The sequence below is a fragment of the Ictidomys tridecemlineatus genome, chromosome 4 (assembly GCF_052094955.1).
Source record: "Ictidomys tridecemlineatus isolate mIctTri1 chromosome 4, mIctTri1.hap1, whole genome shotgun sequence".
In the NCBI taxonomy this organism is placed as follows: domain Eukaryota; kingdom Metazoa; phylum Chordata; class Mammalia; order Rodentia; family Sciuridae; genus Ictidomys; species Ictidomys tridecemlineatus.
In genome coordinates, this window is record NC_135480.1 from 54,729,542 (window position 1) to 54,959,776 (window position 230,235).

General features: G+C 40.2%; 5 protein-coding genes across 22 annotated transcripts; 2 read left to right on the top strand and 3 right to left on the bottom strand.

The window, feature by feature from the left end:
• Positions 1 to 7,698: 7,698 nt before the first annotated feature.
• Positions 7,699 to 8,647, bottom strand: LOC101957113 (olfactory receptor 5P76). Its single transcript, XM_013365576.4, has one exon. The coding sequence runs from the start codon at positions 8,644 to 8,646 to the stop codon at positions 7,699 to 7,701; it is 948 nt and encodes a 315-aa protein (XP_013221030.2). The 5' UTR covers position 8,647.
• A 14,911-nt stretch (positions 8,648 to 23,558) lies between these two features.
• On the bottom strand, positions 23,559 to 24,492 carry LOC101956824 (olfactory receptor 5P4). The gene has a single exon (XM_005341085.2). It carries the CDS (start codon positions 24,489 to 24,491, stop codon positions 23,559 to 23,561), a length of 933 nt encoding a protein of 310 aa, XP_005341142.1. The 5' UTR covers position 24,492.
• An 11,667-nt stretch (positions 24,493 to 36,159) lies between these two features.
• Positions 36,160 to 52,307, top strand: Ovch2 (ovochymase 2). Its single transcript, XM_005341084.2, has 16 exons — positions 36,160 to 36,247; positions 38,333 to 38,442; positions 40,370 to 40,461; positions 41,608 to 41,780; positions 42,140 to 42,235; positions 42,489 to 42,640; positions 43,087 to 43,276; positions 44,375 to 44,398; positions 45,819 to 45,909; positions 46,034 to 46,158; positions 46,873 to 47,013; positions 47,371 to 47,501; positions 49,093 to 49,186; positions 49,663 to 49,794; positions 51,020 to 51,100; positions 52,240 to 52,307. Exons 1-16 carry the CDS (start codon positions 36,160 to 36,162, stop codon positions 52,305 to 52,307), a joined length of 1,788 nt encoding a protein of 595 aa, XP_005341141.2.
• Positions 52,308 to 71,703: 19,396 nt separating this feature from the next.
• Positions 71,704 to 228,829, bottom strand: Ppfibp2 (PPFIB scaffold protein 2). 13 transcript variants are annotated; one of them, XM_078046543.1, is made up of 26 exons: positions 228,810 to 228,829; positions 193,360 to 193,459; positions 177,398 to 177,603; positions 143,091 to 143,183; positions 139,396 to 139,509; positions 128,567 to 128,698; positions 119,040 to 119,132; positions 113,422 to 113,533; positions 110,950 to 111,011; positions 109,838 to 109,913; positions 108,661 to 108,761; positions 106,853 to 106,920; positions 105,229 to 105,286; positions 104,224 to 104,265; positions 100,545 to 100,683; positions 98,819 to 98,960; positions 98,053 to 98,181; positions 91,601 to 91,751; positions 91,229 to 91,340; positions 90,924 to 91,012; positions 90,504 to 90,626; positions 88,838 to 88,963; positions 87,918 to 88,106; positions 86,589 to 86,774; positions 84,347 to 84,412; positions 71,704 to 83,207 (listed from the first exon to the last, which is right to left on the bottom strand). In XM_078046543.1, the coding sequence occupies exons 2-26, from the start codon at positions 193,421 to 193,423 to the stop codon at positions 83,136 to 83,138; spliced, it is 2,745 nt and encodes a 914-aa protein (XP_077902669.1). In that variant the 5' UTR covers positions 193,424 to 193,459; positions 228,810 to 228,829; the 3' UTR covers positions 71,704 to 83,135. The 13 variants fall into 13 exon arrangements, with proteins under 13 accessions (XP_077902669.1, XP_021576387.1, XP_077902667.1 ...); XM_021720712.3 differs by lacking the exon at positions 228,810 to 228,829 and adding an exon at positions 228,202 to 228,342; XM_078046541.1 differs by lacking the exons at positions 177,398 to 177,603; positions 228,810 to 228,829 and adding an exon at positions 228,202 to 228,548 and having other exon boundaries at positions 84,397 to 84,412; positions 86,598 to 86,774.
• Cyb5r2 (cytochrome b5 reductase 2) lies at positions 72,045 to 90,833 on the top strand. 6 transcript variants are annotated; one of them, XR_005733637.2, is made up of 10 exons: positions 72,045 to 72,177; positions 73,014 to 73,157; positions 73,356 to 73,428; positions 75,792 to 75,898; positions 76,205 to 76,334; positions 76,795 to 76,878; positions 77,564 to 77,649; positions 79,003 to 79,102; positions 79,954 to 80,177; positions 90,448 to 90,833. XR_005733637.2 is itself a non-coding variant. In XM_040284831.2 (9 exons), exons 1-9 carry the CDS (start codon positions 72,157 to 72,159, stop codon positions 80,124 to 80,126), a joined length of 918 nt encoding a protein of 305 aa, XP_040140765.1. In that variant the 5' UTR covers positions 72,046 to 72,156; the 3' UTR covers positions 80,127 to 80,405. The 6 variants fall into 6 exon arrangements, 2 of the variants coding, with proteins under 2 accessions (XP_040140766.1, XP_040140765.1); XR_005733638.2 differs by lacking the exon at positions 90,448 to 90,833 and adding an exon at positions 88,753 to 89,717; XR_013437773.1 differs by lacking the exon at positions 90,448 to 90,833 and adding an exon at positions 87,022 to 88,106.
• Positions 228,830 to 230,235: the final 1,406 nt, after the last annotated feature.

A 230,235-nucleotide genomic window follows, 5' to 3' on the forward strand; every position in this document is an offset into this window, starting at 1 on the left:
AAGTTTTAAAATTTCTGATTTTAGAATAAGTATTTAGTTTCCCCAATGGTGGAACTGAGTCCTTTGGTGAATGGTGAAGTACCAGGAACAAATATTTGACACATTAAAAAAATGTGTTCTTTCTCTTCTTTGATTAATCTTCATTACATGTTTAAATTACTCACACCAGGATGCTTTGCTTGCCTTTGATGTTAACTCTATTATTAAAATTGTTTTTATTTTATCAGTTGGCTCACCATGAGTTTAATGATATAAACCCTCTACTTTCTATATCAAAATGTTGACGTATTGAGTATAGCTATCATGCCTCCATGGCCTTCCCTTTTCTAAAGTTAAGCATCCATAATTTCTTTGACCATTCAATTTGTGTCATGCTTCTTAGTCCCTTGAAATTCAGACTCTGTGAACACATTATGGTTTGAGGAATGAGTCTTAGCTTCCAGTAGCGTTCCTGCCCTTTGCCTTCTGACTCAAGCACAGCTCAGGGGGCAACACACTCACATTGTGACACCCTGTGAGATGGTTATGCTGATCACAGAGTCATGGAGACTTGGAGTCAGACAACTCAGATCCCAGGCCACCCACTGGCCAGCTATATTGACTTGCATATGATACTTAATCTCTTTAACCCCCAGTTTTTGCACTTGTAAAAGGGGAATAATTATCCTTACAGTGCAGCTGTGCTGTGAGATTAAAAAATATATATATCTGTAAAGTACCCAAGGTATATATTTGGTCATGCATCAGGGTTCAATAACTTCTTTTAAGGAAATAAAAATGAAATACTGGTAGATTTCCAGTTTGGCAACTTTTTTGATGAGAACTATAAATTTTCCCCCACACATCAAGAGGTTTTCACCACAAATCTAAAATAAGACAGGAAGTACAGTAAATGACGCCTTCTTAGTTCTGGACTATGTCATTCATATGCAAAATGTGCCCACTGATTTTTTTTCCCTCCCTTCCTCTCCACAGGATAGTTAACAGTCATAATTGTTCACCTGGATCAAGGACTCTGACCACTGTAATATATTTTTCCTCATAGCATTGGACATCTGTGATAATGAACAGAGAGGATAGGATTATGAGCCTTTTCCCTAAGTGTCAGGATATTTCTTCTGATTTACCTTTTCAATATTCCTGACTACTCAAGCTCAGCAATGATTTTGGCTGTCACAGACCCTGCAGTCTCCAGGGGGTGGCTAAGTGGAACCAGAATGACTGTTGCACAATGCTTGTCTTGCTTGAGGAAATGGTTTCCACAGAGGTCAAAAACTAAAATTGATGAAAATAGTTCTTTTGTTTTCAATTTCTTGTTGAACAAATGAAAATTCAGTTTAACAAAATCAGTGAATCTTGCACTTGCCTTTTAGAAGCAGAATTATGGATCCTGAATTCCAAAAATGACTTGATAAAGTAGATGTTTTTTATTTGCTTTAGGTAAATGGGAACTGAATATTCCATATGAACCACTGAATGCACCCACTCGGCAAGGGAAATAGACACATTCAATGAAGATGAGGTGCATATTTGTATGCATGTTGGGAGAGAAAAGAAGGTTTCAGTAAAACATGACAAATACTCTAGGGCTTATTGTTGCTTGTCCCTTTGAGAGGAAAGTCCTAGAGTTTGTTGTACAGAAATGACTTATGGAACCAGGTGACTCATTAAGGCCTGGCTGGCCCTCCCCAAAGGGACATCTTCATCCATGGTGTCCTTCAGAATTCTTTTTCCCTTTTTTAATGAAAGTGAAGGAAAGCATATCCAGAATTCAGAAGAAATAATTTATCTGCTTAATTGGGGTTAGTATGATGATGTTGCAATACTTTCCAATTAAAATAACCTTTGAATCAAACTGAAGGAGCATTGGAGTTGAAGGACACATAGTAAAGAAGGAAATTATTACTGATTTAGTGACCATTCTAATGTTGAGAAAATTAGGATAATTCTAGACTCCTGTATACATAGGAATGTCCCTTATTCAAGTGTCTTGGAATTCTCTTTTCACTCAATAGAACAATTTAAAAAACTCTTATAAGAGGCACCTAAGTGCCTATATTCCGTTCAGGCAACAGGGAATAAGCCAAAAGCACTAAATACTTGACTCAACTCACCCGAATACCCCACCTTCCTTTACATGTATTAGAGTTAACATTGGGCCTTATTATTTTTGCAGCTGTTGTGACAAGTTCCAGGAAGCAGGGCATCTTAAAATGATTTATTTTGTTGTATATAACCATTATTGTCTACCCTCATAGTCTGCTCAGGGACAAACTCCTTCGCTTATTACCCTACATGTTTACCTCATGTTCCTTCTGGTATGTCTGATTCCACAAGGCAATATGTCCTTCAACCTAAAGCCATCAAAAAAATATATTTTTTTTCTTTAGCAGGCTGACTCACTGACATAGGTCTTACTGTGAAATCTTAAAGAGGCCCTACAAATCATTTCCAGCCTCTTTCAATTGCATTCTATAATTTTATGACAAACCTGGGATTTGGATAGAGTTTATACTAACTAATGTTTTCATCCTTCTGCATATTTCCCCTCTTTCTAAAATGTCCTCTCTAAATTTCCAAACAAATTACCAAGACTGATTTCCATTCTCTGCTAACTGTAGATTTCAAGGCTCTTTATGAAAATTATACATATTATTGGGATACCATGCGATGTTTTGATGCATGTATATATCGTATGCCTATAGCTTACTGCTATCTATAGTTACCCTACCATGCAATATCACAGGAGAAGGAGAAGTTCTTGCTCTATAACTGTAATTTAGCACTCATTGATCAAGCTTCCCCCAACTTTCCCACCTCCCCCACTCTCCCTGACTTCTGATTACCACTCTTCTCAACTACTTCAAGGAGGATAAGCTTTTTAGATTCCACATGAGTTAATTGGAACACTCTTATTCTCAGTTTATCTGGGGGGGGTCATTCTACTTGCAGCTCCCTTGCATTTAGGTACCCACCAAGTTTCCTGCAGCTCCTTTATTCTCAAGTTCCGTGCTCTGACCCTTAAACTCATCACGACTTTGTCTTGCTGCTTTGATAACTCTCCCTTGATCTTCAACACTTGAGAGCTTGCTTATGTCTATGAGTAGACCTGGTTGAGTTGAATCTGACTGATTATCTTTGACATTCTTTTACATGGATTTTTGTATCTTTCTCTAGGTTTGGGAAGTTTTCTTTTATTATTGTTTTGAATAAGCTTTTGACCCCTTTGGACATTCTCCCTCTTGAACCTCAATGGATCAAATATTCTCTGTTTTGATGCTAATCCAAAGTTCCTGTGACCTTTCTTCATTACTTTTCATTCTTTTTTTCTATTTTCTTCTCCAACCTTGTATGTTAAAATAGTCTATCTTTGATCTCATTGCTTCTTCCTTCACTTTGCTCTATTCTGCTATTGATGACTTTTATCACCTTGTTCATTTTGCCTTCTGTACTTTTCAGTTGAAAGGTTTCTGTTTCTTTTTAATTACTCAATCTCTTCATTAAATTTCAAAGGTTAAATGCACATTTTCTTCCTAGAATAAATCCAACCACAAATTGATATATTATTCTCATAATTTGCTAATCAAGTGTGCTAATATTCTGGAATTTATTTTCATCTAGTTTCAGAAAAAAAAGAATGGACTATAATTGCTCTTACTATGGTCTTTGTTGAGTTTTAGTATAAACACATCCTAAGTTGAAGTGGGCACTCTTTTGTGCTAATAATGACTTTATATAGAGCATTGGAATTATTACTTGTTGAATGTCTTTATTACTTAGTAAAATAATTAGTAAGGTATATCTGCCTATGCTTTTTCTTTGTGGGCAGACTTTTATATACTAATTACATTTATTTAATGGTTAAATGATTCCTGGGTTTGAGTTAGTTTGGGCTAGACTTATGGATCTTGGAATTATTTATGTAAATTACCATAGAATTGTTTATAATTAATTTTTATTACTACTAATATCTGCAAAATCCTTTATGATATTCTTTTACTTTTTTATATTGATTATTTCTACTTTCCCTTTTATTTTTATATGATAAGGCTGACAAAAATCAATATAAGAAAAGAAATATATTTGGCTTTGCTGTTTTTCTCCATGGTAAATTGATTTTCAATTAGATTAATTTTAGCTGTTAATTTTAGAATTATTTGCCTTTGACACCATGGTCTTTATAATCTTCTCTACCTTACTGAAATAAATGGAAGTCATTAATATTTAGAATTTTTCTAGTAAGTGAATTGAAGTTTATGAATTCTCTTAAAAAACTGTATATCTCAACCAAATTATTTTATATGTAGAATTTTTCTTATAGAATTGATTCCTAGTATCATGTGATTCTCTTCTTTGACCCATGAACTATTTAATACATATTAATCTGTTTATCAGCAAATGTGTTTTCTCATTGTATTTTGTTGATATCTAACTTTATTGTACTACATTTAAAAGGATACTTTGTAATTGGCAACTATGAAAACAAGTTTAGGCATGCTCTTTCTCAATTCTAGGTCAATTTTCAAAAATATGCTTTAATTTATGCTTTGCTGTGGGTTGTTGTGCTCTAAACATATTCTACATATGTCTAATGTTGTCTATTGTGGTTTATGTTTTTCATCTTAATGCTACTTAAAAATTGGTGTCCTGAAAAATCAGGTCATGACCTTTTACATTTGATTTTCCCAAGAGGTGAGTTTTAGTTTTTGTCTTAACTATTAATTTTTTCCTACCAAGAGGATTAACATGTGCCAATAACATTGATGTAGTTAGGAGAAAAATTATTGTAAAATCAAAAAAACCCCATAATTTTGCAAACCAATGTTTTATGAATAGCCTCATTAATTAATAAGTGTACAGCTTTGGCAAAGGATTTGAAAACTCTAAAACTCTGCCAAAGAAAAACTATAGAACCGTGAAGATTAAAGTAGTACCTTTTATAAAATCTGAAGATGTTTCATAATTTCTCTGAGAATTGTGTACTTGGCCCACAGAGCTGGTGGGGCATTTCTCAAGTGATAACATTCAGGGTCTTATGTTACTCCTGTGACCTATAATGGAAACTTAACCAATGCATTTGTTAAGAATTGTACATCAAAATTGTACTGCATTTAGGACACCTGATGACATGCACTGTACTCTTTAGGGTAAAGGGTTAACAAAATATTTTGACTTATCTGAGACCAAATTTGACCTTGGCTGAATTTCCTATTTCCCCTAAATCCTAAGAAGCTGAAATACCAGCTGGTTGTAGACAACATTACTCATAACAATACTGATTTGGGAGGACAATACATGAAATATGTTCTTTTTTATGCCATCTCTGAGTGTGATGGTTTTTATAACTATAAACAATCCTTGCAGAGATCCTAAAACTACATCTGACATTTTTATAAAATAGATTGGTTCCAGTTGGATCATGGCGCTTCTTCTAAGCTAGACTGCTTCTGTGCCTGTGCTTATCTAAACACCTGTTTGCCAGAGAGAAACACCTGGTATAAATTGCTAGCATGGTGAAGATTTCAGTTATGAAGTTCTATATGATTATTCTGCATACTACTTAGTCATTAATTTTGGTTTCCTGTGATTGTATGTATTTCAAGTAGTCTTTACCCTTGTAACTAAAGTAATATTATGGTCTATGTTGATTCATCCCATATCTTAAATCTTAGTGACTTTGTTTGTTTTGTCTGTTGTTTCACTGGCTCCGATTTAGCAACTTGTTTCCTTTTGTGCTGGCCATCAATTTTCTCTGTTTGGGTGTTATTTGCTATTTAGTCTACCTGTTCCTGATCATCTTATATCCAAAGTTTGAGATTCCTTAGACCTTTGTGGGCTGCAAATGTATGCAAGGTTTAATTACTTTAATTATAAAGTTTAATTACTTTAATTATAAAGTTTCCCTTTATCCTGGAGATTTATGTAAGTGTACCAGTCATATCAATCTCTTCACTTATGCCACTCTCATTCCAAAAAAACACGTACTCTAATGTTCTAGTTAGTTACATTTTCTTCTGACTTGTCAAAATCTCTCATTATGAAAAAAAAATTTGTTTAAGAGATATTTAAACATTGCATCATTTGTTTTATTTGTGTTTACTACTATTGTCTAAAATGACCAACCCTGCTACCACTGGAATAGAAGTCTTAAGGTAGATTGCTTGTGTGAGTGGGATATCTGGCTCTCACAACTGGGAGTAGGTGGTACTATATCCACCATAGGTTGTCCTTATCTGTGATTGTTTCTCGGGTGCTATGTTCCCAGTGGGACCTGGAATGACTACTCCTGATGCATCAGCCTGCCCTGGTTGGCTTTTTTCTTTCTGCATAGTCTCATCCCCTTCTCATAATCTATATCACTTACTTTGTAGTTTCACTGTCTGAATCCTATACTAGAGGATAAATCCCTGGAAGCCGACATCTTCCAAAGTTTGTCTCATATCCTCAATGGACAAGGACAGTACCTGATAATCACTCAATATGATTTTTGAATGTACAAAAGAATAAGTAAAACAATGAAAAGATTAATGTCCTTGCTTCTATTAAAAAGAAAGATGAACTTTCCGTTGGGAACACTGAAGAGAAGAAAGGGAAAGAAATGTGGCAGTTCTTAGCATATGAAGACTAATGAGATCTCTTCAGATGATACTCATAATTCCAAGGAAAGGACAACCAAGACTGCTTGAGCATCCTGAGGAGAGTGTGGGTCTGACCATGACGCCACTCTAAAAGTTTGCTCTTCATAGCATCATTGACATCATAGAAGCTGAATTTTCTTCTTGGAAATTTATTGTTTGTTTTTGTTTTACTTAGTCCTTAGGAGCTTAGAACATATCTCATTCCAGCAGAGGAACTTACCTGCTTGAACATGTCAGAGAAATTCACAAATTAATCAGAGGTCGCTCATCCTGTTTTTAACTGGGGACTTCATAATTAGGTGAGAAAGGCCAGGGACACAGACCACAATTTTATGGGCTCACAAAGTCCATCCCCCACAGATAGCCTTTCTCCAAAATCAATTCCAGCGATTTTACTGTGTGGCTGCACTTTGTCATTTCTCTTACAGTGTTCTCAGTCACAATATAGTTATCATCCCTATCCAGAATAAATTGATTTTTTAAATGGACACAGCCAAAAGGATTGAGGCAAGTTAGGTTTCTATTACTATAAATAATAGCTCAGATAATCAATGTATAAAGAGGAAAAATATAGAAGAATACTAATAGGGACTAATACTTTATCACAAGGACCTTTAGGGGACACTTAATATTTAAACAATGTCAAAGTATAATGACCTTAACTTATGAAAGAGAACAACTTTTGAAAAAAATGTAAATACACCTTTAAAGGGATTTTCAACAGATTTTATTTTATGTGAACCAACTTGTGTTCTTAATCATGGATTTGATTTAGTTTTATTCAATTAACTCAGTATGAGCCTCAGACTTACTATGTCATCTGAACATTGAACTCCTATGTTTACTGTATAGAGCTGCAAAGAGACTCTGATAAGAATGATTGTGCTGAGATTGCCGGTCACCAGGTAGATGTATAGTATGATCAAGAAGAGAAAAACACAGAGACTAGATCATGCACTAACTTTTGACATATGGACAGATATATTTCAATCACAGGCATTCTGCTTCCTCTTATGTATGGGATATTATTATTATATCAAGTCTGACAAAATAGCAGATTTCACCAAGAAAATATTTTCCTGCCAAGCACTCTCTTTAGAGTCCCCTTTATCTCCTGGTTCCTGAGACTGTAGATGAGGGGATTCAGCATGGGGATCACCACCGTGTAGAACACAGATACCACTTTGTTCTGATCCGTGGAGTAGCTGGACTTGGGCATCACATAAATGAAGGTAATTGTTCCATAGTAAAGAGTGACTGCAGTGAGGTGGGAGGTGCAGGTGGAGAAGGCCTTGTGGCGCCCCTCAGTAGAGCTCATCCTCAGGATGGTGATGAGGATGTAGATGTAGGAGATGGCAATGACAAATGCTGTGACCACGATGATGGAACCAGCAGAAAATGAGGAAACAAATGCAATGACGCTGACATCAGAACAGGAGAGCTCAACTAAAGGAGCAAAATCACAGAAGAAATGATTGACTCCATTTGGCCCACAGAAGAGTAAAGAAAAGAAGGAAAGGGAAAAGATGGAAGCATTGAGGAAACCCCCTGTATAAGCCACTACAAGTAACTGGAGACAGACTTGTGTGGACATTTTGGTGGAGTAAAGCAGTGGGTTGCAGATTGCCACAAAGCGATCATAGGCCATGACAGCCAGAAGGAAGCACTCCACTGTCCCAAAGAAAACAACTGAACCAAGCTGGGTGGCACACCCAAGGTAGGAGATGGCGTTCCTCTCCACCAGGAAGTTTACAAGCATATTGGGTGTGACAGAAGATGAAAAGCCTATGTCAGCAAAAGCTAAGTGGCTCAGAAAAAAGTACATGGGATGATGGAGCTGAGAAGAGACTCTGATGAGAATGATCGTGCTGAGATTGCCACAGATGGTCACCAGGTAGATGCACAGGATGATCATGAAGAGGAAAACTCGGAGGACTGGATCCTCAGTTAAGCCCAATAGAATGAACTCTGTCACTGCAGTGTGGTTCCCAGTGACCAGGGAATCCATGGGACAGTGGCTGCTGAAAAATGGCCTGGGGGGAAACATGATATGAAAGCATTTTTTAAATATCATGGTTCCATTTTCATTAAGGCAGATAGAATGTCACTATAAATAAGAATATTGAAGTACCATTATTTCTTTATATGCAATGATGGTGTAATGTTAAACTTGTTTTTAGCAGAAACTCCAGAAAGGGACTGGGGTTGTGGCTGAGCAGTAGAGAGCTTGTCTTAAATGTGTGGGGCACTGGGTTCTATCCTCAGCACCACATAAGCAAATAAATAAAAATAAAGATGTTATGTACAACTAAAAAAATTAAATAAAGAAACTCCAGAAAAATTCTTCCATTTAATGTTTTTACTTTGTATATTATATATTGTTCCCCAGTGTCTATCTAAAGTGGATTTAAAGCCAAATAATAAAATTATAAGATAGGTGAATGACAAAAATGAAACAGAGTATAATGAGAAAGAAAGGATATGCATAGGGTTTTGCAAGAAGGAACGGAATAATAGTTAACATTTACCACATACTTTCTAAATGATAAGAATACAGCTAAGGATTACATATGTAAACACAAGGATGTATAATTTATTATATTTTACATAGAATAATATTAATCACTTTCACTATTGCAGATGCATTAACAAAATCTGAAAATAGATTGTAACTTGTACATAACAACTGGAATGTATAACATTAGTATAAATACTCTAAAACCTTGGAAGTCTGACTGCCCATTCATTTAGTAGTTCTGTAATAATGAAGTTAAATAATAGCTACCATGAAATCTAATGAACCTAGCAATGAATGAATCAGAACTTTGAAAGTTCTGATAGCAGATCTGTAAAAGAATCACCTAGGTTTTTATGTTCTTCACAATATCTATCAGTTAAATATTATCATTTTTTATACAAGAAGAAACAAATTTTTTCTTCATAGTATAAACAGGAATTCTAAATTAGTGTGATGAGTAAGGCTATTTACTATAAATTTATTACTTATGTTCACATGTTATTTTTAACAAGCAAAATCAATGAAATATCAATGTAATTACTATGACAAAACATAATTGATACTCAGTACATAATTAAAGTAGACCCACTTGAATAAATCAAATCACTTCTTACTACAATAATTATTTCTAATTGGTATTTTGTAGCATTATTTTCAAAATATTATATAGCTGAATAATGTATAGATTAATAACTATAAACTAAAGAAGAACTAAAAATGTATAGATTAAAGAAGAAGAATCACTGTGCTATGGACCAGGTTGATCATCTCCAAATTTTCTGAGTGTATATACAAAGATTTTTAAAACCTGTCTTTAATCTAAAGTACTCAGATGCCTAATAAAGTAAGTTTTACCACAAAGCTTTTTTTTTATCTTTACATTTTAAAATCTTCAATTTAAGTCTCTAAATAGCAATAAATGCCCAAGGCATCTGAAAGCCAGCATTTTGGCAGAATACCAAGTTTGGATAGCACTGAAAGACCATATGAATGGGTGGATAACAAGGAATCCTGGTAGCTGGGATTATGAATGTTTATTCATGTGAAACTAATGATGAAAGCAGCAAATCAGCCAATATTGCCTACTAGCTGATTGCTGGAAATGAAAACCAATAAGTCAGATTCATTAACAGAAGCCAAAGACTTACCTTCTGAAATGAGAATTCATTCATCTTTCATTAACAAATCAAAGTCACAGTGTTTATATTACTATTTTTTAATTTTTATTCTCTTTGGAGGATAAATCTCTGAAGACAGTACAGATTCAAGTGTGAATTCAAAGCATCATGGAGCATCATTATTTTCTATAGTGGATATTGAGAAGCTCAATTCACACACAAAAACAACTGTCTTTAAAGATTCTTTCAATTCTCAAGTGGTCAATTTATTCTTTTGTTTCTATCTAGGTGTTCATGCATAGTTCTATAACCTTTGTTATAGCAAAGTATCTTATAGACAAATATTGATTCCATGTTTATTTTGATATTTATGATTAAGAAATAGTTTTAAACTTCAGTTATAAAATGCTAACCACAGCTTTAAATATTCAATGTGTGTTTTATTGATAAATATTTTATGTTTATGCTACATGAATATAAGACATATAATATTAAGTAAGAACTTTGGAGGAATATGAGTAAAACTTTACACTGTAAATTTTTAAAATTTGTTCTTTTTAGTTATACATGACAGTAGAAGCTACTTTGATATATTTATAAAAACATGGAAAAAATCTTATTCCAATTAGAATCCCCAGTCTTGTGGATGTATGTGATGTTGAGATTCACTGTGGTAGATATTAATATATGTATATGGGAAAGTTAGGTCAGATTCATTCCACTGAATTTTAAAGAACAAAATTTCAGACTTGTATGTTAATTATTAAAGCAAAAGTAAGAAAACAAATGCCTTGAAATTAGTATAAAGAATTAGAAATTAAAAAAGAAGTTTGGATAAATTCCAGATGATAGTCTCATAGTGTTACCTCTTGAACAGTGCCTTATGGTGTAGGTGGTTCATGTTGGAACAAAGGATTATTCAACCAGAAGGCTATTTCTTACCCTGGTTCTCTTGTTAATCCTAATTTGAGAATCTCCAATTTAAAACCTCAAAAATCTTCATTTGAAGGAGTAGGTTTACCACCATTAAGATAATTAGAACTAATATTCATTTAGGGCTCACATTTTGTCAGTAACTATGCTGAACATTTTACACATATTTAATCCTCACATCAACTTAATGAGGTAGGAGCTTTTATCATCTTCATTTTTCAAATGAAAGAACAAAGACAAAGAAACTCAAACAAATTTTGCTGAGAGATTCCAACTACACTCAATTTCCTACTTCCAATTCTATGGATAATAAGGGGTTCACTTTAATGTTTCACTCATTCTCTGCAACCTAAGACTTTCAGGGAGGCCACTAACAGTTTACTTTCTCAACATGCAAGACTTTCTAGCTGCAGAAGCAGTTAAAGACCCTGAGTATAATTCCAAATAATGGAGGCTGAAATGCAGTTAATATCATTTCCTTAACTTTAAGATAGGCAATTCTGGAGATCCATCTTTGGAATTCTCACTTGTCCCAGTAGAATCAAGTTGCAGTTGCTCCAGAATTGATCTATCATCATGTACATCCACAAGAATGGGCTTCCAATTAGAATAAGAGCTATTCCATGGTCATATAATTATATTAAAATGAATTCTGCTATCATGTATAACTAAAAAGAACCAATTAAAAAAAACTGTAAAGAACCTGGTACAGTGGTAAAGAACCCAAAGGTGCTTTACCATAATCCCAGTTGCTCAGGAGGCTGAGGCAGGAGTACCATGAGTTTAAAGCCAACTTCAGCAAAAGTGAGGCACTAAGCAACTCAGTGAGACCCTGTCTCTAAATAAAATACAAAATAGGGCTGGTAATGTGCTCAGTGGCTCAGTGCCCCTGAGTTCAATTCCCAATACAAAACAAACAAACAAATAAAAACCATAAAGATAGAATTGGGCACAGTGGCACAGATCTGTAATCCCAGCTATTCAGGAGGCTGAGGCAGGAAGATTGCAAGCTCAAGACCAGCCAGCTTCAGCAACATAGCAAGACCAAGTTTCAAAAAAAAAAAAAAAGGAGGGCCTGTGAATGTACATCTGTGGGAGAATAATCCTGGATTCAATCCCAGCACCAAATACAAAGCAAAACAAACAAACAAACAAATGCTAAAATATGAAACAGGTAGAAGTAAAACTCCCCATTCCTATGTAACAATTCATTCATGCAGGAAATTTCAAAAACCCTAGAATTCAGTAAGATAGTAAGAAAACCTCATAATATATACACAAGCAATTTTATTTTTATATTTTAGTCACTTTTAAAACAAAAAAAAATATTTAAACTATGCCAAAACCTTAAATATTTAGGAATAAATTTTCAAACATATATGAAAAATCTCTTTACTAAAATTTGTATGGAGAAATTAAAGAAGACATATTAAATGAAAAGAGATATACCATGTCCATGGATTGGAAAGCCAAATATGATTATGAAATCAGTTCTCAAAAACATTGATCTATTGTTTCAATGTAATGTGGGACAATATTCTATAAGGTCTTTCTGTACAAATTAATAATGTTATTCCATATAGATAAGGAAATTAACCAGTATAATAAAAGCAAATATTTTTTGTACTGGAGATTGAACCCAAAGGTGCTTTGCCATTGAGTTACATATTCGGTTCTCTTCATTTTTAGGACATAGGCTCTCATTAAGTTGCTTAGGCTTGACTTGAGTTTGTGATTGCCTATCCCAGCCTCCCAGGTCACTTTTACTATGTGCTTTTAAATTAAGAGAAGGAAAGAGAAAACTCAAATAATAAAATTCATGATGAAAAAGCAAATATTACAACAGACACTATTGAAATACAGAAGATAATTAGAAACTATTTTGAAAATTTATACTCCAATAAAATAGAAAAATTTCAAAGACATCAACAAATTTCTAGAGACATATGTTCTATCCAAACCAAATAAGGAGGACATAAATAATTTAAACAGATTAATTTCAAACAAAGAAAGAGAAGATGCTATCAAAATTCTACCAACCCAAGAAAAACCCTAGGACCAGACAAATTATCAGCCTAGTTCTACAACACCTTCAAAGAAGAACTAATACTAATACTCCTCAAATTATTTCATGAAGGACAAAAGGGGGGAACCCTTCTAAACTCATTCTATGAGGCTAGTATCACCCTGATACCAAAACCAGACAAAAACACATCAAGGAAACTTCAGACCAATATCCCTGATGAATGGTTGCAAAAATTCTCAATAAATTTCTGGCAAATCACATACAAAAATTTATCAAAAAGATAGTGCACCACAATCAAGATGGGTTCATCCCAGGGATGCAAAGTTGGTTCAACATACAGAAATCAATAAATGTAATATGTCACATCAACAGACTTAAAGACAAGAATTATATAATTATCTCAATAGCTGCAGAGAAAGCATTTGACATAAGAGAGCACCACTTCACGTTCAAAACACTAGAAAAACTAGGGATAGTAGGAATATACCTCAACACTGTAAAAGCTATTTGTGCTAAGCCCAAGGCCAACATCATTCTAAATGGAGAAAAATTGAAAGTGTTCCCTCTAAAAACTAGAAAAAGACAGGGATGCCTTTTTCACCACTTCTATTCAATAGAGCCCTTGAAACTCTAGCTAGAGCAATCAGAGAGATGAAAGAAATTAAAGGAATATGAATAGGACAAGAAGAATTCAAATTATCACTATTTGCCAATGCCATGATTCCATATTTAGAAGATCCAAAAAATTCCACCAGAAAACTTCTAGAACTAATAAATGAATTCAGCAAAGTAGCAGTATATAAAATCAATACCTATAAACCAAATGCATTTCTATACATAATCAATGAATTCACTGGAAGAGAAATTAGGAAAACCACCTCACTCACAATAGCTTCTAAAAAGCCTTGGGACTCAATCAAAAAAAGAGGTGAAAGACCTCTACAATGAAGACAAAGAATACATTTAAGGAATTTGCATTGCATGACTTCAAGACTCACCATAAACAATAATAATCAATACAGTATAAAATGTGTATTAGTCAGTTTTTTGGATTTTTTTTTGTTGTTGTTGTTGTGACAAAAATACCTGACAAGAACAACTTAGAAAAGAAAAAGTTTATTTTGGCTCATGGTTTCAGAGGTTCAGTCCATGGTGAGCTAATTTCATTGTTCTGGGCCCAAGTGAGGCAAATCATCATGGTTCCAAGGCATGGCAGAAGATCCACTGGTCTGCTCATGGTGGCCAAAAAGCAGAGAGAGAGAGAGAGTGGCTGCAAGGAAGATGAACCTTTCCAGGGCCTGTCCCCTATAAACCACCTCCTCCATCCATGCCCCCCCCCACCATATTTACCTATGAACATTTCTGCATTAACACAGGAGCTTTTGGGGGAATACCTCATATCCAAACATTCTACCTCTAGACCCCCAAAAGCTCATGTCTATACCACAATGCAAATTTTATTTAGTCCATCTGCAAGAGTCTTCATAGTCTTAACAGTTTCATCATTGCCCAAAAGTCCAAGTTAAAAGTCTCCTCTGAAACTCAAGGCAAACTCTTGACTGTGAGTCCCAGTAAAAAGCAAAAGCAAATTACAGATATGTAATATATACAGGCATAGACTAAACATTCCCAATTCCTAAAGGGAAGAATAGGGACAAACTGAAATCCAGCTGGGAAAATATTTGGCACTGTAACTTTAAGCATAGCATCCAGGGAACATGAGATATGATATCCAAAGGGCTACAGGCTTCCCTGTCCCTGTGACTTTGTAGGTTGCAGCCCACATTGCCTCCCGTTTGGCCAGGCTCTCTCTGCAGTTAGCAACATTCCTTAGCAGATGTTTCTTGTTATTGGCATCTCCTAATCTCGGGAATCTCAACTGCAATTTCAACTTCTTCTCACAGCTTCAAGAATCATCTTTCAGGGACTGCCCACAGGAATTCCAACTCTGCTATGCTCTGCCTGGACTCACAGGTATTCCCTTGAAATCTCAGTGGAAGCCTCTGTGATCCCCTAATTCCAGTATCCTGCATTCCTGCTGAACCAGCACCACATGGATAATGCCAAGGTCTGCTGCCAGCTTGGGCACTAGCTGGGCCCCCTGTAACCATGGTTGCAGCAGCCTCTGAGTGCTTGGATGGGCTAACCAATGTGAAATAAATCCTGGAGAAATAACTTTCTAGGCACTCATGCAAGAACAGTGCCCCCAAGTTCTCTTAAACAGGTTTTGAAAGTTTTAAACTCTTGAGCTTGCCATGGGTGTGCTCTTGTTAATTTATGAGAAGACTTTTAAGACATTTTTCCTATTGTCTGTGTGCAAAGTACTTAAATTTTCTTTAGTGGCAGTAATCTCTTCAACAACCACATCTTCTTTGGTCCCACTTTTCTGGCTAAACTTCAAGTTTTAAAAATCCTGTTTCTCTGCTTTCTGTTCCCAAACCTCACAGTTAACTTGGCTAAAGGATTCTAGCAAATTCCATGCCATAGCCTAAATGTTTTGAAATTTTCTCTGGCAGATTACTTAGTCCATCATCTTTAAATTCAGCCTCATACAAAGTATCATGCAATGGGCAAAATGTAGACAATATTTTTTTTTTTTGCCAGAATATAATCCAATGGCTTGCAGTCCAATTCCCCATCATATACACATTCCACTCTGAAACCTCATGAACAGTCTTTACTATATGCATTTCTATTAGCATTCAGGTCTTCTGAATATCCATCAGAATTGCCTATTATGCACTTCTTAAAACATTTTCAGCCTTCTCCATCCTGCAACTCCAAACTCCTTCCACAAGCCAGTTACAAAGGCTAATAAACCACATGGTCAAATGTCTTGGCAATGACCCTACTTCTCTATACAAATTACTTTGTTAGTCAACTTTTCATCATTGTGACAAAAATACCTGACAAGAAAACTTAGATGAAGAAAATTTTATTTTGGTTTATGATCTCAGAGATCTTTGCCCATGATCTGCTGACTCCATTGCTCTGGGCCTACGATGAGTCAAGATGTCATGGTGGAAAGGCATGGTAGAGAAGCGCTGCTCCACTCACTCATGGCAGTTAGAAAGCAGAAAGGGAAAGGAGAAGAGGCTGCAGGGGAGATGAACCCTTTGAGAGCATGCTCCCAGTGACCCCACACCTCCAGCCACACCCCACCCACATTTTACCTCTGAACATTCTTGCATCAACACAGAATCTTTTGGGGGACACCTTATATCCAAACCATAACAAAATTATAGACATATAGATCAAAGGAAAAGATAGTTCAAAAATTTTCCACACACCCATCCCACATATACATATTGAACCATTGATTTTGGACAAACACTAAGGCAATTGAATAGGAAAAAAAGTTTTCAGCCTATTACTTGAACAACTTAATATCCATATGGAAAAAAATAAACAACTCTGAATTTATACCAAACAGAAAATTTAACCCCAAATATTTAACAGACATGAGTATGAGAGACAAAATTACAAGATTTCTCAAAGTAAATACATGAGAAAATATTTGTAACTTTGGAGCATGCAAACGTTTTTGGAAGGAAAGAAATAAAATTGACATGTAATCTTCTTTAAAAATTTGCTTTTTAGAAACAAAGACCAGGAAAATAAAAATAAAAAATGTTTTCAATACATGTACATGACAATTAGCTTGTATATAGAATGTGTAAAGAACAGCTAGAACTGAGTGTTAAGATGACACAGAGTCTATTTTTTTTTTAAATTGGGGAAATAGGTACTTTCTAAGGATATATGTGAACAGAAACTTCACAAGGAGATACATACAAGACCGATGACACATGAGAAGGTGCTTAATATTACAAGTCCTCAGATTAATGTAAATTGATGTGACAAACAGACATCTATAGAGGTATCTATATATCGATTATTGAAATTAATACCAAAAGTGAGATTTTGAGCAACTGAATCTTTAACATGACACATAGAAATATAAAATTATGCAGCGACTTTGGAAAACTATTCTGCTGTTTCTTAATTTTTTAATTGATTTTTTAAAAAAATAAATGACAGCAGAATGCATTACAATTCTTATTACACATATAGAACAAATTTTCATATCTTTGTATATAAAGTATGTTGACACAAATTCGTGTCTTTATACATGTACTTTGATAATGATGTCTATCACATTCCACCATCCTTGCTAATCCTCCACCCCTCCTTTTCTCCTCCCATCCCTCTGTCCTATCTAGAATTCATCTATTCCTCCCATGCTCCCCCTCCCTATCCCACTATGAGTTAGCCTCTGCAATTTCTTAAAAAATGTAAACATATACCACCTGAAGAGCCAGCATGCTTTCTCCTTTGTATTTACCTATGATAAGGGAAGACATGCACACACTATTTGAAAGTTCATAGTACCAGATTTATTAACAAAGGCCCCAAACCAGAAACAAGCCAGCAACAGGTAAATGTTAAAAACATGATATATCTATTTTAATGAGACCCTACTGAGCAATAAAAAAGAATCAGATTAATGATGCACATGACATGAATGAATCTCAAAATAATTATGCTAGTAAAAGGAGTCAGATGCAATGAAGCATGTGATTTTAAGTTATAAAACTGTAGGAAAGGAAATTAACCTATGTTGTGTAGAAGAATATCTGCAGGTACCTGGAGCCAGGGCAGAGGGAAGCAAAGACTGCAAATAGACATGAGGAATATTCAGAAGGTAATAGAAATTCTTTTAAAAGTTATTGAAATGAATGACAAAGAGTATTACTGTCAGAGAAGATTTTATTTTTTCTTTCTAGAACAGCTTCATCAATTACACTGAATTACTTTTGTACTTAAGAAGGGCCTTAAAACCAAACAATTTTTACTCCCACTTTTGACTCTCACTTTCTTCCCTCCACTTTTTCTATTCAAGAACTCCTTTCAAAAATCTTCTCTGTTCCTTGTTAGAAGCTAGTCAAAATATTTAAATTATTTGAAGTTACTGTTGATTAATCTTCTTTAAAAGGGTAATTAAATTATTTTTTCCTCTTAATTTTTGGCATATTTAATTTAAGCCAAAACATAGTTCCCTCTTTTTCTGTTTTGGAGATGCTAGGAGATAAATTCCACCACAGCATACACCTCTGGCTATTTGACCCTCATATTTCCAACTGATGCACTCAATGTAAATCTATGAATGAGATAATGGATTAGACAATTAACATTCTAGATTATTATCTCCAGGAATATGGTTAAAAGGGTTATTTTAATTTTAAAATGTAACCTCATTTTTTGATATAATTGAGAAGAGGGTTGATAGTGTTCTTAGCTCCACTTTCTAGCAGGAAATGATACTGCTATTGCTATTGCTATTACTCTTCCTGGATCTGGCTGATATTGCATTTGGATGAGTAGAGGAGGAAGATAGAGCAAACAGATAGACTGACTATTCAGGGTAGGCACAGAACTGCAGAAACATCCAGCCCTTATCTGCCGTTGGCACATTATTTCACAGACTAAAGAAAATCAAGGATGTGAACTCAGACTTCATGAAATGTCCTCCACATAGAGGTGGATTCCAGTACTTAGTAATGAGAGCCAGTTAGCAAGAAGCAGAACCCCAGCACCACAAGAAACAAACACATATATCCACAGACAGAAATTCAGTCTGTATGACTATATGACTGGCTGTGATGGCTGTTACAGCTGTTTGCTCAGAGAGAATGAATAAGGTCCAGTAATTTGAACTTGATGTTTATATTCCATTGTTTTTAAAATTTTGAGTGTGCATAATTAAGTACATAAAGTTCTTATTCCAGTGTTCATTGGCATTCTGTCTTTGACAAGTTCTCCAAACCAGAGTGTTAGTAATGGTCACACAAATGATTTAGTAAAGGGGCTGTCTCAGGGGAAACCTGTAAAGATGAGAGAGAAGCAGAATAAGGCATGATGCCGCAGTCTGGCTGGGCACAAAATCACGAGCCACTCAAGCAGGAACAAACTTTATTTTTGAAACTGCCGCCAATGCCCGGTAGCTCCCGGGCAGATTGCTGACTGACCCACGAGGCATTCTCCCGGACCCCAACAGAAAGTCCCTCCTCCAGAATTCCCTCCTACTGCATTTCCCCAACCAATGGGAACTCTCCAGGAGTCCCGTAGCAGGCCCAGGTGGACAGCAGGAGTCCAATATCCATATGAATGCAGATCTTAACATAATCATATCATCTCAATGGCTTGCTGGCGTCACCTTTCAGCCAGAAATGCCATGCATCATATTACTTGGCTGTGGCTCCTAGCAGCATGAGAAGACTCTAGATGAAGATGCAGGGTCGGCTGAAGTGCACCTTCAGTCCTAGCCCACAGGTAACAGTGAATCATGAGTGGCACCTCAGAGTGGTCCAACTTTGCAGCAAAAGGGCAGTTTGTTATTATTGTTTTAAATCTGTGTATCATTTAGTTATTGGCCATGGGTCACACTGGGTATACCAGCATGTTCTCCCAGATTTTGTCTATTAAGTTCCTTTCTATCAAGAGCAGTTCTCAAGAGTATGGCTCTGAATGGTAGCAGTTGGCTCTCAAAGAAAATTGAGGATGTGCTCTCTGCATTTGTATGAAGGGTCCAAGAGAGGTAAAAACAGATCAATCTGGCTCTTAAAAGTTCTAATTCATTATGTATAGCAACCTAGTCTGTTATACTGCATCTATTAGCATTGAGGCTTTGGAACCTAGTGGAGGCCAACAAAAGTTCCCCTCCTAATAGACTTCCTTCTTAATGAATGTGCTTTTTACTTCTGTTGTTAAATACTGTGCAAGTAAGGGGCTTCTTGGGTGATATGGCAGTTGTGCTGAGCCTTGAAGAATGGGCAAGGTTTTTGATGGGTTAAGCCCAAAATAGAGCTTTGCAGACAGAAGGAATATAAGACAGAACAAGGAATTGCAGAATTTAATCAAGAGATAGTGCGTTCACTGGAATATTAATTGCTCACAAAAAGATGAAATGCTTTCAATAACAGTAACATGCATGGGACTGGAGATCATTAACTGAAATAAGCCAGTCACAGAAAGATTAGTACTGTGTGATCTTTCTCAATTATAAAATATCAAAATGTCATCCCATAAAAGTTGAGACTGGAGTGGTGGTTACCAGAGACTGGAAAGAGTAGGGGAGAGGAAAGGATGGGAGTAGCTGGTCAATGTTTATTAAGTTATAGTCAAATAGGGAAGTAATTTGGGTATTCTACTATATAGTATGGGGCTATAGATAATAATAATGTACTGAATATTTCAAAAAGCTAGAAGAAAGGATTTTGAGTGTTTTCCCCATATAAAATGATGAATGTTTGAGAAGATGCATATGTTTAAAGTGATTTAAATAGCATATAATGTGTATATGTTTTGGTCAGCTTTTTCACTGCTATGACTAAAAGACCTGGCAAGAACAATCTTAGAGGAGGAAAAGTTTATTTGGGGGCTTATGGCTTCAGAGGTCTCAGTCCTAAGACAGCCAGCTCGATTTCTCAGGGCTCAAGGTAAGGCAGAATGTAATAGTGAAAAAGTGTGGCAGTGGAGAGCAGCTCAGGATGTCATCAGGAAGCAGAGGTAGAGACTCCACCGACAAAATACATGCCCACAGGCAGTCCCCCACACTCTACCTGCCTTCAGTTGCCTTCAGTTTAACCCCATCAGTATTGATTGGATTAAGGCTCTGATAACCCAATCATTTCACCTCTAAGCCTTCTTGCATTGTCTCACACATGAGCTTTTCGGGGATACCTCACATCCAAACCATAACAATACACGTATCAAAAAAATCACATGATACCTCATTAGTATGTATACTGTTTTATATGTTAGTTTAAAAATAAATTTAATTTAAACATTTTTTTTAAAAAAGATAGTATGTTGACTAGTTTGCCTCAAGATCTGAGCTTATGAGAACAAATATTGGTGGTAATACTTGGCAGTCTATTGGGTGAAAGAACAGATGGTAACAAATTTGAGGGACAAGATGATGAGAGAGGCAATTAGGAGCCATTTGCAGGTGTCACCGAAATAACTGGGGATTTGGATAAAGGTATATATTCATTTTAAGCAATGTCTTCTATAACAGAGCTGCCCTATGAGAGAGCAATAGCAAGGATTATACTGTGTGTTCATTCTTCCTACCCACCTTCTTTTCTTCCCTAGAGAATAGTCTCCTGACACCTCATTCCTTTTGACCTGTGAATAGAGTGGTAGAAATCTGAAAAACTTAGCAAATTTTCAGAATTATAAAATAAATGGTATTATAATAAGAAGTGAATATGCCTGATGAAATCACTAGCATTCCAATATTTATTTGTTTGTTTGTTTGTTTATAGTTACTGGGGATTGAAACCAGGGGTACTTTACCACTGAGCTATTTTTTTTTTTATTTTTATCATTTTTTAAAGACAAGCTTTCCCTAAGTTGTTGAGGACCTCACTAAGTTACTGAGACTGGCTTTGAACTTGTAATCCTTCTGCCTCAGTCTCTCTAGTCACAGGTGTGCACCATACATCCAGTTCCAATATCTATTTTTAACAAATTGATTGGCAATCATTTCCACTTTCATTCAGAAAAATAAGAACAAACATATCAAAAAGTCCCTATCACGTGGCTGGGGATGTAGCTTAAGTGGTAGCGCCCTCGCCTGGCATACTCGAGGCGCTGGGTTTGATCCTCAGCACCACATACAAATAAAGATGTTGTATCTGCTGAAAACTAAAAAATATAAATATTAAAAAATTCTCTCTTTCTCTCTCTCTCTCTCTCTCTCTCTCTCTCTCTCTCTCTCTCTCAAAAAAAAAAAAGTCCCTATCATGCACTTTAGTGGACATGACATCGGATGATAGATCCACAGACACAAGACTTCTAATTCCTAATGGAGTCTCAAGAGAATCATCTCCAGTGGCCCCAGGACACTCATTAAAATCTTCACAGTCCAAAATTAGACCTTAATAAATAAAGAAGACACTACCTTTATAAGATTCTCAAATTTCAGAGAGGATTCATCACAGAACTTCAAAAGGGAAATACCTTAAAATTTAGTATAAAATATATGAAATCAAAGGAAGAGCCACAGAGAGCAACCTCTAAGGTGTGAGACTAAATCTTCCTACAGCATAGTTACCTCATGATCTTAAATGACTGGAAAGTGATCCTCCTTCTTTACAAGGTAGAAATAAAGGGATTTTTTTCCTCCTCCTTATGATCAACATTAGTCTGTCTTCTGATAATCAAGTGCTTATGAGTGTTTATAACTTGGTAGAAGGCACTGAAAAAACTGTGGGCACAGCACAGATAAGCTGGAAATGAAGAACATTGCCAGTTCCTTAATATTGGTAGAGACAAAAACCAAGAAAATTGTATGGGCGGGAGGGGGGGGGAGGGACAAATAGAAGGATTGACCCAATGTCACAGCCTTCTTGTTCTCTGGTGGCTGCCAGGGTCATTGGGGTGAATGGAAGTAGTGTCATACTGACAAACTGCCTATCACTGCTGCTTTTGAATAGCATGAGCAAAGCAGGATCTACCATCAACATATATGACAAGAAACGTATCATAAAAAATCAAAGGTTCTCCACCAAAATTACTGATAAAGATTATGCAAACTGTAATACCCTGCTATCTTTGAGATTTCTCCTGGGAGAGACTTCTCAAGAACTGTGGTGAGTGCTGAGTGGATATGGATTTTTTGACAAAGCTCTTCCAGCAATATTGATATATCCCCTAGTAGAAGAGCACTGAGGTTGGTCAAAATAATTAAAAATTCAGCTAAGATATAGAATATTTGTGAAAAATTACAGTTTAAATTAATCCCATTTAAATATATATATAACACACAGCTTCACTATTTTCGAAGATTATGATATTCCTGTGTAAGAGAGGCCAAATCTTGCTTATAAGTGACTGGGCTATCAACACTACCATCAATTGCTTTGACATTGAGCACCTGATGCTCTCCAAGATGTTAATTTCTATGATCCCATTTAAAACATACATATTACTTAACCAAAAGGTTGGGGAAAACTCTTTAGTCAAATTTTCCCTAAATAATAGGCAGAGGAGAGAAAAATTGAAACTATGTTTTCCAGATATCCTAACCCCAAAATATACACATTAAATATGAGCCCAGCAGATTTCTGTGAAAATGATATGCTTTATTTTGTTACTCTAGAAATTTATATATTAAAGTTGGAATTAATCAACATACTGGTACTTTAAGATATTTATTCACATAAAATAAGGCCAATTGGCAACATAAATTCCAATTGCAGATGTTCTCAAAATGATTACTTTACAGCTTCTCAATTCACATTGAATTCCTTTCAAAATTAGGGATGTGTTTTTACCATCAATTTCTTCATGGCCTCTTTCACCTCCTTATTCCTCAGACTGTAGATCAGGGGGTTCAACATGGGGATCACAACTGTATAGAACACAGACACTACTTTAATATGGTCAGGTGAATGACTTGACTTGGGTATAACATAAACAAATGTGACTGTCCCATAAAACAAAGTGACTGCAGTGAGATGAGAGGTGCACGTAGAGAAGGCCTTGTGCCTTCCCTCAGTAGAGCGCATCCTCAGGATGGAGTGGAGAATATACAGGTATGAAACACTGATGGTGAACAGTGTGATTACAATGATTGACCCAGCTGAGATGGCGGGAGATATTTCAGCAATGTAAATATGGGTACAAGAAAGCTTTACTAGTGGTGGGAGGTCACAGAAGAAATGGTTGATTGTATTTGGCCCACAGAAAGTCAGGCTCAATAAACAGCTGGTAAGTGATGAAGCATTCATGATTCCACCCAGATAGGAAGCCACCAGTAAAATGATGCAGACAGTAGGAGACATGTGGGTGGAGTAGAGCAGGGGTGAGCAGATGGCCACATAGCGGTCGTAGGCCATGGCAGCCAACAGGAAGCACTCAGCTGTCCCAAAAATGACATCAGAGCCAAGCTGGGCTATGCAGCCAGCAACAGGAATGGTAGTTCTCTCCCTCAGGAAACTGACAATCATGACAGGTGTGACTGACGTGGAGTACCCAATGTCCACAAAGGCCAAATGGCTGAGGAAGAGGTACATTGGGGTGTGAAGCTGAGGGCTTCTTCGAATTAACACGATTATGCTTGTATTGCCCAATATAGTAATAACATAGATCCCTAGGAAGACCACAAAGAAGATGGAACAAAGTGTAGGATCTTCTGTTAACCCCAAAATGATAAACTCTGTCACCATTGTATAGTTTCCAGTCTCCATCCTTTTTGGAATGGTATCTTCTAAAATAAAAACCAGTGGATATGAGAATAACTTAAATAATCTCAAAATTGATATATTTACTTCAATATTTAGCCTATTAAAATATAAAAATGTAGACTCACTTTTGTCTAATGCTTACACTTCACAAAATGGTTTCAAACGTTACATTATATATGAGATGAAAATATTAATCTTTATTTATCTTAAGGCCACAGATACAAAGGGACCAATGATTTTGGGGGTCAGAACACAGTTCACACTCACTGCTACAACATTTAATCAATTCAGGCTGTTGAATGAATGCTTTGAAATGTTGAATGTTGAATGATGGTTTGAAAACCTGAATGGTTAAAGCGATTGACCTTAATGTCAGTGTTTGGCAATATCCAGCTTGCTTCTATTTCTCAGTCATACTGGAGACCACTCTTCCCAGTCATCTTGCAGTTAAGTGGGAGTGAACTGTACATACCAAATGGCTGCAAGAGGAAGTGTGTGTGTGTTCAGGATCAAATTAAGTTATTGGTAGGTAATTTCTCTTCTTTTTCCACAGTGACATATTTTACCTGATACAGGTACAGTATAGTGGTACTTTCCACCAGCCTGAGCTTTGAGTAAATCCAGGGAACAAAAAACATACTGAAATTATACTGGAAGTACAAAATAGATCTATCTGCATGAATCAAGTTTAAAACAGCACAACATCCTCTAATCTGTTTAATAAAATTACAGATTAGTAGTGAATAGAAGCTACACACACAGTTTGATCCTGAGAGAAACATGAGAAAAAGCCCACTTTGGATAATTGTACTTTAGGAATTGTATCAAACTAATAAAATAATATATTTTATAATGTTATATAAATAAGGTATGCAGCAGAATAGGTTAACAAAACATTGTGCATGTGAGTGCAAACAGGGTAATACATAAACAAAAGGGATAGAAAGAACTAATTTAATTTAACAAAAAACTAGTGAATAGTTTTAACTAGGAGAAAGCAAAAAATGAATAAATCTAGTTTTAGTTAAGCAATATTGCTAACATAAACTAAAAAACATTTCAACAAAATACTTATACAAACTACTTAGGTACAAAAAAATATTAAAAATGCTCAACATCTCTAAATCATTAGGGAAATGCAAATTAAAACTAGAGTGAAATATTCCCTCATACCTATTGGAATGACTATTATCAAAAGATGAGAGATAACAAATGCTGGCAAGAATGTGGAGAAAACAGAATCCTGGTACACTTGGTTGGGAGTTCAATTAGTTCAGCTATTTAAATAGTATGGAGGTTTCTCGAAAATCTAAAAGTAGACTTACCATAAGATTTAGTAATTGCACTTCTGCATATATATCCAAAGGAACTGAATTGGTATGCCAGAATGATTACTGTACTTCCATGTTCATTTAAGCATTATGCACAATAGCCAAGATATGAAAGAAACCTAAGCGTCCATCAATGGATGAATGGATAAAGAAAGTGTGATATATATACACAATGAGATATTATTCTGCCTTAAGAAGTAGGTACAGATTGCCATTTGTAATAACATGGACAAACCTAGAGTATTTTATGCTAAGTGAAATAAGTCTGACACATAAAGATATACACTGTATCCCAGCTATAGATAGATCATAAAAAAGTCCATCTCATAGAAACAGAGAGTTGAATGGTGTTTACCAGAGGCTGGGGACAGACAGGAAGATAGAAAAAGGTGAAGATGTTGGTTAAAAAGACACAAATTTTAGACAGAAAAAATATATTTTAGTTATATTGTACTATATAATATACATGATGACCATAATTAATAATAATGCATTATATATTTCAAAATTGCCCAAAAATGGATTTTAAATGTTCTTATTAAAAATGATAAACAAGATGATGAATACATTAAGTAAGTTGATTTAATATTTTATAATGTATACACTCTTTAAAACATCATGTTGTACCCATGAATATATACAATTATTATTTGTCAATTAATGAATTATTTTTAAAAGTTCAGAAGCAGAAGTGAACTTGCATGTAATAAAAGAAACCCTCACTGACCAAAAATAATACAAGAGCAACCTGCACTGAAACAGAACTGCCACTGTCCAAAGACATATGCCAAACTCTGTCACTAAGGATTTGTGTTCTAATAGTTGCAAAGGCATGGAAGATAAGGGCTTGGGACAGTGCAAAGAGAAGAGTTTAAAGTGAGACTCCTACGTTCTCTCCTGACATATTTTCTCTAAATGCAAGAATCCACACTTTCAACCTTAGTAGACAGTTTTTTAAAACATCCTCATACTAGTTAAGAGAGATGAGAAGGAAATTTTTCTGTTTCATCTGAGTCCCTAGGAGGGAAAAAAAAAAAACTAAGGATCTCCTAAGAATCTATTATATTGGTCTATCCTAATGGAGTCCTGGAGTTTGAATTTATACTCATTTAGTCATAAATCCCAAGTTTTGAAATTATAATAAGTAGTCATGCCCTGACAATAATATGCTAGATTACTATGATATATCACAAATGTGATATATTAAAGATGTATTTTGGATGATTAAAGGTGACTGCAAATTTTGTTCTACTTTTGCCATTGAGAGAAGAGTCTAATTCCCTATGAACTTGGATTTAAGGGAAACTTCGTGACTTGCCTGAGATGCAGAGGTGATGTTCTGATACTTTTGAGACTAGTTCATAAGTAGTCACAGCTCTTGGAATGTTCATCCTTTTGACCATCTCTCTGGGAACCTAGCTGCCACACTTAAGCTCCAAGTGTTAGCCACATGAAGAGACAATGTTTAGTTGTACCAGTTGACAGCTACAGCTGAGCTCCCAGCCCATGGCATCAACTACAAGCAGTCCAGGCCAGGCATATGAGTGAAGAACCCACTTGGGTAGTGGATCCTGTAGCCACAGCAGTGCCAGCATGCCACATGAAATCACAGCCAAACCATATAGAGGAGCCCTCCCCAACTTCCTGATCCATAAAATTATGAAGAAGAAAATAAAATGGTTCTTTTAAACCATGGTTTGTTATAGTTTATCAGTAATTGATAAGTAAGTATCTCCTAAAAGAGAAAATGCCAAGTCTATCTGGAATGACATACCATCACCACAAATCCCAAAGGATCTCTTTTGCACAGTCCCACAAGAAGACATGGGCTATCATGAGTGAGCACAAATAAGAAAGTAATAATTACAATCTAAGATTCCCTGTGGTGGAATTATCTAAAACAGGATACAAAATACTTACATTTAAAGTAATAAAACATGATATTAAAAACCAGAGAAAGGATCAAGATACTATATTTTTAAAAAGCAAATATTATAAAGAATGACAATGACAATTACTAGAAATGGAAAATATTGACATTTGATTAAAACCTCAAGAAATAGTTTAAGCAGAACCGTAGGTATTCTGACTGTGGAAATAGACAGATGAGTATCCCCCCAGTGAGCAAACTCCTGGGGAGCAACTGTCACCCTTATTCTCACGATTGGAATGCCCAGCCTCCTCCCTCTGAGGTAATAAGACAACTCTGCAGGCACTATCTGGTTTCCTTAGAAATCTCCTTGGATAGAAGCGGCTCTGTTTTTGTATTAACCTCAGTTAGCTAGCACTCAGGTTAAAGAAATACTAATCAGAATATGGTCATAGTAATGGGGATATGTGTTCTTTGAGTTAATAAACTCCCAGGCAGGGAGGAGTGGTCAGTTCACTTCTTCATTTCTTCTTCACCACTTCACTTCACTCTCTCCACTCCATCCTTATGTCTGCTTGTACTTTCGTGTCTGTCGGTTCTTTGTGCACCTCCTCACAGGTATCCCTCCACAGGTGCTCCTTTACACAGAACATTAAGCACAACTAATCTGAAAGAACTGTAACCTGGGAATAGGCATAAAGTTTTTTTTTTAAGAAAACACTGTTGAGACTGGAGTTGTAGCTCTTTCCTAGCATGTGTGAGGCACTGGGTTTGATCCTCAGCACTACATTAAATAATAAATAGATAAAATAAGTGTATTGTCAACATACAACTAAAAAAATTAAAAATCAGAAAACAGAGGGGCAAGATAATTGAATAAATGAAAGAGACATTAAGGTAGAAGATGAAATTAGAGTGCCTATTTTTCACACTCAAAGTAAGTTCCAGAAGCAAATATTAGAAAGAATAAGAGAGAAATAATTTTTTTATAGTCAATGGCTAAGAAATATTGAGATTGATGAAAAATATAAATATTTACATATAGCAAGCACAAATAAGAATCTTCTTACAATAAAACTGAAAAATAACAAACAAGGAAAAATTCTTAAATTAGCCAGAAATATTAGAAAATTTCTTATGAAGTCATGGCAATTAAATTAACAGAAGACTCTCCACCAGTAATAACAGGAACTAGAAAACCCTGAATAAGTTCAAAGACTTTAGAGAACATTATGACCTAATTATAACCAGCAAGATAAGCTGAAGCAGAACTACAGTAACCTAGAAACATTTTCCAATCTGGAATTCAATAGCTATAGGTAGTGTAAAGAGAAAAAGTACAAAGAAAAAATTTCAGTAATTATCACATTGTTTCAGATTTCATTGATTTATGCATTTTGTTTATTTATATTTATTCACACACTTGCATATATATTTGTACACTATTCCTTCCTATGTGTGAAGACCTTCTTTCTGGTTCATTTTCCTTCTACCTTTATTGATTTAGGGATTCTTTCAATGATGTGTTGTTTTGTGTAGTTATTTTTATTAAGGAGTTTTTATTAAGGAATTTTTAACACTTAACAATAAGAAGTGAACAAAGATCTGAAAGGTGGATCACCAAAGAAAGGCCTGAACTAAAGTCACTGACAATAGGAACTCTCCTTCTCACAGATAAAGGCACAAATTGGTGCAGCCACTTCAGAAGATGGTTTGACAGTTCCTCATAAAATTAAAAATACCCTTATCATAAAACCCATTAATTGTACTCATTGGTATTTACCCAAATGAACTGAAAGCTTATGCTACACAAAAATGTACACCCAGAGGTTTATAGAAGCTTATTCCTGTCAAAACTTGGAAGGAATCAAGAAGTCTTTCAGTTGTCTGAGTGGATGAATAAACTGTGTTTATCCAAATCTGGAGAAACCTGAAATTCAAACCCAAAAAAGACCAAGAAAGATGCCCAACAAAATCCAGCTCTTTCTAGACAAAATACTGGAAGGGGGCAGCCTAGCAAGACAGTACTACTGTTAATAACTGATTCTACTCCACAGGCAAATGTAGAAAAATGGAGCCCCTCTCCCACCCCAGCATCAAAAGATGAGTGGGGAAGAAATTGCTATCAGTACCCTTCTTAGTCAGCCTTACTAATCTTACCTATCTCAATGCAGAAAGAATTAATTAATGTGACTTAATCCATTTTTCATACGAACAAAATATAATAACATATGAATGCTACATCTCTGGCTTCACTAACTATAGCTCCGGGATTGTGTCACAGGTTAAAAAGCACAACCTGGAATAAATACTATTTTTATTAGAAAAATAAATACATGAAACACCCAAAGGAATTTGAAATGTGATGAGTGCTAGTATGAAGTGAGAGACATAACATACAGTGCTGTAATTAAAATAAGATTTCAGAACCCAAATTCTGGGGCTAAATTCCAGGTCTACTGCTTACCATCTAGGTAATTTTGGAAAAATTATATAACCCTTTTGAGCCTCAACTTTCTTTTTAAAATAATACCATTAGTCTTCTATGTTTGTGTTAAAGGAAATAATGTGTGCTAAAACACCTAGCAATTAGCAGCAATGAATTAGTAATTCAAAACCTCTTTTAAATATGCAATTATTAGCTTTCACTATAAATGCAAAGGACATTTTTATATTAATAACAAAGTGAATGTTACCTGCTGGTCAAATATTATGATGAGGACAGATTCTTGGAGTCATTTCTATATGGCAGGGCTTATTTATGTAAGACTTTGGACTATTTGGAACGCTAGATCATCAGTACCTTAGCATCAGACATGCACAGTTTTTTTTTTTAATATTCTATTGAAAATCCAGTGGGAGAAAATCCAATGAGATAAGAAAATTAGGTGTGTTTATGTATTCATACACCATTATGCTGGCTAAGATATTCATTAAGATCTCAGGGGCTTCATTTATTCTCTTTATTATTAGCATACAGGTAATACAAGTGCAAAGATCTAATTAGTTTTGAAACTTGACTTGGATAAACATAATTAGCATGAGCTATGCTGTGATCATCAGTGCCATTTCTGAGAAGCAGCCATAACCAGGTGTCTGCTGTCAAGCGTTTTCATGAGGTTTATATTTAGTTTCACCTTATGGAGCTACAGGAAGAGCTATGATGCTTTCCTCTGTGTGAAAGTGACCCACATTACAATTGGTTTGACATATATATATATATATATATATATATATATATATGTATTTTTATATATATGTATTTTATATATTATATATAATATATATATGTTATATATATATAATATATATATATATGTAATATCTTCAAAATACTGGGCTCTGAAGATAGTGATCTAGTTATTGAAGGTTATTCCTTTCCCTACTCCATAATCATCTCTATCCCAATACTTTTAGTAAGGAAGCCAAAAATCTTTTCCTTTTTAAAATTTCCATGTGGTTTTTAATAAGGGATACTAATGTCATAATTTTTTTCAAAAATATTTTAGACAATTCCATGTATGTATTAATCTTTTTCATTCTTTGTAATGATTCATATGATTTCAACGTATTTATTATTCATTTAATTATAGCCCTTCTCATGTTTCATGGTAACACTATTTCGCTATGATGTACACGAAGAAGGGAGATAGTGGATCAAAAGATTTTCACAATTTAAATTCTAGTAGATACTGCTAACTGCCCCTTAAAGACAACTAGCACTGTTTAAGGAATGATGTTTTGTTAATAAGCTATCAGATCACACTTTTTGTTATTTATTTGACCTACCAGTTCCTCAAAGTCGTGCATTATAATTATGGACTTTCCCCCCCATTTCACCATATTCCTATTAGTTTTGTTTTAAATATTTCAACACTGCATTGTTAGATATATAAATGATTGTGACTGCTATAAGTTCCTGTGAATTTCACTTTTTATTTTTATAAAACCTTTAAAATTTTTTTTTGTCAATCTCATTCCCATCTGCAATATTTGAGAGCACATATTTCCTTATTGATCAAACTTGTTCAGTTTTGCAATGAATACTACCATTATTGTGACGGTATCTAATTTTGAGTTTTCTTTTTATTATTTTTCCTCTGTTATTGTTGCTTTGGTTGTTGTTTTCCTATCATTATTTATATCAGTTAGATTGAAATTCATTTTTCTTTGTATTGTTTTCAACCTAATAACACAGAATTTATGTGCTCATTTCTACTTTTCCTATAGTTATGACTGTATTGCACTTTAGGTAAGCTTTCTACCGCTGAGCTACATCCCTGACCCTACAAACTCCTAATGGTTTAATACATTGTTTACTTATTCTATCAATGTCTGGGATTAACTTGCTCTTAAACCCTAACTTGGAACTGGACGAGAATCTGACCTGTCTGTCCCTCTCTCTCTTCCAGCTTTTACTACTCCCCATCTCACATGTTAAATCATCGAGAAATTTAGCTATGAAGTGTTTGACCAACAATTATCTAAACTAATAAATGACTTTTATTTGTTCCTTTACTCACTCCTGTTCCTCAGGTTTCACATGTGCCCATCTATTCTCTCTTCATCCAGAAAGGTGAGTATTAAAATTTCTGAGTCTTTCCATGATATGAAAATGGATTTTTTTCTCCTGCTTGAATCATATATTATTTGGATATAGCATTCCATATGCATGATTATTTCCCACCACACAACTTTTTGAAGAGTTGCTTTTTTATCTTTTAGTATCTAGTGTGGCTAATGAAAAGTCTGGTGTTAGTACTTGCTTCCTCTATAGATAATTGTTGTTATTTGTGAAATTTTAGGATAGTCTCTATATTCCTTGTTTTTAATATTTCATTACATGACTTTGGAAGTAGTTGTTTCTTGTCATTCTTCATGCTTGATATTTAAAGAGACATTTCTTTCTGAGAATGCTTGACTCTCTTCAGCACTAAACTTTTTTTTCTAATTATATTATTAGCAAGTTACTTCCACTCCCACTTTACTGGTCTCTTTGTTTGGGGTTTTTACTACATACATGTTGGACTTCTCAATCAATGATTCTCATGTCTCACCTTTAATTTTTTTCCCCTTCTTAAAAAAGGCACATTCATATATTGCTGATGGGACTGCAAACTGGTACAAACACTATGGAAAGCAGTATGGAGATTCCTCAGAAAACTTGGAATGGAACCACCATTTGACCCAGCTATCCCACTCCTCCGTTTATACACAAATGACTTAAAATCAGCACACTACAGTGACACAGCCACATTAATGTTTATAGCAGCACAATTCACAATAGCTGAACTATGGAACCAACCTAGGTGCCCTTCAACAGATGAATGAATAAAGAAAATGTGTTCTATATAGTCAATGGAATATTACTCAGCTTTAAAGAAGAATGAAATTATGACATTTGCAGGTAAATGGATGGAGTTGGAGAATATCATGCTAAGTGAAATAAGCCAATCCCAAAAACCCAAAGGGCAAATATTTTCTCTGATATGTGGATGCTAATTCACAATAAGGCAGTGGGGGTGGGAGTGCTTAGGAAGAATAGAGTTATTTTAGATTAGGTAGAGGGGAGTGAAGGGGGGAGAGCAGGTATGAGGATAGGAAGTGTAGTAGAATGAAACATACATTATTACTTTGTATACATATATGACTGCATTACCAGTGTGATTCTACAACAGGTAAAATCAGAAAAATGAGAAATCATATCCCATTTATGTATAATATGTCAAAGTGCCTAAATGCATTCTACTGTCATATATAACTAATTAGAACAAATAAAAAAATATATAAAGTAAAAATTTTTTCTCCTTCTCTTTGACTTTTTGTACGGTGTTAGGCACTTTCAGTGCTGCTTCCAGGCTCAATGATAGAGAACTCCCTGCATACATTTTGATGTTCAACCCATCAGTTGAGGGTTTTGCTTTTTTAGAAGAAATTCAGCAATAAAATTTTTATTTTTTAGTGCCTAAAATAAGCAGTTAGATGAGCATCTGGAACACAGCCACAGTCCCAACTGCTGGTGTTCAGGGAACTTGTGCGCCCCTAGTGGTCAAGGCAAAGCACAACCAACCTTGCTGCTTCCCCAGCAAGCACCAGCTCACCCCTGAAGTGGCATGCTGGATGGAGGTGTGCCAGAGTGGAGTCACCAGGAGCAACATCTTCTCACCTGAAATGGATTTTTTTGCTTTCAATATTTTCTCATATCCCTTTCAGTAAATTAATTATACTTTTTAAAAGATTTTATTCTAATTGCTTTTGGTAAACTCTGTTTCCATGGACATTGGATATTCTAATGATTACATTTGGTGTATCTCCTCCATCATATTGTTTACTCTCAGCAATCAAATGTTTCTTTTTTTCTTTCTTTTTTAGTTGTTTCTTGATCGTTGTTCAACCATTTTCTTCTGATTATGTATTTAAGCTTTGATGTGAATGCCATAAACGTTTGCCACAGCCATTTCCAGTGCTCCTGAGAAAGAAACAGGATGTATTATCCTGAAGTTCAGGAGCTGGATTTCTGAACCTCTCCTCATTCTTTCTTGATGTGACCATCCACCTGGAGATGTGCCTTGCCTCTTAGGTCCACATACTCCCTCACACATCCTTCTCAGGGAAAACATTGTAAGTGATTCTTATTTGGAGTGAGTTGGAGTGGGAAGAATTCATATGTCTAAAATCTACTGGTCCACCCAAACATTGACCCTGGGTAATATTCTGAACCTTTTTCCTGCTCCTTTTGCTGCTACCTCTGAAGTTCTATTACTCTGAAACTTTGTCAGCATTTTTTTCTTAACAGACATGTAAGGCTGTGGTTCTTCCATCTATTGGACTCCATCTGTTTTTTATCTTTCTAAAATAATTCATAATTTGGGAATACTAAAATTTTCCCTCCACTTTCTGATTTTCCAGCATTGCTATGAGTTCATTTACTTAACACATCTTTTCTTATCATAGACCTGGAGCAGGAACCGGAGATCATAGTTCTCAAGAGGTCATTTAATCCAATCCCTAAGTGGAGTTGCTGAGTCCACCTGGTTTATTCCTTGCTGCAACAAAAGATGATACACTTGAAACTGAAGGCAAATGAAAGATAAAGATTACAAATTGAATTATAAAATAATTAAGGGCAATAAGAAAGTGCCTTATGGATAATAAAAAATAATGAGATTGCTGATAAAAAATAGATTCTAAAAGGGCAGAAATTATTTGGAAATGAGAGACATAGTACACAGTTTAGACAAGATATAGTGAATTTTGGAGTCCAAAGAGCCATATTCCTTTTGAAGTTACTCTGAAAAGTGATTGATGAAATCTAATAGAATCTTTAAAAGCATTTGTCAAAGAAAGATTGAATTTTGATTATGGCTTAGGCATTGATTGATTACATACCTCTTAGGATTGATATAACCCCCAAATTAACAGTCGCAAATTTTTTATTTCAGAATTAAGAAGCATAAGTTAAGGATGATGCCACAACGAGGGATTTGATTTTCCTTCTTTCTGTTTTTCCTAAATATGCAGCACTCATAAATTTTAGGTTTAAAGTGTTTATTTTGTACTTACATTATTTTCTTTATTTAGATTTGTTTTTTTCAAGTTGGAAATGTTGCTACAAGAAAGTTATGGACTTTTAGTCTGACAATTGCTATTTTGAGAAGGCAATTTCTAAAAAAGTTGACATAAAAATCTCATATCCTTATGTGGTTATTGTTGGCATTGATCAATTCTTATTCATTTCTTACACAATAGTGATGTGTCAAAATCGTAGCCAGGAAAGAGGAAGACTTATAAACATAGCTACTTTCCTGTGCCTACACACCTACTAGTAGTAAATGTGAATATTTAGTGTTTATCTTCTAGAAATACAAAAAAAAATGGTGGGAGAATGTAGATTCACAAATATCCTGATGGACAGTATCCAAAACAACTGTCTAGTAGCATGAATTCCTGAGTATACTACCCAAGTCTCTTTTCTCTCCTCTCCTTCTCTAACACATGGCAATCATAGCCATCTAGTTACATTTGGGAAACAAAATTTAAATAAAATGTTTTAGTACATTCTGATGCTTGTTTGCAAACAGGTATGGAAGTCTACTCTTGCAAACAAGGACAATTTTGGTATTCAATCCTCTTTTGGACAACAGTAACCTATACAAAGGAGTAAGTAATGTTGCAAATGAAGACCTTAGACGCCAGACACTTTGTTAGTCAGAAACATTTCTAGGGGAAGCAACTAACTGATGTAGGTGTAATGAACACATAAGTCTAGATGAAGACTCTGCTTTTGTGGTTGATTCTCTACATTTTGCAAGAAACCACATTGAGAAACATCATATGGGCATGGTTGAATGCCTCAAGCCTTAGTTAATGAATGAACCTGTTTTAAATTGGCTTATTTCTGGTCTCCCAAGAATTTCTACTTTTGTTCTCCTTAGTGTCTTTAAAATTTCAGGGGCATTTGAGTTTCAAAATGCCTGTAAGCTGGAACAAGATGATTTTGCTACTAGGAATGGTCTGTTTGGAACAAGGCACATCTGCAAATCTTCCTCTTCCCAAAGGTAAGTTCCAAATAAGCTCTATAACTACCTTTGTCTGAAGGAACCTTTACTGAGAATGGGCATCACAACTGCACTCCATATTATTTTGAAAAAATTGAACAAGCAAATATGTTTTAGAGATCTGATTATTTCTTCAATAAATTTTTAATTTTGCTCCTACAATCGGCATGTGAAATAGGGTGAAATGCTTAAGGAATGCAACTAAGTTTGTTTCACTTAGGTGTACTAAGTGAACTGGGGTTATTTATTTATTTATTTGGACATGTTTCATACTACCATCTTTCATAGAGCAAACTCTGCACATAAGCATAGGTCTAGAAGCATTTGTAATCTTTTGGAAAATTATATTGCTAGGAAATATGAAGCATGTTCACTGTGATATATTGGAAATAGTCTTTTCCTTGTGATTATCATAATCTGAAAATAGTTCTTGGCAGGCTTCTTTGTGGTCAGAGTTGTGCCAGCCCAAAGAACCACCATGTTTTCTGTCTTTGCCTCAGTGAGTTCAGGAAATAATAAATGTCTGTCTTTGCTTCAGTGAGTTCAGGGAAACAATAAATTTTGTATCTAAATTATTTATGACTCATTCAGCTGAAGCAGTAAGAAAATAAGATGTTGATCCAACATCGTACTCCCATTGGCTTCAGAATAAAAAAAAAATTGAGCATTATATTCATGCACTGCTATCATTTAGGTGAGCATCTCTTTTATTCTTTTATTTTTTCATCTGAAATGTGAAGATAACAATGCTTGATCCTTAGGCATGGAATGAAGATTAAACAGGGAGTCCTATGAAAGAGGTTTTTATATTTTAGCATATTTGTCTAAATATCTGTGTTATTAGAGATATGTTCTAAAGAAAAAACATTTTGATGACTCACTTAATTTCCAGGGAATTTAATGCTCAGAATTGTGCTAAACCTAAGAAATACAGAGATGAATAAGATGTAGGTCTTTTCCTCAAATAGTTCATGGTCTGGTGATGGAGCAAACTATACAAGTATAGCATGGTAAAAACGATTAAGTGATGGGCTGGGGGAGAAGGATTGCTACACAACCCAGGGGAGAGACCCTTAACCCAGTTTTAAGAAATCAAGGACGACTCCTCACTTGAGATGATTTCCAAGCTCAGAAGTAAATGAGAGGATTTATTTAGGCAAAGGAGTGGGTAGATTATGAGACAAGATTTTATAAATCCTCCTAAAATCGTGTGGAAAGACATACATGTGACATGCCATCTCTGAATTACCTGGTAGAGGTCAGTATCTTTAATCTAACCTATTTTTTATTTGAGAAGTCAAAAAAGCCCACGGAGTGCAAATGAATGCAAATTTTTTAAGGGATAAAGTCTTTTCCACAAAGAGGAAAGATTTGTCTTATTACCTGGCAACCTTCTATTCTAAACTCTGGTATGTGAATCAGGACACTGTCTTCACTCCACAGTCCTTTCCATCCCAGCAGAGAAATAAATCCAGTAGCATTTGTTAATATATGACTGTGTGACTGGCACCACAGACTGCAGTCTCAGACTCAGTCTCATGAGTGGAACAGAGAAATATGCACACAACTGCAATGAAAGCAGAGGATGTTATCACCGACAATTAATTGAGCAACTTTATTCTTTAAGAATTGTGGTAGATGTTGTGGATGTCAGTATTTCTAAGACTTATGTTCCTATATTTGAGGATCCCACCATACAGTTGTGTTGAAAGACACAGAAATAGCCATAATGGTGCATGATAGATATCATAGAAGAGAATACAGAGTGCTGTGAGAAACCTCTCAGGGGCTAGAGAGCTCAGAATCAAAAGAGGTCTGCATTCCTAATAACCCACTGGAGACCTCCTCCTGAGGCCTTAACCCATACTTCAGGAAAGTATATCCCTTTATGATATACTTGTCCTACATTGACACAAACTGAGCAATTTACTGAAAATTAAAGCAAATCCCAACAACTAACTTAGAATCACTTTGTAATCTTTCTACTCCCTGTCTTGCTGATTTTTCATGCTCAGAAGGCTTTCCTATGTTTCTCAGTATTAGAAACTATTTAGTCACTCAATGCTTGTCTTATTTTTTCCCCAGGTACTGAATGTGGGAAGAATCTGGCTAAGATAGGGCCTCAGAATTATTTTAACATTTTCAGTCGCATTGTTGGGGGAAGCCAAGTGAAAAAGGGTTCTTACCCCTGGCAGGTGAGTCTCAAGAAATATTCTCTGGTATGTGAGTTGTGAGATGTCTCAGGGATGGATCTCCTCAATAATTGAGTCTTCAGTGCTCCATCCTGTCTAGTCCTTCACTAACAATCTTATGAGTGCATACAAAAATCCAAGTTCCTCATGATGTACAATTGAGTTCCAGAAAAAGTTTGTTCAGAACAATTATACGCGCTGTTGACTTGAGTCACAAACTATTAACAGTAATGCAATCCATAACTTTCAACCCTTAAGACAAAAATACCACTTCAAGAAGCTAAAAAAATGAATTTACTATTTAAAAAACAATTTTTGATTGAACGAGTATATTTTAAAATATATTTGACTTGTTATAGTTAAAGACCAGAGAATCCACTTTGTGCTTGGGGTGTAAGGTTCTCACGTATATAATAGGACCTCTCACAGAGCAGTCAAGAATACTGCCTCCTTAGTATCTAATGTCCTAGGAATTCTACCTCAGTTTAATTTCCTGATCCTTCTATGACATGAAAATGGATTTGTGCTTCTGCACCAGCCCCAGGGTTTGCATCTATTGTCTTTGAAACTCTTGAGATTTTCCTTACCCTTGAGGGAATGTTATCTTCTTGCTTCTTAAATTTCCATTTAAAGCAATCCTTCTTAATTTTTACTTCTCATGGATAAGTCATAACTTTTAGGTCAATGAACAAATGTTAATGGTTGGTTGATTAAGTTTGTGTTCGGGAGGTTGACTGATTAACTGAATAATTGTCATTTGATTAACTGTTTAAATACTTGATAGAGTAATTAGACTGATCAGTTAGTTACTTGATCAGGTATTTTTCTAGACAGTTTAGAAGTCCATGTTCAGTTCCTATTAACAGTAATTCATTGACTTTTACTTACTTGCTCTTTGTTCTATTCTTGGCCTCTTCACTCTGTTTCTCTCTTTCTCTTTCTCCCCCCTTTTCCTCTCTCCCTCTCTCTCCCTCCCTCCTTCCCTCCTTCTCTCCCTCTTCGTCTTCCTCTTTCCCTCTCTCTCATGCTGAGGATCAAACCCAGGGCCTCACAAATGCTAAGCATGCCTGAGTTCTACCACTGCCCCCTCTGTATTACTTTTCCTTTGATTTCTCATTAAATAATTTTGGTCAAAAGTGGACAATTCTAATAAATTGCTATGTTCTAATTCCAAAAATGTAAATATTATCATTAAAAGTATTTAATTGTACATTAAAGTCATTTTAGAATCAAATAAAATATTATGAATAGGATAAACCAAAGATAAAAAGTATGCTCGAGAGGTAGAATCAGAATGACTTTGAAAAAGATAAAAGGGTCAAAGAGTTTATTAAAAGTATGAGAAAATTATAGGTTCAAACTATTTCTCTAAGAGGCTTGGATAACTGGAGCATGTGTTGAAAGGCTTCCAAGTCTACAACTTGCCTTTTTCCCAAAACAGCCATACTCAGCTATATTTTCTACTTATTTTTCTTCGTTCTTAGGTAATGTTCATACTGTCAGAGCCACAGAACTGGGTCAACAGTGTTATCCAAATAAAGAAATAAATACTAATATTTCTAACTACCATCTCTACTAAAACTCTTACAGCCAATCATTTAAAAATAACTACATCTTATCTAGACCAAGGCTGTGAATGTTCTGGTTCCAGCACTACCCTTCTTTCTGAGCTGTAGTGTATGCATTTTACCCCTTAAGAAATTATGAGTGAGGGTTAGGGATGTGGCTCAAGCGGTAGCGCGCTCGCCTGGCATGCGTGCGGCCCGGGTTCAATCCTCAGTACCGCATACAAACAAAGATGTTGTGACCGCCAAGAACTAAAGAAATTATGAGTGAGTATCTGGGTCTATATTTTAGAATATGCTCAGTTGTCAGATTTGGGGAATCCTTGAGCATGAACTTGTACCCATTTAAGGTCTTTACTATTCAGGTGTCTCTGAAACAAAGGCAGAAGCATATCTGTGGAGGAACCATCATCTCTCCACAGTGGGTGATCACAGCTGCTCACTGTGTGGCAAACAGGTAGGGATGGACTCACTCAAGGAAGAAAATCAGATCACCCCCTTCCTCTCCCTTGGAATCTTCAGTGATGACTCTTAAAATATGGGGGAAACTCTGATGCTATAACACAAATGGGGCTTGGTGACATTGTCAGATGCTACTCAACTAGGTTGAAAATACACATTCTTCACAGAGGTAAAATACTAAATTGTAATCAAGATCCTGTCTCCATTTTTGTCCTCTTTCATTTAAGTCTGCAAAATTTATTTGGATGCCCAGCTAGACACCAGGGAGTGCCAACATACAAAAATTGAGACACAATCCCTATCACCAGAGAGCTAATAGACTGAAAGAATAGTCAACTGATAATTTCTCCACAATGTGGCAGACAGTAGGCTAGTGAGATGTTGTATGTTAGATTAGGTACGTAATATAGTCAAAATTCAGAGGCATATACCAAGAGAAAATGATGCCCTTTCTAATTTTGTATAAAAGTATCAATCTTAAGATGAAGGATTCCAAAAAAAATGGTAAGCCAAAGCTCTTCATCCATCTCAACAATCCTACCAAACTCCTTTCTAATTACCCAGGAAGATGGGGTCTTTTCCATGTCGTATAAGGTCTTTAAATCACAGATATAAGGAAGGTAAGGAGAAGATCCCAATTTTCCCTTGTTGTAATTAGTTCTAAATCCTTGAGTGTGTGTGCTCTCTGTGACATTAGAGTTATTATGCTATTCTTCATAATATACACTCTGCATGTCTTTGACGTTGAAGCAGCATATTTAGTGGGAATCCCAAATCATTCTCAAAGGATTTCATTGGTATTAAGTTTGGAAAAATATCCCAGGATAGCTGACTATGATCCTCTAGACTTTAGAAGCCTGAATTACAATGTATATGCATCTCTAGATAATCAGAACTGATTATCTAGAGATAATAAATGTTAAGTTTATCATATCATTGCTCCATATGAAGCCACTCTTTACTAATTCTGCTCTGAAACTGGGGATCTCTGCATGTTCTTTCTAATAGCATTGGAATCATTCTCATTTTCTCAGCAACCCCACCACCCACATTATCTATATAATTTTAAAGAGACAAATTTGTCAGCGGCTGTACTGTGAGTTTCATTGAAATCCACCATTTTACTGCTCCCTCTTCATAGAAACTTTGCATCAACTTTGAACGTTACTGCTGGAGAACATGACTTGAGCCAGGAAGAGCCAGGAGAGCAAACCCTCACCATTGAAACCATCATTGTACACCCACGATTCACCATCAAGAAACCAATGGACTATGATATTGCCATTTTGAGGATGGCTGGGACCTTCCAATTTGGTAAACATTTGAGGTTCACCCTGATTTGCATGCCCCCTGTTCCCATGACCTTTGACTCATAATTCCCTGCAGTTCATATTATATAGCATGTACCCAGCTGTTCTAAATCATGTGTTTTGAGATAGAGATTTAGGCTGGAAGGTTCTCTACCTGAAACTCTCTCTGCTTGTAGTTCTGGATATAGAATTATGTGGAGTCAAGAGAGGAGAGGATCTCTATCTGATAAGTAACCCCAGTAGGTTCCAGGAAGATATTACAACTCTCACCAAGGTCTTTGCACCTAGATGCAAATTGTTGAATGGCTAATGGCATCCTGTCCTCTGTGAATGAGATGAGCACTGCTTTGATGTTTCTTTTAGGCCAGTCGGTGGGACCTGTGTGTCTTCCAGAACCAGGGGAGAGATTTGAGGCTGGATTTATTTGTACAACTGCAGGCTGGGGCCGCTTGACTGAAGGTAAGAATACCTGTGCCATTTTTCTTAATCAGAGGCTTGAACTTTCTGGTGGGCAATCAGAAAATAGAATTTTAATCTACTTTTTTAAAACAGTTATGTCAACCTTTTGAAAGATAAAAAATGTAACATTGTACTTAGAAATTTAGGTTTTTCCAAAGGACACAAACCTGAATCCAGTTGATGAGGTGAATAGGGCATCTTCAACTCAGAAAGGGTCAGTGCGCCTTGCTGAGGCTCCTGTCCTGTGTTACAGATGGCATCCTCTCACAAGTCCTGCAGGAGGTGAACCTGCCTATTTTGTCCAAGAAAGAGTGTGTGGCAGCTCTGTTAACCCTAAAGAATCCATTTAATGGGAAGACCTTTCTATGCACAGGCTCCCCTGATGGAGGGAGGGATGCATGTAAGGTGAGTGGCAGTGGCGGGCTGACAGGCTCCACCCAGGCAGATCTCTCCTCGGCTTTTTTAGCAGGTGAGGGGCTTCAGGAAGGCTAGTTCCAGCTGAACCTGGAATCTGGAAAGAAGAGCCAGAAGTAAAAAGGAAAGATAAAGTCAAAATAAAGTGAAAGTTTAAACAATCTGTTTTGAGCAGGGGTGTTCAGAGGAGGTTATCTGATTTTTTCAAAAAGACCAAATAATAGATATAGTGCCAAGAATAAGCTCAGGATTCATCCCTGCAGGATGGATGGAGCTTTCTTATTTGGAGTTTGTAGATGTTTGGAATTTTACTTGTCTTCTGTTCTCCCGTTGATCAAGAGCTGAGGTCAATTATTAAGTATCTTGTGGATAAAGAGTGAGCGCTGTAGGGCATCAGCACTGACAATGATGGTAAAAGAAGCTTCTTTCTTCTTCAGGGAGATTCAGGTGGCTCACTCATGTGCCGAAATAAGAAAGGAACCTGGACTCTGGCTGGCGTGACTTCCTGGGGTTTGGGCTGTGGTCGAAGCTGGAGAAACAATGGGCAGAAAGATGAGCAAGGGTCCCCTGGGATCTTCACAGATCTTAGTAAAGTGCTTCCCTGGATCCGTGAACACATCCAAACTGGTAATAAAGCCATTATGCGAGGTTAAAAGTCGGTGTTTTCTGCTAGGGCAGATCATCAGCTGTCTAGCCAAGTCAGGACCAGAGTGAAGAGGTCTACTTCTGTTCTCAATTGGTGCATAAAGATTATGAAATTTGTTGTCAAAAACAAGAGCTGAATATGGTATGTGATACAGTAGAAAATGTTCAATGATATATGAATTCATACATCTTTTATTTTGTCAAGTTTGCCTTTAATTGAAACAGTTTCAACTTGAAGATATGTTTTCTCCACTTATTTCTCAGTTGTTCCAGCAAGATTCAGCTAGCTATAGCATAAAACAGTAGTAATTTTGCCACCCATGAAACTATTTAGGGGGATATTTGTGTTGTTACAACTAGAGAGGAGGCAGTGGCACCTACTGGGTAGGGGCCATGGATGCTGTTAAGTATACTATCAGTGCACAGTATGGCGTCCCACAAAGAATAATCTCATCCCAGATGTTAGTAGTGCAAAGGTTGAGAAGCCCTGGCACAGAACCAAGTTCAGTAAGTCAGAAAAGGCCAGCGAATGCATACCCCAGGGGCTGAATTGTAGCCTCATTTATATCTCCAAACTCAGCTTAGTCTTTTTTTTTTTTAACCTGGTTTCTAACAGCCTTAAAGGGCCTTCCATCCTTTCCTGAAACAGTTCATTCAAATTAGTTCAGTAGAAAACGACTTGTTGTGGAGCATATGGCACAGCATCAGGTACCTGAGCATTAAATTCAGGTTGTAGATATTCTAGAAACTTTTTTGTGCTTGTAGGAAAGTTATTTCCATCTCTAGCTTTCATTTTTATGTACAATCACCTCTTTATGTTCTGTGTAAATGTCATGTTAATCACTGGTTAATTACTGTCTGTTTCTTAATTAGGCTACTCAATAAACCAAGTAAAATCATCTCCTTTTTTATATCAAGACCCCTTTCATACTTTGTCATTTATCCTTTCTGTTCTTTCCACAAGAGTAGATTTTCATAGTAGTATATTGACTAAAAATTCTCTGCACATTTGAGCCAACTTTTTGAAATATTGTTTGTGATACCTAAGCTTTGAGTTGTGTTTTTCTTTTTCTTTCCCAGGACATCAAAGAAAGAGCTCCAGAGGTGGGTATTCCTGTAGCCTGCTCCACCAGGAGCATGAATTAACATTTAGCATTTCTGAATATCAGTTTCCTCTATAATCAAAAGTTACCCTCAGCAAGAGTTTTCATGTTTGCTAGGTATAAAACTACCAAGCACACCTGCAGCCCTGCTAGTTTGGACAATCACATGCCCACAGGAGCCCTGGATTTCCTCCTGTTTCTTTTCTTGTCTATTCAGTGCTCCATCTAATTCAGCAAACATTTGACAAACTCTAGCTTTGAATCAGAGACTCAGGAAAGAAAAGAGGTGGTACAGATGTGGTAAATAAGCTCCACACACCTCCCTGAAAGTGTCCTTCCTTATATCACATTGTATCCCTGTATCACATTGTAGCTCTGCAATTAATTCATCTAGTGATTTTGGGAAAGCTCTTTCCTATCTCTGGACCTCAGTTACTTCATCTATAAAGAATAGAGGTTGGACTAGATGGTCTTTAAGGCCTCTTTAGCTCAGATCTTCACTTGTTCTTTGAGCCCATAAAACTACCTACAAAATGCCATATGGAAAATAGCATCCTCAGAGCTCAGAGGCTGCTTCTAGCTGAAAATCTAGTTGAAGGAATCATTCTTATCCAAGGATGGATATTGAGAGATGGAGGTAAGAGAATGCAGGATGTAAGAGACCAGTAAGTCAGCCAAAACAGTTGAAATGAAGGATGTGTAATGGGGTTTCATGAGAGAAAAGAATAGAAAGATAACTTGATAGCGAGTTATGAAAACTTGAAACATCAGCCAAAAATTTGGGACTTTATTGAGCAATAAGAATTTGATTAATTAGATAAATAGATTAGAACTAGACTTTCCGGATAAAAGAATGGACTTTATAGTCATTTTGTTGAGCAGTAGCAAGGAAGAGGAAAGAAACAAACTTGATTCTTTGATAGTTTTGAGCATAAGAGACTAAGGATACAGAAAGTCATAAAGTCAGAAGTGGATGCAGATTTGCTGACCCAGAGAGATTCCATCAGCAGCACGTTGAGTTTCAGGGTGATAGCCAGGAGACCATTGTGAAATCTGTCTGAAGTTCAGAAAAGCAGAGATAATCATCAAAACTGAGGGTATGACTGAGACTGGTCAGAGGTCTGAAATATAGAGAGAAGATGAATGCTGGGATAGAACCTGGGAAATATCTGTATCCACAGAATGGGGTCAGAGGAAAGAATTAAGGAGAAAAACAAATCCAGAATCCTAAGGCTAAGCAGGATCTAAAAGGAACAAAAATGAATATGGCATCTCAGAAGGCAGGACAGGAAAATATTTCATAAAGAGTGAAAGAGTACATAAAGAATACCAGGAGGCTCCAGTGTCCTCCGCTTCTGGAAGGAGGGGCTATCATGGCCAGCCAACAACATTGACCCTGATTCCGTGACTTTCCCTCCCAGCATCATGCAGTGAAAAGGATGGTCTAGTCAGCGGGTCTGATGGGGAGCTGCACTTCCCAGAAAGTCTCCACGTGTATTATGACAGTGAGCAGTGAGTAGCCCCTTCTGTCACCCTTCCCCAGACTCCCACCTCCAGTCTGGCTACACCCATTAACTGGACAGCAATTGTCACTTTCTATCTAGAAATAACATCCTCTCCATGTGTCTGTCTGCAGACAGTGTGTATGGACCCTGTTGGCACCAGAGGGAATGCATGTGTTGCTGAGTTTTTCCCGCATGGATGCAGAGGCTTGTCACCACAATCACCTGGCAATGTATTCTTTGGAAGACAGACTCTTTGGTGAGTGGATTTTCACTCTGACCAGTGGAAATCAGTAATAAGTGGCTTAGAGAGGCCTGGTTACAATAAGTTTGGCATGGAGTCATCTGTAGATGCCACACTTCTGGTCTCCCAGTTTGAGACTCAGATCAGGAGGAGTACAGAGGAACTGAACCTGAGACTGCAGGGTCACAGGGCATTTCACTTCTGCATCATTTTCACTTGCTCTTATTAAACTGGGAGTAACATCTAGGCATATTGCAGGGTCTCCCAAGCAGAAAGCTGCTTTCCCAGGCATGAAAAGGATCTTTACCTGAATTATCAAACTAAGCAGACAGATGATGACAGAAAACAATGAAAAGGAGACAACAGTTACATAAGAAACAGGAATGGAGTGGTGTCTCTGTGGTTCTAAACTGGACACGGTTTAGCCCCTCAGGAAATATTCGGCTATGTCTTAGAGACTTTTTTGGATGTTACAACTGTAGAGAGTATTACTAGAAAGATGTTAGGTTGTCACAACTGGAGGGTGTTTTACTGGTGGAAGCCAGAGTGCTACATAAGACACCAAAAAACAACAACAAAAAAAGACATAAAACACCCAATAGTGCTGAGATTGAGACACCCTGTTTTAGACAATCCTGAAATATCATGGAAAATTCAGTTCTCTTTAAGTCATTTAAAGGGTGATGTTTTCTAGATTCTAAGCCAAGAATCTTCTTTCTCATCTTGCAGGAAAACTCTGTGGAGAAATCCTCCCTTCGTCTGTTCTTGTTGGTTCCAATTCTATAAAGCTGAAGTTCATTTCTGATGCCACAGATTATGCCACTGGGTTTAATCTCACCTATAAAGCTGTTACCCCAAACTACTTTCCTGGTAAAACCATTTATACTTATCACAAGCCCTCCAGACCCTTTGAAAAAGTTTGGGCATCATAGGCATTAGCCCCCTGGCAAGGCCCACTAGTTTCATAGTGGAGGGGACCAACTGGCCAGCTTGAGAGCAGGGTGCAGTCTCTCCTTCCACAGCCTTGATGATTTGTATTTATCACCTACCCAAGTAAGCTGAGAAGACCCGAAGAATTCTATAAGATCTATGCACATCCCTCTTCCTTCTTGTTGGCTCTGTCTAAAGATTCAGTTCACGCATCACCTGTGAGAGATGGGAGGGAACAATGAGAATTCCTCTTCCTTAGGTGCTTCCATTTGTTTAGAATTTCTTTATGTATTTCAGATTCAGGTTGCAATTCCTTAACTATCCTTTTTAAAGAAGGCATCATACAGAGTCTTCACTATCCTGAAGACTACAATAACATGGCCAACTGTAACTGGATTTTTCAAGCCCCCAAACATCACATAATTAAGGTATTGACTTGGGTTACTCTTCCTTAGCCATGGCATATCCACAGAACAGCTATCAGAAGCACCATGCAGCAGAGGTTTTTATCTGAGTTATCCGCGGCTATATTCAAGTTTTAATTAAACACTTGAATAATGAGCCAGCTTATTTTCCCCTGCAACTATCCACTTTTACCACTAGATAGCACTTGCACTCTTTAGTTTTTGTTAAAAACAAAACCAACCCCCGCCCCCCAAAGTGGTGTTGTCTTAACCTTTGTATGCTGGTGACTTTATCAGTCTCTAGTTCCTTCTAGAAACAAGCATTTCTTCCTTACAATTCAACCTCTGACAAAACACTGTGTATGTAATGGCAAATAGATGTCAATAACAATTAGTCCAAAATCATTAAGCCTTCTAAGTAGAGGAGATAGAGCAAAGAAGAAACAATGCAGAACAGACACAGGGGATGACTAGATTCAAAGAATCACAAGTGTACTTGGGGTGGGGGCTGGTAGCAGGTGAGGTTGAGACCCTTTAATACCAGGATATGGTGTTTATTCCACATTTGCCTATGAGTGATACTGGCCATTCATTGGTTTGTTTTCCCATTAAACACTAATGGACCATCTGCAGAGAGATGTCACTAGGTAGCTGAAGGTCAGGCTACAGTCAGGATGAGATTGGACTTAGGATTTATTTATAAGTATTTCTTTTAAAATAATAATTAAAAGCAAGGGGTATATGAAGGAGTAAGGGCAGACAAGACCTCAAAGTTCTCCAGTATGGGAGTATATTTCCTAACAGTAGTTCACGTCTTGAGAATTGGATGGTCATTAGGTGTTTTATTATTGTGTGACTGTTACAGAGTGTCTTCACACAACCAAGACAGCTCCAAGGTCACAAGATGTATAATCTTATGAGACCACTGTCCCATATGTGTTCCATTGTTGACCAAAACATTGTTATGCTGTGCATGACCATATTTGAACAGGAAAGAGATCTGAGATGCAGGAGTAAAACTGAATTGATGAAGTCACTCCAGAGAATGGATCTTCTCACTTAAAACACAAAATAAAACAAATAAACAAAAAGATGTGGCAAATAGTTTTGGGCTTACCACATAGAGTTTAAAGAGAATGAGAATTAAGGATGAACTATTCAGACACCACCACACCCCTCAATAAGGCAGAATAATTGGATTGGACAATTAAAAAGTTGAAAAAAGTTGGGCGTGGCAGTGTCTGAAGTACTAAAATAAGTCAGAAATTAGGAGCAGAAACAAGATCACATAAGTTTTACAAATGAGTGAGATGAGTATAGATCTTCTTTTTCTAATGTTTTCTGAAATCCAAAATAGAGTTAAGGCAAAAATTTCAGCAGAATTAAGGGAAAAAATTTATTCACAATGAAAAAGTTTATTCACAATAAAAAATTTATTCACAAAGAATATTTCTAGGAGGAGTAAGAAGAGGGAATTTAGTTGAAAACCGGAAAATTCTACTCTTCTAATGTCTTCCTCCAGAGCAAGTTGAGCAAATCCAGATTTCTTTGCTTAATCAAAATAAGGTCATTCATCTGCATTGTTTACTCTGAGAATAACCTTCAGTCTTCTCAGCTGTCATTTCAGAGTCTGGAAATAGAAGAAAGTGGAGACTGCACTTCTGACTATGTGACAGTGCACAGTGACGTTGAAAGGAAGAAGGAAATAGGTTTGTGTTCCTCAAAGGCTCAGCTTCCCTGGTTTGCAATTAGACCCAGTCTTGAGATGATTGAGATGAAGGATATAGCTCAGTTTTCCTTAATTCCCCTGTACCACCACTCCTTTTTCAGGGGCAGAAGGAGAGAGACAGGACCAAAGAACCACTTGAATAGAAAATTCAAAAGGCCCACAATGAAGGAAGAGCCAGATGGGGAAAGTCCCATCAAAATAAGCCCTGTAGCTGGAACCAACTCTTGGCAGCGTTTTAGTGGGAGTGTGGCAGACGAAACAGAATTGAAATATCAATGGGGTTAAAAGAATTTTTTAAAAAGCAAGCTGCCTTTTTATTTTGAAAATGAAGTGTGATATTTACCTGAAAAGCTTACTTCTCAAACATTAACTGGAGGACACATTTTTTTTTTCTCCTATCCGTGTCATGTTTATTTGCCTGGCACTGGTTGATGCTTTGGATGGGTCTTCAACCAGCTCGGCTGTGTGGCTATGATGTCCCTCCCCCCGTGCTGAGCTCCTCCAGTGTCATGCTCATCAACTTCCAATCAGATGAAAATGGCACCTCCAGAGGCTTCCAGGCTGCAGTCTCCTTCATTCCTATAGCAGGTAAGAAGAGGGAGGCAACGATCCTCAGTGTCTAATTCTAATCCTCATAGAGTGGTAATAAAGGGAAGCCTTTAGAGTCCAACATGGATCCAATTGATTTTCATAATTTGTGGTAATTAGATCCTATAAAGTCACCGTGAACACTGAATAAGTGGATACTGAGCCATAGCTCCTAAGAAAATACAAAGTTATTTTCCTAGGGGCACTGTACATTTTTTATCAACCCATCAATACATAACTTTGTTTTAAGTGTCTCTGCTTAAAGACACATTATTTCATATGCATTAATGATTCATTAGCACTAAATTCAGAGCAAATAGCACTATAACTCATATCTGAACAAAGCTTTTCTAACACATTCTGAGGTACATTGCAGTCTTCTTGCACTTAGCGACACTAGAGGGCACTTCAGCACTATGCTTGGAAGACACACTAAACTGAAGTCACCAACAAAAAGCACACCCACTAATGTGGTACTCAATAGACCACAAAAAGGACATTTGTTTATAGGATGAGAGCTGAAACAAGAAGGCAGGGAATTGCCTTATTTTACGTCAGCCGAAAACCTGAAAGTTAGATGTTTGTGAAAGCACCATGAATAATGCTTTTGAGGTTATGAACACATTTTAGTGAGTAGGTGAATTCACATATATGGAATCTATAAATAAGAAAGAAATATGGTGTGTCTGAATCTTGGCCTATCCTTACTAGATGTGTGGTTTTTAAGAAAGAATCATCTCAATGTCATTTTCAATCTTACAATGGGAGAATAATCATGTCTAGGAAAGAATGGAGTGGAGATTAAATCAGATAAGATACACTTGGCTATAAGCAAGGGCTCATATAACAAAAAAAAAAACAGAACATGAAATATAATCACCAATCCCAGGCCCTGGAGACTACATATCTTTTTTCCCAGTCTTCACCATGATCCCTCTTCCATATGGGAGATCCCACGAAGCAATTATCTGCTTCCCAAGTTGTTCCTTCTTGATAAGAAACTACTGTTGGAAGAGAAAAGCCAGGTTATAGTTACAATATTCCACTTCTCAGTTAAAATACTCACAGAGTCCTTCTAACTGAGGTGTCCCAAAATTCTAACATTATCTCATAAGTCATTTTCTGATGATTTATAAGTCATTTTCTGATGACTTAATTCACACAAAGAAAACCAACCCTGGTTTTCTTTGTGTGAATTAAGCAATTATGTTATGTTTATATCCAGATTTAAACACCTCGGTATTAGAGGATGAACCAGTGTTTCTGGAGACATGGAATGTGCCATCTGAAGAAATTAATGCTTCTGGTAAGCTGTTTGGGGACTGTAACTACTTAATGTGTATGCGTGTGTATACACACAAATACACACACATATGTATATACACACATATACATATATATGGAACATATTATCCAGGGTTCAGTCAGAGAAGCAGATGTGATGGGTTGAATATGTTTTCCTTCCAAATTGTGTTGGAATCCTCCAGTACCCTAGAATGTGACTTTACTTGGATATAGGGTCTTTACAGAGATTAACTGAGTTAAAATAAGGTCATTAGCTTAGTCCCTAATTCTATATGAATGCTAGTCTTAATAGGGGAAATTTGGATGTAGAGAGACACACATAAAAAAGAATAACATGATATGAAGAAGAAGGCAGAAATCCAGTGACATATCATTTATAAGCCAAGTGTTTTAGTCAGCTTTGCAATGCTATCACCAAAATTCCTAACAAGAACCACTTAGAGGAGGGAAAGTCTATTTGGGGCTCTGGTTTCAGAATTTCTCAATCCATAGATGGCTGAGTCTATTGCTCTAGATCCAAAGTGAGGTGGGATATCATGGTGGAGGGACACCGTGGACAAAAATGGCTCACCTCATGGAGTCAGAAAGTAGAGAAAGGGGGAGAGAGATAGGGCCCAGAGTGAGGATGCACTCTTCCAGAGTATACCTCCAGTGACCCACCTCCTCTAAAGTTACCACCCAGTCAGTCCATTCAAACTAGCGTGAACTGACCAGGTTAAAGCTTCCAGTAATCTCTGAATATTCATGCATTAACACAGAAATTTTGGGGGGACACCTTATGCCCAAATCATAATACCAAAGAACACCGAGAGTTGCCAGTGAACCACCAGAAGCAAGAAAGGTCCATTGAACCTCCATCACAGATCTCCGAAAGAACAAACCTGCCAGCTCATTGATCTTGGACCTCTACAACTGCGAGACAATAAATTCTTGTTGTTCCAAGCCACCTAGTTTGTGGTACTTTATTATAGCAGCTCTAGCAAATGAGTGCTTCAGAATTTGCTTGCATGATTTATAAGAGCTGACCAAGCAAGAACATCCTTAAGGCAGGCAGACAGAAAGGGAAAATGTCAACAGTATTGAATCCACAGCAGGAACTGAAGTTGTTCTCCGTAGGCAGTATCTCTTCTCTTTTTTCAGGAAGCCTCAGCCCTGCTTTTAAGACCTTCCAACTCAATACGCCAACCCACACAGATTGTCCAGGATGATTTTCCTTACCTAAAGGCAATGGATTAGGGATGATAGCTGCAAACTTCCTTCACAGCAACACCTAGTGTTCAACTGAATAACTACAGGTTCAGATCCAACCAAGTTGACATATCAAAAGGGTCATTGTCCCTTCTGTTCAAAGCAACACTGAAATATTTCCAGTCCAAGAATAAAACCTCCCTTCTTAACTGACTCATTTGGTGGGGATGACTCAATTATGTGCCAACTCCTGTTCTGACTCACAAGATCTTTCACTGAATAACAGCAAGTATCCCACTATGTTTTAACACCAATGAGTTTTGAAATTTACTGGGATTTACCATTTCCTTGTGTTCTCCATGACATCCACTGACATAGACATTGATATCCTGTTCCATATAGATGACACATTGGTGAGGGGACCAGGCAGAGGATGGAAGTGGGGAAACTTTCATACTTTGCCATTTTAATAGTTTGTTAAAAGTCAAGCATATTATTTTTTATTTATTTCTATTTTTACAAATTTTCTGAAACATAAAACACATAATAATAGAGTGGAGTGGATAGTGAATATTACTTGTAATGAGAAGGGATGGGAGCAGTCTGAATCTTTTCATTCTGTCCTCCTTGACAAAGACCTCCTGATGCACAGAGATCCCAGGTGAAGTGTGGCTGCAATATTTCCTTCTCTTGGCCACTAGGGAGTACATTCAGCACAGTCATTTTTCATCAGCCTAAACCAAACAGTATTTTCCAAGGAATCTAATTACAACCCTCAGTTACAGTTATTTTATTCCCAGGACCTGCTGCAATGCCCGGAACAAAGATGGTATCAAATAAATATTTGGAGAATAAAATTAAATAATTCACAATATATCCTGAAGAACATTTTCCTAATTTTCTCTCACTGAACTCAAACCTTCTTTAAAACTTTCTTCCTTTATATGTGACCATACAAACTTAAGGACAAGAAAGTTCACATGTGTCTGATTTTAAATATCACACCTACCCAGAGGACTCAAACCCTAAGATAGAATATCTTCTAGTGGGTAGAAGATGAATGTAAGATATATTGTAGATATTACAACTAAAATATTTGAAGACTGAATAGTTAGAGCAAAAAAAAAAGAGGGGGTCAAAGGTGAGCTTGATATTGTGCTCCTGGGTGAGAGACCCACTTCAGGTAATGTTTGTTTTTTATCTCTCTAGAATAGAATAAATATTTTTATCATTATTTCCAGGTGTCTCTCCATTGGCAATAAATATGCATCTTCTTGGCCCCAACCCAGGTGGATTATGAGATGCAAGAAGGCCACAGCCAGCTCCTGGCCATGGCTGGCCTGCCTGCAGATTGCCACTGAGTATCTCCGTAGAGGCACTATTATCCAAAAAACCACTGCTCACTGCCTCACCAGTAAGAAAGTACACTGGGCAGTGGAAAGTTGTGAGGGATGATGGTTTAAATGGTTTGATTATTAACCCTCCAGCCACCGTCTCTGATACTGATCAGGGTCTACTGTGAGTTACCTCTGGGTCCCCCCTTCATTACCATCCTGAGCAATCCCTAAGTGCACCAGAAAGCTCTGCCATGTCACATCGTGTTTTTAGTATATTCTAATTAAGCACGATGTGGACTATTAAATACATACTTGTTTAATCATATCTTCTTTTCCTAGGAATTATCATATTTTCTTCCCTATTAATTTTTAAATCAAAAATTAATATTGAATTTTGTGAAATACTTTTTAGCAGATAGTGATATGATTGAATGATTAATTTACATTAAATCCATACTAAATAGATTTCTTAATGTTCATTTGCTCCTGAAATGAATTCCACTTGGACATGGCACCTCATCTTTCAGAGTTCTTCTGGGTTCTATTTACTAATATTTCTCTTAAATTTTTGTAACCACATTTATAATTTAAATTTAATTATATCAGAGATTCTCTAAGTATGGTCTGGAGACACTTGAGGATCTACAAAATCTTTTTACAGTCAAAACTACTTTCCTACTAAAACTAAGGTATTGTTCTCCCTTTTTATTCGAATTCTCTATGGAGTGTATGATAGAGTTTTACAGAGGCTAGATAACATCTGCTATCTCAATAGATTGAATATAAAAAGCAGATAATAAAACCTGTCTACATTTTATTTAACCAGAAACTAAAAGAGTTTTACAAAAATGTAAAACAAGGCCAATCTTATTATTTTGTTGTTGTTTGGGAATTTTATTTGCATGAACATATTACGTAAAGTAAATACCTAATGTTTTATTATGATTGTCCAAATAAATTAAGAAGTGAATTCTTTTTTAAGAGAGAGAGAGAGAGAGAAAATTTTTTAATATTTATTTTTTAGTTTTCAGTGGACACAACATCTTTATTTTATTTTTATGTGGTGCTGAGGATCGAACCCAGCGCCCCGAGAATGCCAGGCAAGCATGTTACCGCTTGAGCCACATCCCCAGCCCAAGAAGTGAATTCTTAAATGTTTGCCTTAATTTCTAAAGTGACAAATATTGACAAATAGAGCTCACATAAACAAAGCTCTTTAAGACACTCAGTGATTTTTTTTTTAAAGTGTAAAGGTGACCAAAATGTTTGAGAGTTGCTGACCTTCGATTTTCTAATTAGCTTCTGCATTTCTCTGAAATTCTTGTCAGAGTTTTTTTTAAAAACTGGGGATTGTTTTATATTTTGCACACAATTTACAGGACAAGAATAATAAATAATATGTTGTGTTTTTGGTATATATAAGAATAGTATACAATATATAAATAATAATAAATAATGATGTCATGTAAGTACACATGCTAAATAGCTTTTCCTTAGAGTCTTTAAGTTAACCCTTCTCAATTTCCTTCACAGTTATTGATTTTCAGATTTAATTTTTTTTCTTCAGACAATTTACATAACAGAATCTCCTAGTAATAGTTATACCATTCATATATTCCTACTTGTTGCCTTGAGTTGTACAAAACATTCCCTGATGATTAATCCATTTTGTTTTGGAGATAACTTTCTACTTTGTTCTTGATTTTGTACTTTTTAAAAATCTTTCTAAAAAAATTACACTGGGTAGTGTTTTGTCCTTTCATAGACATTTTTTATCCTCAGAAAACAGCTACATTTTGGACAGGCATGGTGCCGCACACCTGTAACCCAGTGTTTTGGGAAGCTGAGGCAGGAGGATCCTAAGTTCAAAGCCAGCCTTAGCAACTTAGTGAAGCCCTAAGCAACTCAGCAAGACTCTGTCTCTACATAAAATATTTTTTAAAAGGGGTGGGGTTCAGTGGTTAAGTGCCCCTCACTTCAATCCCAGGTAACAAGAAGAAGAACAAAAAGAAAATAGCTACATTTCTTTTAAGTGAATGTATTTCCTCTGATTGTGTGGTATTGAGAAGTTTCCTGAGGAGGACTGATAGATAGGCACAGTTATAAGCTGTATTGATGTTAGATTAGCAAGAAACTTCAAGAATTGACTGTTTCCATTAGAGATCTTAACTATGCATATGATTTCAGACAGATCGCTTCATGTTTCTGAGTCTAGTATCTTCCATGTACATTGCTATGACTTGAATGTCCCCTCTAAAACTCATGTTGAAATTTAATTGCTACTGTAAGTTTTGAGAGGTGAGATCTTTAGGAGATGTTCAGGTCCTGAAGGCTCTGCTCTCATGAGTGGGAGTCGTTTAGTGAAGAGTTTCTATGTGTTCTGGCCAGAATCATGAGCCAAATAAATTCTGCTTATACGTCACCAGAATACCAGCCTTAGATACTCTGCAGAGCAGTAGAAAACAGACTAAAATGGCTTGGGATGTGGCTCAGTGATAGAGCACTTGCCTAGCACATGCGAAGCCCTGGGTTCAATCCCTAGTACTGCAAAAAATAATAATAATAAATAAATAAATAAAAAGAAAGAAAATTAAAACATGAACAGAAGACAGAGGACAAGACAGCAGAACATTAGAACCTGCAGAACTGCTAGATAGAATGGCTGCTGCTATCATTATGAGGGTTAAGCTAGCAGCCTTGTTTCCCCCTGACCCCAGAGTTTCTGAGTCTGAGACAGTCACTTTCCATCTCCACATATTTTAACGAGACGATAATTGAAATTTCTCATCCTCTCATTTTCTTAGGAACCGAATGCATTTTCCTGGGTGGTGAATCCAGGATCCATGATTTAGCTAAAGATGCTCTCAGGTCCCGAAGCCTCAGAGCTCCCCTTCTCTCCAGCCAGTGCTGGCCATGCATTTCCCTGTGACTGCTGCAGCCCCACTAGTCTGTGCAGCTCCAGTGCTGACCAGGACTGGCCACAGATGTTTCAGGGGTGGGGTACAGAATTTAGATGGAATGTTCTTTCCCTTAATGTCAGCAGAGAAACAGGGAAATATTGAAGAGCCAAGTTTGTTGGTTGGTTCATGCTGCACAACAGGGACCCTCTACTTTATGACACCACTGAAGATTTATCTGCAGACCAGATTTGTCTTGTTTCCAGTCCTCACAAGACTATAAAACTAACAACAATCACTTAAGAAGCCAGGTGGGGCACTTGCATCAGGTGGCACCAGGTACCCACACTGTGAATTACTTCCTGTCTTAGGGGAATGCAAGTAGACCAAGCTCCATGCTCCTCCCCTCTTCAGTGGGGATTTTTAACTGCTTCTTTGTCTTATTAAAAAGTCCACTGAGCACATAATTATACACTCTACCTCTGAAAGCATCACTGAGGACTGTGACCTGGCACCATTGCTGCTGGTTGATCCACTTCGATCCATCAACATGCTCATTCGGCCTGTCAGCCAAGAGGCCAGGGGCTGCCTGCTTCCAGGTGGTGCGGGGTCACAGGATGGGGCTGTCTTACAGGTCTGTGATCAACACTCCCATGATGTCCTTACTACCTTACTCTGCAGCACTTCATAGGCTCCGGTGTCCTACTCTCTTGGTTCCTCCTCACACTTCTTTCACAGGGGAAAAAAGTGGGAAGGATACTTATTCCCATATTAAGAAAAAAAATAATAAAATGAAAGGGAAAAATAAAGAAATTGGGGTTTATAAATTTACTAAGGGACACAAAGTCACACAGCTGCTAAGTGAGACAGTTTGCCCTGGATTCAGCCTGAGCACAAAGACCTTTCCACAGCACCCCCTTGCCTGTCTTGGAGAATGAACTACTAATTACACACAGTGCTGGTGCCCCCCTACTCTGACTGCATATCAACCATTAATCACTTGGTTCATTCATTCTTTCATACAATCATGAGCAAATCTTCACTGAGCACCTAGCACTGGAGAACTAAGTGCAGGTACCCCCAGGCCAATCTGATAAATACTGTAGTTGACATGAGCACTAAATTTAGCAATCACCTTGAGAAAGAGATAACTTGCCTGGAAACATCAGGAAATATTTCAGTAAAGATTAGACTTATGCTGGGTCTTACACACACACACACACACACACACACACACATGTGCGAATGACAAAAAAAACACAATAGGACCTAAGACCATACTCTGGCTACAGTGTTGAAATAAGACTGCAGGAGGGGACAAGGGAGGAAGCCGGGAGATCACTGAGAGACTATTGCAATAATCAAGGGGAGAAACTGAGATCCAATTGGGAGCAGGGGAAGTAATGAGAAGTCATACTCTGGGCCTATTTTAAAATAAGAGCAAACAGGATTTCGTATTGGAGTGGATATGATGTGTGAGAGAAATCAAAAGTGATTGCAAGGCCTTTGGCTTGAACAACTCTAAGAACAACTAAGATACCAGAATTGGGTAGGGGAGCAGCAGAGATCAGGAGTTTATATTTGGTCAAGTTTGAATTGCCTGAGGCCACTCAGGAGGTGTCTAGTGGGAAGGTAGATCTATGAATATGTAGTTCAGAAAAATGATCCAGTCTGGACATGTAAACTTCAAACTGTAAACCCATGACAACAGAAGAGTTCATCAAAGAAGAGTGAGATTTCACTCCTGGGATACTCTAAAATTTCCAGGTGGTAGAAATGAGGACAAATGACCAGTAATTGACCATTATATTTAGCAATAGGAATGGGGTATGGGTGGTTTTAATGATCTCAACAGGGGCAGTTTTATCATCAACAAATGGTGCAGAGAAAAATGGAAATCCATATGTAGCAGAATGAAACAAAATCCATCTCTCTCACCCTGCACAAAACTCAACTCAAAGTGCATCAAGGACCTAGGCATTACACCAGAAACTCTGCCTACTAGAAGAAAATATAGGCCCAACTTTTCATCATGTTGGCTTAGGAACCAACTTCCTCAACAAGGTCACTAAAGTACAAGAAATAAAATTAAAAATGGGATGGTAAAAACTAAAAGGCTTCTTCACAGGAAACAATCAAGAGTGTGAAGAGAGAGCCTACAGAATGGGAAAAAATCTTTGCCACCTGCACTTCAGATAGAGCATTAATCTCCAGGATATACAAAGAACTCAAAAAACTTAACACCAAAATAATAATAATAATAATAATAATAATAAACAACTAATCCATAAGTAGGCTAAGGAACTGAACAGACACTTCACAGAAGAAGAAATATGATCAGTCAACAAATATATTTAAAAATGTTCAAAATCTTTAGCAATTAGATAAATACAAATTAAAACTATAATGAGATTCTCCAGTCATAATGGTAATTATTAAGAATACAAGTAACAATAAATGTTGATGAGGATGTGGGGATAAAGGTACACTCATTTGTTGCTGATAGAATGAAAATTGGTGCAACCACTCTGGAAAGCAGTATGGAGATTCCTCAGAAAATTTAGAATGAAACCACCATTTGACCCAGTTATCCCACTCCTGGGTTTATACCCAAAGGACTTAAAATCAGCATACTACAGTGACACAGCCACTGCAATGTTTATAGTAGCTGAATTCACAATATCTAAGATGGGATCAACCTAGGTGCCCTTCAACAGATGGAAATGTGAGATATATATGTGTAATAGTATATAGTAATAGTAATAGTCCATTGTGTATAGTAATAGTATTGCATTTAAAACATTTTAAAATCATAAATTGTTCTCACAAACAAAACTCTTTTCTGAAAATTTCTTGTTTTAATCCTCTTAAGAGATAAAAATTTCAAAAAGCTTAGCACCAAAAAATAGAATAAAATAAAAAACCAAATAACCCAATCAATAAACAGACAAAAAAAACTAAATATACTTTTCTCAAAAGAAAAAAATCCCCTGGGGAATGATATTGGCCAAAGTATAATGTTATATTGTGTGCATGTATGATGATGTAACAACAAATCCCAACATTGTGTACAACTATAATGTACCAATTAAAAACTATGGAAAAGAAAAGAAACACAATAGCCAACAAATACATGAAGAAAAATGTTCAAAATCTCTAGGAATCAGGAAGATGCACATGAAAACTACACTAAGATTTCATCTCACTCCAGCCAGAATGGTAGTTATCAAGATTATAAATAATAAATGCTGGCAAGAATGTGGGGGGCAAAGTACACTCATCCATTGTTGGTGGGACTAAAAATTAGTACAACCATTCTATAAAGGAGTATGGAGAGTCCTTAAAAAACTAGGAATTGAAATATCATATGACTCACCCCTTGATATAGATCCAAAAGATTTAAAATCAGCATACTGCAGTGCTGCAGCCACATCAATGTTTATAGCAGCATAGTTCACTATAGCCAAGTTATGGAACCAACCCATGTACCCATCAATAGATGAATGAATAAAGGAATTGTGGTATATACAACACAGTGGAGTTTTACTCAGCCATAAAGAATGAAATTATGGCATTTGGCAGTAAATGGATGGAACTAGAGAATATCATGCCCAGTGATATAAGCCAGAGTCAGAAAGTCAAGGGTCAAATGCTTTCTCTCATATGTGAAACCTAGAGCAAAATAAGGGAAAAGGGTGAGGGAAGTCGGATATCATAAAGATATGGAGAAGATCAGTGGAGTAGAAGTAGGAGATGAAAAGAGAGGGAGGGAGGAGGGATGGGAAAGGAGAGGAAATACAGAATGAATTTGACAAAATTATGCTATGTGCATGTACCATAGTGAACTCTCCCTTTACACATATCTATAAAGCACCAATAAAGAGTAAATAAAAGAAGACCAGTAGAGGAAGGAGAATAGAAGGGAGGATGGAAGGGAGAGGTGGGGGCTCCAGGGACTGAAATGGAGTAAATTACATTCCACGCATGTATGATTTGTCAAAATGAACCCAGCTATTATGAATAAGTAAAATGCCTTAATAAAAAAGAAAGAGATGAGGAAGTAGGGGCTGGAGCAAGGTTGTGAATAACCCAAGTGTGAGGTAGTCCAAATAGATTTCCTTGGTATATTTCAAGATGGTTATTCAAAGAAACTGCAGACAGAAATAGTTCTGAAATATGTTCTTTTAAAAAAGAAATTCATATCTATTTTAGTAAAGTGAGCAAAGGATGAAGGCCAAGGCTTTCATTCTGAGACCTCTATATTTGCCCAGGGAAGAGCTTTTTTCAAAAAAAAAAAAGAGATTAGGGTTCTGATGCCTGGTCAGAGATTGCCACAGGTGGTCTTTTGAGGATTTTGCTACCCATGAAGTTTTGTCTGTTTAATAAGACAACCTTGGATCCTCAGGTCCTTCCTTTCCTGGAGCTCCCATGACTGCCTTGCTTCCTTCCCACCTCTGGAAACCCCAATCCCCGATTTCTTTGTGTAAAATAAGATATTATATAAATGTCAATCATCTGTGCTTTCCTTGAGATGCATACTTTGTGTATGGTTCCTGTGTTCCTGCATATCAATAAATTCATGTGCTTTTTCTCCTGTTAATCTATCTAATGTCCACTCATTTCATAGACTAAAATTATCAAAACCAAAGGGAAAAGAGAAAATTTTAAAACTTTTCCACATGATTCCTGGTTAAGAAGGCATTAGGAAAGCTTCCCTGTCTCTCTTTTGGATGGGAGCCCCTCCTGTCTTCCTGGAGGCCTGCTTTTCTCCCATTATTGGTGGGAGGGCTGGCAGCCACACTCTATGCAGGTGGAGCTCTCTCCTGCAGAAGGCATTTGCTTTGCATTTCTCCCTGTTGTCTCCAAGCTGTGAACTCACAATCACTACCTTCTGGAGGCTCTAACCCAGCCTCTGCCACAACAGATGCTGTTTAGGAAGAGTTGAAGCAACTGCTGTAAATATTGGTGGAGAACTGACGGCGTCATTGGCGTAGCTCTACAGACATAGCTGCTCGGGAAGAATTCCCCCCGGGGTGTGGGAAGGACGACAGGAATAGGATTCTGCAAGCTGTTCTTTTGACTTTTCCCAATCACACAGTTTCTAGCAAACTCCATCATCATCCAGGTGTCTCTGGCATCTTGCCTATATACAGAATTGCTCCAGCAAGCCCCTGATGTGAAAACCTCTTTTAAAATAGTGGGATTTAAAAAGGCACCTAGTCATTGTTCTGAATGACTCCATTTTGTCCCTCTAACCTGTTATCTTTAGGTTGTTTTTTTTTTTCCTTTCCTAGCTTTATCTCCAGTTGGGAGCAGAAACTCTTCTCCAAACCCTGGTCTCGGCAGGACTCAGACAACCAGAACATACAACATGTATGTGTTCACAGGTCCTCATAGCCTGAATGAAACTAGTATGCATGTATGTACCTCTGGGATCCCTGCTTTGTCATTTCCCTGAATAGTACTGGAGCTATTGTCAAAGCGAGAAGATTATTCTCTGGCCTATCATCGTGGTTTGGCAAAACCAAAAATAAACTCTTTTTTGTTAACTGGACCCCCCTCCCAGAGGTGGCAAGTGGCCAGACCTGATACACTCTGTGTCAGGCCTCTGGTCTAGAATTCCAATAGCATTGACAACCCACAGGAGTGTGCAAGGTTTTCCACAGTCACATGTCTGTTGTGCCAGTCTAGGTGGAAATCATTTCAAAGTAAAGTATTGCCATTGCTTTGTGCTCATCTTCTGTGCTTAGTGGGAAATTCTGCTCAGTCAGCATCAATATTGTTAACTTCAAAGTTTAATTTTCAAAGAGGGAAACCTAGAAAAATCTAATTCAAGAAATGTTCTGCATTGGCCTGTGATGGTGTGTGTTGGGTGCTTGGAGAGGGCTGGGTGCTCCACCAGTGGTTGCTCATAAAGACCTGGCTGCTGAGCTTTGTTCAGGGGGACATTTTAGTGAAATTCACAAAGTATGGTCCAGAGCCAGAGTAAAGAGGAAGGGATGGAGTGGGTAGGCTGTTCCTGTGGCCTGGCAGAAATATGAAACTGAATCTGGGACCAGATTGAAGGAAGTACTTCAGAAAAGACCCACAATTAAAGCAATGAGGGCATCAGAACTGAGGGGAGGGAGGGGAGCATTTAGAATTTCTTAACCAAATCATAGCAGCTTTCTTTTTAAAGAGATAAAAATCAATATTGCATTTGGTATATTAATTTCCTATTGCTGCCCTACAAAAGAATACATTTATTGTTTTAAATCACTAAATTTGGAGAAATTTTTGGAAACTGGAAGCATGAAATCTGCTTTACAGACTAAAATCAAAGTGTCAAGAAGGCTTATTCATTCTGAAGGCTCTAAGGGAAAAGTCCATCTCCTTATCTCTCTGCTTCAAGTGGTTGCATTTATCTCTTGGCTTGCAGTCCTTTCTTTGTCTCAAAGTACATCACTATAGTCTCTGCTGATGTCATTGCATGGCCTTGTCCTTTAACTGTCTTCTCCTGAGTCTCTCTTCTGTAGATCGATCAAGTCAGGCTCACTCAGACAATCTAGAAGAGTCTCTTTGTCTGAAGATCCTTAACTTAATCACTGGCAGAGATACAGAATAAAGCAAAATGTTTTTCCTACTCTCTCACTCAACAACCAACACTTCTGTGACCCCAGATGTGTGGGGACTTCTCAAGAAATCCTCCAATGAACACCAGCTGGACATCCTCTGTATAATAATGAAAGATATAAATTCTATTGCTAATGACTACTGTGACTAGAAGAGTGTGGCATTGCCACAGGATTGGGCATCCAGATCAATGTAGAGAACACATATACCTGAAAACTGACATGTGACACGGGTAGCAGTACAGGTCTGTGTCCAGGTATGAGCAATTCAATAAATATTATAGAGATAATACACAAAGTCACATGGAAAAAATTAAATTGGATCCCTGCCTCAAAGAAATCAATTTGAAGTGGTCAATAAATTTAAATAACTTAAATATGAGAGAACAGATGTTAAATCTTGTCAGAGAAAATGTGTCACAGAAAATATGAGCTTGAGAAGAAATAGATAAGTTGCAAAAAGCACTAAGTGGAAAGATTAATGACTGATATATTTGACAACATTGAAATTACAAATTTCTATTACAAATTTCTACAGACAGAGATAGAGAAAAGAGACAGTGAGAAGATAAAACAAGGAATGGACAAAAAGTTACAAATTGAAAGAAAAGGGGTTGATTCATATAACTAGCAAAGGAGAGGTATTTGAAATAGACAAAGGAAAAAAATGGGCAAAAATCATGAGCAGGCATATTTTTGTGAAAAGGAAACTCCACTGGAAATAAACATATGAAAGATGCTCAAATTCATTATCAATTATTATGTAATGCAAATTAGGTTCACCAAGACATCATTTTGACAACTTAAGTTGTAAAAAATTAAGAGGACTCACAATAATTTTGTGGCACCTGAAGGCATTTTGGGAGGGGCCCACTACATGTGCATATGGTGATGTATGTTTTGGGGTGGGAGCCGGTGTGGTGTTACAGAGTGTTTTCCTTCAGATTTCTATGTTGAAATCTAAACCTGCAGTATCAAAGAATATAACTTAGAGATAGGGTCTTTACAGCGGTATCAAGTTAAAATGTGGTCATTTGGACGGACACCAAGTCAATATGATGTCTTTTTAATGAGGAAATTTGGACAAAGGAGCACACACAAGAAGTCACCATTTGCAAACCATGGAAAGGCATGGTACAGATCCTTCCCTCACAGCCCCAACAAGGAAGCAGATCATCCACATCTCAATTTTTTTCTTTTTTAATTTATATATGACAGCAGAATGCATTACAATTCTTATTACACATATAGAGCACAATTTTTCATATCTCTGGTTGTAATCAAAGTATATTCACACCAATTTGTGTCCTCATACATGTACTTTGGATAATAATGTCCATCACATTCCATCATCATTTCTAACCCCATGCCTCCTCCCTTCCCTTCCCACCCCTCTGCCCTATCTAGAGTTCTTTTATTCCCCCCATGCTCTCCCTCCCTACCACACTATGAATCAGCCTCCTTATATCAGAGAAAACATTCAGCATTTGGTTTTGGGGGACTGACTAACTTCACTTAGCATTATCTTCTCTAACTGCATACATTTACTTGCAAATGCCATGATTTTATTCTCTTTTATTGCTGACTAATATTCCATTGTGTATATATGCCACATTTTTAAATCCATTCATCTACTGAAGGGCATCTAGGTTGGTTCCACAGTTTAGCTATTGTGAATTGTGCTGCTATAAACATTGATGTGGCCGTGTCCCTGTAGTGTGCTGTTTTTAAGTCTTTTGGGTATAGACTGAGGAGAGGGAAAGCTGCATCAAATGGTGGTTCCATTCCCAATTTTCCAAGAAATCTCCATACTGCTTTCCATTTTGGCTACACCAATTTGCAGTCCCACGACCAATGTATGAGTGTACCTTTTCCACCACATTCTTGCCAACATTTATTGTTGTTTGTCTTCATAAAAGATGCTATTCTGACTGGAGTGCAATGAAATCTTAGAGTAGTTTTGATTTGCATTTCTCTAATTGCTAGAGATGATGAACATTTTTTCATATATTTGTTGATTGATTGTATATTCTCTTCTGAGAAGTCTCTGTTCAGGTCCTTGGCCCATTTAATGATTGGGTTATTTGTGTTTTTTTGGTGCTTAGCTTTTTGAGTTCTTTATATACCCTAGAGATTAGTGCTCTCTCTGATGTGCGGAGTGTAAAGATCTGCTCCCAAGATGTAGGCTCTCTATTCACCTCATAGATTGTTTCTTTTTCTGAGAAGAAACTTTTTAGTTTGATTCCATCCCACTTATCGATTCTTGGTTTTAATTCTTGCACAAAGGAGTCTTATTAAGGAAGTTGGAGGCCTAATCCCACATGGATATTAGGGCCTACTTTTTCTTCTATTAGATGCAGAGTCTCTGATTTTATTCCTAAGTGCTTGACCCATTTTGAGTTAAGTTTTGTGCATGTTGAGAGATAGGGGTTTAATTTCATTTTGTTGCATATGAATTTCCAGTTTTGCCAGCACATTTGTTGAAGAGGCTATCTTTTCTTCAATGAATGTTTTTGGCTCCTTTGTCTAATATAAGATAATGGAATTTTGTGGGTGTCCTCTATTCTGTACCATTGGTCTACCAGTCTGTTTTAGTGCCAATATCATGCTGTTTTTGTTACTATTGCTTTGTAGTATAGTTTACGGTCTGGTATAGTGATGCTACCTGCTTCACTCTTCCTGCTAAGGATTGCTTTAGCTATTCTGAGTCTGTTATTTTTCCAGATGAATTTCATGACTGCTTTTTCTATTTCTATGAGGAATGTCAATGGGATTCTGATCAGAATTGCATTAAATCTGTACAATTCTTTTGGTAGTATGGTCATTTTGATAATATTAATTCTACCTATCCAAGAACAAGGAAAATCTTTTCATCTTCTAAGGTCTTCTTTGAACTTCTTTCTTTAGAGTTCTGTAATTTTCATTATATAAATCTTTCACCTCTTTCATTAGGTTGATTCTCAAGTATTTTATTTTATTTTTTGAAGCTATTATAATGGGGTAGTTTTCCTTTCAGAGGATTTATCACTGATATACAGAAATGCATTTGATTTATGGGTGTTGGTTTTATATCCTGCTACTTTGCTGAATTCATTTACGAGTTCTGGAAGTTTTCTGGTGGAACTTTTGGGGTCTTCTAGGCATAGGATCATGTCATCAGCAAATAGTGCCAATTTTAATTTTGCTTTTGCTATGTGTATCCCTTTAATTTCTTTTGCCTGTCTAATTGCTTTAGCCAGTGTTTGAAGAACTATGTTAAATAGAAGTGGCAAAAGAGGGAATAACTCTTTTTTTCCAGTTTTTAGAGGGAATGCTTTAGATTTTTCTCCATTTAGAATGATGTTGGCCTGGGGGTTAGCATGGATAGCTTTTATGATGTTGAGATATGTTCCTGTTATCCCTAATTTTTCTAGTGTTTTGAATAAGAAGGGGTCCTGTATTTTGTTAAATGCTTATTCTGCATCTATTGAGATGCTAATATTATTCTTATCTTTAAATCTATTGATGTGATGAATTACATTTATTGATTTCCATATGTTGAACCAAACTTGCATCCCTGGGATGAATCCCATTTGATTGTGGTGCACGATCTTTTTGATATGTTTTTGTATTTGATTTGCCAGAATTTTATTGAGAACTTTTGCATCTATGCTCATTAGAGATATTGGTCTGAAGTTTTCTTCCTTTGATGTGTCTTTGCCTGGTTTTGGAATCAGGGTGATATTGGCCTCATAGATTGAGTTTGGAAGTGCTGCCTCTTTTTCTATTTCCTGAAATAAATTGAAGAGTATTGGTATTAGTTCTTCCTTAAAGGTCTTGAAGAAGACCTCGCCTGTGTATCCATCAGGTCCTGGGCTTTTCTTGGTTGGTAGACTTTTGATGGCATCTTCTATTTCATCGCTTGAGATTGATCTGTTTAAATTGTGTATATCATCCTGATTCAATTTGGGCAAATTATATGACTCTAGAAATTTTTCGATGCCTTTGATATTTTCTATTTTATTGGAGTACAAGTTTTCAAAATAATTTCTAATTATCTTCTGTATTTCTATAGTGTCTGTCATGATATTTCCTTTTTCATCCTGTATGTTAGTAATTTGAGTTTTCTCTCTCCTTCTCTTCATTACCTTGGCTAAGGGTTGGTCAATTTTATTTACTTTTTCAAAGAACAAACTTTTTTGCTCTGTCAATTTTTCCAATTGTTTCTTTGTATTCAATTTCATTGATTTTGGCTCTGATTTTAATTATTTCCTGTCTTATACTGCTTTTTGTGTTGATTTATTCTTCTGTTTCTAAGGCTTTGAGATGTAATGTTAAGTCATTTATTTGTTGACTTTTTCTTCTTTTAAAGAATGAACTCCATGTAATGAACTTTCCTCTTAGAACTGCTTTCATAGTGTCTCTGAGATTTCAATGTTGTATCTGTGTTCTTATTCACTTTAAAAATTTTTTAAATCTCCTCCTTGATGTCTTCTGCAGCCCATTGTCCATTCAGTAGCATATTATTTAGTTTCCAGGTTTTGGAGTGGATTTTATTTCTTATTTCATCATTGATTTCTAATTTAATTCCATCATGATCTGATAGAATGCAGGGTAATAGCTCTACCTTTTTATATTTGCTAAGAGTTGCTTTGTGGCATAATATATGGTCTATTTTAGAGAAGGATTCATGTGCTGCTGAGAAGAAAGTGTATTCTCTCATTGAAGGATGAAATATTCTATATATGTCAGTTAAGTCTAAGTTATTGATTGTATTATTGAGTTCTATAGTTTCTTTCTTCAGCTTTTGTTTGGAAGATCTATCTAGTGATGAAAGAGGTGTGTTAAAGTCACCCAAAATTATTGTATTGTGGTCTCTTTGGCTCTTTAACTTGAGAAGAGTTTGATGAACATAGACGCTCCATTGTTTGGGGTATATATACTTATAATTGTTAAATCTTGTTGGTGTATGGTTCCCTTCAGCAGTATGTAGTGTTCTTCTTTATCCTTTTTGATTGACTTTAGCTTGAAGTCTACTTTATATGATGTGAGGATGGAAACCTGTGCTTGCTTCTGCAGTCCATGTGAGTGGTATGATTTTTCCCAACCCTTCACCTTCAGTCTGTAGATGTCTTTTTTATGAAATGAGTCTCTTGGAGGCAGCATATTGTTGGGTCTTTTTTTTTTTAATCCAATCTGCTTGTCTATGTCTTTTGATTGATGAGTTTAGGCTATTAACATTCAGGGTTATTATTGAGATATGATTTGTATTCCCAGCCGTTTTTGTTTATTTTGGGTATTTAACATGACTTGGTTCCTCCTCTGAATAAAATTTACTTTAGTGTAATACCTCCCTCTGCTAATTTTCATCATTGTTTTTCATTTCCTCTTCATGTAATATTTTGCTGAAGATGTTCTGTAGTGCAGGCTTTCTACTTGTAAATTCTTTTAACTTTTGTTTAACATGGAAGATTTTTATTTCATCATCAAATCTAAAGGTTAGTTTTGCTGGATATAAGATTCTTGATTGGCATCCATTTTATTTCAGAGCTTGGTATATGCTGTTCCACAATCTTCTGGCTTTGAGGGTCTGGGTTGTTAAATCTGCTTTGAGATACGAATTGGTCTCCCCCTATATATGATCTGATTCCTCTCTCGTGGCTTTTAAAATTCTGTCCTTATTCTGTATGCTAGGAATTTTCATTACAATGTGCCTTGGTGTAGATCTGTTGTAATTTTGTACATTTGGTGTCCTATAAGTCTCTTGTATATGGCTTTCCAATTCATTCTTCATGCTTGGGAAATTTTCTGATATTATCTCATTGAAGAGATTGTGCATTCCTTTGGTTTGAAACTCTATGCCTTCCTCTATCCCAATAACTCTTAGATTTGGTTTTTTGATGCTGTCCCATAATTCTTTGATGTTCTGTTCATTTTTCTTACTATCTTCACTGTGTGATCAACTTTATTTTCCAGATTGTATTCTTTGTCTTCATTATCTGATGTTCTTTCTTCTAAGTGATCTAGTCTGTTGGTTATGCTTCCAATTGAGTTTTTTTATTTGGTTTACTGTACCCTTCATTTTAGGGATTTCTGACTTTTTTTTCCCCAAAGTCTCTATCTCTCTCTTGAAGTAATATTTTGCTACCTGGATTTGCTCTCTTATCTCTTTGTTGGAGTGAACAATTTTTGCTCATTTAGGTCATTCTATATTCACAGACTATTTTACTTATGAATTTTCTGAATTCCTTCTCTGACATTTCACCAATTTCTCTGTTCATGGATTCTGTTGATTATAGTAATAATGTTTGGGACACTTTCCTTCCTTGTTTTTTCATGTTGACTATGTGTCTTCCTTTCCTGCAGCGTGGATCTGAGCTATTACAGTTTCTTCCCTATATTCTTGTGCAGATTCTCTGTATCTCACCTTGATGTTGGGCTTCCAAATCCTACTGGTGTCCCTCAATGTATACCACTGCATCTAAAGGTGGTGGCAGCAATAGCGGAGGTAATTCGAAATAATAGTTAAGGTGCCCAAGATGGAAGCAATGTCTTATAGAGATGGGGCTGAAAGGGTGGGCCTCACACTCTCTTTGGGGTGCCTGCTCAGAGATGCAGCTGCTTCTATGCCCTGTCTACTGTCAAAAAATTAGGGGCTACTGCGTGGGGAAGGCTATGGTGATGACTGCAGTGTTCCAAGATGGAAGTAGTTTAGGCTTAGGCTCCCAGGTGGGGGCAGAGAGGGCAAACTCAGACCTACCCTAACCTGGGTCCTACAGAGTCTGTGTGGGCGGATCTGGGCTGGGTCTGGGCTCCTGTGGTAGTCTGCTGATCGGAAGGGGAGGTCCTATGCTGGAAGCTGAGCTCTGGTGGGTGTCTGCCCTGCAAGTAAAGGAGTGTACCCGGGCCTACTGTAGCCTGGGTCCCATACAGACTTGTGTGGGCAGATCTGGGCTAGGCCTGGGCACCCACAGTAGTCGGTAGTGGGCTGGTTAGAAGCCACATCTCAATTTTAGATTTCTAGTTTTTAGAACTATGAGACAGTAAATTTCTGTTGGGTAAGCCACACAATCTGCAGTACCTTGTTACAATAGCCCTGAGACAGGGACCACCATAGGGACAAAGGGAAAATGCATTATTGGTGCTGGGCAAGCTCATGGCCTGACAGCAAACACCAGGAGACACAGTATGCACCACCCTCAACCAGTGTTGGCTTTTCATACTTGAGGAAAGGTGAAATCAGAGATGTGATCACATCTGAGATCTTACTAAAGATTGCATTATGTTTTTAGTTCTTCTTCATGAGAAGATTTCAAGCAAGACATGAGACTTTTAGTAAAAGTATAGCAAAGTTTATTAGAAGATAAAGAAGGGGGAAGCACCCTCAAGGGAGAGAGTGGTTTCTCTCAGAGAGGACAGTGACAACTCACTTCTTTCTGTCCCAGCCCTTTTTGGAATAGGAGGGAGATCCTTAGAACACCCACCCAAGTATCACTTTCGGTTCTGGATTGACAGACTACATTAGTTAACAACCTAATGGCGACTCTCGGTCATCTTGGCCTGGCTTACAGGTCCTAAATGGAACTCTTTCAACAGAATTTATGGGCTGTGGGCTCTGGTCTTAATTATCCTGTTTTCCGGAGTATGGAAATCTCTGGTCTGTGTTTGTGTAGGGTCTTGCATAAGATGCCTCAGCAATTAGGCCCTTCTGAGGAAACCTATCTTCATCCTCTCCTGAATTTGTCTCTTTCTTCAGTTGTAAGAGGAATAGTTTATAAGACTGAGATCAGACAAGGGTCCTGAAATAGCTGTCTTTTCAGAGCTTGAGGTATCACTGAAACAGGGCTGTTGGTTAATCAATTTGTTCTATACCAAATATTTTCTTAAACTCCTGCCTACTGCTTATGTCTAACTGCTACCTAAAGTGGGAACGCTTTACTGTGTTCAGCAACTGTACTAAATTATCTTTAGCCCAGGCCAAAACTCTTGAGTTGAGTACACCTAAAGCTATTCACATTCCCACCCCAGCAAGTAACCAACAAACTAAGCTTCCTTCTTTTGTTCAGGGACCCAGTCTGACATTTTGTCAGAGCTGTTTCTCTTCCTAAACGAAAGCCCCAGGAAAAGTCATGCCTGTATGTTCACATGTGACCAGATTTTGTTTCCATCCTTACCAGTCCAAAAGATCCCAGTATCTGGCATCAGTCCTAGCAAACTAAAACAGGTAGGGACTTGTTCTTGGCTTCTCTCTCTCAGGCCCAGGAGGCAGGGATTTACCTTTGCCAATAGCACAGGGTGGGCTGGGGTGGAAGACCAAGGTTCTAAAAGGCACTGTGAAGAACCCCCATAACTACAACCATCAGTGTCTCTCATCCTGGCTTCCATCCCATTAGGGCGGATTGTTGCCATCTCTCTTCAAGGGATGGATGGATGGATGGATGGATGGATGGATGGATGGACGGACGGACTGGCCAGCGAAATGAGAGAACATTTTCAATAAATGTCTTCAATTCAATGATAGCTTCTGATTCCACCATACTCTGCAAACACACAGCTCAAGACAAGGCTCAAAAGAGAAGCACACAAGACGTGTTGAGTGAATGTATGTATTTATTGCTTTTTGGCCCCCAACTCCCATTCCCTTTGCAGCATCCCTTCCTTTAGTCATTCAGATGTCCCTTTCTCCAACCAAGCCATAACTTAAATAAGCTAGGGGGACTGAGTTCTCAGTCATGGCTGCTTTCAGTATGCAAGGGACAGGGGTGCAGAAGGGGTCAGGATCAAATTAGGAATCTAGGAACAAGGACGCCCCCGGTTCCGGCCTGCAAGCCCAGAAGTCTCGGTTTTCCGCGTGGCCCTGGGGGCAGGGCTGGGCCAGAGCCAGCATCGCGCGAGAAAGAATCCTCCACTGGGCCCCTGGGGGGGTAGTCAGCCGCCGCCAAGGCCGGGCCGCTGGCGGTCCCCTGCCTGCCGCTGTCCGCTGCCGGCCTCAGTCCCGCTCTAGTCCGCCAGGCGGAGCTCCGCGGGGAGCCCCAGTTCGTTAACATGTTGGGCGTCTCATTCCGGGTTGGTTCCGCGGGACGGCAGGGCGGGAAGAGGCGGGAGGCGCGGAGAGCCACCGGCCCTGACGTCGGACGGACCCTAGCGGGGGCGGGAGGAGGGACAGAGGCCGCGTAGGCCGCAGGCAGCGCCGTGCAGGGCGGGAGCGCTGGGCTGGGCGGGCGGCGGATTCCCAGAAGGCGGGGTGCGGGCGGGGCATCGGGTGGGAGAAACCGAACGACCTTTACCGAATCCGGCCGGGCCAGGCTTGGGTGGAGAAATGAACAGGCTGGCCTTGCGTGCCGGGCGTGGTGGCAGAGTTGAGGGCGGTTGCGGGGAGGCCCGCCAAGCCTCTAGCAGGTGAGTGCCCAGGCCTCCTTTGCCTGTCCTGGAGGGTGCCCAAAGTCGTGGAACATCCCCTGGTTAGAGCTACTTCACTCCTAACCCTCACCAGACCAAAAGGGGAGTGCCCTGCTCTCAGCTGTAACCACCTTGGGAGGCAGCCACCCCTCTCTCTGGTTCTGTCCTGGGGGCTTGGGCTTTCATTCCGTGTTGCATATTACAGGTAATGTCATAACCACTCCACGTGGAGGAGGACTCCCAAAGTTTGCACCCTTGGCTGTAGCCAGGATGAGGCAGATGAGCAGGAGGGCCCTGGAGATAGTAGCATTTTCCCACCAGTATCTGCAGCTGACCCCCTCCCTACCTTCTGGTACACAGAAGCTCAACCTGCTTTTTGTTAGTGTAGCCTGCTTCCTCCTGTGGGGGGGAGGACGCTGTGATTGGGAGGATGCTGTGTCTGAGCACTGTGCTGCTCAGGGATGGTAAGACCTGAGATGTACTGTTCACATTGTGTCTGCCAGGACCCTTCCCTGCTGCTGGCCCTTGGGGTCATTGGGGTTACAGTGCTTGTGTTTGCCCTGAAGAACATGAACTCCAGGAAGAGAGATCCTATCACCTTACAGGACCCTGATGCCAAGTATCCATTGCCTTTGATTGAGAAAGAGGTAGTGGATCAGCCCAACCCCTCCCCTTGGTTGGGTGAAAGACAGGAGACAGAAGTGGTGGGGGAATATTGGATGGGAAAGTGGGGTGGACTCATATCATGGGCCAGTGGAGCTCTTTTCCCAGGAATTTGAACTTCCCAGCAAGAGTTCTAGAGCTGATAAAGCCTGCCTCTGTTTTGTTTTTTTTTTTTTTACTAGAAAATCAACCACAACACCCGCCGGTTCCGCTTTGGATTGCCCTCTCCAGAGCATGTCTTAGGGCTTCCTGTAGGTGAGTGGGGTTTGGTGTCATCTCCAGGGCTCAGCCTTTGAGGGCTAGGTACTCTGTTCCTATCAGAAGCACAGGTTTCCAACCTCCTGAGGTATGAGGTTTCCCTGATACTCTTCCTGAACCATATGGACTCAGGGAGAAGAAAATGGGCTTGAGATCATTCTTCATTATTCCATTTGGGTTAACTAAAAGTGGTATCTTAATAAGCATTGAAAAAGAGATGATGCTAGAGTGAGAAGATCTAAGATCTCATTGAAGGCTCCTTGGAAGGTTCTTTGATGGGCATCGTTAACCAAGTTTCTCAACCTTTCTGATCTTCAGTCTATGAATTGGGATTTCCCAGGCCCTGCCTGCCTGCTTCATTTACATTATAGTAAGGGTAAGGTGATTGACAGATATGAAAATTCAGAAACTGCAAAGCATTGTGCACATAGGAGGGAAAGGAGGAACTGATGTTCCTCTGCAGTTAGGAGAATGCTCAGAATTTGGGGTAGGCAGGTACCTTCCCCTCACTGTGGATTTTCTATAGGGTCCCCAGATCTACACAAGCAGGAACTGTTGTGATATCAGTCCTAGCAGTCTTAGAGTTCCAAGCTACCCTGTTTTCAATCTGTAACATCTCTAGACAGCTGAGTCAGTCTGTAAGGTGGAAAACTTCAGGGCCTAGGGATCCAGAGAAACTTTGTATAAACTACTTGTGTGGCTTGCTTCCTGTTAGATATCCTAATCCTCAGCCTACTCTTCTCATATGAACAAGAGAAAACCTTAACCTCAATTCTATAGGGAATAAAATTATACACTAGGCAGCTAGATTGGCCCATCAGCCTCCTTGATGCTCCCTAATTCCTTCTCTGTGCATGACAGTGCAATGTCCTGCTGCCTTCCAGCCCTCTGACTAGCCTGTCAACAGTCCTGTTTATAGAAAGAGTAAAAGAATGAAAAACTTTGGAGAAATAAAGTTTCCTTGGTCCTGGTGGAAGCTGTGCAGTTAGTGGGATCAGGGTAATTTTAGTGAGTTCTGGGAGAATTTGATATGAGGACACAGGATATTACTGATGCTTCTCAACTTAGCTGACATTAAGCTAGTTAGAGATAGGGCCCAAGGGACCAGTGGGTCAGCCCCAAGTTGTCTGGGGTTGCTGCTAGACTAAGCCCAGGTTAGCTGCATCTGAATAGCCTTTCCAGGTTCCCAGTATCAAGTGAGCTCTCAGAAGGAGGCTGCTCCAGGCCTGTGTGCCTGAGTATCCCTGGTACCCGGCCACACCACAGTCAGTCATCGAGTGTGCTTACACCTCAGACCTCAGGGCCTCCTCAAAGACTCTGGTTTATGCTCCAGAAACAATTTCAAGGACTGGCTTCTTGACTGTTCCACTCCACCACCTTTCTTCCTCCCTACCGTCTTTTCCCTACCCCTAGACAGAGCCTCTATCTCTACTCTAAAGTCTCCATTTTTCTGTATGTATCCATAGTGTGTTGTCTAATTTCCTGGGAAAACCAGTTTCTACTTCCTCAGAAACTGACATGTATTCTTTTCTTGCCTCTAGTGTTAGTGCCTCTTGGTAGCAACTCTTATCCTCAGCACTAATTGCCATGGTCACTGGAGTCTCCAGTTTAGATTCAACAGAAGTCTAAGCAGCCCAGCATATCATCTGATACTGGGCTTAGTCTCAGTGTCATACGAGTGTGATGAATTCCACTCTGGAGGGGCAGAATTTCATGGTTCAGAATGTTATTGCTATCCCTCAGTGGAGCCACAGGTCAGAAAGACACAATGGTGTTGCTTTATTTGGTCCATAGGTGTCCAGATACTGGGGCCCTGCAGTGTCTATGAATCCCAGGCCTGTTCTGTGCCAGGCACTAGGATACAGATGGGGTAGCTGTGACTTATTCACAGACCCCAGTGGTACATCCAGTTCAGGAAGAAATGAGTTTGTAAAGATAAACATTTTTATTTGGAAGCAAAATTCACCCTCCAATTTCAGTTAGCTTCTCTTCCTCTACAAATTACTTAAATTATGATCACATCTGAACAGGTGTATCATCACCCCCACTTGTGTATGTGTGTGTGGTGGGTGGGGGTGTTAATGGGTCCAACCCAGAGCCTTGCACATGCTAGGCAAGTGTTTTAGCACTAAGCCACAACCCCAAGCCCATCATCCCCATTTTACAGATGAAGAGACTAAAATCCAGACAGGTAAAGTGGCCTCTCCTGGGATCCTGGATTTGAGCTCCTTCCCCACTTGCCCCCTCTTTACATCTTGCTGCAGCATTTGCTCCTTCACTGAAGTATAGTCCTTTCTGGGATTCCCAGGTCCTCCTTAGGCTGGCTATGCTCAGGCTAATATTTGGTGCCTCTTCTGTAGGTAACTATGTCCATCTCATGGCCAGAATTGATAATGATTTCGTGATCAGGGCATACACACCTGTCTCAAGTGATGATGACAAAGGCTTTGTGGACTTAATTATAAAGGTAAATTATATAAATGATTATAAAGATAAAAAAAAACAAACATGTGCAGCTGTTTACTGTGGGTGTCAGGGTAGAGGGCAGTACTTTTTCTGTGAGGTTGCTCATGCCCCAAGCAGGACTTTCCAGCAGTGTCATTTAACAATGGAGCTATAGTAAACCGAGTGCAGTCTTTAGGTATTGCCCATAGCAATTGTGGGAGTGGGTCATTTTCCCTGTGTGGCTTTCTGTAGCAGATGCATTTTCTAGTTGTGTGCAGCTAGGGCCATAGATCTGAGCATGTGAAAATCAGGTTGCCTTGTTTTTCAGATCTACTTCAAAAATGTACACCCTCATTATCCTGAAGGGGGGAAGATGACTCAGTATTTGGAGAAAATGAAAATTGGGGACACTATCCTTTTTCGAGGACCAACGGGGCGCCTATTTTACCAAGGGCAAGGTACTGGGGTAATCACACTAAATCTCCAGCTGGGAGAAAGGAGATTCCTGCACTGGTTTTATTGTCATCCATATACCCACCTCACAAGGTCCTAATCTTCATGCGGTGTGTCTTCACTGTATCTCCAACTCAGTACCTGAGACATAACCCTGAAAATGGATGATGGGTGGAATCCAGGCTGATTTGTTCTCTTTCATTTGCTACAGTGGGTGAGAGTGCTTTGTGAGGTTCCATATTAGCTTCAGCTTGCCTTTTGCCTCAGAAGAGAAGGCCCAGAGGTTCCCTGAGGAGGCCCAGGCTCTTCCTTCCTTCTGGGGCTGGTAGAGGAAGCTATCATGGCCTGCTTCTCTGGCAAGTCTCTTAGATGGACTTGCTTCCTGGGAATCCTAAGGAAAGTCAGTAATCTTTTGCAGGCTCCCAGACAAGAGCTGCAGAAATTAGAAGCATTCTCTGTTTCCAGGAAACCTTGCAATCAGACAGTACAAAACGAGCATGCCTGAGAAAAAACTGGTCTGTCACTTGGGAATGATTGCTGGGGGCACAGGTAAGAGGTTTCTGGGGGTGTCATCCAGAAGGTGAGCCCTAAGATAATTCTGACTTTGACTTTGGAGTTATTGGAGAAGGCATGGCACAAGAGATTCTTTCTATAGCCATGGTGGTGGGAATGTGGAATTAGTATAGGTCTTGAACCTGGCCCTGTGTGCCCTGCTCCTCTGAACCAATGTGGAGGCTGTCCAGGGCCACAAAGAGTCTTACATGGAAATCCAGGGTCATGTGGAAGCTATGTAGCCAGGTGGGGCCGACTGGACTGCCCCTGGTCTCCCAACAGTTTCTAGACTCATTCCAATCCCAATTCTCCCAACCCTTGGGAATAAATAACTGACTGAAGAGAATAAACATGGAGACATACAGTGTGCCAGGTACCATCGTAGGCATTTTAAAAAGCATCACATTTACTTATTAATTAAGGTATTAATTAAGGTACTAATTCTGTTTTGCAAATGAGTATACTTAAGAGCTCAGAATGCTCTTTCCATCTTGCCATATGAAACTGAAAAAGGGCTTTTGAATTACTTTGCATTTGAAAGGGACAATAAAATGAAGGACTGTTCCCCACTTTGAGTTTGGGGACAGAAGTGAAAAGATAGCAGGGCTAAGGGAAACTGCTAAGCTGCTGCAGGCCAGGAGACAGGAGAAGCTGTTCTGCCTGCCCACTCACTGTGTTCCAGGCATTACGCCCATGCTGCAGCTCATTCGCCACATCACCAAGAACCCCATGGACAAGACCAGGATGTCCCTCATCTTTGCCAACCAGGTCAGTTCTGCAGAGTCAGCCCTGAGCTTGCAGCTGGGGAATGGAATGTTCGCTGATCTGGGGCTCTGCATTCATTCCTCCCCACTGACCAAGCGCGTGCTGCTTGGGTGCCTGTGGCTGTGGGAGGGCTTAGTGGGCAGCTGGAGAAGCCGAGTCCAGGCTCCTTTTACTGCTTGTTTTTGTTTTTCTGTCATCCCAGCCAATACTGTAGCATCCATATCTCCTTGATATATATTTCTTCCTTCCTTGATACATATTTCTGATTTTCTGAGTACAAAATCATAGATGCTCTCAGTGGAAATTTGGAAAAAAAATAGAGAAACATATATGTTTTTACTTATTCTTTTTATGTGCTATATATTTCTGTGTGTGGTGTGCATGTGTGTGTATATTGTTTTCACTTACATTACCACATAGGCATTTTGTTACCCTTAAAATTCTTCATGAGCTGGGCACAGTGGTGCATGCCTAGAATCCCAGTGACTCAGGAAGCTGAGGCAGGATTGCAAGTTCCAGGCTAGCCTCAGCAATTTAGCCAGGCCCCAGGCAACCTAGCAAGACCCTGACTCAGAATAAAAATTAAAAAGGAGAACAATTTTAAAGGGCTAGGAATGTGGCTCAGTGGAAAAGCATGCCTGGGTTTAATCCCTAGTATGTGCTATGCGCCCCCCCCCAAAAAAAGATGGAAAGACAAAAAATTCTATGAATATTTTCATCATAGTCTGTGTCAATTTTAGATTAAATTTACTAAATCTACATTTTTTCCAGTTTTCAGTTATTAATGCTAAATGCCTGATGACTTCTAGATTATTTTCTTAAATGGAACCTCGGAAGTGGAAAACTGAGACAAGAGTCTTGAAGAGTTTTATGATCCATACCTTCTGTGTACTCTGAGCCTGTGTGTGACAAGTGACTTTGGCTCCTTTCCCACATGAGGCTCCAGTCTGTTTTCTTTTGTAGTTCTATGGTGGTGTCTCCTGAATGACTTCTTAGTCCCTACTTTCTTGCAGAAGACCTGAGCCTATAGTGAGCTTGTTCTAGTTGGTTCTGCCATTCCTGGTGCCTAATGTGAAATTAGGAGGTGGGATGGGGACTTCCAAGTGAAGCCACCCAGCCTGTACAGCCACAGTCTCTTTTAGCAGCAGTTACTGCTGCATTGTGGGAAATGTCACCATCCCAGCATCTCCCTCCATGAGAGGATGGGTTTGCTCTGTAGGAGCAGCAGAACCCTTGTTTATCCTGGGAGTCTACTGCATACACTCAAGCAAGGGTGGTGGCAGCTTGGGCAGGAGTGTGTGGAAGGACATACAAGCTGTCCATGGAGGGTCTTTTATAATGTTCCTTCTTTTCTAGACAGAGGAGGATATCTTGATGAGAAAGGAGCTGGAAGAAATTGCCAAGACTCACCTAAACCAGTTCAAACTGTGGTACACCCTGGACAGGCCTCCCCTTGGTACGAACCCTGTTGCTTCCCTCACTGTGGGTCAGCTCCAGGCTTTGATCCACCTCAAGAACTGGCCTCTTATTTTGTTTTTGATGACTGAGTTTGAGCATTTGGCTTTGGGCTCGGGATCCATATGGGAAATGCAAGTGTTGAGGGAGATAGGATTTGGATGGCCTGCTTGTAATGGTGACAAAAGGCATGTGTCCAGTATCTCAGGAGCATTCCATGAATTGTACTGAACATCAAAAGGAACACGGAGCCCCAGGGCTACTCTCAATACCATAGTCATCACACACACTGCAGCTGATATGGCCACTGGTCTTTTCACCAGTCATGTCATTGCTCATGGCCACTGAAGCCCTCCCCATCCATCTCATCTGGACAGCAGTTGTCATATGCTAAGCCTCAGCCAGCACCCCAGCAACCATCATGCACAATGTACCCTGTGTGGCATGTCTCACACACTGTACCTGTCTTGTCATATGGCTCACTACCCAGCAGAGGGCGCTGCCCAACTCCACAAACCCCACACTATTTCATACCATACCCTGACAGCTCCAGCTCACTATCCTGATTCACTATACTCTAGTACACCTCATCATAGAGTCCTTCACCCTCCTCAGTGCTCACAGAAGTCAGCCATCAGCAGGGGCCTCTGAGTCCCAGCCATGCCTGGAATATGGGGTAAATTCTGTCCCCTTATCCTCTTCTTGGGCTTATTACAGGGAGCTGCAGTACAGACTTCTAAGCCTTTGTAGAGCAGCCTGGTCTACTTAGCTGAAAGGAGGGAGGGCAGAAGCCTAGCATGGGGGTGCTTAGCCTGCTACCCCATGACTCTTTCCTGCTGTGCTTCATTTCAGGCTGGAAGTACAGCTCAGGCTTTGTGACTGCTGACATGATCAAGCAGCACCTCCCACCTCCTGGGAAAACCACACTCATCCTGGTTTGTGGCCCACCAGCCTTGATCCAGACAGCGGCTCATCCCAACCTGGAGAAGCTGGGTTATACCAAGGATATGATTTTCACCTACTAGTATCTCCTGTACTCCTAGAAAATTTCCTGGGACCCTTTCCTCTATTTCAGAGTGAGTTCAACTTCTCCATATTAAACTGGGATGTTTTTGAAGGTGCATCTCTATGCACCCTTGGGCCCCCACACTGGCATTCCCCTTTTGAATTTGGGGCCTAAGAAGAAGTGTTCAAGAGGCTGGAGACAAAGTGACTTCTGAGACCTCCTGCCTTGGAGGCTGGAAAGAGCTCTGTTATGGTTATCTTTCTCCATAGTAAAATAAACTTAAGTAGTCAGCAGATAACACATGAAGTATGATTCTGTGAGAGACCCACTGGGCCTTGTCTGCCCTGCTTGAGAGTTGGCTTCTCTATGTCCCTAAGGGGGTCAGAACTGCAATAGTGCCACAACAGAATTCCAGCAGAATCCAAGTAGGATCACAGTAACTCCCAATAATCTCTCTTGAACCTCTCTTTAGAGTCTGCTGCTTTTAAGGTCAGGCCTACAAAGTCTCAGGCACCCTCCATAATGCACTCTTCCTTCTCTTCTGGGACACCTTGAAGTGGGAATGGGATTAAAGGCACACACATTAGGGCAATAAATCCCAGAGTAAGTAGGCTCTGGGAACTCCTTCCAGACTCCCTACTTTGGGCACAACACACGGAGGCATGGAATGGATTATTTTTTGAGAATACTGACCTGGTATGGGGCAAGGGTAGAGATGGTTACATACATAACAGAAGTTTCTCAACTTGCATGCAGGTTCCAGAAGCTCTGCCTTAAATCCAATCACTAACCCCTAGTGATACAAGGGACTATTATTGCCATCTGCTGCCCAGGACCAGGACAGCATGTTGCCGCTCTGTTATCTGAGTAGGCCAGAGATCTTGAGGGGATTTTGTTCTCCAAGCTACAGATGAGGAAACAGGTTACGAAATTAAGTGTTCCCACTAAGTGTGCAGCCAGTAGGTAGCATAGCTAACTTTAAAAAATGGGTCTGTTTTATTCCAAGTTATTCCTCTTTTCACAAAAACTGACATAATGGAAGCAGTATTGACCTTGGTACCACTGGATTTGTTCCCACTGTATATGTGTATGCAGGACAATAGGAAGGGCAGAAGGAGCACAGAAGATGAATGCAGCTCCAGGGAACTCTCTGCAGTACAGATGTCTTGCCCACAAGTGGCCATACAGTGGAATGGTCTCACAGAAGGCCTGTGGGAGGTCTGAAGGGAAGGGCTGGCCAGGCTTCATCTACCTACCCATTCAGCATGTCTTCTGGGAATCTCCTGCTCAGGGAATGACACTTTAGCTGGGTACTTTACCATAAGATCCTGACCTCAGGCTTTGCTCTAATTGCAGATCTGACCATGCTTGTTACCTACCTACTTTAAATCCTGCTCTGCTTGTACTCTATTACCCACCCTGGCCACTCCTCTGTCTCTATGACATATTCCAGGGGCCTAGTTTGCAAGATCTTTCTTGATTGGGCTCCTGCTGACCTCATTAGATTTTTTTATTTCCTGCACCTCCCTTCCCTGATTCATTCTCTAGCCCAATGGTTCTCAAATGGGGGGTTTTGTCCCTCCTCTAATGTGGGAACATTTGACAAAATATGGAGACATTTTGGTTTCACAACTAGAACAAAGGTGCTGCTGGCATCTAGTGTAGAGATCAAGGATGCTGGTCAGCAGGAACCTGATCAAGAAGCAATTTGAGGTCAGGACTGGGCTTACCCATATAAGAGTAAAAGCTTCCTGAGGGACATAGAGGTAGTATCTGTGCTCGTCCTTGACAGGCAACATTTGGCTTCATGAAGGGGACTGGGAGAAAAATGGATACCACAGGGAGGGAAAGGATTAAGCAAAGGCCTGGAGGGAAGGAAGACTCAACAGTAGGTTCAGAATGGCTGATAATGGAGAAGGGCCTGGGATGCTCATCTGTGGTAATTTAACTGAGGAGTTCTGAACAATGACAGGATTAAAACTGTTTTGGGAGGTCATCATGGGGATGGGGTAGAGAAATGTCTGGAGGGGACCAACTGGAATGATGAGGAATTAAGACCAGCTGCAACAATTAGATGAGAGATGAGGTTGAAACTAGAGCATGGGCGTGGGAGGGAGGAAGGGGCTGGTTGGGAGGGGACACTGACTGGGGCTTAGTGGCAGCTCTCTGAAATGGGACACATTAGAAAGGGCACAGCTTGTTTGGGAAGATGATGAGTTCCAGTAGAAATGAGTTTAGGGTGTGCAGAAGCTTTCCACTGGGGGGAGCTATTTAAGCAGACATTCCGCTTGAGGACAATGAGGGAAAGGCCTCAGAGATTGGTACACTCTGTGTCAGGATAAGATGAGGGAGTGTGTGTGTGTGTGTGTGTGTGTGTGTGTGTGTGTGTGTGTGTTGGGGACTCCTCTGTGCAGACACTGGGAGGCCCAGAAGATCCCCACTGAAGATGGGCGAGCATGGAGGGCAGCCAGGGCAGCAGGAGAGAAGTCCCACAGCTCTTGCCCTGAATACCCTCCTCAGCCAGATTTCTGTGAATGGAGAAGATGCTCCTGTGAAGCAGCCCAGAGAGAACTCCCATAGTCCTTTCACCCCACTCAATCACTATAGAACATTCAGAACACTTTTTTTCCTAACTTTTTTTCTTTTTTCCAGCAGAGGATTTATGACTAACAGTTCTTCCCCTTTGGTGTAAGAGCCTCCCAGCTGTCACCAGGAACAGCATGAGCCATTGAGTCCATGCACTGATATCTCATTGCACTCCCCACAAAGTGGTCTGTAGTCCATGTATAAAAGTACAAAAGATAGAAAGGCTTCAGTAAAGAACACAGCACAGTTGAAAACACTTAGGAACATGGGGGCCACCTCCTGGACACCTGTCCCATCATTCTGCTTTGCTTGTCAGCACCCACATCTGAGATGTCCCACCAGCTCCATCTGCATAGTACAAATGGCTGTGTGCCAGTTCCCCATTGAGGCAAAGACTTAGGGCCCCACATGTGCCTCTCTGGGCTCTCGGCCATGAAGAATGTCATCTCCAGTCATCAGAGTTGGGGGCAGCCAGGCAAGAGTCATTCAGCAGCTGGTCCTGGCTCAAAAGAGTCTGAAACGACATAGCCAAAGGGGCAGTTTAATAGTTTTGGCCAAGGCTTCCCTACAACAGCTACATAGGGAGCAGAGGGGGCACTGGGTATGGTCTGACAGATGCCTGTAAGTTCCTGGTATCCCGGGGACCCTGAACATTGGGTCAGAATAGACAGTACTATTGAGGTAAAAAAAAAAAACTGCTCGTCTTAGAGGTAAACTTGCTATTTCAAGGCCACAAAAGGCCTATTAGAGATGATAGGGTAAGGTTGGATAGATCCATTGTGATGTATGAGCCAAGAAACAAGAGGAAACCTGCTTGGATCCAGAAGACTCCTGCCTTGCCCTTAGACAGAGTCTTCTAAACATGCCTCAGTAGATCAGCAAGCAAAGTACAGTGACAGGGGACTCAGTGTTGATAGACACTATAGCTACCAGGCTCAGGGATGGGCTATGAAGAAACTAAAAGGTCTGAAAGGCATGGGGCCTCAAAGACAATTTGTGCTCTGTAACTAGCCATTTTACTGCCAGCTCTTATCTGCATATAACCCTTGCAAAATGGGAAATACAGGTAACTAAGCCAAAGCTCAGATAGGGAACAATACACCTAAGGTAAAAATCAGATGAATCTGCCTTTCTCCAAAGCTGCTCCTCTTCCCCTGAGACTGAGCTGCCTGCCTCCACATGATCTGATTTGTTCTCTTGGGTATATGGCAGTATATGCTAGCTTGCCTGTGATGTCCATGATGATGGGAAATGCATGTGTCTCATGTCCAGAGAGGAAAGAACCATGTCCACTAGGCCAGAGGTGAGGGCTGGGCTCTGGGCTGACTACACAGGTGGTTTAGGGCTCCTGAACATCTAAGTTTCTTCACCAGCTCTGAGGTGGGGAAGAGAACCATAAACCTAGTATGTCTTACCTGGCTATAGCTAAAGGTCTGTGAGCTTTCAGATGCCCTTTAGTGACTCAAGGCCTAGCAATCAGTCAATGCAGGAGGCCCCTAGGCTGCTTTCTGCCTTTCTGGGCTGACTCAGGCTTAGGCTGTGGCCTCAGGGCCCAGCACAATCCTTTACTCTCCCTTATCCTTGAACAACAGCCCACCAAGCACCAGCCCTACTGTGTTGGGGTGGGGTGGGGGGTGAGGGTCTGAGTCCTACCGTAAGGCGATGAATGTCTTGGGAGAGGAGCCCTATCTGCGTCACAGTACCTTCGGAAGGCGCCATCTGTAAAATGGGCAGCAGTCTGGTCAGCACACACAGATGCAGCTTGTAACTTGCAGAGACGGCATGCAATGTCCATCCTGCTCAGGCCTGGCTTCTCCAGAGCATGCTTCCCTGGAGGGTTGGGCAAGGAGTGTGCCAAGCCTTGAGAAGTGGCAAGTGCTGGGGTACGTGCTGCTTCTGTTGCTGAGGAAAGGTGTCCAATGTCCCACACTGCATGCACACACTTTCATGAGGCCACATGTCACATCAGCATTTAGGGCACAGAGAAGCAGGGCGCAGGTATAGCCTGTGAGAAGCAGCTCTGCTGCACATGTTCACTGTTCCAGATAATTCCAGGAGAAGAGAATAGCAGGCCTTTAGGATGCTGGATAGAATGACAATTTCCAGGTACCAACAGGATGCCAGATACCGATGCCCCAGTATAGATGGACATCTTCAGGAAGCTGCTGCCTCCTCCCTATTGAGGAGCCTTCCTCCCCTCCCCTCCCCTCCCCTCTTCCTTGGATAATGCTGGACTTCTTCCCCAAGGTGATTTAGACATTGTAGGTTTGGAAGCATTCTTTATATAGATTTGTAGGATATCAAGTGAAACCCCTTTTTTAACAGGTGGAACAATTGAGACCCACAAAGAGAAAAGAGGACTTCCATGTGGCTGTGGAGAGAATTAGTAGCAAAACAGTTCCATGCAGGGTTTGAAAACAGGCACATGCAAAGTCTCTCACCAGGATATGATAACAAAGAAATAAGGGATAAAGCTGGCCTGACTGGCTGTATAGCCACAATGGCCAAGGATTAGCCTGAAGGAGTGAGTGCCATTCAGTTGCCCTGAGTGCCAGGATCGAACACCAGTGTTCCCAGCTGACAAGCTTGTATCTACATTTCTCACCAGCTGGACCTCAGTGGAGGTGGTGGTTTGAGAAAATAGGCCATGTCTGAGGCTGCTGGTGGTATAAGAAGCAAATCTTAGCAGCCTCTCCATCTGGGACAGAATCAGAGTGCTACAATGGAGTCACTGGCCCTCCCCACTGTCAGATGATTATGACACTGCTGTTATTTTTCTGTAGATGAGGCCCAAGGGACCCAGTGAAGCCAAACACTGGCCTGGGGTGAACTGGAATCTCAAGAGCAGGAGCTCAGCCTGGCACCACATGACTCTGTCTTTGGCCAGACAGCGCCCATCTGGAGGGCCCATTATCAGCTAGTCAGCCTCTAAATCAAGAGGCCAGATCTGCTTCAGCCCTGCCAGCCCAGGCGAACCATCCCCCACAACAGTTATGAGAAGCTGGCAGAACACGTGAAAGAACAGAGAGTGTTGCCAGCAAGACATCCCTGCTTGTTACCCCCACCCTCATTTAGTGAACCGGAAACCAACTTGGGGTCTGTACAGCAGATGTGACCTATAGCCAGGATGTGCATGAGACCCAAGTTTCCCCTCTGCTTTACTGAGGGAGGTGGGGCCTAAGGCAGTCCTCTCTGAAGGATACAAAGAGGAAAAAGGGGTCCCTCTTTGCTCCATCCCCCTTGGGGAATCCTGACTGTGTACCTGGACTGGGCTCAGTGCCATAGGCTTTTAAGCTACAATCAGTAGGGTTCCATTTCCAGCTATGCTCACCTTTCTTCCCCCAACAAGATTAAAAATATGTTGCACTGTTTACTTCCTACATAAATATTGTTTTTATTATCAGAAAGAAGCAACTACCTCTGTAGAGAAAGACATAACACAATTACACTGTCACCATGGCAGAAGTCCCTGCCATTTGTCTCTTTGATCTCAGCCAAGATTCTCTGGCCCATAGACATAAGGCACTTGAGCTTTTCTTTCAACCGCAGCACAGGGGAAATGCCTGAGAGTGGAGTCTTTGGGGATTGTTCATAGTCTCTGGATCTGTGTCTAAGTTCATGCATATCTGGTGGTGCTGAAGTTGGCTGTTTAAAATTACTAAGAATGTAAAAGCATCTTTAGGGGTTTTTCATCCTGAGTCCACCTTTGACAACAGTCCCCAAAGCTTGCCTCTTCAAAGTATGAAGAGAGATTGGCCTAGGGCTACATAATTGCTGGAATGTTCTCTGCAAGTCATGCACATGAGCAGGGGGTGAGGTTGCAGTTATGATGGCACACGTGATGTTACTGTGTTTTCAGGTGCACAGAGAGGGCAGGTGACAAGCATCAGCTAACCTGTCCCACCTGGTCCAACTCATCCAGTTCAGGAGCATCAAGGGGGCTGAGGCCTCGGCAGCCACTGTAGACCCGGTGACTATCACTGATAGCATCATTAGATTCCATTGGGCAAATGTAATCTGTGGATTCATCAAACTTCTTTTTTCTTATGTTTCCAAAATGTGAAAATCCCAGTTTCCTTGGCTAAAATACAGCAAATACAAGATTATGGAAAGATTACTACTCCAGTGTGCAGATATGACTGACAATATATTTAAGAACAGTCCTAGGAGGAAAGAACTAAGGCAAAGTGCTTCTTGAAAAAACTGAACCAAACAGGTCCTGTAGGCAATTTCTATGCTGAGGAAAGGTCAAAAGATAAATAATCCTAAATAAGAACTGCTCCTCCAAGACTGTGGGAAAACTCATTCCCATTGTCCTATTTTCCCAGGAACTTTCCTATTTTACCAGATGGACTCAGTTCCTACTAAACACCAGCCTGCACTTGAGGCCAAGCATGGAGGACTTGCCTCACCACATTTGATGACAGCACACTAGGGAGCAGCACCCAGTGCCTTTGATACCAGTGCTTTGAGAGCCACACCAGATGCCCTGGGTTGGTCTTCCTTCTTGCTTTAGCTTTGCCCAGCACTGGACTCCCCCCTTGCTGTATCTGGAAAGAAGGTTAAGCTCTGTGAGCTGTGCTGTGAGGCACCATCATGCCTGCTGGGGAGGGGCCAACCTGGCTTCCAGAGAGTGAGTCTGTGGGCCTGTGATCTGAGAAGGACATGGTGGGGATGTTGTGGCTCAGGAAGGGCTTTGTGGGATTTAGGGAGCCCACAGATGCTTGGTCTTGGTACTTGAATGACTTCAGATTAGGGATATGGGACAGCTGTGTGCAGGCCACATCACAGAACAGGACAAGTGGAACCAACTGCAACAGGAGCACTCCCCATGCTGTCAGGATAGCTTTGACTGAGTCCCCTGCACTATGGCACACAGATGGGCCTAATGGAAGGGAATCTAGATCAGGAATACATCTGCCGTGCAAAATGAGTAACAGTAGCACGGAGTAGAGGACAAGCTCCCAGCTACCTGAGAATAGATGCTTCCTGAACATGGCCTCTGTGTAAAAAAAAACCTGTGCTCTCTTTCTTGGATTTAGGACAGGTAGTCAGTAGGCCTAATGAAGACAAACAGACCAAACTCCCACAGCAGAAGCTGAGTGCTGCTCCTGGTTCTCAATGTATATACTGATCTGGCTCCATGTACTGAGCCAGTGGCTGTATGACCTGACAGCCAGAAGGAAGTCCCCAGGGGTAACCCAGAAAGAGTATAACAACTCACCCGGACTTTGGCCGTGGTAGTCAGTGGTGTATAAGCTGGTGAGGCCATTTTATCTCGCTTTTCCTGTTCAGCCTCAGGACCAATCAGGGCACTGAATTTGGTGGTCAGGTGGCGCCTGAGGAGCGTCTTCTGTGGTGGGATATTGAGAAGCATGGCCAGGGTATCCCCAGTGAAGCGTGGTTCCAGGATCTAAGAAGGAATCATAGACAAATTTAGTCAGTGGCAACAGATGATACCTAGTAAGTAATAGGGAGAAACCGGCCTTCAGGGCCTTAGGGTACCTTCAAAATTAGGCTAAAGCTCATACCCTTGTTCTATGTCTTACTTTCCTCTCTCTACCCAGACGAGGCTTGGCTTTGAGCAGACACTAGCATATTTGTTAAGTGACCATCTCATTTTCACAGACCAACAGAGAACAGGGACCTCTTTAGGATGTCTCACAGTCTCTTACAAGTCTTGAACCTTATATGTTCAAACCACCACCTCCAAACAGCCATACCACCACCTCCATATTTCTTCTCTGGCTTTGCCACTTGACAGACCTGAGTTGTGATAAGGATTATATCATGGTAAGCAGGAAATTACATTTGATGACCTCCCCTTCATTTCCCAGTCCCCCTGTTCCTCTAGAAGCAGGTAGAGCTGACTTGTGTAGGTCTGATTCTCATGCATTCCCACTCACCTGGGATCTCTCGGTCTGTAGTAGAGGAAGCCCTTCCAGAAGCTATCTTGTTTCCATGGGGTATATTAATTCTTACCCACAAATTATCAAATATTTTGAAACTTCAGATTCTATAAAGGTTTCAGATGAAGTATCTTTTTTTTTTTTTACTAGAATATATATTTGGCCCTCAGAAAATTAGTTTCTGAATACCCAAGTCTACATCAAAGCAACTGGGCTAGCCCAGAGTGCAACTCACAATAAGACCTCCATGGACGCCACTTCCTCGAAGGTTGGGTGCATACTCTGCCAGGTCCACAGATCGCAACCATTCCATCACCCTGTGGTTGGACCATTGCACAACTTCTGAAGGAGAAAGGTTACTCTGTGAGAGGAAGAAGAGTGAAGACATTAGACTTCATTGGTCCTACCACAGTCCTCTGTGGGGTCATCCCCTGTGAATGAATCTGCCCCAGAAGCCTCACAAAAAGAAGACCCTTGTGCCTAAAAACCCAGGCCAGCCAGACTGCCTCCCTGAGAGCCTTCTCAGTTCTGAGAAACAGCTCTTACTGGATCTTACATGATCTTCTACACTAAGACATCTGAATGCAGAATCCTGTTTCTCCCTAATTTTCCGGCTAACTTTGGGAAAAATAAATAAAGGCATGTAGTTTTTCATTCAATTATTCAACATAATTTTAAAGATTCACTTATGAGAAAAGTGTTTTATAAAGAAAAAGATCTTGTGGACAAATGTTTAGGGGAATGTTATGGTTTGGATGTGAGGTATGCCCCAAAAGCTCATGTGTGAGACAACGCAAGAAGGTTTAGAAGACAAATGGTTGGGTTAGGAAGGCCTTAACCTAAAACAGTGAATTAATCTCCTGAAGGGATTAATTCTGTGGTAACTGAAGGTGGATAATGTGTGGCTGGAGGAGGTGGGTCACTGGGGGCATGGCTTTGGGGTATATATTTTGTATCTGGCTAGTGGAGTCTCTCTCTCTCTACTTTCTGATCATCATATGAGCCACTTTCCTCCACCACACTCTTCTGTCATGATGTTCTACCTCACCTTAAGCCCCAAGGAATTGAGACCTCTGAACCTATGGGCCCCCAAATAAACTTTTCCTCCTCTAAAATTATTCTCATCAGGTCTTTTAATCACAGCAGTGAAAAGCTGACTAAACAGGGAACACACATCAAGATACTTTAAAATGCCCAGCACTGGGCCTGGGCAAGCAAAGTATATTTGTTGAATACCAAGAAAACAGGAGGTGGAGAACAGAGGTAAGAGTCATTAATCCCCCAGGAAGCAGAGGTAGACAAAGTTTCCAGGAACAGAGGAGGTGGGATGTAATTGACAACACTTCAGTTTGGGGCCCACCAAGAACCCTGAGGTTCATGGAACAATATCAGATATATCATTTGGGTTGCTGTGTTTATCTGTAATGTTTCTTCTGTACTAAGACCTGCTCATGGATTCTGTATATCTGGACCTGAACATTGTTTAATTTTGTATACACAAGTAGGAAAAACTATTCTTAATGTATGATTTTGTAGGGCTCCTTGTCCCTTTTTCTCTAGTTTTTCTGTCCTCTGCCTGACACTCAAATTTCCACTTTGTATATCTCTTCCCCCTTCCTTTGCATCATCTTCTCATCTCCTGTAATCATTATGATGACTTTGAAAAACTTGTTGCCACAGACATTACATTTGTAATGTAAGGGAGAGTGGAAGATTTGGAGGTTTAGTGGCCACGATGGAATACAAAAGTACAAGCAACATGGGTGTTTTGGGTGCCAGAATCCCAAGCACTACAGTCCAAAATGCAGCATTTTGTGATTATGTAAATCTTATTTTTTCACACAGGATATTTCAAGTGTCCTGGCTCAGGGCTCCCTGCATAGCTATTATCCTGCCCTCACCTCATCAGCTGGGCGCCGATGCAGGCAGTGGGGGTTGAACTTGTTGACATGCAGCACATGAATGGCACATTTGATGCTGAGATGATGTAGCTGGCTGGTGACTTTTAAGAAGAGTAAATCATTCTGGAAAAGAAAAGTTTTTATGAGCCAGTTTCCAAAATGACAAGACTCTAGTGGTCCTTCCTGGTCTGGCCAAACAGACAAGACTTCCACATTTCAGGAAGGTGCATTATGGACATACCAACAGTTTCTCTTATCACAATGGTTTGTACTCTGCTACTGGGGATATCTTATGTAACAATCAATACTATTTCAAGGACTTCAGAATAAGATGGAATCAGGCTTAAAATAACAATCATGGGCATATCTGAGCCATATGCTCACAGATACAACTGAAATATTTAAAGGAAAAGTCCTTACCACAGTTAGGTATTGCAGCATTCGTCCATCAACTCTGGACTCATGAAACTGGTCTTTATATTGCGGTAAGCCAATATCATCAAGCCACCCTATAAATACAGAAAAAAAAATAGTTGTGTTGGGATTCCTGAGAATAGGAGCAACAATTATCATTTTGAGGTTCCAGTTTTTTTTCAGAAGATTTAGTAATCCATCTGCCTTTCACAAGGACACAGCTGTCTTTGAGGCACAAATTCAACATGGAAATTCTTTTTACCCTTAGGAACAGTCAGATACATACTTAATACATATATGCCTGTCCTTACGTGTCACCCAAATGTGATCCAGCAGCGCAGACTTCTCTTCCTGCTTGGTGTTGATGGCTTTCACTGCTAAAACAAGTTTCTTTCTATGAAGAGGGTGCTTAATTCCTAGTTCCTGAAATTGCAAGATGAAGACCAGATGTAAAATTTTGGCAGACAATTTGATCTCCAGAGGATGTTGTGTCAGGGTGGAGATGCTCTAAGAGTATGGCAGGGGATCTGTGCACAAGACCCTGGGATGTCAACCTGCAGTTACTAAGGAAATCCCAGCTTCCTGCCCATCTTCCTGTGTGTATATGGAGTGGGGGCCTTCACCTTCCCATGAATTGGTCTGGGGAGAAATAACAGCCTCCTCTCCCTGGGCTCAGCTCTTACCTTTTCCATGTCCTGAGGGGTAGCTGTCAGTAAAGTGTGGCCAGATGTCACCCATTGCCTGGCAAAGATCACATACTGAGCCAGGCCGAAGTCCTCAAGCCATGAACATACACGCTCTGTGCTCCACTGGGCAAAGGGGGCATTGGCATCACTGGGAAGCAGAGAAACAGTGTACTTTTGTAAGTTGAAAGTCTGAGGTTCTGCGTATAATAAAGCCTCATCAAAAAGGAACTACCTTTTAACAAACAACCCAACCATGGGCTATAGCTGAAGGAAATTCCACAACACACTCACATGAGGTACATTCAAGTCCCTTCCATAACAAATGAGTTTCAAATCCAGCTACTTAGAGACAGCTGACATAATCCTTAAGAGACTGCAGTCAATAGGTCCACATATACCTCAACATGTCACAATCCCAGAGCATGGCCCTATTAGGAAAAACACCTACAACTAACTCATTTTGTCCACAAGATTCAACACTCTTTTTAAGGAAAACACTTAGAAAGTTGGAAAAAGACAATTGGTTCTCTAACATTAAAAAAAAAAATCAACAGCCCTCCAATTAACAATAGCTAATATTAATAAAATACTAGGGACTTTCATATTAAAAATCAACAAAGAGACAATATATTTTTATCAGTACTTATTAATAATAATAACAGTATTCTGAGGATTGCATCAAAATATTATAATGTTTATTAGAATAAATAAAAGTAAGAAGTATAGCTACTAGAAAGGTAGACATAAAAGAAAATAGTTCTTTTCAGATGAGGGCTGCCTGCCTGGAAAGCTCAAGAGAGCTCAGTAAGGTGACTAGTAATAAAATACACACACATACACATATATACATATGTAATACGTATATTACAAGCAAAAATCAACCATTTTCTACACAGTACCCATGCACAGCTATTAAAGCATTTGTTAAAACAATAAAAATTCTCCCCCATACTAACCAAAATTATAAACGGCCTACAAATTGCCTTAACAAGGAATGTGTGTACCTGTGTATGTGATTGTGATGGGGTGGGGACCACAAGGGGGTAGAGTGGGGTGATATAGTAGCCATAATACTCAACTATGCAACATAAAAAAAAGACATTAATAAATGAAGAGTTAGATCATGTTCCTAGACAGGATGAGTAGTCATTAAAACCAACCATTCTTAGAGACATCAATTTTTCATTTAAAGTGTGAAAATAATGGAACATTCAAAATCCCCAAAGAAACTTTGTGGCAGGCAATGGACAAAGTAACTTTATATTCATTTTTAAAAATAAATGGGGATTTATGGAATATTAAAGACTAAATATTCAGAAAGATTTCTTTCTGTTGTCTGTTGGTATCCACAGGAAATTGGTTCTAGGACCCCCTGCAGATAGCAAATTCTGAGGGAGTCAAGTCCCTTACATAAGATGGAGTAGTATTTACATACAACCTACACATATCCCCCATAAACTTAAGTCATATCTAGATTATTTACATTACCTAATATAATGTAAATGCCATGCAAATAGTTGTTATACTGCATTGTTGGAAAATGATGGCAAGAAAAAAGTATGTGCATGTTCAGTGTAACCACATCTTCAGTACTCAGTTGGCTTAATGTGCAGATGCAAAACCACTTAATACAGAGAGCTGACCCCCACCCCTAACATACAGGAATACATTTTTTGAATACCTGGCGGAGCTGTTCTTAAAGGGAAAGGATTTCTTAAAGGGCCAGAATGACAAGAAAACACTATTCTAGAACCCTGGAGATGATGGAGTAGGATGGAGGTTGAGTCAGTCTTTCTTCTAGGATGACTGTCAATATTTTCTTTTATAATTATGAGAGTTTTAAAAAGTTTCAGCTTCACAATTTGTAATTGTAATTGGTATTGTCATGCACATTTTTAGAATTATTGATTAAATTTAGGAAAACTTCTATCAAGTATCTCTCACATATGAATGTTAAAGATTCATAAGTGCGTTTACTTCATTAGCAAGTACATTCCTGACAGGAGAGAATTTCTGTTTTGACTAAGCACTCAAGAGAACAAAATCTCCTGCTTAAGATTTTGCAGATCTGATGACTGGAAAGAATTTCCACAGACTAGCTTCTGGCTTTGTTACATCTAAAATATGGTTTTGTTTCCATTATCCCATACTTTTGGTATGGAATGCTAGAGGACACATTCATTTTAGAACATGACCTCTAGCATTCAAGTTTTCTATTGTCATGGTTAATCTTAAATATTTTTCAAATTGACAATATTCATTAATTGATGTGTTGTCCATGCTTTTTTGACAGTAGCGTTAAGTTTTATGTTATCTTTGCTTATGTTAGCATAAAATGTAAAATCAGCAAGAAATTTCAATCTTTTTACAATGTGTTCATATGATTCACTTTATATAAATAATACCTGAAAACATATTTACAATTTCTATTTGAAATTTATTTCTTGCACTTACTGCTTTTGATATGGTCTAACATTTTTTGTTGTAATTTATAATTTGTTTCTTAATATGAGAACAATTTCTCTGTTCCAATGCTCATTTTATCACTTTTATTTCACATGTTATTAGGGTTTTATTTCACTCATCTTCTCATTTCTGGAAATTGTGGGGAAAAAACAGAGATTGTATATATTAGAGAGGCATTTCAGTTTTGAAGGAGGAAATAAGAATTTTTGAGATCATAGTTTGAAAACTTCTGTCCTTCAGATGTTTCAACCAAACTAGAGTTCTGGTCCTCATTTTGGTAGTCTTCTCATTTATTGTTGTGTATACCCTCCCTACCCCACCTTGTGTTGTTTCTACAGTATCAGACCCAGAACTCCTCAGCTTCTGTCAAAGCCAGATCCCCCATCCCCTCTGCCAGGGATATGGCTGAACATGCTAGGAAATCATTTAGAAATGACAGAGAAGGTACTTCTCATACACAGCCAACAACTTATTTTATTGATACATTCCAAAACATCTTTCCAAATTGCTGTTAAAATGATATACTGAGATTATCAAATATGCCACCTCCATGATAGGGGAAAGGGCATGGCACATTCATAAGTGCATACACTTCATTAGCAAGTACATTCCTGACAGGAGAGAGTTTCTGTTTTGACTAAGCACTCAAGAGAACCAAATCTCCTGCTTAAGATTTTGCAGATTTGATGACCAGAAAGAATTTCCACAGACTAGCTTCTGGCTTTGTTACTTCTAAAATACGGTTTTGTTTCCACTATCCCGTACTTCTGGTATGGAATGCTAGAGGACACATTTCTTTTGGACAAAGTAACTTTATATTCATTTTTAAAAATAAATGGGGATTTATGGAATATTAAAGACTAAATATTCAGAAAGATTTCTTTCTGTTGTCTGTTGGTATCTGTTACTTCTAATTTGCATCTTTAGTTCTGGGCAACAAGCAAAATGGGAAGTAGGAGTGAGCACTGAAGCTTTTTTATGCTAGGATAGCTAGTTAACTAAACCCGACTGAACAAACTATGGAGTGATGGCAGGTTACATTCACAAATCCTACTCAACCTGAACTGGATCCCCAACTCAATTTCCCCTAAACCAGTTAGTTCTCAAAGATCCCTAAGTCTAGTCCATCATCATCTGATAAAAGGAAAACTATAGACAAAGGGAAAACCGGAATAAAAGGACTCATCGGTCTAAACACTGTGACCTTATATATGGATGGTGGAATGTGATGGTCATCCTTATACAAAATACATGTATGAAGATTTGAATTTGGGGCCAACATACTTATATACAAATAAAGATATGAAAAATGGTGGTACATATGTGTATTAAGAATTGTAATGTAAAAAAAAGAGTACATGTATAATGGCATAAGTTGGCGTGAACATACTGTATATAAAGAGATATGAAAAATAGTGCTCTACATGTGTAAGTAATGTACTGAAAAAAATAAATAAAAATAAAAGTAAAATAAAATAAAATACCTTATATATGTAAAACTTTCAAAACACTTAGCCCTGTCAACACATTGATTGATTTTCTCTGGACCCTGGAATGGGCCCATAAAGTAGGTGCCCTGGTAGCTTCCTTATAATCATGAAATATGACTCTGACCGCAAGTGTGGAAAAAAGACACACATACATACACACATAAATGGGACCATCAGTAGGCCAGTGATGTGACTGGAGGGAGACCCTTCATAAACCTGTGAGTCTTGAAGGGCAATACCCTCAGTAGATCAGCTCAGAGAACCCCTCCATAAAGATGGGATCCAGTCTATGGCTCTAGAATCTGTTAGCATTAATCATTACACTTTAATGTCTTTTTCCTAGGGCAGAAAAACAACAAAAAACCTCTTCTGCTAAGTTTTTAAAAATCATGTGTGCATGTTTAGTGCAAATAAAGTAAACAAAATAAAAAATGACTAAATAAAATTAGAAAAAATACAGATAGTTCACAAAAGAAGAATTAAAATGCAAACAAAATTAACAATAAAACTGTGAATTTTTTTTGGAGGTCTGTAAAAGAGAAATTTGAACAAAGAAAAATTTGAAACTTTTAAACTGACTAGGATATATGGGTGACAGGCTCCCCATTCCCAGCAGTGCTGTCTGGATGTAAATCCATAAAACTGTAATTTGGGGGAAAAGAAATAAAATTTGTTCATCTGTAATCAGAGAGTGCTCCAACAAAATGTTATTATCAACTACCTATTTAAAAAATAATTTGTTATCAGAAAAAGAAGAATTTTGGCTGGAGGCTATTATTAATAAAGTACTTTTCCTCGAATAATATTATTGACAACATTTTTTAAAGTTTTGCCTTGATATCTACAAATACTAGAGGACATTAGCATATAATTCTATAAATTTCTGCTTCAGGGTAATAAAGGCCTTTCTTTTCTCCCAGCAAATTCATCTTTGTTACCATAAGCACTGTTAAGATAAACAGCAATCTCATCAGGACTCTTGACTCCCATTCCCTTTATCAACCATTGTTTAAGATTAACAAAGCACAAAGACATTCTAACAAAGCAGCTCTGTGGCTGGAATGGCAGTTTTTTCCTTTGGCAGAGGTTTCTGACACTGGTTACCCCTTACTCTAAAGTGACTTGCAGAATACAAATGGATTCCCCCACTATGCAGCCCCACTCTGGAAAACACCTGAGTGAAGACCTGACAAAATCTATAAACCTGCCCATGGCAAGCTGGGGAGGGAAGTATCTCATACATGTGCAAAATAAGCTATGGTTCCCTTCCACAGGGGATGTACTACTGTAAACAATAGGATGTATTTAGGGAAATGCTCTTCCCTTCAGTTGGAATCTTGACTGCATTATTTCTGAGAATTAATTTTTGAGTTATGTACATTTTATCTGATAATTACCTGGACTTCACACTGGTATATGGCAATCTCAAGAGCACTAAACTTAAGATAGTTAGCCCGACTTTTCACCTTTTGGTTAGATTTTAAAGGGCACAATCCAATCCTTCAGAAGACTCCAGAAGAACTGACCTTAGCTCTGTAACTTAGACCTAAGGAGATATTCTGCTGGATGTGAAGTATCAAAATTAACAAAGCACAAAGATAGAAAAAGGGGCTTCACCAAAACAGGAGTAAAGATTAACCTGTTTAGGTTTGAAGGGAGACACTTTCTCAGAGCAGGAAAGCTATGGAAAGGAGGTAAAGAAAGTGTCCACCAAGGACACCTCTGGAAAAGCTTACGGTTCTTTATGTTTTTTTTTTTTTTTTAAATTAGGGCATGATGTAAAACTCACCATTTTGATTCCAGTGCCATTCATGCTTTAGCGATTACCAGCCCTCAGTAAAATGTGGCACAGTGAGATTATGAGGGATAATGGAAGATGCAACCTGCTCCACTCACACCCTCCTGTGGAGTCTGTGGAAGGAGTGGGCTGCCCACAGGCAGTAAAAGGAGGTTCTCTTTTCCAAATAGACTAGGGGATGTTGACTCTTGTGTGGCAGACAGCTGGTGCTTGGTTTAAATGTATTCCTCATAAGAATTTCTTAATAAAATACTCATATTTGATCTCCATTTTACAAACTAGAAAATGATGAATAGAGAGGTTATATAACTTAGCTAGGAAGTGGTTGAGCAGAGATTACAACCTATGTCTGGGATTCTAGGAAGGGTGCTCTTAATGGCTTCAACAAAGCTTCTCAATCCAGTGTGCAAAGGTATTGCTGATAATGGATTATAGATATGCAGAACTGTTTTAGGCCCTCCTACCACCACCACCCTCCCATCTCCAACTGTAGAGAGCCTCTTGCCTTCTCCTCAGTATCTTATCTATCAGCATGAGCAATGTTGACAAGTGTCAAATGGGCAAGTCAAGAAGCTCTACACGAAGGGTTCCTCCCATCCATCTCTGGAGGCTCTGGGACATCTAGTCCCTTGTCCCACTCCATCCCAGGAAAAATTTCATGTAACTCTCTGTAGATAGACTGAAAGGAGCCTTACCTTTTCTGTCCCTTAGAATCTCTGGTCCTAGAGAGTCTTGGTCCTGCAGTTGCCCGAAGCCCACCTCGTCGAAACTCTGCCATCCCTGGTGCATCAGTGTTGAAATTTCCTGACTGAGTTCTTCGGATTCTGCATGGAGAGGAATCCATGGAGACTGTCAGGGATGACCTGAGAGTCTAGAGGCAGTGTAACCCCTCCTTTGCAGGTAGGGCCATGCAGTCCAGACTCAGGGCAATGCTGTCTCCTTATGCCTCCCAAGAGATCAAGGATCATGACTTATGATAGTTCCTTTATTGGGCTTGCATCTCAATTCTAAGCCTGGGGTGGGCCACTCCCCTTGGGGGACAAATTAAAGGTTGCTGCCTGGGAGGAGGCTCCAGTGTCTGCCTATTTCATAGACTATGTCACTTGGGCCAGCAAGAACTCAGCTTTCTGTCTTCAAAGATTTTTGCAGTCCCATCTGTTCCTCTCCCAAAACCCATATGGGATAAGCTGAAGTGAATATCATTGGGGGTGTGTGGGATGGATGTCTAGAATGAATGACACGTATAAGGATACTGGCTATATTTAACGGATAACTTTCATATATATCTTCCCTTCTCTGGGTCCTGAAAAAATAACTCAAATTCACCCTGAACATGACTGCTCCATTTTAACTGCTGTCCCAGTGTCTAATAGACCAAGTACTTACATAGATTTTTTTTATCGAGTCAAGAAGAAAATTAATTTCAAGCAATATGATTATAACCCATTACTACCAACTTACTTTCCCCAGAATTTCTTGATTCCTTTGGGGCTCCGTTTACCATCTGGTGTCAGGGGGGACTGGGGGCTTGACTCAGCACCCGGTGAGTTGGAAGAGAGTTCGTTGGCCATGGCAGCATTATCCCAACTGCTTTCTGTGTCTCCTGTGGTTGAAAAGATTGAATGATATGTCAATCAGATAGAGGAATGAACTTTAGACCCCTATTCCCTAATCCCAGGCATCCGATTTGGAGTCCAGAAGACCACCCAGCTCTTTAGAGCTTGACACCAGCATCCCAGAGGCCAGTAGAGGCTCAGGCACACTCCAGGCTTTCCAGATAAGGCATCAGTGAGCTCAGTGTTTCAAATCTGAGTGAGCTAATGTCATCAAATTCAAAAGGTTTGGGTCTAAGTTTTTGTGGATTATTCAACAAGGATTGTGTTCTCTTTTCAGAGGGATATGCAGGCATGCAGGCAGGAGGGGACAATGGCCAAGCATTTGGGGTAGTGGTAAAAGGATTGGTAAATGGGAAGCAAAAGCATTCTCACTCTCCACCTCACCTGGTACGGGTACAGTACCTAATACAGGGGCACTGACACTCCGGCCACGATCTCCAGCCAACCAAGAAGCAGAGAAGCCACATGAAGAAACAAGAGAGGCCAAAATCCAACCCAAAAGAGTTACAGGGAAGCAAAGAAATAAAAAAGAATGTCATCAAGCAAGAGAGAAAAACTCAAGAGAAAAATAATCCCATGAAAAAAGATGAGGTAAGTGTTGACTCAGCCTAGCCTACAGGGTCATTAACTGAAAGAAGGCCTGAAAAGAGGGGCCAAATGCTAGGTGCCACTTCCTGGCAGGCTGAGGTATTTGTCTACATGTGGGGAAAGGGAGGGAGAACAGCAGGGACTAAACAACCTGGGTCACATGAAGCTCTTGCACAGGTGTCAAAGGTCATTCAGTCAGACTAGAATGATCTGAAGCTGCTGTGAGTCCAGTCTGTCACTGGATACACTCATTTAAAGGCTTATCTAGAGCTTCTGTAGCCACAGCAGAACTGGCCTTCATGAGCCAACACACAGGCCGACTCAGGCAACAGTTGAGCAGAGGAGTCAGAGGAAGGGAAACTCTGTTGGACTAGAATATTCCTTCCTTGGCCCCATGAGATCTGCTGGTGCTACTGGGGAGAAATCACCTATTTTGGATGAAAAGTAGCAAAGACCTCATGGTTTCAGGACTTAACCTCCAAAGGGATACCTATGAGCTGACATCTTTGCCCACTGACCACTGACTTCATTTGCCTAAAAAGTGCATACTATAATCCTGCTGGGAGACTCCAGACAAGGCAAAGAAAGGAGAGAAAGTCCAGGAGGCCAGAGGAAGGAAGGGTGAGGGGCAGGAAGGGTGACAGGATATCTAAGAAGATGGGAAAAGAGGAATCATGGGAAGGAAAGGCAGGAATTCAAAAGAGGAGGAACAGAAGAATAGAGGAAAATGGGATGGACTAATTACAGCTGGGAAGAATAGAGTATGTATACAGGTTGGGTTTTCTTGGATGCTGGTATTTACCTCCCTTGCCAAGGCAGGGAGCTGTAAAAATGGGATTACTATGAGGTACAAACTGTACCAGCACCCACTCCCAACATTCTCAATTAAGGGCTGCAATGGCAGGCACAGGTATCTTGTACAATAATTGGAAGTGCCAAAAACATTGCTCCAGCATCTACTAGCTGAAGGGTTGGACACTCACTCAGTCTTAGCAGGTTGCTTCCTACAGGGTCAGGCTGGGAGGTGGCAGAAGTAGATTTGGCAGCTTCTCCATTGGGTGTGGCTCCCGAAAGCTTCCCGGGTAATGTAGGATATTTCTGTTCCACCAGGAAAGAGCTGTCCTATTGGAAGGAAAGAGAAAAGGAGAGATACTTAGTTAATCCTGAGACTCAACTCAAACCCAGTTAGGAAACCCTTGGACATCCAAATAACTCTATTCTCCAAGAGGTCACAACAACAACAACAAAAACCTCAAAGATCATTTAGCCCAAGCCAGGAAAGAGGACTAGAGTTCTGAGAAAGGGAAAAATCTTCCCACACAGTGAGACAGGACTAGAGTCAAGCCCAATCTAGGGATGACTACAATCACCTGTAAGCAAGAATTGGACATGTCTTATGAAGGAGGCCTTTGCCACTTAGCCTAGTGTTCATAAGCTTAATGAATCAATAGCCATGAATTAGTCTATGAACTCTTCAAATACAGAAGCCAAAATTCTCTACCTACTAGTTTATCTCATATATAGATATGAGGTATATATCATATATTTATCTCATACACACACACATATATATATGTATGTTATGTATATGTATGTATATGGTACACATACGAATCTCTATTATATATTAATGATTATATAATATATAATTAGTTATAATGACATGTTATATATTATATATTATACTTTATACACACACACACACACACACACACACACACACACACACACACACACACACATATATATATATATATATAAATCTGGTCTGGGTTTCCCTGTTCTCCTGAGACCTGCTTTCCTGCAGGCAATAAGGATGTGCTTCTCCAGAGTAGGACCCTTATTCAGAAACAGGTCAGGGCAAATCTCTTCAGGGGTTTAACCAAGTGCATAAATTATGTAGATTCTGGCTTAAAGGCTATGCTATAGAAAGAAGATTAGAATTTAAATTTGAAGCAGTAGAAGAAAAAGTCTGTTTTTTGATAACGGTTCTTTATGAAAGCCTGTTAAGGCAAAACAAAAAGGTGTGCACACACTTTGGGAGATGACAACAGGAAATGGGGAAGAGGACTATATGCCAACACAGAGTTCCCTTTGGAATTTAGGATTATTGTCTAAGGTACATTGTCTGAGGCATAGTTTTGATGCAATGGACCCTGTGGTTGAACACTGACCATATAAAAAGTCCCAAAGAAGCAAGTTGAATAAAAGAGGAAGAAGAATAGCACTTATTTGGCCAAGGAGCATATATCGCCCCTAAATCTACAAACTTGGAGAAAACAGTAGATTGCATTTCAAGAGCAAGAATAAAAGAGAAGCGAAATTGCAGCAACATTGTTGAGGGACCCAAATGTAGATCACTTGATTGGATCCAGAAAAAAAAGTCATATGAAAGACAAAATAGATTTTGAAACTGGCAAGTCAGGCCAATAATGGGAGACTAGCATGACTGAGACATCTTTGAAATTTCATTCAGCTATAAGTCAAGTGTTCAATATATTTCTGAGTTCAGTTTGCTTATAAATGCATGTCCTAGAAATTGTATGATTCTGTTCTCCCGTCTCCAAGAAGAATAATCCTGGCTACGGGGAAATGAAAACCCCTGAGAAAGAGCAGCATGGAATCTATTACTGAACTGCTTTGAATTACGGAAAAGCAGCCTGCCAGAGAGGGGTGAGAGCCCATGGCCTGAGTCAGACTGACTCAGGAAAAGTTCTTTCTCTTTAACCTTTCAAAACCTCTGTTCTGTCATTTCTAAATAGGGAATAACAAACAATTCCTGCCTCTGATCTGCTGTGAAATGATACACATACAGTGGACAACAGATAAACAGAAGTATGCATGCTAAGTCCTAGAGAGACAGCAGTCCAGAAGAGCAGACCCTAGATCAAGGAAGGCACAGGTCAAATGACATCTAGAATATCAAGCCCAAGTCTGACCCAAGACAAATTTAAAGAATACATTGAGAAACTAGTGCTTTAAAGGCTGGTGATCCATGTACATGGTAAGAGGATGTTCAGTCCTGAGAACAGAACATAAGAGGACTTAATTTTAGAACATCAGGAGTAGAGAGTACTGACTCATACCATAGGAGAGCCAGATCAGGGGATGTGCATTCTGGTGAAGCTCAGCAGACATGTCTCACAGTGAGAGCTTGAAAAGAATATAAGAAGTAAGAAGTATCTTATGATTTAGTGACCTCTCAGTGACAGAAAGAAAGGGCCTGGCACAAAGGGTAGGGGATACTGCAAAAAGATCATTGCACCTGTGGAACAGTCCTGGGGAGGATATGGGGTAGGGTGTGTGTGTGTGTGTGTGTGTGTGTGTGTGTGTGTGTGTGTAAAGAGGTGTTCATGTTGAACTAGTTGAGACCACACAAGATTATAGTTATGGTTAAAATCATAGAAGAATCAATCTTTTAATCTGGAATATGTTCTCTTCATAAACAATCCCCCCATCACATATATTTCTTAGTTATTAAGTCAGTGTCTTAAAGCTTGAGCTGGTGAACCAGCTCTGTTTCCAAAAAGTGGGTGATTACTTACACATGTATTTTAGACACATGAATGACCTCTGTGAGGCTAAAGAGGGAAGGGAAACTGCTGGGTGAAAAATACCATAGAACAGTCTCTACTGGAAGGCTTTTAATTTGCCTAGGGACTATACAAGCCTGGGCTCCAGGCTGAGACAAGAAAGCAGGCAGAAGACTCCTGCTCTATAGTTCAGATGGCTCAAGGAATGGCTACCCAATTGTAGCACTGACTGCTATAAATATAAAAGTGCAGAGAAGCCTATAGAAGTATAAAAAAGATCTTTCTCTTACACTGAGTTAAGAGGACAGAGATGGCCCATTCTATCACACTGGTATGAAAAAATAAAATGACCCTCTCAGGTCAAAGTCCATGGGCAACAAGGCCCCATGTCTCATATGAAAGGCAAATGAGGGTCAAGTACAATACATTCTCCCATATGATGTTAAAAATAATGGATGAAATAATGCCATTTATAAAAAACTTCAGTTCATTAAGGGCTCAATATTTGTGCACCAACCTGGAAACATAATCATCTTTCAAAACAGGTTTTTCTAGGAGGAAATAAATTCTAATGAAATTTTTAAATGTGATGTGTTCATTAAAGGGAAGCTAAGAGTACTTGTTTGTTTTTTGTTTTGTTTTGTTTTGCTGCACTGGAAAACAAACCCAGGGCCTCGACATGCTAGCCAAATGCTCCACCACTGAGCTGCATCCCCAGCCCTATTCTTGTGTTTTTCATCAGCACATAAAGGATGAGAGCTGCCACGCTCTTCTGTGTACTGAGATCACAGCATTCCCTGCCCAGTGATTAAGGCTAGATTGTTGTTAAAGATTAGTTTCTATAAAATGGTTAGTTTTCTCTCTTTCTACAAAGATTAGTTTCTATAAAATAGAGCCTATAAAATGGAGTGTTGATAATAACTCCTATCCACAGATAATATTGGTGAAAGCTCATTATACACCTGGGTGTACATAAAAGTAAAATGGGAGGAGGAAGTTCTGTCTTTCTTCTTGTCCTCTTACCCTGATGGTTAACATATCTTAAGACTACAAAAACCATAATTTGTTATAACACTCTGGCAAATAGAGCAAACACAAAAAAAGTGATAATAATATGAATTTAATGTACCTTGGGTTCTACTGCCAAAGAAAGCTGCTTCCCATTGACACACTATGGAGTAACAGAAAGAATTTCAATTATATGGAGAAAAGAGATCTTAATAAGTCTAAAAGCATAAATAAGTCAGGACTATCCACTTGCTTGTATCTGAAAGGCTCATGCCCATCCCTGATCTTCGTGTCAGGAGATCACCATAACATGCCAGCAAATGCAGATCACTGTCTAACCTTGTCGACAGACACCCGGGCCACTGCCAGCAATCTGATCAGGGAAGTGAGAGGCATATGCCCATGGGAGCAAAGCCACTAGACAAGACCATGGCTCCTGCCAAATTCAGCTTTTATGGATCTCCATTGTGTCACCTGGGAGGCTGATACTGCTGGAACCAGGGGATAGCATGCAGCATGGGATCACTAGAGGCTCAATCAGAGCAGGTTCCTTGTTCTGTGATGACTAAGCAAAAGAGCCTGTGATCCTCTAGCATAGGTGCCACCCACATGGTCAAAGGCTACTAAGGGGGTCACAAAGCCCTCATTTTCCTAGATTTTTTTAAGTTGCTTCTTGAATCTTGTAAACAATCCCAGACCTTACTCTGGGAATCATTTCCTTTATCCATATTATTTAATTCAAAATTGCTGCAATCATCCCAAGTGCCTTGGGAGATAAGGCCAATATTCAAGATCTTCTCTGGCTTGATCTAATACTTGGCTCTGACCTTACTTCCTCCTATTTCCCATCATTCCCCAAATCCTGCCTGTGCCCATCAGACCCGGACTCAGCCTTTGCTCACTGACACCTTTTCTCTTACCCACTCTAGCCCACATTTCCCGAGTTGTTTTGTCTCTAGGATGCCTTGGGCTATATCTGACAGATTTTCTCAAATATTCTTGTAATTCTGCCTTACCAGCAAGAGCTTCTCCAAGGTAGGGACCAGGACTCGCCCACATATCCCAGCTCTGTAATAGGCCTAAAGAAGTAACTCAGTAATCTTTATGGATAGATTGATGAGCTGACCTTATCCACAGATTCACTTCTTAAATCTTCTAGACTACAGGAGAGTTTTTTCTGAACCCTGGAAAAACATAAAGTGACAAAAATAGTTATAAGAGAAAGTGAAGGTTGGTATCATTAATACAGAAGGCAATCTAAATGCTTAGATTAGAGTAGTCTCTCTTGGGCTTAGGGTAAATGGCAGAAGGAAGAACCACCTTCTCACAACAGCCAACATATTAGATGAGGCTGTCCCACCTTGGGAGATAGCCTGGTTCAACAACATGTTGGTGAGGGCATGACAGCATCACTTAAGTCCCAATAAAAAGTCCTTCATGTTGCTCAGTTAGAATACACTTAACTCTATTGCATCCATGAGAGGTTAACTACTGTGTTATCTGTGTAGCTACCCTGCATTCATAAAGAAGACTAATGTCTGCAGAGTCGAAGTACAAGAAGAATACTGATACTGACTTGTTTGTGAGTCTAAGAGTAATCCAGGTAGGAAGAAGTTGGTTCCTCCTTAGAGTAGAGACAAACACATCAGCCAGCCATTGCTTCAAAGCACTTCCTGCTAAGATCCTCCAACACTCTTCTCTGGCCCCCTATGTCCTGAGAAGTCTGCTCAGAGGAATATTGTTTTCATAGAGGCTATTTTGCAGAGAAGGGTACCAAATAATTAAAAAAGAGGCAATGCCACCAGTGATCACAAGGGTAACCATGTGCCAAGTCTTCTTGGCAGTTATATTCCTCAGTTAATAGATATAAGACAAATTTTCTTTATACATTAGTCTCTTGTAAGTCCAGTCAGTGTGAATCCCTTATTGTTATTTCCCCCTGAGTGAACTCATAAACTAAATTTCTTATTTTATAAAACTTAGGACCGGTCAATCACTCTCTGATATTGTTGGTTTGCTCTGGGGCTGGCTGATGCTTCAGATTCTCTATAAGTTGGACTCTGAGAGTAAAGACTGGAATCTGGAGGCTCAGCACCTTTCTAGGGAAGCCTCTTATGATTATGTTCTTCCCCAGACACGTTGTCTGAAAGAGCCTTTTCATGGTGGTGAAACCTCCATATCTCCCTCACTGAGTAAGCTCAGAAACATGTTCTAAAGAACTGAAACAGGGATCTAGAAGTGGGTTAATTTTGGAGGGAACCAGTCAGGTGGTGGTCAATGACTCTATAGCGTAGTTTATAAGCATTTTTTCACCAAAGCAATTGGACCAACTTCCCTGTGGGGAGAAATGTTCCTCCCTATAGTGCCTGGGTGGTCAAAGAACTAGATCACTCCAAGAATGCTAAAGACATGTCAAAAGGGATGATGGAAATGACAGACACACATCATGGGGCACACTCAGCTCCAAGGAGCCACTGAAGGGCATGGGTGAGTTGTAGTAGTCACTTCTCCACTGAGACCCCAACTCCTGGCCAGCTCTTTTCTCAGTGGCAGTGATCTAGACTCTCAGCCATAGGAAGGGAAGCCCTTCTGTGACCAGAAGAGGCAGGCCTGGTTGGTGCCCCCTGTCAACTGAAGGATGCATGTGCTCAGAATGGTGGTTGTGCTCACCCTCATGGCCAGTTACCCTCAACTTGAGGATTGCAAGATGGGCTGAGAGCAGAGCTCCAGAGAGAGGGTCAAGCTCCTACCTGCTTTCCAGTGATTTCTGTGGCAAAGGAGGTGGCCCCACTGTGGGAGAGCTGCATCTTGGAGGCATCTGTATCAAAATAGGGTTACCACAGAACAGAGTTACTATTTGAGAACCATCCTTTCTTCTTATTTGATATCTTTGGGGAGTGACATTTCCACCACTGGGTATAGCCACGGTGAAAACATCAAGATGGATGCCTTGCTCCTTCAAAATACCATGAAGGCAGATATGTCAATCCATCCTGGTTGATACCTTTCCACTCTAAACCCCAGCTCTTAGATAAAATTCACATCCTTGCAGTAGAGTCCAGAGACCTGAGTCTCTGGGCTTTTGCTACTCCAGTCCTTTCTGAGATTGACTCTTCAGCTCTTCTTTTCATTTAGTAAGTCATTACACATGCTTTCAAAAACATTCCCTTTCAGCTTAGGTTAGCCAGAGTCAAATTCTGTTACCCCCATGAGAGAACCCTAATGATATAGTTACTTCACAAACACTGGCCCAATGCTAGGTATGAGGTAAGCACATTACACATCTGACAGGCAAATAAGTAAGCAAGGATAAAAACAATGCCACCCAATCTAGGGCACTGAGGCTGACAACATAAAAAAGGAAACAAAGGACAGGGAGAAGCTCCCTCTAGCTGGTGGGAATGTTGAGAGAGCTTCAGAAGGGAGAACACTTGAGGCAAATCTTGAGATGGGAGAAAGAGTTCATAAAGAAGGGAAGAAAGAAAAGAGGACCTCAGGGGGAGCAATGTAAACTAATGAGGGTATAAGAACACAGTCCTATGTCTTCAGTATGGTGCTAAGCACAAAGACCACCTCTTCCCTATAGGAAGAACCCTTTTATTATAGCATGGTTGTTAAGAGCTTGAGTTTTGTGGTCAGACAGACCTGAGCTCAAGTCAAGATTCTGCCATCTACTTGCAGTATGCCCTGAAGTGTATTATTTACCTCTCTAATCCACAATTTTATCACAATAAAATAAGAATACTAGTGGGGTGTCATGAGGAGTAAATTAAGTAAGAACTATACAGTGACCACACAGAGGTAATAGACAAGGCTTATTATTGCTATTTTCTAATTGCCAGCAATGTGGGGGTACTTCCTTGGCTCAATTACAGGGTTATTGGATCACAATTTGATCTTTCCTTAATTAAAAGATTGATCTGGACTGCTAAATTCTTTTTCAGTTTGACCATTCTGGAATTTCATGAAACATTTTGCCCTTAAGCTGAAAGCCCTTCTTCTCCTGAGGTGGGTATGCATGAGTTTATTTGTTCATTTGTATTTAGAATAAATTCTGGGGGATTCATACAACAAAAACAATTTCAAACCAAAGAGAAGAAAAATCTGTATGTTCATTATAGGCACTGAAAGGGCTGTCTGTGAAGCAGGAATGTATCACTTCAGAAGTTGAAGTTATCTCTCTAAATGAGCAAGGTAAACTATTCATTTGTTGAATTTTACTGGGTATCACACATTTTCGCAGATCCTGAAGAAACAGTAGTAAATAAGACACCACATTGGTCTATGCTTACTTCTACAGAGGAAAGACAAGGCATCCAATTAAAAAGAAAAATTCCCATCCTTGAAATTCCAGCACCCACTATGCTGTCCCCAGCGAGAATACAGGCCTGAGCCGTCGACCTTTCTTTCCTCCACTCTCTCTCTAAGGCCTAAGACCTGTTCCATTGATTTAGTTAGTTACCAGACATTGAAAAGGTATCTGACTAGATCCTCCTTCAAGCTAAGGGCAAGCTCCAAGGGCTGCTAAAACCCCATATCATGAATGGAAACATGGTACCTCTTGTTTAAATTCTTCAGTGCCTTTATTTACAGTGTTCCATTTTCTAAAACTTCCCTCCAGTTCTTCTTCATTGATGGAGAGAGTTCTCTCTGAAGGCCCTGGAAGCATGAAGGCTAGAAGTATTATGGTGGACCACTGGTATATGAACTGTTCAGAAGCTTATAATTGTACCACAAAACCCTAATATCATTTTGCCTTTGTTAAGAAAGAATAATAAGACAAAAGGGACATTAAGAGTGTTATTTGGAAGATTCTTCATAGCATCTGAGCAAAGGCTATCATGAGGGTCATTTTAAGATCAAAGTTCACTCCTAGAACAGAGGTAAAACACCCTTCTCCAGCTTTCTTATTTTTTTTTCTTTTTTGCCTGGGGACAATCAGGTCCTGACAGAGGCTTGGACTAAGATCCCAAAGGATTAGAGAAAAGAAATCTGTAACATTTGTGGGGGGACTGGAAGATGTCCTCAGCAGTGACTTATTAGCCACAATCCTGGCAGAAGCATGGCTTCTTCTCAAGAAGAGACAGAAGCAGAGATTCCTGAATTCCTTTCTTGTGAAACTGCTGCTTTTTCAGGATCTGTGATGGGGGCTGAGGTCAATGGCATGAGTGACAGACAAGGCAGGCAGCCTAGCATATGCTACACTGTGCCTATAAGAACACAAATGTGTTCGTACATCACAGCAGTATTGGTGGCAAATATGAAACAACAGCTCTCCCTGTCCAGTAATTTCTTGTGAAAACCAGGCACCTGGTGATGCATGGAAGACTCCCAGGTGTCCTTGGAGGAGCTCTAGGTTCTCTAAGAGGAAGACAAGCTCTACTCTCCAATGGGAACACTTATTTCTGATCCAGGTTTGTTTCCATTCTAAAGGGTACACTGACACGTGTAGAACATCCTCTAAGGGTGGAAATTCCCAGGTAAAAAAGTTGAAGATTTTATTTTCTTGATGATTTGCACAGTCCCTGGAAGTTATGAGCTGACTATCATTTGATAACATTTTTGGAATCAACAGATTCCACTTTTCCACTATCAAAGAGAGTCCAAAAAGCTTCATTCTCCAGTAGATTTTCTCCAATTGGAGGTAAAGAATCATCTGGCAGAATTACCCCTGGATTTGACATAGCAGATAAAATACTGTTCAGGGAAAATGGAAGACTTGCTCTTGTTCTTACCTTGAGTTGCCATCACAATCTCCTTCACCCTTCGGTACTGGTTCAAGAGCCCTGTGAGCTCCTCTATCCGACGGTCCTGCCATCATGCAAGGGATTTAGATTAGCACCAATACTGGATTTCATTTTGGGACCCAGCAATATTCTGGGCACATCAAGAAGAAAACCCACATGGAACTTCTGGAGCATCCCAAAGGGAAAGAGTCAAGGTCCATCCCATGGAGCAGGGTCCCAGAGGTCTGATACTCATGACTCTACCTGAAGGTTGTAAGCCAACAATCACTGACATATCCTTCAAGGGTCTTAAACATTTCAGAAGCATGAAACTCTCTGCCCCCTACCTCCCTGAAGTAGCCACCAATAAAGTCTGCCTCCTGCTCCAGTGTTACCCTCTGAAGTTGCACAGAAAAAAAGACTAAAAAAAAAAAAAGCTGTCATATTTAACCTGATATACTCACCTCTTCCTTAGGTGTCAGAGATACTCACATACAGAAGAAATTTCCAGAGGGTATAGGTTCTTTCAAGCAAGGGTCTACCAACTTGGGAGACCACAAAGATCTTGGAGTCAGACACCATTGGGTATGAACCCTGGCTCTGCTCTCCACTAGTTACCTGACCCTGGGGAAAGGATCCTTAGAGATGATGTTTACATTAGCTAGGTGCTTTTTATTTATAGGTGTGTTTATTTATGATTATGCAAGAATGAGGTGTGAAGAATATAAGGTGGCAGGGTAAACCAAGGCATTGCATGCTGCCCAGTGTCTTTATGATACTTGTATAAAAAAAGATTGTATACACGAATATTGGTGGACCATTTCTGAGTTTTGCTAGGAATCAAAGAAGGAGCTATTACATTGGCATTAACCATAGTAGTATTTTTCCCCCACACTAGCATAAATAGGCAGGGCTTTAATTTGCCTTTGAAAGATTCCATTTAGGCAAAGTTCCCAGGCATCCAAAACAGGTGCTGAAACTGAGTCTCTAGGAGGTAGAAGCTATCTTCCTGGCATCTGCCTGTTGATGGCCCAATGGACACAGCTCTGTCTAGTACCAGAGAGCAACAGGAACAAACAGAGCTAGAGGTGTTATCAGGGAAAGAACAATGGCTATCTTACCTTATCTTCATTGGCAACAAGCAGTGTTTCCATCCCCATCTTCAGACGTTGAATTTCTTGATCTAAAAGAATTTAGGCAAAGAAAGGATTATTTGTATAAATACAAACAGTATCAACATATGTTAAGATGCCACTCAAGTTCAAACTTGTTATGTGAACTTGGATTGTTTCTTTAAAGAGCCTGGGATGGTATCTGGTACAGAGTTAGTCTCATAAAATATTTGTTTGACTATTAAGTGAATGAACCTGGTATTTTGTCTTCTCTTTGTAGACATTCACGGGAAAAATAAAAATGCCATTTATGCAAAAGTGACACAGAAGAACCAAAAATCTTTTACAATCAACCTCTCCCAAGAAGGCAGATATTCTTATTCTCATAGGCATATGTCTAGGCTGCTGGCTTATTTTTCTTTTTCTTATTTTAAGAAACAGACTATAAGTAGAGGAGAATTTAAAATAAGAAAAATAAAAATCTACATCTAAATGGATACTGAGAAAAATGATTATGTAAGAGTTTGGGGTAGTCAACTTAATTTCAAATAGTATAATCAGAATTTTAAAATGTTCAGATACATAAATAAATATATTAAATAAGCTCTACCATTAAGGGAAAATAATATTGTTTCATTATAAACCTACAGAATTTCCCTGTGGGCTGAGGGCTCTGTTTTAGTTTGTGATAGAAAAACCATATTTTTTTCTCACTTTAGACCCATGAGGGACTCACTTGAATTCTTCCCAAACTTGTCTGAAGAACCAGGTCAAAGGCTAATGTCTAAAGAAGCTGGAGGTCATTTGCCAGATACTTAGAAGTCTAGGGATTGATGTATAACTGGATTTTTCTGAACAAGAACCTATACCTCTTCCTAAAGTGGATACTGCAAAGGGATTAGGGATGTATAAGACAAGATAAGGGAACAGAAGTATAGGCATCCATCCTATTTCCTTTGGGATGCTTGTTATATTCAATGAGAGTAGCAACAGTAGATGTATGGACTTTGTGTGAATAGTTGTGGAGCTCATTTTCAGGGTGAAGTAGAATGTGTTTGCTCATTATCTTAGGCTGGCAGCTGACATCAACTCTGTAGCTTAATTTGTCAGGAGGTGGGGATAGGAGGTAAATTACAGATAAAGATTGTTAAACTTGTATTTGTAGCCATAACCCAACCTGAGCAGCAAACAACTAAAGGACCATCTCTAGGAGGTACCTGATAATTGACTGGGGCAGGTCTTAGAAAGCCTGGACTGCAGGGAAGCATGGGGTAGAGAAGGAAGGCTGCCTGCCTGTCCTAGAAGTCATGGCCAGGAACTCTCTGCCAAGGTTTGGCATAGTTCACGACTTCCCAGTCTCCACAGGTAGGCCTTGGCAGGTACATAACACCCAAATGGAGGATACCAATGAAAAGCTAGAGCAGGAATGAACATATTGGTCACTAATTTCTTTTTTAAGTCTAAGCCACTGATGGATGGTTGCATGGCTTCCACATCAGTTGGAGATTCAAGTTAAGCAGTTCTGAGGCCAAGATGAGACTCTACAATGGCACCAATACATAGGACAATATGATCTCCAATAGCATTGCTCTACAGCCTGGTGGCAAATGGAGAAGCTGGAAGGTGTGTAATCATTCTGTATACATTGCAAATAACCATAAAGATAAAATGCATTAATTGGAGTATTTGAAGATTTATCCTCTATTTTTAATCAGTAAGATTTAAACTCCTCAGGGACCATTCACCATCCTTATTCAATTACTTTACTTTGGAGGTTACCATGAGCTGAATACAGTGCTGGGCTCTGTAGATATATTCCTAAACAAGAAAGATATCATCCTTGTCATGTCAGAGTGAAGATCATCACAAGATCTCCTCAAATATAACACTGATAAGTTATAATAAGTACTGTGAAGTAAACATGAAGAATTCTCAGAGAATAAAAGGAGTAGGGGCATCATCTTGTAGTTGGGCAGACAGGAAAGGTCTTTCTGAGAAATGACATTTAAGTTGAGATATAAAGGATGAGAATAAATTGATTTGCTTCTGTAACCTTAGGGCCTTGTACAGCTGTCAGGTGGGATGAATTTATAAGCCTCCTCTTTGGGGATAACACAGAAACAAGGCCTTTTAATCAAAGGAAGAGTCAGGTATTTGCTACATTCTCAGTAAAAGCTTCAGAGGGCTGCACAGAGCTTCAATGAATGCTGTGAACCTGAGAAAAACATTCAGAGCTGAGTGTTCTGGATACAGGAAGAGTCCATGACATGATTCTACAACAGAGTTGTGCTTTACAGGCTCCCACACATGCACACATATATGTAGCCACTCACTTGGGCATGCTCAGACACATACATGCATGAAAGTGCACAATGGCATAACTACATACACAAGCATATGCATACTCATTCATAGATACACATGCCCATTTATAAGAGTGGGCCCAGAACAAATGCATTCTGTCATAGTCAATCCGGTCACCTCTCTCTGCATGGTCACTGTGAAGAGCTGTGGTCCGGGAGAGCTGGCTATGCAGACGCTCAATTTCTGCATCTTTCAGAGCCACTTGCTCTTGTAGCTGGGCCACCTCGGCCTGGAAAAACAATAGAGAATTCCCAGCAAGTCAGAACAACTTCCAAACTATGATGAAGTGTCTCATGTTTGATCCCAGAGCCCAGTGGGCCCTAGGACATGAGTGAGGGAAAGAGGCAATAGAAGTAGGAGGGCTCTCTGCCCTCCCCACAGTGTGGAACTCTGCCAAAGAAACTCACTCTTTCTGGTCATCAACCTGTTTTTTTCCTGCATCCTCCTAGTTGACCAGGCTCTTTTTCTCCTCTGCTCACTGAGGCCAAGGTACCCCTGAGACCACAGGAGCTGTAATTGTGTAAATGTGAGGGTGCAGTCCTTGATTCAGACTTGTACATTGTCATTTTAGATGTGATCTTCCTTATCCCAAGATACTCAAGCCACAGCACTTAGATATGCTGCTGTAACGAGTGCATGCAGCTTCATCTCCCTACTCCCGGTACAGGAAATACAGTAGAAATCAAAATACCACTGGTGGGTAAAGCGTGATCCAAAGGCTCCCTCCCTGGATGTTCTCACACTTTTGGGCACAGTTAATGCCTCTGCCCAGCCTGTAGGCACATCTGCATGCTTGCCAAAATATACATACATACAAGCATTTGGGTGTGTTTGGCATAAATGTTTGCAAAAAACAAAAGCAATATGTGCATTCATATATGTACACACATGGGCAGCTGCATTGGATGGTTCCCAAGTACTAAGTTTAGTAGGTTAAATTTCACATACTAGATGTGTTTGTCCATACTTTCCCATACTCATTAAAAGAATAAAATTGTTTGTCCCATCACAAGAGGCACCTTCACTTTGGAGTCGAACAAATTTGGATTCTTGCATGTCCTAGTTGGATGACATATGACAAGTAATTCAATCTTTCTGAGCCTCAGTTCATCTATAAAATGGGGGAAATAGCACATACCTCTTGGGACTCTAGTGAGGATTAACTAATATAATGGTTATGAGCAACTCAGTCTAATACTTAGTGCATGTTAAGTTTTCAAAAAATGCTACCAATGTTGTTCCTCTTATCCTATTCTTTCCCTTATGGATAATCAGCTCATTTCTGTGAGCATCAAAACAAATTTAAAAAGGGATCAGAACTGACTCCTGAACAATGGAACACACAGAAAAGACTGACCCATGAGACTTAGACTTCCCACGAGCACCCTAATCATGTCCCAACTCTGATCCTAAAGGCATAATACTGACTGTCCTTTCCCACAGTCACAAGTTAATCTTTGAACTTCCCAAAGTAACCACATGAGCACCAATCTTTTTGGTGGCTCCTCTGCCCAAAGGCCTTGTGTCCAGTTTCAGCATGCACCTTGCATCAGCCCCTGCTACTTTCTTACATCAATATACCCACAATATTCACCCTCCCGTTTCCTGGGGAGAAACACAGGACAGTACAGGATTCAGTGTAGAAAACAAAGAGTGACTCAGTGAACAGGCCAGGATGCAACCCTCAGATACCTGCTTTTTAGTTAATAGAGTAGATGACGGTCACTCTTCTGAGGCTTGGGGTCTGTGAGCCCACCTTGAGGGTTTCTGAATAAACCTTCCTTCACATCCCCCAAATGGAACAGTATGACCACGTAGAGGACGAAGAGACCATGATGGGTATGGTTTTCTTTTTGCAAAATTCACTATGGAGCTTTGTCCCCTGTTCTGATCTTTTTCCACAAAGGCAGAGAGCCAAGTATGGCTATGTCAAGCTGATTGCTGATTTGCACAGCCATGAAGCAGGTTTTCTTGGCTCACTCAGGGCCTAGTGCCCATGGGGTTATAGATAATGGTGACAGTGGCTTCTGCTTGCCCTTGAGACTCTCAACCCAAATGCCTCTCATTTCTATAAGGGCCAGCCTATTCTTGGAAGATAATCTCTTACCCTTTCTTGGACATATCCTTTCCCATTTCTCCCTTCCTTTGTGAACAGAGTAGGTGTTGATCTCTATTAGGAATCTGAATCCCTTATGCTTATCTGCTAGGCCCACAGTTTGACTTTAGTGGTGCAGGTCTATTGAGACAGATCCCAGATCCTGGCACTCTGAGATCTCTCTCCTGAGGCCTGCCTCTGGATGAGTACACTTATATATATACTGTGAACCCTACAGACAAATGACATAGCCAAACCTCCCTTGTGCCAGACCACAGAACGGGGCAGAAATCACAGGCACTCTGTTACCCTTAGAATGGTACCTGTCCCCACAGGACCCCAGCCAACAATAGCCCAGAAGCTCTCTCCCTGACCATTAGGGCAAAGTATGCGGCCTCACTACAGAAGTAAGAACTGTGTAGCAAGAGGCCTGAGATAGCCAGGCAGACTAGCAGGCAGGCAGAGATGGGTGCTCTGGGTACCTGCAAGTGCCAGGCCTCACTAAACCCAGGGGTCATATTCTACTTTAAAGGCAGTCCCTAAGAAAACTAAAGTGATCTACCTTTAGAAACTGAGAAAGTTTAAGCAGAAAACTGAAGAACTTCCAAAACCAGTGCAGGATTTCACTGTGGGGATTCAGGTTGATGCAGGAAAAGACAGCAGTAATCTCGCCTTGGCCAAACTAAGCTACTCTTTCCTTACCAGCCAAATCAGAATAACAAAATATACCCCATTGGGTTATTTTTTGAATTAATGAAAAAAAGTCTGAAAAGGGATCAGTACACTCCAGCACACAGTTGGAACTCCATACCTGGCAATTATTAAATAGCCTAGAGCATCTCACAGGTCTATGAGCCAAGGCAAAGAGCTTGGGTAATTTAAGAAGAAAAGAGCCACTTGGTTTACAACAAGGTGGTATGCACAACTTCAAAGGTTTCACCAAGACAGGACTTGCTTGAGTGAAGCACTGTGATAGAAGGTTTTGGACTACTGGACAAACACAATGCTCTTAGAATTGGTGATTGTGAAACATAGTACATCCAAGGCCATCATCAGACATCAACAGACAGGTGGGCAGATGGACCTCATCATCCAGGTTGGTCCTGACTAGCTATAAAATCTTGAAAGAGTCAGGCACAGTGGCATATGCCTGTAATCCCACAGCTTAGGAGGCTGAAGCAGGAGGATCATGAGTTCAAAGCCAGCCTCAGCAAAAGCAATCTGTCAACTCAGTGAGACCCTGTCTCTAAATAAAATACAAAATAGGGTTGGGGATGTGGCTCAGTGGTTGATGCCCTTGAGTTCAATCCCCAGTTGCTGCCCACCCCCCCAAAAAAAAATTCTGGGAGACTTACTTACCTCTCTCTGCCTCCTTTTTATCATCTATGAAATGGTTAAGCAAGTTATTTTACATTTATATGTTAGAATTTTAGGGAAATATTAACATCATGTTCAGTATTTTCTTTCACTCACTATATGGGAAATTGCAAAATTTTAAATTAAAAAAAAGGAAAAAAATTGTATATAAATTATCAACATCAGAAACAGAGAGAGAAAGGAAAAAAACAGAGAGGGAAGACACAAAAAGAAAGAAAAAACTATCTGGAAGGAAATATTAACAGGGTAGCTCCTAGGACGGCTGAGTATTTTTTATTTCTTTATTTTTTGGTATTGAGGGTTAAACCCAGGAGCACTTAACCACTGAGTACATCCCCAGAACTTTCTTATATTTTTATTCTGAGACAGGGTCTTTCTTGCCCACGTCCCGCATAGGTAGTGGGAATGGGGTTCCCCTCGGTGGAATGGACTGGCTGAGAAATAAAAGCTAAGAGAAATAAAACTGAAAAAAAAAAAAAAAACAGAACACAGAAAGTCGTTTCAAAAGCAGGGACAGGACAGGCAAGCTGATCAGACTTCTAGACAAAATGAGGCCCATGCCTGCTTTATTTATATTGGGAAACTTGGGAAACATCAAAGAGATTCTACAGAATGTTCTTTTCCAAAAAAGATTAAAGGTTCAGTTCCTAATGGGTTATACCCATCTCTGGAGCTACTATAAGAAATCTTCCTAGCAGAGCAGAGGGAACGGTCACGTGCATTGGGCAATCTATGAACTTTCCCAATCCCAGGCCTCTCTCTTCCTGGCTTCCATACTGAAAGAAGATCCATGTATTTCACAAATGGCTTCTTGCAGGTCTCACAACATTGCTTAGGGCCTCACTAAGTTGCTGAGGCAGGCTTTGAACTTACGATCCTCTTGCCTCAGCCTCCCAAGTTGCTGGTATTACAGGTGTGTGCCACAATGCCCGGCCAATTCCTTTAATTTTTTTTATGGTGTGAAAACTCTTTGTGAAAGTATCATTAGCAATTAACTTGTAGAAAAATAAAAATACAAACTATAGTTTAATAAAACTCTAAGAAATACTTTTAAAACTCTAATAAGTGAAAATTAAAATGCCTACAGGGACCATGCAGTAACAACTGTGGGTGGCACTACAGGAACCCTAGGGAAAGGCAGGTGTGTCATCTAGCCAAGGGGAAAGGCTGCCAGGCTCCCTCCAGCAGGAATGTTTACCAGGGTTGTGAAGAGCTTCCTCTAACTCCTCAAAAAAAACCCTATACCTAGATTTTTTACTTATATAGGTTTTTCAGTAAAAACCTATTAGGTTTTTACTGAAACCTAATATTTGCACATCTTTATAGGGTATAGCCTGATAAGTATGATACTTTGATATGTATATAGAATGTGTAAAAATCAAATCATGGTATAAGAAATTTCATCTCAAATGTTAATCATTTTTGTGTTGGAAACTTTTGCATTCTTCTAATTTTTTGAAATATATTATAGATTGCTGTACATTAAATTCCTTTAAGAACTAAAAACAGCCTAACTGTATTTTAATGTGAAATTTCCTGATGTTTAAATGAAATTAGTTTGGCATTTTAAAATATGCAGGCAAAAAAAAAATGTGGGCTAAATTCAACTAGTTTTAATCTCCACACTGCAAACAGAAGAAATAAAAGAAGGGAATATATTTATTTCACAACAGAATTTATTCATGGTGTCCTTTACATAGCAACCTCTCCAAGTTTAATAGAAATGTGATTTGATGGAAAAAAACTCAAAGTTTATATCATTTTAGGAATAGATTCATTCCTAAATATAATGCATGTGGCTTTTTGAAAAATTAATTATAAAAGGGGACTGCTAAGTTTAAAACAATGCACACAATATAACATTGATGCTCATGTGCTTTATGACTAACCATTCTCTGGCTGCCCCTCACTTGCTAGCTCACTGGCTCACTCAGTTTCTCACTCCCTTCTGGCCCCTTCTCAGTGAATGTCAGCTATGTACTAAGAGGAAGTAAACTCATTACTATATTTCAGCAGCTCATCATCTCCCAGGCTCTCCATGAGGAGCCACCCTGGATCCAATCCATCTGCTACACAAGCTAGAGGGGTTGATTTGCATTTTCAAACTTAGGCTGCTGGAAACCCTGAGGTTTTGAGATACTGGGGATTGAACCCAGGGCCTCAGGCATGTTAGGCAAGTATTCAACCCAGCCGGAAACCCTGGTTTTGGACCATAATCCTCCCCACAGAACTCCTCCCTGTGAGCATCGCATCTGCCTTTTACCTTAGTGGCCTTCAGCTTCCATTCATATTGATTCCGTTCATTTTCCAGCTCTTCCACTTTGATTTTGAGGTGCTTGAGCTCTTGTAGTAATTCCTAGAAGGAATGGGGAGAAAGACAAAGTTCTAATGTTTAAAGGGCAGGCTCTGGGTCTCCAAACCTGGTTAAGCTCATGCAAAGACAATGCCAGGGGCAGCAGTAACCACATCAAGCTCTACACTGCAGCTTCCATTTTTAAACACAGTTTGTGTTTCAGGCAAAGCTTTGTGGCTGTGTTAAAAACAAAGGCCACAGAGTTCCAGGTATAAGAAAACTGTTGTTTTATTTTTAGAACTTGCTCTGCCTGCCCTTTTCTCTGATATTTATGTCCTATGTGGGGTATACCCAATTCATGCACAGGTGTGTAGGGAGCCTGGAAAGTAAGACTCAAGCATGAGAGGACCAGAGATGCCGAACAAAAGTGGGGTTTTTTTCCCCCTTGCAATTTAGGCAAAGGAGCAGGAAGCAGGTTACTTGGGAGCATCTCTCTGTGCTGAAGTTGGAGGAACAGTAGGTAGGGCAGGGTAGAGGTCAGTGACCCTTGCAGGTTTCACAGAGGAAGTGAAAGCAGGATAGAAATGACACACCAAGAGAACAAATGCTGAGTGTCAAATGTAGACACCCAGTATGAAGTTTTAATTCAAAGTAGGAGGTTAGTAGGAAAAAAGAAGAGAGCAAAAAGATACATGGGGGTTAGGAGAAAGGCATAAGACAGAAAGGGAGATAACCTATTATTGTGTTGGGCTGGATGGGTGTCAGCACACAGTGGGAGCTGAGGCTGGGAAGTTAAGATGGGGCTTTATTATAAAGGCTTTCAGATGAGACTATAAGGAATTCTGATGCCATCCTTTGAATGGTAGGGAGCCACTGACAGTGGCTGAGTGGAGAAAAGGATATTTAAACAACCTGCCTGTGTTCATATAGTTAGCAAGTGGTAGAGCTGGAATTCAAGCCCATATCTTCTGACGTTAGGGCCCTTGCTTTTTAAATTACTCCAATAAGAAGATATCACTAAGCTTTGTGGTCTTGAACCAAGATTCCCTATCAGATGAACTGGCATAAAAATCATTTTCTCCATAGGCTTTCTGAATTCCAGACTCACATCACAAGCTTCCTACTTAACATTTCCAAGCAGATATTACACAGGCATCTCAGAACTGTCATGTTCCAAGTGGAATTCTTAATTCCCCATCTTAGTCATTTGTCTCATCCATCTATTTGCCTGAGCAATTGGTATCTCTTTCTCCCTCTTCCCTTACATATGTAATTTATTTCCAGGCCTTTATCAGTTTTACCTCCAAGAGAATAACCAGAATATCTCATTTCTCTCCTATAGCAATGAATGTTGGTAGCCTGACAGTCTCTTCATTGATTGCTCCTTTGTTGCAATAAATGACTTCTACAGCATCCAGGGGAACAATATGATTAAAACACAAATCTGTTCACCATATTCCCTTGCTTCTCAAAGTTCATAAACTAATGCAGTCAGCCTAGCCTGCCCGCTTCCTGATCTCTTTTTCCATGTGACTGTTAATAGCTAGTTCTCCTATACTTTAAATCTACTAAGTGTTTACCAGCAGGTTCTGGTACATAGTAGGTATGCATTATTTATCAATGAATTAACACCTGAGTTCTTTGCATTCTGAAACACTCTGCTGCAAAGTGACATTGCTTACACTTAAATTTTGTAGGGGAACTTAAGATTGTCTTATAGCTGCGGTGAACATTGGTAACACCAGTTTAAAAAGAAAAAATGTCTTATAAACTCAAGTTATTGTGTCCATGATCCACATTGTTAGACTTCAAGGTCTCAGTCGCCTGTTTCAACTTTCAGCAACTAGGAACATTATTGGTCCTGCCTGTCGTGCTCCAATCCCTACAATCCCTACAAGGGGGTTCTTCTATTGTTCCTGAGAGGGCATGACAGATGGTACAATAGGAAAAGTAGAGGATACCACTATGGGGACGCAGAGGTTATGCTCTCCACGCTCTTGTGACTTCTTTGGCATATGGCCCCAGGCATGACCTCCAGGTCATGAAATCACTCTAATGTGATTATGTGGGGAATTTTTTTTTCCTGGAAATTCAGATGATGATTTAATTGTTATCAGCAAATAAAAATTTGTGTTTTATTTTCCCACTAGGGCTAAACCTCTTTAAACATAATTTGATTCTTTTTTATAATACTGTGTTTTTCCTTTAAAAAAGGAGAATCATGTGAAATGCAGTCCCATTTAATCTTCCAGTACAGGAGGAAGAATGTGACTGAATCTTGGGGAGGAGACTCCCAAGATTACCTTTTGCATAGATACCCCATTGCTCAGAGAATCTGACACACCTCATTCCTGTTGGAGGGCTGATTTACTTGCTCAGACCATGCTTAGTAAGGTTCTTAGAGCTCACCTCACATCACAAGAGGACTGAACAGTCCAATCTCTGATCCACGGTAATACCAGATCCATGCTAAGCCACTGCACTCTGTGCTGGTTAGAAGAGAAACCCCAGCCCTCCAGCAATGAAATGCCCCACACACGCATGCTCTGAAATACTTAAGTATGGTTCCTACAGGTGAACCCTCCCAAGGGGCACAGTTCTGGCTGCAGGGCTGGGGCTCAGCCATACAGCTGCTGGCCGCCACCTCCTCAGAGTGGTCCCTACTGAGTAAGAGGCGCTCTTGGATCTGCCTGTGGATGTCCATCTGCAGCCTACACATCTGCTCCTGCAGCTCACTGATCACATTCAGAACTGACTGTGGGAAGGAAGAGAAAGAAGAGAAAAGCACTCAAGGTCAGTGAACAGAGGCAAAACTCCTGTGGAGAGCAACATGGAAGGAAGTATACAGAGGGTAAGCACCAGGTGCCCCCCAAAAGTCACTGTCCATAGTAGACCATTCTCAGGAACCAAAAGACGTGGCATTTTTCCTGAGACTTGTTGTATCTATAGCCTTTCTTCCAGTTTGAGCAAACCCCCGACACCTCCTTTGTGCTATGTTAAATGGCCATCCTTCCATGTCAACATCTGAGATGAACAGTCTTTGAGATTGCTTCACCTAAGCAGAAGCAACAGCAAAGACAGGCACATAATAGGGGCACACAGAAAGACATCTCCCTTCCACACACACGTGTCCATGCTACACATGCTAATTTCCCCATGCACACACCCAAACAAGCCAACAGCCACATACAAGTGACCTACACATTACACATGATGCATACATGATAATGTGTCCCCAACCCTATGCTCATTCAGATGTCAATAGACCTATTTTAGCACCCAGTCTATATGTCTTTGCCTTGTCTAAAAGACCATCCCAAGCAAGGTTTTGCAATGCCCCACTGAAGTGTGGACCTTCCTGGTCTACCACTATAAGACACACTCCCAGCCACACCAATGAGGTTGAATTTGAAGTGATTCACTCATAGTGGACACAGATTCCTACTTTTTCTTTTGGTTTCCCATAAATCATCAGAGGGCTGACTCCAAACCCAATAAAGCAAGTTTTACAGAACCCATCTAACTTTTTATTTTCACTATTTTAAAAATCAAGAAGGGTTCACTTTTAGTTTCCCAGCAACTCACTTGATTTTCCTTAACTCTTTCAAAAGTCACTTGCAAAAAACGGCTTTGGGACTGCTGTCCTAAGTTCTTTGCACCTGTCAGAGGCATTAGAAGGATCAAGCCTATTCTTCCTTTGATCTTATTAAAAATAAAGACATACCTTTTTAAAAGGCTTTCTATTGTCCTCAGCAGCACTATTCTTTGTTGGGAGTTTGCCCTTCCTGATACTGGTCATGCAGGTGCACTTTTATTTGTCTAGTAAATTTCCTTTCTATCTTTTGTATAGGTCCCTTTAAAATCTAGTTTCTCTCAAGGTATTGTTAAGTCCTTCCTTTTTATTGATACTATCTGTGAGGTGGCACAGTGAGAACTATATTATTTTTTTCAGCAGCTCAATATCATTGAATCATCTTCTCTTCTAGAGTTCCCCAGATTCTTTATTTCTAAACTTTCAAAGTGCATGTCTGTCTGTGCCTAGTTTTCCCCTTGCTCAATTACATGAACTTTCAAATAAAAATGACCACTCACTCTTAACACACTTTTCCTTCATAAAGCACTTTCTCCCTTTGCTTCAAATTTGTAGCTAGAAGGGCAGCTTTCCCAGTTTTATATTCTTCCTTTTTAGGTAGATCCTAGTAAATGAAAAAACTTTCAAATACTTCAGTATTCAACTGAAGACTTTTTAGGAATTATTCAAATAATTGTTGCCCCTTTCCCTCCATTACTGCCCCTTGTCTGTATCTGATCAGTTTGGGGATGTATAACAGAAATGTATCTATTTTTCTTCCTCTGCTTTGTGAGACCATGTGATACACCCAACACTGCCAAGCCATTACCCTTAGTTCTCCCTAACCACATGTTGTTATTGTTTCCTGGTATGTGTGTATCATCACATGTGACACTTAAATTTAGCTTTCTAATTCTTTATCTTCAGGGCTGGCCCATCTCCTCTCTTACTATAAATGTTTCTCTCCCACCTCACAAACTTTTTTAAAGCTGTTTTTTGCAAGTGATTTATCCATTCTTGAGTCCCACATCATGATGTTCAAGTTATGTTTATGAGATTGTAATTGCTGCTCTATGTTGTAATCTCAGTATATGCAGTTTGTTAATCCTGCTTTGCCAATCATCAAAGTTCATTTTTTCGGTTTTTTTCTATGTGAAACTACTCAGGACCTCCCACAATCATAGCTTTTCCTTCCCTTCCTACTAGTTAAACTGGTTCACAATTATCCTTAGTTTTTTTCTTTTCCTTTTCCTTTATTCCAATTTAATATTGTCCTGGCATTTTATTGATGGTAGAAATAACCTCTATATTAGGGCTGGGATTGTGGCTCAGTGGTAGAGCACTCCTCTAGCGCGGGCGGGACCTGGGTTCGATCCTCAGCACCACATAAATGATGTTGTGTCCATCTACATCTAAAAAAATAAATATATAAAAAAGAAATAACCTCTATACTCTATACACAGCAATTTGGAAATATATCAAAATTTCAAGTGCATGTACTCTTGACCCATCATTTCCACTTCAAGAGCCTCACACACGTTTGAGATTTTTCGCTAAAAGTATTATGTGTAACCACAAAAACTTGGAAACAAATGTCTACCAAAGAGAACTGGTTAAATTCATTAAGACATAGTCAATAGAAAATATGCAGACATAAGTATATATGAGGAAGTTTTTGTTGTTGTTCTTATTATACTTAGTATGAAAAGAACTCTAAGACTGGTACATTTTTAAAAGAAAGGTTTAGAATAGTGAGAATTTGTAAACTAACTCTGTGTGTGTGTGTGTGTGTGTGTGTGTGTGTGTCTCCACAGGAATTGCTTGTCCGTGCATAAAATAACTGCAAAGATACAAAACAAACTGATAACATTGGATCCTGACTGCTGGCTATCAGACAGGTATAGAAGGAGACCTTTTGCTATATATCCTCTTGAACTCTTGAATTTTGAATGATTGAAATATATTTCTTATACTAATGAAAAAAAGTATATTTATAAAAGCAAGAATAATAAAAATCTTCTTCCCAGGCCCATCCATGTCTGAGCACATAAAATGTTCCAAGCTCTTGCTCTGTGGCCAGAATCCATCATTTGGATTGCTCCTGCTGAGAAAGTGAAATCCCTCCCTTCTAAGGTCCTAACCACATGAAGAAGGAATGATAACCTCACCACCACCTGGGTTGTAGGCCTTCCCATGTTCAGCCAGGAAAACCTAAAGATTCTTTCTAGTTCTCTTCCTGTTCACATAAATCCCTGATAAATTGGGATAACTCCATTTGTCAGCACTCCTGGATCCCTGCTCCCCTCTTAACAGGCAGCTCTGGCAGCTATGCTCAGAACTCACTGGGTCCCACAATGGGATTCAGATGCAGGCTCCCCACACATCCCTTCTCCATACCCTTTTGATTAATATGCCTCTGAAATGTCTTTGATCTGCAGTACCATATAGAGGCTTCCTTTGCCCCTGAATCTTTCTGTGTGTGTGTGTGTGTGTGTGTGTGTGTCTCCACATGAATTGCTTGTTCATGCATAAAATAACTGCAAAGACACAAAACAAACTGATAACATTGGATCCTGACTTCTGGCTATCAGACAGATGTAGAAGGAGACCTTTTGCTATATCTTGAATTTTGAATGATTGGGGAATATTTCTTATATTTATGTTATATCATATTCATATTTCAAGTTATATAATCCTAAGTCTGGCACTAACTTTCCATCTTCTGTAATCTTGCTTTTCAGAAGTAAATCTAATTAATTAAATCTTGGATACCCTGATATAGCCCAAAACCATTGCAAAAGGTTGGAGAGAAAAGGTAAAATAAATAGGAAACCCAATATTCACCCTTAGCTCTTGTGAGCCACTACATAGCAACCCCTAAGCCGTACTGGCCATCAAAAAATCTGTGCCTCCAAGTCCTCAGGTCTTACTGAATGGCCACCAGAAATCATTTCCACAACACAGAGCAGACTTAAGAACCGTGGCTTAAAGGCATGATCAGAACCAGAGCAGAAAGAGCAGTCTGCAGCACTCTTATTAACAGCAGCTTCTTTTTTTCATTGAAACATAAAATGGAATTTGAGGATAAAGCTGGAGCTATCCTGAGGAAGTTTACTTCAGTTCTGGCTACTTAAAAAAAAAAAAAAAAAAGTCCCGTCTTTTCCAAACCACAAGCAATCAGCCCTTAGGCTAAATACATTCACTGGAAAAAAACAGCAGCAGTATAGGAAGGAAAGCAGGATTCCCTTTATTCACACAATTACAACCTCTGGTGACCTGAGCTAGCAAAATGTCTCACTCAAAATAAACATCTCTATCACATGACCGCAGTGCAGCTTCAGCAACACTCATAATTTTAAGTCCCTGTGCTCCAGTAGCTACAGAGAGAGGCAGAGGACCTGAGTATACTAGCAAAGAGCATGCTCAGTTACAAGGATGAGGAATTTATTTCAGGTCATGTGGCTGCTCACTGAATATCACAGGTTTAAACAGTCTACAGAATTCCTCCACATGGAAACCTAATATTTGTACTAGCAATGGGGAAGGGCTGTGATCTGGTAAAACAAAGGCTAAAGACTCAGGGTCTACGTTGCCTCTTGCCAAAACTGCCTGATGGAAAAACAACAACAAAAAGCTCAGATTATAAAACAATGCTTCAGAAAAGAAAGAAAGAAAAAGAGAGAAAGAGAGACAGACAGAGAGAGACAGAGAGACAGAGAGAGAGAGAGAAGTAAAATGACTGCTTTAGCAATATATATCCCAGAAGTGGGAGCTCTCCTTTCTTTCTGACTTCCCCTACAAAGGGACTGAGTGGCCGCCACATTAACTGCATTTTTCCACAGGTGGACTGACTCTCCACTCACACATCCCACACACGTAATCCCTATACTGACTGGTGTACAACCAGGCAGGTGACCAAAATTGGCCCAAAGAGATGCAACCCTAGGGCTTTTTCTGGAATCTTTAAGAAAAAGAATGTCCGCAGGGGCTGCCAGCCTGGCAGGACATCAATGCACAACTACTGACAGCATCTTTGTTACCAGATGGTAGAGACTTTCTGAGAATAAAAGAAAACCAAGTGATACAGTAAAATTGATTTTTAATGACTCTGTGAGATTACCCTGATCTAGTCATATCAGACTTTTTAAATCCCAGACTTTTCAAGCTATGTGACATAACAACTCTCTCTTCTTTTTTTCTTAAGTGTCTTTGAGTTGACTTTCTGCAACTTTAAGCCTTCTCACTAAGCTTTACTGAATTCTGCCTCCAAAGCCCTAATGTATATTCACATGTAATTACATATCTTGAAGTATTGGTAAAGTGACAAAATCAGAATAAAACCCAACTGCTTTTCTATGAACATTTAAGACACAGTCCATTTGATTAATAAATACTTCATACAGATTGGTTTTTTGTGTCTGAGACCTCTGAGATATGTAAATATGTATTCAAGTCTACATTTCCATTTCTAACATGCTAACAATGCTATCAGTAAGTGATCAATAAAAACTGGCTATTACTATGTGTCCTGCACTGAGTTAAGGACTTCACATACATGATCCCACTCACTCCTCAGGACAACCAAAGAAATAGCAAGTATTGCTATCTCTATCATTTTATAGGAGAAGAAATGGGGATTTGGGAGTGAAATTACTTGGCCAATATCATAAAGCTTCTGAGTAGTTTAGCATGGGTCAAAGATGGAGCTCTGAATCTACAGCCTGTACTCTTAATCACTAGAAACTACTGTCTCAGCTTACTAGAGATATCCTCCTTTGGCAACTCACTACACTTCTTACTAAATACAAGAAGTGGGTTTTCAAAAGCAATGTAAAGAATATGCCTACACATTGAAGTGTCCCAATTGCCAGCATTTACCCAATAAACAGAAATATGGCACGTGTCAGTGCAAACAATGTTGATGTCTTTCAGAAAGGAACAATATGCATGTTTAGAGTTTTAAGAAGCCTAGAGATGAAGATAAACCAAGTACATACAAAATGCCAAATTCTAAACATGCATACTATGATAGACACTTAACTTTTGTAAGTTTATTTGGTCTTCACCACAAAGTTATCCATTTTATAGATAAAAAAAATGAAGTTTAGAGAGATTAAGTAACTAACTTATTGAAGTTCATAGAGCTACTGAGCAGATATATATGAGTAAATCTGTCTAGGTTTTTCTGAAACCAAAACTTAATCTTCGTTTGTACCTCATAATGCTGGGTGTAAATATAAAGATTTGAAGGTAAAGACACATGAAGGTGGTTGTCTAGGGTTAAAACAGGCTGATCTCTCAAATAAAAATGCTACAGAGCCTAACGATCTCTAAACCTTTATCCAAAAAGGAGTCTGGCATGCTCTAACTAATGGCAAATGGGGCCTCAAAAACAAAAGTAAGAAAATATTCTTTTAGACAAGGCATGTGCACGGGCACACCCATATGACCCATAAGAAGAAAAGAAACATGCAATCTGAGGGCTCCATCTGGGTCAGTGAAATGTATGTAAACAAAATGTCTCCAGACTCTCTGGATATAGTGACAGTGGCCTGTTGGGAAGCTGTACTTCATCCCAGTACACTGTAACTACCTTGGTTCTTACAGAAGACATTTTGTGTCCCTCCATGTTTGTCTGATTCTTCCCTCATTACTGCATGCCTTTCCATCCTTGTCAGCAGTTTGAGGGAGGATAAAAACTTAGAGCCAATACTGGGTGGTTTGGGTATTGCTGAAATTTGCAGCCACAGCAAAACCTGATAACTTGATATTAACAAATCATTGTGTCACTAGTTGCATAGATATTCCTGGCACCCAGTGGCTGCCACAATTGGGGTTGACCAGATGGCTGAGTCCATATTAGGATATTCAGGTCTAAGCTTAGTACAATTATAGGACCTTCCAGAATTTGTTGTATCATACCCACCTCTGCTTTTCTCTGCTTTTCCTCTTGCTCTCTTTGCTCCTTCTCCATGCCAACCAGCTTGAGCTTCAGCTCAGACACTTCAGTCATTAGATCAAGCTTCTGGGTCTCAAGAGATGTGCGACTTAACAGCTCCTACAAGAAAAACAGATCTCAAATATCATAAACCAACATTGCTACAAGGATAGCTCTAGCTCCATCTATAGATGTAAGGCAGTATCTAAGTTGTATATTGCACACTACAAAACTGAGACTGCTGCATATAACCTCCAGGTCTATTAGAGATGGACCAGGGCTGACACTGGTTCTCTCAGGGATAGCACATGCCCTGGTGTGACCCACTGTGATTTTTGAAAGACAATATGAATTACAATTATCAAAACACATGTTTCACCACAGAAAATTCTTGTTAATTATTTCCAAACAGAAAAAAAATACATGGGTACTCTCAAAGAATCAACTTCTTCCCATCTCTATTTTTAAGGCAAATTAGCAGTTCCTCTTTACCATATAAACAAAAATTCACATTAATAATGTCTTTTTCAAAACCAAAGTTTCTAGATCACCTGCTGGGCACAGTCAATATTGAGTCCAATCTCCAACCATCTCAATATAAGATCTCATTACAGTGAACACAGATGGGATTTAGAATAGAAAGTGGGTATTTATGAGTATTTATTTGATGATTGTATAGGAATCTTAATATGAGATGGATCTTTTCTGAGAAGTACCAAAATTACAATTTGAACATTGTGGTACATAAACAAGAAGGCTGTTCTTTCCTGATTGTGAGGAGAGATCAAGAAAGTTATTACTAGTCCTGCCAATGCTAGAATGGTGACTGACTACAATCAGATATCTCAGATGTTTAACAACAAATTTGTCATAAATACATACACTTATAAAATACACTTACTAAAAAACAAAGGAGATAGTAAAAAATCTATTGAGGGTTACTAGAAATTATAAAAGACTTCAAAAACCAAAAGCACTTCCCAAAGTTCAGGACAACAGATATTTCCATTGGCAAATAGCAATGTCCTGTCATGGTCAAAATCCTGGCACATGGTAGTTCCTGGCAAGGAGAATGTTCCTGGCAATCAGGACAGCAACAGACCAAAGTATTAGACAGAAAAGACATAATATCCTTCATTGTTCTACACATTTTGTATCATCTTGGGCATCCCAACCCCAGTACAACAATGGTGATCTCAACATTCTGACCTAACAGTTCTGATTTCATAGATTTAAAACTGTCCTCAGGTCATAAATCAAACCAGAGAAGACAGATAGTTTGACTTGTATTACATAATTCCCCAGGTTAAAGGCTGCCAGTACCTGGGATAAACTGCTCATGTGCTAACCTGAGGGGATGAAAATCTAGAAGTCCATCAACTCAGTGCAATGGATTCTCTGAGCTCTGAGTTTAGGAGGTGGTTTCTTCCTGGACTGGCCAAATTAGAAGCTGACTGACAGGGCAGAGGCAACAGCTCTGCAGAGCCAGAACTGGGCTACTTGGCTACAAGGAGTCAGGCAGATAAGTGTGTCCAATGCAATGGAGAATTTGGATTTGTTGAGTGCCTCCTCTGTGTCAGATACTGCTGGGTAATTTCACATATATCCTCTTAATAAATCCTCTTAGGAATTTGACAGTAAATATTAGTATCCCAGTTCTATAGATGAGGAAACAGAACTGTAAAGGGTAAGTAAATCTTTTGGCCAAAGACACATGCTAATCATCAGTAGCATTAGTTTTCAAACCCAGTTCTGTTTAATTCCAGAATTTATTTCGTCTAAGGTATCACACTGCTTCCCAAACAGAAAAAAAATACAAGAATTTTGAGGAAAAAAACCATATATACATAGTAATAAGCAAATTTGCACTGAGCCAAGGAAATATCCTCTCATATTGACAAGATTTCATTGAGCCACATACTATCTACCAGGGTCTGATGCTAAGGTTAGGCAGGCCATGGAGGGCCTTAAGCAAATCTTCCCTGGATGGAGGACACACAGAAATTATGAGTTCTCTTGGTCTTGAGTATTTGAATTTCTCAAAATGTAATCATCCCCATATCACCTATTCCCTTAACCCCCTCCTCTTCTTCTTTCTCCCCCTGACCCTTACTTTCTACCATCTCATTGTCTATCTCTTCCCATCTTTCATCTACCTGCCTTGTTTCAAAAATGATTTAAGGAAGTTTGAAAAATATATATATCCAGGTTAAAAAAAATCCTAAAATTAAAGCAGATAGAAATAGAAGTTGAACTCAAGAGTTTCAGTTTGTGGAAAACTCATGCTATAAAGTCCTGTGAACAAGTAGGAATGGACTACAATGAATATGCAAGCTTACTTACTGCAATGCAACAGAGAAAAGGAAAAATTTCACAAATTAAGGTCCACAAGAACAATTACTTCAGAGATCTAAAAAGAAAAGTTCTCTAGGAGACTTCATTTATATTTTTAAATGCTTACCAGAAGCCAACACTTAGGGACATCATGTTAAAATACAGCCCTTGTTGACTACTTGAGTGCTGTAAGATGATATTCATGCAATTTTTCTACTGATGAATGAGCATTCGAGATACTGCTTTGGTGGAATTCAAAAAAGCTTCAGAATGTGTCTCCCTTGAAAGTTAAAAGTCTATTCTGCTTCCACTACTGCCAAAATCTCTCTAGCTGTTTTAACTACCAGTTGTAATTGGTCATACCAATGTTCTAGCTGATGAGAATAATATTGTAATTGGTTCCAATATCCAGTCCAATTAGCCAGTTTTTCACTTGGTCATGCTCACATTGAAAGTGGACATTCCAGTTGGACATGCTAGTGTTAATTAGAAACCTATTATGATTCACTAATAATAAAGCTTTGGCTTACTGTCTCCTAGCTTATAACTATTAGCATGTTCTTCTACCTGTGATGATCATCTTCCCTTTGTCCTTGTCAATAAATGTTCTAGTACATGAATTCAAAACACAGTCTTCAGTAAGCTTACTGCAATCCAGCTCTACTTCACTATCTCCGGACTGAGCAAGGCCTCTTACCACTTATTACGTACTGGAATCTCTAAAAATGTATAACTTAGTAGGAATTAATAACTGACATTCTCAATTACTCCTTCTACTTCCAAAATAAACAGAATCTTGTATTTTTTCACAGTGGGCCATGTTCTTCCAGTCATCTTAAGTGGAGGACACTGTGTTCCCACCAATCCAATTTACTGAACACCTTCATCCCTGTTCCAGGACTGCTTCCAGACCACTGTTTGTCTCCACTAATCATCTACATCAACCCTCCTCTTATAAGGCAGCACCATTCAGTTATATTCTCCCCAAATATCCAGAACCAAGACATTCTCTCATTTCCCATCAACAGCTTTCATCAATATCTTTTCTACCTACTTTGGGCACTTTGTGTCTCCTCAGTAGATTCAACATCATCGTTAATGATTTTTCTGCTCAGTAGTCACATTGACCTTCTGTTCAGCTTCACAGTGAATCTCGGCTCCCACAGGCTTTACTTCTACTTCCTTTTAGCTTCTCAGCAGCATGGCCAGAGCTTGATTCTCATCTTTACCCAGAATGTATATTCTCTGCTTCTAAAATCCTCAACTCCGAAATTCCCTCCACTGGCCACAATCTTCTAACCTTTCAACTGCCCTACTTGCTCACTCAATCTCTAATTTCTTCTTCTGTGACCACTAGTTACTTAGTAACTCATTGTTTTCCTGGTTTATCAACTTCCTTTAAGTAGTACTTGTCTCCCTATCCACTAGATAACCATAAGGTTAGTCATTTCAATTGTACTCTTATTTATACCAAAAAAATCCTTCACCCAGCTCACCCTACTCTGAAACCTGATGTATTGTGTGTTTATTAGAGCCCAATTCAGCCAAGTCTCAGTCTTTTGTTTGTTTCCATTCCCAATGGCATGACAATTACTAGCAAAAGTCATTTAATGATGGTTTTGATACAAATTCACACTATCAAATTACAGTCTATCTTCCAATGCTGCCTGAAAAATGTTGTGCTCATCTCTGATTCCTTTAAGGGATTTCTCCAAATCTTTTCTGTTCTCAAGCCATAAACCCCACAATGCACCCCTCTCCTCTTCAAATAATTTCTCCTCGTGTTTACTGAAAAGCGAAAAACCAACAGATTATTCACTGAACTTAAGTTCTTCCTATTTCAACATTTTCCAGAATCATCTCATTCTTATCTCCTAAATCCCTATCTTAGAAGTAGCAAGCACTCGGCTCCTTTCCAAGGCTAATGTGCCACAACAGCACATGGCCATCCTCTCTGTCAGGTTCTTTCACTTTTTAGAACAGTTCTCTAGCCCAAAAAGTTTCCAGATTGCACAGAAAAAGTATGCATCAAAGGATACAGTGCTTCCAGAATTTGTTCCTGAATCGTCACCTCTCACTGACCTTCCTGTCTCTTGCCATTTCTCAGTCTCCAGATTCTTCAGGCATCCTCACACGACCTGATGAAACTTAAAAGTTATCTTTGACTTTGTCCCTGTGTTATGGACCTGCTTCTCTCTCTAGCTGGTAACTCAGAATGACTCCCATTCACATGGCCCTAGCCTCTCCTTCACCTCTGTGCTCTGTTTGAGGAGTTCCCAGCAAGCTCAGTACTAGTCTAGGGTAGGACCATCAATCATCCACTTTGACAGGCATTTAATCTCTCCTCACCATCAGCTCTCATTCCTCAGGCTATAAACATGATCAAATTTCTGACATTCTTAAGAAACTCCCCTCTTGACCCTAACTGCCCCTCAAGTTACCACCATCAACTCCCATGTCCTCTCCCTGGGCAAGTACATGCTGTGTGTTTAAGTGCTGTGTTTCTCTGCCCTTTCCTCCCCTATTCATAACCAAGCTTTAAAAATAATATATCTCTGGGGCAGGGGTTGTGGCTCAGTGGTAGAGCGTTTGCCTAGCATGTGTGAGGCATTGGGTACAATTCTCAGCACACATGTAATTTAAAAATAGGTCCATTAACAACTAAAAAATATATATATTAAAAAAAATAATCTATCTCTGCTGCCTCATCTTCTCAACAAGATGTCTGCCTACCTGAAATCTGGTTTCTGCCTTCACAAGTAAGGCACAGAAAAAGTTCTAGTCTGGAAACTGATGTCCAACCTTTCAGAAGCTCTGAGATGTAAACTTTTTAATTTCCAGGAAAGGCAATATATTTGTCCTTCTGGAAGAGGTTAGTGGTAGTGGTTAAGTGCAGGGATCCTAACTATACTTCTTGGTTCTTAACAGTCTCCACTTCATCAACTGGTATAAGCTACTCCTTGCCACCCCATCTTCCCTCTTCCAGATTTTCTTGACCTTTCTTTTTCCTCTTCATCTGTTTTGCTGACTGCTTTTATTCTGTTTACACTTAAAGAAAAACATTCATGGGACTCTAGTTCTCATTTCCAGGACTGGCTCAGTTCTGGATCCAGCCTCCTTGTCTGGAGCACTAACATCTTCCCCAGGCAAGGTTTGCCCCACACTCAGGAATCCTGACTTCCATGAGGTAATCCTGCTGGGACTCTCTTGGAGTCCTGCAGCTAGCACGATGTGTGGGGAGGGAAGGGGAAGGGAGGCAGGGGGCTGAGGATAAGGGGCAAAGGTTTCATAAACAGCATTCTGCTTGCTCCAAATTGTTTCAAGGTTTCCTGGAGGGATGAGGAGGGAGGGGTATGATGGGCTTGTTTTACTTACTGTGAAGGATCATGAAACTGGCTAATGATGCCTCAGGAAAAACAGTGGATAAAATTATCACTCACCTCTCTCACTTCACCACTACCACTAATCTCTTCCAGAAGGACAAATACATCTCCTTTCCCAGAGATGAAAGAAAGTTTACATCTTAGAATAACTCTCCATTTCCTTTTGCCCAAGCTCAGGTTCTGACTGGAGCTGATAAAAAGAATTTGCCATTCAGGCCACATGTTGAAGCAATTACCTCCATCTTTAAGTGTAGAATATGAACCAGGGAATTACTGACCAATGACAGAGGACTACAACCAGACTGGCAATCTGAAACTAGAATGAAATAATGGGCCATGGAAAGACATGTGAGAAAAAAATATGTTCCTTTGCCCTTTGATGCAAAAGACCTGAGCCTTGCCAGGAAGCCTGGATCATGAGTAACACTGTGCAGAGAGGAAGTGCTTACAGTAAAGTTTGAGTCCAGATTCAGTCCCCACTAATTAGACCATCTCTCTGAACCTCAGTCTTACATATAAAAAGAGGTTAATGTATCACTCCTTGCTGTGGTCTAAGACACTCAACATCAAACAAGATAAACATGAAAAAACTAGTTATTTGTGCCTCATGAATCTCCCAGAGGGAATTTTAGAGAATATTTGGGAAATGCCTGCTTTCTTCACACATGCAGTGTCTCACCTCCTTGAATGGATTTGTGCTTCTTCCAGATCATATACATGGCCCTGTTTAATATTCTCTCTCTGAGACAGAAATACCTTTTTACTAGCTAGGCACTGATCAAGTGTCCTAGGCCCCCAAACCCCCTGCTCAACATCTTAACTTACACAGGCCATTTGTATGATAGTGAATTTTTAAAACACAAGAATAATTTTACAATTCTAGGTGGTAGTAGAGTTGGACGACGTAGAGTCCATATTATATCCTGTAAGAAAAGTCCATATTATAACATGTAAGAAAAACATGCCCATCAACCTTCCCAGATCAACTGCCATTAGCCAGTTATAGAAGCTCATGTCCACTGACTCCCAATCCCCTACACTGTCACTCTGCATGCTTCACCTAAAAGGCATCCAAAGCAATGAAGCTGACCAAACCCAGAAACTCTGGGTCAGGTTCTCTGTGGCTGACGCCCTATGTAAAACCTCTGATCCACTAGGTGCCATGAGCTTCTTCCCTGAGATCATGCTCCTCTGGAGAAGGGTCAGTGATCAAGGCAAAGAAGCTCAATGTGCAGGAATGAACCAGATCTCAGAAAATCCACAGAAGCCACTTTAGAAAAAGCCATATGGCTTGAAATATACCAACAGACCCAGAGGAGCTTTTCCTGATAGAGATTTTGTCACCAGCACAGTCTGAGCAAATCAGAGGAAGTCACTGACTCAGGCTATATTCCTGGGGTGCAATTCTGGGCCCTGGGTTCAGATGGCTTCATTATGTAGCTGGGTAAATGTGCAGATGTGCTCAAGAACCAGATATAGTCCCCATTAACTCTTGATGGGAGCACCTTCAGAGCTCTATATCTAGGCCCAGACAGTTCCAGACCAATGAAGCTGACTCAGGTTGTCCCTCATGTATACACTTCCTGAGAAATGTCTTCTCTTAATAGGGAAAGTTTTCTGGAAAAGCCAGATATGCTCAATGAGTCTGAGACCATAATTGAAGAAGGTACTTCTTCAGGCAGTTCCCAAGGGTACTCAGAGCGTCTCCCTTCCCACCCTGCACCCAGCAGAGGGTCGCAGACAAGAAATATTATTTTGTGCTCAAATGTGTCCCCAGTCTATGTTCTGCTCATATGGACCTTCCCCTGTGCTGACGCTCTCTGTTTCTGGTTTGCCTGTCTAATCCCAAAATGGGGGTCTTCATGTTCTCTCCTTCTGGAGGCTCAATGAGTTCACATACAGATGAAAACAGCTGGGAGCTGAGAGATGAACAATAAGCAAGGACTGAGTTGGGCTAGGCTGAGAGGTGCCTGGCTCATGAGTTGGGTGAGAAATAACTCTTCCTTTTGGCCTCCTGAAGGAGGTTGACATTGGGTATGAGAGCAGCTGTGGGATGGGCTTGCTTGAACCTGAGGACAGGATCTGGGCTATGCTTATTTGGGGTTCCTTAAGTCCCCCAGTGATATTTCAGTCAGCAATGGGAGCAAAGTCTAGAGTAGACTTCAGATTGGAGGCTTGCAGGCTAGTCTTGATCTATAGATGTGTACTCTGATTCACATGACATTTTAAATTAGTCAGCAATATAGAAAAATTAATACTTTTAAATCTTTAATTTAAGACTTTTAGCTTTTTGTGAAAAATAGGACTATCTAGCATTATGCAGCTCATACAGGCAGTCAACTGGAATTGAATAATAATTGCCACCATTAGGATGCATTCAATGTGCAGAGTATCAGAAGCAGCATCCCTAGGGATGCACTGTGTCTGCAGGCAGTCAGAAGGACCCGCTGGAGACAGGAAAAGGGTCTCGTTCAGATAAGCCAGGCTTAGATCAGGGCAGGAATGGTCTAAGGCTAGCAGAAGGAGGCAATTGTTTGCCTCCATTCTCTGCCTCTAGGCCATGAGTCATTCCTGCTCCTAATACCAGAAGCCAAGAGCCCTGCAGCTCAGGATATCTTTGCCAATTTGAACAGGTCTCCGCCTGCCCCCAGTTCAGAGGACATATAAATACTCTAAGCTGTAGATGGCATTACACCACTGCTGTGGTACAAGAATCAAGTGTCTATACAGAGAACTTCAAGTAGATTTCAGGAAAGCAATAGCATGTGCAAAAACTTGAGATGCTCAAATAGGTCCCATGTCTTAAACAAACAATGTGTCAAGAAATTTTACATTTGAAAGATTGAGAGAACACAATGAAACCTTATGGGCACAAAAATAACTTGGTCAAGCTCAGGAAGATCTTAAAACCCAAAAGTGGCAAATAAAGAGCTACCATATTTCCAAATATACCAGGTCACAACATCCACCTCTATGTATGGTACATGCAAATTATCTCAACTCATTACACACAAGAAAGAAGATCTAGAATAAACAGATACAAAGGGTAATTGATCTTAAGACTTTTTAAAAAGTCTAAAATGCCATCCAGGGGGTAATGCCAGACACTCTCCATGTGGTGCTGGGCACCTACATCAAACTCCTTGACACAGAGACTCTGAGGATGGAGCAGAAACACAGCCAAAGAGAGATGTAGAACAGTCCAGAAGAGAAGCCAGGGCAGCCAGGCAGATAACTCAGGCACTACAATGCATCCATTCTCTGACCTCTGATTATGTGGTTACTCACCAGACACCACGTTCCTGAAATATCAACCTTCTGACATTTTTCTCATGTGTTCCCTCTGCATTCAAATTTTTGTGGTTTCTTTTTGGATTATTCACAACACTCCATCATCTTCCTCCATTATCCTTTCCATCTCAAAACCACACTTGTGCAGACTTGAAAATATAATCTAGTGCAATGTTTTATGCACTCTTCATGAAAATGCTCCCTTGCCATTTCAGATTTTTCCCATCACACTATTTTCCTTCCTGAGTCTTCAAAAGAAACATTCATGACAACAACAACAAAAGAATTGACTCCTATTCCTACTCAGATTTTCAGGGAATATTGTAAACAAGAGAAATGACAAATGAATCTAAAAAGAAAGCCAACAACAGGATAACTTACTAATCAGTTATGAAAAGATAAACTAACAACAATCTCTGAGTTGTTGACACAGTTTTTATGAAGACATATGAATAAAAAAATTGACTCCCCCCCCTTTTTTTCTTTAAGTTCTTCAAATGAAACTCTGGAACTAAGGCATTTTATTTTAAGACCAAAGGTAAAATGCAAAGCCTATATTTATTACTATACTGTCAAGAAAAATTTTAATTTTAGGCTGATCACAACAATAAAGAATTTTGGAGCTTGAGGGAAAGTTTATAAGCAGTTATCTAATTGAATCCACTCATTTTAAAGGAATGATTTTTGTTCTTTGAAGAAATAGTGAGGACCTTTTATATGCCAAGTACCATACTGGGAGTTACAAAGCATATACACATAAATTTCAGGAATGGTTTAATTTAAAAAAAAACTGAAAATTCAAGAATAATTTAAGTTAATGTTAATAGTTTAATTTAAAAATCTCGGGCTGGGGATGTGGCTCAAGCGGTAGCGCACTCGCCTGGCATGCGTGCGGCCCGGGTTCGATCCTCAGCACCACATACAAAAAACAAAGATGGCTGTGTCTGCCAAGAACTAAAAAATAAATATTAAGATTCTCTCTCTCTCTCTCTCTTTCTCTTAAAAAAATAAAAAATAAAAATCTAATTAACATCTAAAGGTGAGCACCTAAAGTTGTAATAACTTCAGCTCATTTTACAATAAAGTAAAACTATTCAGGAAAAGAATGGTTACATCAAATATGATAGTTTCACTAAAAAAATAATATTGTAAATGACAGTAACCATGACTATCTATACAGCAAAAGTTTTTAAATGGAAAAAAGTCACCATATTCTATTAATCACACAAAACCTGAGAGCAGAATTGTATCCCTGTATGATCATGGCTTTGTAAATTATGTGAAAACATAATGAACACATCCAAAAGAAAAGAAGGAAAGGACATTATTTGAACATTAGGGAAGCAGCTAAATTTTTTTTCATTTTGATGCCTATTAAATTATATTAAGATGTTCTTCATGTAATGATTTGTATGGAAGAAAACCACAGAGTGAGAGGGAGTAAAATGAGAGTGGCAAAAGAGCAGAAAATAAGCTAACAAATTGACATTCTAAAACCCAGGTGCCACTAGCAGTCAAACTGTGGTTCCTGTGATAAGAGCAGGGTGACACAGCCAGTGGAGCTCTCAGCACCAGGCCTGGAGAAAGTATGGCCTAGGAATCCGTCTAACCAGCTCAGCAGGTTATTCCTCTCAGGCTGGCCCTTCTCCACCCTCACTCTCAGGCTGGTTTCACCTGCTGTCTAAACACTGCACACTGAGCAGCCAGCTCTACCTCCAGGCGGGCTGGGAAAGTAAGCAGAGCACAGAAGAGGGCTTTAACACAGGAGCTGATTCAAGCCCAGTGCCCTTCCACTCCACCTGACCTTACCTGTTGAAGCATTTCTTCAGCAGCATTGAGTTTCACCTGGTGTCCTTCCAGACACACTTCTAAGTCCCGAATCTTCTCTCCTTGGGCTTCCACTTGGTCTGTGAGAACGCTCACCTGTTCCAGGAAATAAAGCACCAAACAATAGAGTGGCAGGGACTGTATGAGAGCAAAGTTTCCCCACTGAGTATGAGCAGTGAAAGTGCAACACTGACTCATGTGTGAGGAGGAACAGCTTTTCTTTTAGGTGAGTAGAAGGTGGGGGAAGTGTCCTGGATGAAGGCAACACTAGTTGGATTCTTACCTTACCAGGTAGTCTTGGTCAATGCCCATACGATGTTGGTCACATTCCTGCTCTTGACAGACTCCAGAGAAAAGCACCCAACAGCCAGGAGAGCTGCCTCTAGGTTGGACTCCTGCTCCTGATTCCTCTAACAGAGCAGTGCGACCTCAAGGCATATCTCAGCTGGCTTGCCAGAGCTTCTGCCACCTCATGTGGAAGAGCAATCCAAACCTCTATGGAAACCAACCAATGACCTAACCTCTCTCATAAGGGTGTGAGGACTACTCACCTATCAAGCAAGTGTTTTGAAGTAATTAAGGAATGTGGGATGCAAAGGGCATGTATTAGCACTGACAAAACTTGGCTCCAGAGAGGTTTTTGTGCTTCACAGGCCAAAACATGACTTTAAGTCATTCATACACAGAAGCCACACTGCATATATGTGGTAGAAAAGAGTCATTTTTCTGAGGAACCATGAGATTCTCTATGGAAAACATTAATAAAAACCCACTTATAATAAGTTATTTAAATTATGCCCTAAATACATACTGTGAGGGTTTTCATAGTCTTCTATTTCTTTTCCTTCCTTCCTTCCTTCCTTCCTTCCTCCTTCCTTCCTTCCTTCCTTCCTTCCTTCCTTCCTTCCTTCCTTCCTTCCTTCCTTTCTTTCATTAGGAGATACCTCAAATCAGGAAGATGAATAATAGGTGGCCCCCCAAAAGCAATCAATAATTGGTAATACTTTTTGGGTGGAGTCATTGTTGTTCACAAATAGATTATTCTAAATTATTTCTCAATCTATAATGGAATGATAGATGGAGCATGAAAGAGATAATGTGAGTTAATTTATGAGTTTAAAAACTGTACAACTTAGAAAGTTTCCATTTAAAAAGAAATAAATCTAAACTAACAGGCTTTAATCCTTCCATGTTTATGTTCTCAAATAATGAATGAATTATTGAAACATATTCCTGACATTGATGCATGGTTTGTTAATATTTCAATTTTAATTAAAAAATTGGGCTCCTTCTGTCAACTAAACCCATCTTAAACAATAAACCTTTTTTGTGTTTTTGTTGCTTGTTTTTTTCCTTGTTCAATACTGTTGGTACCCATTTCAACTACTAATTCCACTTTCAAAAGAGTAGGATTCTGGGGGATTGGTTCTGCTTTCTGGGACTCAAGAGTTCTTGTTTGGAAAGAATGTTTTATGGTTAATCCCATTATGAGGATTAACACCTATGTGTCTACACTATGCCTTGGGGCCATGTGCTAGTGATACCCTGAGGAAGAATATATAGTCTCCAGAATTCTATAGCTCATAGTTCAGCTGCACATAAGACTAAAGGGAACTCGAGACTTCTACACTAAGTATTATGAATAGTGAGGTGTAGAAAATAAACACAAAACATATAAAGTTCCTACAATGTAACCTTCATTCAATAAAGACAAATATATTTTGAACCCCTTCTACATACTGAGCATAATATTAGGTAAAGAGGGATACAAAAGGGGGTGGGGGAATGAAAATCTTTGCCTTAAAGGAATTACACTATAATTTAGACAAAGATTTTTATTTTGCTTCTTATTAATCCTAGAAGCAAACTATTTTGTTATATGTTTGTCTTGTGTTCTATGAATAGAAAAATAAATAGGAACACATCCTGGACCAAGGACTCAAATTAATTCAGTCTGGCTAAACTGCTATGGGAATTAAGCAAGAGGCTATACCCCACTGAGGATCTGTCTAACCAACTCCATAGGCCCCCAAGGAACAGGAACAGGAGCGAGCATGTAAAAGCTGCTTTGAGAGTCTGTCTACAAGCTTGCCTAGAAACCACTGGGGTCAACTTCTGCTTCCTGGAAAGTAGCTTCCCAACTGTGTTAAGATTATCTCAACAGGGATTATTCAAGAATTTGAAATTTTTTTAAAAAATGAATGTAACAGCATTTTGACACAGGATTTCTTAATTAAATTATAATCCTCTCTAAATAGAAACGTGTTATTTCAATCACAAAGGGTCCCAGTTCAAAAGTTCGCAATTTCATACTGTTTACTACAAAATTCTAAATTGAATACTTCTTTATTAATCATGTCATTAGGATGGAGTTTCAAAGTAGACATTCTTCAAAACATCTGTGCAGTAAAATCTGGCCATGCTATTCTCAGATGGCTCCCTACTTCTTCAAAGTAGGGACTGTAGACATGATGGCCCTTGCTGTTCTTTCTGCACACTAAGCATACTCCTGCCTCAGTGTGTGGGCTGGACTGACTACTGCCTCTGCTGGAATGTACTTCTCCAAGTATCAGCACAGCTCCCCTCTTAGCTTCCTCCTAACAAGGAGTCCTTCCCTAACTTCCTTATCTGGCTTCACTTTCCTCCTGAATACTTATCACCACCAGAAATATTTTATTTATTGGTTTGTTTATTACTGTCCTCTCCCTACCCCATCCTACTCCCTGCCTCTCTCTATTTCTCTACAAGAACAGGGACTTGATCTATTTTGTTCACTGTTGTATACCCAGCACCTAAAACCAGTATCTGACAGATGACTTGTAGATACTCAATTATTTTATAATGAATGAGTTATTTTAAAATCATTGGAGTAAAAAGAACAAAAGTAGGGTGCAAATCTCCTTCTCTATTCCACCGCCAGTCTTATTCATCACCCTTCAAGCCTTTTAAGGAGATATGATTAGGATATTAATCTTTATATTCTCCAATTGTCAATTAATGTCTGATGTATACCAGACCTCAAATCTTGCTAAATTGATTTACGTATTTGAGGCTAACACAGCAGAGCTCCTGCTTCAGTAATAGCCTTCCTGTGAGAATGTCTAACTTCATATAATATCAACACAGGTTTTCAGAAGTGAAAAAGTTTCTTTGGCTCACTTTCTCTATGGGAAGTTTAGGAGTTCCTCTGTTTGAAGCAAGAAAGCCACCAAAGGCTTAGCCCATTTTACCAGCTCCAGGGGATTTGGCATCAATGTGATCAGTCTAGATTTAGCTTCAGACACTTTGGACTTGATTCTGTTAGCATTTACTCTGAGGCCTGCATCACTCAGAGACATTTTATTAGTGATTTGAAGATGATCTCATCTCCCTTACAAGACTGTGATCCTAAGGACAGGACCCATTTTGTTCATTCTTAGCACCAGGTCATCAGCCTGGCCACAAGTGTGTAGAGGCAGGTGCTTAGTGGTGTATAATATAAATGAATGAATCACAGTCCTCAAAAGTCAAGTCTGCTAAACTGTGCTTCCCAGTTACTTTCTGCTTTTAGAAAAAGACTGTTTGAAAAACATACACTCTGGGAGCAGGAATATTCCAACAGAGAAAGCCCCTATCGCTTGGGGAATATACAGAGCTACAGGTAACAGGTAAACTAGTTTCCATCCAAAAGCACCCACCTGTAATATGAGGGACTCCTTATCTCCTTCTAGACGTGCCAAGCGTTCCTGGTAGGTTTCATTACTAGCAGCACCATGGTGATTTGCCTGGGACTAAAGAGAGGGAAAAGAATACAATTACAAAGCTAGAAAAACATTACCTGCTTTCAAATGGAGTGTGTAGTGTATGCAATTTGTGAAGACAGTTTCATTGATTATATGTGCAAAACCATCTACAAAAACAGGAAGCCACAGATTACAAAACTACTAAAAGGAAGATCAGACCACATGCCACTGAAAGGTGTGTTCCTTGGAAGTGGTGCAACCACCCTGATGACCTCACCCTTGGCTTGGAGGCCTCCACAAAGCTCCAGGCCAGCAGTGCTTGGCTTGACTGGACGTGCTGGGTCTGGTTCAGCTAAAGGCACAGCCTGCCAGAGTCAAAGCAACAATGAGGGTCTATTCTTTTTTAGGATGGTACTAGGGATTGAACCCTGGAGTACTTTACCACTGAGCTGCATCCCTAGCCCCTTTTATTTTTTTGAGACAGGGTTTCACTAAGTTGCTTAAGGCCTTGCTAATTTGCTGAAGTTGGCCTTGGATTTGTGATCCTCCTGCCTCAGTCTCCAGAGTGGCTGGGATTACAGGAATTGCCTCTGCATCCATTGAGGGTCTGCTCTTTGAGACCAAGGGAGTTGGTACCATTCATTAAGGAACTGTGTGGGAACAACTCCTACACAGATCTTGGGAATTTTCACAGCAAGATTCTTCAGAGCCCATGCACACCTTGCAGCATGGAGGCCCATCCTGAACATCATTCTACATACACATCCCATCCCACTGAAATTCTAACCCTGATTAAGACTTTGGCAGCCAGATTGGCATACCATATTTCTGTAGCATAGAAAGAGAAGCAAGCTACATAGAAACATCTTGAGTAGAACCTAAATAAGAGATAGAGGATCTTAAAGAGCTAAGCAGAGGGAAAATACAGGAAATACAAATAGTCAAAAACTACAGAAAACAGAGGAAAGGGAGAGAATATAAAATGGCAGAGTAGAGACAGAATCTTATAAAATGTTCTGAACATAGAGATATAGGAGCTGTCACTTTCTAGGGTGTGTCTGACCTGGTTATAGGCAGGGAGGAGAGAAGGAGCTGCTAATGGCATTGAACTGGCCCCAATACCACCAGTGGACACTTCCTCCATATCAAATTACAGGCTGAAGCCAGGGGCCTACAATAGTGGGTTGGTAGTCTGAAAAAGTAGATGTCATTGCTAAATGTGGAAGTTATTATCCTCATAATCTGGGCTGGTCCATGATATCAATGCTCCAATATTCATGAAGCAGGTATTTTCTACCCCAGAGGAAAGACAATATTATGCAAATAGGCAAGACAGAGAGGCCCAGGGTTGGCCCACCTTGTCCTGGCCTATTGCTCTGCATTTCAACATTGCAAGTGGGCTTTCCAACCTCTCTCAGTGAGAAAGAACCCCTCCTTCCTCCTTCATCCTACCCCTCCCCAAGATACTACCTAGGTGAGATAAGGTGGCAGAGTCATTCTCAGTTCTAGAGCAGAAATAGGAACCAACCATTCCACATTCAAGCCCTGGCATCTCACTGATGAGAGAAGCATTGGATTTTTTTTGAAGAAACTGTGGGAAGCTGAGCCCAGGAGCGCTTCCCAGGGCACCTGTGCCAGGCACTGTCTAGATGGCACATGGCGCATGGAGCCTGCTGCCACACCACTGCCTTTTATTCCTGCCTTGCTCAAGCTTGAGTTTTGTCCATTGTTATAGAAGTTCTTTCATGCCCCAGACAAAGCGCCTTAACAATCACAAATGACTTCTATTTTGCCAAGGGCACTTTATTGTTTTGACATTAATTAATATTTCAGGAACTCTAACATGGCCAAATTTTCTGCCTAGCATCCAAGAATACAGCATAACCTATATTATCTCAGAACCTGACAAGGAAAAATAGGAAATTCTTAATAGCAGGGGAAATCCTCTGTTAAAGAATTCACAATGATGGGCTGGGATTGTGGCTGAGTGGTATAGCACTTGCCTAGCATGTGTGAGACCCTTATTTCGATCTGCACACCACATAAAAATAATAAAATAATAAAGGTATTGTGTCCATCTAAAACTAAAAAAAAAATCACTGTGATGATTTTTAGTGGGCAGAAGTTCAGCCATTTGTAATAACTGACCTCCAACTGACCCTCTGCACATCAGACCCCAGGGCCAAAGTCAGCATGTTCATGGATCACCCAGCACTGTGGTGTAACTTGTCCAGTAGGAAATGGGGAGAAGGCAAAAGGGTAGATCCTTCTACACGACTCCAGCAAGCCACCACCCCCACTGCGCTGTATTCAAGTGGCTTGCAATATGCTTCTTTAGTGAGTACTTTTATTTTTATATTATCTTGGCAATATAAAACAGAAATATAAAAATATATGTCGAACTTTTTCACACCAGAAGCAGGGTTCAGTCACCCTTAATACGGTTTCCAATAATATATTCCACCAGAATAGCTCCAGCTAGAGATCAGAGACAACTCAGAAGCATCTCTTCTGTTTATCAGGCTGGAAGGAATGGTCCCTTCCTTTAAAGGGACCATTTAGACATATGCCTGCAATTAAAGTAACCACCTCTCAGTCACTTCTTGAATCTACTGCCTGTTTCTTTAACCCACTAATTAAAGTTCCCCGTGGAAAATCAGTTTGGATAGCGCTCTGTGTCCAATGAAAGTAGGGATTCACAAGTCCTCTTTCTTTCCCTGCTTTGCTCCCGTGACCTCCATGTGTGTGGAGGCAGCTGGAACAGTAGCTACTACCTGAACTGATAATAAAACTCATTCAAAACAGTCCCTCATTATAATAAAAGGTCAACCCATCCAAACTCCCAGAAGGTCAGCCATTTGTAATAACTGACCCCCAAATAAGGTTAAGAAAGCAAGTTAGAATCATCAGTTAAGAGGCAAAACGTATGCCCTAAAATTCATATCATATGCTAGAAATGGATCAAAAATCTGGATTCACTCTAGTGCCAATAGAAGAGAACATGGTCAGTTAAAAGACGCATGGATCAGTAAGGGAAAATCAAACTGCTTAGGAGAGACAACTTATTCTTGGGCAAGAGAGAAACCACTTCTGTTTTCAAAACAAACTGGATCCACAACTTCCATGAGGACACCTTTAAAGTAAACACAGCCTAATAAAAAGCATTGCTTTTGTGTGATGCTCACAAAATATGTCTAAGGCTGATGGATAAGAGGGGCTAAAGTAATTCTAAGAAACCCATATGGTATGGTGCAAGCACAGTGCTGTCAATGGACAGCAAGTACTTACGGAGCACCCAAGACTTGCCAGGCACTGATGAGAGCACTATGTGCATTAAGTCACTTAATCCTTCCCATGACTTCATGAGATGGATGCCATTTTTATTCCTATTTTACAAATAAAGGAACTAAGGCACAAAGTATTTAACAAGACACAAATGGACAATTTGCCCAGATTACTATATAGCAAATTAGTATGCTTTCTGTTGTTACAGGTTAATTGAGGAGCAGATCAAGTATAAATTTTGTTTTATATATTCTAATTATAGGATTACTCACTTAAGGTGGAAAATGTCTTTAATGGGAGAGCGGCTATATAAACAATGGTTCATCCATAATCTGAATAATTTGTAATATTTTAAAACATGAGATAGGTACTTAGAGACATTGAATAATAAAAAAGATGTAAAAAAATCACGTGGCATCATACCAGAAAATATAACCCGTAGTTATTTACATATCTATAAAAATAAATAGAAAAAGTATCCAAAATGTCACCTGGTGGTATTTTAATAGTGCCATCTTCTGGAGAAGAGTCTGGGCTATAGAAAGTGAAATTGGGAGGTACAATCAAGGAAACATTACTTTAACCATAGTGTCTTACAAAAATATTTTTTCTTGAGTATTTAAGATATATTTTAAAATCTAGAAGCACTGCTCAAGGAATTAGGAAAGTGACTCTTGTATTTTCTTTTCCTAACAGACTCAAGGGTATGATCCTCTCCCAGTAGTTATACTGGTCCATTGGGCAGTGGTACTCAAGGCAGAGCGGTACTCAAGAGCGGCGATCTTCTCACAAAACTTGTTACCCAGCAAGCTTCTATTCAGTATTAAATAGCATTGAAATAGAGATGGTATTCCAGACAAAATTTTACAGTGTTGCCATCCTTGTGTTTTGGTGAGGTACAGAGCCATGTTTTCACTGTCTAGATAGGACTTACTTCTTAAGAAAATTTCAGCCTTTCAGAAGAGAACAGGTTAGGGTAAAATGCCATCTCCACCTGGAGAAGAGCTGGGAAAGCACTTGAGAAGAGGGCCAAGAAGAGGATTTTTAAGAATGATCTTCTTGGGCTGGGGGTTGTGGCTCAGTGGTAGAGTACTGACCTAGCATGTGTGAGGCACTGGGTTTGATCCTCAGCACCACATATAAATAAATAAAATAAAGGTTCATGGACAACTTAAAAAAATAAAGTAAAAGCCTTTAAAAAAAAAAAGAATGATCTTCTGAATGCCAATATTCTTTAGCCAAAGGTGAGGATTTGAGTTTGGGTAAAGAAACTTATACTTCTTAGCCTAAATTGCCAACACATTCAATCACTTTATGGTGTCATCCTTGCTTTATAAAACGGCTGCATTATCAGGGCATAATAGCCACATAGTAATCAAAATGTGATTCCAATTTGTTGGGAAACATTTTAAGAAACAGAGTTAAGACACAGCTCCGTTTTGCTCTACTTTTTCAGAAGGTACATCTGCTCTCTTAATTCAAATAGTGGAATTACAGTGGAAGTCTTGGATCAACATTGAGGTCACATATCTAAGTTCCTGAGTGATTCCAGGTTTGGACAGTTTCTGAAAAAGTCTTGTAACTCTCAGGTAACTCAGTGATAGAGCAATAGCCTAGTTCCTCATACATGAATGAAGATTGAGAGAACCACTACCCACATTCCCCTGAGAAGAAGGAAATCAAATAAATTCTAAAGAATGCTATAAGCCAACTCTATTTCTCCCCTCTATGGGATGGCAGGTGAACTTTAAAAAGAGTTTTACCTTTTCTACCCTGTTAAGCATGTTCATATCACAGATGAATGCACATAAGGAAGAGGTAATTTTTACTCAGGCAATGATGTTAGTACCCACACTAGACATGTCCAATGGATGACTGATAAATGAAACTGTGCTACACATGCATTTGATCAAATTTTCTCCTATTTTGTGTTAACAGTTATTGCTAAAAAGCAATAACAGAGGGAAAATTCAATCTCCTCATAAGATATTTTTACTATAATTCAGGTTAGTTCCATAAAAATATTGGGAGGGCCATGTGATCTGTATACCCTACGGAGGTGAAATTTCATTAGTAGATGTTTTCATATTCTTTTGATTTTTGATTGAAGAATGCCACTGGGAAATATACTACCTTTCTTGTATCACAAAACTGAATCGGGACAAGAAGATCTTGAAAATATACTGAAGTGAATTTGGAAACTTTAACTAAGATTATGGAAACCAAATAACTTTTGTCTCTTTCAAAGCTTAACTCTCAAGAGTCTGGGATACAAGGAACCCATCCTCTAAAATCCATATCTCTTGGAGGCAAACATGAAACACAGACAAGAACTGTCATTGAGGGTCTTCCCTAAACCTTGAGGATGATGGTTCACAGTGTCCTCAGGAACAATGACAACACAATTCCTTTACTCTTGCAGGCCATCCTATGGGCCCTTTAAGGACCTCAATTACTATCTCCACTGGATCTGTGCAGGCCTCACACATAGCTCAAGCAATCAAAGGCCTAAGGAGGCATGTTTTCTAAGCCATCCCTAAGTAAAAGAGGCTTCAGGTAGGTGTAACAGCCATGCAGGTTGCTCCATAGTTGGGAATCATGGAATTGATCATGATCATTAATTGGTCTCAGTAATTAGCAAAGCAGTCAGAAGATGGAGACAGGGCTATGTGCAGCCAGCAGGGAAAGGTGACTAGTGAGATTCCAGCAAGGACAGTTTCTACATAAAGGGCAATTTAGTTTGTATAAGGACACCAACCTAAGCAGAGTACCATTCCCACCTCTCCCATCTCTCCCCTGGGACAGTGAATTCACCTTTGATAAGCTCCTTATGCACAGAGAGCTGGATGCTGTCAGGCTCAAGAAATAAAGTAGGTTTCCACACCTTGGGAAATGCTGCATTTCAACTAGTAATAAAATCAAGGAATATTTAAGAACCCCCCCCCAAAAAAAAAATCTTATAAGCTGTGGAAAACCCGAGACTACTTGACTTCCTTTTGTTCTTCTGCTAAGGAAAATGAATGATAAAAACTTGCATTGCTCTTTGCAGATAATTCTTCTGGGCTCTGCTTTAATGGGATATATTGTTTGTCTAGAATAATCCAGGATCATCATTGCTATTATAAATATGTGGCATGAGTGAGGGCTGCCATCTTCTTAGAGATAGCTTTATAACCTAGCCCTGATCCAGGTTTGGCTACAGGAACTCTTCCTCTGAATATTCATTCATTCATTTATTCATTTTGAATTGCTGGGGCTTAAGCCCAGGCCCTAGCACAAGCTAGGCAAGTGAGCTATATCCCCAACCCCTCTCTGAACTTTAAAGTTGAGAATAGAGCATGGTAATGGTGGTGCTAGGAGGTTCTGAGGTTGCCAGTGGCTATGTTCTCCTCCACATGGAAGAATCTGGTTTGCAGTAGAAGTAAGTGTGAAGCCTACATGCACACAAAAGCAAACAAAAGCAAAAAAAAAAAAAAAGGTGGCATTCTCATCCCTGATTCATGCTGCTTAAAGGCAGAGATAAATCCTGATTCTTCCTACTGGTCCCTTCTAGGCTTGGACTAGTTCAAACTTAAGTTTCTGTTATTTGTAACCAAAAATCCTGGATAATGCATTTATCTCAAAGGGTGATCACCTGACTGAAATTTACTCCTTTGGAAAGAGACTTACAGGAAAGAAGTTTTGCTATTTGGACATAGTACTATATACAAAGGAATTCTAACTATCTTCACTTGATTTGCATGAACTGGCAATTTTTAAGACAGCGTTGTGAATTCTAAGCTAACTATAGATAGAACTAGGATTATCATCAAGGGCTAGTAGGAATCTACTTTGTGACTCAGGGTATGTTTTTGTGGGATGTACTGGGATAAAAAGGGAACCCATTCTCTTTGTGTATACAATGGATGGCTTTCTATCCACCACATGTTTGCCTCTATTCTTATTTGCCACAGAGAACATGAAGTTTAAGATAGGAAATGAAAACAAGATGCAACAGGTCCAGGTCCATGGGCATAAATTAGGGTGGGGTGGACAGGATGTATGATAAGGAAAATTAAGGTAAAAGAATATAAATACAAAAATAAATAAGGTAAAAGAAGTAATATAAGAGCTAAAGTCTAAAAGAAACAAAGGTGAAAGGGAAAAAGAATAAATGAAGGATATATAAGAACATAAACAGGCACAGTGGTGCATGCCTGTAATCCCAAAAGCCTGGGAGGCTGACACAGGAGGATCAAGAGTTCAAAGCCAGCTTGAACAAAATCAAGGCTGTAAGCAACTCAATGAGATCCGGTTTCTAAATAAAATACAAAATAGGGCTGTGGATGTGGCTCAATTGTTGAGTGTTCTTGAGTTCAAGCCCTGATACACCCCCACCCATACATCTAACAACTATGTAAGAAGTTATACTGAAAGAATTTTACATGTCATATGCAACTGTACAAATGCCAGGTGTGGAAACTGGGAGGCTGAGAGCTGTAGGTTTTCTGTAGGTTTTTGGGTGTCTCCATATTCACTTAGAAAATTCTTAGAGCATCCTTTTCCCCAAGGTATGTCCTCAACAGTCAGAGGACAAACCAGGAATGCTTAGGAAGCCAGACTGCACCTCATAATGTGTAATTTCAGGTAGGTCACCTCATCTCAGGCTTCCAACTCTTTCAACAGAGACAGTTATACCTCAGACAGCACCAGAGAGGGTCAGTTAGGTTTATATATGTGAAAATGTACTCTTTATTCCTAAATAATAAAACTACAGGAATGCTTTTTAGAGCAGGATGTTCTAATAATTCCTTTGTGTTATAAACCATTTTTTTCAAATGATCTTAAGATATGGAAATCATTTAAATGGTTTTTTCTAAGCACAAAAACTAAGGTTCAATTAAAACACTCCTTCTACTGAGTGTTTTAATTAACTCATTCTTTTTGTGCAATAGAACAAGAGAGGCAATATTTCTGATCATAATATCTAAGAAATATCTATAAAATCTGTACCAACATCCCAAGAGAACAATAGCCAAAATACTTTCAGGCTGAAAAGAAAAACTTTAAAAGCCTAAGTGACAACACAGAACCCACTGTTAGCTAACAGCTCTGGAATCACACCTTTGGCACACAAAGCTAGTGATGTGTTCACTTTTCCATTGTTCCTGAAAAGGTGCCTGTGTTTTGAGTCATATCTTCTTTGTCGCTATAATTTTTTCCTCCTTATAAGCATTTTGTTATGCACTATAAGTTCTGTGTGCTATATACATTTATAATTAATACATTAAGAATTTCGATAAGAATAATGATCAATCACAAAATAAAACCTTGAATTTTTACTTTTATTCCAATTTAAAAGTTAGGTCAAATCTAGGTTGAGCTTTCCAGCTAAACTAACCCCATTGTCCTCCTCAAAGTTATCATCTTTTGACTACAGCGGCTGGTCAGATTCCATGATGTTGCTTACTCTGATCTGATCCCTCAACTGGTAGCTTGGCCAAATGATAGGCATGTTAGGTTCTCCACAGAGTTCTGGAATTGAGTATGAGTACTTGAAGTCATGACTGGGGACCATGTACAATCCCAGGAATATGACTTCTTTATACCCTGTCTGGCTTCTACCAGGAGAATGCATCCTTTACATATGCTCGGGTATACCCTCAGAGATGCTGGGTGAGGGCATATCTGCTTCATTATCTGGCTGACAGACTCCAGAAAAGACTTTGATCAATACTGCATTTGATTGACCTTGGCCACAGAGTAGGTTCCAGAGCAGTCAGATGGGACAAGGAAGAAGTCACAATGGGGGTGTCAGTGGTATGCAAGAAAGAGTGTGAAAAAATCTGAATGTAGACAAATTCCCAGAGCAAAAGCTACAGCCATCATGTTGGTTTTCAGAGCCAACAGCTGCTTTTCAGAGCTCCTGCCTTGGGAGTCCTTCATATATATATGATATATATATATATCAAGTCTTGGTCCTATAAAGATTAACATTTCCTTCAGTGCCTCCTATAAGCTATGAACTAGAATTCAGTTCAGTTCCTTCAGGATCCTTGCCATGGTAAATATACTGTTCCAACTGGTCAGAGCATGTTCAATCATATGATAGCTCTTTGTCCATAAATACGCTGATATTTTGAACACAACACACTGGGTAAGTCTTGGCTCTAGATGAATCTTGGAAACTTTTCTTTTTTTCCTTTAGCCTGGTGCTTTTGAGTGAATAAGAAAACAAAAGGAAATGTGTACTAATTCCAGGCTGCCTAGTCAAGGGGTTCTTATCAAATCCAGAAAATCAACTGAAAGTAAGCCATGCCTAACAAGCACAGGATTTGGGGGTAATATCAGAGTCACCAAGGCTAGATCTCAAGCTCAAAGCACCACTCAAATGCAAGACTTTTAGAAACTTGGAAAATACAGATCTAAAAATAAGGGGACCTAAATAAACAAGTAAAAGAAAGTAGATCACAGAGGCTATAGTCAATTCCTATTACATGGGTTAGGTTACCCATCACCAAGAGAATCAAATAGTATAAGTGTAAGCAGGTGCTTGTAAATAGGAAAACTTCAACATTCTTTGGTTAAGGACTCTTAGAGCTTTTTGGTAGTTATTATAAACCCAAATGTTCCCAAGACAAGTTCTACTTTTTCTAGTTATAGAATAGTCAAACAAATCTACTAATCTTTGGCACAGAGTTAAAGAAGTTTCCTCCAAATGCAGTGTGAATAGAGTACAATCACCTCCTTACCTACCAGGGGTCCAACAAGAGAGATCCTATCCTGACCTTGACCCTTTTGCCCTCCTCACAGTTTCACTTATATGTAAAGCAAGGCTATGTGTTGCTGATAGGGCTGTCATTACCCCATTGATCTAAATGTCCACCTTTAGTTCAACCAACATCCATATTGTTAAGCTTCATTTGTGCATGTATTCAATTACTAGACTATTCCTGAGCACCTACTTGGCATAATTAAGGAGAGAGAGAGAGAGAGAGAGAGAGAGAGAGAGAGAGAGAGAGAGAGAGAGAGAGAGAGAGAGAATGAGTAGTGTTGTATGTATACCAACAGCAGGGACATAGGGCACAGATAAATAATCTTACCTTCAAAAGAGCGAAGAGGTGTTATAGTGGTTGAATCTGAAGTCTATAAAAGAACTCTCCCAGGAGAATGGAAAAATAGCCCTTTGGATATTGTTTTCCCAGTCTGAATGAGCCATCAATGAAACTATGAAAATCACTACCTTTCAGACTTTCTGATCTTCTTGGACTGACACAGCAACCATACCAAATGATACCTTGAAGACAGTCCATAGGGTTGGTGTGTGGCTCCTAACTGATCCTCCTGGGAAATTTGGAGTGAGAGGAACCATTTGATTTACCAAGATCTTTTCCAAAAATAATAGCTTTGGCTGAGCTTGATCCCTGCTTTTTATCAAGTGGCTAGATAGGAGTTTACAGTACCAGACTATATAAGTGCTGTTTGTTTGAAGATGTCCTATAAAGGATGGTATTAAAACCAGGAGGAGAATAAGAAGGGAAGACTCTTTAGTTTCCTTACTTTGCCAGTTCCAAAAGACATACTAACTCATTTTTATTGAAAACATCTTCAGAGACAAAAAGGTGTTGGAGTTGGGGATAGAGTGGGCACTGTGACTGTTGTAGCTCATCTGGGGCCATTAGAGCTAATATTCCTTGAGAATATGGAATTAAGGACAAAGTGAGAAGCTGTTCTTTGTCACAAAGAATGCCAGTAATCTTACAAGATTCCCAAATGGGAATGAATTCTAGGGAAAAAAGATGGGCAAGGTTTTTTGGGAACTAGATGTAGCAAAACAACATAGGAAAGATGAACAAAGACTGAAAGATGAGTATAGAGGTAAAGCCAGTGTGGGGTGAGTTGTGGAGAGGTGGGAAAGGAATAGAGATGGTGAGGTTTTAGATGTTTTTCCTAAGGGTAAAAGGAAGATAAGTTATAAGGCAGCATCAAGAGGCAAGTCCAAGGCCAAATTTAGTTTTGGCTTTTCCCCTAAGAACTGAGGGGGAGCATTTTTCTCCAAGAACAAGAGACAGGCAGGGAGAAGCTAAGAGAGGAAACAAAGGAACAGGTTGATCTGGAACAGGATTGGTTTGAGAGTATAGGAAAATGGAATAACATTCACCAAGAGAAGGGAATCTTGCCCCCACAAAATAGAAGTTGAAAAAATAATATCTGTGAACATAGTTGCATTTTGTGATGAAGGGAAGGGAAAATCAAAAATTCATCTAAATTTAGCTTTGTTTTGTTTCAGTTAAAGGCATACAAGGTTGAAGACATGGAAAGGATGAATGAATTGCTACAGAGGGTAAGAGAGGAATGCAGGGATGAGTCAAAGGATCTCTAAGAACTGTTGGCAGCCCACAAAACTACCAATGGCTGTGCTGCTCTGGAACACCCCCAAGCTATGCAGAAAATGACCCTGGTAATGATGCCACTTCATTAAATCCCACCAGGTAAAATAAGTCTCAGGGCCTCTCTTCAAGGAGCTAACAGATAGGAGTCAGATGTACAGAGCTGGGGTAGTTAGTGATGGTAGAATTCTAGCTGCTAAGTTCTACTGAGAAACAGGAAGGGCATGCATGTTGGGTGTGTTGGCTAGAAATAGGGAGCTCCATGAATGGCAAGCGAACGTCACCTCCAATCCCTGTGAATGGCTCGAACTTTGAATGGCTCATCTCCAATCTCTGAAGTGGTGCGAACTCTCAGCCAATGAGGAAGTAACAGCTCACTCACCTTGCTCCTCCTCATCCTGTGTTAAGCCCATAAAAATCAACACCCTGTTCATGTTCTCTCGTGTTCTCTCTCTCTCTCTCTCTCTCTCTCTCTCTCTCTCTCTCTCTCTCTCTCTCTCTCTCTCTCTCTCTCTCTCCTTCCTCTCCTCCCTCTCTCCCTCTCTCTCCTCCCTCTCTCTCTCTCTCTCCTCCCTCTCCCTCTCCCTCTCCATCCTCCCTTCTCTTCTGCGACTGGCCTCTACAGTCCTGCTAATAAAATTTTGGCTTGTTGAGTTTACAGAGCTTTTCCATCGTCCTTTACATGGACCACTGGAACTCTTGAGGAACCTTGCTTACTTTTGTTCTCCCTAAGGGCTTGGAAAACTTCTCTGTTTAGAATCAGGGTTGGAAATGTGGTTCTGGAGTAGCCAGAGACTATCAGTTATGATCAATGCCACCATCCCCATAACTAACACTTACATTTTATAAGTACTTTGCATATGTTGAATTATTTAACCATATTTTACAGTGAAAGTAACTGAATATCAGAAGGTTAAATAAATCATCCAAGGTCACAAAAAGATGAAATTGGATGGATTCAGGATCTGTGCTCTTAATTGGGTAGGAACTTCTTCCCCAGAAGCTGTTGCCCACACCTCCAGCTTCTACTACAGCCCAAAATGAGTGTGAGGCAAGTCAGAGGCCTTTATTTGTCTTTGTACCTCTTATGGTCCAGTGGGTCAGTGTATCAGAGGACATGGAATAAAGTCTCACCATCAACACCTTTAGTTCACTACACAGCCAACTGCAGAGTCAAAGAGAAATGTATGGCAAACTAATGGTAATTCCATTTTCTTTGTGACTCTGGGTTGGAATTTGGCTTAAATCCCGAAAGTGCTGGAAGTCAGGGAGCAGTATGAAAATGCTAACAGTGCCATGATATTATTTTTTCCCCTGGGAAAATGAACTCCTGCTCAGAGAGCCATGAGTAGGCCTCACAGACCCTGCTGGGAGCTATATTTAGAGGTTCTTTCATGGCTGTGTGGTTGAATTCACTAACCTCAACCCAGGACAGGTGTGAGCTATAGGTGAGTCAGAATTCAAATAACCAAGGAGATTAAGGTCCTCTGGGTACCTGTGGCAGGAATTACCTTGTGTGTCTATTAAGAGAATGAATTGTGGGATCAGCCCTAGTCAGCATTCATTTAGCAACCAGAGCCAAGCTGACCAGAACCAGTCAACCAAATGGGACCTCCAGCTACCTACAGTGGGCCAGGTTGCAGCTACCTCTCCTAGGTCCTTAGTTTGTTTGGTTTGAGACCTTGACCTGGATCATGGGAAGGAATCTAGAGTTGAGGGACAGATGCAATGTCCTAGGAGAAAGAATCAATCATTCTCATGTGTTCCTCTTTCAATTTCTTCTTCCCAGTAATAGCCAATAGAGTTAATAGCAAACATGTTACTGAATGTTTCCTACATGCATGGTACTGTTCTAAGCATTTAACATGCATTACTCTTACTTGATACTTACAAAATATATACTTGGAAGGGACTATTATCTTTCTGCTTTTACAAATGAAGAAATCCAGGCTTTCGAGGTAGTCTAACTAAGATCACATACCTGGTAAGCCAGATTCTAATACAGGCCTCACTCCAAACTTCCTGTTTTTCACTATAATATTACACTTTATCACATCCCTCAAGGACCCTGAAGCTAATATTTCTTTTCTGAGCCAATATTTATCTCCAGCTCTGTGCCTCTCTGAACAGTGCCACCCTCTTTCCTGAGGCATTCCCTCTTGCACTGGTCAAAGGGCACCAGGTCACATATATCTAGACCGCTCTTCTTGTGGAACCCACCTCCTTCCTGTGAAAGAAGGGGAAAGTGTTTCTACCTTCAAAAATGTGAGTTCAGAGAAGCCTACTTTCCATAAGGAAGATGATGAAAGGGAGTAGGTAATCCAGGCAGATGAGAAGTGCTGGGGGAGCCCAGTAGAGCAATGGAATCTCAACAAAAATATTGTGGGAAGGAAGGGGCCTGATGGGATCAGATAAAGAGGGTGGGAATTAGATGGGAGGAGGATAAAATCTGGGGTAAAATTTCATAAGATACAGGGAGTATACTTGGGAGCTTATCTAGGTAGACTTAAAAGAAAAGCTAAAAAAGTAAGTTGAGGCTGAGTTGGAAAAAGTCCAAAGTCCAAGCAAGCTAAGGGGCTTGAGCTTTGTCTTTCAGAAAAAGGGTGAGTGCTGATCAGGGTCACAGGATGAAAGGGAAATTTTTAAAAGGAGATTTTAAAATTCCATTGTAGTATTTAGGGTAGAAAACAGAGAACATACTGTGATAAAACTGTCTATGACACATCTAAAATTTTGTAGGTTTTCTTTGTTTGTTTTTTTAAAATTCTCCTTCAAATTATACAAGTAGAAGAAAAATATCTGTTTTGCTATGAGCCATCCTGGGGGTTCAGAAGTCTCCTGGCTTAGAGCTTTCCTAAGCCAAACTTCCAACTGTGTGCAGGAGCCACAGCTCATGCCCTTGAAGTTAGAACAGACAGGGCCATCTTCCATTGCATCATGTGCAGAATTAGTTCCTCCACAGGCAGAACTCCTGCATAAGGTACAGAGTTACAGCATCTGCCCAGCGACTGGGACATGGCTCCTACAAACCCAGGCACGCCATAGGCGGAAAGACCTCTCAGTTAAAAGATTCCTTAAATTGGAAACAAAGAAATGAACACTAAGTAATGGGAAGAGTGTTTCTTACCTATTCTGCCAATGAGATTTTTTAAATCTAAAGATGATGTAAATTTTTGTCAAAATATCTAGTCATCTCAGCATAGCTCTCTAATGTATGTGATGTTCCCTTCCCTAGCTAATCAAGGACGAGCACAAATGGAATTTCTACTGAGTTCTAAACAATAATTTCCTACATATTTAGTGGCAAAAGAGATGATGAAAGTAAGAACAGGGTTCAAGACCAAGCTGCCCCACCAACAGCAAGACATTAACAACCATGGAATTCTTAGGTTTCTCTTGGGTTTTGCTAAATGATAGGGTTGTACTAGTTGATTCCTACAAGCAGTTCATCTTCATAATTGTGCTCAGCTGCCTCAGTTTTCCCAGCACAACTTTTCATAGACCACATTACAGCTAGCATAATTTTCTTAAAATGCAAATTGGACCCCACAGTGAGTCCCATGGCACTTTCTTGTTACAAGTCCCCCATCATTCAAACCACCATCGCCCTCCACCCTTACTGTAGCCTTCACTATCCTGTATGACCCGGCATCCACCTGCCTCTACCCTCCATCACAGAGCTCAGCCACACTGGCTTTCTCTCAGTCTTGAATCTTGTCTGACTCCCTCTTGCTGTAGGACCTTTACACATAACCATCTGCTTTGCCTGGAATGTTTTCTCCAGTCTCATTTTTCACCTGGCTCACTCCTACTGCTCTTTCAGGTTTCAGTGAAGTGTTATTTCCTCAAAGAGAACTCCCTGATCCTCCTTCCCAATCACCAATAGCTTTCCTAAGCCTATGTTGCTCCTTTTACTGCACTTATCTGTAATCTGAGGGTTATTTCCTGGGACTGTGTAACCTCCATCTCCTGCATCAGGTGGAAGGTCTAAGATGATGGGATCTTGCTTACCACTATACATCCGGCATCAGGAACTCATTATTTCCTGAAGGAGTATTACACAGAGCACACAAAAAAGCCAATCAGCCACGTGTTTGGGATTTGAGCAGCAGAGACTTGTCTGTCCCTTCCAAGCCGGACACTTCCTGACCCTCCTGTCCTTATGCAGTTACAAAGTCAAATCTCTTATCTGTCAGCTGTTCTTGCCCTTCCAGCCTAAAATTCCTCAATATGAAAATAAAGGCATACATATCTTAGCCATTTAAAGTCAGCCACAAGAAGAGAGCACCTCAGTTCTATAGGTATAAGCAACTCCAGCCCCCATTGTTCATTCATTCCTCACTCACAACACACAAACACTCAACCCCTAAAGATAGTGCATGGACAACTTGTAACTCAAACCCTGGGCTTCAGACTTCGGAGCTTTCAAAAGACAACTCCCCTAGAGCCTCCCTCCGGAAATGCAGAAGCTCATTCTGCTGGCAGATGTACCCTCCGCTCCTGATAACATCCGAGCTGAGAAGGAGTTAAATGACTTCCAAATTGAGAGCATTTTAAAAGGCTGCAGCTTTCTGTGTGTCCACAAACCAAAAAAGCTGTAGACATATTTTTCTGGTCACGGTGTTTGGGGACTCTGACTGTGTAAGAGTCAAAGTTAAAATTAAAATAACTAACTTTCCTCACTTCATTCTTTCCTTTCTCTACAGAGGCTCATTCACCAGAATGTCAGGGCAGAAACAAAGACAGCTGACTGTTTCTGCCCTGGTGTCTATAATTAGATTCTCACGAAGAACTTGGCCACAACAGGGCTCTGCTGGACAAATACCTCCCCCTAACACACACACACACACACACACACACACACACACACACACACAATCCAAACACCCCAAAGTGTCTCTCCTCTCACTCATCTCCACAGAGACCCAGACAAAGCGGCCAGTCACTTACCCTCTTCAGCCACGAGAAATGCTTGTAAACATCAATGTCCCCATCCATGCTGGGCACCCATGTCAGCAGTTAGAGTCCTGGGTTGAAAAAGCCCTTTTTCTGGCTGGAGATCAAGTCCTCTCCTCTTCCTTGCCTCTGCCCCCTCCCACTCAGGAACGCCAGGCTGTGTTCAAGTTTCCCCACTTCCCTGGCCTGTGTCCTTCAGCCTTTCCCTAAACAGCTTTAGATACATAACAACTTAGACCAGACCGTGCTGCTCCAGGGTCCTCCCCCACCGCCCCCACAGTCAGGCGTGTACACACACACACTCACATACAGAGATACTGGGGCTGGGATTCGGAGCCCTGTGGAGCAAACGTCACGAACAGGTAGGGGAAAAAGAAAGACTTGGGTAGGGTTGTAAACACACACACACACACACACACACACACACACACACACACGCCTGTTTGCTCACAGGAACATTCTCTTCAGTGATAATACCAGAGCCTGCCAGAGAGAAACAGTCCTGAAGAAAATTCCTTGTCTGGCTTCCCCCTTCTGGAGTGGCTGGAACTCATTACTGAGAGCCCCCGATTTCCTGTCTCTGCTTCACTCTGCATTTACCCACGGGCTCCCAGCTGCTCTCAGTTTATTTGGGACTGGGGAGATGACTAAAAATAAGTGCTGCCTTGGAGGAGCTTGCTGGTTCCCACACACAGTCTGACCCCCGCCCCAAAGCCCACGCCTACCCTTTACAGGCGGACCAGGGGCTGTGCCCTGAGGCAAAGCTGTTTCCAAAAAAGAACAGATTCAGAACCAGCTCCAGTTCTGGTGCTGGGCCTGCAGTGTGCCAGGCTCTGGGCAGGGAGTTTTCTGTCCTTGGCACTGCTGCCACTGTTCACCAGAGACAACTGCTGCAAACTGGAGACCTTTGCCACTCACTCTCTCTGGGGACTATGGCTCTGGGCTGTCAGCCACCACACAAGGTTTCTGGAGGCCACATTCCAAATCAGGAGGTATGGCTTCTGTGAAGTCCCAGGCTGCCTCCCTGGCTGTCCCCCATACTTTAGGACCTGCTTTACAAACTAGGAAGGTGGCAAGGGTGAGACCACTTCATGTGTTTCCATGAGACCTGGGAACAGCTCTGGGTAGGCAGGAACCTTGGAGAAGCTAGAGTGTGCTTTCCTGTGGGTAGTTAACCAGGGTGGACTACTCAGAACTCCCAAGATGCCACCTCTACCTCCTACTCACTCCAGCTCCTTTGAGAGCTCCCTCTAAAAACAGTTTTTCTCCCTTGCCCAGCCCTTAATGTGTGGCCTTTGGCTATGACCGATTATGAAAGTGATCTTTGATGTGGGTACAGAGGGAACAGCAGTTACATGCAAGGGCTCTGCACTCTGCTGGCATAAATGACTTGCAGGCTCAATTCTTGTGACTGTAGGGGGCCTTCCCATGCCTTTGGGGGCCACCAGGGGGTTCTCCGGAAGTTCCAACCTAAAGAGAAGGCCCTAATGGGTATCAGCAGGCCCCGTAGCATGGCATCAATGTTTACCAAAGCCCTGAAGCATGGGCCTTAGTGAACAAAAACAAGGTCTGGTTGCACAGTTTAGGCAGGCAATCTGGCCTAGAGAACACAGAGGTGCAGGGAGGACAGCTCTAGCCAGAAACCAGCAAGGGGGAGGAATACATTCCTGGAGACACACCCAGATTAGAGGCCAGAAGGAAAAGCAGGCTGTACTGCCCTGCTCTGAGCTCTAGACCCCTTTTTGGGCTCCTGGTCCAGTTCCAGAGCATGGCCCAGACTGTGACAGGATGTACTAATGAAGAACATCTTTAAGAGTACAGGGGCAGGGGTGGGGGTGGTGTCTTTATATTTTCTTTTTACTGTCTAGAAGCCTGGGAAAGTCAAATGAAGAAATTCATTAGGTCAACACACATTTGCCCAGCACCCAAGGCAAATGATACTGATTTTCTGCCCTAGATAAATAAAGAATTCATCACATGGTATGTAATAAAGGTGAACCTGGGGCTCCAGGGAGGAGGCTAGGGAGCTGATTTGGGAGCTGGAAAACGAAAGGTGGAGCAGAGTGGCTCACTCTCCTTGGAAGAATTCAACGCCCTTCTACAAGTTATAGTACAGGAGAGACAGGTGACAAAGTGGCAGCATGGCTACTTCTCATCAGCCTTGCTAACCTCCTTGCTGAAATGGCTCAGATGCAGCCCTCCAGGAAGCTTCCCCTTCTCCTGCTCTGTCCTGAACACCTATTCTCTAGTTCAATGAACCATAGTTTACAGCTGACAAGCCTCTCTCTACTACACCAGACCAGAGGAAGTATGTCTGATTTCTGACTCACTTTTCTCATTTCCCTGCCTCCCACAATCCCTGGTACACAGCAGAAACTTAAGCCTTCTCTGAATGAAAGAGTGAAGCTCAAATGGTGAGAGATGCAAAGGAAGACAAAAAATTGACTTGGAGAAAATAGACTTTAAGGTCTGTCTCCTCAGTGTAATGATGCTTGACTCAGGAAAAGGCAGGGCCAATTTCATCTTTAGCGCATTTCACACCTCTATGAACTAATACGGGGGCAGTGGGGGCAGTCGAGGGTTGTGGGGCAGAAGTTCGGAAGGAGAAAGGAGAGAAAAGAGGGAGGAAGGGAAGGAGAAATCCAAACAGACTGAGCTAAATTCTTAACATATTTTCGTGTAGCCTCAAGTAACAATTCTTATCTTGTTTGTTTGGTTTTTTTTAACACCAAAGTATATTTTACTTACATTATCATTTAATTCAAAAACCCACAAAGTAACACTCCAATTTTGATCTAGGAGCAGGGCACTTCTATGTGGCTGGCAGGAGGGAAAGGGGTGGGAATGAGTGAGATGCAGCGAATGCAGGAGTTTTAGACACCTGCTTACTGATTACCGGTGCTGGGCCCACTCAGGGCTCCCATTCACATCTGGCCAGGAAGGTGAACCATGACTACGACATGCTCACCCAAAAGGCTATCCTGGCCAGGGGTCGACGGTGGGCCACAGATGGGCTTCAGGGTATCAAATATAATCATAAGAAAATACAAAGTACTATTAATATGTATAAATCTCTATTATATGAAACAAAATTTTCATGAGGTTATAAAAATGGTCTGTGACCTCTATCAGTTTGGAAACCTGGGTTTTAAGTCTAAGCAGTTACTCCCAAAGGTTTAGGCTGCCACTATTATTGGGTGGGAGTGGAGGGATTGGGAATCCTGCTTCCATTATACTGTTCTTATGAGATAGAATCTCAGAGACCACAAAGGTTACAAATATTGGGGTCATCACCACACTGACCTTCAGAGCCCTCAGGGCTTCCCATAAACATTCCACTCACCTGCAACTCATGACTGTCTGAAACATGAGGCAATCAGCTGTGGGTAAAGGACAGGAGAATATGGGACTGAGAGATCTGCAAGCTTAGCTGAGGCCAGAGTGGTCAGGTTTGAACAGGGGAATATACTACAGCTTGCCCCCACGTTCATCTTGGGGTCTAGATTACAGACCCCAGCAAGTGGCTGAGAGGGGCCCCTGATGTCTTCCTCCTGCCAATTACCAGGAGTCAGCAGTATCTCATGGGGAAGAATTGTAGACTGAGAGGAGTTTGTGGGCCACATGCCATTCTGTTGACTCATCACCTGCTCCTGGGTTCAGCTCACCCCTGAACCTTGGCCTCTTAGCTATGGGGATAACTGCCAGGACACCCCTTGTTACTAGGATACAGGCTGTGTCCTTCAGCAGATATGCTGCACAGTGGCCTGCCATTCCTGAGAAGAGAGCGAGGAGAGGATAGAACTCAGCTGAAAAAGTCCTGAACATGAAGTTGCATCCTGGCCACCATTAGTGCACAAGCATGGAGAACACACCTCCAAAATGGGTCAGTAAAAGGACCAGATGATAAATATTTTAGGTTTGGTGGGCCATATAATTTCTTTCATACTAGACTTTACTACTTGTAGAGTGAAAGTGACTTCAGTCAATATGTAGACAAATGAATGTGGCTGTGTTCCAGCAAAACTTTATTTATGTACACTAAAACTCAAATTTTATATTATTTTCACACTATAGAATATTCTTGTGAGTTTTTTTTCAATCATTAAAAAATATGAAAAACATTCTTAGCTAGTGGGGTGTAATAAGCAGGCAGTGGAACAAATGTAACCCATAGTTCACTAACCTCTGGGTTAGAAAAACCTTCCGCATCTATAATGAATTGAGAGGGCGAAAGGGGCTCTAGCAAAAATGCAGCTTCTGATCCAGTAGGTTGGGAATGGAGTTTGAAATTGTGCATTTCTAATAAGCTCCCAGAGAGGTTCAGACAGTTGACCCAGGATTACACCTGGGATAGCAAGAGGTTAGACAACAACTTTCAGAAGTTCCTTGAAATGTTGGGCAGCAGATGCATGAATTCCAGTGAGCCTGCCCACCTGCCCACTAGTGGGTCCTAAAGGAGAAGGCACTCTGTGGTGTGGCTCTGACAGGCCTTCTTTCTGGGTGGAGGGTGAGTGGGTGTCTACATGCTCAGACCTCAAGTTATGCTAACCTGGCAACATCACCCACCACTTCCCTTGGGCCTGAAACAGGAAATTTAGTAGGGAAGGATATATTTGCTCTTTCCCCAGTGTTTGCACATTCTTGGTCATTTATAAACATTGGTTTTTGAGAACTGAAACAGTCTCTTTTGGTCAGGTCTGAAAGGATCCAGATTGGTAGAATTTAGTAGAATGCAATTTACTTGGGGAAAGGGAATAAAAATCTAGGAAAAGTAAAACTGCTAATTTGCAGCAGTGGAAAGGCCCCCCCTTGTGGGGTGCTGTGCCAGTAAAAATGCATTGAAAATCCTTGAGGGCACAGGAAGCTTCTCTAAGGGCAGGCTGGCAGACACATGAGCCAGGAATGTGGACAGCTAACCTACTAGCACCCCAGCAAAAGGCACTTTAGTCAAGGAGTTCATGGAGGCTTTCTTGCCATCAACAATGGAAGGTCAAGTCTATGCTCCCAGGACTCTTAGCCTCCCTGTCTCTTCCTCACAGTTCCACAATGGAGGCCTCTCCTGCCTACTCTTTGCCCACTGATTTCAAAGGAAAAGAATGACCTTTTCCAGATGACCGAGGTACACTGTCAAGCAGTTTCAATAAGAGGTGCTTATATCATCTTTCTAATCTAAAGATTATATATATATATATATATATATATATATATATATATATATATATATATATAGTATTCCTATTCCTTGAGATTTAGACTTCCCAGTATTTGTCCCCGACTCCCACCTAGTGGCCTCTTCAAGTACTGCTCAAGGACAAAGAACCACCAGCAGCAGCAAGGCACCCTGCCTAGGACAGGAGTCCCTTGGGACTAAGCACAGGAAAGCAAGAGCCAGTGCTCACTTAACTCTATACCTGTCATAGGGGCAGGTAAGAAACAAACACTAGCAATTGGCTCACACAGGGTGTGCTTTTTTCCCCTTGAAAAATAAACACCAAATTTCCCCTTCTCTCTTCTAAGATCCAGGGGGGAATTTTTCCCTCAAAAGTCTGTAACTTTTCCAAATTAAAAATTTCAACACAAATATATCCAGACCTGTCTTTGTTCTCTGCCCTTACTGAAGAATGGGGATGCAGAAGTGAATCACATAGGAAGAGAAACTCAGGCTCGCATTTTATGATCCATAAAATATATTTTTCTCCCCATCACTTTTACAACTCCTCCATCTTTTCAATATGGTAAACAGATTTGCGTCTTTGGCCAGAATGAAAGATCACCAGCTGAATCTGGCAGGAATGCATGGGCTTTGTTTAAGGAGTTGGGAACTGAAGAAGCTGCCATCTGTGACAAGGTGATGGGGAGCTGATGAGTGTGGGAGGTGGCTGTGCCCTCTCCTGGGCCTGGATCTTTCTTTGTTCCTTGATAAATTAGTTGAAAAGATAACTGAGGTTGTTGCTTGCCCTGACTGTTGGGGTGTCAGAGGTGAGCATATATCCTAGATGCAGCCTCCCTCCCCAGCCCATAGCCCAGCAGAGGTCACCCATGCAGGATAGACCTCTTCACTGCTCTTGAGATGTGGACTTTCACTGACTCCTCACATAGGGCAGCCACATCTTGAGGCTACCCAACCTGTCTTTACCTTGGAAACTAAGATCTGGACTGAGGAAGGCCAAGATGAGTGCTTACAAAGAGGCCCCTCAATAAAGCTCTTAGAACAAACCACAGAACAGAACCAGGTCTTGCAGACACAGTCCAAATCTGCTATCATTTCCACTAGGGACACTGAGTTCCAGAGGGGAGTACAGGAGGTTTGGCCAAAGCCACACACAAGTGAGTGGCAGAGCCAGGACTGAACCCTGGCCTTTTAACTTCATCCTGACTCCGCTACTCCTTTACTTTGGTCAGCTTGCTTCTACCTGCCTAGGCATACTGCCCAGGACACCTGCAACCCTGTGAAGGTTGGTTGCCACTGGGTGGCCAAAGCTGCTGATCATACTCCAGTTCCAAAGAGATCCCAGAGGACAGTCCCCTACAGGCTCTTTGCCAATCATTGCTCCCTCCCTGGAACCTAAACATGGCCCTGACATGCCCTCACTCTGCTGCTTTGTCTGCCCTTCTCTGACTTCATCTTGAACCTTCGCCAAGGATTTCCTTGGCTCATATCCACAATATTAAATGGAAGGGCAGAATGGCTGCTAGTTTAAGATCAGGGGGGTACATATCAGAATGTTCGAAAAGCACCCATGGTTACTCTGGAGACTACTTGCTTTGATATTTTTCGAGCATCACCAAAAATCCTGGGATATTAATCTGCACTCTGTCCCCTACTGGGTCCACTGATTCAACAGATTGGTTGTTCACAAGCCTGTAGAGCCCATTTGGATCTGGCTAGATAACCTCTTTGTGGGACTCAACCTCCACACCCTTCCAGGCCAAAGGAAAGTACACTCAAGGTACAGCCCAAATCCCGGAAGTAGTCATAGTGGCCCCACATCCTTTTTTTTTTTTTTTTAAATATTTATGTTTTAGTTCTCGGCGGACACAACATCTTTGTTGGTATGTGGTGCTGAGGATCGAACCCAGGCCGCACGCATGCCAGGCGAGCGCGCTACCGCTTGAGCCACATCCCCAGCCCCCCACATCCTTTTTGCCTATGGCCATGTGTCAGGGCCACTGAGGAGCACTCTATCCTTCCTGGACTTTAGGAGTACCAGTGAGGTTCAGGAGCCTTGACCTGAAATAGCCAATTGCTCCTGAGGGCATCATCTCATGCTTCACCATAGCAAACAGAGGAGAGTAGGCTGTCCCTGTCTGGAACTCAGGTCCCTTCCATAGCAACAGAGATGCATCAGTCTTCCAGCAAGGCCTTCACTTTATCCTCTGTGAGCACTAACCCAAAGCTTGGCCCTATCTGTCAGACATAAAAGACCACCTGCCTAGCTCCTGAGAGTCACACCTCTGCTGAACCACAGCCTTACTGATGCCTCTCTGCAAACTAGGCTCCAGCTTGCCTAACGCCAAGAAACTTGCTATACAGGAGTCTCACCAACCAACTTTCTGGGGACAGGCTCAGAATTCAGACACAGATTCTGTTCCTTTGCCAAGGGAACACAAACCTTTTGCTTCTTCCCTCACTGAGGCCTAGAAACTATCCCTAGCTCAGAGTCCCACATATGTCCTTCTAGGCCTAGAACCCACATCTCCTCATCATACTTAATGAGGCGAGAAGAGGAGGTTTGGCCAAAGTCACAAAGAAGTAAGTGACAGAGCCTGGTTAGAACTCTGGCCTTTGAACTCCTGGCTTCCTCCCCTACTCCCTCATCTTGGTTCAGCTTGCTGACCAGGATACTGGCCAACCCTACAAAAGAAAGCCTGGGTTCCCACTGGGAGGCTCCAAAAAGAACACAGCATGGGCTCAGGCCCCAAAACCCTAGAACTCACTTACAGCCCTGCATTACTGAACTCTGAGTGGGTCTGGTTTACCTGGTTTTTAGGATGATCTGACCTATTAACACCCATCTATAGGCAGAAAGTCCTGGCCAACAGGACTTAGGATAGTTGTGTCTTAGCCCTGCCAAGACCAAGCAGAGAAGGAACTAGCTCCACTCCAAAGAAGAACTAGCTCCAATGCTGCCTAGTATGATACACTAGGATCAGGAGCTCCCTCCATTTAAGACACAAAGGGAAGGCCCAGGATTAGTCTATTTGTCCCATTCTAACCACCAACCACTCCCCCACTTCTGCCACTGCCTCTCCAGGAGTTGTTTTTTCTTATGGACCTCAGACACCATGATGCCTGGAGATCCCCAATGAACTGCAACAGTAATAGACCACATTTCCAACCACACTACTTTCCCTTCTGGCCAGTTGATTGGTCTCTGGGTAGTGCTTAAATAAAAAGTTTTAAATTTCTATTTCATTTGTACTTAATATATTTTTATGGGCCTGGAGAATTTAGCTCCCAAATTATTAGCTAGGTCAATAAGATTCTTTTCTTCATGAATTTGAATTTTAAAAAATGGAGGAAATGTGGAAAGAATTTGTCAAGTAGAAGAATAAACTCAAACGTAAAAGATATTGTGATAGTCATTCTGAGCTATCTTCCTAAGGGACATTCATGTCCCCCCAACTCCATCATTCCTTTCACAGAGAGCCTACCTCCTTCTACGGCAAATGGAAGTGGTTAAGTGGTTAAGTACCTTGTATGAAATTCTTGACACCAGCAGTGTTTTAAATTTTGAATTTTTTAAAATTTTGGAATATTTGTATAGACTTTACCAGATAAGCATCCCTAATTCAAAAATCTGAAATTCAAAATGCTCCAAAATCTCAAACTTTTGGATTTTTGGATTAGGGATGCTCAACCTGTACTTGCTTCCTCAGTCACCTTTGCAGCTAGTGTATGCAAATGTGAACAAATCCTAGAACCAATGATAAATCTTCTGGAAAGCTTCAGAGAAACTTTCCCTCCTCATTAAAAAAGAAAAAAAGACATACTAAAGAAATTGTCCCTACTGCTGGACATAGCTGTGTAGTTGTCTGTGTGAGAACATGTTGCCTAGAATTCCATCAGCCATCTTGTAACCATTAAGGGACAAGCCTGAGGAAAACCCAACCCCTAAGGATAGAGGGGAAGAAAACAGGAAGAGCCAGAGACTTTGAGGTCATCCAGAACCACCGGTTTAACCTGAGGCTACCTATCCTCTGACATTGTGTTAGAGATATATAAGCCTCCTTTTTATCTGCACCACATTAGAGGAGGAAGTATTAATAGAGATATCAGGAGGCAAAGGTGGACTATGTCAGACCAATGTAATGACCAATCGGCAACTCTGAAATATATATATATCTATGGACCAATGTTATAACAATCAGTAACTCTGAGATATATGTATCTATGGAGGAGAATGGAGAAAGCATGCAAGGGATGCACAGATATCACAAATAAGAAGGCATTGGTCAATCCTGCCTAATCCCTCAACCTTTCTCACTATTTCATGTTCCAATCCTAACTCCCTGTAATTCTTGTGGATTTCTGTGAGTCACTGAGATTAAAACAATGCTTCTTACACTTTAATTTTCCTATATATCACCTAGATAGGAATCCACATTCTGTATTTTTTCATAAGCTATCTGTGGGTACCCACAAGCTGCTGGGCCACAGACCAAAATGTTTATGTCAAGGGCTTATAAACAAAGGACAAATCTAAAATGCCCATGAGTTTGTTCACTGCTCTGAATTCTATTTCCACACAGATAAGAACTAGTGTAGATTGTGTATATAGTCAGAGTATAAACTGACTTGAGGACTGCAAGACCTGAAATATAGACAGGCTAGCTCTGTTCAGAGTCAAAATCTTAACAACTAGCTCTGATTTCTTGGAATGTTTATATGAACTTCTGACCTGCTAAAAGTACACCATTCATAGGTTGCTGATGGCCATAATTATTCTAAAAGATTTATGAATGCAATAACTTTTAGAGAAATCTTCTCACAAAAGGAAAGCATTCACCAAACCATTGTATATAACTCCCAAACAAATCTGCAAACGTGAATGTAAACTGTTTTCTGCAATGCATCCTGCAAAAATAGCAACCACATTCACTGCCTGTATATCAAAATTATTTTTGATTTCCAAAAAGGAATTTTAAAAGTTAAATCCAGTTTTCATACCACATGCTAAAAAATACTGATGAGGAAGAGTTAACCAGAAAATAAAAATCAAACATAAACCTACTGAAGATATATACAAATAGTTATTAGATCTAAGGCTACAAAGGAACTTTTTTAGGACTAAAAGGAAAAGGAGAAATCTAAACTATGAAGAATAACCTTTTAAACTTCTGTGCCTCAAAAAGCACCATAAAGAGTATTTTTTAAAAAGTGAAGAAAACATATGACAAATAAAGCAAAAGACTAGTAAAAACAATTGTTCAAATGTATAAGCACTAAAATCTTAAAAAGAAAGCAAGAGCAGAGAGTATAAACAGACTAGGAACAGACTAGGGTGGGACAGTCTCACCCAAGCGGCTCAAGGACAATCTCTATGTATGAGGGAAGAAAATGTTAGAACTATTTTATGACCTATCTCTAAATAATTCTCTAATTGTGGATTACTTTAATTATTTAAAAATAATATTAAAATACTGCATATGTGAACATGTGTATATGGAGAATAACTTGGGGGATATAAGATTTAAAACTTAGAGAACATGCAAAAGAATAAATACTAATAAACTAATTTTAAAATGTTTAGTCTAATTAAACAGATGAATGCAAAATGCAGAAATAACAGGAAAACATTTTCCCTTGTGACATTAGTGATTATAATTGATCAGGATGCTATGTGATAGACTCACCTCAAACCCTGCCAATGAAAATATAAATTATATTCTTTTGGAAATTGATTTGGGAAAATGTGCCAAAAAGTTTAAACATTTGAAAAATGTGCCAAAAAGTTTAAAGATATTAATACTTTTGGTATAAAGTTGCCAGATTTAGCAAGCCACAGGAGACACACTTAATAAAAATTATTCACTAATTACTTAAAATCAAATTTTAATTTTAATCAAATTTAAAATATCCTATATTTTATCTGGTAACCCTACTTGAACTCTGTAATTATACTTCTATGAAATATCTAGAGATAAGGACAAATATTTCTCTATAAAGATATTCACTGCAATAATATATTAGTGAGAGATTAAAAATAACCTATCAATATTAGAGAAATTGTCACATAAGATACATCCATACAAGATGACCAAGGAACATCCATACTCATTGTAAGCTGTACAATGAGGAATAAAACCTAGATATTGCTATACTGTGTTTAGGGAACAATAGAGAAGGCTCTTATAAGAACTCTAGTGATTATACTGGGTCTACCTGTATAATCCAGGCTATTATCCCTATTTTAAGGTCAGCTAATTTGAAACCTTATTTCCATCTACAAACTTCCCCTTCACTGTGAAAGGTAACATGATCACAGGTTCTGGCCATTAGTGCACAGGCACATTTGGGGGGCCATTATTCTGTCTACCACATTAGTATAGGGATATTACACAGAACACAGGCAGATAGTCTATCTAATGAAAATATTGAATAACACATATAATGACTATAATGAAGAACTGTTCAATGTTCAGAGAAAGGCATGGAAATGAGACTGTATTGACAGAAACCTCTGGAACAAAAAGTAGACAATGGGATCTGGAATGTAGTCAGTCTAATCACAAATGACATGGCCTCTGGACAAGAGTATCTCAACTTTCTTATCTTGTGTTCTCAAATATCAAGCTCTCTCCCCCAATTTAATGTTCCTGTTCCTGTCCTTCCACCTCTATGCATACTTTGCAATTTTGAATCAGGTCTGCAGACACTAGCATTAGAAAACTGCATCTCAGCCTTCATTCTTTTCTTTCTTTCTTTCTTTCTTTCTTTTTCTTATTTTTTGGTGTCTATTTTTTTAATTTGTTCTTCTTAAATATACATGACAGTAGGGTATATTTGGACATATTATACATTCATGGAATATAACTTACCTAATTAGGATCCCATTCTTCTGGTTGCACATGATGTAGAGTTTCACTGGTCATGTATTCATATAAGAACATACAAAAGTTATCTACTGTTTTTCCTAATCTCAGTCCCACTCCCTTCCATTCATTCACTTTTGGCTAATCCAATGAATTTCTATTCCTCCTCCTACCTTTATTATGTGTTAGCATTTACATATCAGAGAGAACATCCAGCCTTTGGTTTGTTTGGATTGGCTTATTTAGTTCCATCCATTCACTGGCAAATGCCATAATTTCATTCCTCTTTATGGCTGAGTAATATTCCATTGTGTATGTGTATATATATATATATATCACATTTCCTTAATCCATTCAGCTGTTGAAGGGCACCTAGATTGATTCCATAGCTTGGCTCTTGTAAATTGAGCTGCTATAAACATTGATGTGGCTCCATCACTATAGTATGCTAATTTTAAGTCCTTTGGATATAAACCCAGGAGTGGGATAACTGGGTCATGGTGTTTCCAGTCCAAGTTTTCTGAGGAATTTCCATATTACTTTCCATAGTGGTTGCACCAATTTGCAGTCCCACCAGAAATGTATGTGTGTACCTTTTTTCTACATTCTTCCAACACTTATTGTTGCTTGTATTTTTATTGTTGTCAGTTTGACTGGAGTGAGATAAAATCTTAGTGTAGTTTTGATTTGCATTTCTCTAATTGCTAGAGATGTTGAACATTTTTTCATATATTTGTTGTTCAATTATATTTCTTCTTCTGTGAAGTACCTGTTCAGTTACTTCACCCATTTATTGATTGGGTTATTTATTTATTTTTTTTGGTGTTAAGTTTTTTTAGTTCTTTGTATATCTTAGAGACTAAGGCTCTATCTGAGGTGCTTTATCTGCAGGTGGCAAAGATTTTCTCCCATTCTATAGGCTCTCTTCACATTCTTAATTATTTCTTTTGACGTGAAGAAGCTTTTTAGTTTGATGCCATTCCATTTACTGATTCCTGATTTTACTTCTTGTGCCTTAGGAGTCTTATTGAGGAAGTTGATTTGTGGGCTGACATGATAGAAAGTTGGACCTAAATTTTCTTCTAGTAGGTACAGGGTCTCTTGTCTAATGCCTAGGTCCTTGATTCACTTTGAGTTTTGTGCAGGGTGAGACAGAGGGATTTAATTTCATTCTACTACATATGGAATTCCAGTTTTCCTGGTACCACTTGTTGACGAAGCTATCTTTCCTCCAATATATGAAATAGCCTTCTTTTTCCTTTCTGATTTTTACTTGAAATCTACTTTGTTTAAGAGATACATATGAATGACAAGTTTTTTTTTTTTCCTATCTCTTTACCTTCAGTCTGTGGATGTCTTTGCTATGAGGTGAGTCTCTTGGAGACAGCATATTGTTGGGTCTTCTTTTATTATCCAATCTGCCAGCTCTATGTCTTTTTTTAAATATTTATTTTTTAGTAGTAGTTGGGCACAATACCTTTATTTTATTTATTTATTTTTATGTGGTGCTGAGGATTGAACCCAGCAAGCTCTCTACTGCTGAGCCATAACCCCAGCCCCAGTCTGTCTTTTTTTAAAAGAGAGAGAGAGAGAGAGAGAGAGAGAGAGAGAGAGAGAGAGAGAGAGAGAGAGAAAGAGAGAGAGAAGATAATTTTTTAATATTTATTTTTCAGTTTTCGGTGGACACATCTTTATTTTATTGTATGTAGTGCTGAGGATCGAACCCAGCGCCCCATGCATGCCAGGCAAGCGCGTTACTGCTTGAGCCACATCCCCAGCCCCTATGTCTTTTAATTGATGAATTTAGCCATTTACATTCAATATTATTATTGAGAAATGATTTTTATTCCCTGTAATTTTGATTTATTTCTGTTTTTTTAAATTTGAATTAGTTTCTTCTTTGTTTGACTATTCAAAGTGAAAATCCCTTTGCTAGTTTTTAGTTTTCATTTCTTTTTTTCTTCACAAAATATTTGAGTATGTTTTGTAGAGTAGGCTTTCTAATTGTGAATTCTTTTTAACTTTTGTTTATCATGGAAGATTTTTATTTCATTGTCAATTCTGAAGCTTAATTTTTCAGGGTATAATATTCTTGGTTGGCATCCATTTTCTTTCAGTCTTGGAATACATTATTTTAAGACCTCCTAGCTTTAAGAGTCTGGGTTGAAAAATCAGCTGAGATCCAGATTGGTCTTCCTCCAAATGTTACCTGTTGTTTTTCTCTGGTAGCCTTTACAATTCTATCCTTATTATGTATATTAGGCATTTTCATAATAATGTGCCTTGGTGTGGGTCTGTTATAATTTTGTATATTTGGGGTCCTGTGAGCCTCCTATATTTGATTTTCCATTTCATTCTTAAATTTTGGGAAATTTTCAAATTCTATTTCATTGAAGAGATTGTGTGTTCTCTTTGGTTTGTATCTCTGAGCTTTCATCTATCCCAATAAATCTTTGAAGTTTGGTCTTTTAATGTTATTCCATAATTCTTCAAAGTTCTATTCATGGTTTCTTAACAACTTTTCTCTATGGTCAACTTCATTTTTAAGATTATATATTTTGTCTTCATTGCCTAAAACTTTGTCTTTCTAGTGGTCTTGTCTGCTGGTATGCTTTACAATGAATTTTTAATTTGGTTTATTGATTCCTTCATTTCAAAGATTTCTGCTTGGTTTTTTTCCCAGAATCTCTCTTTACTGAAGTGATCTTTTGCTTCCTGTATTTTCCCCCTTACATTGTCCCTTATTTCACAGACCAATTTAACTATGAACACTCTAAATTCCTTGTCTGACATTTCTTCCATTGTCTTTTCAATGGATTCTGTTATTGAAGTATTTTGGGTTTGGGGGGGTGATTTGTTTCCTTGCCTTTTCATGTTGTTTGTGTGTCTACCCATCTAAGAGTAGAGTGTCTACCCTTTGGACTTTTAGTATCCATAAAGGTTTCTACTAACTCATAGCTTAAGGGAAGACCGATAATAACAAATTCAAACAATTTACAGCATTAAAACAAATAGTTCTTGCTATGAAATCTATAAAGTTGATTGTCACAATAATCAGAAATGGGCAGTTATTGCCCATGGTAAAACAGTAAGCTTACAAAAGTGGTGAACAAGTATAGGACAAAAGTGATATAGGATGTGATAATCATGAGGAGAGAAAATAGAAGTAAAAAATAAAAGGAATAGTAAAATAGATCAATAGTGATTGGCTGTTAGCAGAGGAAAAAAGAGAAAGAGACTCTAGGGAAACTGATAAGTGAGAAAAATATATAAAATAAAAATTTAAAAAAGAAATAAAAGATTTCAAGAACAAAATCGATATATACTAAGCAAACATCTTGGTCCTCAAAATATTGATCCATAAAAAAATAACTGCTTTCAAAAATTCTAGAAATGAGAAAAATAAACAGATATGAGTATGTATCCAGTTAAAGACAGAGTTCAGTAAGAGTAAAGATGAACAGATGAGGGTAGAAAAGGTATTTAAGGTGAAGAGAAGAAAAAATAGAAGTAAAAGAATTAAAGGAGGAGTGAAAGAGAGAATAATAGAGGAGTTTGGCTGTTAGCAGAGAGAGAGAGAGAGAGAGAGAGAGAGAGAGAGAGAGAGAGAGAGAAATAGAAACAAAGGGGAAAAGGGTTGTAAAAGATACAACAGAAAATCAATCCAAAAATATACTAATCAAAACCCTAACCTTCAAAAACCAGAGCATGAAAAATAGAAATGCTAAAAATGAAAAAGCAGAAACACATATGAATGTGCATAAATGTATAAATGTTCATCATATATCAATCAGTATACATTCAAAAACAAAAAAAAATAACAGAATAGTCAATGAGAATATATCCACGCTGCCTGTGACAAACTATCTTTTGGTGTCTTAGTGGGATGTGTGAGGAGCTGTGGAAGATACTTTAGGTTTCGCTTCCAGGGTATAGTGGCCGCTGGGTTCTACGAGATGAGTTTCTGTAAGTGAAACTCCAAGGGGTGAGCATTTGGTCTGGTATTACCCTAGGTATTTTACTTATTCTAGGACCATACCCCACTCTTCTCCCCAGCGCACCACTTGTGGGAAAGGGGAGTCAGTCCTTCGTCCAATTCTGTTGTTCAGGGATACTGTCTTTTTTGGCCTCTCAAGGACTGTTTCTGATCACTGAGCTCAGTCACTCCACCCTTTCAGATTCTCCCTGCTGATTGTCCTGCCAGCTGCCAAGGGAGAGTTGGAGGGAGGGCTTTCTCAAGCATCTCTGATCTGTATTGCCCCAAGGCAAAAATGGTCTCTGTGCCAGAAATTCTCCATGCCAGAGATTCTCCTGATTTGCTAGGCTTAGTTTAGATCTCACATTTGGCATCTGCTGGATGCATGTATTGGACTCAGCTCTCAACTCACAGACCTAAGTTCCCAGCCTGAGTTTGCTCCACTACTATTCCAAGGTACCAAAACATCTTGAGCTTGGGCTCCCTGTTCAGGGCAGGCAGACCAGGACTTTCGAGCACTAGTTTTAATAAGCTGAATAGCCGTTTGGTCAGCCTAGGACAGACTACCCTGCTGATCCTGGGATTCCCCATGCCAAGACTTTTCCAACACTCTTCAGTTTTTTTCCAACCTTGTATATTAATTTTGCCCATTCCCACTGGAACCCAGTTCCAATTCTGTTCCTTAGTTTTGTCTGATGTACCCCAAATTTCCCAGTCTTCAAGGCTCTCTGTCCAACATTGAGTATCAGTGGAGTGTTTTTTCACTCATCTCACAGAGAAGTAGTTTTCTCACTTTTGAGTCCCAACCAAATTACGGAGCTCTGAGAAAAGCTGCCTCCCACTAATCCACCATCTTGGCTCCTCCTTCAGCCTTCATTCTTAAACTCAGTTTAGGTAATCACACACTTTGTCAAACTGGCTTCCCATCATCCTGTCCTTCCTCCAGCCCACCAATGGTTGCATTACAGATTACCTCCTCAAGGGGTTAACTCCTCACCTTACTCATTCTTAAATATTATTAATCTCTTAAGACCTGCTGTTCGCCTTGGGGAAGCAGATGGCTAACAAAGCTACAAATCTGTTATGGCTTTGGTTACCCATATGCTTCCCCTAGACTGAGCAGGTCTGTGTACCTAATCTAGAGTGAATAGGAGGATAGTTAGCAAATCTACATTCCATTCTCAAGACAGGAAATAGTTCTAGGGTAAGGAGTAGGGGCAAAAGTAAAGAAATGAATGAACAAAGCAAGTTCTAGATTGAGGAAAGAAACAAGGAGTAATGGAATCCAGTTGAGGGTAGAAACCCCAACCTGGGATTATAACTCAGTAATTAGTGCATATAATCCTGGGATTAGGAGAAACTTCCATGTTTGCCCTTCTCTGGCCCTAGATTTCTTCTTCTCAGGGGAGACTGATTGTAGACCACAGGAAGGTAGAACATATAGCTTAAACTGCTTGACTAGGTTCTAAACTCCTGCTGGGAAGGTATACTCAGCAGGGATTGGCCAAAGCTGGATGTAAAGCAAGAAAAGGATACATATAGGATGTACAGATGAGTCAAACTGGCCAGTGGTAGTGGTATTCCTCAAGCTATATGATGATATTTCTCATGTTTCCCCATCAAGAAATGGACCTACTCACCAAGCTCTCCTCAAACCACTCTTTTATGTAGGTAGCTGTTGGGCCAGGGATCTGGCTCAGGAGGGCTTCTCTCTCCTGAGGAAGTTCCAACATCTCCAGGGCCAGCCTCAAGTCCTCGATGAGATTGAGGGGGTTCATGTAAGAGGCTGGGGAAGACAGTCCAGGCTCACAGGTACCATCACTAATATCTGCCCCTGTTTTAGTGCCTGAAACAAGAGAAACAGGCAGAAGCCTGGGTAAGAAGGGTGGAAGCCATGTCAGATAACTGGTCAAGAGCAAAGGCAGTAAAAGAAGAGGGGAAAGGAGCCTGAAAGATAACTTCCACCTTAGAAGAATGATTTATAATATAAATTTTGCAGAAATCATCTTGGTATAATCTGGACTAGGTATAGTAGGAAGATGCACATCAGAAGTGGCAATGGCCCATTAAGACTGAACTATGAAGCTTATATATTTAGAAACTAGAAAAAACAATCAGCCCTCACCAATATCCAAAAACATGCTATTTAAGACAATGAGATCTTGTTCTTCAGCTTTTAGATTAATACATAATTTTTAAGTCAATATGCATATTACACAGATGTCCACTGAAAATTCCTCCATTCCTGTACAGGCATTCTACTCCTCAGAAAATTATGTCAAGTAAAATAAACCAGAATCAGAAAGACAAGTGTTGTATGTTTTCTCTCATATGTGGAAACTAGTGAACAGAGGAGAAAAAGAGATCCCATGAAAACATAAGGGAGACCATACAGGAAAAAGATTAGGGAGAGGGTGGAAGAAAGAGCAAGGGTGGTATTGGGGAATGAAATTGACCAAATTATATTTTGTGCACCTATGAATATGTACAATGAAACTATTATTCTAATAAGAGAGAGAGAGAGAGAGAGAGAGAGAGAGAGAGAGAGAGAGAGAGAGAGAGAGAGAGGTATATCTATACCCTGGGCTGTTCTAGTGTTTTGTTCTTATTACTAGAATGCCGTGGAAATGACTATGTCAGCACTGAGTTGGCCTGGGCTTTAAGAGATCTGACATTGTCTATTCTTCTTCTTTGATCCTAAACCACTATGTAGCAAAGCCCAGTTACCCTGCTAAAAAGACAGCCCCAACGGTCCCAGCCATTCCAGTCATAGTAACAGATACATGAGTAAGCCATTTTGGATCCTTCAGCTCCAGATGAGCCACCCTAGCAGAACACCATATAGGCCATACCTACCAAGCACTACCAAAATCACAGAATTATAAAGAAACAAATGGTGGTAGTTGATTTAAGCCATTATAAGTAGATTAGTTTATTTCACAGAAATACATAAGAATTAGCATACTCATTTGGAGATGGGTTGAAATCCTTCCTGTTGTTCTCCATTGGGAGATTTCTATATTTCCCAACTTGTATTAAGTATTAGGTATACCAATATCTCATTTCCCCATTATGAACTATGAGGTCTCTTGAACAGAGTTCAAGTCAACTTAGCTGAGCTCCCAATATCATGCTCTGCCCAGTAGATGTTGATGTGGACTCTGATCAAATACCTACACATATACTTGAGTAAATAGCTAAAAAACAAGAATGCTTGGCTTTCCTCAGAGATCTTGGATATGAAGTCAGCTCTTTCTAACGTGATAGAGAGGCTTTTGCCTTTCTAAACCCCATTATTTAACAACCAAAGAACCAAAAGTCTTCTTTCCCTAAGTACCATTTTTTAAATTTATTTTTATGTGGTGCTAAGGATGAAACCCAGTGCCTCAGGCTTCAATCCTGTGAGGCAGGTTCTCTACCACTGAGCTATAGCCCAGCCCCAGTACCATGATATATTTTTAAAATCACAGTCTAAACAAAGAATTTGTGTGCTTCTTTTAGTAATAAGAAACACTTCAGAAAATGTGGTGTAGATAGCAGAACTCCTAGGTCATTTGAATTGTTTATAAAGCCAAAATGATAAAATATTTGAAATAGTATTATGCTGGAAAATGTGAACTGTGAGGGCCACCACATCCACAGGTATTCTACAGGCCTGACACCTAATTCCCAGGCCCTTTACTCTTCTAGAAGCCAACTTCTCACTTCCCAGGCAGTTTGGAAATGAGAAATCCACACAGAAGGAAACAGTTACTCAGTATTTGATTGCAAGTTTACCTTCTGAAAAAGTCTGGTAGAGAAAATCATGGATCAAAATCCACAAACAAGTCAGTGGCACTAGGGAACTAAGAAACTGCCCAATTATCCACACTCTGATGTGTGCTCAGCACTTTTTGGCTGCTACAAATCCAATTCAGTGTTGATTGGGAACTACCACAACCAACCCTCAGGGAAGAAAATGGACAGAAGCGGAATAAGACCTCCAATCTACAAATATGAACAACCATTCTCCATTCTGAACATATTCTAATTTCAAACACCTTTTATATACTTATAAATGTAGGGTGGTCAGATTGAGTGTGGGTGAAAAGACAGAAGTTTTCATTAACTTTCTATCACTGTGAGGGCTTGGATAAGTTCTTCCCTTTTTCTAAAACTCTTGGGCCCTAAAGCCTTGGAACTCCTTTCTGTTATTCAGATACTATGTGTACATGTGTATGAGTACATTTGTGCTGTCTATTTTTATAGATATATGTGTTATGCATAAAAGATTCATTTTGCAATTTACGTTTCTTTTAATATTTTATCAAAATCAACAGCCAATAAATGCTGGGTGAGAAAAATAAAAAGATAATAATATTTAAGTGATAGTTTGTCCCTAAGCTAGTTGTAATGACAGTAATAGCAAAGCTTCAGATGATAAGATTCACTTGATTTTAAATCTAAGAATCAGGTATGATCATAGGACAGAAAACTAAGGAAAGAATAGACTTCTAAGGGAATGGGGATGTAAATGAGAAGATGATACTGAATAAAAAGGAATCTATTCAATGGGAGATATAACAATTCTAAGTTTTCTTTCCTAGGAAAAAAGTATGATAACAAGTTTTCAAAAGGCCCAAAACACTTCATGTAGTTCGCTCCACATATATGTTTCTCTGTGTGATCAATAAAGTTCAGAAGAAAAGAAATATCATTTCAAAGGCTAGGTTATAAAAGACATAGTAACTTCTGCCTTATTCTCTCTCCAGGTTCACTTGCTCTGGGGGAAGCCTGCTGCCAGTTTAAAGGACACTCAGTCATTCCTATGGAAAAGTCCATGAGTGGAGGAACTATGACCACCTACTAACAACCCTCTTGGAACTGAGCCCTTGTACCAATAGCCTTGTGAGTGAACAGTCCTGGATGCCAGTTCTGCAGCTTCTTTCAAGCCTCCAGATGACTGTAGCCCTGGCCAATGTCTTAACTATAACTTCATGAAAGACCTTAAGCCAGAACTACCTACTAAGCTACTCCTGCATTCCTGTGCCACAGAAACTGAAAGGTAATAAAAGTTCTGTTATTAAATTTATTTATTTATTTATATTTTTTAATATTTATTTTTTAGGTGTAGATGGACACAACATAATGCCTTTTATTTTTATGTGGTGCTGAGGATCGAACCCGGGTCCCACCCGTGTTAGGCGAGCGCTCTACCGCTGAGCCACAATCCCAGCCCCGTTCTGTTATTTTAAGATGCTATGTTTTAGAACAATTTGTCACACAGTAAAATAAGCAATAAAAATAGTTTAAAACATTCCAAAAATCATAATCAAGGGGAACTTGCCCATGTACTACTAAAATATGTTGCTAAGATTATTCTTAGAGAAAAATAAGACTTTTTTTTTTCTTTTTGAGGTGCTGGGGATCTAACCCAGGGCCTTACACATGCTAGGTAAGCACTATAGTGCTGAGCTATATCCTCCAGTCCCCAAAAGATCTTATATACACAAAAATAAAATCTAAATAAGAACTATCTATAAAAATTAAAATACAAAAAAGAATATAGATCTAAATTGGATTAGAGAAAGATTTTATAGAAAAAGCAGTAATTAAGTAAAACATAATAGAATATTACATTTGACTACATAAAATTAACTACTGGAACATTAAAAACAAAATAAAAGCTAAGACAAATTATAACCTGAAAATTCTACTTTCATTCTACAATTATAATAAAAAAATCAACATACTCCTCATGTAAAAAGAGACCTTAAATATCAATAAGAAAACACCCACTCCACCTCTCTCATACAAAATAGTTATAAGGTTTTATGTAAGCAACTCTGGAATAATAACAACACAAAGAGAAAATTATAATATGCAAAGAAAAATATTTACTAGTTTTCACTTATGAAATTATTAAAGTTGACAAATGTATGAATTGTCAAGATCATTGTACTATCATGTGTAACTAATAAAAAATAAAATTAAAAAAAAGAAATTATTAAAGTTGAAAATATAATGATCATCCTGATTAGAAAAAGATATACTCCATGTTTGTGCAAATATGTCAAAATAAGACTCTAAAGTTATGTATAACTAAAAGTAACAAATAAAATTTTAATAAAAAGAAAATATAATGATCAATGTTGATGAGCATGCAGTAAGAAGGGTATCCTCATATCCTATTAATACACACAAAAAATTGGCCCAATCTTTCTAAAAAGCAATATGGCAAGAAACAGTAAAAATATTCATACCTTTTGATTTAGTAATTCCAATTTTAGAAATCTAACCTAAGGAAACACAATCAGACATGTTGTCAAAGAATAATATAAAAAGAATAATCTGAGCAGTGTCTTAATTGTGAAAAAGTTGGGGAGAAATGCCTCTGAATAGGTGAATGTTTAAATAACTTGTGTTTAAACAATCATTTTAGAAAATCTCAGGCCAAGCAGGCCACATTGAAAGAAAGCAGGCACTGCTGAAGTAAAAACTTCTGGCAACAGAGCAAACCCAACCACCAGGAGTCTCCTTCACTCACAATGAACAAATAGAAAAACTAGAAAAGAAAAAGATAACATTTTTTTTTTCTACTTTAGAGTCCAACTTGAGAAAAAATAAAAACCTTGGTTGCTAAAAACAAATAACAAACTCAATGGTGAAATAAGTTCAAGCTGACTTTAAAGTATCCCAGGGCCAAAGATCCAGTTAATGTTGAGTGTGGGGCTTTAGTGGCCCAATTGAGAGCAGTAATCTCAAAGTGCGACCCACACATACACAATGGTCCAGAATGGTGGAAAACCTAAGGGTCAGCATTAACAAAGGCAGAATCTCCCAGAAAGTGTCAATTGCACTCTCCATTCACATTCCCTGCAGACAACTGGCTCTTATGAAAGTTTACAACCACTGGGGAGATAAGTCAAAACTGGGTAACCATATACAACAAATAAAATGTGGGTCCTACTCCTGGGATTAACAGAACAATATAAACAAGACAATAGATTAATATTGGTTATGTTTGTTTATAAGGCAAAGTTACTTTCCCCAAATTATTGCTCAGAAAAGGGTGATTCAGTCTACATTCAAATCCTAAAAACTTTCTCTCTGAGCCATTCTATTATTTTGAAAATCAAAGCAATTTAGAGAAGACAGATTAACACAAAGTTTTCAACAATGAATGCATATTGAAATTACCTAGGGAGTTTTCACAAACTACAGATGCCTGTGTCCCACCTCCAGTGACATTAATTTATTTAGTCTAAAGACAGTGACCTAGGTAATTAAAAAATTCCCAGATGATTCTAAAATGAAGCCTAAATTGAAACCATTATACTAGCAGATCACCTCAATCAATGTTAGTTTTTGATGCTTATGGAGTCACCCGAGAATTTTTATTTTAAGGCATAAAAAATACAAAATTTACTATAGATTTAGTAATTATTTTAGAATAGGACCACATAAAATACAAGCATAGAATTTTATTGAAAGCCCTTTAATTATCACTTTCAAAAGCACAGAAGTATGTATGTGGTAACCCTAGGATTATACAGATATATATTTTGGTTTTCCTCCATTTGAGCTCATAGTTATGCCCCTTGAAGTTATTCATAGCCATATGATTTATTTAGCCAATAAATAGAAGAAACATGTCACTTCTGGAAGAAAGTCTAAGAGCCAGTGTACAATTCCCAAGTTCCTGGCCTCTAGCAATGGTGAAGATTGAGACTGCCCATGTCCCAGAATAAAGATGACACGAACCAGAACTTTCTATAGATCTGAAGTTCTTGTAATGTGTGCAAGAAGTAGTTGCAAGTTGTGTTTCAAACTACTGACATTTTAGGACTCTGTTTTTGTAGCATCACTTTGTTTACTTCACTTATGGAAGGCATATATCTTGTACAACTGCTTGTTGGAAATACATAATCTAAGGTGCCACTCAGATCTACAAATATGAATCCACATTTTGTCACCATCCCCAAATGCTCTACAACAGCTCTAAAATACTATGATTATTTTTAAAACAACTCTCATAATGACAAATAATTTGTTAGAGATATAAAGTTTATACATGTAACTAAATCAATACGTTAATATTATGAGTACATATGTGTCTATTTGGGAGTGTTTTGGGACCTATATGATGTTTTACATAATTAAAGGGGAAAAAAAGAAACAGAAACCTTAGTGATAAAAAAAAGGGAAGCATGAGAAAAGAATATGGAAATTCGAAAAGAAACAAATACAAACCAAAATAAAAAATGTGGCCAATTAAATTATATATTAAGTGGATAGGTTAAATAGCAGAGAGAGTTACTGGAGAGAATGGTAGACCTGCAGAGAGAGATGCAAGTAGAAAGTAGGAAGCAGGGATAGGAGACATGAGAGACAGTAAGACATTATCCAACAGAATTCTTCAGGAATTCCAGAAGAATACAGAGGATGACACAGAGGCTACAGAGAAGGAGAAAATAGCTATAGATTTTTCAGAATGGAAAATTTGAGATCTCTTAGTTTAAAGACACAATGAGTCTCAAAAAGGATACATCAAAATGAACCTACCCTAGAAACAATGTAGAGAAACAAGAATTCAAGAAACTTCACAGCAACCAGAAGCAGAAGAAAGACCCAGTTAGATTGTCAACAGACTGTTCACTAGCAATAAATCCCAATGACCATAAAATAATAACTACAAGTGGCTACCAACCTACTAGCCTATACAAGTTAAGGTACAATTCAAGATTAAAAACATTTAAGGACAGGGCTGGGGATGTGGCTCAAGTGGTAGTGCACTCGCCTGGCATGCGTGCGGCCCGGGTTCGATCCTCAGCACCACATACAAACAAAGATGTTGTGTCCGCCGAGAACTAAAAAATAAATGTTAAAAAATTCTCTCTCTCTCTCTCTCTCTCTCTCTCTCTCTCTCTCTCTCTCTCTCTCTCTCTCTCTCTCTTTCTAAAAAAAAAAAGTAAAAAAAAAACATTTAAGGGCATATTTCAGAGGATGATTAATATAATTTATTACTGATAAGCTGCACTGAAAGTATTTCAAAGGAAGAAGGAGATGCCGTAAAGCAAAAGGAATGAGACGAAAGTACCAAGCTGATGGGATTACAGGCATGTGCCACTGCACCTGGTTGTTACTATGAATTTAATGTGCCCTCCAAAGTTTATGTGTTGAAAACTTAATCCCCATATAACAATATTGAAATATGAGACTTTTAAGAGGTAACTAGGCCATAAGGGCTGTGCCATCATGAATGCATTTATGCCTTTACCATGGAAGTGTGGGGTTTTTTATTTATATAAGACAACAGAATGCATTAAAATTCTTATTACACATATAAAGCACAATTTTTCATATCTCTGGTTGTATACAAAGTATATTTACACCAATTCGTGTCTTCATACATGTACTTTGGATAATAATGATCATCACATTACATCATCATTTATAATCCCATTCCCCATCCCTTCCCCTCCAACCCCTCTGCCCTATCTAGAGTTCCATGCTCCCTCTCCCTATCCCACTATGAATCAGCCTCCTTATAACAGAGAAAACATTCGGCATTTGGTTTTTGGGGATTGGCTGACTTCACTTAGCATTATCTTCTCTAACTCTATCCATTTACCTGCAAATGCCATGATTTTATTCTCTTTTATTGCTAATTAATATTCCATTGTATATATATGCAACTTTTTTTAATCCATTCATCTGTGGAAGGGCATTTAGGTTGGCTCCACAGTTTAGCTATTGTGAATTGTGCTGCTATAAACATTGATGTGGCTGTGTCCCTGTAGTATGCTGTTTTTAAGTCCTTTGGGTATAGAATGAAGAGAGGGATAGCTGGGTCAAATGGTGGCAAATAGAGAGCCTACACCTTAGGAGCAAATATTTGCCCCTCATGCATAGATAGAACACTAATCTCTAGGATATATAAAGAACTAAAAAAGCTAAGCACCAAAAAAACCCAAATAACCCAACCAATAAATGGGGCAAGGACCTGAACAGACACTTATCAGAAGAGGATATACAACCAATAAACAAATATATGAAAAAATGTTCATCATCACTAGCAATTAGAGAATTCAAATCAAAACCACTCTAAGATTTCATCTCATTCCAGTCAGAATGGAAGCTATGATGAAGACAAAAAACAATAAGTATTGGTGAGGATGTGGGGGAAAAGGTACACTCATACACTTATTGACTGAAAATTGGTGCAGCCAATATGGAAAGCAGTATGGAGATTTCTTGGAAGTGTGCTTCTAATAAGAAGATAAGTTCTGATTTTGTCATTTTTTAGTGCTGCATAATACTCCATTGTGTATAGATGACACATTTTTTTTTTATCCATTCATCTATTGAAGGGCATCTAGGTTGGTTCCACAGTCTAGCTATTGTGAATTGTGCCGCTATGATCACTGATGTGGCAGTATCCCTATAGTAAGCTCTTTTAAGATCCTCAGGGAATAGTCCGAGAAGGGCGATAGCTGGGTCAAATGGTGGATCCATTCCCAGCTTTCCCAGGAATCTCCATACTGCTTTCCAAATTGGCCTCACCAATTTGCAGTCCCACCAGCAGTGTACAAGTGTATCCTTTTCCCCACATCCTCGCCAACACTTATTGTTGTTTGACTTCATAATGGCTGCCAATCTTACTGGAGTGAAATGGTATCTTAGGGTGGTTTTGATTTTAGAACAGATTATGCTAAGCAAAGCTAGCCAATCCTTAAAAAACAAATGCCAAATGTCTTCTTTGATATAAAGAGAGCAACTAAGAACAGAACAGAGAGGAAGAGCATGAGGAAAAGATTAACATTAAACAGAGACGAGTGGGGGGAGAGAAAGGGAGAGAGAAGGGAAAACATATGGAAATGGTAGGAGACTCTCAATGTTACACAAAATTACATAGAAGAGGATGTGAGGGGAAAGGGGAGGAAACAGGGGAGAGAATTAAACAACAGTAGATGAGGTAGAGAGGGATGATGGGTGGAGAGAGGAGGGGGGAGTGCTGGGGAGTGATATTGGCACATATAAATATGTAACAACAAAGTCCATATTTTATGCACCAACGCACTAATAAAAAAATATATGGATAAAATGAAAAAATAAAAAGAGCTAGGGATGTGGCTCAGTGGTAAATGTGCCTCTTGGTTCAATCCTTAGTACCAAAAAAAGAATAAAAATAGACATATAACAAGTTTAGTAGATCTTACATAAAATGTAATGACCAGGTTTTTTCTAACAAATTTAAACCTCAGTAAAATGAACATATTCCTATAAAAATATAACTTGCTAAGAATCAATTAAGAAGAAATTAAAACTTTACTATCTACAACCATGAAAAAAGAAAACTTTCCAACAAGAAATAGTAGGTCCATATGGGTTTTTTTAGTTTTTGTTTGTTTGTTTTATATTTATTTTTTAGTTGTAGTTGGATATAATACCTTCATGTTATTTATTTTTATGTGGTGCTGAGGATCGAATCCAGGGCTTCACACATGCTAGGCAAGTGCTCTACCTCTGAGCCACAACCCCAGCCCCAGGTCAGTTCCTATACCTGCAACTATAACAAGTATTTAAGGAACAAATAATTCCAATCTTATCCAGACTCTCTCAGACAACAGAAAATGAGGCCACACTTGTATCAAAGAGTGGGAAGTGGGCAGGTGAACTCTGCCAACAAAGGGGAGAATAGCATTTGGGGTGCTGAACAGTGTGCCATTCTGCCCTCTTTACACAAGTGGCAGTCTTTGACCTCTCAGTCCCCTACACACCTATAAACTCCACTTCAACCCTCTTCTGAACAGTCATGGCAGAGCTCCCTCAAACTAAATTCTGAATGGAAACGGGCAAGTGTACATTCCACAAACTACTGATGACTGTTCTATGTTGATCCTCCTAAGAAAAGTAATGGACAAGATGAAGGACTGTTCAGATTAGGGACTCACCAGTCAGCCATTAACAACACAACTGACATCATTTATGGGCCAAGGTGAATCATCCCAGTCTTGATTAGAACTTTTTCTAATTCCACAAAAAAAAAAATTTTCCTTTCTTTTTATAAATCTAGACACTAATCAGGGTTGGCAGAAAGGCCCAACAGGACAACTTCTTCAACTGTCATTAAACAGATTCCTTTTAAATATTCCTCTTCAATAAAGACTAAAAAAAAATATGGATAAAATGAAAAAATAAAAAGAGCTGTATGAGTAACCTCCTGCCACATCAAAGAGAAATAAGTGGCCCTCTGCCCTGACCATGTGACTCTCTGGTTCTATGCCAGGAGTAGTCTGATAGAGTAGCCATTAAACCTGTTAGTTCACAAATTAAGGCCTATATAAAATTAACGTTTGTGACAGATGCTCTGTGCCATGCAGAGGGATGTAATTAAGCAATATATAGTTCAATATCGACTTTCAACGGTGTAATTCAATTATCCTGTTATTTGCAGACAGAATCACAGGAGTAATGAGGAGAAAGATTAGATCAAAGTTAGCATTATATGGAAAGCTATTAACAATGGTCTTTTACATTAGAAAGAAATCATTATTGACAGTGGTCCTTGGGGTTTTAATAATCATTTCTTTCCAACCTTCTGATTAGTCACGCCTAACATACACTCACTCAGAATTCAAGAATTCAAGTTTACAAGGAGTGTCATTGAATACTCCTACTTATGCTTACAAGACATTTCTTCTGGAATTTTCAAAAACTGATTTCTATTCTTCACACATCCCAAATCACTGGTCACCTTGAAAGAAGAATCATCACACTGTGCCTTTGGAGGGGCATATTTGCCATTAGGACTACTTTCAGAGTATGAGTGGCCCAATTATTCATAGGAGTGATAATCATCTGTATTGTTTTTTCTGTTAATTGGGGGAGGGGATAGACTTTTTGCATTAAAAGTTAACTACATAAATATTGATCTCACATGCTCAAAATGTACTATTGAAAAGAGTTTTAGAAAATGAAAAGTAACCTATTATAATATAAATTAATTATAAAGGGAAATTCCTTATCATGTAGTATTATGATCATTAATAATTATTATTGAAGAAATTATATCCATTTTAGTGAGAATCTTTGTTGTTTTTTTCTTTATAAATAGCTACTATTGGGGGGTGGTACAGGAAGCCCACAAAAATTTCTTCTATGGAAATAAATGAATTGCCTTTTCAAAACATGAGAGAATACAGTCCTTGGGTACTTGGGTACTCACCAGATGCAAAAGCAACTGTATTTTGGTAGTGGTAGTGGTAGTAGCATTGCCTGATGTTATTGAACCTCAAATTAATATGAGGAAGATTTAAATCTTCACATAAAAATATCACTTCTGCAGAATCTGTGATATCATAATATGTGACAGGGTTTCAATCTTCATTCCAGCAGTGCCACCTTTTAAGTAATGGGACTCTTGTTTGGAAAGAAAATGTGTAATAAGAACAAAAACCACTCAAGCTAAAGAGATTATGACCAAGAACATGACAGCATCCTCCTCTTTGTGAACTCTTTTCTCCTACAGACAGCCCCAAACATCAACATAAGACCAACCCAGGAATGAAAGGAACCTGAATGCAAATTTTAGTACTGCCATTTACCAGCACTGTGTAAAAACATACCGTGTTATATTATACCATAAGGTGATAAAAATAATATTAATACCAATATCAATAAAACATGTAATAACTTAGACCAAATGAGCACTTACTAAGTATCAGATACTATTTAAGTGCCTTATTTGCATTATTTTAATCCTTACAATAATATAAAATAGGTACTATTATTACTACTATTTTATCCATAAGGAAACTGAGGCCCAGAAGAATTAAATAATTTATTAAAGATCTCACAGTCAGTAACAAGTGGTTGAGCTGGGATGCAAACCCGAACAGTTGAACTCTGTGGACTACATTAAGAACCACCAAAGGTGGTTTGGCCCAGAAGGCCCAGCCATCTTGAAAATGAGAATGGTATATGAATAACCTTGAGAAAAAAATGTCATCAATAAAGGCATCTAATAATTATAGTTCCTTTCATCAAAAAGAGAAGAGATTGCAGGCTCTCCAGACACTAATAACTTCAAAATTTAATTATCTGTCAAATATCTGTGTGGGCTAATTACAACACAGGATATTGTTCACAGGACCTACCAACTACTGAGTTTTCAAAAATAGTGATTTGATATTCCACAAGAATTATCTAAAGGAAGACACAAATTGAGAAAAGAACAAAGTTCACTAAACAGCCAAATACAAGATAGATACAGAAACCAATATTGAACTCCTAACCAATGAAAAGGACATCCTATTCACAAAAGTAAATAAAATAAACATGTGACAAATATGTATTAGATAGCTATGTGTGCTACAGACAATCAAAGCACTGGAGAGATAATGGCAGATCCTCTGTCCTCATAGAATTTAAATTTGTAAATTTAAATTTTTAAATCTGGTGTAGGAGGCAGACAATAAACAAAGAGACCAACATGAATGTAATAGATAAGGTGATGATAATAATATAAAAACATATAAACAGATTATGAGGTCAGATAGTGAAGTGGGAAGACCACTCATATGGTGACATTTCAGCAGGAATCTGAGTGGATTTGGAGGACAGCTTTCTAGGAAATAGGACAGCAAGCACCAGGGCCCTGAGGCAGACAGTGCAGGCGACTAAAATGAGATAAGTCAGGGGGAAGTGGAAGAGATATAGCCATAAAGACAGCAAAGGCCAAATCACATTATGACCTTGCCGGCCATGATAAGGATTTTAGATATTATCCTGAGATGGGAGCCAATAAGAGTTTTGGAGAGGGGAGATATGTGATTTAATTTATATTTTCAGAAATATTTAATTTATATTTCAGAAAACTATATATCAATCTTGTAGGCCTTGAGCAAGTACAGTGGTGAATACGCAAGCCTCATACAATGAAAACCACAAAATGCAGATGGGAGACATAAGGGTTTTAATATATGAGAAGCCTACTGTATCCTTAGAGAAGGAAAACTCAACATGATAAAGATTTCCTGTCCTTCATCAGCATATCAAGAGCTAACACTTTATGGTGCTTACTATGTGCCAGGCACTTTTCTAAGCACCTTACATGGGTTAACAAACAACCCTTTAATTCGGGTACTATTATTATTCCCATTTAAATATATGAGGAAACTGAGGCACAAACTATTATTATTAGCCAGTCTGAAGGTCTGATCCTCTGGCTCTTATCTCTTCTCTCAACGCAAGGAAAGGCGCCTCTGGGAGCTTCCAAATCAGACTTTCTAAAAGTATGGCTAGGATCAGAACCAATACCTGTAGTCTACCCACCAGTATTCTTCCCTACCAATCTGCAAAGAACCAATCTCTAAAGAATGCCTTGGAATATCTTAGATTTTCTCTCTATAAAGCTCTCATGCCTGTTCTAGACTGAGAAGTACAGGGAGCCCATCCAAATGGAATCCAAGATGAAGGAGCAAGGAAATGGGAGGAGGAGGGAGCACTTTATTCTGGAAGGTCAGTGGGTTAGGTCTCCCAGGTTCCATACAACCTATACCTAACGCCCTTCCCTCCACAACCTTCCCAGATTTTCAGTTAAAGATCCTGGGCCAAGGTAAGGCCTTTATGATCCAGTTAAAAAATTCTCTCTCAGAGAAATACAGGGGTTTGCCAGAGGCTACCTTACTTTAGGAATGCCTACATGGATAAATTAGGAGGCAGGAAGAGGCACCAATGCCACAAAAGGCTGCCTTCTTTAGGAAGTGTCTTATTCATTCCTCCATAATTCAATATGGTCAAGATATCAGTTCTTCCCAACATGATCTATAGATTCAATGTGATTCCAATCAAACCTCATCAAGTTATGTTGTGGATATCAACAAATTGATTCTAAAGATTTTATGGAGGGTAAAGAAAATGACCCAGGCTGGCCAACACAATATCGAAGAAAAACAAAATTGAAGGACTGACATGATCTGATTTTAAGACAAACTATAAACCTATTGTAGTCAATATAGTGTGATATTGGCATAAATAAAGACAAATATATCAGTGGAATAGATTATAGAGCTCAGAAATAGTTCCATATAAACATAGTCAGCTGATCTTTGACAGAGGAACAAAGGCAATACAATGGGAAAAGGACAGTCTTCTCATTCATCCCTCATACCTCCCTCTCCCAGGGGCTCACTCCTCAGCAAGGGGATTAGAAGTTCTGACCACCTCAGCCAATCTGAAGGTCTGATCCTCTGGCTCTTATCTCAGTGCATGGAAAGGAGCCTCTGGGAGCTTCCATTAGACTTTCTAAGTGTGGCTAGGAAATCCACTCTCTTGGTTTCTTCTCAGTAAGTCATCAGATACCCTAACCTAGAACAACACATCCTAATCTATGGAGACTCTGAAAATCAGGACATTAGTCATGGCCTCCTAAGGGCCCATTTGTTCACAGAGAAATTAAGAGCCTGACAGAAGACAGCTAGACCATGTTACAGAGCTACCCAAAATATGATGAAGCTATGAGACACAGACAACCTCCCTTACTCCAGGCTCCAACATCCAGAGTCCTCTGTGAGTCAGATGTATTTCTGCACTATGTAGAGAGGAAATGCCTAAACAGGGGCAGTGTCAGGTATCCTGAGCAATTCCTGGGGTCAAGCTGCATTCAGCCCCATACCTTCTTTCCTCATTTCCTCCAGCCATAGCTCACACAATGGATAATTGAGACCCAAAGAAGCATACCCTGTCTGCAAATAAGACCATTGGACTATATCATGCAAGGTCAGAAAGATGACCCTGAGCCTTTTGGAAAAAATTTGTTATAACCAGGGGCTGGGGATGTGGCTCAAGCGGTAGCGCGCTCGCCTGGCATGCGTGCGGCCCTGGTTCGATCCTCAGCACCACATACCAACAAAGATGTTGTGTCCGCGGAGAACTAAAAAATAAATATTAAAAAAAAAAGAATTTCAGTGAATAAAGAAGCTAAAATATAATAAAAAAAATTTGTTATAACCAGTATAACTTTCTGGTTGCTCCCTTCAGTCAGAATGGTCCACTGGCAATATTTTTTAATTACCCACAATTTTGCCAACTCCCTTCTAGAGAAAGTCCCCTACTGGCCAATTAAAACATTAAGACAAAATAATTGAGATGTATAAAAATCAATATGGCTTCTTATGCAATATAGAATATTATTAGGTGAATCAGTACAAAACTGCCTCCCATCTTCTAAACATATTGGAGAACAGCTAGAGAAGTGAATACTGACTAGGTGGCAAAGTCTGCTCAATTTTGAGTTTCAGCTCAACTCTAATAAGTCATGGTATGCTCTGAAAATTTTAAAATAGAAACAATCTCATTGCACCTAAACGGTCTTGCATTTATAATCCCAACAGTGGTACACTCACAATGTATCATAGATCCCTATGAGATATGCAAGAGTTCTCCAAGTTTGTATATTAGAAAGAAGAGAGATGGCACATACCTTTAACCTATTTTAAATTAAACCTAACAAAGGGTTTCTCTCTATGCAAAAAAAAGAAAGAAAGAAAACAAATGTAAGAAAACCTTTTCTGAGATGTGAAAAACTAAAGATCCATCATCAGGATCCCAAGTGTACCTGCAATGATCCCATCCATCTGCTCCAAGGCAGCTTCCAGGGCATGACTAGCATCAAATGCCATGACTCTTTTTGCCTGCTTAGTCTCTTCTTCCTGTTACTGAAAATTCAAATACAGAATAAAGAAAAAGTTACAGAAGTTTCAGATTACATACTTAAGACCACAAAATGCTTTAAATTCATTATCACACATGTATTTACATTAAGAATTCCAGTAGCTGAAGTATAATTTCTGACATCTCTATGGTCTTCCCCTCCTGGCACAAGTGCTTTTTGTTCATGAATCTTTAGAACATGATCCCATTTACTTATTTTTTTTAAAGAGAGAGTGAGAGAGATAGAAAGATAGAGAGCGAGAGAATTTTTTTTAATATTTATTTTTTAGTTATCAGCGGACACAACATCTTTGTTTGTATGTGGTGCTGTGCCGCAGTCTGGCTGGGCACAATTCAGGAGCCACTTGTCAAAAGAAACTAACTTTATTTTTAGAACCACACATGCCAAACAAAACAGCTCCTCAGGAAAAACCCTCAGAGCCCAACTGCCACCACCGGCTTCCCACAAGCCTCTCTCACAAAAAGCCTCCCCCACTCCCACAATCCTCCTGCACTTGAGGCCGATTGGCTGGGTCGCGTGGGCAGAGCCAAAGAAGTCCCCTAATGAGCAGCTCTGTGGTCTGAAAGGGCAGGGAAACAGCCCAGTGAGCATAACCGCAGAGGAGCCAATCAGCTAGATGTTGCTGGGGCTGCTGTGAGCCAATCATCAACTGGCAGTCTGAAAGGGTGGGGAAACAGCTCAATGAGCATCTCCAATGAGCATCACCACAGAGGAGCCAATCAGCTAGATGTTGCTGGGGCCGCTGTGAGCCAATCATCAGCCGGCAGCTGGAAGTTTGCTGGCAGCTGGAAGTTTGCTGGGGCCCCTTGGGCTGTGGCTCTCAACAGTGCTGAGGATCAAACCTGGGCCGCATGCATGCCAGGCGAGCGCACTACCGCTTGAGCCACATCCCCAGCCCCCATTTATTTCTATAATGAAAAGTCACTAGGGCTCTCCAGAGTCACTAGAAGCAGCAAGACCCAACTGTTACCTCTCCATACTGATAGCTCCAAGCTCCAGAAGCACTAACCACCACTGGGGAAGGCTCCACTGTCTTACAGCTGCATTTGCCTCATACCTGCAAGGGTTTCCTTGGGTGGTTATGATTCAGGTAAGAGGCCTCAACTTCCACTTTCCCTTCTCCAAATGGGTTAGCATGTCCTGCCTAGGAAGGCCAAAGGTACAATGATATGAAGAGAACACTTCCCAGGAATACTGTGTCTGACCATCTTAGATGCACCCTATCTGGCACTATTCAAGGTTTAGAATTTCACCCTATTGGGGATGAGGAACATCTCCAAGGATACATGGAACAGCCACTTTCCTGATGCTGTATTTCCGCTTTAAGAGCTTGATAAGTAATGACAGGGCCATCTCTGGACAACTCTGCTTCTTAGAGTTCAACTGTCTTCTTGCAGCCTCATCTCATTTTTCTGTTTCCTGAGTATCAGGGAAGATCTTATAACAGCATTTGTAATTCTAAGAGACTTAGCTCATGTCTGTCAACTGGAGCAGGAGTCTTTGTTTGCTCATTCAGCAAAATCCATGAGTACGCCTAATGGCATCAGTGCTTTGGAAAACAGAGATGTGGCTCTCACACATGCACAGGCCAGGAAATGAATGGTTCTGAGCATCTCTCCTAGTTTTCTCTGTGAAGTTGGACCTTTGGAGTGAAGAGAAGAAAGTGGGCTCTACATGAAAGTAGCTCTGGAGATGGTATAAATAAGGATTTCAGAACCACATGGAACCATGCTGGACTATACCAGACAGTAGTACTTGAGTTCATAGGCACTAAAGTTATGGCCAGAGCCCATACCTTGCTCTACCATTTCCTGTGTAATCTCTGAGCCTAAATTTCCTTATCTGTAAAATGGGGATAACAAAACCTAATTCACAGGATTGAGTCATGATTAATTAATCATTAAGGCTTCATAATGAGCACTAAGCACATTCCTTTGCACAAAATAAGTGCTCAAAATTAGTTAGCTATTGTTATTATTTGTTTTTTAAGTGACGAGATAACCTCAGGACATATTTTTGTCAAAACAGCTCACAAAGTTAGACTTTAACTTAAAGGATGTGGCCCAGGGAGAGAGAACCCTTTGGAAACTGTGGAGCTCATATATGTGTCATCTTGAACCCTGATAAGCTCAAGCCTCTGATTTGCTTGAGCCTGGCAAAGGAGTACAGCCATTCTGTACATGGAGGGGCAGGGCATTGATTCACAGGGACAAAGGCCAAGGAAGATTCAAAAGCAATAGGCATTAGGCCTCAGGACAGAACTAGTGCACAGTTAGCTTAGGAGAATGACAATGGGAGTTCCCACAAGGGATGGGGAGTCCTACTGGCACCTCAGGTTCCTGGAAGGAGCCAGACAAGACTGAAACAAAGACCAGAAGTATTGTGCAGTGAGAAGAGCAGCTCCAACTGTTCCAGAGTAACACAGTATGTAAATCTGGGATGGGAAGGGAAGCAATCTTGAGTTGGGATGTAAGAAGAGGCTGCAGGAAAAGGAGGGGTAGCAGAAATGGCATCAGCAGAGTCCCTCTTGTTCAGCCATAACATTAAAAGTTTGAAATACTTCCCTCCAAAAACGTCCCACTGCTCTTCTGAAAAAAATCTAAAATCCTTACTGTGATCTACCAAAAAGCCACTACAGAGTCTGGGCGGCCCAGCCTCACATCTTCTCCTCAGGCTTCTCATGCTTCAGCAGCATTTTCTCCTGAGGGCTCACAAACACACCAAGAAAATGTCCTTTCTGTAAGTGGACACCTGCCATCCTCTCTGCCCTGAACTCACTGCCCAGCTCTCCACAGGGTTAGGGCTGACTATTCTTATCCTTCAGGTCTCAACTCCAAAGTATCTTCTGAGAGAGGCCTCCCCAGCCACCCCTAATCTAAAGCAGCCCTGTGAAGCACAGTAATTCCAAATTCTTTTTTCTTGCTTCCACCTGAAGGCAGGGGGACCCTGTCTGCCTTATTTTCCCCTATTCTCAGTATCTAGCATGATGCCTGAAACAAGAAAGTTTATGAATAAATACTTGTGAATAAATCAATGAATCCATGCAACCAACATCTCCTAAAGTGTCCTGGGCACTGGGGGAATACTGATAAATCAGATCTTGTACCTGCTCCCGTGGACCACAGAGTGGAGCAGAGAAGACAGAAATATGAACAAATAATTATGACACACTTTTAGGTGTGCTTTTAAATGTAGGTATGCAGTTTCCCTGAATCTTGAAGGATGAGTAGGTGTTTTCTCAGAAGATAAGGAGAGTGCTATTCCAGACAGGGCAGTACATGAAAGACAGGGAAGCATGCAAGGGCAGGATGGAGCTGGCTAAGGTCAAAACAGTTGACGTTATAAAGGACCATCCAGCCACTCAAGATGAGTCAAAACCTTCCACAGAATTCACATAAGCAGGACAAAGGCAATAATAAGAGGACCTTGGGAACCACAACCACTCCTTTCAGGGGTCTGGATACCAGTGTATAACAAATCAAGTGATCTCAGATGGAAGTACTACAAAGATTTTTAAAGAAAGATCTCATATTTCAACAGACTGGGCCCATGGATGAGCTGTGGCTGGCCCATTTGGGGCCTCAGTATCAGGGTGAAAGTTGGGAGGGCAGTTAGGAGGTATTGCCCAAGGTCCCAAAATATGACCCCCTGCAACAGAGGAGCCTCAAAAGAACATGGGCTCTCTGCCCAGTGATGAGTTTATACTTGTCAAACAAAACTGGGTGGACTCGTGGGAGCTGGCCTGAAGTGGGGCATGAGTCAAAGTTATTCTAGTCACAATTCAGGAGCTGGGACAGTGAGATTGGGGAAACTTCTCAGAGCAGAGCTGATGAGCTCAGCTCTAGACCTGCTGGGTCTGAGGTGACAGCAGAATACCTGGATAAGAAGGAGTCCCTGCCTGCCCTGGCGCAGTGCTGCTATGAGGTAGGCATCAGATATGGAAGGGCTGAATGTAGCATAGGTGTAAGGCCTCCTGCCCCAATCTGTGAACACAATCTTACTGGATCAGGGAAGCCGTGATGTCACTAGCCATTCGCATTCTGGCAGCTAATAGTGGTTTTCTTCCCTACTGTATAGGTTAGAGTTCCCATCAGCAAAGAACACATGATGGGGCAATCCCTTCCCTTAAGAAAGGAGGTTTAAAGAAAAAATTGAAAAATAACAATAGTGTTGTATTCTTACAACACCACTGATACCAAACATGGGTTTTTTTTTCTACACCAAGCAATTTCTAAATTGTCTGTAGGACTCTTAACTGGTGTCCTACAATTCAATTCATTTCTTTTTCTTTTTTTTTTTTTTTTGAACCCAGAGCTTTGTGCATTTGAGGCAAGCACTCTACCAACTGAGCTGTATCCCCAGCCCCCAACAATTCAATTCAATTCTGACACTACTTGAAGTTAGCATAAGATCCCACAAGTTGAGGGCTCAATCCCACAAGACTATCCCTACTCTAGATGCCAATCAAAACTCCAGGCTTCCCTTTTGACTGACCAGCTATAAATCAGGGATTCCCAAACCCCTTCCTCAGATTGAATAATTTGTTAGCTCACAGAAGTCAGGGGAACATTTACTTATGCTTATTATAAAGAATACAACTCAGTGACAGCCAATTGGAAGAGATGTATTTGGCAAGGTGTAGGGGAATGGGGTCAGGTAGAGCTTTGGTGCCTTCTCTAGAGGTGACTCACAGCACCTTTATGAGTTCATCAACCTGGAGGTTCTCCAAATTTAGGATTTCACATGGACATTTCATTATACAGGCATGATTGATTAAGTCATTATTCATTCAATCATTGGTAATTGAACTCAATTTTCAAACCCTTTCCTCAACCCCAAGATGGAGGGTAAAGGATTAGAGCTGGGGTTGAATTTCTAACCCTCTAATCATGGATGGTTCCTCTGGGAATCAGTCCCCATCCTTTAGGAGTCATCTCATTAGCATAAACTCAGGTATGGTTGAAAGGGGCTTGTATAAATAACAAAAGGTGCTTCTCTCACTCCCATGCAAGGATTTTAGAAGCTCTATGCTAGGAGCCAGGAAAATGATCAAATATTTTATTTCTTATTATATCACAATATCACAAGTCTCAGAGGCAAACGTGTCATGTGACAACAGATAGTGTGTTCTGCATCTTCCATGCCTGTTCCTCCCCACAAAGACACATATCTCCTCCAGGAGCTGAGTTCATTGGAAATTGGGGCTAATGTGTGCAAAGTTCCAGAGGCAATATGCCAAGAAGTCTTCTAGAGGGAAGTAAGGTTCAGAAGCCAGAGGGAGTATCCAAAAGAGGCACCAATCCAAAGGGGTAAGAAAGAGAGCAAGAAGCCTCGTCAAAATCTAGAGACAAGTGAAATTCAAGGTGATGTCAAAAGTTAATAGTAGGAACTTAACTCATTGTTCCCTACCAATGAAAGGACAGCTGTCACAGCTATCCAAGGCCTGACAAAGAACAGATAACAGAATAATAGAGACTCTAAAGAGGGGTACCAATCAGCCCAGGAAGGAGAGGAGCAGGATAAAGAAGAACATTGATCTTAACATGCTTGATATAGTGAAAGCTATTGTTATACAAAAGCAGTTATCATCTCTCTGAACACTTAACACAGCCCTGCAATTGTCCCTAGTGAGCAGGTGTGCTTCTTATGCCAAGAAATGGGCTCATCCCTGGCCACAGATATAAGGAAAGGTATGTTGTTTAAGCAAAGGTGTGGTCCATTCACCATTCATCCCTCCCTTCATTCTCAGGCTCTATGCATTCTGTCATCTTCCTGTCTATGAGTGACTAAGGCTACAGCTCCCACTAAGATAAGACTTTACCCTCCTCTTTGCTAGTCGTCAGAGAGAAAATGCCTCTCCAGCTGTAAAACCAGCCAATTGAATAGTCATGTTTTAGAGTAGCAATATGTGATAATGGATCTCATGGCCACATGAATTGCACCACATAAAGGCCAACTTAGCACCTTAAGATGATTAAGGTGTAAGATCAGTAAGGGAGTCACAATTTGCCATCCATCATCTGATATGCTCTGATGCAAACAGTGATTCATATACTCTATTAACTACTTTCACATTTAGCAAAAGGAACCAAAAATAGGAATAACTGGGCAACATATGCCTGGGACAAGTAAACTTTACTGATCACAAGCTTCCACTGAGTCACAAGCTTCCATTCTACTTTCTATTTTTTTTTTCTCTCAATAAAAGTGATTGGGGTTGTAATTGTTGTTTGAGTTAGGCTCACACATCCTGGGTGGAGTGATGAATAGGAGAACAGAGCTGGGAGTCCCTGACAATCCTGTATCTGGAAACAGCTGAGCCAGAGCTGGGACCTGACTCCTCAGCAGCTGCATCCAGCAACCCTGCATCGAAGGCAAGATGCAGGGAAAGATCCTCAATCAGGGATCCACCACAGAACTTGGCTTCATCTCATACCTTTCCCCTTCCCCAAATGGCCAACAGATGATAAAGAAGTAGCAGCATATCACAAGAAACTATAAGTCTTTCCTCCATAATTTAAAGGCCTCCCATAAACCATAGCTGTTCTTTAGTGGTTATTTTAAGAAACAGCTTTTGCTATCCTTAAGCTTGGGAGATAGCCTCTAAAAGGATATAAGAACCAGGTGTGGTGGCTCACCCCTGTAATCCCAGTGACTCAGGAGGCTGAAACAGGAGGATCTCAAGTTTGAGGCCAGCCTCAGTAATTTAGCAAGGCCCTGTGCAACTTAGTGAGACCCTCTCTCAAAATAAAAATAAAAGAAAGCAGGGGCTGGGACTCAGTGGTTAAGTGGCCCTGGGTTCAATTCCTGGTACCAGAAGTAAAAATAAATTTAAAAAATATAAGAGACATATCTCTTTGGGATAATAAGAACAAGAAATTATTTGAGTGTTAAGGAAGAGAAGAAAAATGAAGGAAATTGCTGGCAATGTCTGAATCCTTAAACACATTCCATATCAACTTAGAACAACCAAGAACATAGGTTGTATAGCCAGACTTGGGTTAAAATATGGGCTCTCCCACATCATTCTGTGAGTCCTCACACAACTTATTTAACTTCTCTGAATGTCAACGTGTCATCTATAAAATCAGTTAAAACAAATCTTATTGTTATAGGCAAAAGTCAAGGAGACCTCATGTAAATATATCAGATTGAACCCAAACATCTAATTTAGCTATCCACTCAAACAAGTATAGAAGAGTTTATTTTGAAAAACATAAACCACAAGGACACAGAGCATGAGAAAGGAGACATAAGGGAGATGCAAGGGTAACAGTGATACAATAAGCATAAAAGGAGGGTCAGTTCTGAAGCTCAGAAAGAGGTTTCTTCAGTAAAGTGAAATTGGCAGAACTTCTGATGCACCTAAATATCTACAAGATCTGTATAATTGGTGAAGAATCGTTTGATTCAATGATAAGAAAACAAACCACACAAATAACAAAAGAACTACACAGAAACCAAGAGTAATCATATCCTTATGATAAAACACCATGTACTGATCTCACTGAAACTGCATTAGCAGAATGGAACGGATGGAAATGCACCTGTGGGTGAGAGGGAAAAACTGGATTTCTAAGCTCTTCTGAGTCGAATTCTTACCTTCTGAACTTATAAGGAAATTATAAGTCACTGGATAATGACAACTAAAAATAAATAAAGAAGGAGAACATACATTTTAAGAGATACAGACAAAAATACTAAAAGAATTTTAAGTGGCTACATCTGAGGAAGACAGTGGATAGGTGGAGAGATAGCTACGTTAAGAAATCATTTATAATCATCAACTCCTTAAATTGTGTGGCTATGTACTAGTGATCAAATTAAAACAAATAAGGCTGGTGATATAGTTTAATGGTAGAATACTTGTCTAATCTGCCCAAGGCCCCGGATTTCATCTCTAATACTAAAATAAAATAAAATAAAACAAAACAATCAAAAACATCAGGGATAATACACATAGTGTGGCATAATATTTTTTTTATTGTTGGTAGTTCAAAACATTACACAGTTCTTAATATATCATATTTCACAGTTTGATTCAAGTGGGTTATGAACTCCCATTTTTACCCCGTATACAGATTGCTGTATCACATCAGTTACACTTCCATTGATTTACATATTGCCATTCTAGTGTCTGATGTATTCTGCTGTCTATCCTATTCTCTACTATCCCCCCTCCCCTCCCCTCCCCTCCCCTCCCTTCTTCTCTCTCTACCCCCTCTACTGTAAATCATTTCTTCCACTTGTATTATTCTTCTCTTACCCCTCCTTTCCTCTTATATGTAATTTTGTATAACCCTGAGGATCAACTTCCCTTTTCATGCAATTTCCCTTCTCTCTCCCTTTCCCTCCCACCTCTCATCCCTGTTTAATGTTAATCTTCTTCTCTAGCTCTTCGTCCCTACCCTGTCCTTAGTTACTCCCCTTATATCAATGAAGTCATTTGGCATTTGTTTTTTAAGGATTGGCTAGCTTCACTTAGCATAATTTGCTCTAATGCCATCCATTTCCCTCCAAATTCTATGATTTTGTCGTTTCTTAATGCAGAGTAATACTCCATTGTGTATAAATGCCACATTTTTTTTATCCATTCATCTATTGAAGGGCATCTAGGTTGGTTCCACAATCTTGCTATCGTGAATTGTGCTGCTATGAACATCAATGTAGCAGTGTCCCTGTAACATGCTCTTATTAGGTCTTTAGGGAATAGACCGAGAAGGGGAATAGCTGGGTCAAATGGTGGTTCCATTCCCAACTTTCCAAGAAATTTCCATACTGCTTTCCAAATTGGCTGCACCAATTTGTAGTCCCACCAACAATGAATAAGTGTACCCTTTTCCCCACATCCTCTCCAGCACTTGTTGTTGTTGGACTTCCTAATGGCTGCCAATCTTACTGGAGTGAGATGGTATCTTAGGGTGGTTTTGATTTGCATTTCTCTGACTGCTAGCGATGGTGAGCATTTTTTCATGTATTTATTGATTGATTGTATGTCCTCCTCTGAGAAGTGTCTGTTCAGGTCCTTGGCCCATTAGTTGATTGGGTTATTTGTTATCTTATTGTCTAATTTTTTGAGTTCTTTGTATACTCTGGATATTAGGGCTCTATCTGAAGTGTGAGGAGTAAAGATTTGTTCCCAGGATGTAGGCTCCCTGTTTACCTCTCTTATTGTTTCTTTTGCTGAGAAAAAACTTTTTAGTTTGAGTAAGTCCCATTTGTTGATTCTAGTTGTTAACTCTTGCGCTATGGGTGTCCTATTGAGGAATTTGGAGCCCGACCCCACAGTATGTAGATCATAGCCAACTTTTTCTTCTATCAGATGCGGTGTCTCTGATTTAATATCAAGCTCCTTGATCCATTTTGAGTTAACTTTTGAGTGTGGCACAATATTAACATTTAATTAAGGTGTGCTCAGTTCTCTTTACCTTACCTTGGGCAGGTTTTTGTTAGCTACCTGCTAAGGACTTATTCAACATTATCTCACTTAATCCTCACATGCCAATTGCATATCATCGTAAAGATATGATTATTTTTCCATTATAAATGGGAAAACTAATTTGGCAACTTGCTGGAGAATGCACACTCTTCTTGTCTTTCTTCCACTTTGCTGAGACAGGAACCCATTGAAGGGCTTTGAGCACACTGTGACATGATCTACCTTACCTTTTAAAATGGTTGTTCTGACTGCTGCCTGGAAAACAGACTGCAGGAATGAAGCTGTGAACACAGGAAAGACAGGCAAAAGAAGAAAGTAGCTTGGACCAAAATGATCATAAGAGATGCTATAATACTGATCTATTGGAGGGAAAAGCCAGTAAAATTCACTGATAGGTTGAACACAGACATGTGAGAGAGAAGTTGAGCACGACTACAAAGTTTTTGGCCTGAGTCCCTGAGAGATCAAGAGTGACAAGGGAGCATGTCAGGGTAAAATAGCACATTGGTTTCAAAATGCCCAACATAGGATGCCTAAGAACACATGGAAAAGATACCCTGAATGCCGTTTAGAAATATATTCTGAGGCTCAAAAAGAAGTCTGTGCTGGAGATATAAATTTGGGAGCTGTCTGAATAAAGAAGGTATTTAAAGCAACTTCATGAAGTGACTTAAAAAGTATATAAATTAAAAAAGAAGAATGTCTAGGACTCTCTGAAACATCCAGTACACAGCTATCAGGAAGAAGAGGATCTTATTTACCAAGGAGACTGAAGAGGAACAGCAAAGAAAAGTGAAGGATTCCAGAGCCAAATGAAGGGTTCAGACAGAGATGCAGTTATGGGTGCTGCTGCTGCTGAGTAAGACAGCAGAACAGCTCTCTAGACTCCTGCTTGTGGTGGCCTCACTGGCTCCCACAGCCTCACCTGTCTCTGTATTACCTCAGTCCAGAGGACTGCAATAGCCACCTAGTTGGTGGCCTCCCTCCAAGCAGCCTTCTCCACTCAACCTGTACTCAGACTCATACATCTCGGTGGTCCTCAAACTTCAGTTTTTTGGGGAGGGAAAGAGGAAATACTGGAGAACAATGATGGTCAAATTATACTGTTATATCATGTGCATGAATATGTAACAAAAAAATCCCACCATTATGTACAATTATAATGCACTTATTTAGGAAAAAAATGAACTGGGAAAATAAAACAACCTATTTATCGGATCACTAGGAGACCTAATGAAGCACAGATAAGTAAAAGAGAGCCTGGCCTTCATAGTTCACTAACTCTTCAAGTAACTCTGACACAATAAAAGTTGAGCCCTGCACCAAGCACTCTTCTGCTTAGAAAGTATCATGGCTGGCCACCAGTCAGAGTTGAATTTATGGATTATCCTCTCCAGGGACTCTCTCCCATCCCCACAACAGACTACTCCAGAGCACTAGTCATATAATGGGTGAGACTCCTTGGTCTCAGTGGTGAGATCCTCAAGGGCAGGGCCATGTCTCTGACCCCAGAGTTCAGCTCACCTATGCTAAACAAGTGAACAGAACAACAATGCCTGTGGGAGGCAGCTGGAGGCTCCTGGGGCAAAATTCTCTTATCTATAAGCCTGTGAAGTAAGTCATCTGCTTCTAAAATACAGTGATGGAATGGGTGTAGGATAGACATTCCCACTCCAAAGGGGAGAAATGGAAGGAATAAAAGTCCCAGGTCTGCACTGGAGAGGATCCCAAGGGTATCAGCTCAAGTCATCCACATTCTACCAGGGGCCAAAGTCTAAATCAAGGGCCCTGAGGCCTGAACAATATTTAGCACGATCCAGAAGTCATGTCCAGTCAGCCCAGAAAAGGCTTGACAGAAAGGAAAAGTACGCACACTGGGCCTGAGAAGAAAGCCACTCAGAGCAAGGCACAGCCCCTGACTTTGTGTCATGACCCAAAGACAAGGCCACAGTTTTACCTTTCCTTGAGAACAGAGGGAGCCGGGCCCAGTGAGATATTCTGCCATGACAGAAAAGTCAAGGCAGGACAGAGAGATGCTGTATAATCAGAATTAAGAGGAGAAATTTTGATTTCTTTTGTCAGTGGATAACAGCAGCTTAATTAGGCTAAGAAAAGCTGAACAGGATAAAATTAAAGAATGCCAAAAAAAATTGAAGGTGAACAAGCTTGTTTCACCTAATCACAGTATCAGTAACTCCTAATAACAAACTGGCTTAAGGCTTTATAATATCAAAATACATTTTTCACATACACAGCTTCATATTCCCACTTAAATATCCCACATCAGGCTGGTCTGATTAGTAAGTCAGTTAACCAAAGTGAGGAGGCTGAGATCTGTCAGAATTGCTTAAAGAGCCATAAACCTGGGTGCAGGCTGGTAGTGCAAGGTAGTGTCAGGGTCTAAAGAAGTATTTCTTGTTTAGCATCTTTTTCCTGCTGTACCAGGTTAGTGAGTTGTATGAACTGGGCATTACCAGCCACTCCCTACTGGGGGAGATCCAAGAGATCCCTAAGAATATTTGTGCTATAGTCCAGCTCTACCAAACACGCTGGAAAGATTCCTTTTGCTTTCTGGATCTTGCATTTAAAACCCAGCCCAACTTTGATCACATGTCCCTGCCCCACCACCAGCCTCCTTTGGCACAGCCCAACCCAGATGCTTCCACTTAAACACTTAGCCAAATGCTCAAGCCCTTCTCACCAAACCACAGCCCTTTAAACAAGGTTCCACGGTGCTGAACAGCTTTTTCAACAACACATAGCAACAGCAGGGCAATCAGTCACAAAGCTGAACAGCCTCCTCTAAAGACCACAAAGAAACACAAGTCACTGGGACCTCACCTCCAGGTGCCAAGAGGCCAAACTTCCAGTCTCACTACCCCATAGTCTCAGGAACAGGAGCAGTATCTCCCTCCTACCTGAAATGGCAAGCTGCTTAAGAGAAACACCACACCAAAGCCATGAGCATGAGATGCTGCCAGCCAAGCGCAGCCCAAAAGGAGGAGCAGGGTCTGGCCAGGAAGCAGGCGAGTGAGAGGTTCTGATGGCTCACACCAACAGCACATCTGACCTCGGGGCTACAGGAACAGTGAGAAGCTGACATTGTTTCTTCCAGTGTCCCTGCTTAATACTTTGAAATGTCTGCTCAACCTTCCTCTTGTTTGTGCCTATTTCTGCTTTTGATATTCTATCCTGCCCCCATTCCCCAAACTGGTTCTTTTCTTCAACTCAAGGGCTAATTGTAGCAAAGAGGACACAATAATCCATATGGCCAAGGCCACGGGCCTCCTCCCAGGATGGTCTGAGCACATCTCAGAAGACATATAATGTAAGTACTCCAAAAGGAAAGGGACTTGGAGTGTGTATGTGGGAAGGTGGGAAGTGGCAAGGCCCGGATGTGCGCCTTTGGAAAGAGTGAGATGGGGAGCCAGGCAGTGTCCAGGGAACAGAATATCACCAAGGCCCCCATCAGTCTGCCCTCTCATACTGTGGACAAGTTTATCTGCACGTGTCCTCACCAGAGCAGGACCCACTATAGCCACTTAGAGAACTTGAGATAGAAGGTTCTTTTCCTTCTGTGGGCCTTAGAAAGAGTGCATCTGAGAAGTAAATGTAAATGAGAGTGTGACTCCAAGGCTGAGACGTAAAGAACCAGGACAGAACCAACATCCCACTTGCTTCGAGAGCTAGCTACCTATTCCCTAGCTACATGGCTCTTCACAATGCATCAAAATGATGGCAAATTACCTCATGACCAGACAACTTCTACCTGCCTGTTCTCACCTCAAACTACCTGCTCTGAAAGTTCATAGCAAGTTTCTTGCCTCCTACAAGAGGCAATAGTCCCGCCAGGCATGGTGGTGCCCACTAGTAATCCCGGTGACTCAGGAGTCTGAGGCAGAAGGATCCCAGCCTCAGCAGTTCAGTAAGACTCTAAGCAACTTAGCAAGAACCTGTCTCAAAATTTTAAAAGGAGGAGGAGGAGGAGGAGGAAAAGAAAGAAAGAAAGAAGAAAGAAATTAAGAAAGAAAGAAAGAAAGAAAGAAAGAAAGAAAGAAAGAAAGAAAGAAAGAAAGAAAGAAAGAAAGAAAGAAAGAAAGAAAGAAAGAAAAGGGCTGGGGATGTGACTCAATGATAAAGTGCCCCTGGGCCCAATCCCCATTACCAAAAAAAAAAAAAAAAAAAACCAGTAACAATCCCTGTGAAAAGACTTCATCTTCATTATCTCATTTGTGAGGAATATATTATAATTATCACTCTTGTCTTTTAAAGATATAGCCCTGTGGCCAGGGAACAGGGAAAGTGACAGCAGGTGAAGCTGGGACCAGCTTGGGCAGAGTCATTCACTTCCACTCAACTAGAGAACTTGGACTCCCTGTCTACCAGACAATGGCACCTCTGAAGGGAACACCTGGAAGCCACCTACTCTTCCCAGCAATAACATGGAAGGATGCAGGGAGTCAGGATTCTTCTCAGTAGAGTGCACAGAGCTCTCTGGACGCCCCCTCCCAAGTAGTAGCAGGCAATGATAGCCGCTCTCTCTCCTGCCCACTTCAGGTCCCTGCCGGCACCTCCCAGGCTCTCTTTGACTTGACTTTGTCTTTCCCCACTCCCTTGTTCTAGACCATATGGAGGCCCCCTGTAGCCCTATGCCCAGCAGTCAGCAGGCTGTTCTCACCTCAAACTTTGCCTCTCCCTAGCCACCGCCAGCTTACACTGAACTTGCTGCTGGGTACACTCTGCTTCTCTGGTCACAACTTACTCTCACTGTCCCTCTGCCTGGGGAATCAGATTCCCGTGTTTCTTCTGCTCCCAAACACTTACATGCCCATGATCTTTTATCTCCTTCCTGTCAGACTCCCTTACAGTATTCTAGCATGTATCTTTCTTTGATGATAAATGGAACCCCTGGATTCCCCTCTTCTCCACTTCAGTCCTCCCATCCATCCTGTGAAAAAGTTGTTCCTCCTCCCTTTGACCTACTGATATATCATCAATGAGTCCATCTCAATTATGCCCTCTAAGTTAAATCTGCATTTCTTGCCTTGTCCTGCTCCTTCCTCTCAACCCACACTAACGTTAAAGCCTCTGCTCTCTATGATCCTACACCCCCAGCTACTATGTCATGTTTCTTCTTGGATTCACGAGCCACTGTTCACCTTCCACTCCCCCTAATTCCCACTGTAGCGAATTTTTCACTCACTGAAGCTGCCTTGTCATCTACGGAGCTGTTCCTGTTCTTATTTCCTAGAAAGGCAGTCTAGGCAGAGTTAAAAGTACAAACTGGAGTTAGACTGCCTGGGTAAGAACCCTGATTCTGACACTATGTGTCCTGGGCAAGAATAACCTTTGTGTCTCAGTTTTCTTCTGGATGAGATGGGAATAGTATCTATCTGAAAAGATGACTGAGACATTTAAATGAGTTCAGAAAGTAAATCATTTAGATAGCAGTCTATCCATGTAGACTGGACTTCTTTTCTTGGCATTACATCAGTGAGACACTTACTTCATTTGCTATCCGGGACAAAGCGCCTCTGGGTTCCTCCTTGAACTATACAGCAGTCTGCACTTACCTGTGACCCTTCCCCTCAAACAGCATCCAGTCTCCATGGGTCTCTCTGCAGACATGGTCTTCACCACCACATTCTTCCTGTTCTTGCTGCTCAGCCTACATTCACATATTCAGAACCTGAGCACTTCAGGGCCTCCTCTCACCTGAGCATACCTGGCCTTTCCCAGAGCAGTCCAAACTCATAAGGTGCATCTAGATCAGAGCCAACCTCCAACTGTCCTGGACTCATGAAAGTATTAATAACGGCTGACACTTGTTAAGCATTCTCTCTACACTGAGCTAAATGTTTATATGTAGCTCATATCTCAACATTCATAACTCTTATATCCAAGCTTCACAGAAAAGGAAAGTGAAGCTCATAGAGTTGGTCAACTTGGCCAAAATCACACATCTAGGAAGCAGCAGAGATAGGATTTGAACTCAGGCAGTCTGACTCTGAGGTTATATAGCACTTGCTCATCAAGTCCAGCTACCTCCTGCCACATTCTGAGTCCCTGATACTTCAGCCATGGACAGCATTATGCTTTCTCATGCTGTCCCCTCAGCCAAAAGACCCCCTCTCCAGTCTGTCCATCAACACTTATTTTTCAGTGCCCAGACAATTTTGCCCAACAGCATTCCCACCTCTGCCTGCCAAAAGAACCAATGCTGAGACTTATAACATGTGCTCACACCTTTATTCTGTTTCTGCTTCAAGTGGCCATAGGATATCCAATGAGAGGACACTGACATCCTCCCTTTCCAGAACTTCCTACCCTGGGAGCAAATAAGTAGGTAATTGGTGAGAATGAGAGAAACAATCAAGCATGTGCAATCGGCCCCATCCTTCTTTCTCTCTCTAAGCCACCTTGATAAGGGAGGTGGCCTGTCCCAGGAGGAGACTTGCATTCATCTAAGACCCTACTAGAGGTGGCTGTTTTAATTCAGCAAAGGGATATACTGAGGACTCAATGGGTCATATTCTGTAAACAACTTTATTAGATATAAACCTGATATCTTGATATCCCTCTGATTCCTGGGCCTATTTTTCAATAATTGTAAAACAAAAACTTGGAAGTCATTTAAGTAGTATGAACAACTACTGTGCCCCAAACCAAGCTAGTCTATTCTAAGTGAAGAACAAAGCAACAATACCCATAAAACTGTTGGGTCTGCATGGCACACTGATAACTAAAAGACCATCTCTGAGGGCAGGAGCACAATCACTAGCTAGGAGGACATCACAGCCATAGGTCACATGCCTTCTTTCCATATGGTGTCCTCTGTCTGGGAGCTCGGCTCCCCCAGCAATCCGGAGATGATGCTGTAATTTATTTTCCTACATAGGGCAATGCCAACAAGGTGGTTTGGAAAGACAAGCGTTTATGTTGTGGCCACTGGACAATGCCTGCCAAAGTGAATTAGTTCACTGACATCTGGCTCATGGACAAGCCTTATCAGGTTGGTCAGTGTGAATCAAGCCTTGGGCAAGACAGACATTCCAATGAATGAGTAATGAGTGTATCTGACCCTAAAAACCTCCCTCCCAGCAGTTCTTACCCCCATTTTCTCCCCTCTCCACACCTGCCTCTGTGGTAAACAGACCCTTATCCTACTGACAAGGCCCCTGCTGGCAGTGTGTCTCTTCAGTCCCAGAACTCAACCTTCAAAGGCATTTTCATTCTCACAGCAATGAACACACACTTATGTGTGCACATACACATTCAATTTACCTCCAGGGAGGAATAAATGGACCTGACATCATTTCACTGCCTCAGACTGATCACAGGCAGATTTAGAGAAATGCTTCAAATCCAGCATCAAATTGAATACTTACTAAAAGCCTCATCTCAAAAATCAATACAAGCAAGAGGTTATTGTTGAAGTAGACGATAGGCGAAGAGGATTCATTATACTATTCCTTCTACTTCTGTGTGTTGGACTTTTTTAAATAATTAAATGTTAAATAGAAAAGCCCACCACTTAGGGACATAATTTTTTTGGGGGGGCGGGGCGGGGAGACGAGGGGTATATGCAGGATTTCTCCTTCCCCTCCTGCAGAACTGAAATTTGAACTTAAATTCCTGATGACTCATATGGTGCTGTTTCTACAATGTCAGATTCCCTGAGTATGTTCTAACATCCAATCAAGCTCTCCTCATGTCTCATCTCCCATAGTTTGGGCCCTTATCATTATAAAAGCTGCTTCCTCTGACTCTTCCCCAATCCGTCCTTCCCAGTGTGGTAGAAATATCCCATAGCTCATGACATCACTCCCCTGCTCCCAAACTGTCCATGGCTGCCATATTTTGCAGCTTGGTTCAAGTATCCTAATACCATCCCCCTTCTTACCAAGTTGAGTCCCAGCCACACCAGACTACTTCCCACCCCCCAATATACAAGGTTTCCTGTCTTTGTTTTCTTTACGTGGGGTGCTTTTCTCCATCTATACTTTAAATCCCACCCAGTCTGAGGCTTTGTCAAATGTTCCATATCCAGGAGGACTTTTTTGACACTGCTACCTCAAGTTCCTAAAGATGCTAGAATCCCTCCATTCTCTGTTCCTATCTTACCTTACAAGGTGGTGGAGAAGACCACCTTGATCATCAGAGCTATTTGTATTATAAGAATTATAATAATATAAACAGTAATTATATTATTTCTCAGTGTGTCTATCCTACCTTCTTAATTGAGTGATTAGAGAGCAAGAAGTATATCCTATTTTGCTTCTTTGTTCTCAGAGCCCAACAAAGAATCAGTTAAAAGTAGACAGTAAATGTTTGTGTTTCTTAGTGAAGAGTAAAGAGAGAAGGGGCATGTGACTTTGACCAGCATTCTGATAAGGGTTGGAGGTTGTCGATGACAGCCTCTCCATCTAACTTTGATATCCCTCTTTTTTGCAGCCTGATATTCAGAGGCAAAGACAGCTCTACCATAAGGGGAACTAAGCCATGACTGGGCCTGGCATGAGCAAGAGACAAATGATGAATACAACTACATTTGTAAAAGACCAATGATAGCAGAAAATGTAACTTTCCCTAACAGATGATAAAACCAAGCCTTTCTCCTCATTCCATTAATTTAGAATGCTAAGCAACAAGAAAAAAAAAGTCTGAATTGGCGAGTTTTTGCTATTATCTAGAGTATTTGATATCTCATGCATAAATTTAGCCCACAGCCAGCTACCTTCTAGGAGCCTCTCTAGCTGCCTGCAGAGGATCTGGACCCAGAATTTGGCAGGCTCTAGATAAATACTAATTGAATTAATTTATTCTGTATTTTGAATCTTCATTTCAACATTTGTTGAATAGTTTTTACTACAAAGTTTTTCCTTTTGCATTGAAAAAAGAAAACAAAAAACCAGAACTGGGCACAGTGGTACATGCCCTCTAGATACTCTGGAGGCTGAGATGAGAGAATCAGTTGAGCCCAGGAGTTCAAAATGAGTCTGGGCAACACAGCAAGACCTCATCTAAAACAATACAAGGGCTGGGGATGTGGCTCAATCGGTAGCGCTCGCCTGGCATGCGTGCAGCCTGGGTTCAATCCTCAGCACCACATACAAACAAAGATGTTGTGTCTGCTGAAAACTAAATAAATAAATATTTAAAAAATTCTCTCTTTCTCTCTCTCTCTTTCTCTCTCTCTCTCTCTCTCTCTCTCTCTCTCTCTCTCAAAAAATAAATAAATAAATAAATAAACAATAAAACAATACAAAATGCCAGAAAGGGACCAAAGAATTTCCTTAAAGACCATCCTGTGTGCACTATCAACACCCTCAATTCTGTCTCTGTCAGATGAGGAGGGGCTTCTCCTAAAGGCCTGTGCTGGAACATATTACCAATTCTGCCTTCACTGGAGGACAAAGGGGGACAATGGAACCCAGACTGCAAGCAAACAGCTCAGGCCCAAGCTTTTCTGAGTTGAGTCGTTGCATAAGATTGGTCAACTTCCTCTACTGGCTAGATTATGTCTACCTTCCTTTGCTGGTCCCGTTTGGCAGGACCAGCAGTGAGTGCCTCTCTGTCTTTCACCATAATATTGAGCCTTGCTCTCTCAGGATTTTGGAAACACCTTTTTTAATAGCACAATTGTGTCCCCCTAAAATTCAGATGTTTACATCCTAATGTCCAGTACCTCAATATATGACCACATTTGGAAATAGAGGTAATTAAATTAAGGTGGACAGTAATTCAATGTAATGGTGTTCTTGTAAGATGAGGTTATTAGGACATAGGTGGGTATGGGTACAGAGGGAAGAACATGTGAAGACACAGGGAGAAGATGGCCATCTGCAAATCGTGAAGAGAGGCCTCAGAAGAAATCAATTCTGTTGACACCATAATCTCAAACTTCTGGCCTCCATAACTGTGAAAAAATAAAAGTCTGCCATTTCAGTCCCCTAGTCACAGTACATTGTTTTGGCATCCCAAAGCCCTCATCTGACCCTCATTTGATCTTGGACACAGCTGGGCAAACTTATGGACAGAAGACAGCCTTCTCTCCAAAGCTATTTGATCTTGTTCTGATCCACTCACATTCCAGGGAAGACTTTGCTTAATTCTCAAACAACATCCAGGTAAGGGCATTTCCCTTATCTGTAGTCTTTGAATCATGCCTGGGGACTAAGCCCAAGATGCAATGAGGAGGAAACCTAGGACCTCAAAGATAGCCCAGCTGTCCTGATACATTCAGGAAACCATGAGCAGCCTGGGGGAATAGCTTAGTGGTAGAACACTTCACTTGGTGTGCAAGAGATCTTTGAACCTCAGCAATGCAAAAGGAAAAAAAAAAAAAAAAAAAAAAAGCACCAACAGCAGAGACAGCCAAAAGCAATGGGCCCAGCCCTCTTTTCTTCAACCTAATTCAATAGCTCCAGCATACAATGTGGGCAGGGAGGGGCAGGACCTAGCCAGTTCCCTAACCTTACTTGCAAGTCACAAGACATTTGTCACTCAGATCACTTCCCTCCCCCAGAGCTCTGAGGTCAAAGATGGTTTAGGGACTTTCCCAAGAAAAGTGATGCAGGAATCCCCCATTTCCACACATGGTGCTGTAGATCAAAGACAAGCCTGCAGAGCACACCACACTAGATATCTCCTGTTTGGGGACCAAGCAGTCTTGTTCCTGGAAGTCTGCCAGCTGGAATCTAGGGGAGTAGAAAAGTCTGAATCTCCTAAGGGCCTCTCCATTCTTTACCTCTTCTTTTCCATTGATTAGGGCTGTTATTCTCCCATAGAAGATATTCAAATAGTTCCTCAGATTCAAGTAAGAAGTGAAAGGTGTAGAGGTCTACATGACTCAAAAGGGCCAAGAGACAGTATTACAAAAACCAAGTCCCCACATTCCAGCCCAGTCCAGCCTCAAACTTTCTGAGGCTCCTTTCGTGTCAAAGTGGGTAGGGACTTCTTCCCCTGAAGGAGGACAAGAGCAGGAGGCAGCAAAGATATCTTGCTACTATCAGGCTGCTACAACAAAATTACTATAAACTGTTAAGATAGTTTAACAACCAAAATATATTTCTCACAGTTCTGGAGATTGGAAAGTCCAAGAACACAGTTCTGGTAGAATCAGTGTCTGGTGAGAGCCTATTTTCTGATACATAGATGGCACCTTCTACCTATGTCCTCCCATGGAAGAAGAGTCTAGCTAGATCCTTCTGGCTAATGAAAGGACTAATGACTAATCCATTCATGAGGGCTCTACTCTCAAGACCTAATCACTTCTCCAAAGCCCCACATTCTAATACCACCACTTCAGGGGTTAAGATTTCAATAATATGAATGGGGGATGACATAGCTAAGATGAAGAGCATATTCTTAAAACCTGTACTATTTATGAGATAGATTAGTTTTTTTCTTTGAGTAATACACATTGATTTCTTGGATTCTTATATAATGGATATTATTCCTCCCATACCCAGGGCTGGATATAGGCAGATCCTTTGGTTCAGGAGCTCAAACATGGTACACATATTCTAGATTTTCTCCAGCAGTTGCAGGTCTCTCTAGCAGTACCTGACAGAAAGCAGGTACTTGGTGTGCCTTCAAGACTGCAAATTTCCTACAGATCATATGCACTCTTAACAATCTCTTGGCACCTTTCTCAGTTATTTCCCTATGGTCTTACAGGGTGGCACTGCTTAGGAACAGTGAGTAGGCTAAGTTTATGATACTTGGGGGCCATCTGGGGCAGACATCTGACAGAGAAGTCATAGCCAGGGAAGTAAATTTGGGAGGCCCCCCAACATGGAAGCTAAAACCAAAGCTGGGCTTTAATGGGGTCAGGGAGGCAAAGTACCAAGTGCTGACCACATTCATGGCTGGCTTCAGACTTGAAGCAGAAGGTCCCTGGCCTCATATATTGATTTTGAGCATGCCCATTTTAACTCTAGAGATGGTCTTAAAAGAAGATGGCTGAGGTGTACCAGTGTCACAGAGAGACCTCACAATTGCACTTAGTATGCACCACACACTAGAGGGACACCTATAACCAGTCAATTACTCCAGGAGTTACTTAAGTTTCCGTACACAGTGTGTAACAATGATGTAATGAGATGCATTTCTCAAGTAGAGTATAGGATCCTTCTCATGAATACCATTCCTCGTTCAACTGTTACTTGAGTTAAAATTCTCTTTCAAATATAAGTAATCAAGACATTCGAGGACTAGATTTGTGACACCAGGGCAGCCCTTAATAGTTTTTAAAATGTTCTTTATTAGTAGCTAAAACCCAGAAGTAGAGCTTTCTGTCCTCTGAAGTCTCCTGTTAACGTGAGATCTTGAGTAATCACAGCCCAGACATCATTCTATCTTCTCCCTGAAATGGCACTGTATCTTCTCTAAGGTTATTATTGCCTTCCCATGTGATTTTCTCAAACTTTCCAAGTGGAGGAAAAGCTTCCCATTTGGAAGCCTAAAGGACTCAAGACCACTCTGAGGACAGAAGAAAGGTGAAGCTACCAGGGCCAGGTATGTGTTCTCAGCTCCAGGAGGAGAGCCAAGCTGGACAGGACAGGACCCAGGGTATACCTGATCAAGCAATAAGGACTGGCTGGCTCTACAGGATACAGGATGACTTGAGCAGGCAGCCCCCACCAACACCCACCAGCTCAAAGCCTGAACATGCCTACCACGGAAACAATACTGTCCTTTCATGCAGATGCCCCAGCACCTACTCCATACCCCTGCATGGGCAGGCTCGAAGTAAATGCTTACTGAACCATATCAGCCCCTCCTCTCCACCCCCACATCCCCACCTGAGTTTTTTTGCCCAGATTTCTCTAACTCTCATCCTTCACCCAACCCTTCCAACCCACTCTCAAGACCCACTCTCGAGTACCACTTTCACCAAACATCCTTTAGGGATGATAGTCTGGGGTCCCAAACAGGTAAGGTTCATTATAATTTGTTACTAATGACAAAGTAGCTAAAGATGAGGAAATTTTTGTATAAATGAGAAAATTGGGATTGTCTTGTCCTATTTTAATATACTTTCTTGAATGGGAAAGAAAAGAGAGGAATTTAGCTAAGAATTCATAAATTATCTATAGCAGTCAGATATTAACAGTTTCTAGATCCCATGAAAATCTATGCAACTTTTAGAGATTTACCTAAATAATATATATGCTTACATATATTAAGTGGGGCCAGGATGTGCTTTGTAACAATCTGGTCACACCCACCAAGTGTTTCTCAAAATGTTAATGTGGTCTACTACATGTTCACTGACCATCTTCCTTCCTCATCATGATAAAAGTAAGTTTTCATGTAATGGACTCTGTATAATCTGGACTCTGAATATGATAGCAAAATAGGCAGAAAGAACACAGGTTTGAAATCAAGCAGACTGCGTGTACATCAAATTCAGTCACTCACCAGCTAGGAAAGCTTAGGAAAGTACTGCATCCTCATGGAGCCTGCTGAGCTAAGTCCTGAAAGGCTGCTATGAGACAGAAGCAAAACTCTGCTCAATGCCTGAGGCATGGTGAGGATTTTATAAAAAATGATAATGGCCAATCATTATGGATTTGGGGGACCCCCAGCTAAACCTCATTCACTTCTCAGTTCTAACCAACCTAACCACTGGCTATTTTCACACATGCCCCTTAATTTCCAGTCCCCCTCCTGTGCACATTTCTGTTCCCTCTGCCAGGAATTCCCTTCACCTCCATAGAGTCCCTTTCTGTCTTCAAGACACACCTCAATCACCACATGCTCAGGAAGTCCAACCTCTTTTTTCTAAATACTCTTATTTTCTTAGTGTTTATTACAGCCTGATTTGAGTGAGAGGTACATTCCTTAAGTTCCATTCAGGCAGGGGTCATGTCTTTTTCACCTCATGTCCCACTATCCACTACTTTCCTCAGAGAAGAGGAAGGTTTAAAAATTATTTAGTGACTGAAATAATGAGAACACGAGCCTACTGATTCCAGAGTACTTATAAATTATGCTCTGCCTATGCTCCTAACAGGGTGTAGTTTTCCCAATCCCAGTGGGATAGTTCTGACTCTGTGGCTGCCATCTCCTCCCTACCATTTTGTCAGGCCATAATATCTACCCAAACCAGGATATCATGGCACTCAGGCATCCATGTTGCTTAAACACAGCATTCTCCATCTTCCCACCTACCATACCCCACCCAAAACCTCAGCCCACTTGAATAAAGCCCTGGTGCCCACAGATTCCCCCGCCTTTCTTGGGGCTGGAACCTGCTCTGGGCCGAGACTGTAAACAGTCAAACTTCCCAGTATTGTGACCAGTGTCCTTCTGGATAACTCCCTTCTATACCCACCATTATTGGATGCTGGGAGCTCAGTGCCTCAGACCACAGGCCCTGGTTCTCTCTGTCCCAGGATGCTGTGTTTTCACAATCTTCATGGAATGGCCCATGGGAAAGAAAAAGCCTTCATGTTGTAGCCAGGCAATTAGGCCAAGGGAGGCACCAGTAGAGAATACACATAGTTTATCACTTTCTATGGATCACAGCCTCAAAGTTTTAGCTCACAAAGGGATATCCTTGGAGCCTTTCCTCTTTCCCTACCCCCAACATTAAGTGGGATATTCCTCCTATGAGCTGGGATAGAGAAGTTTCTGCACAGCTTTAAGGCTGCCTGTCCCTGGCCTTTCACTCTCACTCCACCCTACATGTGCTAAAAGTCATCTCTGCTCAGAAGCCACCAATTATTTCCCACTATCAACAGGATAAAGTTTCTCCTGCCCACCCCATTATCTTAGTTCCAACTTTTTTTCAATTTTTAACAACTGGAAAGAGTCTAGGTAAGTTTCCTCATTATTTCTTTATCCCAGCTTGTTCATTTACATAAGAGACCTCTATGTCCTTAACTCAAAACATTTCATTGACCACAAGGATCTTTGCATATTCTCATCTTTCCTCACACAGAAAAAACCCACCTGCCCTAAAAGGTATATCTCTAGTTCTAATTCCTTAGGACCCAGTCCCAATGAATTGATTTACAAAACCTACTGTCAAAATCTTGCAGTCCAAATTACATATAAGATGGTGTGAGGAAGAAAAAAAAAGAGAGAGAGAGAGAGAGAGAGAAAAGTATCATAGAGTGGGTAGAGAGAGGTGATGGGAGGGGACGGGAGGGGAGGGGGAAAGGAAGGGTAGCAGCAGAATACAAAAAACATTAATATGGCTGTATGTATAAACGTGGTTGTAAAACCAATTTGTACATGTGGAATAAAAAGAATTCATACTCCACTTGAATCAAATGTATGCTATGTCAAGATCATTGTAATGTTTTCAGCAACTAATAAAAAAAAAATCTTGCAGTCCTTTCAGATAGTCCTTTGACCTCTCAACACAACCTGCCTCCCTTTATTTCATGAAATCCTCTCTACTCAATACCACTTGGACAATAAATGCCCTTTATCTTACTTTAAGAAAGATACTTGGCGTTAGAGACAAGCTTGAGTTTCTTACACCATTTCAAACAAATATCTGCCTCCTTTTTTGGTTGTACTAGAGATTGAACCCAGGGGCATGCTACCACTGAGCTGCATCCTCAGCCCTTTTTATTGTATTTTGAGTCAGGGTCTCATTAAATTGCCCAGGCTGGTCTTGAACACTTCCACTGAGCCCTACAGCCAGTCCTGGGAAACAGATTTATGCAATCCTCCTGCCTCAGCCTTCAAAATAGCTAGGATTATGGGTGTACACACCAGGTCTGGTTATCTGCCTCCTCTTTAACTCCCTCTACCATTACTACCATGGCCCCTCAAGTCTGCATTCTGAGAAGTGTGGAACATAGTATCTCCCTCACTCATCTGAAAATAGTAGTCACATCCCTGTGATCCCCGTGTCTTCCTATCTATACTCAAGTTCTTCCAAAGCTTGTAGGACAAGAACCCTGCTTTGTGCTGCAGTCTGGCTGGGCACAAATCACGAGCCATTCAAGCAGGAACAAACTTTTATTTCCAAACTCCCCCGAGGCCCTTTCAGGAACACCACACACCAATCGGAACTCCCTCCACCGGAACTTCACCAACCAACCAACTCAACTCTCCCAGAATCCCCACCAGAACTCCAAAGTATCGGGCGCCTGAGGCAGCAGGAGCCGCCCTATTGCCCAGACAGCAAAGGTCTATATACAACTGAATACACAGCTTAACTTAACCATCATCATCTCAATGGCACGCTGGCATCACCTCTCAACCACTCCCTCTGGCAAAATGCCAGGTGCCACCACACACGGGCTGTGGCCCTCAACAGCTTTGCAGCATATGCGGTCCCTTGCCCACATGCCTCCAGGTGTGGCCAGTCTTGGCCAATGTAGGGATGAAGATCCCTTACCAAGCTCTAAACTCAAGATTTCTATTAATGCAGCAGGCTAAGCCAATTTATCTGAGCTTTTCCACAGGGACAAGTAGGACACACTAATTGATTTTGGGAGCCTAAGGGATGGACTTTGCACTTACCCTGCCACCACTCATTGAGCTAGTTTGGGCTCTGAGATCTGTGTGCTTCCCTTGTCCTGAAGACTGGTGACCAGCTACCTGAAGCCAGACTGTGACCTACCTTGCCACGCACTTTTGCCTCCTGGACTTTCTGTTCACCCCCACCATGACTGCCCTTTCTGTGTCACATCTAGACACCTAAAGAATACTACTCCCCTGAAATATCAGTATAATCCCTCTGGATGATGCTAACCCCTCCTTTTGGCAAAGTATTTTTCTTTGGCTTCCTGAAAAGAGAAAAATAATGACAAACAATAATAGGGTTTGAGTATCTGCAATGTGCCAAGAACTATAGTCAACACTGATTGCATCATCTCATTTTCACAACAAAGGTAGGCCTATTATCTTAACCCATTAAACAGATGAAGAACTTAAGACTCAGAGAAGTAAAGAGACTTGCTCAAAGTACCAACAGCAAACCTGTGTAGAGCTGGAGTTTGAATGGAGAACTGTCTGATTCAAAGGCCCCATTCTACTTTTTTTTTGATTGGTTGTTCAAAACATTACAAAGCTCATGATATATCATCTTTCATACATTTGACTCAATTGGGTTATGAACTCCCATTTTTACCCCAAATACAAATTGCAGAATCACATCGGTTACACACTCACATTTTTACATAATGGCATATTACTGACTGTTGTATTCTGCTACCTTTCCTATCCCCTACTATCCCCCCTCCCCTCCCCACCCATCATCCCTCTCTACCTCATCTGCTGTTGTTCAATTCTCTCCCTTGTTTCCCCCCCTCTTTCCCCTCACATCCTCTTCTATGTAATTTTGTGTAACATTGAGGGTCTCCTACCATTTCCATATGCTTTCCCTTCTCTCTCCCTTTCTCTCCCCCCACTCATCTTTGTTTAATGTTAATCTTTTCCTCATGCTCTTCCTCCCTGTTCTGTTCTTAGTTGCTCTCTTTATATCAAAGAAGACATTTGGCATTTGTTTTTTAAGGATTGGCTAGCTTCGATTAGCATAATCTGCTCTAATGCCATCCATTTCCCTGCAAATTCTATGATTTTGTCATTTTTATTGCTGCGTAGTACTCCATTGTGTATAGATGCCACATTTTTTTATCCATTCATCTATTGAAGGGCATCTAGGTTGGTTCCACAGTCTAGCTATTGTGAATTGTGCCGCTATGATCATTGATGTGGCAGTATCCGTATAGTACGCTCTTTTAAGATCCTCAGGGAATAGTCCGAGGAGGGCAATAGCTGGGTCAAATGGTGGATCCATTCCCAGCTTTCCCAGGTACCTCCATATTGCTTTCCAAATTGGCCTTACCAATTTGCAGTCCCACCAGCAGTGTACAAGTGTACCCTCAAAGCCCCCATTCTAGAGTTACCAGGGTCCTCAGAGTCAGGGAGGCCAAGCCCCCAAGATGGAGAAAACTGCACCTATCATGAAGAAAGGTGGGAGGTGGGCAGGATCAGTTTCCTTATTTCCAGGAGCAGGACAATAATCCCTGCCCGGGGCACTATGCAGCACCAGTGAGCCTGAGCAGTGAAACCCTAGACAGACACACACAGGGCTGTTGTTGCTGTTACCAGGTGAGCAGTATTCATTGAAGAACCAGATGTCTTGGCTGGCTGCAGGAAGAGCTTATGTAATAAACTTTTTCATGACATCCAGTCAAGGTCAGGTGTCAGAGCCAAGAACCATTCCTTCACTCTGGCAAAATGTTGTATGATAAGAAACTGCTAGTCCCACCCAAAATTACATTCTAACTTCTCTCCTCTCCTCATACCAATCCACTCTCCCCTACCCACACTTCCTTGCCTGCCTGTTTCTCATAAAATTTAGTTTTGAACACTCAGTTTGATGTCAAACATCCCAGTGTGAAAACAGTCCTATGGTTCCAAGTTCATATATTTTAGCATTTATCTTACCTCCTTTCACCCCTCAAAGCATCCATATGGGCCAATAAATAAAATTAAGTCTAATACTCTGGAACCTTCAGAAATTTGTTTCCCAGGACTGGCTGTAGAGCTCAGTGGTAGTGTTTGCCTAGATGCACAGGCCTTGGGTTTGACTCCCAAGCACACACACATACACCCATGAGCATGTATAAATACACACCCCATAAAGTGGTAATAACACTTCCCCTACCTCATGAGATAAGCCCTTTGTCAAAGCTACCATAGCTAAAAGTTCTACACTTTCTTCTCCTCTATCCCTCTACAAGTCCCATCTTTACCTTTGATGCCTCCATGAAGAGGTGAACTTGTGCTGGAAGAAGGAACTTGTTGCCCCTGAGAGAGCTGTCCTGTATATAAGGCAAGGTCTTCATAGTTTGAGTTGTGGCTCTGTCCTTTTCTGTTCTTTCAGTCCCTACAACAGACCTCTTGGCTTCTATACAACTCTGTGTCTCCCTCTCTCTTACACATAAATTCACATACACCTGTCAAACAATGGGTTCCTTCTGACAGAGCTTCTGGGTCTTTCTACAAGAAAAAAGTTAGAGAAATTTTGTAGGACTTCTTGAGACACCTAGTGCAATCAAAGAAGTGGCCCTCCAACTCAGAGTGGTCCCTGCCCAGCCTGAAAGACTCAGCTGTATGTAATGGGTTTGTTCCAACATGCACACAAGTTGCTGTGGAATCACATCTTTACCCTGGAGAGTTGAGGCAGCAATTCAGACTGACCCCACTAAAAACCCTTCCTTATTCACCAAAACTTTGGCTATCCCTAAGCAGAAAGAGAAACCTTGGGATTAGGATTTCCCGCTATACTATCCTCATTCCCAGGTAAAAATAGCTATACCCAAAGTAGAGCACCCTGAGAATGCCACAGAAGCTTCAGGCCAAAGTAGAGGCTATGTAGGATCTATTCCCTATACAGTATCTAAGCTAACTAGTTTCTTCCTAGAGATTTGTTAATGGACCCTCCACCCACCTGCCTCTGATAAATGATTCCTAAGCCTTGGAAAACCCAACTTTCAAGTTTGCAATCTATGGCTGTCCCTGTGTTACTTTACCATGGGTGAGCAGGCTCATGCACACACTTTGTTCTCAGTGCAGTGGCAGTGGGGACAGGCAGGGGTAGGAGGTGCATGTGTGTGTATATGTTTATTTCTACACAACCTCTGAACAAGATGAAGTGGAAAATGGAAAGACCCAGCTATATAGCTCCAAAAAGCCAAAGAGGCTTGTAAGTTTCCCCTTAAAGTGGACTCCCAGTATTCCTTGTGTCTTTTGTTTTTGTTTGGCAACCACATGTCAGGTGATAAAGTTTCACATGCATTAATCCAGCTCTGCCTTAGTAAACTTAAGTGACCAGGGCACATGATAAAGGCAAGGCATTATATTAGGAGGCTAAAGGCTGGAGCCTGGCTGCACAGGGAGGTATGGGAGGGAGGGGTGAGAAGAGGAGGGAAATTCCACCAAGTCTCTTGGCAGCAGTGCAGATTCTAGATAAGGTTCTCTCTCATCATCTGACAGGTGTGGCCTTCAGTCAGTCAGCTGGATCCCTGACCCCTGCCCCCAGTTGGAGGAAGTCCTCAGGACTGATTGCCTCACCCAGCTAGCTGTCACTCCCACCCTCTGCTCCCATCCCCATTCAAGTTCTCATGAACTAGCAAAATGTGTCCCTAAAGTCTGTATGGGGTAAGGATGTTTGGTTCTTGGAATACCTTTTTTCATGAAAATGGTAAACTGATGAGTGGTTGTATTCCCAGAAAAACACAATTAATTTACATGTACCCACACTGAGCATAACAAGTAGAAGAGTTCTGGTACCATAAAAGCACTCTTACCTATTTAGCCCCATGTGCATGGAGGACACAGGACAAACAGGAGGCCTCGTGAGCCTTTTGGCCCCCATTGGCATTGGCTGCCAACAGACTACAGGTCAAAACCCTGTATGCCTCCAGCCTTAGGTCCTCTGCAGACTGAATTCACCCCAATCTGGTCTCATTCCCATTTTTCATTGCCTAATGGAATCTCCATCTGGACCTTCTGGCGGCATTCCTCTGACCAAACACTGTGCTACAGATGACGGAGTCCCAGCCAGAAGGCTAGGAGACCTGGGTTCTGCCACCAAGAGGGGGGGTGTCCTTGGGCAGGTTATTTTGGGTTTCACCATCCTCCTTGGTCAAAATATAAAGGGAAAGCAAGAATCCATTCTGATTCCAAAAGGAATCAATCACCCTCATTTCCCTTCCCCCTTCCAAGAAGTTCCTCCATGCTCTCATGCTGCTAACAATTGCCTTATTCTTCTTCCAGCAAACCAGAACAAAATGTCAGTGTCCAAATTGACTCCTTTCTCTCTCTTTCAAATCCAAGTAGTCACTAAATCCTACTGGATTTGTTGGCAAGCTCACTTGCTTCCATTCCCTCCTCTCCACTGCTACTATCATTCCCTTGATTCATGTCCTAAGCTACCTCCATGAGTTATCCAATAGTCCATCCTCACAAGAAATCCCTCCCTCTCTCTAACCTGTACTTTATAGCTCCAAATCCTCCTGAAAACACAGCTTTCACCATGTCTTATCGATTCTCAAAAACCCTAAATGTCACCGATGTCATACAATTTGAATTCTTTAGCTCTAGATTTCAAAGATTTACATGATCTGACCCCAGTCTGAGATCCCAGGCTCTCCTCTGTTAGTGTCCCCATCCACTCCAAGATTCTAGTCATGCAGGCCCACTACTCTTTGGGCCTGTCTGTCTTTCCAATCTTTCAGCTTCTGCTCCTTTTCTTCCTTCATCTTCCACAAAAAAATGAACTACCCCTTTTCCTCTTTATTGAAGAAAACACTGCAAAGCCAGCCAGTTTAGGGCCCACATTTACCACAACACTTCCTGAACATCTACTAGATAATGAGCCATACACAAGAGCTGAAGCAGCCCAAAGCAGTTCAGAGCATAGAGAGAACTGCAAATAAGTGACTTAGGTAACACAGCAGAGATCTAAATTTGTTGCACTGTGTATATATTAGAAGCAAAGAGTAAAAACGAAGATGGTAAGGAGTTTTCAAGAATTTGATCAGCATCCTGAAGAATTAATAACAGTTCATCCATCTTGCAGAGCAGAGACAACAGATATTTCCAGGGAGAGGAAACATGTGTGCAGAAGCAGGGAGACACATAAAAGCAGAAATGATTGAGTCCCTTGGTTTGGGGGACATTGGAGATGCAGCTGGAGAGCTAAATTAGGGCCAGCCTCTACACTGCCTTGAATGTCTTACAAGAATGTTATATTTTATCCTATCAGACAATCTCATCCTGTTGGTGTCTACAGATGTGTTACAGAAACCAAGATTACTACACAACATAGAACAGGGTGATTAAAAGCACCGTGCACAATGAATGCTTAGCCCTCAGTGTGCATACATGTATAATATGAATGTGACAGAGATACAGAGAGGAAATGAAATTACCAAAGAGTACTAAACCAATACCCTAAGGCCAAAAGAAATCATAAATTTGCTAAAGGCAAAGCTCAGAGTGAGCAGCCCTCTGGAATTTTGAGACCTTAAGGAGACTGAGTTTAAAGCTCAACAGATGGCTCTAGGGCATCATTTCCCAGAAGACTATTTACCGGTTATGTGGAAGATAAGAATAGGCCCCGAGGAGATCCACAAGGTCCAGCAGAGCTGGCTTTAAGAGAAAACATAGCCAGGTGGGTGGCACATACCTGCAATCCCAGCAATTTGGGAAGCTTAAGCAAAAGGATCACAAGTTCAAGTCTAGCCTCAGTAACTCAGCAAGTCCCTAAGCAACTTAGTGAGACCCTATCTCAAAATAAAAATTAAAAAGGGTTGGGGATGTGGGCTGAGGCTGTAGCTCAGTGGCAGAGTGCTTGCCTAGTATGTGTGAGGCACTGGGTTGGATCTTTAGCACTGCATAAAAAAACTAAACAAATAAAGGCATCCTACTGTCCACCTACAAGTATAAAAAAAATTAAAAAGGGTTGGGGACATGGCTCAGTGGTAAAACACCTCTGGGTTCAATCCCTAGTACCCGTCCACCTATACAGACTACAACTCACCTTTCCTATATTCTTGAAAACAGGGACACATAAGTGTCATCAAGCACTAAAATGAAAGCATGATGCTAGAAAACAAAAGTCCAAGGGAAGTGGAACTCTTGAGGAAAGAGGAAGCAGGAAAAATAGTGACTCAGGAAAAAACAAAGCTACCAAGAGTTTTAGCCTGGTTGTGCCCACACCAAATAGTGACTGAGTGTCACATCTTGAATGGAGATGCACAATCTATGGAACTTAATAAATGTTTAAATACCTTGTCTCTTGTGCTTGTATAACTCTACCATCTCATATTTTGTACTAAGGGGATTTTAAGCAGAAGGGTATCATGAACAGATTTGTAATTCAGGAAAAAAAATATCTTATGGTCAAGTAAAAAACAACTTCTAAATAGTACCATTCCTCAATTACAAAGTTAAATTCTCCTAGAACTGCTCCTCCCTCCTCATGTAGTGACTGACACCTCCCACTTCTTAGTCTCCTGGCCTACAGATTCTGTATTTACAGGGTCTCTTGGGTCCCAATTTCACCATTCTCTCAGGTCCCAGATAAGGGCTCATTACTTCTACCCCAAATTAGTCTGCCAGTCTCCTAAGTAGCTTCCCCAGTCTTGCTTCCCAAGCATTGCCAGAGTCCACTACAGCCACTCCTACCAGGCAGTTGTCAGAATCTCCTGGGGGATCTTTTTTACAATATCCCAAACCTACCTAATCTGAACTGTTCCTAAAGCTCCCTCAAGCAAGTCAGTTTGCAAACTATTACTTTAAATTCTTGCTATAGATAATGAAGTGATAGCCACCCTCCCCTGAAAAAGTTAGAAATGCAGAACACCAGATCCCACCTCTGAGCTACCCAATCAAATCTGCATTTGAAGGAGATTTTCAGTGAGTCTTATTGTTAAAGTTTGAGAAGCACTGCTTCTCAAACTTCCACAAAACATTTACTGGATTTTCTGTTTCAGGCTGGGAGTTGGGTCAAGGGTCAAAGTTTCGACTTTGAGCTGCTCACAGAACCATAAGTCAATCCTCTGCTTAAAATCATTTGACTCCCATGCCTTCAGACAAAGTCTGAATGAACTTCTTTCTACACCTGCTGTTTTTGGCCAGCTGGGACCATGTTCCATCTTGTTACCTGCTTTACTGTTAACCACCCACCATAGGGGCCAGGCTGGACTGCTGGCCACTTGTCACTAGTCTGAGCTTGCCTGCCTCTACAGCTTTCACAGCCTAGGTCACTCCTACTCACTCACCTCTGCCTGCAGAAACCTTGGAGAAATCCTTTGAGGTTCATCACTTATACCACCCCTTCCTGAAATTATCCCAGATTTTTTATGCTTAAATGAAATTTCCCCACTTTGTTCCTACCTCCTTCATGTAATTAATCTTACTTCACTTAGTCCTACAGACATAGCCCATCTATGTTAGCTACTGCAGTAAAGAGATCATGATACTCAGCTTGTTTCCCTAGTAGCAACAAGCTAATGACTAGTACATTACCAAATCTCAAAGTAACACTATTAATGTTATATAAGGGATGGGAGTCTAAATGTGCTTTCAGTAGTAAAGCACATTTGCCTAGCATGTGCAAGGCCCTGGGGTTGAAACCCAGCACCACACACACATACACACATACACACACAAAAAAAAATCCAGGATGAATGCAATAGTGAAAGACTCACCAATCTCCCTTGTCTCTCACTTCAAGATCAATTAAATATAAATTTAAGCAGAGAAAAATAATTTATAAATCAGATAACATTTAAAATGAATTGTCTATAACTATACTGAATATACTAATACATGAGAGTATGACTATCCTAATACATGAAAGTATGACTATGACTATACCACTAATAAAAGACTAAAGATGAATTATGTCTGCTGTTAACTACCTTTCTGTAGTTGAACATTTGACTTCACAAAACAACATTTGTAAACATAGTAGTTTTGTTTTATAATCAATTAATGAAGGGTAGAGGAAGGAGAGAGAAATAGAAAGAAACAGACCAACCAAAATTTGGAAGGGGAAACAGATCTCTACCAAATATCCAGCTGCCTTAAAAGATAAAATATAATCGGATTTTCACTGACTAGAATGCCTGTTTTGATCCTACCCAAATCCCAAGTCTCGGGTCTTTAAATATATAATCTTATTTTCTTCTGAAGGAAAACTACCAGTCTGGAGTTGGCATGTCAAGCGGGAAGGAGGGTGCACTCTTAAATAGGACCATCCCCATATTGCAGTCTACTGGGAATCAGCGGCTTGGGCTTTTGAAACAAGCATGCTGCATTTTTGCAATTACAATATAGCATTGGTCTTAGCCCGGGCATTGCTTCTGGACACACACTTTTTTGAACAAAGATTTGCCTGGGTGAACAATATTAAAGCTGTCATACCGACTTGGGCTCTCTAGTTTACACTGAACGCTGAAGTAACCACCAACTCCGGCATCTCCAGAACTATCCTGGCACCTGTGAGAGCGCGGGCTGTCTGCGGATTCTGGGCAAAGCGGGGTAAAGATCCCAAGCAAACCCATAGGAGTTATACCCTCCTCCGGTCTTCTGGCCAGAGAAAGGGAAAGGGTTCCGGTCCGCTCGCCTGGGACACCTTTCCGGCCCAAAGAGGCACAGACCTCACGCCCCGTGTGGTTGTTGGATCTAGAGGATCTGTGTCCCCTGGCAATGCCCCTGTGGGGGAATCCCTTTCCGGACAGCGGAGAGCCCCTGTCACCTGGGGGAAGTTCACCTGAGGGAAGCCCACTGACCTGGATGTGGGACCGCCGCTTCTCTCCGGGCGGATCAGGTGTGCGGGCCGCTCCTGTGCCCCTCCCACTCCGAACAGGAGAGCGGAAAACTCAGTTGCAGGCCACCGTCCCACCGACCAACCGTCTGACCAACCAGCAGACCGACCGGCAGCCGCCGGGTCCCGCACCCACGTGACGGAGGCGGAGGCCCCGAGAGAAGCTCGTCCCTGAGCGTCCCTCTCCCACCCCTGGAATCTCCTCCTAAGGCCGCCACTCCGCCTCCCTCTCGGGAACCACAGCCGGCCTCTGGGACCCGTCCGCTGCCGTTCCAGTTCCCCAGGGACCTGCCTCATCTCCCCCGCCCCCTGGGCCGCGCTCCGCGTGCAGGCTCCAAGCCCCGCCTCTCCCGGAGGACCACGCCCCTCCCGGGCCCCGCCCCGCTCGCTCCACCTCCTCCTCCCAGACCCTTCCGGCTGCTGGGCCCCTGGGCAGTTCTCCGTGTTGGTGCTCCTGGCCTCTGGGGTTTCGGTAGCCCCTCAGGACCGCTCCTGCGACGCAAGGAGTAAAACTGAAGAAGCAGGAAGACACTCTGCAGAGAACTGCAGGGAGAGAAACACCGAAAAACTTACTAGGGGCACACTCAGCGCAGCAACCCTTGGGACGTCTGTACTTCCCCCACCCAGTGAGCGATGCAATAGAAATTGAGGTTGGCCTGAGGAGAGCCTCTTTCCTTGTCTGTGAGCCCCGCCCATCCCACGGAATCTGCATATTGGCAGGCTCTGTCCTGGCCCACCTTAGGTCCGGTTGTGCTCTAACCCCGCGACCTGGGGTGGAGGTCCCTCTAGTGGTTGGTGGCGAACGATAGCTCTGTGCCAGGTCTTTCGAATATCTGAGGACAAGGAGCACTTCCTGGGCCCAGCACCAAGGTCAGGTACCTTAGGTCCAAGAAAAGCTTTGGCAATGTCTGACCACAAAGAATGATTTCTTCAATCGAGAGTTCTGAGCCCTAGAGACCGATTCCAACATCGACCCCCAGTGTGCAACCTGAAGTCACACCACCAGTTGGTTGCTGTGCCTGGGCTTACAGGGACAGGCTGCTCAATTCAGCTGATTAAAATCCTCCGTGAGCCTCAGATGGCAGCGACACCAGGAACTCTGGCACAGTCCACAGCTTTGGCAGGAGTCACTTACAGCTCTGGCCTCCGGTTCTTTACAGGCTGGAGAGTTGGCAGACTCCATGGGACACATCTTTTTTCAAACCAAATTTACCCTCGTGGTTTGAAATTAACAGTGTGCCCAGAGACTTGTACACGTGAATAGAACATAAGCCACACTGGCAAATAGGAGACGTGTGGTCACTGCAGGAACCTAGCCAGCAGCAGATCAAGGGCAAAGCCAGCAGAGGAAGGCTGAGGCCCACAAGAGTTGTGTTACAGCAAGACACCCTTCAGTTCTATTTTACTTCCTTAAAATAGCAGCAGAGAAACTTTGATAAATGGTGTCTGCCACAGTTCACACAAGTTCATGGGTGTTTCCAAGTCCCACATGTATTGCCCCAGGGAACCCACTGTCCTTACCCCAGCCCCCAGAAAATGCTAGTCTGTTCTTAGAACTATACAATTACTTTTTTTTTTTTTAATTCTGGGGTGGAACCCAAGACCTCATGCCCACAGGGAGAACATCTATCACTCTGCTACACCCCCAATTTAACCATTACTTTTAGAAATGTAAAAAAGTAACTGGCTAACTTATCTGCACTTTGGAACCACCTTGCAGGGAAGGGGCTTAAAAAATAATGATGTCTATGACCCACCCCTAGAGGGTCTAATATAATGATCTAGGGGTGTGGCCTGGATATTAGGAATCTTAAAGTTCCCCAGCTCTGGCTATAGTTCTGGTATGGGTCACCAGGACATCAGTTCTCATATAAATCCAACAAGAGACCTCAGAGATGAAAAGTTCACCTGAGAAACCCAAGAAGATGTTCCCCTGCCTGTTTTCATGCAGGGGCTCTCTCTTGTTGATAACTCCACTCTACTCTCCATTGCAAGGCAG

Bases quoted from the DNA above. Each gene is read 5' to 3' on its own strand.
- LOC101957113 (XM_013365576.4), bottom strand. From the start codon at position 8,646: ATGGATTCCCTGGTCACTGGGAACCACACTGCAGTGACAGAGTTCATT.
- LOC101956824 (XM_005341085.2), bottom strand. From the start codon at position 24,491: ATGGAGACTGGAAACTATACAATGGTGACAGAGTTTATCATTTTGGGG.
- Ovch2 (XM_005341084.2), top strand. From the start codon at position 36,160: ATGCCTGTAAGCTGGAACAAGATGATTTTGCTACTAGGAATGGTCTGT. The intron at 38,443-40,369 runs GTGAGTCTCAAG...TTTACTATTCAG, and splicing joins AGGGTTCTTACCCCTGGCAG to GTGTCTCTGAAACAAAGGCA. The intron at 47,502-49,092 runs GTATTGACTTGG...CAGTCTTCTCAG, and splicing joins CCAAACATCACATAATTAAG to CTGTCATTTCAGAGTCTGGA.
- Cyb5r2 (XM_040284831.2), top strand. From the start codon at position 72,157: ATGTTGGGCGTCTCATTCCGG. The intron at 73,429-75,791 runs GTGAGTGGGGTT...CCTCTTCTGTAG, and splicing joins TGTCTTAGGGCTTCCTGTAG to GTAACTATGTCCATCTCATG. The intron at 76,335-76,794 runs GTACTGGGGTAA...CTCTGTTTCCAG, and splicing joins CCTATTTTACCAAGGGCAAG to GAAACCTTGCAATCAGACAG.
- Ppfibp2 (XM_040284821.2), bottom strand. From the start codon at position 228,533: ATGAGGCAGGTCCCTGGGGAACTGGAACGGCAGCGGACGGGTCCCAGA. The intron at 91,752-98,052 runs GTAAGGCTCCTT...TCTGCTTCCCAG, and splicing joins GATTCTAAGGGACAGAAAAG to TGATGCCAATGCCCCCTTTG. The intron at 88,107-88,837 runs GTGAGTTGCACT...ATTCCTTCTTAG, and splicing joins GCGTCCATGGAGGTCTTATT to ATCCTGGAACCACGCTTCAC.